This window comes from Carassius gibelio, chromosome B8, assembly GCF_023724105.1.
Source record: "Carassius gibelio isolate Cgi1373 ecotype wild population from Czech Republic chromosome B8, carGib1.2-hapl.c, whole genome shotgun sequence".
In the NCBI taxonomy this organism is placed as follows: Eukaryota; Metazoa; Chordata; class Actinopteri; order Cypriniformes; family Cyprinidae; genus Carassius; species Carassius gibelio.
Window position 1 is genome coordinate 24,946,777 of NC_068403.1, and position 288,358 is coordinate 25,235,134.

The window sequence follows — 288,358 nt, forward strand, 5'->3', positions numbered from 1 at the left end:
GTCTTTGGCGTGTAGTACACTAAGAGCTTCCAGCACACACGCTGCATAGAAGCGAACAGCATCTTCTTCGAGTGACCCCCTGAAACAGCAAACCATATATTAGTGAGCCATTGTCCGTTTAGTTCAATCCATAAGATGATGTGTTCACTGCAGCATTGAGTCTGTAAATGTTTTATTTTTGTACATTTTTTTTGACCAAATATTATCAGGTTCTATTGACTAGGTTATAAAAACTCCTTAAAATGTCAGATTTACTCAGGATGAAAGTCCTTCCTTAGAGTTAAAAAAAGAATCAGTTGAGAATAACTGTGTACATATATCACTGTGTGTACGCTGAGATACTAAAACTGTATGTACCTCTCTTTTAGTAAATTCCACAGATCTCCACCTTCACAAGCCTCCATCAGTATATACAGGCACCGAGCATCTTTATAGGTACAATGCAACCTGACCAAAAATATAAAAACTTAGAATTTTACAGCAAAACACATATTTCTATTGACAAATCAAAAAATTAATTTCAATCATGTCAACTCTCAGAAGATTGTAGCATGGTGATGGATATGACAATGTTAATGTATTTGGTCTCGGTGGTATAGGTCTGCTACGCTGCTGCTGCTGTTGGTTACTGCTTTAGTTGTAGATTGCTGCTGCTGCTGCTGCAAGCAAGGACAGGAACTTGCTACTGCTAATGCATATGGCAATACAGTGCCCTGAGTATTTAAGACATACTGCTGCTGCACTAATAGCATATAAATTAACCCATAACAGATCTATACAGGTGGAGCTGGGGAAGGTAGAGGGTTTCAGAGAAACTCTGAAAGCGTGCTGCAGGAATCTCAAGTAAATGCTAGCCAGCCATATAAATGCAAGGCTGAAGCTCATTGGCTGCATATGCATCATGAACCAGTCAGCTTGTGCCAAGTTTTTTAACTCTGATTATTATACGGCTCTGTGGAATACTGGATTCTGATTGGCCAGTAGTAACAATCCGAGGTATGTTACCCCTCGAGAAAAACTAGTAAAAGCTAATAATAACACATGCTCATCCGGGAAACAGCAGTCGGCGCTGGACTCTTGCCTGAACTAATTTTTCTTGGTGGAAGCTTTGCGGACTCACTGTTGTTTCATACAAACGCAGCTGCTGCCATTTTGCTACAATTGTTTTGTACGCTGTAATGGATTTATAAGAGACCTAACAACCAAAAGTTTTTAAAACAATTACGTCCTAATTATTTTATTGTCTTAATTATTTTTGTGGTGAAACTGCACCGTTTCCCTTAAATGTCCGTTTAGTTTGAACTTGCCGCTTGCTCGCAACTGCTGTCTTCACGGAAGCTTTACGTTTAAATATTCCAACTCAAATCAATATTTTGCGTCTAACTGTTTATTCATTCTAACCAGCTGGATGTAATTATCCCTTACTTAAAGGAGTCTAATGAAAAGGGTTTCAATTAAATGCAATGAATAAATTATTGCATCATTCACACATAATTCCAAAAATAATCTAGTTCTTCATTAATTGTATGTGCTGGCGTTTTAGAACTCAGAAAAAAAAAACTGATAATGTACCTGAAACATTAACAACATCCTGCAGAGCAAACCAGCTCAGGACCAACTAAGGACCAGCTTGAGCCAACTTAAACCAATTGCCATACACATGCTGGTTTTTCAATAGGATAAAAGGTCTTTAGACTTACTAGAAACTTCAGAAGTGAATTGGACACCCCTGCCCTAGTGCATGTTCTGACCTTGTTATAAATGGACTTTGGAGATCCATCAGGATGTGTTTCTCTGCGAGTATCCTCTCTCTTTGGCCTGGGCTCTGTATCGCCTGTTTTCTAATGGTCTTCAGTGCAAACTTACAGTTGGAGTCACTCTTCAGATGGACCTAATGACAAAAACTTTAGCTGAATTATAATTACTACATGGAACATATTTTTTTTTATCAAAAAAGCATAAGCTGGAGGGCTAATAAATAATACACATTGTACAGAACTCACAAGCTGAGTGTGACCGTACTGTCCTTCTCCAAGATTACACAGCACCTGAAAACTGCTTAGAGACGTTTCACCAAGCGCAGACCCATCTTCATCTGCACTGTTTATTACATAGCGATCACAATGACCTTCATTAATATCACACTGGTGATGTTACAGATATTTCAGTGAATAATGAAACATACAGTCTTACTTTGATCTGGCCTCGTTGCTAGGATTTTTTCTGGCATCATCCAAGCCTCCAGTTACTTTTCTGAAAACCCTGGATATAGACGGTGGAACATAGCCAAGGTCAGCTTTACAGCATAAGTTTGAATTAGTAATGTTTTCTCGCCCACTTTGCTGTTCCCACAGCATGAATGTCGGTTTATCCCTCACGGAGAAGACTTACTCTCTGTCTATGACCAAACATGTCACATCGCCTGCGGCAAGAGCGCTCATCGACCTCATGTCGTCTCTGGAGAGCAAAGGAACAGGTCTGAGATGTTAATGTTACATGATACCTTCTGACTTGAATTTCAATGGTCCTCAGTGGATCCACAAAGCATTCAACATGCACATGTTTGCAGTTCTCGTTTCTGGGCAAGTTAAGAAAAATGGTGCATGACCTACAGTACATTACATAAGTGATCTAAAATGATATATGCTCATCTTTTGTTAATATGCATGGTTGTTGTGAGTCTCTCTGGTCCTACATAAATATCACCGGTCGTATTTCTTGTGTTGGATGGGTAATAAGCTGCGAGGTAGACCTCAGAGAGTGGTGCCCTCTGCTGGTGAGGGTTGAATCTTACCCTCTCTCTCCAAAACAATCCCCTCTGGTGAGGACAGACACCATCATACTCTCCTCACAGGCTTCAGAGTGCTTCTCTAAAACTTTCACCTAAGAACGAAAGCATGCATACTGTTATGCTATTGCTGCACTACAATCATCTCTTTATCTATCATACAACAAATAATTACGATGTAAACATTTCTGACAACTATTTTCCATAGATAGATAGATAGATATATGTCTTTCTCACCTGGCCTTGACTCAAAATGTACAGTTTGTTTCCTGGATTTCCATTTTGAATTATATAATCACCATCACTGTAGTGTGACTAAGACGAAGACGTATATGGATGTATAAAGACAGAAAAGGAAAAAAACATTGCATGTACTGAAAATGTACGTTTTTATATCAGTATTTTCTAGAGTTGTGATTAACTGGTGCAAACACCCCTAAAAAATTGATTTGATCAAGCTGTAGGCAGCGCTTTGACCTTCAAGTTAAAGGTTTATTGATCACATGCTGATGTTTGTAATATGATGATGATGTTCAGTCATACGCACCTCCTCCAGGGAATCAGACACTTTCACGAGAACATCTTCTGGAAACACACAGAGCGGTGCCACACTAACAGACACAGACAAACGAGAGTCAGAAAACCAGACAGCTGCATTCACTTTCAGTGTAAATCACATTAGACTCCCTTACAAGAAATGACATCTGAGCTGCAGTGCTAAATTCATGCTTTTCAGTAAACTAACACTTTAGACACATAATTATGAAAAGAAAAAAATGAATACTGCTTATACAAGTAACAGAATACACATTTTTATACATTTAACTCTTAGTTTGTAATGTAAACAAACTTTCGTCAGCATTACATTTTACTGAATACACGAATCACTATGAAACCTATATGCAGTGTATATGCACATATATGCTGCATATATGTACATATGGTAATATATATGCTGCATATATGCGCATATATGCGTATATATGCCAAATTGAGGTGCATATATGTGCATATACAGGAAATATAGGTCTCCTGTATTGCTTCTTCATATCCACATATAAGCCCTATACATACAATATATGTCTTCTATATAGTTAATGGCAGGATCTGGTCATTTTGTAGCTCATATCCCATTTTTTACTGTAATACATGATGCCTAGCTCATATTTTCTATTATCAAGGCAAAAACTAAGAATTAACAAAAAAAAATTATGCAAGAACTTATTATGTATGTGCGAACATATGAAATTGGTATCACATGTAATTGGCATGTTATGGAATTTAACTATGGCAATATATTAACATAATATACAGAGCCGGACAGTAACGGAGTACATTTACTTGAGTACAGTAGGCCTACTTAAGTACAATTTTGAGGGATCTGTACTTTACTCGAGTATCATTTTTGGGGAGTACTCATGACTTTACTCAACTACATTTGAGAGGCAAATATTGTACTCTTTACTCCGCTATATTTCTATCCATAACCGTAAGTACCCGTTACTTCTTCGGCCTTGTCCACACGGAGACAGAACCCCAATCTTTTTTTCCCTCGTCTCAAGAAATATCCGCATCCACACAAAACCGATGTAGCATACATGCCAGACCAGCATGTGGCGCTGTAATTCTGCCATAGAGATACACTTAAAAATTTGCTGCGTGTGGTACACAAACGAACATGGAACAATACATTTATTAATCCGTGTTAATGTTAGCGTTCAGTGTTTGTTCATGTTTTTGTTGCTGTTACGTGATGTAGTGGTGTTTGACTAAGGGCAAGACGTGGGCTGATGATGCCATATTTTCAGAAAATGTAAGGATTCGCCATCGAGAAGAAACGCAAAGGCGGCGTTTTCAAATATATCCACTCTGGAACCCGGTTTCAAAACATCGGTTTCACTCTTACAAAACGCCAGATCCGTGTGGACGAAAACGCCTATCCGCTAAAAAATGTGTGCCTGAAAAAAAGAGGAAAAAATTTAAATCTCGGACACCCTATCAAACGTCATTGGATAGTGCAGGAAGGAAGAGGAAGAGGAGGAGGAGGAGGATGATGAGTCGCGTCATGACAGACCTTCAAAGAATAATAAAGATAATTTTTTTTTTCTGTTCAGTTTTTTGTCTTATTTTTGTTCTTGTAAATAAATAATGTGCATTTCTATATTTTGGACTATTATGTATGTTGCCTAGCAGGTTTTTTGTCTTATTTTTGTTCTTGTACTATATTTTTTGTTTTGTACTATTTGATTGATCTTGAGTAAATAAATCATGTACATTTCTACATTTTGGACTTTTATTTATGTTGCCTAGCAGCTATGGATTTAAGTTTTACTATTATAGGTGAACACATATGTACATATATGTGCATATAATATAGGAAAACGGTCAATTTTATATATGTCACATATATAAAAAACCAATATCGAAACCTATATTGAAACATATATGTTTATATAGGTTTTTTCCATGTGGGATTTCAGGTCATGACATAAAGTGAATAATGTGTTGATTGTTTTAAGCCATTTTTGGCAACCTACTATTATTAAACCACAAAACAGTTCTTCAGGGATCGCAATTATGACAGAAATGGACGACGCTAAGCTCAAGGATCAAGGCCGGTTAGGGTTAGGGTTAGGGACTTTGCTATGACCATCCCCCGGTGGACCTCCCAGACACAACTGGACTGAGCTGGAGGGAAGGTGTCCTCAGGTGTCTGGGCCTGATCCAGAACCAGCCTGCCGGCCGTGGATATTTAGCAGACAAGCCCGCAGGCCAATTCACTCCCAAGCCCTCGGCTGATTTTCCCCAAGGAATTTTTGGGGTCAAATTTGATCAATAGCATTTTATTGTATTTGCATGGGTATAACCGCATATTTAGGATTAAAGGTTTATGAATCAGCCAAAAAAACAAAAAACATTTCTTGATCACTTATCTGAGTTATGGGTATATGTACATATTAATTTTAATTACTAACTCAACTAAAATTAAAAGCACCTAATATAAACATTAACTGAAAAAAAAAAAAAAAAAAAAAAATATATATATATATATATATATATATATATATATATTAGGGGTGTAACGGTTCACAAAATTCACGGTTCGGTTCGATACGATACACTGATGTCACGGTTCGGTTCGGTTCGGTTCGATACGTTTTAGATACAGCAAAATGTAAAAAAATCTCAACTTTTCAGAATGCCGCAAGCGCACCGCGGGTCATGTGACAAGAACTAACCAATCAGCTTCATCCTTTCCCGTAACAACGTTGAGAGCTCAGCCAAGATGAAGGATCAGCTGATCATAGTTGTATATGGATTGCAATTTTGAAATAAATTTAGTAGCAGAGCTACTGCAAGCGATTTTTAGAGCTGCAAATCCATTTATCCTTCGCTGAAATTTCCGCGTCTCATGGAGAGAGCACGTCATTGTTGCTTAGCAAAGACAGACGCCTCATGAGCGCTTCTGCCCAAGCGCTTTGGAAAGGAGGAGAAAGACGCGCTTAGCGTTTTCCATGCGTTTTTAGGCACGATATGTGAACGGCCCCTAAGGCGCTCGCTCACTCAGCACGCGCTGAAGGCTCGTTGCAAAATGTCGAATGCCTTTAACAGACCAGAAATATAAGATCCTAAAATAACCAACAGGTCTGGTGTTTGGGTTGGATTCCCTGTAAGCTATAGTTTCTAAATGCTGCAGGGATAGTTTGCTGCGTGCATGTTTCTCCTTTTTTTCGTCTTTTCCCAGATAGTACTGACGCATATATCCCAGATATTCCCGCTGGTGTTTTTTTTTTTTTTTTTTTATTCCCGCTGGTGTACCCTGTCATGTTGCAGATGCGACATACCGTTGTTTTTTTATCCACCACTCTCTTGCCATCACCATTATAGCTTAAAGGGAATCCAAAGTGCACCCAAACACCAGACCTGTTGGTTATTGGAGGATCTTCTCATTTCTAGTCTGTTAAACGCATTGGCTATTTTGCAACGAGCCTTCAGCGCGTACTGAGTGAGCGGGCGCCTGCTGAGTAGCCTAACATAAACATATAAGATGGTGTTTTTTTCTTCTTCGGGAGTGTCATGGGCGTTGCCTGTTACGTTGTTTGGGTTATTGGGCTACCTTGTTGAACGCATATCATTATATTTCTCTCTTTTTTTTTTTTTTCAAATATAATTAATTACTCCAACGAACCGTTCGGTATACATAATGCGTACCGCGTACCGAACCGAAAGCGTCGTACCGAACGGTTCAATACGAATACGCGTATCGTTACACCCCTAATATATATATATATATATATATATATATATATATATATATATATATATATATATATATATATATACAGTATACACACACATATGCGCGCACACACACACACTAATTTTATCTTTTTATTTTAACTAGGGTAGTTATTTTACATTATATAACTCATTTTCATCAAGATTTACTTGGTGTAAAATCTTGCTTAGTACTACAGCAATTAAAACTAAAATGAAAAAAAAATATACACAATATAGACATATTTTATTAAAACTTTAACTAAATTTAAAATAAACAGAAAATACAAAACTAAAAACTAATTCAAAATATTTTGTAGAAATTTATAATAATTCTAAAATAACAATGTGGTCATTCCCTGAGTATATGGTGGTTCTGGTCCTAACTTTAATTAAAAAAAAAAAAATACAGTGAATACAGTGAATTTTTTCAATCAATCAAATAAATTAATTTTTAAATTAATTCTATTTAAATAATACCTAAGCTGAAGTCAAGAATATGCATAGATAAAAATTTATTTCCTCATTTATTAATCATCTGTGTGGGACAGAAGTGTGTCTTGTAAAGGTCTATGTGAGTATGGTAATGGTGGCATTAACCTGCGCAGGATATGCAGAGACTGTGTGATAGCGGCGAGGCCGTTCCTCTGCATGATCCTCTGAAACACTTGACCCTCCATCACCCACAGCCTGCTGTTCACCAGAGCTGCACACACACACACACACACAGAGAAGAACTGGATTTTCAACCGTCTGTGAACTCATTGCTCTTTGTTTTGGTGAAACACAAATACGTGATTTTTTCCAGCTGTCTGTGAAGAAGAGAGATCAAACGAGAGAGCGAGACAGTTCGGCTTTGGTGGATAGACTTATGAAGACAGACAGAGAAATTGATATGGACGGTGTGAACTGTATAAGACAAACAAGTGTGAGATCTCTGTGGAAAACGGCAGAATGATATGGATCGAGGCTGATCTGTCATTCTGTTTACTAGAAAACATTATCTCTAAACTCTCATAAACATATTTAAGCTAACATGGGATAAATTAAATTTCCAGAGCAGTATATGAGTTGCCAGGCAATGGAAATGATTGTTTGTTTCTTATATCAGGTCCAAAGGCCCCTGTGATGTTTATGTAACAGCTTACATAAACAATGATCTAACCGTATGATTATAATTTTTATAATATATATATACATACATACATACATACATACATACATACACACATACATATATATATATATATATATATATTATAATAAACAGCATTTATTCAAACTATAAATCTTTTGTGACAATAAACAATACTGTTCAGAAGTTTTTTGTATGTTTTTGTTATTGTCAGAAAACATTTCTATTTTAAATAAATGCAGTTCTTTTTAAGTTTTTATCCATCAAAGAACCATGAGGAAAAAGTATCAGGGGTTCCAAAAAATATTAAGCAGCACAACTGTTACCAACATTGATAATAAATCAGCATTTCTGACTTTTTCAGATTTCCAAAGGATCTTGTGACACTAAAGACTGAAGTAATGATGCTGAAAATTCAGCTTTGATCACAGGAATAAATAACATTTTAAAGCGTATTAAAATAGAAAACCATAATTTTATGTATAGTTTAAAAAAAGTTATTTATGTTTCAGGATTTCAGCCTCAAGTGGCTCTAAAACACACTGAAAAATTCTCCTCCTGAATCTGCTTCAACCAAGATACAATTTAAAAAAAAAAATTAGGAAGAGCTGAAAATAGAGTTCCCCCCAAACTCATTCTCTATCACTTCCTGAGACTCTCTTGAATTAGTAATGACACCGATTAATTAAATGTGCTGTCGTTGGGAAGAGAAATACTGCAATCGGTCTCTCCCCTGCTACCTCTGTCTACCTCTCTTTTCTCCCCTGTCCTTTCCTCTGCGGACTAGCCGAGGCTTTGAGATGAATCATTACACAGAAACAAAAAATCCAGAACTGGACTGCAATAAACATCAGGAACACAGATATGACTCAGACACTGAAATACAATTTTTTGGTTAATTAAAAATTTTAAAACAATTGCAGAGCAACACACACAAACACATGGATGGATAAATAATTTATATATATATATATATATATATATATATATATATATGGTAATTTATGGATGTTCTCATCTTTTAGTGAAGGGCATGCCTCGTGTGTTGTAAAACATCTGTCCATTGGGTTTAATTAGAGGAAATCGTTCAGTTTAACAATGTTTAATGGGGAAATGTGTTAAACCCAACCCAGTCTTCTCACGATTTAATCTTGTTGCAATCATTTTTTAATAATAATATGTTATAGTCATAGTTTTGTAATTACATTTTTTTTTCTCTTTTGTTCATTAAAATGAATGCCACTTGATGTAATATGCTTCACAGCTAACAGGGAATATTCTCAAAACAGTGGCAGGTTCTATTAAAGGGGTCATATGATGCGATTTCAACTTTTATTTTCTCTTTGGCCTGTTACAAGCTCTTGGTGCATAAAGAAGATCTGTAAAGTTACAAAGACTAAAGTCTCAAATCCAAAGAGATATTCTTTATCAAAGTTAAGACTCTGCCACACCCCCTTAAATGGCTTATTCTAACACGACCCCACATGTCTATGTCACGATGTGGAAATATTTGCGTAATGCAACCCAAATGTTCACGCAAAGAAAGAAGGTGTGGTTGTAGTGACCAAAGATAGTGTTGAAGGAGTCATGTCAGGGCATGCTGAGTGATTCTAGGCGTGAGCAAAAGCACTTTATTTGGCCTTCTGAAAGTAGATGCATTAAGGAATCTTTAAGATTACTTACAACAGAACATCAACACAATTTATGTACGACTGTTTCGTGAACCTATGAGAGGAGGTCATTCTGACTTAGCTACGACAATCTACCAATTCTGAATCAGCTATTGTAAGTATGTTTTGTGGGGGTCATATAATGCTATGCACTTTTACAAGTTGTTTGGATTGAAATGTGTGTACACAACCACCCTATAATGATAAAAATCCATCAAGTGTTTTTTGTAAATCTTGTAAATGTTTTCCCCTTCTGACCATGTGACGTCACACGGTCGAGGCCCCTCCCACAACGCCCTGAGTGAGCCATCATCAGTCCGAGATGCAGACAAGCATGACTTCTAAAAGTGATTAAGGTGTTTCTTTGTTGGATGTAATAATGAACACAGCAGTAGTCATTTACTCCCGACATCTGAGTGACTGAAATTGCAGAGGATTGACTCTCAGAGAGCAGATGGAAGAGAGGGGCGGAGTCAGCAGAGCTCATTAGCATTAAAGGAGAATTCCACAAACCAGGAATTTTTGTGTTTGTTTACAGGGTAAAAAAAAATGTTTTTTTACACTACCATTGAGAAACTTTAAACAAACTATGTTACAGACTTTTCATTAAGACCCTAAAGAATCATATCAACTTGTGAAAAATGGGCATTATATGACCCCTTTAAGTATTTGCTATTGTGTGTTTAAATGCTGAGTTTTGCGCATTTGAAGCTTGCGATTATGGAAAGGGAAGTTACATTTCCGACGAGTGCTTGCAGTATTCAGCCAATCACAATGCACTGGGTCAGTTGGCCAATCAGAGCAGACTGCGCTTGTCAGAAGGAGGGACTTTGTAAAAAAACGATGCATTTCAAAGAGGCGGGGCATAGAGGACCTACAATAATGTACAGAAAAATAATGTGTTTTTTGTCAACATATTCTGTTACACCAAATACACAAAATAATGGTCTTTAAAAAAGCATAATATGACCCCTTTAAATAAACTAATTCTTTCAGTAAGTTTAATAGAATATTCATTCAAGGTTACTTGGTCTTCAATAACGTTTTAAAAACATTAGCACAGAAACATTTTTTATACATCATGCATGAAATGTTTTTTGAAGCCTTTTTGTTGGACATTCAGCTGACATTTTTCAAATGGTACCACTGGTTCATTAAGAATCAACATTTCCAACATTTTTGCAAAATTATAGAAAATAAAAAAATAAGTAATTAAAAAAATATATATTTTGCACAGTCAGAGAACATTCTGAAATAAAATTATTTTTATTATTATTTCATTGGAACATTAGCAAAATATTTGAACATGTGTGACCTTGTCTGGAAATCCAGGCTAAAGTTTTAAAATCTAATCAGGAGATAACAAGCATCAAATTTTGATTTCAACCCTTAATTTTAATCCATGACAAGGTCTTACTCAGTCAATATTAAAGATATAAATGTTAAAATTTTATGTTAACTGGTTTGATTCTTAGATTTTTTTAGTGCAATGACATGTTTACTTGTTTAAATACGACTTTAATGCCACTGTAATATTGTCTTTCCATGAATTTAATTAAGGTCACAAAGCACAAATTTTAAAATGCAAGTCACAGAATCGTAAAACTACAAGCAATGGAGGAAACTGTGTTTATCTTTTCATTTAGACATATAGAGGTGATCAGGTTAGAGGGTAAGAATCAAGAAAAGAAACAGAGAGATGAAAAAGAGGCGCAGAGTGAAAAAAGAAAGCAATTTCAAGCTGTCACCAAGCACAAGACCTGAACAAAGCTGAAGAAAAGAGTTGGGGAGAGCTTGATCAGAGGCTTGAAATAAAAGGGGTGAAAGGGAAGAAATAGTCTGAAATTTCAGAAAGAGAGGCTGAGAGGGATAAAATAAAACAGAACTGCGAAAGTGGAAAAGGATATCGACTGAAAGATGAAAACAACACACAATCAAGGTAGACATTCCCTGTAGAAGAAAATAAACATCTGGAAATTGATCTAGCTTGATTGGATCCTCCATTCACTTTCAATCCATCTTTTTTAGCCCATTCATGTTCTTTCAGACTTTATTCTTTGCTTTTTTCACTCTGTGTCTTGCTATGACCCTCTATTAAAATTAATAGGTCAAGCTGATCCCCCTGTGGCTCAGGACTCAAGTGAGAATGTGAAATAAGCAAGAGAAGAGGTGTTGAGAGAGTCATAAATCAAAGCATGCTATAGGGGATACACCTCAGATATGAACGTTAATTCATCTGTCTGACACAGACATATTCTTTAGGGTTGGAGGAAGACATACAAACAAGACATTCTTTACAGAAAACATGCGACTAACAAGTTTAGCATGTTCATTTAAAAAACATTAAAATCTCACAATGACAACTACTTCCTTTACTTTACTTTACTTTAAATGTTTCCTAATTGTGACTTATTATTCACAATTGTGACAATATATCTTGCGATATGACATATCTTACTATGTGATTCCCACAGCTGTGACTGTGTTTCACAGTGCAACTATATATTTTGCAATTGCAACTTTTCTTCTAGTAATTGTGACTTCTGACAACTGATTTTGTCTCGCAATGACATTATTTGTAGTGATTGTGGCTGAAACTAAAAATAAAATTTTTAAAAAAACTTTATATCTCACAATTACAACTTTGTGTTTCACACTGTAACTATAACTAACTATAACATTGTAACTACAATTGCAACTTAATCTGTAGCAATAATTTTTCACAATGTCAATTTATATCTTACAATTTCATAAATTTTTCAAATGCACTGGAACTGTATATTTAATATTAGTGACTGGATATTATTTGTATTAATTTTGAATTTGTCTCACAATGTAATTTTATATCTGACATTTGCGATTTTTTGTTTTGTCACTGTAACTGTCAAAATGTCACAATTCTCACTTTATTTGCTCTCTCTCTATTTCTTACTTTTATTTTATTTTACATTTCCAATTTGCAACTATGACGCACAATTACTACTTTTTAAATTGTAAATTCATTTGTACAAATAATTGTGACTTTATATCTCACAATTTCCCTTTACATTTAGTTTTGCAATGCACTCTATTATATTTTCTTTATTTAACCAGGGGAAATCATATTGAGACTATAGTCTCTTTTTCAAATGCTACCTGGTCAAGAATGGCATCTAAAACAAACAATGCATACCAAATTACACAATAACATATCAACACCACATAAACCATACCACAAAACCTAACAAGGCCAAAAGTCAAATACAATAACAAACAAAATATAACACAATAACATAATAACCTACTCTAGGCAGTATGACAGCTACATAAAGCTACATACAGAAATCAAAACAGAACAACAGCCTATATACAATCACACTTACTGTATATATGAAGGTTTCTGTGACATGGAGGCCTAATTTAAAATCATTAAGTGGGATAATAGTGCCCAATCTTACATTTTTTTCTGCAAAGCATTCCAGGTTGAAGGAGCATTGTAACGGAAGGCGATTTTACCAGATTCAGATTTTACAGCAAGTATAGTAAAAAGAATGCGATTTTTTTAGACTGTATCTAAGATTCATCTAAGATTGTATCTATTGTATCCGCATAGAAATGTACAGCTACATCTACATTTGTACAAATATAATTTATGTAGATTGAAAACAACAAAGGCCATAACATGGAACCTTGAGGGACTCTAAATGTATATTTCTCAATTGCGACTTTATTTTAAGTAATTGCAACTTTAAGTCTCACATTGTCATTTTATATCTCACATTTGAAACTTTTGTGTTTTACAATGTAACTGTAAATTTTACAATTGCAACTTAATATCAACAATTAAAATTTTGTGTTTCACAATGTACTGTAACTTTTTTTCTATTAGCAGTATTCAGAGTGCATATGATAAAAAAAAAGACTTTGAATCTTTATTTCACAATTCCAACTTAATTTGTAGTAATAAATGAGACTTTATGTCTCGCAGTGTCCCTTTATATTTTACAATTGTGGTATTGTGTTTTGCAATGTAACTGTATGTTTCACAAAAGCAACTTTATATCTCATAAATTACAACTTTGACATGGTAACTTTATATTTCACAATTGCAACTTTTTTTGTAGTACTTGCGACTTTTTTTTTTGCAATGTAATGTTATTTCTTACAGTTACCCAAGTTTTATTCTGAGGTAGAAACTGTTTTATTTAGGATACAGCTAAATTTTATTTTCATTTAAGAAACTAAAAAAATGTATACATTTTATTGTACAGCATCAGATTGAAACTACAGATGTTTCCAAAAAAGACATCTTTGCTCAGAAGACATCTAGTGTTGTAAGATCAAAAGGACCAACATAAAAGATAAAGATAAAAAACTAACACATAAAGAGATTTAAAAATCACAACCAGATGGGATTTGTAAATCTGTCCATTCAATATGCAGCATGTTTTGTGGACTCTAGTGTGGCGTGCTGTAGGCTGAGAATTATATGTGGATTTTCCTGATTCCTTTGATGTTATATTCCACTGATCTCTCAGAACAGCTTCAGACTGGTGATGGTGGGAATACTCTGATTACCCAGACACGCTCAGCGCATCCCAAGTGGGATAAAACTAGAAAAAAAAATGACATGTAATACTACACTCATTTTGTGGACATCCTAGTAGTGAGTGCGCAAACGAATCATTTTCAAATGAGATTTACTATCTCAGCAACAGGAATACTAACAACAGGAATAAATGCACAGCAAATAGTGAGCTTTTAAGCTCTCGTTCCTCTGAGAAACAGAGCAAGACTTCAATGATCTCACATCTTATTTAGAGTTTTCGCTGTCGGTGTTTCAAACTGTACATTCAAAATACACTTAAGTACAAAGCAAACTAACAAAAATTGTGACTATGTTGGTAGTAATAGCAAGCTTATAACTTATAATGTCATTTTATATCTCACAATTGCAACATAATGTTTTGCAATGGCATTTTGCTATGCATCTATTTTGCTATTTTTTTTATTGAATTTGTTACAATCTGCGCCTCATAACTTAATTTTACATCCCTTAAATACATCTGTTTTGCAGTGTAAATTTACATTTTGCAATTGCAGCTAGTTTATTTCTAATTACAATGTTACTCTATTTCATACTATTATTTAAGTAAAACAAATTAAAAAGTAATTGCGACTCTATATCTCACAATTTGGATTTTTTTCTAACAGTTCTGAGATAAAAAGTCAGAGCTACGCGATATAAACTCAGTATTGTGATAAATTCACAATTCTGACTTTATTGTTCAGTGACCCCTGAGCAATACAGTTATCCTTCTGTGTGTTTCTCTTCAGCTGACATGTGATAGGAGATAAAATGGGGAAGTTTGTGTGTGTGTGTGTGTGTGTGTGTGGATACACACATGTATGTCAATACCTGTGACAGTATTGGAACAGGTGTGGTTATGAATGAGGGCCAGTTCTTCAAACATCATCCCTGGCTCAATGATGTGCAGCCTCTGGCTAGCCCTGGATGCCTCCAGTTTTCCCTCTGTTAACACACACACACACACACACACACACATGTCATCTACAGCTCTCAAGGTTGGCGGGAGTGACAGGTGTTGAGCAGCAGCGTGACTGTCACATAGACTGATGATCTGACCCATCACAGATTAGGCACGGAGATCCTCAGAGCCCAAACAATCCGGCACATCAGGACAAATACTGCCCTCCTTTAACGAATCACGGCTGGAATTATCACAGCTCATGGACAGATATTGATGAACACTTTAATGGATGGTAATAGATCAAACTCCTGCTCTTCTCTATCCTTTTATTTCACTTGCAGCCTGGGTGTTTAGACATACACTGACATTTTAAAACTCATTTGGCCCCACATAACCAGCAGGGATGTTTTCTTTTTCAGCGAAAAAAAAAGAATGTCTATCTTTCCAGAAGCAGGTCTGTCTCACACTTCTCTTGCTTCCTGCCTGGTCTTGCAAACACTATGGGAGGTGCATACTAATTAATGTGCTTCAGTCAGAGACAGGGAACGAGTGTCTAAAGTACACTTGTAAAGTTAGTCAAGGTTTCTGGCACCAATAACCTTTTTATGACTATTTTACAATTACTCTTTAAAGGATTAAGGAGAATGCGTGTGTGTGTGTGTGTGTGTGTATGTTTGTTTGTTTGTTTGTTTTGTTTTTTGGCTACTGTATCTTTATGTTAAGTGGTCTCTTTGCTGCTTGTTCTTGATTTCACATGAACTAAAGCACTTGCACAATTTTTGTAAAGCCAGACTAACATACAAACCCGATTCCAAAAAAGTTGGGACACTGAAAAAATTGTGAGTAAAAAAGAAATGGATTAAGTTACAAATCTCATAAATTTTATTCGCAATAGAATATAGATAACATATAAAATGTTGAAAGTGAGACATTTTGAAATGTCATGCCAAATATTGGGTTACACATTCCAAAATAGTTGGGACAGATAGCAAAAAGAGGTCAGAAAAGTTAAATGTGCATATAAGGAACAGCTGGAGGACCAATTTGCAACTTATTAGGTCAATTGGCAACATGATTGGGTATAAAAAGAGCCTCTCAGATTGGCAGTGTCTCTCAGAAGTCAAGATGGGCAGAGGATCACCAATTCCCCGATGCTGCAGCGAAAAATAGTGGAGCAATATCAGAAAGGAGTTTCTCAGAGAAAAATTATACTACTGTAATGGAAATCACAACATGGCCTCAGGAATACTTCCAGAAAACATTGTCGGTGAACACAATCCACCGTGCCATTCACCGTTGCCGGCTAAAACTCTATAGGTCAAAAAAGAAGCCATATCTAAACATAATCCAGAAGCGCAGGCGTTTTCTCTAGGCCAAGGCTAATTTAAAATGGACTGTTGGCAAAGTGTTAAACTGTTCTGTGGTCAGACGAATCAAAATTTGAAGTTCTTTTTGGAAAAAAATGGGACGCTATGTCATCCGGACTAAAGATGACAAGGACAACCCAAGTTGTTATCAGCACTCAGTTCAGAAGCCTGCATCTCTGGTATGGGGTTGGTATGGTATGGGGTTGCATAAGTGTGTGTGGCATGGGCAGCTTACACATCTGGAAAGGCACCATCAATGCTGAAAGCTGAACTTCAAATTTTGATTCGTCTGACCACAGAAAAGTTTACCACTTTGCCAACAGTCCATTTTAAATATCCAAATTCTAGAACAACATATGCTCTCATCCAGACGTCATCTCTTTCAGGGAAGACTTTGCATTCTCCAACATGACAATACCAGACCACATACTGCATCAATTACAACATCATGGCTGCGTAGAAGAAGGATCTGGGTACTGAAATGGCCAGCTTGCAGTCCAGATCTTTCACCCATAGAAAACATTTGATGCATCATAAGCAAGGAAGATGCGACAAAGAAGACCTCAGACAGTTGAGCAACTAGAAGCCTGTATTAGACAAGAATGGGACAACATTCCTATTCCTAAACTTGAGCAACTTGTCTCCTCAGTCGTTTGTAGACTGTTATAAAAAGGAGAGGGGATGCTACACAGTGGCAAACATGGCCTTCTCCCATCTTTTTTGTCGTCACGAGCCAAAGAGCATAATTTTGTTTTGTGTATGTAGAGTCACCTACATCTTGGTTGTCCTGGGGGTAAGCAGATAAACATAACATTTTGGGGTGAACTTGCCCTTTTTAAAACAATTCTATAATGGATTGGGAATCAATGTAAAGATGATAAAATTGGAGTGATATGGTCCCGTTTCCGAGAACCTATTAACAACCTTGCAGCGGCATTCTAGACAATCTGTAGTCGTGACAGGGTGGATTGACTAATCCTTTCATACAGGGAATAACAGTAGTCCAGATGAGAAGAAGCTAAAGCATGCATCATTTTTCAAAATTAAAAAAAGTATAAAAAACGGCTTAATCTTTGCCACTGTTCTAAGTTTAAAAAAGCCAGATTGAAAAACATCATTGATCTGCTTGTCAAATTTCAAGGCATCATCAAAAGTTACACCTAATTTTTTCCCATGGATTTACCATAGATAGATGGATTGATTTGCTGCTCAAGAAACATTTCTTATTTTTATCGATGTTGAAAATTTGCTCGGTTACTTGTGTAACCTTGCTTCCCTGAGATTCGGGAAAGAGTACAGCATCTTGCTAAAAGACGCTATGGGAAAAAAAAAACTTTTTTCTCCAGAACTGAAACCTTTTGAAGTGTAACTTCTTGGCTATTGATTTGTGCAGTGTATTAAAAACTAACCAAAGGTTTGGCAGCAGAGCCAGCAGGGCGACGAAGTCACCCAGAGCCAGCCAGAATGGGCAGGGCTATCTGGCTATATAAGCAAGCGCTTTGCCACAGTATCCCCAGGTTACTTCGACTGAAGCGACGACTGAGTCGTGCAGCTACATAGCAAGGCTAGCAATGCAGTACTCTTACCCGTATCTCAGGGAACCAAGGTCACCTTAGTAAATGAGTTCATCCACTATCGATACTTCATTATGGGAACCCAGTACAATCACTCAGTGTTATGGTAGAGGAACGACTGCATAATTTAATCTTACGGTCAAGGACTCTCTGTCAGAACTGTTTTGCACAACACAAGTGTGTGTCCACTTGAGTAGAAAGGACACTGGCCTCCAATGCCGGAACGTCCAGGTTATAAAACCTAGAAAATGTGTATGGCGAGGCCCAGCCATCTGCCGCACATATCTCTGTAATGGACACACCACTAGACCATGCCCAAGATGCGGACATGCCACTGGTGGAATGGGCTCATACTCCGATGGGGCATTGCAGGACTGAGGCATAGTCTGCTTACGTAATGGTATCTAGTATCCACCTAGAAAGGCTCTGTTTCATGACCAGTTGCCCTATGGTACGGTTAACGAAGCTAACAAAGTGTTGTTCCAACCACCTAAATGGGCCAGAACGTTCAATGTAAATCCTCAGAGCTCTGACAGGTCAGAGCAAGGATAACTCCCGGTCCTCTTCAGAGGTAAGAAGCACAGAGAGTGTGATGACCTGTGCTCTGAATGGAATGTAGAGCACCTTGGGTGTATAACCATGCCTTGGTTTCAGGATGACCTTGGAGTCGTTGGGCCCCTGAGCTCCTGCAGGTCTCCTGTTCACTTTACCAACGCTAGTGCAATAGGTAGAGCACTCTTTAGTGACAGTGACCAAAGATTAGTAGACTGTAACGCCTCAAAAGGAGGGCCCTTCAGGGCCCTCAGCACAATAGTCAGATCCCATGTAGGGACAGTGAAGGGGTGAGTCGGATTCAGCCTCCTGGCCCCCCTCAAGAAGCTGACAGCCAAGTTGTTCCTGCCCACCGATTGGACCGCTATGGGGCATGGGAATCTGCTATAGCTGCTATGCAAAATCTGAGTGTGGATGGGGAGTGTCCCTTATCCAGCAGCTCTTGCATAAAGGACAAACCACTGATAAGTCAGAGGTAGACGGGTCTTTACAATGGTATAAGCACCAAGCAGAGAAAACAGACCACTTAAGGACGTAGAGACATCTTGTAGATGGAGTTATAGCCACCAAAATAGTGTTTAACATGTGCTTTGGGAGGCTTGTAGGTTCCTGTTGAGTGGCCAAAGGTGCAGAGCCTACAACTCAGGCCAGGGGTGCCATATTGTGCTGTTCACTTAAGAGAGGAGATCTCATCTCTCAGGAATGGGCCAGGGGGCTGCTACAAGTAGCCGAGTTAGCACTGACAACCAAAGTTGGTTCTTCTAGAGGGGGAGCACCAAGATAACCTTGTGCCCCTATTCCCTGATTTGCCTGCGGGATTTGCCTGCACTCCTCGGTTCATTAAGCTTGGTATGTGCTGCCCTCAGTGAGTTGATGTGAAGCTCTTCTTCTGCTTTTGACCAGTGGCCAAAAGTCAATTTGCCCTCGCACAGCGCCCCCAACTTGTGTTGGAGGCATATGTTGTGACAACCTTTCTCTTGCAAACCATTCCCATGGCCATGCCCTGTTCTATCCAGCGAGAGTTCTTTTAAGGTGCCAGGGCTGTGCCTGGTCAATACTGATACATTTGGCGTCCGTGAATGGAACCCATGATTTCACCCAGCGCTGAAGGGGCTGCATACGAAGGCTGCATATGAAGTCCAGCATCCTCTGAAATGTTCTGAGAGGGCAAGTGGCACTGAACTTGAAGGAGGCAGTGAGTTTCTGCATGGCAGAAGCACATTCTGACACAACTACCACTCTCAGCTGAACTGAGTCAAAAACTGTTCTCAAGAATGATATTCGCTGGCTGGGCGACATTGTGTTTTAGGCTAAATTTGGTCCCAGGCACTCTTAAGTGGCTGAGGAGGAGGGTCCTGTGTGATATTAATTATTCCTCTGACTGGGCCAAAATGAGCCAGTAATTAAGATATTTGAGAATGCGGATTCCCATCTGCCTTAGAGGGGAAAGATCCACTTCATAAAAGTGCGAGGAGCCAGAGACAGTCCGCAGAGAAGGAGCGTGTACTGATAAGCCACTCCCTCAAAGATGAATCTCAAAAATCATCTGTGAAGGGGGCTATCTGGATGTGAAAGTTTGCGTCTTTTTCCGGAGAAAAAAAACAGTCCCCTGTGTGAATCTGCAAGAGGATCTGCTTCAGCACAGTCATCCTGAACAAGAGGACGCGATTCAGGTGTCTGAGATCGAGGATGGGCCGGAGTACGCCATCCTTTTTGGGGATGATGAAGAAATAGCTGTAGAAGCCTGACTTGCTCTGAGCTGGAGGAACCATTTCTACAGCTTCCTTTGCCAGCAGGTTCTTCACCTCTGAGCGCAGAACTAGAGCATCCTTGCTTTGCACAGAGGTGGAGACCATGCTGCTGAAGTGCGGGGGTCTTCGAGCAAACTGGAGTGGATAACCTAATTTTATTATTCCCATAACCCATTCTTACTTCTTACAGATGGCCTGCCAGGCCTCGGCCCACGTGGCAAGGGGTTGGATCAGTTTGAGTGACTGGCTGCACGGGGGCAGGGAACTCGTGAGAAACGGAAGAGGAAATTTGCATTTGGAAAATGTTTGTATTTAATTTTTCCCGTTACAACAGCGGGTGGTTGCTTGGGCACTTGAACGAGCACAGAATTTGCAACAGACACATTTCCCTCTGCACCCGGGGTTGAATGGGGTGACAAGCTTAAGAGAGGCTGCTTGGTGATTGGTCCAGCCGTAGCAAGCCTTGGCCCCCTCCTCTTCCTGTCTAGCAGATCAGGAAGATGCCTCAGTGTTTGGCAGGAAGTGTCGCATGGCTTGGGACGACATCTGTGCCTCTGTAAAGTGCTCAATGAACCCTTCAACCACCGGTCCGAAGAGGCTGGTGGGGGAGATCTGTGACTCAAGGAAGGGGACCTTGTACGCATCCTTGATCTCCATCAAAGTAAGCCACAAGAAGCACTTGAGCACAACATGGCTGGCCAATGACCTCACGACTGTTGAAGAAAAGTCTGCAGAGCAGCCGAGCTGAGAGGTCACTGGGTCCTACTGAGAGGCATGTCAATGGCGGCAGGCTTCTGGGACCAGGGGAGAGTGTAGTTGTTGTCCACTCCGCTGAGCCATTGGTTCAATTTTAATACACTGCACAAACCAATGGTCGTGCAGTTACACTGCGTGATTGAAAAAAGGCTTCAGTTCAGGAGAAAATTACTTTTTTCCACAGCATCTTTGTCGTGTTGCTTCATATTTTGTGGAAACCATGAGATACATTTTTTTCAGGATTCTTTGATGAAAGTTCAAAACAACAGCATTTAAAAAAAGAAATGTCAGTTTTGATGATTGCTTGATAAAAGTATTAATTTCTTTCAATAAATAAATAAAAACATAAAAATCTTACTGACCACTAGCTTCTGAAAAAAATTAATAAAATAAGTAAATAAATAAATAAAAAAACTAATAAATAACTAAATATATATGAATGTGTGGATCTGGAGTTTATTTAAAATTCAATTAAAATTGTATTTTATTACATATAACAGCTTTTGCAGAGAAGCTATTAATAATCGACAGGGAAGCACAAAGTAATTTTGAGTCAAAAACAAATCTATAACCTTTAAATGCTGTTATTCGTTTCAAATGCAAAGAGGATGTTTACATAAAAGTCTTAAAAGCACAGTATCAATATTATATTATATTATATTATATTATATTATATTATATTATATTATATTATATTATATTATATTATATTATAGGTTCAAGGGGATATAACTCCACTAATAGTCAAATGCGGCCACGATGAGTGTGATTTATATGTAAACTGAATGTAAAGAGCTGAAGGGTAACTAGAAGCTAAAAGCAAAAGACAAACAGTACCAAAACATAAGCACATAAACCAGAGAGAATATTAAAAAGCCACAGAAATCAATTATTCACAATACGCCTGGAGGCATAACTGGACCTCGGCTAATAATGAGTGACTTTTGAGAACTGGGTTATAAGATACCCATGTAAGCACTGGGATCTGTGAATGTTCAGACATGCTCACAAATCAACATGCAATATGAGAAGTATTATGAGGCGAGAGTATCTCTTTCATTCTCACACTCGTACTCACCTTCAACTATATATGCCTGGGTCCCATTATCCCCTTCCTGGACAACACTCACACCCTGTTTGAGCGTTATGGGGTAGGCAGAATCCACCAAACACCGCATCTGATCCCTGTTTAGATATTTCATACACTCATTTTCTGCCAGAGCCGATTCTATTAGCTGCTGTGACCTTAAAGAAATAAAGACAGATAAAGACTTACACTGGGGAAATGTAGCACTATAGGCAACAAGGGAATGAGTTGAGATGTTAGGCAGGCTCTTACGCTTGACTTTTGCAGTGGCTGATTGGTGGGTTTTGTAAGACTAGTTTCGGCTCCAAGGTAACCGGTTCTGTTAGCAGAGCTTTTCTTCTCACTCTCAGGGAAGAGACACATTGTTGACCTAAATGCAAATGAAATGAGTGTAAAGATGAATAATACAATGTCTTATAAGATTAAAAAAGACTGTGTTTTTACCTCTGAACTCTGTGTGGATTGCTGATGCATGATGCACATAAAAGTAAAGTCAGATTTGCTGTAATAGATTATTGTGATTGCACTAATGTGTTTCTGAAAATTTGGAGTTGTATTTCATTTAAAACTCAATTAACATAAATTTCAAATAAGATTTAAATGTGTGTGCATGTGTGTGGACCCATACAGCTCAGTGTTTTGAACACTCAGAGGACACAGATGGCCACAGTACCAAAGAATAATAACATAATTGTTTCTAGTATTTCTACTGTATCAGCCATAATTTGCATAATTAAAAATGTAACACTAAATGCATGCACGTTTGGGTAGATATTTTTATTGTTTTAGTATCGGACTTTCTTTAAGAATTGGCGTATCTATTAAGAATGTATGAAAGATGAATCAACACAGATTTTGACCGGGGTTTGTTTTGTTCATCTTTATCGTACAAGAATTTTCAGTAAACAGTTGAAACCTGAGTGAAGACTGTTCACTTTTCACTTTTTCAACAATGCATCAGTGACATGTATTGAGAAAATAAATAAGATCAAATTTGATTTTGTGCTGACTCACTTGTGCCCTTTAAGTAGAGTAGGAAATACTGTGATTAGATTACATTTTCTTTTAACTTGTCCTTGTTACAATATGATTATGCAATTAAGCATGTAAATAATATATGTGTTAGTAAATGTAATACTGCATAAAAAAATTATACTACTTTTTTTTAAAGTAAGTGGGTGCAATCAATGTTTTTTGGCTAAATTTAAATAAATGTATTTGAAAGTTAATCATCTAAATTTGTTTATTTAAATGCAGCTACAATAAATTGATTGCAACCACTTAGGCTAAAAAAAAAAGTAAATTCAATGAATCATTTTTTAGAAGCCTACATGTAATCTGTAACAAGAGCACACTCATTTTAGATGACACACAAGTTGATGATTTGCAAAATGGAGGAAATATTAATCTAGGCTAACATAGATAGCCTAATTTAATTAAGGCTTAAATGTAGGCTTATCCTATATCAATGAGTGGAAAGCAAGTCTGTAACAAATGTTGTTAATCACTCAATGGCTACTGTGTATGAATAATAAGTGATAGAAAGGAATTTTCATTTTAATTCAGACGTAGTTATTTTTGTTCACAATATAGCTAATTATTTTGCTTTGTTCATGCTAATTCCATGTTAGCAGTGGAATTTGGCCAGGGGAAAAAGTCAATTGTATGTGATAGAAATGTATGAAGCACAGCTCACACATAAATGACTTTCAAACAGCTTTCTGTTCGGCTTTGCTAAGAATTTACCTGAGCTCGCGATCGAAATGACTGGATTTGAGTAGCGACGCCTACGTGCGCGACCAGTTATTGAATCGCCTTAAGAGTAAATGCACATTTAAAATCATATTTTAAAGGTGAGTGTGTGTGGGGGGGGGGGGGGGGGGGTTATATTTGACTACTCAAAACGTTTTCCTGACAAATAAAATACACCGTACCATCTGCCGAGGCGCCAGGAGCGGAGAGCCGCAGACGGTCGAGCTCCCCCTGCAGGCGGCGGATCAGATCATCTTTAGCGTCCAGCTCCAGCTCCAGCTCGTCGATGAGAGCATCTCTCTGCCGTAACTCCTCTATCTTCAGCTGGAGCGCGAACTGAAGATCTCGGAGAGTCCCCATCAGCCCTGTATAAGGGGACAGGGAGGGACTGATGTGCGCCCACGTTTGAAGAAGTGAAATAACCAAACAAATTCAAACAAAATACATTAACGGCAGACAAAACTGAAGTTGCTCTGCAATTATTTAGAGAGTCTCCCAAGCTCATCGACTGTAGGCTAATATTAACAGTGCAACCAGCTCTGCATTATTATCCAAATAGGCTATAGATCAAGTAACAACAAAACCAATTTCGTTAATTTATTTAAACATTGCATTGCAAATAAGAGACATCTGAGAAGATATTTACCTGAATAATATGGGCAAGGAACTTGGGAAATACAAACAGACCGAAAGCGATTTCACCTCAGGGAACTACAGTGATGGAGCTGGTCCGCTTTAGAAATACTGAGGAAGAGCAGAGTGCGAATGTTTGAATCATGTCTCCACCGCACGCGAGCTGATCCGAGAGAGAGAGAGAGAGAAAGAGAGAGAGAGAGAGGTGGGCAGGGACAGATCACACTCACAGAGAATTCAACACTACTATCACCATATTGTTCTTCGACTTGCAATGCAACAAAATAAACAGTGCACTCAGTATTGCATAAAAGAGCTCGGTTGCAGTAAATAGGATTTATCAATCTCTATGCCGAAGACATGTAACATTATAGCATAATTGATAAAACTAGGACAGTGGTCTGGTTAAATAATAATAATAATAATAATTACAACATTTGCTTTTGGCTCAATTACTTGATCTTACGAAACACAACCTTAAAATAATGACTTAAGTTGTTGGTTTGTGTTTATGTTTTATAGGTAGTCTAATTAGGCATAAGATGATTGATGGATGAATGGATGCATCGATTGAAAGAGGTTGTTTACATATACAGTTGGATAGTTTCAAATAAATATGGAAAACTTCTTTGTGTGTTTTGACTGTTCAGTTTAATGGTATTTGGGGGACTTGAAACACTTTTGAAATGTTTGAAAAGTCTAAGAACAAGTTTTTGAAAACGATACATTATCATCTAAACTACAAAAACCAGAATTTGTGAAAATGCTCTATTCTTTTTCTTTTCTATCTGTTTTCTTTTTATTTATTTTATAATAATAATAATAATAATAACCTTGCTATGTGTACTACATTAAGCTAATTTATTTGTAAGTTGCTTTGGATAAAAGGTTAGGTCTGTTTTGGCCAGAGTGAACATATCAGTGTAACGACAGGTAAAAGAGGAGGAAGCAATTGCAGGCAATAAGATGATGTTTAATAGAAAGAGAGTCCAGAATGTTGGCAATGGCAAGGAAGGTCTACGGTGGCGTGAGAAGAGCTGGATGGTGAAGTCGATGGTGCAGGTGAAGGAGGTCAATGGATGAAACCAGGAACAGACCGGAACACTGACACGAGGACGACAACACGAACCCAATCCAGCACACGAACACGGAAGACGGTAATCCAACTAGGACACGGAGACATGAGAGAGGATCTGACAACAGAGAGAGAGCGAGGTGAGTATAAGTAGCTGAGGTGTGATGAAGATCAGCTGGAGCGAGACAATCAACACCCAGGTGATGACAATCAACTAAACGAGCACATGGAGACAACGTAAGTACAAAAACAACCACAAAACATGACACGGAGGAAACACTGGATTTCCTACCGTGACAGTACCCTCTCCCCTAGGACGTCACCTGACGTTCCCAGCCTGCTTTACCTGTAGATTGTAATCATCTATAAGGTGGTGATCCAATATGTCCCGAGCAGGAACCCAGCTTCTCTCCTCCGGACCGTAACCCTCCCAATCCACCAAGTACTGAAAACCGCGTCCCCTCCGTCTAGAGTCCAGAATACGATTAACCGAATAGGTGGTTTCCCCATTAACGAGACGAGGCGGGGGGGGAACCGGGGCAGGCGGATTAAGACGGGAAGAAATCACCGATTTAATTTTGGACACATGGAACACGGGATGAATCCTCCTGTACGCCGGAGGAAGGCTAAGACGCACGGTTACCGGATTAATAATCTTGGTAATAGAAAACGGGCCAATAAATTTGGGAGCAAGTTTGTTAGAAACGGAACGCATAGGAATATTCTGGGTAGAAAGCCACACTCTTTGACCGACGACGTAACGGGGAGGCTTCGACCGGTGGCGATCGGCCTTAGCCTTGGTGCGCGACCTAGCCTGGAGCAGAGCTCTGCGAGCTCTGGTCCAGGTGCGGTGACACCTCTGGACTAGTGCGTGTGCGGAGGGGACCGAAACCTCGGATTCCGTACTGACAAAATTAGGTGGTTGGTACCCTAAACTACACTTAAATGGAGACATGCCCGTAGATGACACTGGCAAAGAATTGTGTGCGTACTCCACAACTGAGAGTTGCTGACACCAGGACGAAGGATTATTGGAAGCCAAACATCGCAAAACCCTCTCGACATCCTGATTGGCTCGTTCGGTTTGACCATTGCTCTGGGGATGGAACCCGGAAGAAAGACTAACAGTCGCTCCTAACAATTTACAAAATTCTCGCCAAAATTTGGACACAAATTGGGGACCCCTGTCCGAAACCACGTCTGTCGGAAGGCCATGTATGCGGAAGACGTGGTCAATGACAGCTACCGCTGTTTCCTTGGCTGAAGGTAATTTGGGCAAGGGAATAAAATGAGTCGCCTTCGAGAACCGGTCCACTACGGTTAAAATCACCGTATTGCCTTTAGAGGGCGGGAGGGCGGTGATAAAATCTAGCGAAATGTGGGACCAGGGTCTTGAAGGGACAGACAGCGGTAAGAGTAACCCATCTGGAGGTCGATTGGAAGTCTTACCAATAGCGCAAACTGAACAAGCCAAGACGAAATCGTGGACGTCACGAGCCATACCAGGCCACCAAAATCGTTGCTTGACTAGAAATCTAGTTCTACTAACCCCTGGGTGACAAGCAACACTGGAACAATGACCCCACTGGAGAACGTCTGACCGTAACCCCTCCGGCACAAACAATCGGTTCGGTGGGCAACGAGCCGGGGGCAGTCAACACCTTCGATTCGACCTCCCATCTGAGCGCGGAGATAATGATGGTCCCCGGTAAAATGGGCTCGGGAGTAGCAGTACGATCGGAACGCTCAAAAAGACGGGATAAAGCATCGGGTTTGATGTTTTTGGAACCCGGCCGGTAAGAAAGTGTAAAATCGAAACGACCGAAAAACAATGCCCACCGAGCCTGCCTGGAGTTAAGTCTTTTGGCGGTTCTAATGTATTCGAGATTCTTATGGTCCGTCCATACAATGAAAGGTACACCCGACCCCTCAAGCCAGTGACGCCATTCTTCCAGTGCAAGTTTGACTGCCAACAACTCTCGATTGCCAATGTCATAATTAACTTCTGCAGGAGATAAACGGTGAGAATAATACGCGCATGGATGCACCTTTCCGTCTGAGGATGCGCGTTGGGATAACACTGCTCCTACCCCCACCTCTGACGCGTCGACCTCCACTATGAATTGACGTGAGCGATCAGGGGTGACGAGAATGGGAGCTGAAACAAAGCAGCTTTTCAGTTTGGCAAACGCAGCCTCAGCTGCGTTTGACCACCTGAACGTCAAACTAGGGGAGGTCAAGGCGGTCAGAGGAGCGGCTAGTTGGCTGAAATTGCGAATGAAACGCCGGTAAAAATTGGCGAACCCCAGAAATCTCTGCAGGGCCTTGCGAGACTCTGGGGATGGCCAATTTACCACAGCCTTAACCTTCTCAGGATCCATGCGAACACCCTCAGTCGAAATGATGTGTCCTAGAAAAGAAACAGACTGTGCATGAAAAACGCATCTCTCCGCCTTGACAAACAATCCATTCTCTAGCAACGGCAGAAGCACTCGTCGTACGTGTTGCACGTGTTCCTGGAGAGACGAAGAAAAAATCAATATGTCATCCAGGTAAACATATATGAACAGATCGACCATGTCTCGCAACACGTCATTAACGAGTGCTTGAAAGACTGCCGGCGAGTTGGTTAGCCCGAACGGCATCACGCAGTACTCAAAATGGCCTCTAGGGGTGTTAAAGGCAGTCTTCCACTCATCCCCCTCCCTGATGCGGACCAAATGATAAGCATTACGTAAGTCCAATTTAGTGAAAACGGACGCTCCCTGCAACCTCTCAAAAGCTGAAGACATAAGCGGCAAAGGATAGGTATTCTTTACCGTTATGTTGTTCAGCCCTCGGTAGTCAATGCAAGGTCGCAAGGATCCGTCCTTCTTTCCCACAAAAAAGAACCCCGCCCCCGCTGGAGAATAAGAAGGGCGGATAAACCCCGTTGCTAGAGAACTGGATATATATTTCTCCATGGCCGCCGTCTCTGGAATAGACAAAGAATATAACTTGCCCTTAGGCGGAGAAGTACCTGGCAATAACTCTATCGCACAGTCATAGGGACGATGAGGAGGAAGAGAATCAGCACGAGACTTACTGAACACCTCCTTCAGGTCGTGGTACTCCGCGGGCACGCTAGCCAAATCCACTGCTTCCCCCTGAAACACAGACTCAGAAACATTAACACCAGCAGACAAAAGACAAGACAAATGACATTCCTCGCTCCAGCTAACCACGGATCCAAGGCGCCAATTGATCCTGGGGTTGTGTTTCTGAAGCCAGGTGTGACCGAGAACGATGGGGGATTGAGGTGAGTCCGTGATGTAAAATGAGATCTCCTCAGTATGGTTGCCAGATGTGATGAGAGAAACAGGTAAGGTGGTCTGTGTGATGACTGGTAGTCTGTGTCCGTTAAGAGCAAAGGGTGCAATGGAGTGTTTGAGGGAGGTGAGAGGAATGTTAAGCTTACAAGCGAACTTGAAGTCCATGAAACTACCCTCTGCCCCAGAATCCAACAAAGCGTGATGATCGAGTGCGTGGGTGGACCACCGTAGACTCACCGGAAGGAGTGTCGATGTAGATGAGGTCTTCCTGGCAGAGATCCCACCCGATAGTAGCCTCCGTTTTACTATCGGGCTTGGTCTTTTTACCGGACAACGCTGGATGTGATGTTCTTGGCTGCCGCAGTATAAACATAGTCCCAGGGATCTCCGCCTGATCCTCTCCTCCCGGGAGAGCCGAGCTCGCCCCACCTGCATGGGTTCAAGATCTCCCGGTGGGCTGACCGCAACCTCTGAGCGCTGACACTGAGCCTCCGGTCTGTTTGCGAGAACTGCTCTCCCCCTCCGTCTGGCGGCTTGATCGAGTCGGTTGTCAACTCTGATGGTGAGATCAATCAGGCTATTGAGAGAAGTGGGGAGCTCGACGGCGCGGATCTCCTGTTGGATGCGGTCAGCCAACCCATGCAGGAAGTCATCCCACTGCGCCTCTTCGTTCCACTTACACTCCGCCGCCAGGGTGCGGAACTCAATCGAGTAATCGGATACGGACCTGTCCTCTTGACGTAGGTCCGTGAGAAGTCTAGCCGCTTCCCTCCCGGCGACGGAGCGGTCGAAGACCCGTCTCATCTCCTCCGAAAGGGCGTGGAACGAGGCACAGCAGCTGTCTTGATTCTCCCACACCGCCGTCCCCCAGAGGGCAGCCCTTCCCGTCAGTAGTGACAAGACGAATGCCACCTTCATTTCCTCGGTGTAGAACGTGCGGGGCTGCATGGCGAAGTGCAGAGAACAATGAGACAGGAATGATCGACAAAACTCTGGCTCACCCGCATATTTCTCAGGGATGGGGAGGCGTGGTTCGGGCTGGGAAATACCCCCGGAGACGATCGGCGGTGTGGGTGGCGTGGGAGGCGCAGCGGGTGGCTGTTGTTGTTGGTGTTGAGTCTGGAGAGCGAGCTCGGACACCTTCGTCACCATTGCTTGGAAGGCTCGACCCATCTCATCTATCGCCTTGTCTTGGCGATCCATACGACCCACGGCTCTCTGCAGAAATTCCTCCAGATGAGATGGGGAGCGATCGCCTGCTGCTTCCATGATGGTCAGATCCTACTGTAACGACAGGTAAAAGAGGAGGAAGCAATTGCAGGCAATAAGATGATGTTTAATAGAAAGAGAGTCCAGAATGTTGGCAATGGCAAGGAAGGTCTACGGTGGCGTGAGAAGAGCTGGATGGTGAAGTCGATGGTGCAGGTGAAGGAGGTCAATGGATGAAACCAGGAACAGACCGGAACACTGACACGAGGACGACAACACGAACCCAATCCAGCACACGAACACGGAAGACGGTAATCCAACTAGGACACGGAGACATGAGAGAGGATCTGACAACAGAGAGAGAGCGAGGTGAGTATAAGTAGCTGAGGTGTGATGAAGATCAGCTGGAGCGAGACAATCAACACCCAGGTGATGACAATCAACTAAACGAGCACATGGAGACAACGTAAGTACAAAAACAACCACAAAACATGACACGGAGGAAACACTGGATTTCCTACCGTGACAATCAGCTACTGTAAAAAAGAAAAGAAAAGGCATATTTAACACAGCTTTTATTACGACCTGTCATTTAACTATTAAAAGTCATTTCAAATTTAGATCCAGAGTGTTGATTTGGAGAGTTATGGACAGTGAACGATAATTTAACCTTGGGCCTATACTTGTATGCCATGCCAGTAGTTGGTGATGTCACTTTTTAAAGGACCTCACACATGTCTATTGACTGAACATGCACATGACATCATGATTTTCACAAATTTGCTTGATTGTAAACCGGAATAGTTTTCAAGAACTTATATACTTTGAAAATTTGCGTTTTGAGGCCCCCAAAACGCTGTTGTCACGTAAATGAACGACCAGCTGTGTTGCACAGGTTATGGTTATTTGTTTCAGTTTTATGTAACTAAGGCAGTTAGCATGTAATTGAGATGACTGATGACATCTTGAGAGTCGGCTGCAGGCGTGGTTTGATCTTCAGAAAAAAAAAAAGAAAGTCAGGCATTTTGTTGGGCAGGTTATATCATGAAAGCCGCCATGTAAAGAAATGAAAACCTTTGCATGATTCTTCACCTGATTTGAGTCAGCAATAAAAACAATAAAATCTGCATAAAGTGGAATTATTGCAAGAGCAGTTTACAGCATAAGAGGAAATGTGAAGTGTGATGTTAAAAGTCACTTTTTAATACTACAAATCACCAACAACCATCAGAGCACCATTATCACCCAGCAACAGAAAAAGAAAATGCATGATTGGTTAAAAATATGTTTGAGGGCGGGGTTTGAGCTGCTGTCCCGTATGTTTGTCCTCATCCGTTTTATAGTTTTGTGTTCAGGAGGCCAGACGTGAACTCGACGGACGAACAGAGTAATAGATCAGAGACTTTACGGTGGAAACCATGTTTAAACTTGCTCTAGTCGCTCTTGTGCTTCTCAGCGCCAGCTGTTTGGCCAAACAATGTAAGTATAAAGAACCTGTTTTCTGACGCGCTCTTATCTAGCCCAACGTTACTCTGCTTATTATGTTTATTTGTATTAATATCTTATATTTCCATTCTTTAAACGTAGTCTTTATCCAATATGTTTGAATCCCACAGTAGTTTTTTTATATTATATTTCTCAAGCTGAATTGTATGTGACGTACTTTCATCTGCTATTCAGAATACGAAGGATAAAACCTTTTAAATTGTTAAAAGCATACGCAGTTGCCAAAACCGCTGAAAAACAGAAGAAAGTATTTTAGTAACTTTTAAAAGCTTGTGAAAATCTGCCTAGAGAATTAAAACATATCTAAGACACGTTTGTTTGTCTGAAATCCCCGGAACATTTTACTTTCACTTTCACTTCACTCGTGATAAAAAAAAACTGGCTTTACTGGATTTTAATGTTTGGCGGTTAAAAAGATACATTAATATGACACACATGATATCATGATATTTAATTCGTTTTTTTGTTTCTTTAAGAAATGATTATTCAAATAAACAACTTCTCCTGAATAGATAAACAACACACTGTACATGGGTCAAAGTCGAGAAGTCCTAGTTTACTGCCTTCATTAAAATAAATTGATGAAAGTGATTTAATATACAAGCACATTGAATGCAAAAGTAAAGTGTCTACTTTAATGTTTCTAATAACTTGTGTGAAAAAAAAAGACAAAATGACAATGAATTTTTTTTTTGTGGGTTGCACTGTGATCCTTTAATAGCGTCATCTAAGGATTCTTGTTCTTAATAAGACTGGCAGGATTTTCATTATATGAACTATTGTTATACCGGATGACATTTTAGTGGGTGTTTTCTGTAAATCATGATAAAACTTTATGATAGTCATTTTTTTTGCTCAGAAAAAAAAAGTAAATTAAAATAAACAGGAATCAGTAGATATATCTGAAATCTCTTTATGTCTTTGATCTGCATGTTCGGATGGATGTATGAATAAATAAGATACACAATGCATGCAATACAGTATGTAAGAATGGACTGTATTCAGTGTTTCCTTTTGTATTGTGTCTAGCTGATCCTAAAGTGCAGGTGTACAGCCGTAACCCTGGAGAGTATGGGAAGAAGAACGTGCTGATCTGCTACGTCAGTGGCTTCCACCCCCCTGACATCACCATCAAGCTCATGAAGAACGGGGTGGAGATCCCGGACAGCCACCAGACCGACCTGGCCTTCGAGCAGGGCTGGCAGTTCCACCTGACCAAGTACGTGGACTTCACCCCCCAGGCGGGAGAGCAGTACACCTGTCGCGTCCGTCACATGACCAGCCCAGAGAAATCTTACACATGGGGTGAGAACACATCTGAAGTCTTTATTTTATGAGCCCTGTTGTTGTTGATTTTCATTATCGAATTGAATTTCAGAAAGTGGTTGGTGAGGGTCAGATGTTGGTTCATTTAGGAGCTGTTTGAGTATTTCTCACTTTCATATATCATAGACATCTGAGTTTAATTTCTCTCTTTCATGTTAATTATAGTTTTGGGAGTCTTTAAGTAGTCACATAACACATTTAAGTGTTATAAGTGTTACATTAAGTGAACAAAATGTCTTTAAAACCAAATATTTGAAAGGGATAATATTACCATGAACCACACGGATCTGACAGTATGCAAAATATGATGTCATTATTTGTAAACAACTAATTAATATTAATTTTATGGAAACTTTCTATTTTATATATGTTAATAAGTACAGGTCAGAATAACTACGTTGTTTCATTTTTACATAAATATATCTGTTGGATAGACCAGGATAATTTGGCTTTTTGTTTTCACAAAGGTTATTAGAAACATTAAAGTAGACACTTTGCTTGCATTTAATATGATTTATATGTATGTACAATCATTTTTATCAATTGAGTTTGATGAGAACCCCAAACTGGGACTTATATGATGTTTCAAATTAAATTTGCTCCTTTTTAAGGAAATTAACAGTGATCTATATATTTTACTAATGTTTGTTTTCTCTCTTGTAGAACCTGACATGTGAACGTGCAACAGTAAGTTCTGATAAGATTGTTTTTTAAAGGCTTTAACATGTTTTATTGGTAATTTAAATTGATCAGAGTTCATAATCTAGCATACCTTTCAAATGATGTTGGTTCATGTATTCAGTTATTTTTAGCATAATCTTTCATTAGTCACACTATGTTAAATGTATTTTGTTTTTCACAGATTGCTGGAAATAACAGTTTATTCTCTTCGGCTTCTCTCCATAATGCCAATCCTGCTTTGATTTCGTTTACAATTCAGGAGTGTCCAGCCTTCTCCAGGTTCAGGTGTTTTTTTAATTGGAGCTGAACTCTTACTAGATCCACATCCTGATATCAGATCTCAGCATGTCTGTTTGGGACAGGGGTGTCTGGTCTGATCCTGCTCTAGGAAGGCTGGTGTCCAGCTCTAATCAAACACCCCTGGACCAGGACGGGACACCCCTGCTTTAGGATATGCTTCCTGTGTTGCAGACTGCAATGTGTTTTCTTTTACGCAAAGACAAATGTGTATCTTTATATCTAATTGATTTGTATTTTTATTTTGGTGTGTATCTGGACATAATTAGTAGGGTGCCTGTAGTATATATATATATATATATCAGCAATTATCTAAAGCCTTGGGTGAGGAATTTCTTGCTTTAATTTAGTCTTTATAACATTAGCACTCAATCATCTTAATGCCTTTTGTTCTGAAATGTATTGAAGATTCAGGAAAGGAGTTTTATTTTTTAACACTTTCATTGGTGTAATTCTTGCATACACATGTTTCCAGTGTTAAATAGCCTATAACTTCCAGATTTGGTAAAGATTCATTTTCTCCATAAATAAATCGGAGTTTCATTGTAAAAAAAAATCAGTTACAAAAGATAGAAAAATGTGAAATGTAAGACAAATTCTGTTTATGATGTATGACCATCACTGATTCTAGGAGTCATAATGCCATGTAATTCGGATCAATAAAATATAATTTCTTCTTAATTATGCGTCTTTATTCAACACAACTGTAAAACTTCACTGTGAGCCTCATTTTTGTGTGTCTTGGTCTTGTGGCCTTGATCAGGCTCTAAGATTAAATTCTAAGCCAGAATCTGAGTTTTATGGTCTCAGACAAACTGCTGTCTGTTTCAAGTCTATTTGGTATTGGTTTTGTTTTCATAATCCCATGTTGGCGGTCTCATGTCTGTGTCCTGTCTCAGACATAAACAAGAGTCTTGCTATGTTTTTTTTTTTTTTTTACTTTTATTTTCTGTATTTTGCGAGAGTTTACTTAGGCAGTTATACAAAATGTTAGTATTCTTTATGAAAATATGCATATTGTTTATATAAAATGATGTGATTTGATTTAAGTCATTAAATTGCACACAGTCTGTTCTTTGGTCGGGCAGAGGCGCTGCATTCCCTGCGCATGCGCAGATCCAGTGAGCCGACGTCATGTCCGTGGGAAACGTCGGCTGGTAGTCCACGAGTGGTCAGCGAGATAATTATCTATTCTTTATTTTGTATTTAACTGTATAAATGTGAAGATGATTCTCACAGTAAAGCCGCTTCAAGGGAAAGAGTGTAATGTTCAGGTAAGCGTGAGGGTCGAGAGGTGTTTTAATGCTAATGTTAGCTGCTTTAGCATAGCGGCGTGCTTTCATTACTCTGTTGGATCGGATGTTTATTTTGTCCTGGCCGATTATTTATTAATATTGATACAACCTGCTGTTCCTGCTGTAACTCATTAGAAATGATTTACACTCTCCAGGCAGTTATTTTGTCCACTGTATAATAGCTGTGTCACCAAACCGTTCGAGCTGCTTGAGATCTAGATTACTGGACTAGATTCACTGTGATGTGTGTATATATATATATATATATATATATATATATATTTTTATGTTGTCTATTTTTATTAATTTATATATCTATATACATAACACAAATCTGAAACCATAGAAAAATTAGTAACTGAAATAAAATAAATATTAAAAGCAATAATAACAACAAACTACACTACTGGTCATGTAGTTTTTTTTTTAACCCTTTTTTTTAAAGAATATTTGTACATATTAATGTAATATAATATTAATAGATCTCATAATATTACAGTACATAATTACTATATATATATATATATATATATATATATATATATATATATATATATATCATAATATAGTATTATGATACATTTAAAATGTAAAAAAGTTTGAATTCTGTATTTTCAGCAGCTATTACCAGTCTTCATGTGATCCTTCAATAATTATTGTTTTATTATGTATAGTTAGACTGACAGACATAAAGCAGTGTGTATATCATTTCATTATTTTATCAACATCTATCTATATCTATCTATCTATCTATCTAATCTATCTACACACACAGAATGAACTGTGCTAGTGAATTGAAATGTGCAGCGCTTTTGTCAGCAGTTGTGTTGATTTCATGCACAGGTGACAGAAAATGAGAAGGTATCAAGAGTGAAAGAGCTGGTATCAGAGCGTTTAAACATCCCTCCCAGTCAGCAGAGACTGCTGTATAAAGGAAAAGCACTTGCAGGTATGTATTCGTCATTTAGAAAAGCACTATTTTTATTTCCTCCTGCAGTGGTTTTCTTTGACTGGCTGCATTCCAGTCATTGCACGAGCTGTGTTGTGTACATCATTGTGACGCTTGATTTGTTGTTTTCAGATGAACACCGGTTGAGTGATTACTCCATCGGCCCGGAGGCCAAGCTGAATCTGGTGGTGCGTCCGGTGGACGAGAGGAGCGGCGGCGCGGTGGGGACTAGCAGCAGGAGTCCTGAGAAAACACGCAGTGGTGTGTGGCAGTTACTGTCCACTGTCCTGGCCAAACATTTCAGCCCAGCCGACGCAGCAAAAGTGCAGGAGCAACTTATTAAGGTACGGTCAAGACAAAAATTAGTTCTATTGCAATATCTTTTTTTATTTCCATTTCTTTTTCTTACTTTTTGTTGTAATCTGAATGCGAGTGACTTAAAATAGACATGGCATCCCTAATAGGAAGGCTAGAAGAAGACCCATGTATGCTGTGTGTGGGGAAGAAAAAAAAATCTATGTTAAAAGACAAAGGTTTGCATAAAGAAATGATTGTAATTCCAAAGAAACAGTGAAAGTCTTATCTGGAAAATATTTTCTTCTGTATAAAGTTGACTGCGTGTTTATTAGAGTAATTTTATATATACGGTAGTCATCATTTGTAGTGGATCAAAACCTTTCATCAAAGTTGTCCTAAAACCAAAAATGCATTCTTGACTTAGGACAACTTTAATTACCTTTAACAAAAAACACAAAAACATATATATATATATAAATATATATAGATAGATATAGAAAGTATTGAAGTGTGCATAATTAAAGGTTACAATGGCCACAAGAAACGTTTTGCTTTTATTTCTTAGAATAATTCTGTTTATTTAAATAAAGATAAATTTCTTGATCAGTGTTATTTATCTTTTTATATACTGTTATTGTATTACAAATTTTAAATGATCTTTTTATTTTTAGATTTGTAATTTTTTTTTAAATTCCATTTTGCTTTTTTAATTTTAGTTATAGTTTATACTTCATCTTAAACTTAGTTTCACTTATTTGGCAGAGCAATACAAGTTTCATCAGAATTTTTTTTTTTTTCAGCTTTATTTGATTAAAGTAGAGCTAATTCCTATTTCCGATTGTTTTTCTCGTAGTGACCTGCCGCTCTAAGAAATATAATTGACATTATATACACAGAAAAAATCTGTCTACAGGATAAATATATATATTGCACATTACTAGGGGTTGAATGAATTCAGTTTTTTTAAAGTCGACTTTTATGTGATGAAACTCAAGTTGAAGTCGCTGATGACGTCATTAATTAACAAATAAGTCTGGAGCTGTGACTAACATCTTGTGCACAGCTATGGCATATGACGGTGCTGCCCACATGACTATTACTCCTATAACAGCTCGTTTTTATCATTTCTTTTGCCTTTGGGTCATTAAAGTAGCTCATTAAAGATTAAATTTATATGAATGCATTAGTGAGAGCGATTGTGTGTGTGTGAATTAATTCTACATGGCAGCGTCTCTCTATTAGTAGTGATGCTGTGGGATTCAGTTATTAACAAATATATGCTTGAACTTTTAGTTTTGAAGCTATTTTATTGAGAAATCACAGAATGTTGACAGTACATCTTTGCGGTGAGTGATTCTGTGTGCAACGTACGAGCTGCAGTCTAGTGTATATATGTGTGTGTGTGTGTGTGTTACAGTGCAGCGGCACATAGAACAGTGATTAACTTACCTGTACAATCAGCTGTTTAGAATGTGCGTCCTCCCGTTCAATTTCGAGCATCCAGTAATATAATCACACATGTCTTGTGGACCTTTTGAAGTCTAAATTTATTTGTAATTTTATCTGTTTGGAAATGGTGCGTAACTGTGGAAGTCCTTCAAAGATTTATATACTGTTGCGCCCTCTATAGGACCGGTGTGTAATCGACGTCAAGCTTAAAGCGTCATTTCAGAGCATTGAAGTCGATTAGTCGGTGCAACCCCTACACCAGTGGTTTTCAACCTGTGGTCCGCGGCCCCCTAGTGGGCCGTGGTGGTCGCCAATTATTTTCTGTTCATTTCCAGTCCATTCTAGGGCTGTGCGATTAAAAGAAAACGTCCTAAAATCACGATTTGATCGTGCGCGATTTCTAAATCGCTTTATAACACAATTTTCCGTGGCCCTGACCTCCCGTATCCGATCCCATCAGAATGCATTGCGCCTAGCGCGAGAACAGAGACTGGGCATATGCCTAACTCCAGGTTCACACACTGTCTGTGATGCGCCTTTTTTCTGAGCCAGTGTTGACGGATCGGAGCGTTCTCACTGCGGTAAAAGGCTAGAAATAAAAACGTGCGAAAATAATTCATGTCTAACACATGAGCATAGAGTGAATTTGTTAGTGAACAGGATGCAGTTTAAGTGAGAGGAGACACGTTTTAAGTGTGCACACTCTCTCCTCGCAAAGCAGCGTGTATCTGAGCAAGCACGACTGGTTTTGTGACAGAGCAAAGGAAATCTGCTGCGAACAGAGAGATTCGCACTTGTGCATTATTTTAATGTGCTTTCGCGTTATATTTATGCGCTCTCACTGCTGACCGCATACACATACTGTATACACACTGCAAACACCTGAGGCACCGCTACAATTAATGAGCTCTATGAACAATGCATGGCAAAAAAGAAAAAAAAGTTTTATTTATTTTTTTTGCCACAAGTCTATACATTTTTTTACATCTTCACTATAGTGATAATTTTGACTTATGTCTGTTCTAGAGATGTTACAACTTTTTGATAAAGCTCTGATTGGTTTTCTTTTGGAAATATGTTTCAAATTAATCCTGAATGCATTTATGACTGTAAAAGCATATCGGTGTGTGTCACAATTGCAAAATTGATTAAAAAAAAATTGCGATAGTTTTTTTTTTGTCCATATCGCACAGCCCTAGTTTATTCAATAAATATAGTTTAAAATCTAGCTTCTGAGTACTAAGTTATTAACCCAACAATAGCGGGGTCAGTTAATTTTTTTGAAGTGGGCCGCGTAAACATATGTGTTTGGTTGTGTGGGCCGCGAGTTGAAAAAGGTTGGGAACCACTGCCCTACACATTACAATTCCCCCGATCTGGACTAAGTTACATATGTTCTCTCACTTAAACAAATCTCAAAATAAAGTGCTTCGTGACTGGAAAGAAGTAGAAATAACAATTGAAAATGAGTTGCTGTATATAACAAAACAGATGTTGTTTCCCATTGTGTTTATAAATGGTAAATCATTTCCCCTTATCCTTATTAAATGTATCTTCTTTCACATCAAATTCTTACATTGTTTCAGTTAATTCAGTTAGAATAAGATATACTATATTTATTTGAATACTATTCGGATTAAATCAGTATCAACAAACTCCATCTTTCATGGATCTCCATCTGAAGTGGCATTGGATGTATTTACTGTTCAATAGAGCTGAGGTGCCATAAATGCATTTACACCAACTTCATAAATAATTTTATAGGATTAATGTTTTAAATAAATTGTTGTACATGCTAATAAGAAATGTTGTCAAAAATGCAATGATACTTTTAAATATGAAAAGCGAACCACATGTAGGTGCCAGCAAAATACTTTCAATGAGTGAGTCATTTAGTCATTCATTTAACGGATTTGTTCACACAGCTGATTCACTCAGAAATGAGGCATTTATGGCGCATAGAAAAGGCCAGAAAGGTGGCGCTAGTGAGCACCCTTCTGAAAGCTAAATGACAAATGGGACTCGCTACAGTCACACAGACTAAACGGATTCACACGCTGTCAAAGTCCTCAAGACTGAAAGTGCACATGAAGTGTGCCATTTGGGACAGGGCCTGACTGTATGAAATAGTTACTGAATCATTGCTTACTGGATTCATTCAGAACTGTGGATTCATTCAGTAACGAAACACCACTGTGTTGCTCAGTTACAAAACAGTTCTGCTGTGGCTTTGATTGGAACAATTTTTTCATCAGAGGAATTAATCAAAAACAGTCAATATTGTGTCTAAAATGTAAGTCACTTAAGTTTGACTTCCTGTCATATTGAACTACTATTGCATAAAATTAGTGTCACTTTTGCGTTGATATTCGGGGAAGCATCTTGGTTGTGTAATGTTGCTTACCTATATCATATGTTATCTATCTTTTTCTAGCGTAGTATGCATCTATAACTTTCTTTGATTTACTTTATGTATGCTGTTGTGCTCATATGTTCAGATTTTTGCACAGGTCTCGGTTTCTTACTCTAGGATAGGCTGAGCGAGCCTCATCTGGCACGACAAATACTGTATATCATTAGTCGCCATTTACACTAAATGCAATAAAATAAGAATCATTCTGGTGCAAGATATTGTTGCCCAAGTTTCAGTGCTTGCTTAGTTATATTCTTATATCATATTATACGATATTCTTCATATTCTGTGTGGTGGTCAGTTCTCTACCGTGATGGAATTTCATATTTTCCAATAAGCTTAAATTAATTTATTCCTTTCTCGAGGCGTTTGTACCTTTTTAATACAGCCATTTATTCTAAAAGTTTGCATCATCGTTTGTGAAATTCTTATTTAAACAGTCAATTAGAATAATAAGACATTTGGGCTGTTACCAATCAAATGAAATCAGTTTCAACAAAATTCATTTTGCAGTGCAGAGGAAACACAGAAGCTGCGTCTTAAATGGCATTTAGATGCATTTACACACTGTTTAATACCACTCTGAGGGACATGGAATACATTAACCTGCAGTGACAAATGCATAATGTTTTGATGTTTTTATCATAAAAGTTGAATACTTAAAAGAAATAAAAGGTTACTTTAAATGTGAAATTAAAACCACCAGTTGGTAGCAGCAAGTCACTGTTAATAAGTGAGTCATTGCGATTGTACCGAATCATTCAAACAGGTGATTCATTCAGGAACGAAACACTGTCATGTTGCTCAGAGATGCAAAACAGTGCCGTGGTTGTGTTTGAAATTATTTTTGTTCGCAAAATAGAGCAAAAACAGGTAATGTGGTGTCTAAAACGTAAATCTTAATATTGACATCTCATTTAACTTTTGTATAAAATCTATCTCACATTGAAACGTGTGATCGTGTGATATTAACAATATGAAATTATATAAATACACATTTTTTTTTGCCCCTATATCTTGAATGTGTGATCTTTCTAAATGCATTTTAATAGACTGAATCATGCAGAGAAAGAACGCACTGTAAATGCGCAATCGCACTAATCTAACTTACTTTATCATGTATTCATGCACTTGTGTGTTTTGTTAGGTCTTAGTGATATATATATATATTTGCTATTTTCGCAGATGATTTATATCGCACACCCTTAGTCCTGGACAAGCATTACTCAAGCCCTGTGGTTCCCCCACAGTTTACTTTGGCTCTACACATATTACAGATTGCGAACTTTGTGTCTTCTTCACTCACACTGAAGAACTTCCATGCCGGTGACGTTTACATCCATATGTGAGTGTATCTGAGACATCAAAACAGACCGGCTCGGAATCGGCCGACTGACTGTCCGGTTACTGGAAGATCAGCTGATTCCTGGCCGGTCGATTGGTGCATATCTACATTTAACAAAAAGGCTTTTTTTAATAGTTTTTGTGAACCGTAATCGGAGAAAGCAGAATCGAGTAACGATATTAAATGTGTTAGATGCGTAAGAAATGAAAGTATTATAAAATCATTGGCCATGATTAGAATAGTGGAACGACTTTTGTACAATGTATGTCATAAATAATAGGTGATAGGAACCATGGTTAACCTTGTCTTTTCTTGTTATCAGGATTATGAACGCTCACTCAGACAGCTGAGTCTGGATGATATTGAGCGTCTGGCCAGCCGTCTGCTGCATCCAGAGACAGAAGCCATGGATACCTCATACATGGATTAAAACACACTAGACTGATGGAGTCGGGGAGCGAGATGCTTCATATGGACTTGGAGGGGCTTCTCTGATCTACAAGAGGCCACAATGCTGGCTGTTGCTTTACCATCAGAGGAAACCAGGGGTGCTTTTAGTGCAACTTTGTAAATATTGTGTGCAAGTTATTAAGAGAAAATAAAGTGTTCTTGATCAATTTTATTTTTCTATTTGTATTTTTTAAATGTGGAATTAACAGCCGGGCTTGGTTGTAAATTTATCTTTATTTTGTTGGTTTTGGTGTCATTCTTACATTTGGCCAAAATAAAAATGATGCCTACATTTTATTTCCATTTTGCATTTTGGCATGTAAAATTAAGGAGCTCTTGGGTTGAGTATAGATATATATTAATGAATACAAGCATATTATGTAAATGACCAAAGGCAAATCAAAACACTGAGTTAAGCATGACGTAACACCATTAGTGTGCTTCTAACCTGATTACTTAATACACAACCTCTTCATGAAAAACACACTGACATGCTCAACAACAGCTATGTGTGCAAAAACATACATGTTCTGTAAAACATTATAAATGGTGTGAGTGAAATATGTTACAGAGACAATTAAGGGGCTTAAAAAAGTACCTGTGTGTTCAAGGTAATGCACTGTTACCACATCCATATTCTTTTATTTTTTTTATTATTTTTTTTTTTCATGACATGTTACATAGTAGGGCTGGGAGTCTAGTGAAGAAATCCTATATTATTGTTATTTTCATCTTTTGACATAAGTCATTTGCCCTAATGTATTTAGTTAGAGGACTCATTTCAAACAAACAGCAATTTTGTGAAGTGGATTTTAAATGTCTGAAGTAAAAAATACAGTAAAATCTAGTTTAAAAAAAATTCAAGGCATATTTTCCACACCTTTTTCCTACATAGACACAGGTAAAACCTTTTTAAATGTTAAAACATTTGAAATTATGTGAAACGTGGACTTTCATGAAGAACTCATAACTTATTTAAGCATTTTGTTTTTTTTTTACTGAGAAGCTATGGTGTAAAAAAAAGGTGTAAACAAATGGTTGATTTTAAATGGCAGGTAAAACATTTTATTAATATTATTATATTTTCCCAGCCCTATTACATATGTAATGTCTTTTTTATTTTTTATGAATATTCATTCAGCATAGGAGTGAAACATTGATATCAATAACCAATAGTAAGAATTAAAAAGGCACAACGAACTAGCAGACCAAAGAATCATTTCTGAGAAAAGAAAATCATATTGCTCAGACAGCAGGAGTAGCGACAGCTGTAGTGATAGAAGGACTCATGTCAGAAGATACACGACACACTGGTCTTCCTGTTCCTCCACAGTTTATCATACCACACGCTTACTTGGAGTTCAGTGAGAAAATGGATGTTCAGCTTTCACTTGTGGCAGTTGATACCCTGGAGGTTTCAAAGGAGGAAAAGGGGAGGATGGATGCTAGAATAACAGGCCTGGATCTCTCCCTTTCCCATGCTGGCTCTTTCTCTTCTCTTCCCGTCCCCAGTTTGGTCTTTCCTTCAGCAGCTGCAGCCATCACTGCTAGACACAGGTCTGTCGTCTCTGAGTTTAATCTGGTCAGGGAAGTCATACGTCTCCACCGTCTCCTGAAAGTTCAGTTCATTCAGATTTAGTTTTTATTCAACAACGAAACCCAGCCAGTTAAATACATTCCAAAAAAATGAAGGTTTTTTTTTTGGTATTGATGGTTCCTTCCATGAAGAAACTTTACCATTCATGTGAACTTTCCACTGAACAAAAGGTTTTTATAGTGGAAGAAGGTTTTTTAGATTATTACAATGTTTCAGACGAAGAAAAAAAAAACGTTTTTTTTATTATTTTTTTTTAAGAACTTAAGAGGTTCTAAATTGGCTCTTTTGTGGCATCACTTCAAAAAAAAAAAAAGAAAAACCTTTTTGGAACCTTTCTTTATTTTTAAAAGTTTAGAATGTTTTCATTCCACAAAAGGTTCTTAAGAGTAGACAAGTTTATCTAGATTTCTCATATGATGCAATTTTTAAAGTTTTCCTTCCTCTTTGGAGTGTTACAAGCTGTTTGTGAATAGATAAGATCCCTAAAGCTGCAAAGACTAAAGTCTCAAACCCAAAGAGATATTCTTTATAAAAGTTAAGACTCCTCCACACCCCCCAAAAACGGCTCGTTTAAACACGTCCCCACATGTCTACGTCACTGTGTCGGAAGATTTGCATAACGCCGCCCAAATGTTCACACAAAGAAAGAAGGCGTAACTGTTATTCTCACTGATGCTGCCGGCGCATTGCTGTGGAAACACTGTGTTTCGTTGTGAAAGTGAAGATACTTAGTTTGGTCGATCAAAACTAGAAATCAGTGGTTTTAGTTGTATCTACAACACTGTTCCAGAACAGTTCAACCCTAATATTCAGATATGTGCAGCACATTTTATGGAGAACTGTTTCATGATCTTGTGAGAGTAGTCTATAGTCTGGTGTCTGTTTCTATAAACTGGGGCAATTCCAACTTTGCAAGGACAGTCTGGTGCTTCTGACTCACGGCATGTAAGTACGTTTACATATTTAAAGGATTTACCACTGATGATTCAAACGTGAGTTTTGAGCCGAGTAGAGTAGCTCTTGTTTTTTATGTGTCGTTTCTCTGATCACAAATGCAGACATGGTTTTATGCTTACACAGCACAATACGCAATGTAAAAACATAAAAAGACAGTATAATTCATTATAATCAGTAACGTCACACGCTTGAGGTAAAGAAAGAAAAGAAAGGAGGGCATAGAGGTGAAACGATAATGTACACTATGTGTAAACTGCATAAACACATTTCATTACAACAAATACACATCATAATGTTCTTTTAAGCAACATCATATGACCCCTTTAAAATGTTCTTCAAACTGAGAAATTTTTTTTTAACAAAGGTTCTTTGGGGAAACAACAATTGTTCTTCTATGGCATCGTTTACTCACCCATGCCATTCGAAATCTGTGTGACTTTCTTTTTTACATAAAAAAAAAAAAGACATTTTGCAGAATGTTCATGTGACATTTTTCCATACAAAGAAAGCAATGCGTCCAATGATCCAAGAAAGGACAACTGCCATAAAAATGATTCATAATACTTAATTTCATATTATTAATATTATCATATATTATTAATACTACATTGTTACATTTTTTTGAAGTCAGAAAATGTCTTTGCATGAAAAAATACCAATATCTGAGTCTAATATTCTGAATTTCTAACATCACAGACTTCAAAAACATTTCATACAGCATATCTGAATATTCACAAATAAGATTTTAGTAAAAAACTTCATACCTATCCAACTGATTTTGATGAACTATCTTTTCAACAAAGCAGTGAATGGCAGGTTATTTTTCATCTGATATCAAACAGTATCTAAAGGCCATCGTATTTCTGAAATCGATCTGTATTCACAGCTTCCTGTACCTGTTTGAGAGCATTGCGAGCGATAGTTTGGAAGGCCTGGTCCACGTTAATGGCTTCTTTGGCACTGGTCTCGAAATAAGGGATGTTGTTCTTACTCTGACACCACGCTTGGGCTCGCTTTGTCGTTACCTGCAAACAATAAAGAGGATCCGGGGATGAAACCATGAATTATAACACGGCTCGTATTATTTTATTAAGTCACTTGATGTGCTCTTGACCAACAATGTTCCCAGTTCAAATTCTGGCTTTTTGCCTATTTATGAAATCATTGGCCAATTAGTGTCCTTCACATAAACTACGATTCAAATTTTGGGTGTCACATGATCCTTCAGAAATTATTCTAACATGCTGATTTGCCGCTCAAGAAACATTTATAATGATTATCAATGCTGAAAACAGTTGTGCTGCTGCTGCTTCTTTTTTTCCCTCTTTTTTTTTGGAAACCGTTATGCTTTTTAAAAGTATTCTTTGGTAAAGGCTGGGAATCTTTATGAAAGTTACTGACTCCCAACTTTTGAATGGTAGTGCACATCTCACTATAGTATATCAGCCACTGAAAACACACTCGTTCTGTGAATTTTAACCCTTTAAAACCCTGTCGTTCCAGTCTGCACACCCACCTGCCGGTTCTCCAGGTCGATTTTGTTGCCCAGCACAACAAAGGGGAAGTTCTCCGGGTCACGAGGACTGGCCTGAATGAGAAACTCGTCCCTCCAGCTGTCCATAGTCTTGAATGAAGTTGGCGCTGTGACGTCGTACACCAGCACGCAGCAGTCCGCCCCCCTGTAAAACGCCACACCCAGAGACTGAAAGCGCTCCTGTCCCGCCGTGTCCCAGATCTGAAAGAAGAAAATGCAGTTATTTACTGTAAATGACAAGGCTTTGCTCAAAAATACTTTCATTTTTGCCATTATATTGTTTATTAATTGGATAGACTAACTACAGTTGTTAGAATACAGAAATAATAACTTTTATTTTTCAGGAACAGTTTCCCAAGAACTGCTTGTCTGGGCATGTAGGATCTACACGACATGAATCAAACTAAATGTGACTTATTTATTTCACACGATCAGCAGAAGAACACTCCAGAGGCTTCATATTTGGGAGATGACTGTGTTGCTTATTATGCAGTGTTTCATCGTGTCACATGACCAGAGATGATTACTGCGTGAGGAATTGTTGACAAAATAATGGTTGTTAAGGAAATGACAGCGTCATCTTGACAGCACACTGGCCTCTTATTCAATTCGCAATTCATTTAATTGATAAATCACTGCTTCTATAGGCATATATAAGAGTGAATCTGAAAAATAATTATTAGGCCTATATTAAGGTAATATTAGGCCTTTTAGCTTCAAAATCAAAAGGAATAATCTTTTTTTTCAAAGATTGCAATTGGCATACAAATTTCCATCAATTATTGGCTTGCACATTTTTCATTCTTTTAGTGTTTTTTGTCTCTATTATTTTTCATATTTTCTATAAAGCTGCTTTAAACCATACAAATTAAACTACACAAGTAAAATGAAAAATAATAATAAAAATTATGCAAAACATCAGCATTTTTTATTATTATTGTTTTTTTCATTATATATATATATATATATATATATATATATATATATATATATATATATATATATATATATAATGAATAATGAATAGTGAATAATGAATATAATAAAGAAATTATATATATATATATATATATATATATATATTTTTTTTTTTTTTTTTTATGTCCCAAACATTTCTTTATTATATTAATTATTCACCCACACATGAATAACACTTTCATTTAACATTTTTCATGTTTTTTAAGTCTCTATTGCTCACCGAGGCTGCATTTATTCGATCATGAATATAGTACAAACAGTAATATTGTGAGGTATTATTAAAATTAATAAAAAATAATTTCTACTTTAATACATTTAAAATGCCATTCATTCCTGTGATGTAAAGCTGAATGTTCAGCCTCATTCCTCCAGTCTTCAGTGTCACATTATCCTTCAGAAATCATTCTAATATGCTGATTTGCTGCTTAAGAAATATTTCTGATTGTTATCAATGTTGCTAACAGTTGTGCTGCTTCATATTTCTGTGGAAACTTTGATAAATGTGATTTTTTCAGGATTCTTCGATGAATCGAAAGTTCAAAAGAACAGTGTTTCTTTGAAATGCTATTAAAAAATGCATCTTTGCTGAATAAAAATTTCTTAACCACAAATTCCTTTGACCCCAATCTTTTGAGCGCTAGTATAAGTGAAATGCACTCCAGTTGAATACACATGAATGCAAACCTGCATGGTGACCAGTCTGTCGTCCACCATCACCTCCTTAGTCAGGAAGTCGGCTCCGATTGTGGCCTTGTACTGATTGCTGAACTTATTATTCACATACTGGTTCATCAGAGAGGTCTTCCCAACTCTGTCAAAGACAAACAGGACAAATGCATTCATCAGGCAATGTAGATTCAACTGATAGCATCATCTTTGAGCTTTAAGTCTTGATTACATTCTTCACAGATAGTGTGTGATTGACCATCAGGACCGAGCAAATTCCAACCGCACCTATGCATGACGGGAAGTCAGGGGAATTCCTTGAGTCATGTCAAGCCAGTTATGTTTACATATGTACAGCTGCCTTAAATATGCATGACAGAGGACAATGTGTCGCTGCTTCAATACGATTATACTACAAACACTTACCCAGAATCCCCTAGGATGATCACTTTGAGCAGCACCTTCTTACGAGAGGACATGATGTGGAGAAGAAAGCTGTGAAGCGGAGACGGATATTAGACAGCAGCAGAACAAGCTTTATTAACAGAGACTAATGCTACACAGGTAAACTCAGTGTAAAATCTGAAACTGCACAATTGTTTTCTAATGCACTATTTCAGACATGATATTATTGACTTTAAATGACAGTGAATTTGTATATTTTGCATTTTCATTGTAATTTGATAGCGCGAGAGATACATATATAGATATAGAGAATGAATTAGTGTGAGTCGTGTGACGTCACAGCCGTGGAAACATGCAGTTACATTGTAACAAATGCTTTACTGAAACGAATTTCAGACAGAAGCGAAAGCCACACTGCGTTAGAAAGCCACTAAGTATTTGTTCTGTGTGAGCAAGTACTTTGTCCTGGCAAGGACAGAGCTTTTGTGCCATGGTGATACAGAACGGCACGTATAATCCACATTATGAAACTAATAAGTCCAAAAACATCAAAGAGCAGACGACTCTAAAATACTGTGATATTCTATAACGTTACGCCAAAACAGCTTGACAGATTTTGTGAGAAAAACAAACAATTTACCTTCACCTCTTCGCCCTTACCGTCGCGGCTGTTTAGATATTCGCTTCGCGTCTGAAACTTCCACAAAAATCACCCAGTGTTTGTTATTATCCAGATGCACATCAGATGTTGTGGAGGATTATGTCGTTCTTCCCAGCAGAACAGAACATGACTGTAGAGTCACAAGGGACTGACGCAAAATATCGATGTTCGAATCACGAGCGCATTGTGTTTCAGCCGGTTCTATTGAGTGATTCATTCGAACCGATTCGCAAGGAGATTAAACTCGGTCTACGGTCTAGAGAGACTTTACGAAGAGAGAGAAAAAACAGTTAGGTGGGTGACATGGTAAAGTGTTCACACAACACAACAAGCAATAATATTTGACTGAAATGTACTGTGCTACAAAATTCCACATAAATTCTTAGAACCCCTTTGAGCAATAAATGAATCAGTTATTGAACCGTTTGAATTCAAATGAGCCGATTCACTAAAATGACTCGGACTTACAGCTCAGTCGGAAAAGCCGTCCATCTCCAAGATGGCGAGGAGGAGGAAATGAGTTTATGCGGTATTCTACATTTTATTTCTAATATTGCTTTTGGATAAAACATACCAAACACGCCCACCCCCCTCCCCCCAAATAAAATAAATAAAAATAAATAAATAAAAAGCGATTATATATAAAAACAGCTTTTCCAGCCACATTCATATTCTGCATAGCCAATATGGGTTTGCATGCACGACTTTGAATTAAATAATTAAACGAGTGAACTTAATGTGATTATAAAACTTTTTATACACCTCAAACTTATCTGAAAGCGCTTTTATGACAAGTTTAATAGGGAAAAACAGGACAAGGAGAGGCTCTTCCTGCCTTAGGGTCCTCGTCCCTCCCATGTCATGTGATTTGCACATTTTGATCATTTGTGTCTACATTCTGACTCATTCACACTTCCTCAATACTTCACCAAGCCTACTTCCCTAACTCGTATCTTTTTCATCAACGATATAATTTTACACGGATTCGACGCATTTCGAACCTTTCGTTTTTCATCTTCTCGTAACCCCATAATAATTACTGATATCCTGATGCTACTGTGAAACTGAAGGACACCTGTGAAATATTGTAGGGGTCCTGATGTTGGAAAGGGGCGTGGACAGGAGCCCATGACACGCTATGATTGACATATCTTTAAACCAATGAGCTGAAAATAAACTCTAACGTCATCAATACAATAGCCAATCAAATTATTGTGTAGCCGACTCCGGATCCGTCTTTGACAGCCTACTGTAAGGGCGCAGAAAAGCGAAACCTGAAAACATGTCGGTCTTCTCGTGACTATAGGTTGTATTTTCCGTATTTCCAGCATGACAGTGAGCGTTATAACCCTCTAATTGTGTGATTCTGTAGAAGGCTCCACACATCGCATTACGGTGAGGTATGTAGCCTGTTTTGCTCATGTTTATATCGTTTCTCCTGTAACCTTGTTCTGTTGAGCATCACACCCTGCAGCGCTGATGTCTGTCGCGAAATATTCAATTATAGCTGCAAATCAAATATTATATTAGTCAATTTCTTTTTGCACGAATGGGCAGTTTGTGCAGATTTTTAGTTTTAATGGCTATGCAAATGTATAGTTTATATATATATATATATATATATATATATATATATATATATATATATATATATATATATATATATATATATATGCACATAATAAATATTTACAGAACACACACATATATTATGTAAACAAAAACTGAAAAATTGTGAAATATGTATGTATCTCTATAGATTAATGCTTTACACCCATCTCTTTCCTAGATGGAGACTCTGATACCCATCATTAACAGACTGCAGGAGGTTTTCCTCACAGTCGGAGCAGAGATCATCCAGCTTCCTCAGATCGTAGTCGTGGGCTCACAGGTGAGTCTTGAAAACACAAAGCTGTGGATTTGAGTCTATGTGTTAGAATGGAAACCGTCATTACATCAGGCGTCATCTTTGTTTTGTGATAATAAATCATCAGCGTCATGAAGTAGGCCTACATGTAAACACGGTTCCAGTATCAGAATCAGAATGTGCTTTTATTGTCAAATATTTACACATATGAGGAATTTGTTTTCGTGACAGAAGCTTCACAGTGCAACATAATGACAGTGACTGAACAAAAAACACATAATAAAAGAATTAAAAAATAAAAATAAGTAGGTAAGGAATGGCAATATACAAATTGACAATTGTAGGCAGGTATATTACAATAAGCACTATAGGTATATTATGTGCAAAAATGTAAGTGTACACTAAGTATGTGTGTTAGATAAATAAGTGTATGTGTATATAAATATAAATAGTGTAATAGACCAGTAGAAACTGGTCCTGTGTCTGGTCATTCTGGTGCTCAGTGCTCTGTAGCGTCGACCAGATGGCAACAGTTCAAAGAAGGAGTGTGCTGGATGTGAGGGGTCCAGAGTGATTTTGTCAGCCCTTTTGATCACTCTGGATGAGTACAGTTATTGAATAGACGCGAGGGTTGTTCCGATGATTCTCTCAGCAGTCCGGACTACCCTCTGTAATCTTCTGAGGTCAGATTTAGGAGCAGAGCTGAACCAGACAGTTACTGAAGTGCAGAGGATGGATTCATTGATGGTGGAGTAGAACTGTTTCCCAGTATGTTCCCTTTGAAGTCAAGCATGTGCTCTGTTGGTCTCTTCAAATGAATTCACAGAGCAGTGGAAAGAGTTCAGTGTTGGAGAGTTTGGTTGGACGAGACTTTCTTCCCCGAGGTTCAGGAATAGTGACTCGGCGTCCTCTAGTGCTGCAGCTGGTGAACGTGCCTCCGCTGGAGGAGAGGCGCAGACAACACAGTGGTAACAGCTCGCAAGTGACTCTCTTTGACCCTCTTCTCTCTCTCTTTTCATTTTTCTCACATATATCTTAACTCGTACTGAGCCCCGAATGTTCCTTTTAACATCCGCTCTCTGACAATGTTGACGTGTTCTGATTGATAGCGTTTCTTCTTAACGCTCTCTCTGCTGTCCTCTCTGTGCTTTCTCAGGGAATGGAGATAAACACAACAGCCAGAATATTTATCCAGGTCTCCGTTTTCAACATGAACGTTATCGGTCCATTTCATTCTTCCGGCATGCTCACATCCCACAACTCTTCCTCCGTCTTCTGTTTTGCAAATGCCATCCTTTATGACCGAGATAATTTTTCCATCTGCCATGCTTTCACTTCTGGTGATTTTCCTGAACTTGGAGACTAGAGCAAATGCACGTTTTGGCTTCACTCTCTCAGTTTTGTACTTAATGTATGTGTCCACTGCATTGTTTCTGGTTGAACATTGATTTCACATTTCATTCACGTCACTTCTCTTTGCCTGTAAAAATCTTTTATTTCCGTTGAGGTCTTTTGTGAGAATAGGGTTTCTGCTGAATCTTCTGCTGGGCTGAGTGTCATAAATATTGATTTGTTGTTGTCTTGTGTTCTTCTCTTTTGATCTTCTAAAGGTATCAAAGCAGAAGAATGGGGCACCTTCCTTCACTGCAAAAACCAGGTAATTAAAGGAGTTCTTGTTGAAGAAATAGCACATTCAGAGTACGTCACAGCTGGTTTATGAGCCTCCACTCTATTGAGATGCGCTTTTCTCTTTGCTCAGATTTTCACAGATTTCTGTGAAATCCGAAAAGAGATCGAGGAGGAAACAGATCGAAGTACCAATAATAAGGTGCAGTGGAAGCACTTCATAGTTTGACATCCTCTTGTGGTTGCTGTTTTAATTGATCTGTTTTTCCTCCCCAGGGGATGAGTCCAGAGCCCATTAACCTGAAGATATACTCCCCTAACGTACTCAGTCTGACGTTAGTTGACTTGCCTGGCATCACTAAGGTACCAGCTATGACTGGACATGTTCATTTACCATGTAATGCAAACAAACCCATTTACTTAAGGATAAAAAGCAGAAGTGTTTTATGTTACCTATTGAAATTAAATGCTGTACATTAAACATGTTATTTTAGTTCTATAAAGTCTATAAGTATGCAATTATAGTCTATTAGTCAGATCCAGTTTCTAGTTCTTTCTAAATTCAAATCAGAGCTGAAACACACAGGATCCACTCCTAACTACTGGTCGACCAATGTGTATTTATTGACAGGCAATGCCGATATCTTGGCAAGCAGGGGGGCCGATATGAAGCCGATATAAAACCGATATAATTTTTTAAATAATGAATATTTGAGAAATTTGAATTCATTTCACAATGGATTAAAAAATAAATGTGTAAAAGAAACATACTTATACTTTAGATGACAGTATTTTTTTTTATAAAAATAGAATTAAAGGAAAGTAAATACTGTAACCAACAGGGCACTCAGTATTCTGGGAAGTTTGTGTACATTGGGAATCATAATTTTCAAATAAAGCCAGGATAACCCTCATTTTACTTACAGCACACAGTGAAAATGACATGAATATGATTGTGGGCAAATGCATAAAGTGCAGCATAATTTGAAAACACGAGTTTAAAGTTTAAAGCATTCAATTCACACGGACAGACCGTCACACAAAGAACATGCGATCATGCTGGATACGTATTTGCTTAATGCTGGCGGCAAACAGAAAGTATTACAACGATTGCTTTTCTATTACTAGTAGGCCTAATATAAAAGCAAACGTTGTAATACTTTCTGTATACATTAATTCCTTTGTTTATCCATTCTGTCTGTTTATTATACAGACTTCTATCTGTGTTAGACAGAACTTTTAACGACAACGTCAAACATGAGAGAGAGAGAGTGTGAGCACTGTTGTGTTGTCAAAATAAAAGTCCCGCCTCGAACACATCAGCCAAGCTGAAAAACTTTTCAGCCGATGCTGATATTTGAAAAATGGCAAATATCGCCCGATATATCGGCCATGGTGATATATCGGTTGGCCACTAATCCTAACTCGAAGTGAGTAATGATTTATAATGTGGAGACTGGCCAATTATTTCAAATATATTCTAGCATTCATTGTATTATTAACTTCTGAATTATTTATCACTACTTCCATTATTTATCTCTATAACTAAAAAATAATGTTTTGTTGTCATTTTATTATGAGCTAGTATTACATAATTATCTTTGGGACACAAAAGGAGATATTTGATAGATATCCTGTTGGGTAAGTTTAATACAGTAGCAAAAAAGGTCTGTTGTCTTTTAGCAAAGAGCACACACAGAAGTCACTTTCAAACAAAGCATCTTTCTATTGTTCAACAGTGAATTTGTGTGAGGAACTTAAACCTGTTGTGAAATCTTTTGAGCTCATGCTGAGTTATTAGATTCCTATTGAGATGACAGGATTTTACACACAAAAGACAAACAATGTGTCCGCACTTTGAATATAATTGGAAATCCAATGCTGGCTGCAAGAACAATTTTTAACAGTAAAGAAAACAATTGACAGCAATTTCTTTTCAATTGATTGCATCTGCCCATCTGCTGGTCGTGTCAGTTTAGAGAAGTGAATAACATGTTTCAATGGACATGGACATTGCTGTATGGTTTGTTAGCATCAGAAAATATTTGGACAAGATACAACTATTTGCAAATCTGGAATCTGAGGGTGCAAAAATAATTTAAAAATAATTAAAAAAATTCAATAAATCAAAATATTGAGAAAATGGCCTTTAAAGTGGTCCAAATTAAGTTCAAACAAATTACTTACCAAAAAATTAAATTTTGATATATTTATGATAGGAAATTAACAAAATATCTTCATGGATCATGAACTTTCCTTAATATCCTAATGATTTTTTTGCATTAAAGAAAAATCGATCATTTTGACCCATACAATGTTCTTTTTTTTTTTTGGCTATTGCAAAAAATATACCCCAGCGACCTAAGACTGGTTTTGTGCTCTAGGGTCACATACATGTGTGCTATTTAAAGCATTTGAGATGTGTTTTCATCAGTGCATAACTTACATTTCACAATTGTATCCTTGTCTGTAAATGTTAAAAAGTCATGCTATTATTTCCATTTAGCATAAAGGCTAGTCCTAAAAGCTAGCAAATGTCTGTAAACTTCACTGAATAAACCTCTGTATATGTGTTCAAGCAGACAGAGCACTCAATACAGCCAAGAATATATATATTCCGGGTATTTAAACACACAGGTGATGAGGGAACTGGAGACAGGCGGGGAATAATCAACTAACCAAAACAAGAAAAGGAAGGTGACCAAATAAGGGAACAAAAGTTCATTAACGTAACAATATATATATATTGGTAACATTTTTTTAAAGAAATGGTCCAAAAGCATATATTTATGTAACTATATAACTGTATTTTCACCAATATATATATATATATATATATATATATATATATATATATATTGAGCCATTTATTTTGATAATATAATATAAAAATCTAAATATCTCTATAGATTTCGCCCTTTGTACTGTATTTCAATCCAAAAAAAGAAAAGAAAAGAAAAACTTCATGAACATTTAAGTAAAATCCAGCAAGGAAAATGTTTTACAATTTTTTTAAAAATATAAATATAAAAATGCAATATTAAAATTTGAATATACAAATTAAATGCTATTAACATAACATTATTTTGGGCACAAAGATAAGTAACACTTTATTTTACGGTGTCTTTCTTACACAGGTTACATGTACTTACTATTAAAAAATACAAAAAATACAGGAGCGTAATAATTCTGATTTAATACATTTTGTTAAATACATTAAATATAGGTTTAAAAATGTTATTTGTTTTTCAGGTCTAGCCTTATGAAAACCAGAAATAAAAGTGTAACTTTATTTGCACATAATGTAAAGCACAGCCTACATAGATGCATTTGTTTTCAGAGTCTTCAAGTTGCACATTGTCTGGAAGACAACTGGGCAGGATGTGGAATTGCATTTTTAATAATGGGTTAAAATTATTTTTTATTACATATTAATAATTAGTGATATTATCTGGATATTTTACAACCACTTGCAGCTCTAATTGCTTTGTTCTCCCGCTCATTCTTTGTCACGTGATCTGTTTTGAGTAGGTCCCTGTTGGTGACCAGCCTGAAGATATCGAGACTCAAGTCCAGGAGATGATTCTGTCCTACATCTCCAACCCCAACTCCCTCATCCTGTGCGTCTCGCCTGCGAACTCTGACCTCGCCACATCGGATGCCCTTAAACTGGCACGAGAGGTGGACCCAGATGGTGAGGACATGCAGGGAACATCCAGATGTGGTTATTACACACTGAGCAGCTCGTGGGAAGGGGGTGTATTCACTGTCTGTGTGCGCTCAGGTCGCAGGACGCTGCTGGTGGTGAGTAAGCTGGATCTGATGGATGCGGGGACAGACGCTCTGGAGGTGCTGCTGGGCCGGATCATACCCGTCAGACTGGGCATCATCGGTGTGGTTAACAGGTCAGCCACCATATTACCTCTTAACCATATCTGGACTTTAAATTAGGGCCGGGACTTTAACGCGTTAATTGAGATTAATTAATTACACAAAAAATAACGCGTTAACTAAGATTAATTAATTAAAAAAATTCCCGCATTTTTAATAACTTATTTTTGCACCGCGGAACGTTTCTCACTTTATGAGTTTCGGCGGACCGATTATACTGGAGCACCAACTAGCGTTCGCATATCACCCATAGACAGTAAAAGATATCACCGCAGCACATCGAGCCTCAAGTATCACCTCAACGCAAAACATATAGCAGCTATTTAGCGTGAACTATGTATTATTTTGTTGGTTTATTTTGAACTCTTTATTGTTTTGGCCAAGGTTATTGAGAGTTGGAGTATGTTATGGCCTCTGAAGCAACAGAGAGATGTTTTCTAATAGTCAGTGTTTCCAATGTTCTGAATGTAATTGACAGTATTGTGTTTTACTTAAAAAAAACACTTTACAGAAGGTTCCAGCACCTATAAGCTTCCTGAATTTCTGAAATGTACTATTTCTAAATTGTTTCTAAATATGCTATTGCTACACTTAATGGCAAAAATTGCACTGGTCTGCTAGACTTGGTTGAACAAAAATAAACAATATTTTGTTGCTTAAGCTTATGTATTCAGTCATTATTCAATGGTATACTATAAATCCATGTGAAAAAAAATTATTTCTCACTGTTCTCAGGTCAAATATTTATATGCGATTAAAATGCGATTAATTTCGATTAATTAATTACAAAGCCTCTAATTAATTAGATTTTTTTTTTTAATCGAGTCCCGGCCCTACTTTAAATACAATTCAAGATCCAAAATTCAATCTCTGAAGCAACTGACTGATATCTTAGTTGTTATTCACCGATAATCTTCCCTTGTAGAGGGTCCTATGCTTGAAAACACGGACAGAAATACACTTGGAATCAAGTCATAAAAATTGAATTATCTTTATAATGCGTAATATCACAGAATTAGTGAAAGTTTGGATGAATTAATAAAAAGTAGGTCATTACACTTCAGTCAAATTGCGATATGGGCTAGTAAATGTAAATATTAAGCAGCATTTAAATATGAATCATTCATGTTCTGCATGTCTCTGTGTGTGTGAATGGTGTAATAAAGCATGCGTAATGCTTCTCACTAAATGAGGACATAAATACATGAACAACAGCTCCAGAACTTCTATCATCATATCATATACATGCACAAATATAAAGGTATTCACAGCAACCCGTCAAAATAAAAGTTTGGTTTAACTTGAAGACATTACTGTTGTTTAGTAGAACATAAGTAAAACTATTTTCTACTAAGTAATACTATTGCATCTTTAGTTTATTATGTAATAATTGCACAATTCTTGTACTAGTGCATTTCTTCTACTAACTTTGTTTGCCAAACAAAAATATTTAGTTAAATATTTAGTTTTTTTTTAGCCAGCAATTTTTTTCAGCAAATTTTCATATCAATTATCTTTTGTCTTTAAATTGTAATTTTAATGCTGTGAAAGCGCATATGGAGAACTCCACACATCATAACTGTGAATTAAATATTCTCAAGGAATTCGAGTTGCAGTTTTTTTTAGTCCACTGTATTTAAATTAATTTATGCTGTTTAATATGATTTTAATGTGTAAATAAATTTAATATAATGTGTATAGAAAATTCAGATACAGAAACACTATTGTGCAAAATTATTTGCTGCAATGATATATATATTCATATTTGCTAGTATTTAATATTTATTTAATTAATTTAATAAATAATCTCATTCTTTTATTGGTGAAAATAATTTTAGCCACCACTGTGTAAATATTTACAATTTAAAAGTTGTCTGTTACAAAATTAACTCTTTTTTTTTTCTGTCGCTAAAAATGTACTTTTCTTCCCAAAAAAAAAAAAAAAAATCCCAATTAACTTTGACTGTACTGTGTTTTTGTGGTTTCTGTGCAAAAACCATAGACGCCTCTAGTACTTCTAGCAGCATGGGTGGTCATTTCACCTCAGAAATAAACCAATTTGGACCTGCAGCAACGTATTTCATATTTTGCAAAAGTGCAGTTTGTTTTTTCTCACAAGGCCGAGTAGATCATTAAAGAAACTAATTGCATATGAAGTCCTAGAGACAGAGCAGCAGAAACAGCCTGATAAGCTTAAGGGTCAGCGAGAGGGCGGAAAATGACCATCACAACATGCACATGAAGCCTTGAATAATATTTTAAGTATTATGCACCTAAGGGGAAAAAATAAAGTGCTAGAGAAGTGCAGCACACAGCCCTTTAGACTGCATTAGAAACATAATCAACCATGTGAAAAAGCATTGCAACATTTCAACAGTGTAATTTTCTTGCAATTCGAGTTCCTCTATCACAACCCCAAAGCAGCAGTGACTGTTATCCTCTCCTGCACCGTCTATTCATGCTCCAGCACCCAAGGGTACCATGTCTTCCCGCTATCAGCTACCAGAGAGCCGAGTTTGAGATAAATCATTGGTTTATTCAGCTTTGGCTTTAGCATGTCCTTCAGGGCCTGTACGAATACAGGAGGCAATTTAGTTGTGGAGAAGAACTGCAGTGACACTTTTCATTTCTCGACTCTCGTTAAGTTAATCAGACGTAGCTGCGGGCCGTCGTCTCTTCACTGTTATCCTACGCTGTCTTTGAGGAGTCAAACAGGAAAGCACTTGAAGATTTCCTAAGAGAGTGTTTATGGAAAGCAAGCACTGGCGACAAATAAAAGAAGCGTTCGGTTCAGTATATTGGTCAGTCATTTTAGTTTTATCTGCAGTGTTTGCTAAGGGAAGCATCAGTTGCTCATTCTTGAGGTCAGAGGTTCAAACTAATACCTGATCTTAAATATTAAACTTAAGCATTCATCTAGATCAGCGGCGTTTGTGCATGACTTACTGGTGGATAAAACACGCAGACATTGGTGTAGAAACCCTGCAATAAGCAAATACACCAAACGCGCTGAAACACCGTAGCAAGCACCTAGCAAAGCCCTAGCAACCATTCGCAACATGTTTTCTTTAGAAAATGTTAGAATCTATGTTTTATTTCATATTTAGCATGTGAGGATTTGTTAGCCAAAGCAAAGGTAGAAACTTGTGTTTTCCAGTAGTGGGCAGTATACTAACAAGTTTCAGTTTAGCTCTGTCCTATACGAATGCACTGCAGATTAAATGATAAATTATCTGTGACCATAATGAAAGAGAAGGAGACACTTTTGTCAAAGTCAAGCTCTTTTGTCACGGACCAATGTATGCCTAATGATTTCAGCAATCTCTATATTTAAAGTCAACATGAAATCAATAGCAACTTGATTTTCTGTCTTACTGAGCCTTTCTTGGTCTTATTATGAATCACTTTTCTTTCTTTTTTTTTAAAGGAAAGAAAACTTCTCTAAAATGACCTGTTTTCAATCCCTCCAACTACCTTTCATATAGACAGCCTTTAAAACGCTGTGATCAAGAAGGTTTGTTTTTAAAATGAATTTAATACTTTTATAATAATAATAATAATAATAGTAATAATTAATTACATTTAGATAGCGGTTTTCTGGATGCTCAGAGCACTTTACATGAAAGGGGAGGAATGTCCGCAACCACCACCAGTTATTATTCAGCAAGGATGCTTTCAAATATATATTAAAGATATTGAAAATGGTATAAAATGTCAATTTAAATTTGAAATTTTGCTTTTAACTTTATTCGTCAAAAAAAAAAAAAAACGGCAATCACAGTTTGCATAAAAATATGAAGCAGCACAACTGTTTCCAACATTGATAATAAACAAAAATGTATCTTTAGCAGCATATCAGCGTATCAGAATGATTTCTGAAGCATCATGTGACACTAAAGACTAGAGTAATGATGCTTTACCATCACAGGAATAAAACAGTTCTTTTAAATTATAGTAATTTTTCACAGTGTTACTGTTTTTACTGTAAACTGAATTAAATATTTGCAACCCTGAGACTTTTCAAAAACTACAAACTCAAGCTAGTGTCCTTGCTGCACTGTGAATCCTTTATTAATTAATTTATTATCGTTTCTTGAAATATTCCTTTGAAAGGTTCCTGATTCCTGTAAGGAAGAAACCAAGGCTGCATAACATCATGTTTAACGATCTAGAACAAATTCATATGAGCTTTAGAGATAACATAGTAAATAGAAACAGTTTTATGTTTGTGCCCTACAACCGAATCACACACAGAGGATTACGGGATATTATGAGAAGCAATGGATACTACCTAAAACCTACACTATGAAAGCATCTTATCAGACAAGATGTTGAGCAAACAGTGAATCTGGGATGCACTGTGGTGAATTTTTCAGGCTTCGATCCATTTTTCACTTTCCAGTCCTATAATAATAATTTATTTTTTTACTTCACCAGGAGCCAACATGACTTGAACACCCAAAAGAGTGTCGCAGACTCCTGCAAAGACGAGCAGGTGTTCCTGCAGCGCTATTACCCGTCGTTAGCCTCCCGCTGCGGCTCGCGGTACCTGGCTCGCACCCTGAGCCGACTGCTCATGCATCACATCAGAGACTGTCTCCCAGAGCTCAAGACGCGAGTCACAGTGCTCACGGCGCAGTACCAGTCCCGACTCAACAGCTACGGCCAGCCAGTGGAAGACCAGAGCGCCACCTTGCTGCAGATCGTCACTAAGTTTGCCACCGACTACTGCAACACCATCGAAGGCACTGCCAGACACATCCAGACCTCTGAATTGTGAGTTCCTGCACCACCATGCTTTAGGATGTTTTTTTCTGCAAAACAAGTTGTTTTTCTTATTGCCCCTAAAGGTCTTTCTACATTAAAGCCATCACTCTCCAAAAAAAGAAAATGCTATTATCATTTATTCAGCCTTCACTTCACTATAGTTATATACTATACTATATTCTACGCAAACAGCATCACAAACTCAAATGGTCATAGCTACAGCTCTGAAGCTGACGTAAGAGGGATCATGTGACGAATGAAACATCAAATAAAGCAAAAACTAGTGAAGGAGTCCTCAGATGCCACGTTTGTTGCAGCAGCATCTCGGACATCTGAAAGAACAGCGTTTTCTTTACTCAGGTAACACTAAAACATAAAAGTTTTGAGGAGCAGAGAAGTCAAGCATTTGCTGTCTGATAACCAATATAGCACTTCATTTTTTGTAACATATTTTTAAGCTCCAATTTAGACCTTTTTTAAGACATACGAGGTAGGGCAATGCCTGTAGTACCATATTTAACTGTAAAATTACTGTTAAAAGCACAATTTACAGTTCAGATATGAATTTTCACAAATAAAAAGTTGTAATAAACTTTACATTTCAGCCTTTTAACCATTTAAATTTTTTTTGAGTCAGAAGTATTAATTATTATATTAATAAAAAAATTATTATCAATAAATTATAATACCAATTAAATAACATACATTTAGGAGTGTAAATCGGATGGTTCGCCACGATACGATACGATACAATATCGATTCTCAGCGATACAATATTTGTAGATACCTCCAAAAATTCTACAATACGATTCCGATCCCATTCGATACAGGATTATATCGATTGAAATATCTATATTTTCATATTATATATCTATATTAAACAACCATCTACATTTTTATTAACTCACAAATGGAACCAAAATATATAACACAAACATTTATCTGAATTTTTCACATTGTGTAAATAAACAATTGGGAAAAAAAATCTGGCTGCTGCTATGGGCTCAATGCTCAATTATTTAAATATATATATTTATACAGATAACCAAGTTACAAGCAATAGCAGAAAATAAATACAATACAACTAAGACACAAGTTCATTAAACAGTGCTTTTCAGGTTTTTCAGCTCAGTCTAAATTAAAGTTTAAGGTACGTTACAGAAATGTAACGTAAAATAACTGCACAGTCTTCACTGTTTAAATTAAATATGGATTAATAATTTTTAATGTTACAACGGTTATTCAGTCAGGAGAATTGAGCACTTGTATTTTTCTTTGACAGTATTAGATTTATTATTAGTTTGCTTTCACTTTAAGAACAAAGCACAGATTTAATATACTGATACACCGTGTGACATTGATAAATCGTATCGTCCGACATCGCACCGATGTATCGATCTATATCGATTAATCGTTACACCCGTACATATTAGCGGTGTGCGATATTGACAAAAAATTATATCTCGATAATTTTCTGCATAAATACGTAGAAATAGCGCATCCTTGTGGAGTGGCTGACACAGAAGAGTTTAGGCAGTTTGAGTGATGTGCAGAGACAGGAGACTGTTTCCAAATCAATTGCTGAATAAAGTCATTATTTTTGTTTTATTCGTATACAAAAAAAATATTCTCGTTGCTTCATAACGTCACGGTTGAAACACTGATGGCAGATTCTGACAACGTCTTTCATACTTTTCTGGACCTTGATTGTAATTTACTTGCAGTCAATGGGACAGTCACAAACCTCCCAGTTTTCATCCAAAATATCTAAAATTGTGTTCTGAAGACAAACAAAGCTTTTATCGGTTTGGAACAACATGGGGTAAATGATTAATGACAAAATTTTTATTTTGGGGTGGAGTATCCCTTTAAATTCAGTTTTTATAAAGTTTAAGGGCATAAAAAGTCTTAATAGTAGTTACAAGTCTTTATTACCATTTTATGAGGACTTTCACCTTAAAAATTATATTTTTTACTCACCCTCCACCAAACAGTTGATGGTAGGTAGCTATTGATTTTCAAGGATTTTTTTTTCAATAGAATGGAAATCAATGGCTGCCATCAACTGTTTTTCTTCAAAATATCTTTCTTTTGTGTTCAGCAAAAGAAAAAGTCATACAGGATTGGAACTAGTGGAGGATGGCTGAATTTACATATTTGGGTGAACTGTCCCTTTAAATTTTGGAACTGAAAAACAGGAATCCCATTGAAAAGTTTAGTAAAACCAGTCAATCAGGTTTGAGCTTGTGATCTGAGAAAGCTCTTGCCATTTATGAGCGCAGTGATCATCAGACAGTCAAAGAATGCCTCATAACATTTATTTGTGGAGCCACTCACTAAAGATTGCCTTCTTACACCATACTATTTGAGTTTGACATATTGTCATTACGGAGGCTACATTCCTGCTAAATCTTTTTTTCTGTGACTTCGGCAGCGTCTCAGTCTGTCATTTTCACACCGAAACAGATACCAAGCACACCATGTTTACTCTGTCTGCTTGGCTAAACCTGACAGGCAGATAATCCGGGAGTCTGTCCATCTCCTTATTTACACCCTGTTCACTGTTGGATGAAATGCTGTTCATCTCTCATATCTGGCTCAGTCCACACCAGCTATTGATTAATTAAGTGCCTCGTATTGACGTTTTCTGGGTGGACGGTTGGGTCCGACTCCAGGCCTGTGTGCCAACGTGCCAGTGAATCCCACACGAGTTGCATGATTTTAAATTTTTTATGGATTGTGTGTGAATTTGTTCATTGCAGGTGTGGAGGAGCTCGTATCTGTTATATATTCCACGAGACGTTTGGAAGAACCCTGCAGTCTATTGACCCACTTGGAGGACTCAATGAGCTAGACGTTCTCACAGCTATTCGAAACGCTACGGTAGGATATTTAAATGTTTATGCATGCATATAAATGACTTAATGGTACAGTGCATATTATTCAGGCCCGCATCCTGATGAGTTTTGAAAATAAATAAATAATAATAATTCAAATTCAAATAGATGCTGGATTTAACAAATTTCCAGGACTCCAAAAATGTAACATTTTTTAAATAAATAAAATCTTGTCATTGAAAATGGACGGAAATATCTGAGGTGCATAAATACACTACTGTTCTATATTTGGTTCTATATTTTGGTATATTTAGCATTTCTAATAGATTTTTCTGATCATTATTATTAATGTTGAAAACAGCTTTGCAGCTTAAAGGGATAGTTCACCCAAACAAGAATATTCTGTCATTAATTACTCACCCTCATGTCATTCCAAACCCGTAAGTCCTTCGTTCATCTTCAGAACACAAATTAAGATATTTTTGATGAATACCGAGAGCTTTGTTTTACCAATGTACTTGCTACACTGTGTCTGGGAACATTTCATTTTCATTGCTGTCTATGGAGGATCAGAGAGCTCTCGGATTTCATCAAAAAATATCTTAATTTGTGTTCTGAAGGTAAACAAATCTGTTACTGGTTTGGGACGACATAAGTGTGAGTAATTAATAACAGAATTTTCATTTTTGGGTGAACTATGCCTTTAAGATTTTTTTCATGAAAACTGTTAATACACTACAGATAAAAAAAAAATTCATTAAATTGATCAAAAGTTATAGTAAAGACATTAAAATTGTTACAAAGGATTTAGATTTAAAAATAAACGCTGTTCATTGTGCTTTCAATTTATCAACAAACCCTGCAAAAATGTCAGATTTTTTTTTGTATTTTTTTAACATTGATAACAATAATTGAATACCAATAATAACTGATGATAAGTGAGTAGAAAATCAGCTTATTAGAATGATTTCTTAAGGATCATGTGACACTGAAGATAGAGCAATGAAGCTGAAAACTTTACATCACATAAATAAATTACAGTTTAAATGTATTAAAATCGAAATGTTTTTATCATTGTATTCATAATTTACAATTTTTCAGTTTTTATTGTATTATTTTTATTAAATAAGTGGTTAAAATGACACATACTTAAGTCTTAATAATTAATTATTCCAGACTTTTGACTGGTAGTGTGTATATCTCTTTCTTTCAAGTCCGAAATATTTCTCCTGGTAGAAGTGATTCTCTGTGAGTGCAATCACTATTACATTATGATGATCAGGAATAGCTGTGTGCACACACTCTAACACTTATATAACAGATGCAGACTGGACGTGGGCTGAGTGTATTTGGTTGTTGTGATGGATGTAGGGTCCTCGGCCGGCGCTGTTTGTTCCTGAGGTCAGTTTTGAGCTGCTGGTGAAGAAACAGATCAAGAGACTGGAGGAGCCCAGCCTGCGCTGTGTGGAGCTCGTACACGAGGAACTTCAGAGAATCATCCAGCACTGCTCTGCCTACAGCACACAGGTGCTTCACTGACTATTAATATTTGATGCACAGCATCCACGCTTATATTATAACGTGTAGTTAGATGTTAAAGGAATAGTACACTCAAAAAAAAAAAAAAAAAAAAATCTCAGTCCATCCAAGATGTTGATGATTTGTAGAAATGTAGCATTACATCACGTTCACCGGTGGATGCTCTGCAGTGAATGGGTGCCGTCAGAATGAGAGTCCAAACAGCTGATAAAAACACCACAATAATCCACTCCAGTCCATCAGTAAAGTCTTGTGAAGCCAAACGCCGCGTTTTTAAGAAACAAATCGATCATTAAGGCATTTTAACTTTTAAATCATCGCTTCTGCCCATAATACGAGTCCACAATACATAATAACGCTCCCTTCAGTGAAAAAGTCCTTTGCTTGTGGTCCTCTCACATCGAAATGTTTGTTTAGAACCGTGTTGGACTATTTTGGCTTGTAAACAGTGCTTGTTCTTTGCATATTTCTCACCTGATTCAAATGAAACGAGTTTTTCACGGGAGAAAGCATTATTATGGACAGAGCGAGTTTATGTTATTTGGAAGCAATGGTTTGAAGTAAAAAAAAACTATTTAAAGATATCTGTTATTAAAAATGTTAATATTTTATTTTTATTTTATTTTTTATCATGCATTGTTATTAATATCAATCAAACTGCAATTGGGTTGTTTTGAATAAATAATAACAACAAATAAAAAAGCTAACTAACACAATAAAACACAATAAAAACATGATAACACAATAAAAACATCTGTTTTTGCAAAAATAGAAATAAAAAGTGTTCATTTGTTTCTCACAAACTACACAAGAGAGGAGTGGTGTGGATTACTTGTGGATTATTGTGATGTTTTTATCAGCTGTTTGGACTCTCATTCTGACGGCACCCATTCACTGCAGAGGATCCATTTGTGAGCAAGTGATGCAATGCTACATTACTTCAAATCTATTCTGATGAGGAAAACTCCTCTACATCTTGGATGGTCTGATGATGAGTACATTTCAAGCTAATTTATTTTCTGGGTGAACTATTCCTTTAATGTGGTTGTGCTGACCATTTTTGAGTAGTGCATTTTGTGACTCAGTTCTCTACATAGTCCATCAAACGCCGTTATTACAAACAAGCAAGACAAGTTCTGTTTCCCATTTCTACAAAATGAAATGTGAAGAGGAAGGGGAAAGCTTTTTACAAGCACAACAGATTGACACACACACACACAGACTCAGAACAGCCTACATTAGGATTCTGCTCCTCAATCTGCTCTTATCTTCTCTGTCCTGCTGCCTTCACTCTGTACATTTGTTTTAAATTCAATTTTTTTTTTCAGTTTCCTTTATTATATACATACATTTTATGTAAGAATGTGTGCTGGAGGGAAAGCTAAGAACAGTTTTGATGCAGAAATGTGTTCTGTGGATATTATGCTTGATTTTGTACACAGGAAGTGTAAAAATGTTGTGAATAATCGAAAGCTGACCTATGGTATGCATGTGTTTATGTCCGAAGGAGCTCTTGCGGTTTCCCAAACTGCATGACTCGATTGTGGAGGTGGTTACCAGCTTACTCAGGAAACGCCTGCCCATAACCAATGAGATGGTAGGAGCATTTTGTTGTATTTTAAATTTATTAAGATAAAATAGTGTATAATGTTAATATTGGCCATTTATCAGTTATCAGTGGTAACATTAAAATAATTATTGGCAAATTCTAAAAAGATCCATGAATATTTTAAGGTGCTGCCATTTCTCCAAAATTCCTCAGGCAAAAAGTCCATTGCCTGTGATAAAAAAAAAATATAAAAAAATGTTATTATGCAATATCAGTCATTTATTGCATATTCGTGGTAACATGAAAAAATGATCATCGGGCATACTGATATCAGGCAGAATTTGAATTCTGCAAACACACACACAATATATACAAATCATGAGCGTATGACACCTTCAGAGCACAGTTTTGGCTAATTCTTGGAAAATGTTTCGTCAGGTTAACTCTTCTGTTTGCTTCTTCTCAGGTTCATAATCTAGTTGCAATCGAGTTGGCCTACATAAACACCAAACATCCTGATTTCACAGACGCTGCCCAAGTGTCTGCATCTGTCAACAGCCAGCAGGTACTGAACCTCTCTCTGTCTCTGCGTATCTCTCTCTCTCTCTCTCTCTCCAAATCCAAACAGGATTAGCTTTTGTTTTATCTTCTCTTTCACAGGCGGAGGCTGGGGATGCAGGTAAGCGATGGAAGAATGAGAAGATGCCTTCAGAGGACAAAGGCCCAGTGCCAGGATTTGGGAGTCCCACTAAAGCCATCAACCTGCTGGACACGGTACTATCAGAAGCCAACAATATCTGCACTTTCAGAGAAAAGCATGAAAGACTAACAACTTCTGAAAATGTTTCTGTAGGCCGTGCCAGTATCCCGCAAGCTGAGCACTCGAGAGCAGAGGGACTGTGAGGTCATCCAGCGGCTCATCAAGTGCTACTTCCTGATCGTGCGCAAGAGCATCCAGGACAGGTCAGGTTCAGAGGGCCACATAACTGGATTGAGCAGGAGTCACTTCGCATCTGATGGTCTTTTCTGCTTTCTGTAGTGTGCCAAAGACGGTGATGCACTTCCTGGTGAATTTTGTGAAGGAGCATTTGCAGAGCGAGCTGGTGGGTCAGCTCTACAAACAGCCTCTGCTGCAGGAGCTGCTCATCGAGTCTCAGGAAACTGCTCAGCAGCGCACAGAGGTTGCACAGATGCTCGAGGTACGTCTGTGTGTGTTTTAATGACATTTAAACCTTTGATCTGGAAGAAATTCATACTAAATAAATTATTGGTTTTAGAATAGGAATCAGGCTGTGCAAATAGGCCAAGTCTATCAAAATACACATAATTCATTTATTTCTTTCTATTTGTTTATTTATTTAATTGTTTGTTTTTGTTTTTTAAGAAATATAACCATTTTCAAAAAGTTACTTTTTTTGTGTATGTAGCCATTTTGGCTTGCATATCAGCTAAGGCATAACCTGATAGTATGCATTTTTATTTTTTATGAGTTTCTCTCAAAAATAATGATTTTTTTTTTCCTTTTGGGACAAAATTTTGTTGGTAAACATGAATATGCATGCATATTGAGAAACCACTGCTGCATGAGAAGGAGTAAAAAAAATAAGTAATTAATATGTATACGTCTTTTTTAATACACTCCAGATTAATATTGATGTTGTTTTGGTACACAATTAATATGTAGACTTAAAAACAAATTGATTACTGAATTTGATCAACCATTTCATTTAATATTGGTCATTCTCATGTTTTTATAAATTTCATACAATGATATATTTAAATAAACACACTTTTGCTGTAGTTGATGTATAATTTGTAATTTGAAAGATTTTTCTAAGGTGCCCTTGTTACACGTAACATGTACTTACTATCATAATAACAATAAATTATACATAAATACGTGCAAGTTACCTTAAAACAACCCCTAATCATAACACTTACCATAGAGTAAGTACGTGTAGTTAAACAAGGACACCTTAAAATAAAATCTAACCAAAAATGTCTAAAAGCTTTGTTATTTAGCAATAACATGGTAACATCCAAAACTATGAAATATTTGCACACTCACTTATTAATGAGGTATGAAAATTGTATGACTTTTATAAGTTTAATGGCTTCTGAAATCAAATGCATATTTTGAATGCATTACTACTACAGTACTTGTGGTTTTCTATATTTAGCAGAAGTGTTTCAGTTCACATGCTGAGAGTCTGCTGTGCTGTGTGCATTCTCATAAAAGTTGTCTTTCAGTCCACCTCCACAACAGCCATACTTATCAAGGCGGGCATCTTTGGCAGCTTCAGATGCCACGTTTAGTTAATAGTAGTCCAACTTTTAAAAACGAGACGTCTGTTCCAATCCATTGCACTTGATAGCTGTGTGGTAGGTTTTCTGACTCAATGTAGCAAATTTTGCATGTCAGCTTTGCATTGTGTACTCTTAAAGGTACAGGTTGTAGGACCTGCCACTAGAGGGCACACCATCAAAACAATAACAATCGCGTGGTTTGATTACGCTAAGAAGGAGCGTGGAATGATGGGATTTGTTGTCTTCTACCCAACCGCTAACGGCCTTCTAATCAGATGGAAACATAAATCATGGATTTAACGTGAGTTCAAAGATTTGCGTGAGTAACGTTAGATTACATACAAAGTCAATGCAAAGACGCGATCAGACGATGGATCAGACGCGTCCTCGCGCGGGTCTAGAGACGCATACGTTTTCTGTAAAGATACGAATCAAAACAACTCACCTGTCAAGTACAACACAAGCGAGATCGGCATCTCTTTCTAGTTGAAGTTTGCCACGAAGCTACTTCCGCATTTGTCCACGACACTTTTGTCATGTGGTTTCTACGTCAGTAAAGGCGGTAACAAAGGGTAACTAACGTCATAGACAGGTGACAGCACAACCTCATGTCACTGTTTAGAATGGGAATTTTCTCATGATTTACAAGTAGTTGAAAACATTAGAGATATTGTTAGTAATCAGCTGGACAAAATATATAACACTAGCCTAGTGGTATATTTTACTGCAAATATCTTACAAATTGTTCCTTTAAGCGACGTCTAGCTGTTTTTGAGCTCAATAATGTGTTCTGTGTGCACAGCGTGTTTCTTCAACAGATATTCAACCATATTAACTATCAGTGTTGGGGAGCTACTTCAAAACTGCAAACTGTCAGGCTACAAGCTACTCATGATCCATGGACTGTAGTAGTAATACATAAGGTGTTAGTAAGCCAATAAAAAATATAGTGAAGGTATTTTTATTTTAAGGTTTAATTCTAACTATTAACTAGTTGCTTAATAGCATGCATATTATTAGTATATTGGCTGTTTATTAGTACTAACTATTAATAAGCAGCAAATTAGAAGTTGATTGAGAAAAAAGTCATAGTTAATAGTTAGTTAATAGTAAGAATTAAGGTTTTTGCACACCGAGTTTGAAATTTTCGCATGAGTTTTTCCGTTGTTTCGTATTCACCATCCTTTCCTATCAAAATGCATGTTACAGATGCGAAGAACGCAGAAAATCGAATGAAAGTTTCCGAGGCAGTGTGTAAACATGATTGACACAATGTGTGGTCGTATTTATTTTTCAACGTGCAAAAATTTCTGACTCCACGTGCAAAGCCCTTTAGTCTCTAAAGAGTAACTGATAGTGTTCATAAAGAAATCATGATTCATCAGTAGGCTGCACTAAAAATTATTCTAAACCAACTGAAACTACATCTAAACAAAAATTCATATTTAAACTGGTCTTAGAAATAAGTTAAGCCAGTTATTTTTATTCTTTTTTTAAATGGCGTATACTAGTACTGGTGTGTATTCGTGAATAGTATTAGAGATGTAAACTAAGTTGAGTTAAAAGCAGTGTTTCTCAGCTGATGGTGAGTGAACAGGCAAAAAAAAAAAAACACCTTAATTCTCAAAGTTTTTCTGATGCTAGACTTTTATTTTAAAAGACATTTGCTTTGTGATATTAATGCTGCTCTTTCTGGTTTCTCCTTTAGGCGCTCAAGAAAGCCAGTAACATTATTTCAGAGATACGGGAGACTCAACTTTGGTAGCTCAACGTTCTCATGAACATTCTGTCCAGGAAAGTGTTTACATGTTTGTGCGTGATTGTGTATGTGTGAGTGTATGACATACAGTTCAAATACATCATCTGAAGAAGAAATTCAATGCCTCTGCCAGCATGAACATTCAACAAAACGTGTACAGTTTTCCAAATAGCCCTTATTTCTTCTGTATATGCACTGATTCCATAACTGAGTGTTTGACAGAGGTCAAAAGTGTGAGTGCGTTTGTACTCAGTAGTGAACATATCAAGTCTACGTCGTTATCTTCAATATTATAAATGCTTCGTAATGGTTTTTCGCCATTATGATAAATCCTCTTTGATTTAGTGTTATAAGAATTAAGTAATGTCTCAAATGCTCCTTAAAGCATCCTAAGAACAATTGAGCTCTGATACGCTCACCTGACTGAAAACAGACAATGAACGTGGTAATTTTTTCATCATTTACTCAGCATGTCATTCCAAACTGTGAAAAATAATTGTTTCATTCAGTGAAAACTTTAAGTTTCAAGCTCTGAAATGGACTGAAAGCAACATAAATGTTACATAAATCATCATAAAAGTAGCTAATGTGACTCGTTTAATGTGAGGAACAGACTGAAAATTTGTAATTTACTGAATATAGATGTGGAATGACATGACAATGAGTAATGGACAGATTTAACAGTAAGTATAAAAAACAAACACACAATTAAAATATGCCCCATTTATTAGATTGGGTTGAATTTGTCCATGTTGGCACAGTTATATGTTACATATAAGCTTAGGTTATCACAAAAGCAGTGCTAATATTTGATAATGTGAATGAAACTCAAATATGATGTTACATTTAGAATAAATTATGATTTAACCCGTGACTGGTGTCTAGAAGTGTGGAAATAAATAGTAGTTCAGCGTGAAGAGCCACAGAACAAACACTTCAAACCGTGCTTGACTTGACTGCCATGTAATATTTATGCTTGTATGAATATTTATTGTGAGAGTGAGCACAGCTGTGTCAAAGAAGGTCAAATGAGGAAGAACATACTAAGATATGAAAACACTGGCTGTTTGAAGCATTGAACACCAAGAATGAATAGTGTTCAGTCAGTGTCAAACAAAAACAGTGCAAAATGAATGCCCAGCACAAATGTGGGCTGTGGGGCTTTAGAGGAGTTGGTAGTTATTGTTTTGCCTGCTAAAACCAATATTAATTTGTGTGGGTGTTTATGTTGGGAGCAGTGTTGCATATTTTTTAATTTATTGCTTGTGATGGGGGACACATTATGCTTCAAACATTATAAATCTCTACCAAACAATCAATCATAAATAATAGACATGTCAGGAAGACTGAGAGAGGGGGAAATAAAATCAACTTAAGCATATTTATATACATTGCCAAATAGCTGAAAGTTAATAAGCATGCATTTCTCGTTGACCTCAATCTTTAGACTGTTACATTGAGTCCTGCCTCATATTTTAATTTTTTAGATATATTTCAGTTAAGATGTACTGTAGAGGTGTTGTAAATATCAAGAGGTGTAAGCAGTTTACTCATTATTCTGCTGGACTGAAGTAGGATCTGTAGAAACACTTCAGAGGTTGATGGGTTTTAATGAGCCCCGTTGCCGTCTCGGCACTAACAACATGATGTATGTTTCCTGAAGCTTAAAAAATCTGCACTGCAATCTGATCCTAAAGAGTCTCTAGCATTTTTGTGAATATCATGGAACCTGTCAATAACATGTTTAGGTCATATCCTGCACTAAAATTAAATGAAACTTATGAAAATCTTATTTAGAAACAATTAGATTTAGATTTTGCACTGTAACAATTGTCTTCACAATTGAGTACAGAAATTCCTCAGATTGGCTCTCATTACCACAACACAAACATTCACATTAATGTAAAAACTAATCTTATTCTCATTACCGTAATGCAAGATAAAACCTGTCATTCTCATTACCATAACAAAATGTCTTACTCTCATTAACACAATACTGCAAAATTTTAAATTCTATTTACATTAATATAAGAAAAAGAAATATCTTATTCCCATTACCATAACATAAGAAAAAACAAATTCTCATTACCATACAAACTTTTTTACTCCCATTGCATTCACATTAATGTAAGAAAAAATCTCTTATTGTCAATTTTTTTTTACTTATTACAATTATGTTGATTGTTTTACTCTAAATGTATACTCTATTTTAAAAAATTCTTATTATTACATGATTGATAAATGGGTCAATACGATACATTTTTCTATTTCTGATACAGTACATTTTTGCTACATTAACAAAATGCTGTTTTAATAAAATCACCATACATTTAAACCACCCTACCTTGAACTCATATAAATTTTTTTACAATTAAAATTTCACGTTACAGAAATGCTTTTTGGGGGCAAATGTGCTTAATTGCCATGCTTTAGTCCAAAATAGGCTTAATTTTCTTTAATCAGAATTTTAATTCTAATTTCTTTATGGATTTGGTGGTGAAATATGAGCAGGATAGGTTATAAAACACTGTTAATCGCTGTCCAGTCCAAAGTGACGTCTCCACTACCTGTGTGTTTAGCATTCTTTCATAGTCTATAAGTGTGCTTAAAGAAAAGTGTATTTTAACTGTGTAACTCATTTAGCTTTGCTGTTGAGCATGTGCCTGCATTCATATGTGTGTGTGGAAAAAAGTAATTGTACATGTGGGAGTTCGCTGTGAATCATTTTAAATAACTTGCCATTTCTTGACAGATGCCTGTAAGCGCCTGCCTGCCATTTTATTTTTGTGATACATGTTGATGTGCCGTTCACTCTTCAGAACTTCATTAAAATTAAATGAAAAGCTCTCCTTTGCCCCTTATTGAAAGCTGCAGAACAGATTTTTCAATATTGTGCAGATCTCACATTATTCCTGTTATGGTCACACCGAATAAATGCACTTATCTGTGCTGAAATGAAAAAAACTAATTTCTACAAAGTCACAGATTTTATCAGCTTGCTTTGGATTACAGGCAAAAAAACCAAATGCAGAAATGAAAAAGCATGTTATGTAATAAAAACTAAACATATTCTTTTAGATTAGTGAAGCAGGAAAACGGTTGCATGTATTCCCCCAACCTTCTTATATGTGATCCTGGACCACAAAACCAGTCTTAAGTGTAAATTTTTCAAAATTTAGGTTTATACATCACCTGAATAAATAAGCTTTCCATTGATGTATGGTTTGTTAGGGTCTGACAATATTTGGCCGAGATACAACTATTTGAAAATCTGGAATCTGAAAAAAATCTCCTTTAAAGCTGTCCAAATGAATTTTAAGCAATGCATATTACGAATCAAAAAGTCATGTCAGATTTAGATGTAAATAATTCCATTCCTTTTGTATTCACAATTTGTACAGTGTCCCAACTTTTTGGAATCGGGTTTGTATATATATATTCAAGACATTTGCAAATATGATTAAAAGATGAATATGACACAAAACTACAGAATGTCACGTTTTATTATTGGGTGATTCAACACAAAGATGTTTTACCAGCTAAGAAGATCAGCACTTTTATAGTTTCATCTCCCTATCTGATGTGAGCAGAAGTATTTGAACAGTTGCCTCACAGGTCTTTCTAAGTGTTTCTGTGTCCTGTTGAATACATTTTTCAGATATTAAAAGCAGGGAATGTGTCTTATCAGTTATATCCATTGCTTCTGCATTCTAAGTCTTGCATTCAATGATGAAACACACAAACCAGGATGAAGATGAGGAAGACGACTCTGAAAGAAAAAAAAAGCAATTTGGATGCTAAAAGAAAAGAGGAAGTCAATTAGAACTATAAGGAAAAAAAAGGGCATGGAGAAATCAAGAGTTTGGAAACTACCGGTGACATCAGCAACCAACGATGAGAAAAACAACTGTAGTTGATGACAGACAAATCATAAAAGCTGTGAAATGAACCCTAAAATACATGTCTGTAAAATCTGTAAAATCACCAACAACCTCCAGAAAGCTGGGGTGATGCTCTGTCAATCTACAGTCCGCAAGAGAATTTGACACAGAATTACAGAAGCTACAAAGCAAGATGCAAATTTCTGATCAGCACCAAAAATAGAAAGGCAAGATTCTTCACAAATGTGAGCGAGTAGAGTTTTGGAACTGAGTTGATAGACCGATGAGACAAAGATTAAACTGTATCTAAGTGATTGGAAAGCAAAAATGTGGAGACAAAAGGGAACTGCAAATGATCCTGAGCATACAACCTCATCTGTCAAGCTTGGTGGAGGTGGTGTCATGGCATGGGCATGCATGGCTGTCTCTAGAACAGGACCTCTTCATTTTAATGATTACTTAATGTATGATGGCAGTAGCAGAATGAATGTGGAAGGGTAGAAAAACATCTTGGCTACCAATAGTTGCAGACCCATATCAAATATTTTCTAGAAAACAGACATTTATAGAAGTCTGTTTTTGAGGGGTTTTTTTTATTTTTATTTTTATTTTATTATGAAATATAAACTCACAATTGCGAGTAATAGTCAGTATGCATGATAAAATAATTCCCAATTGTGAGTTATAAAGTCACAATTGTGGGATATAGTCACAATGATGAGTTATAGTCAGAATTAGAGAAAGTTATAGTCAGCGCCATTATAAAACAATTGAAGATCCAAAGATTTCATCAGTTTGATGGTGTTTATTGTATGAAAATTGAAAAACAATGTGCCTAGGGTACTTGTAACACTGATTCCAGGTATTCTGAGAGGTTTGGCAATATCATTTATTTTATTCCATTTCCTAAACCCAAACAAAACAGAGCAAAATGTCCCTAAGCATTCAACCCCAATCCCAATTAAAACAAAAACATTCATTTTCTGGTAGTAATGTTCTCATTAAGTTAACATTTTCATATTGTCATATTGTGTTTCAGCAAGGTATCTTTGGCTAAAACCAGACAACATTAAGGTTAGTGAGTAAATTCGATTACAAACATAAATAGTGAACTGGTCTCACATCATGTACAGTACAATTAAATTTCAGTGCCTCTCCATAACTGCTAAATGTACATTAATTTAATCATACTATGACAGCTGTCACTGTGAGACTGGGAGCAACTCCATTTGTTTTTTTCAGTGAGAGCAACAGTAACTAAGGGGGCGGAGCTTACTGATTCAATTGTGTGATATAAAGTCACAATAAGACAAGAATTGTGTTATATGGTCACAATTGTGAGTTATAAAGTCAGAATTGCATGATATAAAGTTGCAATTACCAGTCATAAAGTCAGAATTGTGTTATTCAATTCAATTCAAGTTTATTTGTATAGTGCTTTTTACAATACAAATCATTACAAAGTAACTTTACAGAAAATTAAGTTTCTACAATATTTAGTATAGCTTAGTCAACCAGACAATGAACATTATTAACAGCAATTATTATATGATGCAATCACAATATTTGTTAGTTCCCTTTCAGTCAGTCACGTTCGACGTTACGAATGGGATCTTGCCCGAGAGCCCAATCACCTTTGAGTGGTACGAAATGAGCCAATGGTACACAAAGTACCTTGGTCTGCGGGATTTGCATTGTGAGCTCCGCCCCGCAGAGCGGGGATAAAAGGTGCCACACAAGCAACTCGCATTCAAGCTTTTGCTTCGGAGCCGAGCACAACGCGTGAAGCTTTCAAGCTTTCCCCTGAGCACTTCAACACCTCTGAAAGAGCAAATTTCTTTCACAAAATATATATGGGCCAATTTGCGTCTTTTTAAAGATGTAATTTCGCCCGTGTGTTTCTGGGTGCGGTTGATACATTGCCCCTCGTGAAGGCCACGATCACTGTGTCACGTGTCTGGACTTCCAGCATGCTGAGAATGTGCTCGTGGATGATTCATGTTCTCATTGCGGGGACATGACCATCTCGGCGTTGAGATCGAGACTTGATTACCTTAAAAGGTATAGAGTCCCCTCTGCCACACCCCGTTGTAGCTCTTCTCGTAAGATGCTACTTCGGCTGGTGCTCAGGGTGATCTGAGGTTTACTGTGTGGGCTTCCCCGATGAGCCAACCTCCTCGAGCCACACCCCACTCACATATGCCGCAGCCGGTTGAGTTTACGGATGAGTTTGCTGGACATCTCATTTGGGGCTAGCGAAGAGGACCGTATGTCGATTGCCGCATTACAAGGCGGGCTTGAGTCCTCGGGAGATAAGGATTCGGCTGCGTTGCCTCCCTCAGAGTGCCAGCGTTGTCCGAGTCCGAGTCCGATCCCGAGGTGACGGCTGTGCTTTCCCGGGCAGCAATCGGGCTTGAGTGGAATCCTCCGCCCTGTCCCGTGCCCTCGAGGCTGGATGATGGTTCCTGGGGGCTGCTCATGCGGATCGCCAGCACCCCCCTCTGGTTCCTTTCTTCCCAGGAAGAAACAGGAAGTAACCAGTTCATGGAAGGCACCTTTAACTGCCCAAAACCGTTGTGGTACTTCCTCCGCCTTCACTGCCATGTATGGCGGGTGGCCAAGGGGTATGCTGGGATTCCTCCGGTGGAGCGTTCTGTTGCGATGCAACTGTGTCCACAGAATGCCTACACTTGCCATGGTGGTCCCAAGCTGCCTTCCAAGACCTGTAAGTTCTCATCCAGGCTTGTGGCCAAGGCTTACAGAGCCGCGGGCCAGGCCGTTTCTGCCCTGTATGCCATGGCCTCACTTCAGGTCTATCAGGCCAAGCTGCTCCGGCAGCTGCACAAGGGCAGTGCTGACCCAGGGGTTTTGCAGGAGGCGCGCACTGCTACCAACCTCGCTCTCTGGTCAACGAAGGTCCGTGCTCCTTGGGTCAGGTGATGTCCACTTTGGTGGTCCAGGAGCACCACCTATGGCTGAACCTGGCAGACATGAGGGATTATGATCAGGCTCAGCTCCTCAACTCCCCGGTCTCTCAGGATGGCCTCTTCGGTGATGCGGTAGAGAGCTTTGCCCAGCAGTTCTCTGCTGCCCAGAAGCCATCAAACACATCCTGCCCCGCCGGCCCACTGCTGCCACCACCCCGCCACCAGTGCAGACGCCTCAGGCTGCTCGTCGCCGAGGGCGCCCCCCTGCGGCCTCCTCCACTCCTCCACCTACGCTCGGCCACAGCACCAGCCTTCACCACGGCGCAGCAAGGAGATGGCCGCAGAAGGGCGGTGCAACCTGACTCTGCCCCTAAGCCTGCCAAACGCCAGGCCAAGCGGCATTCCTGAGGTGGGCGACCTGTAGTTGGAGACGCCAGCTCATCAGGAGATGGTAACAGGAGGAGGACCGGGGGAGAATCCTTTGTTCTCATTTTCTTTTTGTTCCACCACTGGCCCTGCAGCCGGTGGCACCCAAACCTTCACTAAAAGAGCTGTTTACTCTACCTCCAGGTCCCAAGAAGCCACGAACGACAATATGACAATATGACGTGCTTCATCAGCGCTCTCGTTCTCCTCTCCCCTTGCCAGATTCCATGCAAAGCCGGCTCGATGCCCTTCTTGCTACTTGGAACCAGACGAGTGCCCGCACTCTGCCCCCTCTAAGGGACGATATGCCTCCCAGTCTGGCAGTTCCAAGGAAACCGTTCCAAGGGAACGGAGACGGTACGTCCCCTTGCCACATTGCTGTTCTGCTGAATGGCCGGGTCACTGGCTCAGCTCCTCAGCGAAGACTTGAATGTGAGTTGCTCGCGTTGCTCCTTATATACCCGCTCTGCGTCTGCGGGGTGGAGCTCGCGATGCAAATCCCGCAGACCAAGGTACTTTGTGTACCATTGTCTCGTTTTGTACCACTCGAAGGTGATTGGGCTCTCGGGCGAGATCCCATTCGTAACGTCTCCATTCCCTCCTTCAGGGAACGAGGGTTACATTCGTAACCAACACGTTCTGTTTGTTGTGTCAGGGTTAGCATCATCTGGGGTCCTCTGAGGGGTTGGCATCATCTCTTCTCAGGTGTTGTGGATCCAGAGTGGAGCTTGTGTAAATCCTAGTTATGCAAAAAAGAGAAACAAACAGAGACATAATTAGCATAGCTGCTGTTCCAACAAAGTAAAATTAGTTTAAACAAAGATAAAGAGTAAGAATGCGCATTTGATCAGATGCAACTGCAGTCACAATTTATGAGATGCATTATTCGAATGCTTGGCGAAAGAGATGTGTTTTTAATCTAGATTTAAACAGAGAGAGTGTGTCTGAACACCTAGTTACATCTAGTTGCAAACTGTAGTCTACTAGATTCTGTGTACAGTTTTTTGATCCAATAATTAATATCTCTGTCTTATCTGAATTTAATAGGAGAAATTTATTGGTCATCCAATCTTTTACATTTTAACACACTCTGTTAGCTGAGTATCATCAGCATAACAGTGGAAACTAATCCCATATTTTCTAACAATATTATCAAGGGCCAACATGTATATTGAAAATAGAAGGGGACCTAGAACGGATCCTTGTGGCACTCGATATTTTACTGGTGATAAATGAGATGACTCCCCATTTAATTAAACAAAATGGTAGCGATCAGACAGGTAGGATCTAAACCATCTTAGAGCCTGCCCTTGAATATAGTTTTGTAATCGATGATCTATGGTGTCAAACGCAGCACCAAGATCAAGTAACTTGCAATTAGATGCAGCCTTGATCTGACGCAAGAAGCAGGTCATTTGTAATTTTAACAAGTGCAGTTTTTGTGCTATGGTGGGGCCTGAAACCTGACTGAATTTCTTCAAACACATCATTTTTTTTGCAGGAAGGAGAACAAATGAGCAGACACAACTTTTTCTAAAATTTTAGACATAAATGGAAGATTTGAAATGGGTATGTAATTTGCCAGTTCACTAGGATCTAGTTGTGGTTTCTTTATAAGATGCACAATAACTGGCAGCTTAAATGGTTTTGAGGTATGACCTAAAGATAACGATGAGTTAATAATATTGAGAAGCGTTTCTTCGGCTACAGGTAACAACTCTTTCAGTAATTTAGTGGGTACAGGATCTAATAAACATGTTGTTGGTTTAGATGTAGTGATAAGTTTATTTAGCTCTTCCCATCCTATAGTTGAAAATCACTACAGTTTATCTTTGGGTGCGATGGATGGAAATGAAGTATTAGACGCTGTAGAATCTACATTCTCTATTGTATTTCTAATGTTATCTATTTTATCAGTGAAGAAATTCATAAAGTCATTTCTATTAAACGTTGATGGAATATTTGAATCAGGTGGCATCTGGTAATTTGTTAATTTAGCCATTGTGCTTGTTTTGGTTATTTTCAACGAGTTTGTGGATAAGCTCGGCCCCGGCAGTTTTTATAGCCTGTCTATAGCTGGACATACTGTTTTCCCACACAATTCTAAAAACTTCCAAGTTAGTTTTTCTCCATTTGCGTTCAAGACTATGAGTTTCTTTCTTGAGAGAGTGAGTATTACTGTTATACCATGGCACAGTACGTTTTTCTCTAACATTTTTCAATTTGATGGGGGCAACAGCTTCTAATGTATTAGAGAAAATAGTGCCCATGTTGCCCGTCATTTTGTCTAGTTCATGTGTATTTTTGGTACAAATAGCAGTTGAGATAAATCAGGTAGGTTATTTGCAAATCTATCTTTGGTGGTTGAAACAATATTTCTGCCCAGACATTAACGCTGAGCAATATAGTTAATATCAGTGATACGCAGCATGATACAAGGAAATGGTCTGTAACATCATCAAGTTGAGGTACGATATCTATATCAGTAAGATCAAGTCCATGCAATATAATTAAATCTAGTGTATGATTAAGACGATGAGTGGGCCCAGTGCTTTTTGCTTGACTCCAAAAGAGTATTAGGTCATTAAACGCAAGTCCTTTAATCAACTTGAATATTAAAATCTCTAATGATTAGCACTTTATCAACTTTAACTAGAAGGTCTGAGGGGAAGTCTGTAAATTATTTTAGGAATTCTGTATACGGCATTGGTGGTCTATACACAGTAGCCAGAGCAAGAGATACAATAGATTTCTTTTGCATATCTGACAGTGTAACATCCCACATAGCAAATGTCTTCTGGCCCAGATCCGGGCCACACAATGACTTTTCCCTTGGCCCAAGTACCGCAAAAAATTATGGCCCGGAAGTGGCCCAGAACTGGATTAAAGGCTTGGGCTACTCATGGGCCATAACGGGCCCGAATCTCAGCCGGTTAATCAGCCTTAGCTGGCTCTGATATGGGCCAAAAGAGGTTTTATTATTGGTGCCAATTCTCAGTCTTAAGTAAACCAGAATCCCCAAATCTGAGCCACATCTGAGCCTTATATAACCTAGAACAAAGCCAGACAGCTAGCAGTGTCGGTGCATTGCAGTTGCGGTCCTCTCTGTCATAGTTTAATAGTAATGCGAGGAGCGAGGCATAATTTAAGTTGTTAAACACTGAAAATACTATCCCAATCCACTTCCTTTAAGGCGTGCGTTTCTCATTCAAAACATGCATTACCGGAAGGACATCGACATGTCGCAATCTATGACAAAACTGGCGAGAGCCAATGACCATTTGATATCGCTGCTGTAAAACTTCATGTAAAACTTCTTAACGGCACATTTTTAAATAGTTACTATATAGCTACAGAGGAAGGAGATACATGTCGCCAATGAATGCGGTTTGAATTTCAAATGGATACAGTATTTAAATAAAAATAAAATACTTTCATGATAATTGTATTTAATACTTGTGCATGTCAGCATACTAATGAAAAATTATGTGCCCCCACTCTCTATTATAGATCAGTGTGTGTCCCATAGTAAACCAAATAAATATTACATGACAATGGTTAAATACTCTCTCTTTCTCTTTCTTTTCATGTAAGGATTCTACAAAAGTCATCACAATAGTTATTTATTAGTTTACTAATCATAAGTGTCCTGGAGATGTTGTCAGAGAGCAGCTCCGCTCCAACTCCGCTGGGGTGCAGGCCATCAGCTCGAAAAATCCTAGGACACTACCAGAAAAGATTCCAATTATTAACAAATAGCAGTTTCTGTTCTTTACACCATGACAATAACCATTCGTTTAAAGCAACAAGTCTACTGAACCTTTTCGAGTCCTCGTCGATATGTGGGCAGTGGTCCTGACACGATGATCGTCACTGCGGGCATCGTACTGCGAACTGTTTCGATCAGGCTCCTCTAGTCCCTCTTCAGCATCTTCATCTGCTTCAGCATGGTGTTGTTACCGCTCTTGGGCTCACGTCGGCCTTCAGAATTGTGGGTATCTGTGCAGAAACATAGAGAACACGAGCACCATGGAAACAGTAAGTGTGCACTTTACTTTCGGCTAACGTAGCACAGACGTGTCGGACGATGGAGTCTCCGATGATCACAGTGTCCCGTCTTGTGGAGGGGAGTGAAGCGGTTCCGGGTGGAGATCTCGAAGACCGAAGGGGGAGTAGACATCGCCTGGGGCCTGGCTCACGTCCTCCTCTGTGGATGCACCCAGGGTCAGTGGTGTCTCGGCGCCGGAGTGATGGACATCTGGGAGGATCACTTCCTGGGTGCACCGGGCCTGTGCCGAGAAACATACATTGTACAAGTAGTGGGACTGTTAGCAGCGTGCTGTATACTTACCCCAGACTGGTGATCATCAGCCTGGGAGGATTCCAGCGCGACTCTCCGCTCTATCAGCTGGGCCTACCTCACCTCCAGGTTGTGAATCTGCTTCTCCACGGCCTCCAGCTCGAGCTGCATTTGGTGCAACATGTCCTCACCTGCAATCAAAGGTAGACATACATCTGCCATTAAAGCAAGTTACAGTGAGTAAAGCAATGGTGATTTGTGTGAAATAGAGTATTGGCAATGCAAGCGCGGTTAGCAGCAATCACGTTGCCGATGCTAACGGGCTATAAGCTAATATCGGACCGGGAGATCAAAATAAAACTAGTGATAACAAGGCACTCTGATTGTTTTTGTTGTAGAATACGATAGAGGATACATTAAAATGTTATAGAAATGAAAATCATGGTGTATAAAATAGATTTTAAGATAATAAATAGTTGATTAAAAGAATATATTGACAGAGCTCAAATGCAAGTCAAATGGCAACAACAAACAGGAAGTTATATAGTCAATAAAGTCAGAATTGAGTGATATAAAGTTGCAATTATCAGTCATAAAGTCAGAATTGCGTTATATAGTCACAATTGCGAGTTATAAAGTTAGAATTGCATGATATTAAGTAGCAATTACCATTTATAAAGTCAGAATTTCATTATATAAATCACATTTCAAATTTTTCTAATTTTTTTGTTTTCCACGGAATTGTATTTTATAACTCGCAATAGCAAGTTTCTCTCAAAATTCTAAGAAAAAATCTGAATTGTGAGATAAGTCACAATTACCATATTTTTTATTCAGTGACAGAAACTGACTTCCATAGGCATTCTTGTACAATTATTTTCTCCCCTTGTAATATTGTTGATAATGAATAGATTATTGAATATTAAAGCCTTTGTTATACTTTCCGCTTGTGCGAGCTTGCTAGGGTCCACTAGAGTATGCGTGACATAAAAATCATCATCGGAGGGTGTATGCTGAGGCTCTTTGCGGACATCTGCATGCCTTCCATTTTTTGTGACTGTGCAGTCAAGTACGCGCCATCAGTAGGCTACAAAAGCATTAGCTGCACATGTGCAGGCTGTGTGAAGAAGTCCGTCGTTACCCACACTCTTACAATCCTTCAATAAAACAATATAAAGACAGATGTGCAATAACTACGGGCATTTGTTTGTTCACATTTGTTTACAGTTCAAGCCGATCTACTGTACATGTATGGAACACACTTTTGGTAGTATCAATACAAGTAGTCCATGTACACATCCGGATTGCGCACATGGAATGTATAACACAGGCTTAAGAAGGTGGAGGTTTAATAAAAAAAAAAAATTAAAAAAAAAATGAAGGGGAGGGGGGTGGACATCCCGGGTCACTAAAGACCCTATGCAGGCATTCAAGGGTTTACATACCTGGAACTGCTTGCCTTTCAGAGGAAACATCTTATCATCAAACTGAACATGCAAATTGGATTATATTAATTCACCACTTGAGTATCGGTATCAGTTTAATCTGGAGAAGTGTTCTTATAAAACTCATCCTCGAGTGTCAATCCATGTAAATGTAATTGTGCCGCCATGTCTGAAAAGACAGCAGCAATTAATCACATCTGAATTACACATCACTTTCCAGAAGCTCTTACGTAGAAATAATTGTGACAAAGCAAATATGTTGGAAAGCTGTCATTAATTATAATAAGCTGGCTGAGAGAGTGGTGTTTTTCAAAAAACATACATATGTGACTGATCTGGGGCAGCCGCTGATGATTTATCCTGCTAAAACATGGAACAATTCAGGTGCATTTCTTATTTTTACTGTACAAATCCAAAGTGTGATTTATTGTGATGTGGCAAACTTTAGTGACAGAATTTGTGACTAAGTTTCTGCTCCATTAAATGGTACTGTGTCGTTATTTGAAGACTATAATGGATATGAAACTTCACTTTCAAGGTCACTTTTATGGAAACAATATTTTGGCTGATTCAGATTCTCAGATCTTTTTTCCTACTTGTATACTCTTTCAGAATAATACATTCAGTGACAGAACAAGAAACCAGAACGTCTCGGTTACGTATGGTAACCCTCGTTCCCTGAAGTAGGGAACGGAGACGCCACGTCGGTGACCAACGAATATGGGATATCGCTTCGCAATGCATACCAGTTTTTCGCTGAGGAGTCGAGCCGGGAACCCGGCAGCTCAGCAGCGGTACAGCAACCATGGCTACGGAATGTGGCTTCTCCGTTCCCTCCTTCAGGGAATGAGGGTTACCATACGTAACCGAGACGTTCCCTTTCAGTCTGTCACTCTCGACGCCACGTCGGTGACCGACGAATATGGTATCCCTATCAAAGCGCCATGGGTGCTGCCCCTTCCAGTGCCCTGAGCGAGCCGCCTGCGCCCCTATTAGGTGTAGGCCGGGGCTCAGAACAAGTAGCTCCACTCACCATTGTCAAAGCACTACCTCACTGGGTGAGATCGGATAACACTGGAAAAACGTACCCAGTCCGCTTGGAGCCGGGGCGCTGCGGAAGCCCCATCCTTCCCGAAGGAGGTCTCGGAGGCAAATACACAAATAGCATCCGTTTAGGAGTATAAGGAGAAATTTGAGGTGATTAAAACCCTCTTGGGAAGGCAGAAGTCTGCCAGGGAAACACGGGCTCTAAGGCTATACCGTGGACTATACACATGCGAGTACCGCTTAGGTCTCAATATGGAACCCACCCTTCCATGGTTCTCACGGATTCATCATGAAGGTCTGGTGCCGGATGTTCTGCCGCGTCCAGCAGCTTAGGGTGATGGAGGATCTCAACAGGGTCTAGAGTACGGACACTCTGGAGCAGTTTTAGCAAGCCGACCCTAACCGGGGCCTCTCAGTGCCACTACCCGTTTGAGGTGGGAACACAGGAGGATACCGGCTCTACACGAAGGCAATAGAACCTAGCGAACGTGTTAGGGGTCGCCCAGCCCGCAGCTCTACAAATATCTGTCAGCGAGGCGCCACCAACCAGCGCCCAGGAGGATGCAACACTTCTAGTTGAGTGAGCTCGCAACCTGAACGGGCAGGGCACACCCTGAGCCTGATAAGCCAGGGTTATGGCATCTACAATCCAGTGGGCCATCCTCTGCTTAGAGACGGCATTCCTCTTCTGCCGGCCTCCTTAACAGACAAAGAGCTGGTCTGAGGTCCTGAAGCTTTGCGTCCGGTCCACATAGCACCTTAATGCTCGGACGGGACAAAGCAAAGCCAGGGCATGAATCGTCGACCGAAAATGCATGCAGGTCCCCTACCCTCTTGATTGAGGCCGGTGCAAGCAGGAGCAGAGTTTTCAATAAAGAAACTTTAGCTCAACTGAATGCAAAGGCTCGAATGGGCCCTGCTGTAGTGATTTAAGCACTAGAGACAGGTCCCAAGAGGGTATACAGGGGGGCCGGGATGGATTTAACCTCCTGGCCCCTCTAAGGAGCCTGATGATGAGGTCATGCTTACCCAAAGACTTCCCATTCACGGGGTCATGGTATGCAGCAATAGCGGCAACCTTGACTTTGAGGGTGGAGGGAGACAGCCTTCGCTCCAACGCTTGGTGCAGAAAGGATAGCACGACCGCAATCGGGCATCTTCGGGGGTCATCTTCAGCAAACCAATCCATCGGACGAATGCATTCGAAAATGTGCTTGGGCATTAGCATCTTGAACGGGAGTCTGTGCAGAGCTCGGTTCAAGGCACGCAGGTCCAGGATTGGCTGTAACCCACCTGTCTTCTTGGGTACTTGGGTAAGGGCTGTAAAAGCCGGACTTCATGTCGGCTGGAGGGACCGGCTCTATCGCGCCCTTTGCCAGCAGGGTTGCGACCTCCGCGCGCATGACAGGGGCATCTTTGCCCACCATCGTCGCGTGGACACCCCGAAACCTGGGAGGACGCCGGGCGAACTGAATTGTTTAGCCGAGCCTGAGTGTCCGGATGAGCCAGCGGGAAGGCCTGGGGAGATCTAGCCAGGCTCCCAGGAACCAAACCAGCGGGGTCAAGGGGACTACAGGTGTACCCACAGTGGGGCAGCGTGGTGGAGCAGACAGCCCCGGCATGGGAGGCATAGCGTCCCTTAGCGGGGGCGGCGTGCGAGCACTCGTCTGATTTCAAGTGGCATGCGAAGGCGAAGCGTGAGCGGCGAGGAAGCACGTCGCCAGCTGTCGTTCGTGGCCTCTTGGGACGCGGAGGTAGAGGAAACAGCTCTTTTAGTGAAGGTTTGGGTACCACTGGCCGCAGGAAAAAAGAAAACGAGAACAAAGGATTCTCCCCCGGCCCTCCTCCGGGGGAAGGACTGGTCCTGCTACCACCTCCTGATGAGCTGACGTCTCCAACTCCGGGTCGCCCGTCTCAGGAATGCCGCTTGGCCTGGCATTTTGCAGGTTTAGGGGCAGAGACGGGTTGCGCCGCCCTTCTGCAGCCATCTCCTCGCTGCGGCCGGGGTGAAGGCTGTTGCTGTGGCCGAGCGGGAGTGGAGAAGGCTGCAGGGGGGCGCCCTCGGCGACGAACAGGCTGAGGTTGCACCGGCAGCGGGGTGGAAGCAGCAGTGGGCCGCCGGGGCAGGATATGTCTAATGGCCTCAGACTGCTTCTGGGCGGCAGAGAACTGCTGGGCAAAGCTCTCTACTGTGTCGCCGAAGAGGCCATCCTGGGAGACCGGGGAGTTGAGGAGCTGAGCCCGATCAGACTCCCTCATGCCTGCCAGGTTCAGCCATAGGTGGCGCTCCTGGACCACCAAAGTGGACATCACCTGACCCAAGGAGCGCGCAGTGACCTTCGTCGCCCGGAGAGCGAGGTCGGTAGCAGTGTGCGCCTCCTGCAAAACCCCTGGGTCAGCACTGCCATCGTGCAGCTGCCGGAGCAGCTTGGCCTGATAGACCTGAAGTGAGGCCATGCCATACAGGGCAGAAGCGGCCTGGCCCGCAGCTCTGTAAGCCTTGGCCACAAGCGTGGATGAGAACTTACAGGCCTTGGAGGGCAGCTTGGGACCACCACGCCAAGTGGAGGCACTCTGAGGACACAGTTGCATCACAACAGAATGCTCCACCGGGGGAATCCCAGCATACCCCTTGGCCGCCCCGCCATCGAGGGCAGTGAAGGCGGAGGAAGAACCAGAACGGTTTCGGGCAGTTAAAGGTGCCTTCCATGAACTAGTTACTTCCTGGTGCACTTCCGGGAAGAAAGGAACCAGAGGGGGGTGCTGGCGATCCGCATGAGCAGCCCCCAGGAACCAATCATCCAGGCTCGAGCGCTCGGGACAGGGTGGAGGATTCCAGTCAAGCCCGATGCTCTCCGCTGCCCAGGAAAGCACGGCCATCAGCTCGGGATCGGACTCGGTCAACGCTGGCACTCCCGAGGGAGGCAACGCAGCCGAACCCTCATCTCCCGAGGACTCAAGCCCGCCTTGTGATGCGGCGATCCACATACGGTCCTCTTCGCGAGCCCCGAATGAGATGTCAGGAGCCTGAAAGGGTCCAGCGAACTCATTCGGGAACTCAACCAGCTGCGGCGTATGTGAGTGGGGTGTGGCCCGAGGAGGTTCACTCGTCGGGGAAGCCCACACAGTAATCTTCAGATCACCCTGGCCACCAGCCGAAGTAGCCCTCTTACGAGAGGAAAAGCTAGAACGGGGTGTGGCAGAGGGGACTCTATACCTTTTAAGGTAACCGAGTCTCGATCTCAACGCTGAGTTGGTCATGTCCCCGCAATGAGAACATGAGCCATCCACAAACGCAGTCTCAGCGTGCTGGAAGCCCAGACACGTGACACAGTGATCGTGACCGTCACGAGGAGCAATATATCGACCGCACCCAGAAACATACGGGCGAAATGACATCTTTAAAAAGACGCAAATCGTCCTGTATCTCTTTTGTGAGAGAAATTGCTCTTTTAGGGGTGTTGAAGCGCTCTGGGGAACGCGGGAGCTGTCGCAGGAAACCTAGACGAACCGCTGAATCGTGACGTCACACCAACACCAGCTCTTGCTTGTAAACACTCCGGTGATTTCAGCAAGTGATGTGCTCGGCTCCGAAGCGAAAGCTAGAATGCGAGTTGCTTGCGTTGCTCCTTATATACCCGCTCTGCGGGGCGGAGCTCGTGATGCAAATTCCACAGACTACTTTGTGTACAATTGGCCCGTTTTGTACCACTCGAAGGTGATTGGGCTCTCGGGCGAGATCCCATTCGTAATGTCGAACGTGACCGACTGAAAGGGAACTAGTTTTTTTTTTTTTTTTTTTTTTTTTATCATCCATAATTATTAACAAATAAATTAGAAAGTTGAAAAGTTTAGTTGATAGTTTTTCATCAATATGTTCCTTTTCTGTAATAATTATATTAACAATAGTAAATAATTTTATGTACAAGCAAAAGGTTACTCTTTAGGCCCTTTTTATATAAAGTTTAATTATTTTATTACTATTATATGCACAATGTAAATGTTTAGAGAAAATACTTTCTTTTTTTTAATTTCCAAAAAATGTATTGAAATATATTTGAATTCTTCAATGAGCTCTAAAAAGACTTGTCTTACACATATCTAAATTATTAGATACTGTATAAATAAACATATAAGTTAAAACTCAATTCTATTTCTGATTTGTTAATTTATATTAAAGGGGTCATATGATGCGATTTCAATTTTTCCTTTCTCTTTGGAGTGTTACAAGCTCTTGTTGCATGAAGAAGATCTGTAAAGTTGCAAAGATTAAAGTCTCAAATCCAAAGAGATATACTTTATAACAGTTAAGACATGTTCACACCCCACTAAAATGGCTCATTCTAACACACCCCCACATGTCTACGTCACTATGTGGGAAGGTTTGCAAAACGCTGTTCAAATGTTCATGCCAAAAAAGAAAGCATACCTTTTATTCTCACTGTTGCTGCCAGCGCCATTTTGTGGAGAAGCTGTGTGTTTCAGTGTGAAAGTAAACTATTTTGTTTGGCCTTCCATAGAAATAAAAATAAAAATAGACTGTTTAATTCTACAATCCAGAGAGACATGTAAAAATAAATAACAAATTGTTTAGTTTAAGAAACCTTGACTAACATTTATACCTGGACCTATGAGGAAAAAAAAGTGTACAATAGGTCCCTTAAAAACAACCTTAGACCTACATTATCCCTTGGTGAACATAATGTGATATTTATTTATATTGGAGTGCATAGTTTGTTTCTCCCATTTACCTTGCTGTAGTTTAACAGCATAGTCAAGGTCATGAGTTCAATTCCCAGGAAACAAACAGACTCTGTAAATTATTCCTCCATACTAGCGTCTGACAAATTACCCTAATAAATGAGACAATCCTTGTATTGCACTACAGACACGAACAAAAACACTTCACAATACAAATGACTTTGAGAATGAAGGTAGTCCATGAGTCCAGAGCTAATGAATGCAGTATTAGCTCTGTTTGCCTAAGGAAGCTGGAGTTACTTCTCACAAAAGAAAGGCAGAGGCTACAGTCAGATGGACTTCACGCAGAGGCCCATCAACTTCCCGTGAGGCAAAGAAAGGTAAAAGCCCAGCACTGGATATCATACTGAGGAACAGACATTTGATATGCCAGCATAAAAGGTCATCTTCTCCTCGATGTGTGCTGGAGTATTTAGCGGCTAAAATTAGATTAGAAATCAAAGAGAAAGCAGAGCTTGTTCTGTGGCAGTTTTCTTCCTCCGTTCCTCCCTCAGAGGAAGACACGCCTTATCACAGATCTTTCCCTGAGGAATTGTGCAAACATCCAAACGCAACAAAAATCGCTCTGTCAGCACTCATGTCAAGGCCGTGAGCATGTAGGTTATTTTTTGCCCATCATCAGAAAACTGGTAATTTATTGCAGTCTCAACACAAAAACAGGACGGTTTTAAGAAACATAGTGGTGAAAGTGAACTCTTTTTAAGACTCTTTTTTATGATAAAGTGTAAACTTTTATTTCGTTAATCTCATAATTATAATATCTGCAAGTACAGATTTTTTTTATATACTTGTATAAACTTGAAGTACACTGCAAAAGTAGAATTACTAAAGGGTTAGTTCACCCAAAATGCCCATCCATAATAAAAAGTGTCTCACACAGCTCCAGGGGGTGAATAAAGGCCTCCTTGTAGTGAATTGATGCTTTTTTTGTAAGAAAAAATATCAAACCAAATTCAAAATGCAATATTCACTTTAATGTAGCTTGCGCCAACAGTACACAGAAGCAGCTCCAGGCAGATGACGTACAAGGTCAGTGTTGAGCATGCACAGCTCAGAAGTGATGAACTTCAAAGTGCAGGGGAGAGATCAAAATAAAACAACGGTCACTAATTATGGATTATGGATGGGCACTTTTTATTTAACTTCTTTTGGACTGATGCAATGCAACACCCACTGAGTGCCATTAAACAGGTTGAAAGAACAAATACCATTTTTAATATAACTCTGGATACGTCTGAAAGAAGAAAGTCCGTTCACACCTAGGATGCCTTGAGGGTGAGTAATTTATAGGCTAATTTTAATTTTTGGGTGAACTAACCCTTTAAGCACACTATGAAACTCACATCAAACTTAATTCTGTTTCATGCTCATGTAATATTGCTAAATTAAATATTTATTTCGAGTTTTGTTAATTAAATATAGCATTTAAATAACATAAAGAATCAAGAGAGCAGACAGGGCCAGCACAGATATTGATCTAAGAAGATAACAGCTCATTCTAATGCTCATATTCACACCAGAATAACATGTAATTATGGATAATTATTATCTTGGCTGCTTGTCCCTGATATTGTATAAACTGAGAGAAGTTGTTCCACACAAAGCCAATCAGATCTAATAGTGGAGCCAACATGTTCCAGTGAGATCTACACTTAATCAAATCACATTCATAACAGGGCCAAAAACATAGAGTAAAGTCATGATTGCTCTGGCATACTTGGTATGATGGATGGATGGATGGCATATGTATGTACAGTATGTGTGGATGGATGGATGAATATATGAAAGCAAGGACAGATGAATGATGAATGGATAGATGGATGATGGAATGTAGGGGTTACATATGGATGGATGGATGGTATATGGTCAGTTGGATGGATGAATGATGAATGGAGGATGGATGGTATATGGTTGGATGGATGACATGAATGTGTTAATGTATGTATGAATAGATGAGTGGGAGGATGGATGATGGAATGGAGGGTTTATATATGGTTGGGTGATATATGGTTGGATGGATGAATGGAAGGATGGAATGGATGATGGATGGATGCGTATGTATGTGTGGATGGATGTATGGATAGATGAATGGGAGGATGGATAAATGATGAATGGATAGATGGATGGATGGATGATGGAATGGAGGGTTTTATATATAGTTGGTTGGATGGATGGATTATATATGTTTGGTTGGATGGATGGATGAATGATGGAATGGATAAATGGATGGATGGATAATGAATGGATGGATTGATGATATATGATTGGATGGATGATGGATGGATGGATGAATGGATGATGAATGAATGGATGGCATATATATGTATGTGTGGATGGATGGATGAATAGATAAATGGGATGATTGGTGAATGATGGAACTGAGGGATAATATATGGTTCGATGGATGGATGATACTTGTTTGGTTGGATGGATAGGCGGAGGGATGGAGGATGGAAAGGATGATATATGGCTGGATGGATGGATGATGGAATGGATGGATTATATATGGTTGGATGGACGGAGGATGTATTTATGTGTGGATGGATGGATAAATGATAAATTGATAGATGGATGATGAAATTGATGATAGATGGATGGATGGGAGGATGGGTGGGTAATGGAAGATAGATAGATAGATAGATTGTTCTGTAGTGTTCTGTAGAAGTGTATTTGAGCAGGCAGGCGTTTGTTTGGTATTTGTCTCAGTAAATCCTGACAGTTTCTGACCTCATTTCTGATAGAATGGGAATATGAGAGTAGCAGTTATTTCAGCTCTGCAGCCTCTTTTGGGATTTGGGAGGTGCCCATTATGACAACTAACATCAGTAATATGCCAGTAAATGTCAATCTCATATTTGCCTTCCGTTTATTTACTGAAAATGAATGTTTGATGCTGCAGGATGAAACAATGAAGATGTACAGCAATTGGACTGATATAACCTTGCATGACAACAACAAACCTCATTACTTTAAACCTCTCCCTCATGTTCACTAAACACGGCATTAAATACTGATAAGATCAGAAAACAGCTTTTACTACTGTATATTATGGAATGGAGTTAATACCCAATCATCATTGATCATTCATTCCAGTGATTTAACTGATGTAATATTAACCAAACAAGGCATCACAGTAACCAAAGTCAATAGACATCATGAAATAAATGTAAAGTATTCAAGTTAATTGAAGTAGGTCTGAAAAGCTCTCAACTATACAACTAATAAGTTCAAATGCAATTGATATACATTTAGTGTATAAAGCAATTTATTGTATTTATTATTTTAATATATTATATATAATTGCTTTCTTAACATCAATCAGTCTATCAATCAATCAATTTACAGAGCTTAAAGGTATGAACTGAAGGATGAACTGTCCCTTAAATCATATAAATCATCTTGTTAATTAACCAGAAGTTAATATTGAGAAACTTACATTTTAATAATGCTTGTTACCAGTTTTTGGGAAAGTAACTTAAATACAATGTTCACAGAGTGCACACACTACCTCTACACATGATTTCTCTTAGCAAAGGGACAGAAGAGCTGTCAGTCAATAAATGGGATCGCTTATTTGAAAAAGTAACTCTGATATTTTCGTAAATGAAAATGTTATACAATACTTTAAAAAGTCATCTGATTACATAACCCACGTTACTTGTAATGCATTGCCTGTTACATTGTCAGCGCCGTGCATCTCTGAACTAATGCGCAGACTGACTGATGCAGATGCAAATGCTGCAGATCTGATGAACACACTCATGCACCGCTGCTTGTCCAATCATATTAAAGGACCCGAAGTGCTGTATAAAGTAAAATGCATTAGAAGGCTTATTCATAGGCTTTCTGTTTCCACCATTTGTCATATTAGATTGGAATATATACAGTGATTTATTATCCCTTTTGTGATCTTTATATACAAAGTTCTTGTTTTAATTCACAGAAGTAGAATAAGCTTGTACTGTATGCTTCTTGCCTATTGATTTTGTGCCATAAGCTCTGCTGATGCTCTTGTTCTTGTTATTCAGTATGATGTTTACGAGGGCAAGCATCACTATAACTATTGCTCATACTTAAGGTAAGGGATTTGAACAAACCCCTCGATGCATAAATCATCCTGCAATGGATATAAATGATTCCTCAGATTGGTTGTTGAGAAGAGATAGTATTTCCTTTCCAAATGAATTTTGCCTAGTGGACAATAAAACACCACAGAAAAGCGTGGACTAAACTTTTTTTTTTGTTTACACGTTTATATATATTTGCAACTTCAAAACTCTTTTTATGTACATCTTTTGTTGTTCTTTTCATGTCATGCCCATCCTGAGGTTCACTACATATTCTAGTAGAGAATTAGTAGAGAATTCTACTCAAAGAATCTACTAGATTAAGATTCTAAATGAATCATTAGCATAATTATTACTGCGTGATATATTTGTATGCTTCGCATGTGTTTAAATGTGCCATCAAGAAGGGTTTCCCCAGCTGAGTGCTTGTAACTTCCAAGGTTTCCTCCTCATCTATTTCAACATCTTAGTAAGATCTTCACGTTCGCCTTTGGCTTTGCCCACTGGGGGTTTATAAAGTAAAATACTTGTTTTGCCTGAGAAGATCCTGGTGAGGAGCGCTCGAGTGCTTTAACAATGTGTGTCAGTAAGAACACCAGAGCAGGAAATATTGGTATCATCATTATTATTAACTGGAGTCTGTTGTTGGCTGTTCATTTCATTAACTGATCCAATCTGAGGCCACATCCTCTATTACAGGGATTTATTCACACAAAAATGAGAGTCTCTCATCATTTATTCATCCTCAAGTCTTATCTGTATGATTATGTTTTCCTCTGTGGAAGATAAAAGAAGATTTGAAGAATGAATCATTGTTTTGTTTGGCTTTATTTGCCTTTGTTTGTTTTTCTTCTTCTTTGATTTGTCTTGTTTAGTTTCCTGTGTTTTGATGTTTTGTTTTGTTTGTTTTGTTTTGTTGGTGTTTTTTTTTTTTTTTTTTGGTTTGGTTTGGTTTGTCTATAAATTGAGAATCAGTGAGGTCCAGTGCTATGTTGTTTTGGATCCCATTGACTCCCATAGTATGAGCTACATTTTTAGTGAACAATTTGGGGGTAGGCCAGTAAAAAAAAAAAAAAGTATAATAATAATAAAAAAAACATCTACCAGCACCCTGGCAACCATGTCAACAGTATTTGAACAACACTACATAGTAAATGATTTAGAACATTTTAAATATGCACTGTAATGTTAACAAATTAATTTATTAATTTTAAGAATCAAGTTTCTATGAACCACACTTGCGTTTTTTGAACTTGACCACTCGACCACTTGACATATTTCCAGATTTGGCCCAAGTGTTCAAGTGTGTAGAACTTTTCATTACTCGATGGGACACACTTATAGTGTTGTACAAATGCAAGTGTTCACCAGTAAAAATGAAATAAATTTAAATAAATAAATTTATTTCAGTTCAAATCTATAAAAATATGACTTCAATATCAATTGAAACTTCTTTAGTTAGACCTCAGCACTACCTAAACACAATTAAAGTGCATTAAGCATAAAATTAGTTGTTAATTAATTAAAGCAAATCTAAATTTATTTGTACTTAGAATGAAATAAATGCATTTCAAACAGATTTTAGTAAATTCATTTTTCACTAGGTTTTATGATGATTTAATTTTAAAATAAACTTCAGTAGTCTCTATAACAGATGGCACAATTTAATAACAGTTGTGCTTCTCATCATCTAATTATCATCTTTGCACCAAACACGCCACAACACATCCTGTTTTACTTTCAGATTATAGCTAATATCTACGTTATAAATATTTATCTCACAGTGGAAAGGATTCCACAACCTCTTGCAAGATCTTGGCAAAAAGTTTCACAATTTATTTTAAGAACGTGATGCATGATGGGATACACTTATCCTTGAATGCCGCTCCAGAGCTTGATAGTGTGGTTTAGTGTGCATTTAGGGCACTGTGTTTTGGTGTTTTTAAAGCCTGGGACAGTCTTGCAGGCTTACTTCCTGTTACATGCACACATTCTCAAGGGGCTAAGACTGCAAGTTTGGGTATTTAGACAAACCGCCAGTTTTTGCTAGTTTCTTGCATTTCCTTGTCAAGGTTTTGCTCCTCGTTGCTTTTGATTCAGTAGCTTTCAAAGCTATTCTCTTTAGCCTTTTCTCTAACAATTTCTGTAGCCTTGTACTTTTGTCTTTGTATTTTGTTTGCTTTTTTTCAGCATCTTTTTTCATAGTTTGGTACGATATGATGGTGACTAAATGATTCAGTGGACTATCAGTTTAAGGAAGGAAAACCAATTTCAGATTCCCTGCAGTATGGAACTATTCTTTCACAGCTGCTTTGGGACAATGTGTATTTTGAAAAGTACTTTGCAGATAAACTGAAACTGAATTCAAACAAGCGCTGGAGCACAGCCAGCCACGCTCACATTTACTTCAGACAATGCAGAAATCTGAATTGTTTTTGTGATGATCATGCAGAAGGAACAGCTCAGATCTCCTGTGCATCTGACTGAAGAACGTTTGCTGTCACATTTGCCTCCAGAGGCAACGACTGTTGAAATCAATATAGCTGTGCTAATGCATCACAAGAATAACGCAGACTGTACTTATATCTCTCTATGGGAATAATAGAAGCAGTAAGACTTTGTTATAAAAACACAACTCTCTGAAACATGATAAGAGTTTTAAAGTGTAATTAACAGCCTAATTGTCGATGATGAAGCTGAATCATGTGGCAACAAATCGATGGAGCATCAATATATGCTGCTTGATGTGCTTAAATGACTTATTTCTGCCAATAAAAGCCATTTATTTGTGCAGTGCATTGAGTGAGCTAACTTTTTATCCTGACTGGAGGTAATTTTGCTCTTCTGTAAATGCACACACAGCCTTGTGAAGGTGAGGTCACATATGGGTCTGTTTCAAATTACCTCCATCTATCAGCTCCGAGTCGCGCTGGATTCCAGGTATTAGTGATTAGAGCAGATGACAGATTCTGAGAAGAGAGATTTAAAGGCAATCTCAGTAAAAACTGCAGGCTGGAAACTTCAGCATTTTCTTTTCTACAGCATCTAGACTCTTTCATCCACACACTCTCCCGCTCACCTTCAGTCAGTTCACTCTCTGTCATATACAGTACACACTCCTGGGGTGCTGTGCATCTACAGTATCACCCAAATAACGATTGATTGATTGATTTTACTGCTTGTTCAGTTGAATTAATTAAAATAAGCCAAAGCGAAGTTTTTCACAACTTTATTCCATTGCATTCAGTGATTGAAAATAAAACTGCAGTATACTTCATCCATTTATGAAAGGGCTGCATGAATCATTTTTGTTGGATTAAATGAAACTGGGCAGTGGAGTTGTAGTTCCCAGCATGCTTTGCGTAGGACTGAATTGGGAGAGTAAATGTTGAAATTGAAGAGCTTGCTAAATATAGTTGATCTGATATTGGGAAGAGTGGGGGGAAATGCTGTTATTATTTCTTCTTCTGTAAAATAAATGTTAAATGTGTCCAAAATCGTTATCATGGTTTTTGTGACAATGACGTGAATTATAAACCAGGTAAGAAAAATGTCCACAGTCTTTGTGTTATTAGATTTTTAACAAAAATGTTATTTGTATCAACGGGGCATTTTATCCTCCTGGAATATTATGAATAATACTGTTATATATATAAATTATAACAAATATTCTATATTATATATCGTCCCCTTGGAATTATAAGGTTCTATCTGACATTTTTGTCAAAATTGAGTTATTCACATATTCTTATTCTGTGACAATTTATTTACATTATGTGATGTTTGATTTTAAGTTGTGTACGTTTTGGGATTTTTTATTGAAAAAACAAAAAGGTTCTATCTACAGAAGTCTATGGAACACAAAAACTTTAAAGCTCAATATCTCAAAACTACTCAGAATGCAGATAGAACCTTATAATTCCAAGGGGACGATATATATATATATAAAAAAATATATATAAACAACATACAATTACTAACAAATATTAATTAAAAACCTGGCTAATTAAAAAAAGTAACATAATGACATTTACACATTCTATCTAAAGCATTTAAGCAATACAATATTTTTATAATTATGATATGATGTAATTCTATAATTAGCTCTGAATCAGAATATTCTGCTGTTGGTCCCGGTGATCTGGAGGCAGAGCAGCCTAATAAAGGCCGTGTTTATTACAGGAACATTCTGGAGGATGCAGGAATGACACTGAAGCATATTTTTCAAATGAACCGATCTCTGATAAACTGAAATTTCCGGCATATAAAGGTAAGCCAATAAAGTTCTTGTCTAATATGCAAAGATTTGCAGTTTATAAGAGAATCAAAGTCAAAGTGAAGAGTTTTGGAGGTGACACAGCGTCTCTGTAATCACGTATGAGGAGGAGGATGCAGACCCAGTGTGTTTGGCAGATAAAGTAAAAGAAGCTCACCTTCTGCTCGCTAGTAGTTAGATGTTTGAAACTAACATTGGTGAATACATATCAGTCTGTTCTTGCAAAGCTATAGACTTCAAACTTTACAACATTTTTAAATGTGCTTTTTGGAGCTTGACCGCTGTAATCAACATCCTCTCACCCACAATACATCTCCTTTTCTTTTTCACTACTTTTTTTTAACAACATGGGGTGAGCAAATGATTTTGAGTTTTTTTCTACTTTTTATTAGTTTGTTTGTAAAATAAAATAAAATAAAAAGGTAGGTAACAGCATGTAAGAGTACAATTTTAAAGCAGAAAGACTGACATTGCATTTCTTTGTAAATAATCTGTTTTATTTAAAATTTCGATTTAAAACAAAGTTTTGCAACTTTTATAAAAAATTAAATAAAAAAAAAAAGAACAATGAATGAATGAATGAATGGCATAGGCTTCAAACATGATAATTTGGAGGCTGTGGTTTAATTTTGTTATTTAGAATGACATTTGCCTTTTGGAAAAAAGAAGTGCATTTAACTGTATTGAAGAAAATACAGTAGAGTATTGCAAATCCTAAAAGTATATTAATAATAATAATAAAATTTACTTAAAGGATAATATAATGTTAATGAAATATAAGGTCACTTAAATTGCAACTTTATCATTATGAATGTGTAATTACTAAAAGATGTAAGTGCGAGTTTCAATAGAAATGAAATGCATTCAGCAGTGCACAATCACATTTCATATCAAGAGATTTATGACATTACATATGCTTATAAACATCCTATTCAACCTAAACATCCTAAACAACTCTTCATTTGAATAGCTGCATTTAATATAAATATAACCGATAATGCATTAACCCTTAATTGCAATTATCATGAAAAGAAAACATTAGATTCAGTTTGCATATTCTTTTGAATATTGTAAATATATACAGTACAGACCAAAAGTTTGGACACACCTTCTCATTCAAAGAGTTTTCTTTATTTTCATGACTATGAAACACTGTCACACTGAAGGCATCAAGGGCTATTTGACCAAGAAGGAGAGTGATGGGGTGCTGCACCAGATGACCTGGCCTCCACAGTCACCGGACCTGAACCCAATCCAGATGGTTTAGGGGTGAGCTGGACCGCAGACAGAAGGCAAAAGGGCCAACAAGTGCTCAGCATCTCTCGGGGAACTCCTTCAAGACTGTTGGAAGAGCATTTCAGGTGACTACCTCTTGAAGCTCATCAAGAGAAAGCCAAGAGTGAGCAAAGCAGTAATCAAAGCAAAAGGTGGCTACTTTGAAGAACCTACAATATGACATATTTTCAGTTGTTTCACACCTTTTTTTATGTATATAATTCCATATATAATTCCACATGTGTTAATACATAGTTTTGATGCCTTCAGTGTGGATCTACAATTTTCATAGTCATGAAAATAAAGAAAACTCTTTGAATGAGAAGGTGTGTCCAAACTTTTGGTCTGTACTGTATATATTTTACATATTACATAAAATGCACATGAAGGCTGCTGGTAGAAAGCAAAAAGACCATGTTAATTGACAAATGGGTCCAAGTTATCAATTCGTTTAATTCCATAACAGCCAAATATTGGCCAAGAAATCAGCCTGGATGATGTCTAGGTCTATTACTATTCAAACCAATTCTCTTTGTCATCATATCAGCAATGGAAAGATGCAATTATCCTGCAACCCCACAATAGAGTAAGTGTTGGGCTTTTCTCTATTCTAGTTCCTCTCTGGTTTCCACTCTCTATGCAATATCACAGACCTAATAGCAATTCCATCATCATCATCATCATCATCATCCGAGACTCACACACTCCAGTGCTTAAACATGATGAAACCCGGAGAGATGAGACATTTGTGCTCGGTGGAGGCACTGAACAAGCAAAGGAAGTGATTACACATGCAGCTTCTCCAAGATAACATGATGAAGTGTCATAATGGAGCTCATCGCTTTTTATCCTTTTCCTTGAAAGTGTCTCCAAATATTAGATGGAAACATTTCATAATGCGATTTTATGATTAAACATGCATCCATTGGTTTGTTACGCAACAGTCTTTTGCGCTTAAACGATCAAAAGTGTGTATCCCGAAACCTTACAGGCATAATTAAAAATCATTCTTAAAGCTGGTAAATGTGAAGGTTAACTGCGAGATGAAGGGCCAAAATCCTTTCTAAAATAAGAAATGCCTGTGGATCTTTATATCTGCAGCGTTTGCCTTCTTCACAATGGCAGTTTCTTTAATTAAAAAGCCAGCAGGGATCTAAATGTCATCCAAATACTGCTGTTTAGCATCATGATGGATACCGTGTGTCTGCACGTGGGTGTGCTTCTCTGATATACGTGTTTTCTGTTCAAAATAAGCTCTATAAATACAACGATTTGTGTTTATGGTGATGCATTTACAGCTGAAGGGTTCGAGACAGGTTACGGAGCGGGTTTAGAAGCAGTAATATGCAGCTTGTGTTTTTATTAAGTGCTTATATGATGCAATTCTTACCTAAAATGTGCTTTTCATTTAATCGTCCTTTTAGAGATGGGTCGGATGGATGAGCTGCTGGTTATGTGATAGTGATGTAATTCCTGTGGGTGGATTGTCCTCTGAAAACAGTCTCAAAATAAAGTATCAAATGAAACCCAGAAGGTTTATTTGCTTTACACAGTTGTTACATTAGCAATAACTTCACATGGTTAGTAAGTAATACTTGAACATATATAAAGTATGAAAAGTTGAAAATGTTGTCATTGTTTACTCATCCCCAATGACGCTCTTGTGAAAAAGAAGCACATTTTAATTTAAAGAGTACTTTTTATAGAAATAAGGTGCTTTAAAATAATGCACTTAAGTGCAAACTGAAACGAATTATGACAAATCGCTGAAAATGTATTATAGTTGAGTTTTTTATTAAGTGGAATTAGTTTGAGCTCACTTAAGTGAGACTTAAGTCTATCTTTACGTGCAATTACTTATACTGTCTTTGAACTATGTTTATAGAGTGCTGCGAATGCACTGACAAGCATTTATGGTAAACGATTAAATATATTTACATGTCATTTGTATTGAAACATATGTGTCAGCTGGTATTTAAATAGATTTTAATTGCACATTTATAATGATGTAGTTGCAATTGACTACATTCAGTAAATTTGAACTAAGTGTTGTATAATACTGAATGGTTGAAAAAGAAAACGTAATGATTTCAAATGAACTTTCAAGTAAAATGTTTCATTGGATTTTATTACAAAGTCTTAAGTCTGTTTAAGTACACTTAAGTGGATTTTAATTTAAATAATATTATATAAAATTCCAGTAAAAGTATTTTTTGAAGTACAAAGTGCATATTCAGTACATTTACTAACCCTGTGAGGGTTAGGGTTAGGGGTAGGGTTGGTGAAGGGCGATAGAATATACAGTTTCTACATTATAAAAACCATTACACCTATGGGATGTCCCCACTTTTCACAAAAACAAACATGTGTGTGTGTGTGTGTGTGTGTGTGTGTATATATATATATATATATATATATATATATATATATATATATATAGATAGATAGATAGATAGATAGATGGATAGATAGATAATTAGTTAGACATTTGTCTAATATTATTTAAATGTTACTAATGGTTTCAGAATATGATGTTCCTTTTCCGTTTGCAAAATTTCAAAATGACATGTTCCCTTAACCCTACCATAAAACAAACAAACAAAAAAAAAAACTTTTGAGAAGTACGAGACCATCCGGAACAAACTTTTTCATAACCTCATGGGACCGTTAGCATAATGTTCTTAGAGTGTGTTAGCTGGGAAAGTTATTAAATAAATAATAAAAAAAAATCCCAAAATCATTTGACTCTCAATTTGTTCCAAACATCTCTTGCGTTCTTTCTTCTGTGAAACATGAAAGGAGACATTAGAGAAATGTCTCAGTGTATTTTATTTTTCAATAGTCCATAAACCAACATTCTTCACAATAACTTTTCATGTTCCACAGGCATGAGCAACATGAGGGTGAGCAGCCTATAGGATTGCTATTTTTTTAAAATAAATGTCACAATGACTTCCCTTATGGTCCTCCTCATATACTGTAGCTATGATTCATTTTCTTTGGATTTGAGTGCAATATAACTTGTGTGTTCTTGACAGGATTTGTGAGATTCACTCTATTTGTTCACATTGAGTTTTGAAATGTTCTCTGTTGTAGCCAGTCCTATTATTACTTGATAGTGGTTTTTCTTATCTTATATCTCCTCCAGTGTATGCCTCTCTCTCTCTCTCTCTCTCTCTAGGTAAGAATAAACCATCCTTATCTGTACAGGGGTGCACATGTCGTTTTAATAAATCAGCATCATATTGAACGCAGTTTTTTTTCTTCTGAATATTCATTCATGCATCAAAACTCTCCTGTGCATTCAACGAACGTAACACGAACCATAACTGTGTCATTCTGTCTTCCCCCCTTCACACAACCGTCTCTCCTGTCCCCCCTCTCGCTCTCACGCTGATGAATCGTCTCGGATGGAGGAATGAACAAAGCCGAGAGCGAGCGAGAGAGCGAGTGTTGCTGAGGAGAGTGGAAGAGCACGCTCAATTCAGTGATGCTGTCAACATACAGTACAGACACACAAAAGAAGCAGTGCAAACAAACAGCAGCCGGCTGACGCAAAACAAGCCAGAAAAAAATAAATCTCTTAGTGACTGAAATATATACAAGGAGTCTTGTGGTACACCAAGATTTCACGAAGTAGTTTGCGGTGTTTACATTAAGAAACAGAGACAAGTGCTTTGACTGCATCGCTGACTGACTCGCTGGCATACAGAGGAAGTGCAAACCTTCACGTCCTTCCTCGAGTGACTCAGGTAAGACTCTTTATTTCTAATTCACTTCAGCATCATTCAGTCTAAAAGTAAAGGGGCTTTTTGGATGAAATGATTGTTATCAATTAAAACGCAGACATTAGTCAAGATAAAAGAGTGAAGAAAGTATCAGTTGTTCTAAAACTGGGATCAGTAAGGTGTGATCTTTTCATCTCACGCAGCATCTCCAAAGCTGCTTCTAATAAACAAAAACATGCACGTTTATTTTTCTATTACTTTCTATTAACTTCTATTATTTAATCATGAGACAGTGCTGTTTTTATTATCTAAACCTGATCATAACCCTCATAGAAACCCTATCTATATTTTCATAAACAATACCTTTTTGACAAAATGCCCTCATAATGCATGAGCCTTTCAGGTTTTATCTTTGTGTGGATGTCTCAAGTCTTTAAAAACACACGCTTCTCACCTCCAGATGTGCGAACTCTCATGCATCACACTCTAAAAATAAAGGTGCTTCACGATGCCATAGAAGAACCCTTCTGTCCATGGTTCCATTAAGAACCCTTAACATCTGAAGAAGCTTCCTGCTTCACAAAAGGTTCTTTTTACAGCGAAAAGAAGGTTCTTCAGATAACAAAAAGGTAAGAAAGAGGTGGTTCCACAAAGAACCTTTGATTGAATGGTTCTTGTGGAACCAGAAATGGTTATTCTATGGCCTCGCTTGAAGAACCTTTTGAGGCACCTTTATTTTTAAGAGTGCAGAATCATTCATCCCGTGCCAACCAGGAGCGCTGGGACTAATAGACGCGGCTGCTAGTGGACACATCTGTAAGCAAGCGCTGGCACTGCGCTCCAGTCGCTCCGTCTCATGCCACATTCACATGCACACTCTCACACTGCCTTCGATGATATATTTAAGAGACCTATAGAAGAGTGATTTTGCTTTGCTTCCAGTGCATCTCTGCCGTGTCTTGGAAACAGACGGGGGTTATTGATACTTGTGAACTTTGGAGAGTGACTGGTGGAGCGAGTCACCATTGTTCAGTCATAAACGATGCTTACCGTCGAGATCGGTGCTCGTTTAAACTGTGGTGTCGCACACTTCACTCTTCAGTGTGTGTGGAGAAACGGAGGGTGGGATTCACACTACATGAGCTGGTGAATGAGGATGAGGAAAAAGGTGAGCAGAGGCAGGTGAAGAAAGAAAGAAAGAAGGAAGGGGCGGGGGGCTCGACTATTTTTAGCTTCCATCTGATGAGAAGGTTGTATAGTCTGCCACATAAACCTGAGATTGGGTTTATGTGCACATATAAACAATACCATGGAAATGCTTGACAATATAATGAAACATTTGGAATAATTCAAAACAAAGGGGGTTTTGCATGAGTCTTATTATATTGATATTGATCACTGACGCTGCTTTATTGAATTTGCTTTATGAAGGGACTTCACTGGGGAAAAAAAATCAATGTTTAAAACATCAGCATCTATAAACTCCAGTGCCAGTGTGGCGCATGTTAAGGTTGATTCTTTTTACGCTGAACCAGTTCAATATGAATGCCCTGTGAGGTTTATTTCTGATATCTGCATCATGCATGGTCTGATGGATTGATGGGATATTTGAATTTGATCGTGTGCAAATCCACACGTTGAAACTTTGGCTGAAATGTTATTAATGACCATCTACCTAGGGAAGATAAGACTCATGCATTTGCATCCGACTGTACTGGAAGTGTGCCCTTTAGAAAGGATACTTCACCCAGAAGTGACAGTTATCAACAGTGATTTACTGCTCTTTTCTATAGGCCTACATCACAGCATATGACTCTTTTGAAGCCATACAGTGTTTTTTTTTTTGCGAGGATCTAAACATTATGTCAGAATCTCAGCCGTGTTTCTAAGCTTTCCTCAGTACTGCAAAAGTGTGTCCATATTTTGCTACTCTTTTTGGATATAAATGATTTAAATCATGTTTACCTACAGAGTAACTACATACGCAACAAAGAGTTGATTTCATCGTTAACAAACAATATGACATTTGCATGTTTTCTTACAATGGATAAATAGCCACCTCTTTTTTGTGGCCATATATAAACAGGGTTGGGGAGTAACGGAATACATGTAACGGCGTTATGTAATCATGATACAAAAATCCAGTAACTGTAATTCATTACAGTTACGTCAAAAACGTAGTAATCAGATTATAGTTACATTTTGGAAAAAGGGGGAATACTTTCAGGATTACAATGGTTTCATTTAAAACTAAATAAATCAATATTTTAATTTGGCATAATAACCAGGCGGCAAGGAAGTCGACCGGAAGTTGAAGTCGGCTGCGTGCTGCCATCTTGTAGCAGAACTTCACTTGCGTTAGCATTCCCATTGACCTCCCATTCATTTTGGCGTCTCTTTGACAGCGAATAACTTTACATCTGAGGCGTTTAAAGACTCCGTTTGTCCATTATTTATTTCTAAAGATACACGACAATGTATAAAGGGCTCCATTACCTTCTATGTTACATTATGGCCCCGTAGAAACAGTTTTTGTAAAAAATAGGCTAACGATTGCACATAACCACTCGACTCTCTGTCGCATTACCGTACCGACAGGAGGAGAAGCTCGCAGGCAATTAAATTAATATGGCGTACTGGCGTTACATTTTAAAATACTATACAAAATAATGAATCAGAATACTTTCTCCTGCTCACTCACGACAAAGAACTCCCCGCTCAAGCTCGCCGTCTCTGCAAGATTAACGATGGCAGTTTGCACGCACAGCTACTAGAAGATTTACATCTGTCAGACAGGTTGCTGACGTCGTCAAGCTTCGTTTGAGTCTGCGCGTCAGAAACGGAAGTGCTAAAAAACGCTAAAAATGGGCTTCAATTGTCTCAGTTGAGTTCCAATGGGGTCGCTGTGTCCATTTCTTTTACTGTCTATGATAATAACAATATATACAGCGCAGCTTGATTAATGACTCACGCGAGTCACGTGTGCCACCCGCTGGTGCATGCGCAAATAACAGCTGTCTGCAATCTCCTCAGACGCAGATTGAATCACTGCTGCAAAAACGCGTTCATTTCATGGAAATTCCGCTGCTATTTTTTTTAAAAAGAAGAAATTGCAAACAACGTTGAACAGTGCAAACTGTGCCTTCCAGCAAAGAAAACACTTTCTTCATCGAAGGATTCGACATCCAACCTAAAGGAGCATTTGCACTTTTCAAAATTAGTTTTACATTTGCAAAGATTAACAAATATATATTTGTATTCTCTCTTTTGAAGAAACATTTTCCATTGTCTAAAAATTGTTCTTATTATATTTTCATTGAAAAAAATAATAATTTGTATTCTCTATTTTCCTGTTGAAGAAAGATTTTCCATTGTCTAAAAATTTTGTTCTTATTATATTTGTTTGGGAAAAAATTAATTTGTATTCTCTATTTTCCTGTTGAAAAAACATTTCCTTAGAATTATTTCTTATTATATTTTCTTCAAAATAAAACAAAATAATCTGTAATACCAATACCATGCACTAGATGTCTGAATAGTCCTTTACATATATATTAATTAGGTCTGTGAAGTTCTTAATTAATAAATGTTGTTGTTTTTAAAAAATAATATTTGACCTTGAAGTAATCCAGAAGTAATCCAAAAGTAATCAGTTACATTACTTTCTTATTGTGGTACTTGGATTACGTTACTGAATACTTTTTTTTATGAAGTAATTAGTAACTGTAACGGAATACATTTTTAAAGTAACCCTCCCAAGCCTGTATATAAAATATAGAATTGTTTAAGTGTGAGAAACTTCTGGAAAAGATTCAGTGCATGAGTGAACTGTCTGAAAGAATCAAATTGAATCACACACCATTTCAGACCTTTTTGCAAACAGATATTAATTTTTTGATTATTTAGCAAATCTGCCATCACTAGTTTTGCTTCTGAACAACTGAACAACCATGACTTGATCGATGAAATATTTTTTGAGAAAATTATTATTTCATAATATTAAATGATTAAGAATTTAAGAAATTTAATAAACATTCTTTAAAATATGGTATTTATTAATTTATTTATTTTTTGGATGAATATGTCTAATGGCTTTAAAAGACTTTTAATGTTATTATAGTGCTTTACATTTTCGGGAGAGTTCCCATTTCATTACCATTGTCTTTCAACATATGGAAAAGCACAGCTTGTACATTCTAAATAATATCTCCTTCTGGGTTTCCCTGAAAAAGAAAGTCATACAGGATTAGACCAACATGAGGGTGAGTAAACAAATCCCTTTGTATGGCCCTTTGAGAATCCTGTACACATTAATACGTTTCTGCACGAACAGAATAAGAAATGCATTCTCCAATATAAAGAGGTTTAAATAAAATAATTATGCTAATGTGGATAAGCATTATAAATTAAAAGTACACAATAACAGTGTTTCAACACTCTGAGCTAACAGCAATCCCAGGAAGTAATCCCACCTCTGTTTCGAAAATGCCAACGAAATCCCTGGTTAATATTTGTGTGCAGACTATAATAGTTACACCTAATCTAAATATCTGCATGTTTGTTATTTTAATTCCTATGGGTGGTTCAACTGTGTTCTTGGCCTCCAACTGTGATGGCAAATTAAAGTGAAGTGATCCTGTTTAGGTGATTAGTTTAGCTGGTTATTGATAATCATCCTGTGGGACAGAAGAAGAAAGAAATCGGATTCCCTTAGAATGAATACAAATAAAGACAATATGCGATGCTATGGGAGTTATAATAATAATATTTTGTCCAAAAGTAATAAATGACCATGCTTGTGAAGTAAAATGATAAAAATTATAAGAACAATATTAACATTTCACATGCCATTAAAATCCTGGATCTCGCCCATGTTAATTCCTTTATAAAATTCTGTTCAGCTTCAATACTAGGATACTATTAACATACTATTTCTGCAAAATATAATATACAGTGCACACCATGCAAAACAGGCAGTATGCAACAGAGCACATTGCATTGGTTCCTGTATCCCATAATGCTGCTGACATGACCTTGACTGCAATTGTTACTGCTTTCTTGATTCATTATTAAAGATAAGATGTTTTTACACTAAAAATAGATTCAGAATTCAAAATGCCTTTTTATGTCAGAGGCAAGAATTGTATATTGAGTAAAAACAAGCAACATAGTGAATTCATGTGTAGCATACTACTACTTTATAGTACACTACTACTTGCATAATGTATTCTGTTTCACAAACTTAATACATTGCAGAGGGTTTTATCAGACATCGATCATGTTGCCCTCTCATCGCGTTTGATTCAGCAGCTCTGACTGTGTCTCTGTTATGTTTGCTTTGCTTAAATTATTTAAAACACTGCAGTAGTGAACAGTGCATTTCCAGATAACCTTATCACGTGTTAAAAAACAAACTCTTCAAAAGCAGAACTTGTGATATGAAAGAAAAAATATGCTCAGCATGTCAGCGTAAGGGCTCTCGGCGGGGCCGCCAACCTTGACTGAGATTTGATTCGAGAGCATCCATGAGTTGGCTATGGCCTGAGGTTTCTCTCTAATGCTGAAAGTTTCATTTTAACCTTTTGGAGAATCGACTAGAGCTCTCAGATCTGATGCAGTGGGACACTCCAGCAAACTCCTCTGAAAACAGCCTGAGAGTCTCCAGCTGGAACAGAGAGCTGTTACAGCACTGTTAGTCACGGCCTGAGGCAGGACGCCCACGTTATGTCTGATGCATATTCAAAAATCACAGCAGTCGTCTCAAAATGATATGCCCCTATCTGATTGGCTGGCTTCATGCAATTTCTGGGAGTTGATGTTCACAGGTGTTTATCGGTTCATCAAGAAACAAAAGCGCAGAGGCTGCAGCAGTGCTTCCAAAGGGAGAACCATGTTCCAAATGCAAACCTAAATGTTTTTGTTTTTTTCTCACAATTGCAGGTTTACGTCATACAAAATTGCAATTTTGATATTTTTTTGTTATTAATTAAGAAATGTGAGATATACATTTTTTGAGAACATCAGTCTTTTCCTCCTCAGCAGTTTGCAGGTTTATATTTACATTTAGTCATTTAGCAGATGCTTTAATCCAAAGCAACTTACAAATGAGGACAATGGAAGCAATTAAAATCAACAAAAGAGCAATGTTATGCAAGTACAATGGCAATTAATTATAAAATAAAATAAAAAACGAATTGATAGAATATCCCACAATTCCATGAAAAAGTCAGAATCGCAAGTTACAAACTCGCATTTGCAAGAAAAAAAAGTCAGAATTGCAAGTCTTTATATCACAATTCGGACCTTTCATGCAATACTGAAAAATAAATCAGTGTGAGTTTATACCCTGCTATTCTGACTTTATTTCTCAGAATTCTGCAGTCTAAACTCCTAATTATCATTTATGTTATTTTTTTTATCTAGAGACAGAAATTGTCTTGCATACATTCTTCATCTTGGATTCATTGTTGATCAATTAAAAAAACTATGCCTCAACGGGCAATCAGGTGAGACACAGGGCCCACAGTTGATCTAAAGTATCCAGATGCAAAGTGCCCAAGAAACATTGCTCCTCTCCAGTGATTTCCATGCTGCGTTTCATTTTCCTTTGAAGTCAAATGTCGGAGCTGGGATTGACATCACACCCAAGATGACCACATTTCAGTATATGTTGGAAAACCAAGGTGGATGTGTCTATTGTTAGCAGTCTATAAAAATCCATTAAAAACCGTTATGTTAAACACAGTGCTGAAGTATCATGTCCACAGATAGAGGTTTGATTGTACTGTGTTCACTACTGAGTTTACTGAGACAGATCAACAGTGCCAATAAACAATATATCACTACTGTTGATTAGCAGTGACGACGGTTGATCAGTCAGATGAACCCATGGGCTGTCCGTAGCTGGAGCTGTTTGCACTACTTAAGGCAATGTTAAAACCAAAGTATATTTCAGTTTTTACATGCTACACATCTATGTAAAGCTTCTGTTTACTAAGTAGTCTATAACTAATGAAGGCCAGAATCACTGATACCAGTACTGCTAATGATGTCTCTATTCAATACATTTACCTTAACTCTAGCCATTTAACATATATGCAGAAACGATGAATTGAACATAGATTAATCTTTATTCAAGATACAAAAGTTGACAAATCACAGCAGCGCTGTCTTTTTAAAACCTGATATATGCGATGCAGATATGACACATATCTACCCCCCCCCCAAAAAAAAGTATTGCTGTATTAAATACTTTTAATGTGTTAAACAAAATGAATCACACAATTAACATTGACAGCCCTAGTTTGAATGAAACGAGCGAGATTGCGGTGTTGTCACATGAGAGACGTGAAAGTAGTGCCAGCCTTAAATACAAGGTGGTATGTTATTCAGAGCTACTAATGATGTTATCGTTTATTAACACATTTATTCAAGCTACTAAACAATCACGACTGACCAATCAGAATAAAGTATTCAAGAGAGCGATATAATAATGAAAATTATGTCACATGGGCTGTCAGCAAATCAGGTCTGGTCGGGGTGTTTTTCAGTTGAATGTGGACAAGAGAATTATACTTTCAACTTTAGAAGTAAGTATTTAACGCATTATGGATTATGCAGTTTTGATTATTGCCTTTCATGCAGTGTGTAATGTAGCTGTATGCATATGTAAACTGCACTGTAGCTTGTTCATGTGGTAAACATCATGGCGAGAACACATCTTGTCCTACACTGTGAAAGAAAATTTGGTTTATTTTAACTTCCAAAAAAAAAGTGTTTAAAAAAAAAAAATTCCCAAAAAAATTGTTCCAAATGCAAACCTAAATGTTTTTGTTTTTTTCTCGCAATTGCAGGTTTACGTCATACAAAATTGCAATTTTGATATTTTTTTGTTATTAATTAAGAAATGTGAGATATACATTTTTTGAGAACATCAGTCTTTTCCTCCTCAGCAGTTTGCAGGTTTATATTTACATTTAGTCATTTAGCAGATGCTTTAATCCAAAGCGACTTACAAATGAGGACAATGGAAGCAATTAAAATCAACAAAAGAGCAATGTTATGCAAGTACAATGGCAATTAATTATAAAATAAAAAACGAATTGATAGAATATCCCACAATTCCATGAAAAAGTCAGAATATCAAGTTTCAAACTCGCATTTGCAAGAAAAAAAAGTCAGAATTGCAAGTCTTTATATCACAATTCGGACCTTTCATGCAATACTGAAAAATAAATCAGTGTGAGTTTATACCCTGCTATTCTGACTTTATTTCTCAGAATTCTGCAGTCTAAACTCCTAATTATCATTTATGTTATTTTTTTTATCTAGAGACAGAAATTGTCTTGCATACATTCTTCATCTTGGATTCATTGTTGATCAATTAAAAAAACTATGCCTCAACGGGCAATCAGGTGAGACACAGGGCCCACAGTTGATCTAAAGTATCCAGATGCAAAGTGCCCAAGAAACATTGCTCCTCTCCAGTGATTTCCATGCTGCGTTTCATTTTCCTTTGAAGTCAAATGTCGGAGCTGGGATTGACATCACACCCAAGATGACCACATTTCAGTATATGTTGGAAAACCAAGGTGGATGTGTCTATTGTTAGCAGTCTATAAAAATCCATTAAAAAGCGTTATGTTAAACACAGTGCTGAAGTATCATGTCCACAGATAGAGGTTTGATTGTACTGTGTTCACTACTGAGTTTACTGAGACAGATCAACAGTGCCAATAAACAATATATCACTACTGTTGATTAGCAGTGACGACGGTTGATCAGTCAGATGAACCCATGGGCTGTCCGTAGCTGGAGCTGTTTGCACTACTTAAGGCAATGTTAAAACCAAAGTATATTTCAGTTTTTACATGCTACACATCTATGTAAAGCTTCTGTTTACTAAGTAGTCTATAACTAATGAAGGCCAGAATCACTGATACCAGTACTGCTAATGATGTCTCTATTCAATACATTTACCTTAACTCTAGCCATTTAACATATATGCAGAAACGATGAATTGAACATAGATTAATCTTTATTCAAGATACAAAAGTTGACAAATCACAGCAGCGCTGTCTTTTTAAAACCTGATATATGCGATGCAGATATGACACATATCTACCCCCCCCCCCCCCAAAAAAAAGTATTGCTGTATTAAATACTTTTAATGTGTTAAACAAAATGAATCACACAATTAACATTGACAGCCCTAGTTTGAATGAAACGAGCGAGATTGCGGTGTTGTCACATGAGAGACGTGAAAGTAGTGCCAGCCTTAAATACAAGGTGGTATGTTATTCAGAGCTACTAATGATGTTATCGTTTATTAACACATTTATTCAAGCTACTAAACAATCACGACTGACCAATCAGAATAAAGTATTCAAGAGAGCGATATAATAATGAAAATTATGTCACATGGGCTGTCAGCAAATCAGGTCTGGTCGGGGTGTTTTTCAGTTGAATGTGGACAAGAGAATTATACTTTCAACTTTAGAAGTAAGTATTTAACGCATTATGGATTATGCAGTTTTGATTATTGCCTTTCATGCAGTGTGTAATGTAGCTGTATGCATATGTAAACTGCACTGTAGCTTGTTCATGTGGTAAACATCATGGCGAGAACACATCTTGTCCTACACTGTGAAAGAAAATTTGGTTTATTTTAACTTCCAAAAAAAAAGTGTTTAAAAAAAAAAAATTCCCAAAAAAATTGTTCCAAATGCAAACCTAAATGTTTTTGTTTTTTTCTCGCAATTGCAGGTTTACGTCATACAAAATTGCAATTTTGATATTTTTTTGTTATTAATTAAGAAATGTGAGATATACATTTTTTGAGAACATCAGTCTTTTCCTCCTCAGCAGTTTGCAGGTTTATATTTACATTTAGTCATTTAGCAGATGCTTTAATCCAAAGCAACTTACAAATGAGGACAATGGAAGCAATTAAAATCAACAAAAGAGCAATGTTATGCAAGTACAATGGCAATTAATTATAAAATAAAATAAAAAACGAATTGATAGAATATCCCACAATTCCATGAAAAAGTCAGAATCGCAAGTTACAAACTCGCATTTGCAAGAAAAAAAAGTCAGAATTGCAAGTCTTTATATCACAATTCGGACCTTTCATGCAATACTGAAAAATAAATCAGTGTGAGTTTATACCCTGCTATTCTGACTTTATTTCTCAGAATTCTGCAGTCTAAACTCCTAATTATCATTTATGTTATTTTTTTTATCTAGAGACAGAAATTGTCTTGCATACATTCTTCATCTTGGATTCATTGTTGATCAATTAAAAAAACTATGCCTCAACGGGCAATCAGGTGAGACACAGGGCCCACAGTTGATCTAAAGTATCCAGATGCAAAGTGCCCAAGAAACATTGCTCCTCTCCAGTGATTTCCATGCTGCGTTTCATTTTCCTTTGAAGTCAAATGTCGGAGCTGGGATTGACATCACACCCAAGATGACCACATTTCAGTATATGTTGGAAAACCAAGGTGGATGTGTCTATTGTTAGCAGTCTATAAAAATCCATTAAAAACCGTTATGTTAAACACAGTGCTGAAGTATCATGTCCACAGATAGAGGTTTGATTGTACTGTGTTCACTACTGAGTTTACTGAGACAGATCAACAGTGCCAATAAACAATATATCACTACTGTTGATTAGCAGTGACGACGGTTGATCAGTCAGATGAACCCATGGGCTGTCCGTAGCTGGAGCTGTTTGCACTACTTAAGGCAATGTTAAAACCAAAGTATATTTCAGTTTTTACATGCTACACATCTATGTAAAGCTTCTGTTTACTAAGTAGTCTATAACTAATGAAGGCCAGAATCACTGATACCAGTACTGCTAATGATGTCTCTATTCAATACATTTACCTTAACTCTAGCCATTTAACATATATGCAGAAACGATGAATTGAACATAGATTAATCTTTATTCAAGATACAAAAGTTGACAAATCACAGCAGCGCTGTCTTTTTAAAACCTGATATATGCGATGCAGATATGACACATATCTACCCCCCCCCCCAAAAAAAAGTATTGCTGTATTAAATACTTTTAATGTGTTAAACAAAATGAATCACACAATTAACATTGACAGCCCTAGTTTGAATGAAACGAGCGAGATTGCGGTGTTGTCACATGAGAGACGTGAAAGTAGTGCCAGCCTTAAATACAAGGTGGTATGTTATTCAGAGCTACTAATGATGTTATCGTTTATTAACACATTTATTCAAGCTACTAAACAATCACGACTGACCAATCAGAATAAAGTATTCAAGAGAGCGATATAATAATGAAAATTATGTCACATGGGCTGTCAGCAAATCAGGTCTGGTCGGGGTGTTTTTCAGTTGAATGTGGACAAGAGAATTATACTTTCAACTTTAGAAGTAAGTATTTAACGCATTATGGATTATGCAGTTTTGATTATTGCCTTTCATGCAGTGTGTAATGTAGCTGTATGCATATGTAAACTGCACTGTAGCTTGTTCATGTGGTAAACATCATGGCGAGAACACATCTTGTCCTACACTGTGAAAGAAAATTTGGTTTATTTTAACTTCCAAAAAAAAAGTGTTTAAAAAAAAAAAATTCCCAAAAAAATTGTTCCAAATGCAAACCTAAATGTTTTTGTTTTTTTCTCGCAATTGCAGGTTTACGTCATACAAAATTGCAATTTTGATATTTTTTTGTTATTAATTAAGAAATGTGAGATATACATTTTTTGAGAACATCAGTCTTTTCCTCCTCAGCAGTTTGCAGGTTTATATTTACATTTAGTCATTTAGCAGATGCTTTAATCCAAAGCGACTTACAAATGAGGACAATGGAAGCAATTAAAATCAACAAAAGAGCAATGTTATGCAAGTACAATGGCAATTAATTATAAAATAAAAAACGAATTGATAGAATATCCCACAATTCCATGAAAAAGTCAGAATATCAAGTTTCAAACTCGCATTTGCAAGAAAAAAAAGTCAGAATTGCAAGTCTTTATATCACAATTCGGACCTTTCATGCAATACTGAAAAATAAATCAGTGTGAGTTTATACCCTGCTATTCTGACTTTATTTCTCAGAATTCTGCAGTCTAAACTCCTAATTATCATTTATGTTATTTTTTTTATCTAGAGACAGAAATTGTCTTGCATACATTCTTCATCTTGGATTCATTGTTGATCAATTAAAAAAACTATGCCTCAACGGGCAATCAGGTGAGACACAGGGCCCACAGTTGATCTAAAGTATCCAGATGCAAAGTGCCCAAGAAACATTGCTCCTCTCCAGTGATTTCCATGCTGCGTTTCATTTTCCTTTGAAGTCAAATGTCGGAGCTGGGATTGACATCACACCCAAGATGACCACATTTCAGTATATGTTGGAAAACCAAGGTGGATGTGTCTATTGTTAGCAGTCTATAAAAATCCATTAAAAAGCGTTATGTTAAACACAGTGCTGAAGTATCATGTCCACAGATAGAGGTTTGATTGTACTGTGTTCACTACTGAGTTTACTGAGACAGATCAACAGTGCCAATAAACAATATATCACTACTGTTGATTAGCAGTGACGACGGTTGATCAGTCAGATGAACCCATGGGCTGTCCGTAGCTGGAGCTGTTTGCACTACTTAAGGCAATGTTAAAACCAAAGTATATTTCAGTTTTTACATGCTACACATCTATGTAAAGCTTCTGTTTACTAAGTAGTCTATAACTAATGAAGGCCAGAATCACTGATACCAGTACTGCTAATGATGTCTCTATTCAATACATTTACCTTAACTCTAGCCATTTAACATATATGCAGAAACGATGAATTGAACATAGATTAATCTTTATTCAAGATACAAAAGTTGACAAATCACAGCAGCGCTGTCTTTTTAAAACCTGATATATGCGATGCAGATATGACACATATCTACCCCCCCCCCCCCCAAAAAAAAGTATTGCTGTATTAAATACTTTTAATGTGTTAAACAAAATGAATCACACAATTAACATTGACAGCCCTAGTTTGAATGAAACGAGCGAGATTGCGGTGTTGTCACATGAGAGACGTGAAAGTAGTGCCAGCCTTAAATACAAGGTGGTATGTTATTCAGAGCTACTAATGATGTTATCGTTTATTAACACATTTATTCAAGCTACTAAACAATCACGACTGACCAATCAGAATAAAGTATTCAAGAGAGCGATATAATAATGAAAATTATGTCACATGGGCTGTCAGCAAATCAGGTCTGGTCGGGGTGTTTTTCAGTTGAATGTGGACAAGAGAATTATACTTTCAACTTTAGAAGTAAGTATTTAACGCATTATGGATTATGCAGTTTTGATTATTGCCTTTCATGCAGTGTGTAATGTAGCTGTATGCATATGTAAACTGCACTGTAGCTTGTTCATGTGGTAAACATCATGGCGAGAACACATCTTGTCCTACACTGTGAAAGAAAATTTGGTTTATTTTAACTTCCAAAAAAAAAGTGTTTAAAAAAAAAAAATTCCCAAAAAAATTGTTCCAAATGCAAACCTAAATGTTTTTGTTTTTTTCTCGCAATTGCAGGTTTACGTCATACAAAATTGCAATTTTGATATTTTTTTGTTATTAATTAAGAAATGTGAGATATACATTTTTTGAGAACATCAGTCTTTTCCTCCTCAGCAGTTTGCAGGTTTATATTTACATTTAGTCATTTAGCAGATGCTTTAATCCAAAGCGACTTACAAATGAGGACAATGGAAGCAATTAAAATCAACAAAAGAGCAATGTTATGCAAGTACAATGGCAATTAATTATAAAATAAAATAAAAAACGAATTGATAGAATATCCCACAATTCCATGAAAAAGTCAGAATATCAAGTTTCAAACTCGCATTTGCAAGAAAAAAAAGTCAGAATTGCAAGTCTTTATATCACAATTCGGACCTTTCATGCAATACTGAAAAATAAATCAGTGTGAGTTTATACCCTGCTATTCTGACTTTATTTCTCAGAATTCTGCAGTCTAAACTCCTAATTATCATTTATGTTATTTTTTTTTATCTAGAGACAGAAATTGTCTTGCATACATTCTTCATCTTGGATTCATTGTTGATCAATTAAAAAAACTATGCCTCAACGGGCAATCAGGTGAGACACAGGGCCCACAGTTGATCTAAAGTATCCAGATGCAAAGTGCCCAAGAAACATTGCTCCTCTCCAGTGATTTCCATGCTGCGTTTCATTTTCCTTTGAAGTCAAATGTCGGAGCTGGGATTGACATCACACCCAAGATGACCACATTTCAGTATATGTTGGAAAACCAAGGTGGATGTGTCTATTGTTAGCAGTCTATAAAAATCCATTAAAAAGCGTTATGTTAAACACAGTGCTGAAGTATCATGTCCACAGATAGAGGTTTGATTGTACTGTGTTCACTACTGAGTTTACTGAGACAGATCAACAGTGCCAATAAACAATATATCACTACTGTTGATTAGCAGTGACGACGGTTGATCAGTCAGATGAACCCATGGGCTGTCCGTAGCTGGAGCTGTTTGCACTACTTAAGGCAATGTTAAAACCAAAGTATATTTCAGTTTTTACATGCTACACATCTATGTAAAGCTTCTGTTTACTAAGTAGTCTATAACTAATGAAGGCCAGAATCACTGATACCAGTACTGCTAATGATGTCTCTATTCAATACATTTACCTTAACTCTAGCCATTTAACATATATGCAGAAACGATGAATTGAACATAGATTAATCTTTATTCAAGATACCAAAGTTGACAAATCACAGCAGCGCTGTCTTTTTAAAACCTGATATATGCGATGCAGATATGACACATATCTACCCCCCCCCCCCCCCCCAAAAAAAGTATTGCTGTATTAAATACTTTTAATGTGTTAAACAAAATGAATCACACAATTAACATTGACAGCCCTAGTTTGAATGAAACGAGCGAGATTGCGGTGTTGTCACATGAGAGACGTGAAAGTAGTGCCAGCCTTAAATACAAGGTGGTATGTTATTCAGAGCTACTAATGATGTTATCGTTTATTAACACATTTATTCAAGCTACTAAACAATCACGACTGACCAATCAGAATAAAGTATTCAAGAGAGCGATATAATAATGAAAATTATGTCACATGGGCTGTCAGCAAATCAGGTCTGGTCGGGGTGTTTTTCAGTTGAATGTGGACAAGAGAATTATACTTTCAACTTTAGAAGTAAGTATTTAACGCATTATGGATTATGCAGTTTTGAATATTGCCTTTCATGCAGTGTGTAATGTAGCTGTATGCATATGTAAACTGCACTGTAGCTTGTTCATGTGGTAAACATCATGGCGAGAACACATCTTGTCCTACACTGTGAAAGAAAATATGGTTTATTTTAACTTCCAAAGCAGTACAACCCCCATCTTTTTTGTTTTCTAGTAATTTTACTGACAACTGCTTCTCTAATCTTGAAAAGTTCTCAAAAGTGTCTCAGTACCCCCCGTTTTTTGGACCAGCTTGCTTCACTGCATCACAAGATACATGTATTATAAATAATAGATGGTTGTATTTTCCATTGAGCGTTCAAAATAAAGGACTATGGCAATGGGTCTATCGTTTCTGATACATGCTGTATGTAGTAGAGCTATCACAACTGACCTGGCCATCTGACCAATCAGAGCAGAGAACAGGCTCACAGAAAGCAAGGATTCAGAGAGACCAAAACTCGGAAAAGTTTATTGAACAATTAATTGATTGCATTTAGAATTGTTTCTTTTACTATTTGCAGTCAGAACAGACATGTGACCACTTTTGTGACCAGCATACCAGACAGCATACTAAGCATACTGGAAGAAGCAACAAAATATGACAGAAATGTAGGACTGCTTACTTCACACTTTTAGGGAGCGGCTGTTACCTTAAAATATCTAGGTTTATTATGTTTCGAAATCTGCCAAGTCTCTTTCCTTTTCTGTCAATCATGGATGCTAATGTAGTTCTGTGACAGGCGGAGAGCATGCTGGGCTTCCACAGTGTGGCAAAAAACACAATACCACGGGAGATGTAGTTCACAAACACAACACTGTGGTCCAGCCGATAACAGCTCATCCCCGCGCTGTCAATCAACCGCTGAATCTATTTAGATATCGCCACTTGCACGGCTCCCAGGGAGAAAGAAATGACTAGAATCCCACCACGCTTAGTATGAAGGCTTTTTATCAATGTATTGAACTACAGCTGTAAGCTACTGCTCCATAAATATAACATTCCCTTTATTTCTCAGATAGAGAAGGATATTAAAACACACAGTAAAGAGTTCTGGATGAAACCACGGACAGTGCATATAACAGAGTCTGCACATTCTCGTAATAGTTTGGCAACAGCACTTTTGGGTCAATTTAGGTCAGCTGAGTATTTTCATAGCTCCATAAAGTGGATCACGACTGCAGCATCAAGGCAAATAGTGTCAAATTGAACAGTGGCTTTGAATCTTCACTTTGGTTTGCTGTTGAAATCGCAAACCACGGAACTGAAGCAGAAAAGTCAACCGCTTGCGAAGTTTACTTTACACCAGGCCAAGGTTATTATCCCATACAACACCAAATACAAAATCATTCAAAACATTTCAAATCATTCCAAGTTCTAAGAACGTATTTCTGAAGCTCACATTACTACTCTGAATGTTCAAAATGGCCAGTTTTTTAAATGCTTTAGAGATGTTAAAGGGAAAGTTCACCCAAAAATGGTGGATATAGAACATACTGCATGATAGCTTGCTTATTTTCAGTGATCTTAAGTGCATGATCTACGTAAGGCCACACGCCTTACTAACAAGCAGCTTCTACCACAAATCGAGAGCTGTAGTTCCAAACATATAGTTTTGCAAAATGCTGATTGTGAATGTTATGCAGAACTGTGATTTCGGGAAACACTTTATCGTTGAAGGTTCATAATCATGCAACTTTCAGAGTTAGCTAAAGATGCTTTTGGGAAATGAACATCTGACCTAAATTTAATCATTTATCTACATTTTGGTCTGTTAATCACAGAAAACTACATTGTGGCTCGAAAATGTAACAGACATCTTTGTTTGAAATGAAACCTAACATTACTTAAGTAAGTAACTAACTAAACTGACATTTCTTCCCAGTCTTTCATATTCACAAGTCAGGAGGGAGAGAGAAAGAAAAACCCAAGCAGGTAGAAAAGAGCAGGTCTGGCCCATTTCTCAGCTGCGAGTACAGAGTCCCGGTGTCTTTCACGCATGGGGACCAGCAATGACAGCACAGCAACAGCACAAGAGCAGCCATAATTAATGTGCTCATGATATGCTATATCTGCCACTGTTTCAGTTCTGCAAGCATGCATGCTTAAAGTAAATGGATGAAGTCTCAGGCGACGTTCAGCAGGAGTTTACTGGGGACTGTTTTCCACCAGCTATTAACCCTTTTAACCAGCCACACTCACAGCAAGGGAGTTTTAATATCAACATCAAATCCAAATAGACCCTGGTAACTAGCGGCGTGTATCTGTAAAATCTGCAAAATTATTTGTACTTGTATCAGTATTCAGATAAAACTAAATATGGACGTGGCCTAAAGCATATGTTTGTCTAAACTAAAAATGTAATTTTGTTTTTTCCTATGGATTACCCTCTTTAACAATTCGGCTTTAATAAGGAATCACTCCAATTGGACAAAGACCTACAGAAAGCCTTATAATCAGAGAAACTGTCTACAGTTAATGTTGGACGAGTCAGTATAGTGATTTCTCGCTCTATTCCTCAGACGCGTCCAGTACAGACAGCCTCGAGCTGTTGCGACGCACTCGATGTAGACATAGTGTTACATCACACGTCTGCTCACCGGCTCGGGGAGCGAGTAAAACAGAGAAGCACTGCATTGTATTTCTCTCTTGAAGGGTTTTGTATATTTAAATACACATCTTATTTGATGTCACTCCTGCCAAGCTCTGATTTCTGAAAGGTGCACAATATACAGAAACTGCATCCTGCTGTCATTCATACAGCCAATCACTTAACACTCATTATTGCATTGGAATTTTAGAGGTTTATCTACAACAGGTTACATCCTGACTCTGTTATCCAGCAACCACAAGGAGTAACTGATTCTAATGATAAAAAAAAATAAAAAATTATATATATATATATATATATATATATATATATATATATATATATATATATATATATATATATATATATATATATATTGATAAAATTGGTCATTATCTGTGCTATTCTGAATGAAGTAACTGACTTCAGTCACATCCCTGTGATTAATTGTTTTTATACACATTCACGTCAGCTATTTTATGTTCTACACTTCTAAATACAAATGGTTCTTTATTGGCATTAATGGTTCCATGAAGAACCGTTAACATTCATGGAAGCTTTCCATTCCACAAAGGAGATCATTAAAAGATTCTATAAACGAAAAATGGTTCTTTAAAGAAATTCTCACTGAAAGGTTCTTTAGGATCTCAAAACAGATTCTTTGGCATCAGTGGAAAAAGAAAAAGAAAAACCTTTATCTTTAAGAATTCTATATATTGTGCAGTAGTCTGGAAAAGCCTTTCATGCTTACTTTAAAAAACGACTGCAAGAACTGGAAGAATAGTGTAAAGAATATAAAATACAGTAGGTGGGCTAAGAATTTGTTATTGTTTTGCTGGTCAATTCTAGTGCAGTATACTGATATCTAATATTGTGAAAGTAGAAAACAGCTTTTTTATGGCTTTTTTTCATGCCATTATAAAAAAAAAATACTATACTAGTGTGAACTGAGTGTACTGTTTTCAGATGCTTACTTACTTTACTTAAGTTAAATCAAAATAGTTTACATTTATATTAATTGTGATTTGTTGAATTTAATAGTGCTTTTTGAGTTACTTAATTAGTACTTATTGGTATTTTGCAGTTTAATACATTTAAATATTAGCTTTAAATGTAACATTAAATGACACACTACACTTACATTTATATCTATCTATCTATCTATTATCTATCTATCTATATATCTATCTATCTTTCTATATATATATATATACAGTATTGTTCAAAATAATAGCAGTACAATGTGACTAACCAGAATAATCAAGGTTTTTCGTATATTTTTTTATTGCTACGTGGCAAACAAGTTACCAGTAGGTTCAGTAGATTCTCAGAAAACAAATGAGACCCAGCATTCATGATATGCACGCTCTTAAGGCTGTGCAATTGGGCAATTAGTTGAATTAGTTGAAAGGGATGTGTTCAAAAAAATAGCAGTGTGGCATTCAATCACTGAGGTCATCAATTTTGTGAAGAAACAGGTGTGAATCAGGTGGCCCCTATTTAAGGATGAAGCCAACACTTGTTGAACATGCATTTGAAAGCTGAGGAAAATGGGTCGTTCAAGACATTGTTCAGAAGAACAGCGTACTTTGATTAAAAAGTTGATTAGAGAGGGGAAAACCTATAAAGAGGTGCAAAAAATGATAGGCTGTTCAGCTAAAATGATCTCCAATGCCTTAAAATGGAGAGCAAAACCAGAGAGACGTGGAAGAAAACGGAAGACAACCATCAAAATGGATAGAAGAATAACCAGAATGGCAAAGGCTCAGCCAATGATCACCTCCAGGATGATCAAAGACAGTCTGGAGTTACCTGTAAGTACTGTGACAGTTAGAAGACGTCTGTGTGAAGCTAATCTATTTTCAAGAATCCCCCGCAAAGTCCCTCTGTTAAAAAAAAGGCATGTGCAGAAGAGGTTACAATTTGCCAAAGAACACATCAACTGGCCTAAAGAGAAATGGAGGAACATTTTGTGGACTGATGAGAGTAAAATTGTTCTTTTTGGGTCCAAGGGCCACAGGCAGTTTGTGAGACGACCCCCAAACTCTGAATTCAAGCCACAGTACACAGTGAAGACAGTGAAGCATGGAGGTGCAAGCATCATGATATGGGCATGTTTCTCCTACTATGGTGTTGGGCCTATTTATCGCATACCAGGGATCATGGATCAGTTTGCATATGTTAAAATACTTGAAGAGGTCATGTTGCCCTATGCTGAAGAGGACATGCCCTTGAAATGGTTGTTTCAACAAGACAATGACCCAAAACACACTAGTAAATGGGCAAAGTCTTGGTTCCAAACCAACAAAATTAATGTTATGGAGTGGCCAGCCCAATCTCCAGACCTTAATCCAATTGAGAACTTGTGGGGTGATATCAAAAATGCTGTTTCTGAAGCAAAACCAAGAAATGTGAATGAATTGTGGAATGTTGTTAAAGAATCATGGAGTGGAATAACAGCTGAGAGGTGCCACAAGTTGGTTGACTCCATGCCACACAGATGTCAAGCAGTTTTAAAAAACTGTGGTCGTACAACTAAATATTAGTTTAGTGATTCACAGGATTGCTAAATCCCAGAAAAAAAAAATGTTTGTACAAAATAGTTTTGAGTTTGTACAGTCAAAGGTAGACACTGCTATTTTTTTGAACACACCCCTTTCAACTAATTGCCCAATTGCACAGCCTTAAGAGCGTGCATATCATGAATGCTGGGTCTTGTTTGTTTTCTGACAATCTACTGAACCTACTGGTAACTTGTTTGCCACGTAGCAATAAAAAATATACTAAAAACCTTGATTATTCTGGTTAGTCACATTGTACTGCTATTATTTTGAACAAAACTGTATATATATATACAGTACAATTAAGCATGTCTTTTTCACAAGGGTTATGGAGCATAAAACTGATTTTCTAGGCCAATTGTTTGTAATTAAAAAAAAAAAAAAACACTGACAAAAGTACTTTTGATGTACAACATTATTGAAATGGGAAAATACATATTGCATCTGTAAGAGATGGTACAAGAGAATATTTCTGACAGCACCTGCTGTAATTGGTCTTATGAAATCGCACCAGGTTATTTTGAAATATACCGAATAAGCAAATATTAGAACAAATTAGAACTGGCATGTTGACATTTCAGAATATTTTCTGTCTTCTCAGCATCAAAATACAGCCCTAGCAAAGCATCATGACTCTCAGCTGTCAAAACGAACATTAGCCTGATTTGCACAAAGCTGCTGTGGTCAGCACCAGGTATGTGTATTTGGTGTGAATGATAAATTGGTGTATTTGACGCCGTAAGAGGTATTACCCCCCTCTGATCTGGGGACAACTAATGTTTATTTAAGTGATATAGCAAATGTGCAAAACATGCATAATGGTGCTGTGCTGTAAATAATGGGCCTCATTAACTGAGGTGTCAGAATGCAACATCTTACATTGTCTCTTAAGCTGTTTAGTATCACGGCTGATACAACAAATGGATTGCAGGTCATCAGGGAGCACTGAATTAATCATGACTACTCTCAGTCTCTAGGATTTCCACAACAACCTACAGCTATATATCTCAGAAAATGGTGCAACCACATTTTACACTCCAAGAAAGATTCACAAATCATTTTGTGACAGATCTGGAATAGGAAGTGGGATTTTCAAAGCAGGACAGGGTTTGTGGCACTTACATAAAGTACAACGATTTGTAGCTGCTCATTTTTTATTTTTTAATTTTTTTGTGGTGTAGATGGTCATAGTGGTGAGGAGTGAGGAGAACAGCAGTACACGAACAACAATAGTCTATTAATCCAAAATATCCAGGAAGTAACACGTGGCAGACTGGAACACAGGAAAGGACTGAAAGGACTGGGGCTTTTAAACACAGGATAATGGGGAAGAACAAGACACACCTGGGAATCAAACTAACAATCAGGGGAACACAGGTGCATGGAATGACTAGATAACCGGGACACATGGGGAGCAAAACCACAACAAAAACAATCCAGAGGCATGACATTACTCCCCCCTCCTGGAAGGTGTGACCTCGCACTGTAGATAAAACAGAAGGTGGGGGGGATGGGTTGGAAGTAAATAGGAGGTTCCGAAGGAGGACCAGGGAAGAGATGATTGAGCCATGGAGGAGGAATGGCCACCGCACTGGCACTGGCGACTGACATGAAGATGTGTATCTGGGAGGCTGCAGTGGAGCCAGAGCGACAGAGGACTGAGGTGGTACCAAGGAGCCTGACGCAGCCTGACGGAGCCAGAGGGACATGGCGAAGCCAGAGGAGTGGAGTCCCAAGACACAAGATGGTCGACACCAGATCAAGGTGGAGCCGGAGGGACAAGGGAGCCTGGCAGAGTTTGTGGACTACGGGGCCATGATGTAGAGGAGGGAGCTATGACCAATGGTGGAGTCCATGGGTCAACGGGCCGAGGCGGAGTCCAGGCCTCGAAGACTGGAGGTGGAGTCAAGGGAGACCACAGCCACGGCGACGCTGGAGAATGGCAGTCCCGCGGAGCTCGCACCACATAGATGGTGGGCTGAGAGTAAGCAGAAGGGCTGCCAGATGACAGCGGTGGAAAAGGCTGGAGCATGTTGGGGGGCAGGTATTTTCGCGGAGCGGGAATTTAGAGGCACAATCTTGGAGCAGGCACTGGAGGGCACTCTGAACTGGATTCAGGGGCTGGCACCCTCTCCTTGTCCTTTTGGCACTTTCGCCATACTCAGATTAATTGCTTGTGCAGGGGGCAGAGCTCTTCTATGCGCTCACATCATTCTCATCGGGGAGATGGTGTGGGAACTGATGGGGAATGGAGATCATAATGATTAGTTAACAGGGACACGGAACACATGGGGAGAAAAACCATGAAAGAACAAAACTAAACTAAACTAGACAAAACAATAGAAACAGTCATTGAGGAGAAAGCCACTGGAGAGCCTCGTGACTGTTAAACAAGTTAAGATTGTATAAAGTCATGTGGTGCAACATCACAAACGTATTTATATTATATAATTTATATTATAAAATATTTTAAATGATATACTTATTTTATACATTAATAATTATTATTTATATAAAGTGACATAATATGATGTGATGGGACACGAAGGGACATGTGGCAAGAATGTTAACCCATACTCAGAATTTGTCCCCTGCATTTATCCCGTCCAAGTACACACACACAGCAGTGAGTAGTGAACACACACACACACACACACAGAGCATTTATCTTGTAATAAAAAGATATATCTTAACATATATTTTACAACTTCAAGGTTCACTGACTGTGTGAATGTAGCTTTATATTATCTATCTTCCTCTGTCTCTTTCGCTTTTTCCAAAAATGTATTCTCAGCATAATGAATTTGTCCTCTGCTGAGGCAGACGTTGAGCTCTTTACCTACTGTGAAAACAGATGTTGGTCCTCATCCTCTTGAGATGCCACCAACCAAATATCCTGCTCAAAATAACCATCTTCTCCTGTGGAGAAACACAATATGCTGTCATCATGTCTAAATCAAAAGCTTTACTAAGACAAAAAACAATTATAACTTCTTGAATGGTTTTGCTTTGATGAATGCAAAACTAATCCAATGCAATCATATCACTGATGATTATGTTTAATTATATCCTGATCCTGTCATCATAGTTCTTTATTGATTTCATGGTGGAATTTTGATGGTATTGAAGGATTTATTTTCCATACAGAGAAAATTGATCAGCTGAGCATAATCAAATGATAATTGACAGACTTGCAGTCACCAGAAGATTATTACACATTCAGAATGAATCATGGATGAATATTTCCTTTAGATGTTTTAGACATAATAAAGGAAATGAAGGTCTGCTGTCATTTAATCTCTTCACATTACTTCCCATCTTTTTCCAGCACTACCTACCATAAATATCAATAAATCAATCAATCAATCAATCAATCAATCAATCAATCAGTCAATCAAGCAGTCTTGATGGGTGTAATTTTGTTGAACAGCACCGGTGGGAGTGAATGGTGATAGGATTTTATTTTTGGGGTGAATTATGACATTTTGTTGAACATGAGCTGTAAATGTCTTTTAAGACAACAAACAAATACTTCAAACGAAGCATCCATCTCATAAGAGCCCATAGAGAATACTCTAGATGAACACCTGAGCTTAGCCTACGGTGTTTGTGCATTGAAAGGTGACTTTTAAATGGCTCCTATCTCAGAATGCTAATTACTACCTCAACAGCTTATCAGCTTTCCAGGAGGGTTTATTTAATGCCTAAATCAAGCATCGATCCACCATAGACCATCTGATCCCAGCAGGAAAAATCTTCAGAATCTCTGTGGGCCAAAGATACGGGGATGAAGCATCTGTACCTGTCTGTCTTCCTCCTTTCTCTCTCTCTCTTTCGGCCCCTGGGCTCTATACTCTGCTAAAAGTCAATGAGTCCCTGGCCTTGTGCTTGCACACTGGGCTCTGGGGGCAATCTGTGTTGAAAATGAAATGGTACCAGATCAGTTTCACAGTGCCTCGGGCTGTATTGTACATTAGGCAGGTCTTACATTGGACTGCTGTCTCTCTGTCAGCATTTGGGCAGGCTTAGACTAGTTGAATGATTTAATTTTCAGTGTCAGCTGCTGATAGCATGTTATCTCTGGCTCTATGTCCCTGCTCTCTCTCTCACCAGTTCGCTCTCTCTCTTGTGCGTGAAAAAGTTTTTATAAATGCTCCGAGCAAATTCGGGTTTTTGACAATATCAGCATGAATCCATATTGTTTTGTAGTTTAAATAGCTTGCAAATAATATTTTGTCAGAACTTAATAGATTAATTGGCAATTAAGATGTGTAAAACCTTTTATAAATACTTCTGATTTTATGTCTTGTCAGTTGATGTTTTGTTTAAGAAAAATTAGTGGTTTCAACTGGGGGCTAGGGCCCACTACATCCGACGGCCTTAGAAAACATCCAAGTAGTTAATTCTGCTCCATGTGAAAGCAAGCAGTTAATGGAGATGATTAAAGAACCGGCTTAACTGACAAGATGCACATTAAATATCGCATGCAATTTATAGTGCAGCCCTAACCCAAATACTGCTAGATCAAAAAAATGATCTGTACTTTTAAAATAAATATCTTGTTTTAATGTAATTCATATGGGATGGATTTTCTTTTTTTTTTTTGAGGAGTGCAATTTAGTTTTTTTTTCACAGTAGAATACTGGTAATTGTGGAAGGATGGTTTAAATGTGCTAAATTATGATGAAAATAACTTCACAATGCAGAAAACAGTAATGCTCTCAAAATGTTACTGCAGATATGGCTGTATAGTTTCACAACAGTCCACTACCATGAAATCTCTTATCACACACACAGAATATATTATCACACACACACATATACTTCCACATCTCATACCAGAGGCCAAACCATCTGCCAGCCTGATCGCTGGCCTTTGAGACTCGGTTCACTGTTTCCTTCATTTCTTTTCACCACTCACTACCCAGAGGCCAAAAACCTTCCACGATTACATTTACAGAATGACAGCCTTAACGGCCGTGTCCTTGTCTTAACAGCGGCCTGCTGAGAATAACCTGTCACACTCTTAAGGATGCTCCGTAAATCAAAAGCATTTTATCGTTGTATTCACCTGTCCAGATGCAAACGGGAGCACCCAGAATGCCAAAAGGCATTAATGTAGGTGTTTTATGTCTTTGTTGTAGTGACTGCTATGGATTCGGAAGATGAACCCTTGTTGATCCAAGGTACCTGGAACCTAAGTGAGTTTGAAGAGCAAGAAGAGGAGGAAGAGGAAGAGGAGGGAACAGGAGACACAGAACAACCAGCTGGAAATGAGCAGGTCTGTAAAGGATTGTGGTGGGCTTTTGGGAAGGTGTACACGCAACCCTGGGTGAGCGGACTGGTTCTGGCCATGGGATTTCTGGTACCCTTCGCCCTTTCGGCTTATATGTTCCTTCGCTGTGAACCCCTAGACATTGACCTTTCTTACAGTGCATTTGAGGTCAGGAGTCATGCCTCGGCAGAACGTTTTGACGCTCTCACCATTGCCGTGAAAAGTCAGTTGGGGTCTTGGGACAGGCACAGGCGTGACGCAGAGGGATTTGACCTTGAAGCCAATGCTCTGAGGGACCTTTTTTTGCTCATGGTAAACAGAAAAGGGAAGGACGTCTCTACAGTGGTGAATGTCACAGAACCTGCAGGGATCTTGGGACAGACTGAGCCAGGGGCACACAATGACAACAGACAGTTTGGAAATGAGAAAAACAACAAGACTAAAGAGGAAAAGATAGAATCTGTAAAGCCTGACATAGCAGTAAACCTCAATTCGAGTGATGCTGGAGATTGTGGGAAACCAGACTCACCCTTAATAAGGAAGCGAAGATTTGCGGGTTACTCCTACCTCCAGACCCAGGCTCTGTGGAGGATAGAGCTAGTGTTCGTGGCCCAGGGCGACAAGGATAACAACATCTTCACCCCCGAACGCCTTCACACCATTCACCAAATAGAGAGACTTCTAATGCAGCACCCTCAGTTTCAACAGTTCTGCTGGAAGCCACTGGAGATGTTGCGAGACTTGCCTTTGGGACCTTCCTTCTGCTCCCCTCCAAGCTCCCTCCTGTCCTACCTTTTTCCCAGTGAGCGTGGGGGGAAGATCTACTATGATGGAATGGGACCTGATCTAGCCGATATACATGGTAAATCATTGGGGGCCAAACTATCCCACTCTAAATTAACAATTCAGTAATCCTCATTCATTTTTTACTTGAATACTTATGAATGCTGTACAGCATATTGAGTAAAATGCAGCTTAATTACAGCAGATAAGCTGCAGCTGGTTCTTTATGGTTTCTAGCTAGTCCAAGTTGGTTTAATAGTTGGACCAGTTGGACTCCCAGTTGGTGGAGACTTTGCTAATCTAAAAGACATATTGGAGCAGAAACACACCAGCTGGACCATGGCTTTAAACTGGAATGGCCTGGTTTGCAAGTAGGGTTAGTCTTGGTTAACATATAACAGGGGAGTCCAATCTTGCTCCTGGTTGGCCAATATCCTATAGACCTATATCCTATACACACTTACCTGTAAGTTTCCAATGATCCTGAAAACCTTGATTAATTGGTTCAGTGCAAAAAACATTGCAGAGCTGAGAGGACTCTGACAACACGCCGACAGACAAGACAGAGCAGGTTACTTAAGGTATAAAACCAAGTCCCGACTTTCATTTTGTCTTTTTTTTTAACATAAATTAAAACTATAAATATTGATTAATGTGTTATGACAGATCACTGTAATGCCTCAGTTTAAGCGGCATGTGAACCAATCATCTCTTTTTTTTTTTAAATTAGTTATAGCTTGACAAAAACATGAATGAAAATCAGAAGGTATCTTATTTCAACCAAAGAAAAACCTCAATACACACTATTTTTCAAGTTCAAGTCCACCGACCTTGATGTACTCTCCACGCTGGTTTGTTTGTCAGACAAAAATGGCAGATTCGGCATTATAATTGGTCATTGCATGCCAAAAAAAATAATATAATAATTCCTGCGAAGTGTCAAACTCTGCAGGAAAGTGTTGCTTTTATACATATATTGTAAAGAGTAACCACAAATAGTGACTTATTTAATGTTCAATGCCCCCTTCACAATTTTGATCCAATTGAAACTGAAATCTTTTTTGATTGTAATATCCTCTATTCTTAGGTGCCCTGAGCTTGGCCATCACTCATCCGCAATTTTACTGGTACGTTGATGAAACACTCACACCGGACAAGCTTCAGTCCTCTCTTCTTCGCAGTGAGATCCATTTTGGAGCTCCTCTCCCCTCCTTCTTCTCTCTTCAAGACAGACCTCTCGAACAGAGACGTCTCTTCAGAGACTTTGTGGTGCAGTATGCAGACATACTGTCACAACAATCCACCAGGTGGGTGTTCAGATCACAGCTGGTGTTAGGATCACTTAAACAAGAAGGCTTATTGTTTATTTGTCTGGTCTAATACCATGAATGGTCAATTAAAACAGAATCAATTTAACAAACATACAAACCAGGGAATTCAGCATGAGATTCATGTTTGCTTGTGGGGCATTATACATGGTGCTTGGATACTAGAGCTTGTCGTGAAACAGACATTTATCATTGTAATTATTGTGTTCATACTGTATTGCAAAACTTTTTTTCTGCTATTGAGGTGGGATAAGGTTAGGGACAGATTTGGTGGTAGTTTGTAGGTTTAAGGGTGGGTTAAGGTGTAACAGTTTTTGCAGATGTAATTACATTCTGGTATTTTTTAAGTAAATTGTAAAAACATGTAAGTACACAATGTGCATTGTTCCAAATTGTTAGTTTAAATGTAATATACATAGTAGTTAAGGCCGCCTAAAACAAAGTTGGACGATTGCTTTTAATGAATGATGCTATCTTTCGAAATTCACTGAGGATAAGAATGTAGTCCATATTGAATAGAAACGTGTGAAATTGACTTAGATCCCAGTTGTTGGAAGCTTTATCTGCAATGTCCATATGCATATTGCCAAGTTGATAAGTGACATATTACACTGCTAAAAATACTTTTTTTTTGTTTGTTTTTTAAGAAACATAAAAAAATCCCTAAAGATACAATTACAAAACATTAGAAAGTGTTTTCAGACAAAATATTTTGAATATTCATTTTTTCATCCCAATGTGAAATTCCTATTTGTAATTTTTTTTTTTTTTTGGAAACACAATAAATATACTAAATATACTTCACAAAGTGGAGAAGATTAATGTTATTTTGCAGAGAATGGTGTTTTATTTACAATCAGGGCTACGGTTCAGTGTGACAGTCTGTATAATGTTGTTCTTCGTAAAATATATTCATGCAATTCAGATTACACACATAAATTAAAAACATGAAGCTTCCCTGCCATGCAAAATGTCTTCCAAAAGCAATCAGTGTTGTAACACGAATAAACTCCTCAACCCCATTCATGGCATTTTATTCTAAAAGTGATATAATGCATTAAATTAAAATTAAGGTGTGTGTGAAAATTGTCATAAGGCAGAATTTGCTTTCATAAATTTGACATCCATAATGGCTCCATGATTTTACGAGGACCACCTCAATGGCATAATGGTGATGAATCATGGCCCAGTCCTCCTGCTCTTCTCTGAAGCAGCTGAAGATACTGTTCACTTTAATAACACAAATCTAAAGAGTTATAGATAAATGATTAAACACACAATGGGAGACTATTAAGTCAAAAAGTATTCCTTATAGTGTCAGTGACAAAAGTCAGGGGCTTCGATTTTAGCTGGAGTCGTTTATGCAAATGAAACCCCAGAAGGATGATCAGACTTTGAAACGAAATCTGCCATGAATCAGAGACAATGACTCAAAGCTTTATTACATCTGCAAAACACTCCTAATATTCTTACTGCTGTCAGGACAGTGAATGTAAGCAGATGCTATTCAAATGACAGCCATTACCGCAGGATGACAATAATGGTAGTAGGCCTAGAAATAAGCCAGCGGCCAGATGCAGAATATGCATTCATTGAAGCTCTGATACTGTAATAACTCCTTTAAGAGCCCCACGAAGTAATTAAGATGATCTTTTTGCACCTACTAATAAGTACCCATCTCCATTTTGTCTTATCCCACTCAACTAGTCCTTCTATTATAACATATTGTCTGATGTCAGCCATAACCCATCTTGACTATCCTTCTCTCTCATCTCTTTTTTTTTGATTCTCTCTCTCTCAGTAAAGTGAAGGTGTTGTACGGGGGTACGGAGTTATTCGACGATGAAGTGCGGAAGACCTTTCACAGTGATATGTTGCTGGCTTTGTTCAGTGGGGGATGCATTACTGTCCTTGTGTACGTTCTCACCTCATTTTCGGGTAAGACACTGCCCAAGCATTCTAATCAAATAAACCTGCAGACACCACAGTGATTTTAGCGTAGTTAAAGGGATAGTTCACACCAAAAATAAAAAATAAATATGTATATCTGTTTTCCCCCAGGGCAGATGTAGGTGACTTTGTTTCCTCAGTAGAACACAAACTGAGATTTTTAACAAAAGCCGTTGCAGTCTCTCAGTCTTATACTTGATGTGAATGGGATGGGAATCACAAACATAAACAAACAAACATTGATGTGTAAAGACAAAAAACAATCAGTCAGTATTTATATAGTTTTTTTATGTCTGATTCACACAATGTCCAAACTGTTAGAACTCCCCGGAGCACATCTCCTGAGCGCGTTCTCAGCAGCAGGAGTGTGAGGCATCTTCTTCTTCTTCTTGCTTTATGGCAGATCGCAGACTTAAAAGTGCATTACCGGGACCTATTTCTCAAGTGGAATATTGACACTCCTAATTGAGATTGTAGATAGAGTGTAATGCACTTTTAAGTCTGAGTACTTATATTTAATGCATATTTGCTGTCAGTAATTTTCAGCGAGTCTTTTTGCAGGTTACATCTATGAAGCTTATTTTTAATGCAAGAGCTGGTGCAGCCATTTTGAACTTGAATGTGCAGGGCTTTTAAGCTGCTTGCAGTTATTTCAGGAGTACCCTCCATAATACAAGGCTTATGTGCTGTTTTAATACAAATGTATTTTTATATAGATTTTTCACATTTAGCCCATATTTTGAATTACAAATCGCATTGAATTGCATTCTAGGGTTAAAGGAAAAATGTCTCACTTAATGAAAAGATACTGCTAATTTTTGCTGGTTGATGTTGCAGACTGGTATCAAGCTATTTTAAATTATTATTATGATCACTTTTAATTCTTCACTTTTAAATTCTTTATAATTTAATTCAACCAGGAGCAAATGGCACAAATTGTTTTATTGTACTTTGTTATTATGGTAACACATTATAATAAGCTCCCATTAGGTAACATTAGTTAATGTGTTCATTAAAATTAATTAGCAATGAGCTGTTAATTTCTTACAGGATTCATCCATCTTTGTCAACGTTAGTTAAAGTTAAAGTTTTAAAACTTTTCATTGTCAGTTTATGCCAGCTCAGGTCCATTAAATTATATTATTAACTACTTTTAATGAATGTTTGATTTTAATAATATATTAGTTAAAATTAACAAGAACTAAGATTAATAAATGTAAAAATGTAAAAAAGTTGGATGCATCAATTAGTGGTAACAAGTGGCTGACTTCATTTTTATATATACTTTCCCACTATATAGCAGGCAAGGGATGTGAACGACGTTTGTCTGAATTCAAAGTATTCATAAAACAGCAGGCGAAAGTACCTGGATGACCTATTAATTTTGGCAAGATTCTGAAATGTGCATACAATGGACACATTACTATCCCATTTAGCAACGTGAGAGGATTTTTTCTTGACACTGGTAGGTTACAATAAATTGACCACATAGTGAATGGAATGTGTCAAGATTTAATGAATTCACAAATTCAGTCACAAAGTAATTACTTATTCCATAGAAGTACTTAGTCGGAGAATACACAATTTGTGACACTGCCACTGTATGAATGAGTCATTGAATTATTCACTCAACAATTCATATAAATGCACCAATTCATTCAGCAGGTAAGCACCACATCATGCTGCTCTGAAATAAACTGTTGGTTCTGCATTTGATTTCATATTACATATATTTGTTAGATGAGCAAACACATATAACATAATTTTGTGTCTCATTTATATCAAAACGATTTAAAACATTATAAAAGCAGTACATGGTGCCAGTTGTGCTGCTGGTTTGAATATTGAATACTTGAAACGGCTTGTTTGATTGATTTCTTGAATGTAGAATTTAATTGATGAGTGCATACTGTCTATTTTATTTTTTTATTTTAGGAATCACGAACTAGCCTGGTAATTCCAAACACTGCTACTTCGCTTTGCTTCATAGTCAGAGTCTTGTGGGGGCATGCTTGTCTGAAGTTTAAAATCTTTGGTTACCCTTAAGCCAGTCATATAACGTTTGGTTATGACGTGTGTTATTCGCCTGTTCAGCCGCCTCAAACTTCCACTGTGAACACAGGTATGCGGCGGGAAAAAAAAAAGGCAGTTCACAAAAACAATTATCGCCTTGCCGGACTTTGGTTTCCCTAGTTTCTCGCTTATGATTGGTAACAGTTGATAAATGTAATTTTCCCAAAACCTGACGGGACTCGGGAGTAGGGCCACAACCTCACCACCAGTTGGCAAATGTTGGGAATATTCTCCACAACAGAGCGAATACCATCCTATGTATCCGTGTCTGTTTTCGGTTTCCCTAACCTAAACTACAATCCTAAATTCGGCGCTTAGCATCTACGTCACAGCTCTCAGCCCCCCTCTGTTCGTTGATTGGCCGGCTGTTTTAGAGCCGGAGGAAAACTGGGAGATAGTTTGCTATCTCAGACACACAAGCAAACTGAAATTGAGCAGAAGTACGAAGTCTGACGTAGTCAGGCTAATCACAAACTAACAATGCACATAACTACTACATACTACTATTTATTTTTTTTGTTAATTTCAATTCGTCTAAATTAAGAGTGGCTTATGTATTATGAATAAAGGAATTATCAATAAACAATAATACATGCTGTAAAAATGCTTAATATTGTTTAATATATTAATTGCTTAATATATTAATTAATATTGTTAACAATTTGTGGTGTTTTTTATTGTAAAGTGCTGTACAGTTTAAAAATGTATATTTGATGGATACTGATGATCAATACATGGTTTCAGCCTTGCTGAAATATTGTAGCAGATATGATTCAATGTTTTCATGATTTGTTTTTCATTGAAATTGAAACTGGATTTCATTTTCTAGTGTACAGAAAGGCCTCAGTATGCTTTGAGTCAACATATGTGTCAACAGATCTTTCTGAAATGAAATCTGACTGATGTCTTGAACTTGCACAGACAGCCCACACATACAGCAGCAGGAGTTTACAACTTTGTGCCGGATGACTTAATTAGGCACAGCAGTAAGCATGTATTTCAGCTAGGAATCTATTAAAAGCACAAGACGATACAGACTTCAAGGTGTACAGACTGGTTGTTGTGCAAATTCATCAAGTAAATCCTATTGATTTGGCTGTCTCTCAGCTCCACAGCTGCTTTTCTTGGTATATTCAGGTCATTATACTATTTTTGTCAGAACATTGCTAATATGAGGCTTATTTTCTCACAGCTGCTGCATCAACAACCGTCTGGATAATGGAAAATGGAGCTCCTCTTCCATTTGACATTTTTACAGAAAAAACTCAATGACGCTTTTTCACATTATGTAACTTGACCTCTGTGCTTTATCTGCATATCATATAACCTTCCCTGAGCTTTCAAAATTCATTGATGTCAGCTGCATTTACTGTGCTGCCTTGTTAGAGAAACAATAGAGAGCTCTCAAATGCTGTTGGTCCACTCAGCTTGGGAATGTTTGTTACGAAACCTTTAGCACTCTCTGTTCGCAACAGAACAGAGAGTGCTACTTTTTGTTAATTCAGGGATAAAAGTGTGAAAGCACATAAAACATCTTCTTGTGCTGGTGATGTATTTCAAACTTGACAGTAAGGCCTTGGTGAACTCAGTGTTGGAGCAATTAGCTTGATGTACTGATGCAAACTTACATTTTTGAATACTGTAGCATTACTGTAGCTCAGCTATCAAAATAATGTAATTCTCATGGTAAACAGGCTAATGTTTTAGTGGTACTTTTGCTAGCAGTTTATTGTGTGCAGCCATTCATTTTAGTTATTCGCTCAATTTGGATGGTTTATTAAAAGAACTAGTTTGCTGCTTAATTAGAATGCTTTTTTGAAGGATCATGTGACACTGAAGACTGGAGTAATAATGATAAAAATTCAGCATTTCATCACAGGATTAAATGACATTTAGAAATATTCAAATAGAAAAGTGTGATTGTATTAATATTTCACAATTATTGCTGTCTTTACTGTATTTGGATAAAATAAATGCAACCTAGGTGAACATAATACAATCACTAATATTTAAGTGCATATAATATAGATGCTTTCTAGTTATATTAATTATTTTAGTGAAAATTAAAAGACTTTAGAAACTAATAGAAGTAAATTATCCTTATCTATATAAGTTCAGTGCCATGATAATACTGTTCCGATTACATGTGCAATTATCAAATTGCAATGCAAACCTTTTAAATAATCATTAAGATGATTTGTTATATCTTGATGGGAACAGCTAACTAAAGATGACATTTACTGTGGTTGAACTGAGTAGCAAGTTGGCAAGATATACTCCCAAAATAGTTTTTTCCAGCACTGGAAGCACAGTTATTTCTTGATTTGAATTTAAGCTTCACAGTCCATTTAATTTCTCTGCAGTGTTTCTGACGTTCTTTGGATTGGCCAGTATTGGTCTGAGCTGTCTTGTGGCACTCTTCTTGTATCATGTGGTGTTTGGAGTGAAATATCTCGGCATTCTCAATGGAGTGGCAGCTTTCGTCATCATAGGCATTGGTGAGAATACTAAAACATCAACCTATGAGCATTGTAAATGAACATATAGATTGGTCCTACTGTACAATCTTAAATTGAATCTTTATCTTTCTTTCCTTACAGGTGTGGATGATGTGTTTGTGTTCATCAGTACATTCAGACAGTCAGCCCACTTGACTTGCTCACTGCAGCGTATGATTTACACAATAAAGACAGCAGGCCGAGCCACGTTCCTCACGTCCTTCACAACAGCAGCAGCATATGCTGCAAACACCTTCTCACAGGTGCAGTCAGCTGAGCAGAATAAGCATGCTAGTCAAGGTTTCTTGCAGCAAAATCAGTTGTATTTTAGTTTTTTCTGAACTATTTTGCACAGGCTGTTTTTGCTGCTGTACCTTTAAACCTCACATATGATATAATAGCCTTTCTGAAGGGCAGTACTAAATGAAAAGAAATCCTTTCTCCATTCTGTTAAAAAGTTTTAATGCATGGTGTTTCAAAAAAAATACAAAAAAAAAAAACAAATGCTGAAAAACCAAAGAATTTGTGGGACCTAAAGGATTTTTTCTGAAGAACAGTTGGCAGTTTAACTGTTTAGGACAAACAATGGACTCATGAACAACTATCACAAAAAATAAATAAATAAATAAATAAAAAAAATCATTCAGGTCGTTCACATCACAGCTTAAGAATCAAGTGTATTTAAACTTTTGAACGGGGTCATTTTTATAAATTCCAATATTATTTTCTGTTGTGAAATATCAGTACTAGAAATAAACAATAAAATGCAGTTTGTATGATCCCTCTTGTTTTTGTAAAATAATTAACATTTTGTAGACTGGCTTCAACTGTATGTATTAAGTAAACATAAGCTGATTCAGTCCAGTAAGTATTATACACTCACCTAAAGGATTATTAGGGACACCATACTAATACTGTGTTTGTTTGACCCCCTTTCGCCTTCAGAACTGCCTTAATTCTACTTGGCATTGATTCACAAGGTGCTGAAAGCATTCTTTAGAAATGTTGGCCCATATTGATTGGATAGTATCTTGCAGTTGATGGAGATTTGTGGGTTGAACATCCAGGGCACGAAGCTCCCCTTCCACCACATCCCAAAGATGCTCTATTGGGTTGGGATCTGGTGACTGTGGGGGCCATTTTAGTACAGTGAACTCATTGTCATGTTCAAGAAACCAATTTGAAATGATTCAAGCTTTGTGACATGGTGCATTATCCTGCTGGAAGTAGCCATCAGAAGATGGGTACATGGTGGTCATAAAGGGATGGACATGGTCAGAAACAATGCTCAGGTAGGCCGTGGCATTTAAACGATGCCCAATTGGCACTAAGGGGCCTAAAGTGTGCCAAGAAAACATCCCACACACCATTACACCACCACCACCAGCCTGCACAGTGGTAACAAGGCATGATGGATCCATGTTCTCATTCTGTTTACACCAAATTTGGATTCTACCATCTGAATGTCTTAACAGAAATTGAGACTCATCAGACCAGGCAACATTTTTCCAGTCTTCAACTGTCCAATTTTGGTGAGCTTGTGCAAATTGTAGCCTCTTTGTCCTATTTGTAGTGTAGATGAGTGGTACCCGGTGGGGTCTTCTGCTGTTGTAGCCCATCCGCCTCAAGGTTGTGCGTGTTGTGGCTTCACAAATGCTTTGCTGCATACCTCGGTTGTAACAAATGGTTATTTCAGTCAAAGTTGCTCTTCTATCAGCTTGAATCAGTCGGCCCATTCTCCTCTGACCTCTAGCATCAACAAGGCATTTTCTACCACAGGACAGCCGCATACTGGATGTTTTTCCCTTTTCACACCATTCTTTGTAAACCCTAGAAATGGTTGTGCGTGAAAATCCCAGTAACTGAGCAAATTGTGAAATACTCAGACCGGCCCGTCTGGCACAAACAACCATGCCACACTCAAATTGCTTAAATCCCCTTTATTTCCCATTCTGACATTCAGTTTGGAGTTCAGGAGATTGTCTTGACCAGGAACACACCCCAAAATGCATTGAAGCAACTACTATGTAATTGGTTGATTAGATAATTGCATTAATGAGAAATTGAACAGTTGTTCCTAATAATCCTTAAGGTGAGTGTATAAGTGAAATGTTATGATTTGCTAACCTCAACATACTCATGTTATTCACAGTGTTGCTCATCAGGGTTGTTTGCTAAATACTACTCATGCATATGTCAATGTGCTCATGGTCGTGACATCAATTCCCTGACAAATTTTTTCTAGGACTGTCAATTTTACACAATGAAAAAAAAATCTGTTTTCAGTCACGACCTGTGGCTTCTACATTCTATAACTTTCCTGTTATCAAAGCTTTAAGTGGTATGATAAAACGAGCTAAAGTTCTGAGTGAACTTGAGGATTTGTATGTGACCTCCTTCTTTGAAGCTCAGGATCTAACATCAATCAAAAAATAAACACCATGAGCACAAATGATGAAATAAGCCGCAAGAACATGTAGAGTAGACAGTCGAACATTGCTTTATCTTTAAAGAGGGTCTTATTTTATTCACGGTAGCTTTTGTACCAATGTGGCTTTTATGTTTCTGTCACTGACTCATGTTTATTTAGTAGCGTCGTCTGGCATAATGAGAATCCCACGGGTTAATTTATTTTAAAACATGCAATGCAGTGAAAAAATTCTGACAACACCTTGACGCGTGACCTTTATCTGTTTTGCATGCGTCATTAGATCCCAGCGGTTCATGACTTCGGTCTGTTCATGTCTCTCATTGTGAGCTGCTGCTGGCTTTGGGTGTCCATTCTCATGCCTGCTGCCCTTTGCATCTGGAGCCAGTGTGGAGCTGACCGTGCCAACACCTGTCCCAAATGGTAGATTGTGTTACTTCTTCCAAAATGTCTTTTGAGAAATTGAGTGTTTTTGTTTTGTTTGTTCTTTTTTGGGGTGCATACATTGGAAGACAATAGCCACCAAAACTGTTTGGCTACTAAATGTGGTCAAAATATCTCAACCTTTTCTCATGGGAAAACTAAGAGATTTGTCTGTTTCTCAAATAAAGCTATTGCACAAGTCATATGTAATGTTATGCTTATTTTTATTGTTTTTTAAGCTTTATTCCCCATTCATGGTAATTGCATGGAAACGAGTGACAAGCACACTCTTCAAAATATCTTCTTTTGTGTTCAACAGAGGACCCTAACCCTAACCTTAACCCTAACTTGTTTGGAACATGAAAGAGAGTAAATGATGGCAGAATTTTCATTTTTGGGTAAATGATCTGGTTAAAGTTACAGTTCACCCAGAACAACAAATAATGTCGTTATTAACATCATGCCTTTCCAAACCTTTATGGCATTTTTTTTCTTAAATTGTGCTGGTCGCTCTTTTCCTTGCAGTTACATTAATAGGAGAAGAAACCTTTCAAGATTAACAAAGAAAATGCTGCATGAATGAATGAATGAATGGTATTTTATTAAGACTTCAGTAAGTATTTGATTTGTATTTTTAAAGTTAACAGCTCATTGCCGGGGGACAGTTATTAGTGAATAATGTGTACAATTTCTCACTTTAAGCTATTGTAAAAGTCAGATAGATGCCTTTTATGGTTCTTTGGCATTGCTTTTGAAGCCTGAAAGCTACAGTGCCCATTTATCGTAATTGTATAGAAAAGACTGACAAGCACAGCATTTGAAATATCTTCTTTGTGCTCCACAGAAGACATCAAGTCATAAGGTTTGGAATGACATGAAAATAAGTAAATGGCGACAGAACGTTTATTTGAACAAAGACTAATTCTTTTGTCAATAATATCATGTCGTTCTAACCCTGTAAGACTTTATTTTTTTCCCTTTCAGCATGCTGGTCACTCTTTGCAGATTTACTGAATATATATAGAACCTTTCAAGAATCAAAAATGATGCAAAAGGATCATAATGTATCATAAAAGCAGTCCAGATATTAGCCATGAGAGAAATAGTGATGTCTGATTCATGAATCTTTATTTTGAATAGCATCTGTTAAATTAATTGGCTGCTGGTCACTCTTTTCCAAGCAATCAAATTGACATTTACATACAATTACTTGCTTTTTTGTGTGTATTTTGCATTCAACCCTGAGACTGTTAACCCTAACAGGTGGACCACTCTGACTAAACTGTCCACCAGCCCCAGTCCGCTCTCAGATGAAGATGATGTTGCTCTAATAACAGTAGAATTGGAACCAGGTAATGATGATGCCATCACCACATATGCTGTTTTGAATAAACATTAGAGACAGTTTGGAATATTGGAACATTTGGAATACTGTTTACCAATGAATCTTTCATGATAAAACCCATGGTGCGTTATCTCAGATTTTCACATTCAGCTGTCGAGTCACTCCTTGTATTGTTGATTTCTGCGCAGGTGTGTATGAGTCTGAATCCGATGCGGTGCTGCTGTCACTCTCGGCTGAAGCTCCTTTGGCCGTGTCCTCTGAAGACAGTGTAGGGGTGGTCAGCGCTCGCCTTCAGAAGCTTCTGAGACACTGGGTCGCAGAGCCTGTAGTGGAGAAACGGAAAACCATTATAGGTGAGTAAAACTCGTCATGATTAGGAATGTTTAGAGGTTTATCTCAGAAGAGCTCTCAGTCGCAGACAATGCTCTCAAAGGCCGCCCACAGAGCATTGGCTAACTGTCTGATGTAAGTCACGCACAAAACTGAAGAGCTGGCTGAAACCTTTCACTCTGATTCACGGGCTTCTAAGAGTGTATTTACCCCTGTTTTTTTTGGTTTGATTAAATCAGGGGTCTCAAACTCATGGCCACTTGAGGCCCGCGGGATGATATTTGTGGCCCCCCACCCAAGTTTATTGTTAGTGCAGCCCGCAGGTTATTCTGAAACTGACATTTTTGCTGAGTCGTTGCGTATGCCGCGCTCGCCGCACTTTTGTTTTATTTTGTTATCACTTATGGGCTAATATAGATCTCGTGACAGCTTTCGGCGGTGTTTGTTGTCAATGGTTGTCAAGCCAACCGCGAAGTACTTGGACATTCTGGCTCTTTTTCATGAGCCGGCTCATTTGACTCGCTGAAAAGACCCGGCACTTTAAGCTCACAGATGGCTCTTTAAAAAATAAATGTTTTAACTATGACTTTGACTATGACAGGTATGAAAACAATTCTAATTAAATTATTAAATGAACTCATTCTCACGATGCCTCACAATCTTTAAAAATGCATTGATTTGTTATGAAAAAAGAATAATATTAAACATTTGCATTTAAATTACAACTTTTTAATGTATAGAAACAACATTCAAAACAAATACAATCTGAATCTGAACAACATAAAAGAACGCATATTAAAGACAAATAAATTAAACTAATCCCTCTTTTTCTCTCTTCCATGTTTTAACCAGTATGCATGTTATGCATGTCACTAGTTATGTATAATAACTAGCACACACACATGCGGGCATGCATACACACACACACAATTCTGACTTTTGGCTCGCTCATGCAGTATAACTGGTTGATGCCGCGGGATTGACAGGAACAGAATTTGAGGCTGATCAGACAGCTGAAAGAATAAAGTACAATTATTAATTATTTCATTATTACATGATTTTTTTTTTCCAAAGAGTCGACTCTTCAGATATGCGAGCCAGCTCACAACGTTCACCAACCAGCCGGTTTATTCGCGAATGACCTATAACTGGTTGAAACGTGTGTGACACCAAGTGAACGAAAAATATATGCTATCACCCAGTTCCAGTCATGTCGCTCTCAAAACGTGTTGTGAAGAGAAAAGGTTGGTGACGAGCACAGGCAATTTCAGGAAAAAGTGGGAGACCGAATATTTTTTTGTTGAGCACAGGGGCACCCCTACGTGTCGCTTATGTACAGAGAAAGTTGCAGTGTATAAGGAATATAACATCAGACGTCATCAATGACATCAGTGAGCTCATTGACCTACAGTGCAATTCTGAACTCAAAGTCAAATACAAACAAACAGTTTTTGAGAGAATTCCCACCCACTTCCCTGAGCTCTCCAGGATGTTCAAGTGGACCATGTGCCATTTTGGTAGCACCTTTCTATGTGAAAAGCTCTTCACCACCATGAACTTCAATAAGTCAAAGTACAGGTCCAGACTTACTGATAAGCATCTTCAAGCCATACTGAGGGTTTCAACTGCTTCCTCCCTCAAGCCAAATGTGTCTCAGCTGTGTGAGAGGAAGCGCTGCCAGGTCTCTGGCAGCAAGGAGTAGGCAAGAGAAGCCTATGTTCCGAAGAACTGTTCATGTTCATCAAGAAAGCTATAAAACATTTAAGAATATATTTGAGTGTGAACTGAATGTAATTTTTTGGACACTTAACTGTATGTTAATTGCAATTAAATGAAAATGTATTATAGTTTAAATTGATATTAGCTGCAATTAACTGACATTTAGATTGCTTTTTTTATCAACTAAAGTTGGACTTAATTATATCTTTATATGTAATTCTATTACTTCTATTGTTTTTGAAATATGGTTAGTGACATTGCTGAATGTACCTGACAAGCATTTATAACCAACTATAATATACTTATATAAGGCAGCTTCTATCATTTCTACTGAAACTTGTATTTGTAGTTACGCATTTGTAAGGATGAAGTTGCAATTTTATACATTTAAAATATATTAACTGTGTGTAATATTGAATGACTCACTACAGTTAAAATTATAATCAAGTAGTCATACACAAATCATATTAGTGTACCTCTTTAAAGCTAAAGAAAAAAAAATTAATTATAACTCTATATAGTATAGTATATTATAGTATAGTACTATGTACTGTAATGTCTGATAAATTATTATCTGCAAATGAACAAAGAGTACAATAGTTATCTCTTGCTAATCAGATTCAGATTTTTCTGCTAATGTACACACAATTTGTGCATTAGTAAGATGAAAATGTCCTTGCTGTTTTGTTTCAGACTCTCTTTTAATTTGTTCTTAGTATCAAGGTCAGTCTATTCACAGTTAAAACAAAGGAGCTATGAACTGCATCCCTTATGGGTCTGCAACAATGCAATTAAGCTTGTATTAGCATGTTGGAGCATAGCAAGAAATGCCTTTTGTGTAAATGCATATGTAAGCAGCTGCATGCATGTCAATAAGCTAAAGAAGAGCCGGGTTTCTCCCAGGCCACCACTGCTCTTTCCTCTTATTAGGTGAGCAGCCTGAGCATTGTTGATACAATGGTGCTATCATTATAGACTTAGAGACAGTAACAATTACAGTCATGCATAATGTAGCAGGATGCATTAACCCTTGTGCTGTGCAAAAATGGCTGGTCTTTTAAAAATTGCTTGTAAATCTCACAAGATGCTACGTCATCACCATTCCTGGATTCAGCCCTTTTCTAAACTTGATTTCTTTCAGTCAGCAAGGGTTTTGTATTATGTTTTAGAGGTGATCAATCATATGCCTCTCTAATCTGAGCTTACACTATATGGATAAAAGTATTGGGACACCTTACTATTATACCAACGGGGACTTCAATGCCATCGCATTATAAATACATAGACAGTTAGTCCCACCTTTGCAGCTTGCAAGAAAAAAAATGATTTCAGAAGTTATTATATTATAGTCAGTGCTGGGTAGAACTTCCTTGCGTACTACAACCCTGTCTGGTGTTTCAGGTGTGTATGTTCTGGTTCTGCTGGGCTCGGTGTGGTGCTGTTGTCTCCTGCGACCGGCGAGTCACGCGCCTGTGCTCTTCCACAGAGACACCAACCTGCAGAGACTGCTGGACCTGCGCAGCAACCTCAGCGCCCAGGGCATCGCCTGCCATATGTGCTCTGGTGAGTCCTCTAAACATCGCTGCACGAGTGTACACTCTAGTGGCTCATTGAAGACGATTGCTTGACTCATTTGCACTCCCTTATTTAATTAGCTCACAGATTTTCTGCTTAGGGAAAGATACAGTAGATGAAGGCTGCGGGCAATTAGCCGAAGCATTTGCTTTTGAGTAGTGCCAATATTTGGGTGTCAGGCAACTTTCATCAATTAGCCATTACGTAAGGGATAGTGTTTAGTGTCGCCCTGAAGGGATTCATTTATTTTTGATCTGCTACATCGGTACATTATTCATTATCAGTTACATTGTTTTGTTTGACCATGAAATGCCACAACTGAACTTGGAATCAAGTATCCCAGAGAGTGTGCCATAGCAAGCATTATTTAATGCTTAACAGAGCAGTGGTTATATATTTCAAAACATATGAATACATACTGTATTCGAGAACAGATTTAAAATCTGGTATTAAAAATGTGAAAAATAATGAAGCCTATACCTTGAAGATATACCTTGATTTTCTATCACATCTCTCTATATCCTGAAAAATAAACGTCACAAATAAAGTGGCAAAAAGGCCCAAAAAGATATACTATATTATACCTTACTATACTATACTATACTTGACTATACTATATATATATATATATATATATATATATATATATATATATATATATATATATATATATATATATTCATCAAAATGTAACATATTAAAGCTTTCATTGATAATAATATGAAATGTTTCTTGAGTACCACATCAGCATATTGTACTTTCAAAAGGATTATGAGGTAATCTAAAAGTTTATTTACTTTTAGATTACTACAGACTAGAGTAATGATGCTGAAAATTCAGCTTTGATTACAAGAATACATTTAATTTATTAGAAAAATACCATGTTGCCAAATAATTACCATAGTTGTATAGCATGGCATTTACATAGAAAAACACACTCAAATACTTGTGGTAATATAATTAATGCTAATATTAATCTTTATTCTATGTAGTGCATGCCTAAAAAAATAATAATATAAATAAGGATGAAATAAAAAATTGATATGTTTTTTGAAGGCCATCCACTATATAGTGTTTTTAATCGATTCAGAAGCTCTTTCAGCGAGCGTTTAATTATGCCTCAGTGCTCCAGTGAGCGATTAAGAAAGGACTTTTGTTCCTGCAGCGGTCAGATATTTTAATGAGCACTGTTGACTGTCAAACTGTTGAACTGTCTGTTCTTTGCCCAGCATTTCTGAATTGTGCAACTGTATCTTGTTATAATCATGTCTCTTCGGTCTCTTAATCATGTTTTCATAGTTTTTAAATGTTGAATTATTTATTTAAGTGTGTTAGCTGTGTGGTGTGTTTGGGGATAAATTCTAACTGTTAACTATGACTTTTGCATAGTATATACATAGTAACAAACATCCAGAATTCTAATATTATGTCTGTTTCTCACAGGTGTTTTTATGGAGCGACCTCATAATCTGCACAGCTCTGCTGCCTTCACCAGCTCTACCTCAGGAAATCATCCCACAATTCCCTCAAACCAGACCAAACCAGCACCCAACAACAGCACACAGATGCTCACAGGTTTGTTTCTCTGCTCTGCTGGGAAGAAAGGGTGGGAAAACACTGACTTTGATGCAGTCCCTGCTGGAAAAACCAGGTCATAGCAGCAGAAGGTTGTCAAGCTGGTACACTAGTTTAAGAGCACGGTTAATCAGCTCACCCAGGCCTCCACCAGCTAAACTGCTAGCTCTAGTCAAGATGGTCGACCATAAAGGTTCTCTTCTATATATATATATATATATATATATATATATATATATAATATATATATATATATATATATATATATATATATAATATGACAGCTTTTACTGTATTTTTTATCACATAAATGAATAACACTTTAGAATAAGGTATCATTAGTTAATGTTAGTTAACTACTTTAGTTAATATGATCTAAGCAAGAACAATCCTTCTACAGCATTTATTATTCTTAGTTAATGTTCATATCAACATTTATTAATGCATTATTCAAATTTGTGCTTGTTAACATTAGTTAATGGATTGTGAATTAGCATGAGCTAACAATGAATAACTGTTTTGTTCATTAACTAACATTAACAAAGATTAATGAATACAGTAATAAATGTGTTGTTCGTTGTTTGTTCATGTTAATCATAACTATTCTAAACAGTTACCCATAAATGCAATAAATTGAGCATAATAGCATATCAAAACACGAAATAATCTCAATTACTACAAACTTTTGACCAGCAATGTGTATTGTTTCTATATTTATATACAGTGCTGGGTAGATTTCTTTCAAATTTTAGTCCATTACTGATTACAAATTGCATTATACAAGTGATAGTTTGTAATGTAATCTGTTGGATCCAAATTACAGTAGGTGATGCATTCTGACTACCTTCTGATTACTTTTGACTTAAAATGTATTGTATTAGACAATACGTTTTGCAAACAGGAACTACATGGGGTTTGTGAGTTGATGAAAAGCAGAAAGACTTTTTAAATGTAAAAAAAGCAGTAAAAATTTTTGAAAGATTCAGTTTTGAAACCAATTTTGATTCAGAGAGCAGTTCTACAGAAGTTGAAAGTGTCATTCTTTGGCTACTAAACTACAGTAATCGTATAACAGCTAATGTCCTGCTAGAAACAATGAAAATCCATTTTTAATCTAAGTTTAGATTGACTGTGTATTTAAAAACGGTCTGCTTTGGAAAGTAGTTAATATTACTTTAGGCATCTCATATGCTACCTTTAAAAGGTTTAGGTTGGTAATATGTAGACGTTCAAGCGAGCTCAAACCCTATTGTAATAGTTTTTCCAAAGATCAGCATTCAGACCTAAAAGTGATTGGGCAGGCCAGGTCAAGATGAAACAAGATGAAAATAAAACGCAGATGACAGAAATGTGGGATTTTTTTTTTATATCTACTTTTGATAACTAGTCCTAGGGTTTTCGCCCAATCGGAACCAGAACCCCCCCAAAAATACATTTAAATTTACATTATGTAATACATACAATACATAAAGCAATTCTTCTTAAAGAGGCAAACAGACATAGGAAGTGCTTGTAATGCTACGTTTCAGGCATTTGTTCAAATAAGTTCAAGCTACAAAGGGAAGGAATAGATAGAGAAAAAGACAAAGGGGTAATATAGGATGAAGTCAAGCAGTGGGTTTTCAGCTATTCCAGATGGGGTAGGAAGATCATTCCACTACCTAGGAATGATAAAGAGAATGTTCTGGAAAGTGCTCACTTGCAGAACTCAGACTTCTGGAGGAAATGTAGATTCAAAATAGTAAGAGGAAGTAGGCAGTTGCTGATTCTGTGGCTGTTCCAAATGCAAGCATCAATGTCTCCAACTTGAGGCAGTGCAAAGAGATAAAGAGAGGTGTAACATGGGCTTTTTTGGGCTCGTTGAAGATCTTAAAACATAAAAAGATCATTCTGAATCATGTGTAGAGGTATGATTGTGCTTGATGGAAGTGAAGCCAGAAGCCAGAAGAGCATTGCAGTAGTCCAGCCTAGAAATGAAAAGGGCCTGCACCTGCAAATTCACCATTGCAAAAGGATGCCAAAACTTTTGAAAAGATGAGTGGACACTTTCTTAAACAGCTATAATTTTTCATTGGAATGAGATATTTACACCATCTCTATACGCATATTAAGAACTCAGTCTGAAGTCAAATGAGGAACATCTGAGTCTGGCCACTGTGTGGCGCTATAATAGGACAAAACATAATGGCTATAACTCTGTTATGCATCTGTTAGTCTGATTGACTTGAACATTCACATACATTGTCTGTGTTCAAGTCTTTAAACACGTTTATGTATCTCGAAAAACATGGCTGGCGTTGGCCAATGACGTTTGAACACCTATTAAGCGGGGTTAATGGAGACCAGTGGAAATAAAACTCATTGAGCCTGTTTGACTCATGCCCCTAAAGGTCTGTGAGAAATCTGTAAGAAATCATCCACTGGGGGATGATATTGCTATTTATAAGTGCGTGCATGATTATATATAGCGCAACGTTATTCATGTCATATGATAGATTGTTTGTTAAGTATTCAATATTATTAAGATAAATTGAAAAAAAAAAGTGAACTAGTCCTAGGTTTTTTGCTTAACTTCAAGAAAATCACTGCAGTGCAATTCTCTGGACTAAGTCAATAATTATTAAATAAATGCTGAACCTTTGACATTATTTAGCTATAAAAAGTAATTTAAAAAATGAGTGTGGCCTAATAATCCCAAAATTATATATTTATAACAAAATTATAACATATAACGAAAACTCAGAACTTAATGAAAGAAGTTGAGCACATGAAGATTTGACTATATGTGGTACTATAACAGCTATAAATGTTTTAAAACATAATATTTGGTAAAGTAAATTACCTGGAATTGACAAAATGCTTCTTTTAATCATTGATTTATGTGGTTACAGGCTTGCAAAATAATACATCATGTCTTTTTTGCATTAAGGTGCTTGAATATGGAGTTAGAAATGTGTCTTTATTGCATGCGAGAAAATAAAAGATCTGAGAGAAAAAACAAAGTTTGAGAGAAAAAGTTATCACATTGATAGCAAAAAAACATTTCATGAGGGAAAAAAGAATATTTGAGAGAAAAAGTTTTCATGCCAATAGCAAAAAATAATAATATTTGAGACTAAAAAAAGTTTTGAGAGAAAGTATTTTCTCATAGAACATAAAAAAAATATACATTTGAAATTTTTAAAATTATTTATGAGAAAAAAAATCTCTCTCAAAATACTTTGAAAAAAACTCAAATATATATTTTTTGCTATCAGTGTGAAAATATTTTCTCAAAATAAAAAAAGTGTTTTTCTCGAAACGCTTTTCTTTGCTCTTGATGCAATTTCTTGCTCTCGTGTCAGGATTTTGCTTTCACTGTGAGAATTGTGTCATGGGCGGGGCCACGTTCCTATTGGCCAGTCGGGTGAGCATCGTCTTGTCTTGGGAGTCGAACTGAATCATTACACCATTGTTCGGTTCACCTGCATAGAGGCCGCCTCTGCCTTATGGCTAGTTAAGTTGAGCACGGACATATGACACTCCAATGTTTGGGTAAGATGATGACACACAGCTGGCTGAGCAAGTTCAGTATCACTCAAGATTAAACATTAAAAAATAGCACTCATATTCATGAATAAATGTGTATTATATTATTTGCTTGCTAATCGCTAGTAAAGCTAACCAGCCATCATGCTAGGTAAACTTGCAAACTCACCTGGTTTATACTGTTTAAATCAAATGCCAAATTAATGTTTTGATTTAGATAGTTTCACGCCTTATTTAGTGAGTAGTGAGCTAGTTTCTACCTTTGCACTTGCTAGCCTCAAAGCACCTGAAGAGTAACTGCTTGTTCATACAACCTCCCGTACAACTTTCAACTAACGTAAGTATGCATGGAAGGTGGCAACCCTACAACTAGCTAACGTTAGACAGTGATTTATAAACCGTTTGAAAGATTTAAAAGAAAAAATAATTACCATGACAGTACAGGCACAAACATATTTGTGGGTTGCTAATGTAAGAGTTAGTTCTAGACCTGCAATTTACCTTGTCTGCTCTAGACCTCGGCTAGATGGTAAAAAATATTTAGAATAAGCCCTGTGTAGCTGAGTTTGTGAGCTATACATGCAGTGTAGCTAAACATGTAGTGCAACAACCATACAAAGACTATTTTAAACAAAACTAGGTGGGACACTTTCAAACGGTATATCAATCACTGCTCACTACTCACTAAATAAGGCGTGAAACTATCTAAATCAAAACATTAATTTGGCATTTGATTTAAACATAGTATAGACCAGGTGAGTTTGCAAGTTTACCTAGCATGATGGCTGGTTAGCTTTACTAGCGATTAGCAAGCAAATAATATAATACACATTCATTCATGAATATGAGTGCTATTTTTTAATGTTTAATCTTCAGTGATACTGAACTTGCTCAGCCAGCTGTGTGTCATCATCTTACCCAAACATTGGAGTGTCCGTGCTCAACTTAACTATCCATAAGGCAGAGGCGGCCTCTATGCAGGTGAACCGAACAATGGTGTAATGATTCAGTTCGACTCCCAAGACAAGACGATGCTCACCCGACTGGCCAATAGGAACGTGGCCCCGCCCATGACACAATTCTCACAGTGAAAGCAAAATCCTGACACGAGAGCAAGAAATTGCATCAAGAGCAAAGAAAAGCGTTTCGAGAGAAACACTTTTTTTTTTTAGAGAAAATATTTTCACACTGATAGCAAAAAATATATATTTGAGAGTTTTTTTCAAAGTATTTTGAGAGAGATTTTTTTTCTCAGAAATAATGTAAAAAATTTCAAATGTATATTTTTTTAGTTCTATGAGAAAATACTTTCTCTCAAAACTTTTTTTTAGTCTCAAATATTATTATTTTTTGCTATTGGCATGAAAACCTTTTCTCTCGAATATTCTTTTTTCTCTCATGAAATGTTTTTTTGCTATCAGTGTGATAACTTTTTCTCTCAAACTTTTTTTTTTCTCTCAGATCTTTTATTTTCTCGCATGTAATAAAGAACCAAAACTCACTCCATACTTGAACCCTGGTAATCGTTGCTTGCAGCTATATTTATACATGTTTTTGAAAGTAGACTTATGTTCACCAAGGGTACATTTATTTTATTTAAAATAGATAATACAGTTTATATTGTGGAACAGTTTTACAATTTATAATAATATGTAGATATATGTACAGTATGTATATAAGGATTCTTTAGTGAAGAAGAAGTTTGTTTGAAAAAGAAATAATTTGTAATGTTATAAATGTCTGTACTATCACTTTTGATATTATTAATGTGCCCTTGCTGAATAGAAAAGTAGTAATTTATTTCTTTCATGAATAAATAAATGCATACATAAATAATAAACACCCCAATCTTTTGAATCGTATCTGATGGCTGCTGCCTTGATGCAGTAAACCACTGTTTCTATGAATTTCTGCAGGTGGTCTCCTTACTGTCTATGTGTTTAAACTGGAGCTGGGCTCTGCTGTTCCTCTATATCGTTATTCACTAAGTGCCAGCGTACCTGCACCCTGGCAGGCATCATCGTCTACACACGGGGATGTGCCCTTCTTTCAGGTCTGTTTGGCCTCACACAAACACATATAAACACACACATACACACCAAGATTGTGTCTAATAAACTGAAATGAATTTAGAATGCCTTTAAAGTCTAGTTCCCTATCTGTCGGTCATTATGATTTATGTTGTATATCGACATTATGGGGTCTTACTTGGGAGCCCAAATCCTCTCTGATTATATTATATTATATTTATTATAAATATCCAATGTTTTAAGCTAGCCACCTGTTTAAATTAACCTATTTATTTAATATCTTATTTAATTATACCTTTCTTTTTAGTGACCACCCAGGAAATGCAATTAATTTCCCAAAATGCTCTAATTTACATAATATAGGACACAAACACAGATTCAAAATTGTATATTATTATTATTATTATTATTATTATTATTATTATTATTATTATGTTATGTTTACTTTTATATTTATTCAAATTTATGTTTTATGGCGTCATTAAATATTTCGACAGTATTTAAATAGTCCATGTCAATACTAAAATATATTTTACATAGGCAAATATGTGGTGAAACTAATAATAACAGTATTCATATTTTCTCTACTGATGAACTTAACTAATTAAATTCCTCATTTGCTTATCTGAATTGAATATCTTGCTATTCAATTCCTCTTCCTGTCACTCCAGCTCAACATCCTGTGAGCCACGGTCAGTTCAATTCAGATTCACACTCAGTAATTGTTTTTTCCCGACCCTGACAAACACAAAAGCATTCACGGCTGCCAGTTTAATATTCTCCTTTCTGCAAAGAAAAGAAACAATGGCGAGCACAAACAGTCGTGTGGAGAGACAGCTGTGATGAGCCAGTTTCTTGAAAACATAATTATGGCTAGCAAATGTGTTCTTCACATCGCTTAAATACTTTCAGTACACAGACAAAAGCCATTACCGCCCGTCTGCTAAAGCCTTGGTGAAAAAACGAAGCTTTCCATGTACACAGTCTATAGGGATCCCTCAGAATCCCATCACCCTCACAGGAGTTTGCGCAGCGTAATGTCGTATCACCTCAGCGCACTTACAGCCCATTCCATCTGAGCTGACAAACACTAATGGATGTGTTGTCACGGTAACAGGCCTACAGCAGTCCCCATAGCAACTTCAGCATGCGGATGAGCGTGTGCGTGTCTCACGCGTATCACCCGCGGCCGCGCTGGATGCTGACTCTGCGCTCGTGTGATGCCAGCCGGCGCTGGAGATCAGAGTTTGACTTCTACGTGGCGTCGGTCGAGCAGCAGCACAGCAGGCGAGTGTGAAAAAACATGGGATGAAATCATTTTTTTATTGCACCTCCATTGTGCAACATTTAACCTGTGTGACTCAGTGCCCCATTTCAACATAGCATTAGCAACGTGTCTGGAAATGAGCTGGCATGACAGGAATCTGGTCTGTATTTTGGGCAGGAAGCTGTACTTCGCCCAGCACACGATCAGCCCGTACTCCAGTCGTGTGTGTGAGGGGCCGCCGGGGTGTGTGTTCAGCACGGGACCGGATGGACCCACTCAGGGCAGCTTCTACGCACCTCTACCTGCAGGTACAGGGCTGGCTTTTGATGTATCTGAAGTTGTGTGTTTCATTTAAAGGGACAGCTCACCCAAAAATAAAACTAATAAAGTCATTTACTCACTCTAATGTTGTTCTAAACTTTTAGGTATTTCTTGAACAGAACAGAACATACATTTTTAAGAAGGTTGCTTACCAAACATTTGCTGCTAGCCATTAATGTTCAAAGTATGAAAAAAATGAAAGAAACTCACACAGATTTGGAACGACTTGAGGGCAAATGATTCAATTCAATTTCAATTCAAGTTTATTTGTATAGCGCTTTTTACTATACAAATCGTTACAAAGCAACTTTACAGAAAATTACGTTTCTACAATATTTAGTAGTAGCTTATAAGTGGTGACTGTCAGTTTGTGCACGTTTGACAGGATTTATCTGAAAAATTAATACAAGACGTAGTCAGCCAGACGATGAACATTATTAACAGCAATTATTATATGATGCAATCACACTTGTAGCAATAATTGTTAGTTCTGTTTGTTGATTCAGGATTCAGAGGTCCTCTGAGGGTCAGCATCATCTCTTCTCAGGTGTTCTGGATCCAGACTGGAGCTTGTGTAAATCCTAGTTACCACGGGATGTAAATCCGTGGCAAAACATAGAAACAAATAGAGACATCTTTAGCATAGCTGCTGATCCAACAAAGTAAAATTAATGAGTTAAACCCAAGCTAAAGAATAAGAATGCACATTTGATCAGATACAACTACACTCACAATTTAAGACACATTATTCGAATGCTTGGCGAAAGAGATGCTTTTTTAATCTAAATTTAAACAGAGAGAGTGTGTCTGAACCCCGAACATTATCAGGAAGGCTATTCCAGAGTTTGGGAGCCAAATGTGAGAAAGCTCTACCTCCTTTAGTGGACTTTGCTATCCTAGGAACTACCAAAAGTCCAGCGTTTTGTGACCTTAGGGTGCGTGATGGATTGTAGCATGGTAGAGGGCTACTAAGGTACACAAGAGCTAAACCATTTAGGGCCTTATAGGTAAGTAATGATCATTTGATGATCAAATCTATCGGTAAAACTTTAGTATAGGGACCAATTCTCAATATTAACCAGCTCCTTATTAGCATGCCTGTTTTTAACCTATTGGCTGTTTATTAAAGCACATATGCTGCATGACCATGTTCTAAATCCCAAACCCTACCCAATACCTAAACTTAACACCTAGCTTGCTAACTATTAATAAGCAGAAAATTAGGAGTTTGTTGAGGCGAAAGTTGTAGTTAATGTTTTTTTATAGCAAGAATTGGACAAAAACTAAAAATAAAACAAATAAATCATACCTCAAAAGTATACTTTTGAAAACTGTTCTTGCAGATAATATAGTATTAATGAAACAATGAACACTTGTAAGTGTACTTAAAAGACAGTTCACATTCATGATTATGTTACTCACATAATTACACTTTAATAAATTTAATACAGTTTTGGTTTTGCTTTAAAGAATTAATTTATTTTGATGTGTTGACTAACATCATGAAGCACGTGTAAAGTACTTGATTATAACTCTAGTGTGATATTCAGTATTACATTTAATGTTTAGACATTTTAAATCTACTTAATTGCAACTTCATAGTTAAAAATGAGTAATTACAAATACATTAAAAACTGAAAGAAATTACATTAAAAGTATATTTTACATTCAACAGTTACACTTTAGCCATATTTCAAAAACATCAGAAGTACTTATGAAATAATATTTATCTATAAGACATTTTGTTAATTTTAAATATCATGCAGTGTCTAAAATCATTACATTCAGTTCACACTTCAATATATTCTTTTAAAGTACATTATTTCCATAATAAGTATGCTAAAGTGCGCTCATTTTTCACATGGGTCTACACATGGGTGACCTTTTAATTGACCTTAATGTATCTACAGTACGTACAAACTGAATAAACTGAAACTGAAGTTTATCCTTATGAATCTGTTTATGTACTGTGGGCAATGGCTGGCTGACTAACATCAAAATTTTTGACCGAACTGTAAATACATGTAGAATGAAGTAATGAATCTGGTGCAGTAGCTGGCCATTTCTTTTCAGGTTGTCTTTTTTTTTTTTTTTTTTTTTTTTTTTTTTTTTTGCAGTCCTGTGGTGATAACAATTAACTTTAAAAGACCACAATGAAACTAAAATTATAGTTCTGTGGCTTTAGTCCAAGTTTATTAGATTTGAAGCCTGCTGATCTACTTCTAAAAACTGACCAAATTATATTACAATTCATAAGAAGTATGGGGTTAGTCAGATTTGTTCATATTTTTTTTTTTTTATGTGAAGTCTCTGTAACACTTATAGTACAGGGACCAATTCTCAGTATTAGCTAGTTTCTTATGCCTATTATTAACATATTACATATAACATTTTGGGCTGTCCCAAAACAAAAGTGATTGAACAACATGTTACTTCTTAAACATACCCACATGCAATCTTTCTCATGTAAACACTAAATGCTTCCTTTACTGTCAGTTTGTCAGTTGTGGTTTAATTCTTTCATATGTCTACATCTTGCTCAGCTCCTGCCCAGGTTAAGATCTCCAGGACCTCCGGCTTTAACCCCTGCAGCGGAGGTCAGTGTGGGAAACCAGCCGTGCGTCCTCTAGTGGACACCGGAGCCATGGTGTTCGTGGTGTTCGGCATACTGGGCATCAACCGCACTCAGCGCTCAGACAACCATGTTATTGGAGACCTGGTGAGACACAATACAAACTCTTTACACTGAGTGCAGAAGAGAAGTCCCCTCATGAAAATGGATAATGGATTAATCATGGTCAACATCCAAATATATCATACCTCTGTATATCCTCAGAAGGCACAGGTTTTCATTTTGTGTTGCTTTTTGGACTCTCAAAGTCAGAGCATTGACTTGCATTTAAATTAAAAGCACATTTTCTTTTTTTTTTTCTTTCAATTTTTTTTAATTACCCCTTTAGGGGGAGAATCATAGAATCAAATCCCAATTGCTATACTGTGCTTCATAAATAGTTTTCCACAACTCCCACTACAACAAAAAAAAATGCAAGGTGCCAAAACAACAACAAAAAAAACAGCTGCAAGTCATTTTATGATATTTCGATCGACATCCTCATCCAATTCATGATTGAAACCTCAACCCTACTTTTTGGTACCTTTATGATTATACATAGATCTGTGTTAGTCATGAGTGTCAAATATATGATCATCAGGCTTTTGTGGAACGTTTATTTGTTGATCTCTAAATCAACTGATCACTGTAATGGAATGCATGTTTGAGGCTACAGAGCTTTAATCATAGAAATATTTAATAATTTAAATATTATATCAACGTACACATATTATTGTGATATACATAATGATGACTGATCTTTATATGCATTTGATCTAATTAGTCTGTTGAACAGTTATAAAGATCTCACTGATTTACAATACATTTACTTTTTTACAATACATACACCAAACTGCATATTTTATCTAAGTTTGAGACTTAATAAATCTGAGGTGTTTTGTGCTCTTAAGTATGATGTCCATATTCTCTTATATCTTACTATAAGAATATCAAATTTAATGCTCAAGAATCGAATCTTTCATATGTCGGACTTTAAAGGGTAATACTTTTACTTCCATCATCTCAGTTTAAAAAAAAACCTCAGGATTGTTGATGTGGTCTCGGTCTGTTACTCTGTATATTGATTGTTTTCTTTGAAGCTGTTTTATGAATGATTAATTTCATGATTATTGACCTTCCTCTCCCTCAAAGGGGAGTGTGATCTATGATCCAGACTTTGATGTTTTTAATGAGATCGGGAACTTGTGCAAGCTGTGCAAAGCCATCAGCGCCAACACCAAGCTGGTGAAGCCTGGTGGAGCTCAGTGTTTGCCGTCAGGTCAGGAGGAACCCTTTTAAATACAACTGTTATTAGATGATATTATTGATTTAAGTGCATTGACACCATCAGATGAGAAGAAAATATGAACTGAATAGAGCTGGATAGTGACACTAACTTTACAACATTACAACATTAAACACTTTTCTTAATGTGATCTGTCTTGTATAAAGCATTGGCTCTCAGTTGGTCACGTTGTGTTTCTCTTCTGCAGGTAACAGCCTCACATCCATCCTGCCGTTACTCCATCCTGAGTGTCACTCTCTTCCGGAGCCCAATCTCTTGCCTGGCCAGCTATCCCATGGTGCAGTGGGCATGCAGAGCGGTAGAGTGCACTGGATCTCTATGGCTTTTGAATCAGTGAGTTCATTGCTGCATTTCAGTAGTTGGCACAAATGTGTCGTTGTGTCATAGGAAATGCTTTAATGGTGCTGTTTTCACCCTTTGTGTGAGTGTGACAGCACCAAAAATAGCTTCATTACTTAACCTCTTACACAAGGTTGTTATGCATTTTTATTAGGGCTGTCAATTTAATAGATTCATTTGCATGTAAAAAACAAAAACATGTTAAAACGATTATTGCATTTAAAGCACCCGCACCGGCCCAGATCTGTACATTATCTTACATTGCATGCAGTTGATGGTGAACATGATGCAGGACGACTGACTGCATGTACTTGCCGCTAAAATAAAAAATATGATGGCAAAAATTAGTTTTTGACTTTGTGTTTAGTAATATCACACAAGCAAGAGTGCTGTTTTTCTCAGAATATCTGCACGATTTCAAATGTAATATTGATTTTATACAACAGTGCAGTAAACAAGATGTTAATATTGGGTTTTAGACACAAATATAGATTTTTCTCTTTTGCTCAGTAGTTCTTAACAAAACCACGCGAGACTGTTGTGCATCTATGAGCAGCACAAAGTGTAAATTTTGACGTGGAAAAACCAATGGCTTTATTAATTTCTGGCTTAAGAAGAAAAAAAAATGAAAAAAAGAGTTGAAAATATATGGCTATATATGGCTATATTTATATATAGTTAAAAATGTCTCAACTAGCAGAATACAACAATCATATTGTTTCAGGTAGAGACTAAACAATAGTAAATATGTGTAAACAGTATATACACATGCAGATTTAAGGCCATGTTTTGGTTTGTAGCTTTACTAAACAAATATTAAATCATAGATGACATATTTATTTAGAGAAGGTCTTCTTGGTTCAAACACAGATTCAAACTGATTTGTTATGCCCTTATGTAGCATTATAGCCTTAATATGTGTGTACATTGAAAGCATTTTTTTATGTCTATTCAGTATTTAATGCTTTTCTCATCTAAAAGGGAAAATAATTTGAATGTTATTTTTTGGGGGGTGGATTCCTCAGCCAAATTACCTAATCATGCAATGTTTAATGTTTAAATTAATGTTTAATTACTTGACATCCTTATTTTTATATAAGGGTCCTTCACTGTCTCTGTGTTTCAGACCACCTACAAGGGGAAGTCTTCGTTTCAGACTCACTCTGATTTCCTCCAATGGGAGAGTTTCCTGCAGAAGCAGCTCGCATCACTCCCAGCATCCTCGGCTCTGAGACGAGGCTTCCAGACCTGCCAACACTGGAAGCAGATCTTCATGGAAATTATAGGCAAGAGAGCAAAAATAGAACGTGGCAAAGACAGAAAGGAGCTTTGATAAATATGGCCCTGCTTGAATAAATGAGCAATTTAAGAGCGATTAGTCTGAGGCGCAGACGTCATTAACACGAGTGCTCATTAACTTCTCTCTCAACAACTGACAATAATGAATCTGCAGTCAGATTCTCTATTTGTATCGCATTAACCTCTCTGAACTGCTCTTTCTGCGCTGCCCTGTGTCTGCAGGTGTGGAGAGCGCCCTCTACAGTCTGCTGCTGTCACTTGCCATTTGCATCGCATCAGTAGCTGTGTTTACTGCTCATCTGCTGCTGCTGCTGCCAATCCTGATGAGCATTCTGGGTAAGTCATGCCTGAACAAAATATTAACTATATGTGTTACAACTTTTGTTGTTTATTTTTGTCAGTTCTTTTTGAGTGAATCTCCGCTATTATTTCCATCCTAAAAAAATCCTTTTACTATGAACAAATTTAGGCTTATTTTATTTTACAGTCAATTTAATTTTTTTGCATAGTAATATTATTTTAATTTTAAAATAATTGATTTTATCCCAAAATGAACATTATTGTGGTTCCAAAAAAATTATTTTATTTTAAATTTATTATATATATATATATATACTGTTCTATATATATATATATATATATATATATATATATATATATATATTTTTTTTTTTTTTCAGCTTTATTTAAAAAATATATTTTTAATAGTTTTAGTTTGTACTGAAATAAATTATGTTTTAAATATAGTAAAATACTGCCTCTATGTTGGTGTTGTTTATGTTAACTAAAACTATTAAAAACAATTTTTTAAATAAAGCTGAAAAAATAAATTATATATATATATATATATATATATATATATATATATATATATATATATATATATATATATATATATATATATATATATATATATTACAACCTTTCCAAAACAATACAAATCTTAAAAATAAGTACTCAAATTACTAAAAGCAAAACATAAATAAATTAAAGCTAAATAGAAATCTAAAAAATAAAAACGAATAAAATGACAAAAGCATTTAACAAAATGACTTTAATATGAAAACTGAAAATATTAAAACGCACATTCTATATATATATATATATATATATATATATATATATATATATATATAGACACACACACAATGGACAACATTTGGATATATTACAGCAATAAAATCAAAAAGGTCTTTATAATGGGTTTAATATTTCTTTGGGTAATTATGTAATTTTATTTTTGCATGGAATGTGACCTGGACATGCTAATGTGTTATTGACTCTGTAACCCTTGAAATATTTTACCACCATTTATTAAGGCCAACTAATTTTCCTGTAAGATACTTAAATGCAGCGTCTCCGGTAGCATCAAATGCCTGCTTCAGCCTTTCTGTTGAATTTAATTGACTCGTGTAATATGTACTGATGGTAAAAATCATTGTGTTTGAAATGTGCGCCTCTGTTCCCATCTCATTTATATGTTAATACAATATGCCAGACATGAGCGTGATTTAACTCGCTTTCAACCGGGAATATTATCACCACAAGTGATTACTTAGACTGAACGAATACACAAATGATGAGAAATGAGAAGAGACTGTGAACATCATCCCACTCCTACGTGCCCAACTAAAGAAGGAAATAGATTTCAAAAATGTGAAATGATGCTTGAATTCAAGTAGGGTAAGGAATAATAATAATAATGGTAAAAAGCATGACTCTTGGCAGGTATGGTGTGTCTGGTGGTGGCGGTGATGTATTGGCTGGGATGGGAGATGGGTGCAGTCGAAGCCATCTCTCTCTCCATACTGGTGGGCTCTTCGGTGGACTATTGTCTTCATCTAGTGGAAGGATATTTACTGGCTGGGGACGCTGACACCTCAGGACTGGCTAATCAGAGTTCGGTACGATTTACATTTATCCATCTCTCGTAGCGTTGAAATGAAACGATAGTTCCTGACTGTTTTCAGGATGTGTTCACATCCCACTTCATTGGTTGTGTTTTGGGCTTGTGACACCAGAGTTTTGTTGGATCCCAGGTAGGGACATCATTTAATCTGTCGGACGCTGGGGTTTTCTTCCAGCTTTGTGCCCTAGAGCGAGACACTGAGCGCTGGGACGTTACAGGGAACTCATTTAAACCGGCCTGCCCTGGATAAAACAGCATCTCCTAAATAAAATACATGCTCTCACTTGTATGCATCAGGTATCTTTTTTATATGGCAGAGAAGCCCTGTATAAATAATGGATTATAATGGTTGATATATTATAATACATATATAATACAATGCTTTTCATGGCTATAATTAAATTATTTTAATTAAAACTGTTGAAGGACACGTGTAACTTAAAGTGTGTTTAATAATGGATTATAATGGTATTCTTGATGCAGTATATCATAACACATTATTAATTCATAATTTGTAATCATTAGATCTATAGCTCTAAGTGTTGCTCACGTGTGTGTGATGTTAATGAAGGGATTTCATTTGATTATTTTTGTTAATGATAATGAAGACAAGGCAAGAAATGCAACTCGTGCCAGTAATTAAAAGATTTTGATTAAAACTGTTGAAGGAAACATGATGAGGGCGGTAATATCACAGCTAGATACTAACTTAAGGTGTGTTTAACAATGGATTATAATAGTGTTCTTGATGCATTAATGATATTTGTTTTGTTTTTTTATCAAATGTCAATATATTATTTAATACATTATACATTTTTATTAGATTATTCCTGTCAGATATATTATATATTTGATTTTTATATAGTCTTAGTTTAGATGCATCTAAAATAGACCAAATCCAAACTTAAGTTTATTTTTAAATTACGTATTATATATTATGTTTGTTTATTTTTAATCATTATCATCCATAGATTTTCTATTTATTTACGTTTATCTTCTGTAAGTATGAAACTGTGTAAACATGAGCAGCCCACACAGCAAGAAGTTTCGGCCCAGATCCGGCCCACATCTGGCCCACATGATACGGGCCGGATCTGGGCCGAAACTGCTTGCTGTCTGGGAGTAATTCTCTCTGACAGCGTATTGAAGAAAACCTGCTGCTTCTGAGCACAGATCCAGTGAGGAGGAAAAATGTAGGCATACTGATGATTTGCCAAAACTCGCTACAGATGAACTGTAAACATCACGGGCGATTCACACTTCTTCATTTAGTAGATCTACCAGACAAAAAACAAACCCCCGAAGTGAGAGTAGCGGAACAGAAAGTTTCGTTTTTCATGCGAGGTGAATGTTAACATGAGTTTTCACAAGTCATTCCCTCTGCTTCGGCTTGCAGGAGTCCTCCATCAAATGCCAGACACGGACCCTTGAAGCAGCCGATCACGTGGGCGTGGCTATAGTTTCCAGTGCCGTGACGACAGTGATTTCAACCGTTCCACTCTTTTTTTGTGTCATCGTGCCTTTCGCCAAATTCGGTCAGATTGTGGCCATCAACACGGCCATTTCCATCGGCTTCACGCTCACCGTCACGACCGCGCTGCTGGCCACGATGGGACCCGGCGACTTCAGCCGTCCTCCCAGAGCCGTGCTCAAAGCCGCTCTGCTGGTCCTGATCGTGGGGGTCTGTGGAGGCGTGCTGTGGTGGACCGGGTCACAGTTCGCTCCGGACGCACTGATCTGAATCGAAGAACCTGGTGGATTTCAGGAGAGTGACTGTGTGATTATTTTAGACGACATGTGTGAACTCTTTGGCAAGCAAGTTTGGGAAAATGCATTATTTAACATACAGTGGTGGCCCAAAATATTAAAACACTAGTATTTTCACTAGGTTTTAAGTTATTTCTTTCTTTTTCTGTAGTGTGTCAGTAGGAAATATCAGTTTACAGTACATTTCAGACAGAAAATATTTTTTACTGACACACTACAGCAAAAGATAGAAATAACTGATTTAAAGGGTCATATGATGCTTTTTAAGGATCATTATTGTTTGTATTTGGTGTAATAGAATATGTTGACTTGCTTTAATGTTCAAAAACACATTAATTTTCAAATACTGTACATTATTGTAGGTCCTCTTTGCCCCGTCTCTCTCAAACACGTTGTTTTCTACAAAGTCCCTCCTTCTGACAAGTGCAGTCTTGCTCTGATTGGCCAGCTGACCCAGTGCATTGTGATTGGCCGAACACTGCAAGCACTCGTCGGAAATGTAACGCCCCTTTCCATAATCGCAAGCTTCTTCTTTCAAAATAAATGTAAAGACAGTTAATAATATCCTTAGTTTTACAATCACTTCAAGCCCAAAAGGGGATCAGAGTCGTGTGACAGACACAGTGATGAAGCTTGTATGTGTTTGCAGTACACAAGCAACAGACGGTTAAGACAACTGACTCCCCTGTGATGTCTCTCTCTCCTTCTCTCTCTCACACACACACATGCGACACGTAAAAACTCTGCATTTGAACAGTCAATAGCAAATACTTAAACTTATAACAAAACATTCTTACAGCAGCTGATTCAGAAGCAGTAGATTGTCATAGCAAAGTCAGAATGACCTCCTCTCCTACAGTAGGTTCACAAAACCTTTGTCCATAAAATGTTTTGCTGTTCTGTTGTAAGTAATCTTTAAGATTCCTAAATGCATCTACTTTCGTAAGGCCAAATAAAGTGCCTTTGCTTTCTCCTAGAAACATCAGCATCTCCCTGACATGACTGCTTCAACACTAACTGAAACCACTCCTCCTTTCTTTGCATGAACATATTAGGCAAATATTTCCACATAGTGACATAAACATGTGGGGGTGTGTCTGAATGAGGTGTTTTAGGAGGGCATGGCAGAGTCTTAACTTTGATAAAGAATATCTCTTTGGATTTGAGACTTTAGTCTTTGCAACTTTACAGATCTTCTTTAAGCACCAAGAGCTTGTTACATTTCAAAGAGAAAATAACTATTTTAATTGCATCATATGACACCTTTAAAACCATTTTAGTTGCAGAAAATAGTAGTGTTCTAATAATTTTGGCCACCACTGTAAATGGCACACTGTTAGAAAATAAGAAACCCTAAATATATGAATACTTTACAGTCTGCATGAAGGTAGCAGATGTGGGAAATGATGTCGCAAATATTTAGGTAATTAACTATCCAGGATCGCTCTGTCAGGGACTTGTGTTTAATGTTAATGTATGACTAAAAGTGTTGACTATTCCTCAGTGTTTTGTATTTTTTTTCAACACCTGGACTGGAGTGACTCGACGTGTCTACTTTCGATTCAAGCGTGATGAGGCCCTGACGTCTCAGAAGAGGAGGACATGAATTCTGTGAATTCATATCGTTCATGACGGCGGTACAACACTGGAGGAGAACGAACCTGTAAGATGAAGCTACGTTTGAAGGATCGTGTGACAGAGCTGGTTAACTATTAGAATAAAAAAAATAGTTAACTATTTGATTTCTGAATCTAGAAGTCCTACTAAGTCAACATGAAATGGCATTCACAATCTATTTTACTTTTGCAAAGTGACATTTTTGAGTGAAACAGGATGTTTGATGTAAGTAACCCAAAATCCAAAACTTTTTACCATGTGTAAATTGATACATGATTTGTAGAATTTTTTAGAAAAAGTAATGATGGTCTATCCCTAACAAAATCACACAAATTCCCTACAAGACTGTCATTTTTAAATCTGGAATTGATTAGTAAAAAGTCATGTTCACCATCCTCCACCATTCACCATGTCTTCAACGGTTGCTCAATACTTAGCAAACTGGCTATTGTTCAACATTAACCAAAAGTCTGCACAGCCTTGGTTACATCAGATGAAAAGGAAGAGAAAAGAAACAGTAACTATTACACTGTTTCTAAAATAAAACTGAAATAAATATATTATATACTATATATTAAATAACTTTCAGTTACCTTGTCAAGTAACTGAAAACAAGTGGAAGTACTAAAATTACTAGAACAAAAACTGAAATAAATTTAAATTAAAACTACAAAAGAAAAAAAAGACAAACACTTAAAATTAATAAGATATTAAACAAAATATATTAAACGGATTGTTTTAAATTAAAATAAAATTGAATTGAAAATGTTAATAAATAATATAATAGTGTATACATACTATATTATTAATACTAATATATATGTATAATTATTATAATTATTTTATTTTTTTGACGATAGGAAAAAATCTTGGTAGGAAAAAAAAAATGAATAAAATGTTTAAAGTTATGGAAAAAGAATATGAAAGTTAGCCCCAACCTCTTCATCAGAGGGACTTAGCAGATCATATGAAAAAGTATGTTTGAGCAAAAACATACAAAGCTGCTGGAAATTCCCCAAATGTAATGTTCTTTAATGTTTAATGTTCTTTATGAGTATTCTTTGTAATTACATGCTCAATAACAGCACACGCTAGGAAAATAGGAGCTATTTCTGATTTCATGTTGACTTTAAAAAACACAAAAGCCAACATTTCCCTACCTTCATGGAAGAGGCTACTGTAATGTTTGGTTTTGTCCAAAACCACTGAAGAGGTTTAAAGTACAGATCATACTGCTAATGCACTTAGTTGTATATAAAAACATGTGAAAAAGAGTTGTTCTTTGTCTGTGAAATGTTAAGGGTACTGTCTGGATTTTATAAGATAAAAGTGTAAAATCGTGGTGAATTTCATGCTGGCTTTTGTAAGATTCTGGTGAAACAAATATTGAGTTCTACAGAGTGATGTTGTGTTTCTGATGTGGTTTGTTAAATTCCCAGTGAAACCCACTCTTTGTATTTGTTTTCCTGCACACCAAACGGATCCACTTAACTCTGTCTGTCTTCATCTTTTTTGATTGTTGCCATTTATCTCTGTTTCAAAACATATACACACACAAAGTTACAATGATCACAGGCGACCTTCATTTTGACCCTCAACCAGCAGTCTGGAAATAATACAGCACTTCAGCAGCAATCCACAGACTCTCGCTGTCCTCCAAAAAGCTCTCCGCTGCACTCCAGTGCCCTCCGCACGCAGGATTTCAGCTCGCCTTCACAGCTCTAGCTGCTTTCCTTCTTCTGATAAATTCACACATTAACAGGTGCACACAATACATGCTGGCATCAGTGGGTGAAATGTTCACAGAAGAAAAAAAAAATCCAGTTAATTCATTTACATTTCAATTAATTATTAATTTTCATTTTTGCTCCTTAAAGTGAGTGCGTTCTTTTCTTTGATCCACTTTAAATGTTGACTAGTGTATATATATATATATATATATATATATATATATATATATATAGTCATAATCTACTGACAGTGGATATTTTCTTTATGCAAAACATTTTAATTTTTTATTTTAGTTTTGGGGTCAAATATGTCCCTGGCATTTCATGACAGTTAAGGCAAGATTCAACCCAAAATGGCTTATTGACAGAGATTGCATACCTCAGTTATAAAATTTAGTTATAAAATTTAAATATATTTTAACTATACTTAATGTGCACATTTTCATTGGTAAGCGTTTTCTCACCAACATCAAAATTTTCAAAGCACTTGCTTGACTTTATTTAGCTCTTCCCATCAATTCAGCTTAATTTTTAATGTTGGAAATGGTAGAAAGGCATGAATAATGCACTGTGGTGACCATTCATAATTGATGATCTGTTATATACTGTAGCAAATTCAATACTGATATGTGGTTTATTTAGAAATCCACAGTCATCAATACGAGCAGGAGAGCAAAAGTCCATCATCAATGTGAGCTAAAGACCTTGAAACCATCAGCGACTAATGTAACGCCTTTAATACATGTAGGTTATATCAGAAAAAAGAAATCACAGAAAGAATCCAAATTACATGACAGAGCACTTTGCCTTGAATGTGCTCGATCATAGTTTTAACTGCTGTAACTTAATTGGTATATTTGGGCTTTTATTCAATTAATTAAATGGTCAGTCAATAGTTCCTGAGTCTACAAGACAAAATGTGACATGAAGCATTTCAAAATGGAAATTACATTTTATGAAATAGATGCACTTGTTAACACTATGTGCAATACATAGGTGAAAATTAGCTATACAATATAAATAAATTGCATCTTTTGTCTGCAATTATACATAGCCTTAGTTCTCCAAGTTGTCTATGGTTTAGTGTACTTTTGAATACATTAATACATATTTACATACATACATATGATAAAATGCATAAACATGTACCAAGTCTTGTGTGGGAAGGCCAGCCAGGGTGAATAAATGCTGAGGTAACGTGCTAAAACAGATCATTTGAAGCCCGCGTTCACCCACAAAACACTATTTCTAACAAGAAATAACACTGGCATTAAAAACATTAATAATGCTTAGGAGGATGTGCTTCGATTAGCAAAATGTACAAGTGCTCCACTACTCTAAAAAGCTGTGCTAGGAAGCATATTCAAATACAGAGATGCTAAACTCAGTATCTTAAACACAAAAATAAAATCCTTTTTGAAGAACTATAATAGAAGTTAGTCGATCTTGAGCATGAGGGTAATGCTAGCTTGCAAGATCGTATATCGAGCAACTTGTTTGGTCACAGCACTCGTGGCTTGAGGTGAACTCATTCAAGGTTCAGATGGAAGCCATTGTCTAAAACCTTTTAAAACCCCAAAATGTATTCTTTAAATCCCATAATCCTCATCACTTTCCTTCCTGGATCTCACACATCCAAGTCAAACAGTAACCTGCAACGATTAAAATCTAGCGGCTTGGAATGAATCAGTGGGTAACAACAATCAGATATCCTGAACCTGAGATTTAAAAGAGCTTTAGGTAAATCCACAAAGGCAAACAGGTGTGAAATTATATCATATGATGAAAAGAACAGTTGAGACAGAGGAGACCAAGTCAACAGCCTTTGAAGGAGTTCTGCACGAGAGGGAAAGTGAGAGAGGTAGGGAGCAGCACACTTCACAGGGATGATCCTGGAAATGGAGGGCGCTAACACTTCAGATCAAATGATCAACCCCGGAGATCATGCTCCACACAGATTTGACATCAAACACGCTCTTTTCCCAACTGACACTGAAAATCAATGGAGAAAGAGCGACTGAAAGAACTGGGGCGCAGGACTCATTTGATATAGCACCGTCCCACCGCTCTCCCACATGCTGAGGTACATTATTGGTACAAATGAACATTTTACAGTTTTCCCATAGTCAGCGGTGTAAAAGTAACATCTACCCAGCAATAGGACATCTGAGGACTGGTAAAAAGTACAGTCCTTTCAGGTATTAACTCAAAATTGTATTGAAAACGAGACAAGCAAATAATTAACTCAAAAGGTTTTATGTCTTGAAGAGATAATTCACCCAAAACTGAAGATCTGGCCATCATTTACTCAACACCAAATGACATTGTTACGCTCTTTCTTCTGCAGAACACACACAGAACCCTAACCCTAACCCAAACCCTAACCTTCGTCCATATAACAAATTTCAATAGGGTCCATCATATTGATTTGGAGTCACTGTATGGACAAAAACATTCTTGCAAATGGCTTCTTTTGTGTTTCACACAAGAAAGTAAGTCATTTACTCAAATTTGAAGTAAATGATGACAGAATCTTTGGCTGAACTACCCCCTTAAGGTCATGTCTAATAATAAAAAAAAAATTGTAACATTGATTACCCTGACTGAGGTCCTTATGCTAGTGATGTTAGTTTTGCGAACAACTTTCAGTCATGGACTGCAAGGAAAGAGCTTGAAAAAGAAAAAAAAGAATACAGCTGTAGGATGTCAGGACACGAAAGGGCCCACCAATTGTCATGTGATTGTGCCTAATTTGTTCATGATCGGTGAAGCTCAGAGAGAGCAGTACGGGGACCGCACCACATTATCAAGACTTTGAAAAAAGTGTGTGAATAATCTAACAAAAGCTAAGCATTTTCCACCATACCATCCTGTTTTTTTATGCAAAAGCAATTAACAGCCATCAGACATGGGCCACGTGTTGTTTATTAGTCTTTTAATGTGATAACTGATTCTGGAAAACCTCCTGGAGAGTGATAATTTCGGACAGGGTACCTTCTGGACTACTGGCCAGGGAAAAAAAAAACGAGTTATTACAAACGCTGGTGCCATTACATCCACATTTCCTTCTAGCTGTATCACATGCATCTTTTTGACATACATTGTCATTTGCTCAAGTAACGACAAAGAAACAGGCCCACAATGGCCTACGATGCGCTTTATGAACAAGCAATGCCAATAATGTCAAGAAGAGACGGTTGTTTCCCCACAGAGCAGCGGTAAATTTCAAGTTGCAAGGTTGGAAAACATGCGAGGAACACCGTCGTGAATGCCCATGCTGCGCTCATTTCTCACTTCCTCTATCCCACTGTTGCACAGATGACTGGTTTGGTGAGTTTGCTCGGTTCTCCTGCAGGAGTTCCTCAGTGTATGTGTTTTTCAACGCACTCTCGGCTCATGAAAGGTGACAAACGGGGGGATTCCAGTATCCGATCAGCTACGCCCACCCTTCCCACCCTCCCCTTTTTTGATTTTGCCCCTATATTGGTATCCAGCAACTGAATACATTCCCCTATCCACATCTTGCCCCAAATGTAATAATAATAAAAAAAGGTAAAAACAAGGTCTACTGTGGAATGGCTTTACTCCTCACAGTCATTAGGGGATGCCAGAACCCCTGTGAACTACTGAGGTGCGGTTGGCGTTCTTGCGGCTGGTCCGTCGAGTCTGGGTGTTCTTGGCGGCCGGGGGGCTCCGAGCGATGGGCGAGGCCCTCCCCCTGGGGCCCTTTCGCTTCCCCCTAGGCCCTGCACGGCCCCTCCCGGCCACTAAGGGTCACTTCTTACGAGAGTGGAGTGTGTCCTGAAACTTGGTGCTGGTGTAACGCACATGGAAGCCCTTCTTATTGATGGTGTCATCTGAGCGGAATTTGATGACAATGGAGTCACCAGCGGAGTAGATCTCTTCTGGAGGCTGGAAACACAAAGATGGAGGAAGACTTGAGTAGGCTAGATAGAACAAATTCCCTTTCATCACACCAACACAACCTCATCAATCCTACAGATTGACATTTTAGTGCAGTGGTTCCCAATCCTAGTCCTGGAGAACCCCAACGCTGAACATTTTTTATGTATGTCTTATCTGAAAAAAAACATTTGAGGTCCTGGAGTCTTCACAAATGAGCGGATACGTTAAATCAGGTGTGTGTAAAATGTAGGGGTTTTCTGCAAGAAGGATTGGGAACCACTGTTTGGGAACTACTTGGGGAGTCCAAACCTGTTCCTGGAATGCCACTGTCCTGCAAAGTTTAGCTCAAACCCTGATTTAACACACTGGGACCTGATAATCAAGGTCTTCAAACTCACTAGAAAGTTCTAGTCAAGGGTACTGGAATTGGGTGGAACTAACATCTACAGGATGGTGGCCCTTGATGAGTAGGATTGGACACATCAGGTCTAGAGTGAGCCAGTATTGAGTTAAAAGGAGTCAGAAAGACCACGAGTCAGAACTCCCATGATTCTTTACGCAGGTTAATTGTGCAATGATAGCACCTCATTAATGGGCTTGGCAATACGACGCAGAAGTGGGTTCCAAAGAGCAGGTTTTTAGTCCCCTACACCCTTCTTCTCTACAAAGCTCTCACCCTGTAGGGTAAACTTTCTGAAGTGCTACCGTTTTAAAATCTGCTCCGATTTTAAAAGCTGTGTAGTGTATTCAAGACCTAACTATTGTCTTTCACCTAAGTTCTAAAGTGCTACCAAAATCTTCAACACAAGGTGAAAGCTGTTCCAAAGAAAAGGTACAGTGGAACACAGTTATGTACACAATTTGATAGCATGCGCAATAACAGGTGCTTATTCCTCTCCTAAATTTCTGACCAATAAAAGTGTCTTTTTACTCTTCCTCTAAAAGTTTAGTTTTTCTTCTTTGATTTTGAAACAATGGGTTGGTTAAGTGTCACCACCTTTTTGAACAAACTTATTATCACAGAAAAAAAATAAGTGTGTACAGTTGATGATCAAATTTGAATTGTGCACACTGCGTTGAAATTTAGGTATACATTGGCTTTAAAAGGTATCTGCCTATGTAGATAGTGAAAAGTGCTTCACATAAGAACCTAAATCTCAAAGCATTTGATATGGTTTCAGAGTAGTTTCCATTGTGCAGTGGCTCTTTTCTGACCAAGTTTAAATGGGTTATTTTAGGCTGTGAAAGCCTAATGTGGCAGCACACTTAAGCTCATGTTGCTCGAGGGACAGATTCCCTGCTGTTAGTAAATTGTCAGTTGCTTTGGATTAAAAGCATGCTCTAAATGGCAAGCTACCAAAACTCGATTGAGACAAATGCACACTGTCAAACATCCTCTTGGTTCAATCTAAGAAAACCTCTCAGGCGATAAGCAGGTTACACCCTTTTCAGTATCAGAATTTCATGCGATATACCTTGTCTAAACTCAGCCTCAGTCCTTCTCTTTGAACTGAAGTAAATGTTACCTACAGAGCTGATCTCATTCATACACACACACACACTGAGTTCTTATTGTTTCAGAGAATTTTGTATGATTTGTATGTTTCAGAGATTTTGTTTCTCTCCAGAACTAGAAATTAGGAACATCCCTGACAGCCTCTTTCAAAGATCATCATTTATCCTGTAAAGCAGTAGTTCTCAAGAGGTGGATTGTGTCCCAAAAATGGTCCACATGTCTGTTGTAATAGGGTCATGGACAGTTAAACGGGACTGTAAGGGCCAGTGAACACAATTTCTGATGGCTCGTAGAAACCAATCAAGCCTAACAAAGTAATTTGAGTGAGAAAGGGCAAATAAATGTGGTTCTGCATGATTAGCTGCACTAATTCACAAAGAATAGTGCTGGTGCTGAGTGATTGGTTGCTTTGAATTTCTTAGATCAAACTTTTTTGCATTCAAGTTTTGATTTTGTGCGCTTCAACAGCCAGTTAAAGGTATAGTTCATCACCCCCCCCCCACCCCAAATAAAAAAAGCTCTGCATCAATTACTCTTCCTCATGTCATTCTTTCATTCATCTTCAAAACGCCAATGAAGAAATTTTAATAAAACTGTAAAGATTTATGTCTCTCCGTTTGAAGTCCATTCCACAAAAAAACGTCAGTGCTTCAACTAGTTCATAAAGACATTGTACAATAAATCCATATGAATCAAGGAGTTCATATCGTGAGCAGATTTAATCTAAACTTTTATTTATATAAAAAAACTGATCAACAAACACACATAGTGCATTAAATATAAGCTCAAACTTATAAAGCACCAAGGTTGGAGCTTCCCTTTGAGCTTGTTTACCATATTTGCTGTATCTATGAGTGTGATGAAAGTTTATATTTGATAAAAACCTAAATTAAATCTGTTAAATAATAAAGCAATCATGTCTTCAGAGGACTTGTGGAGCGTCAAAATTTAGGAAGAAGTGACTTTCAATGAAGAGGCAGAAATCTCTCACGGTATCATGATCTGAATTTCATAGACTTGCGTTTTATGGGTTTGAACATGACATGAGGGTTCATTTTCGTTGAAATACCCCTTGAAATAAGTTGTTTCTACTGGTTCTGACATGAAACGCCGAAGCATTTTGATGTCTGTGATTTTATGTAGCAAACTAAATCTGTGCTTTACCCCTGATCCACAGTAGCGGCCCAGTCTGGGTGATTTGGTGTCCGCCCCATCAAACAGCTCCATGTAATCATAGCCACAGTCGGCCTCCTCCTCAATCTCGAAGGTCTGGAAGATGAGCTCCACGCCGTAGCCCTTCTCTGCTGTGATCACCCACTGACAGTCGGACGCCCCGGGGTAGTTATTGTCACCAAACTGGGCATGAGAGTAGAGGTCTTTAGTTTTCACCTCGGCTTTCAGACGGCCTCCGCACTCTGGAGAAGAGAAAGAAAACGAACGTGAGAAATAAATTCACCAGTGCATTCAGCATCTCAGAATATCACTGCAAGTCAATAGTCCCTAGTAACCAGAAATGGTTTAATTATACATTTTAGAAAAAGTCTTTATTTATTGAACGTGGGTGTCATTTAAAAAAAAAGCAATAAGCCATTTGAACCATGTGCTTCAGTGATTTTACATTGGCCTGTTGTTGATGACACACAACAGAATGCTGCAAGGTTATTGTTTTATTATAAGAGACTACATGTAATTGCAGTATTTAGTGGTACTTTATTTAACAGATGGATGTGCTCACCTGCAGTATGGGAAGCCTCGAAGCCTTTCTTCTGTACTGAGTTATCAGAGAAGAAGCGGATGAACATCTTGTTGCCGGAGGATATGATCGGTTGAGGCTTCTTTGTGCCACAGTATCGTCCGAGGCTAGAGGCCTTCCCATCCCGACCGTCATAAATCTCAATGTGGTCATAAGCACATTCCAGATGAGGCTCCATGTCGATTTCATTGAAAGCCTGAAAAATACGGCTCATGTCAGCGTTTGAACGGCAGACACTCCGTACACTATTATAGTGAACACGGAAACAAGATTATTTTGAGTTCCATTGTCTATGTAGACAGCTGTGTTCTAAGTGGCCATTCACAAAGAATATTTTTTGGGATTTAAAAACATGAGACCGAGTGCAAGTGGACTTTAAAAAAAGGATGGCCATCACCAATTCACAGACTATTTTTTTCTTAAAATAAATAATTTAAAATGACATAATTTCATTTATTTACAGCCATGTAATTAGTGAATAATGTACAATCAGCTGGTCTTTATAGCAAAATAAACCCTTACAGGGTGATGCAAGGCTTCAAGCAGGGGTCAAGCTCATTCTGCAGGGCTTTGTTTTGAACTAATGACCGTTTGGACGGTACATTACCCAACGATGGTAAATATGGTTGGAGAGGGGATGTACTATTACATACTAGTTTGATCCGATGTCCCTGGGTGGTGGAGAGGGCCCAGGTGCACGTCTTCTTACTGGGGTATTTATCTGGCCAGTTGGGGCTGGTGATAGTCCCGCTCACGCTGTTCACAACGTGATCACAGCCGGCTGAAAGAGACACCAATAACACGTGACGTCCAGCACTCAAAAAGCCTCATGCTCACACTCATCAGATGAGCAACGTTCAAACTCCAGACAACGAGAATCGCTGTCGTTTTTGGCACACAGATCCATGCATTTCCCAACCTCCTCAAACAACTTTTTTTTTCCCGTTTCTCCCAAGCACTGCCACTCTCTTTCTATTTCTGCCAGCAAGAGGAAGGCGTTCTCTAAAAATATCCAGACTCTAGTTAGTGTCAGTGAGCTGAAATCGATGGTGAAGGTTTCTGAGCAGTTGTGCGCTAATAGGGAAAATAAAACAACCAGACTGCTGTTCGTGCCGTGACCTTCCAGGCATACAGCAAGTAATTCTGATATATTTGAGAAAACACTTTCCAAAACCTACCCTAAAGCTATTTACAGGGAATTTCTGCTTACATGGGCTAATTAATCTAGGATTGTGTTTTTTCTTTCTTAATAAAACAGAGTTTCAACTCTGACTCGAAACGTAGTGGATATCTGTCAAGCTATAAAAAGTAAAGAGATTTTTCATGCAAAAATGACAATTCTGTCACTATTCACTCTCCTCATGTTGCTCAAAGTGCTGAACTCTCCAAATTCCACTGGATTTTGTGTGCATCATTATCAAACGTGCTGCGGTTTGAATGTGTGGAATTAAGAACGAGATTTGAGAGCTACATCAAGGAAAGATTTTTAAAGGCATAAACTATTACTTTTCAGTTTGTTCCTCCTATCATATTGCTTTAGAAGAAGCTTATATTGTCATTCCATCATATTTCTGGTACATTTATAATGCTTATATGTCCTTTTTGAATCTTGATAGCTGTGAACGAAATGAAGTATCATTGTATGGAAAAGAGCAGAATGAACATTCTTCATAATCTCTCCTTTTGTGTCTCACACAAGAGAAATGTCACAGGTTTGGAACAATATGAGGGTGAGTAAATGATGACAATTAAAATTTTTGGGATGAGTTATCCAGTTAATAATAACATTTTTCTTCACTTACTGAACACTTGCGTATTTTATCATATTCCTACCATTTTACATAACAATATGGCATGATTTTAAGCAAGTTTACATGTCCTGTTACTTTAAAGGTACACTGTCTATAGTGTGTGTGTTTCTCACCTTCCTTGCAGTCATGTTTGTTTTCGTGCAAGACGAAGCCACTTCTGCACTGACAACTGTAGCTGCCAAAGGTGTTCACACATTCATGCTGACATCCGCCGTTCTCCTTAGAGCACTCGTCTTTATCTGTGAGAACAAAACACCAGATCTCAGTAACACACAGATATTCTTTTCCCCCCATGATGATTTGAAAAAAAGGGAAAAAAAACCCCCCATCATTGTACTTTAATGAGATAAATCCTATAAGCATTACACTTTATATGCATTATAAAACAATGCATTTTCAGTAAAGGCTACGATCAGATATTTTTTCCAGTAATATATTATACATTTAACATTTTTATTTCACAGCATAAACTAACCTGAGAAGAACTGGGCCTTGAAGCCCTTCTTGGAGACAGTGTTGTCAGATTTGAACTCAATGCGCATGTTGTTGTACTGAGAGGTGATGGCCTCCGGTTTCTCAGCTCCGCAGAATTTCCCGTGCAGTCTGGAGTCGGCAGACAGACCACTTCTCACCTCAACAAAGTCATATTTACACACCTGCACAGCAGAGAGCCACACACGGGTCAGACCTTTCCACCACTGCTGGTCAGCAGCATCAAAACACAGCATATGACACAGCTCTTTTAAGAAGGGAAATATAATAGTGGAATACCATGTATTGTTTTCTCTTTCGCATTTATTATTTTGGTTGCACTTTATTTTACAGTACGTGTACTAACATGTACTTATAGTGTACTTTTGATAAAAACATCTAATAAATGTAAATGTTTGAAATAAAAAATAGAGATGGGAAAATAGTGTCACGTTTGTTTTGATGAGAAACTGGATTGGATCCTTCATTTAAGTGGCACAAAATGCTCGAAATAGTCCACTGATTATTTCCACAGCTTTTCATTTTGATTGCAACACATGAGCGCATAGCATTACACTTATCACATTGTTTTTGGCAGTCAACAAAGCTGAAGCCATTCTCACCTCCCTCTATTAAAGCAGAGCCAGGACATTGAAGAAATGTTCTAGGTTCAATAAAAGTTAAGCTCTGCTGACAGCATTAACACAGACAATATCGACAAAACAAACACAAATCATATTCACAGTAATGCACTTGACAATAGAAGTCTATGGGGTGGCTTGTAGTTTCAAAGAAGCACTTGCATGCATTCTTATACCGAAACGTGCTATTTAAGTAAGTAAATCATGCTTTTAATGGTGGGGCAGCTATTGTAAGTGGATGAATGTCTGGGTAAATGATACCAACGCAACTCCTGTGGCTGGAGTTTGCTCTATGTAAACAGAAGTAATCCTTTCACATACTGTGCAAAAGTTATTTTTGTGCAGGTCCGTGCCCTGTAGACTTTCAATATAAATCCATTACTGCAGACAGGTTCGTTTTTGTGGTCATAATTACTTTCTGTGGTAATTGGCAACGTCACCGATGCAGAACCTGTATGAACCCAAATCATTCCTAGCTTTAATTTATACAGCAATTATATAGTACGCCATTAAGGAAAAAAACTATAAAATGCTCAGGAGAGCATACAGCTGCTTTAAACATGTCTTAGTGTGTCGTCTAATTTAGAGGTCTAACAGCTATTTAAAAAACCCAGGCTAAGCCAACAGCCTCATTTTCTTTCTCAAAATCACTTTTCTTGTTTAGCACTGATGTAATGACGTTGCTGTTATTTTAATGCAATACAACCGGCTTCTATTGAAGTTTGTGACATTTAAAATAATGAAGATGGCAACTCTTTAACAGGATAACTCTGTGTTTTTTGTGATAAACATGCACGAAGCCTGAAAACTACCCTTCATCTTAACAAACAGATCATAAGTGCATTAGTCACGTGAGCTGCACCGGGCAAAACTGCCGAAAGCTACAGTATCAACAAAAACAAGTGAGAAACCAAGAAGGCAATTTGGAGAAGTCATTCCCTAAAGCCCTTTGGTGACTCACACAGATCGAGCTGAAATGAACCAGACAAACCCACCCCACGCTGAGGCAAAAACCTAGTGCTCACATCGTTCCCCTCCGTCTCGAAGACGTCGAAGAGCAGCGTGATGCGGTACTGCGTGGGCGCCACCAGCTGCCAGATGCAGTTCTTGTTGGGTGGATACTCTTTGGGCCAGCCTGGACTGGTGATGGACCCATTCAGCTTGGTGATGAAACCACCACAGGCAGCTGGAGAAAAAGACAACATAAAAGAACTGTAAGACAAATGATACTAATGGATTATGAAGAAATACTTCAGCTCCTCAGTCCACACACAACATTTCTTGAAATGATCTGATTCCCAAGCCTTTTCAAGTTAAAGAATAGGAGCTTTAATCTGAAAGAAATAGTATCAACAGATTCTTCTACATTGGGATTGAAGCAGATTATCAGGGGGGGAAAGTGGATACTTGTTTCTATTCATTGATTAGCAGATCTGAATTTTAGCATCAAATGAAGATCAAGTTATGTCATTTTGATCAGTAAAGGTCAAAAAAGGAACATGCATGGATGAATCATTCTTAATAACTTCAAATTACAGATTAAGAAAAGTGATTTTCCATTCTGTGCAGACTTTAAGAAGGCTTTTTTTGAAATTCCCTTCAGGTTCTCTTTATACACAGAGTTCATTATGAAGAACATTAGGTTGTTGTTTTCTTTAAAAAGTCTTTTGTCCTTGTCTTTAAACTTCATTTGAAGGCACCCGTGTGTGTTTATTTTGTTTCTGTGGATCGATCATGAATCGTTTGAGAAGGAATCATGATGCATCAACAAATATACTTTATCCCCTCTGATCACTACCACTGTGCATATAAATTTAATGGGGTAGTTCACCCAAAAATGGAACATTTCTCATCTAAAGTTGATGTTATGAAGGTTGATTGTGTCTAAACAACATCGAACTCCAATGACTTTCATTGTAACGTGCAAAACAACAATAAAACTTTTCAACATTTGTTTCACAGAAGACAGAAAGTCACACGGGTCTGGAACGACTTGAATAAGTAAATGATGACAGAAGTTTCTGTCACTTTTTTTCCCCGCACATACAAAGCAATTATCCAATTATACCAGAGCTCATTTACATACAAAAGTCTTATACAGTAGGTGAATTGACTTTTTTTTTTTTACCTTTGTACCTTTTTTAACCCTTAAAGTGTGCATATTAATAATTCAGAGTAGTAATACATACCCTTAAGGTATTAATATCTACTTTTATTATACAATGTTGCACCCTTTGTTGGTACAAAAGTGTCCTTTTGAGGATACTATCCCAGTGACAAGGTGTTGGCGCTATTTTAAGAGTTTAAAAAAATTTATGTAAAAATGTACAACACAGCTCCTTAAAAAAATAAAATAAAAAATAATTCCCTAAACCTGCTACATATTTGATGCACAATATTCCTGGGTTACAAAGCACTCTTAAACTTTCAATTTATCAAGCTGACATATAAAATAACAAGAACATTTTAATTAAAATAAACAGGGAACAACCCCAGGCTTAATATCTAATCAAACGCGAGCAGAAAGAAAGAGTAGTTTACTTTCATACTTTCTGTACTTTCCAAATTACTCAACAGATTCCCTACAGCGATTTCCACCGAACACATGCGCTTGGGGAGAGATGTTTCCATGGCTACCCACATGAAGCCTTTGGACAGCACTTGCCTTGAAGTTTTAGCTTTATGTACATTTAAGCCCTATCAGTCTCTATTTATTCTGTGAGAACAAGCAGCACAGTCATAATGATAATGTGGGATTTACTGCTGATATGAATATAGCCACCGGGAAGCTTTGCTGGGCCAATCTTTCTTTTATCTAATGGAGAATCATTTTCCGATCGCTCCAGTCTGTCACGATTGAGCTGTTGAGTCATCTCAGTGCATGTCTGAACGAAAAGACTTTTGCTCAATGTAGCAGCCGCAGGGTACGTGCTGTCCTAGCAACTGCCTCACGCAGTTAGCCGACGATACACTGTACCTAAGAATGCTTTGACCCTTAACCCCAACTGTATCGTAGCACTTTGTTTGAGAAAAATATGATATAAACAGATTCAAACTTCAGCAGAATTTCCATCCGCTCAGAAAACAGAGCAGCGTTTTGTAAGTGTCGTGCGGAGGAGGGCAAAGAAAGCCAGGCAAGTCTGCTGTCAATGTGAGGAAGGTGCTCATAACTTGCTGGCAGCCCCGAGCCAATAGCACAAAGCAGATGTCGGCGGTATATCAACAGCGCAAGCAGGGGTAGTAATAAAGAGGATGCAATAGCACAGACTGTCCACTAGAGGCAGAATGAGGCCGCGTAGCTGGCTGCTCAAAACATGCACTCAGTAATTGATGGAAAGTGTGATTATATATATATATATATATATATATATATATATATATATATATATATATATAATTGCTTCTTTTTTTTTTATCTCAGACTAATATGCATAGGTAAGCATTTTGTAGGTTGATTCCCCCCAAAAGGGTAAATATGCTATCAAAACTATCAATGTGATGTTTGTTTGAGAACCCTGGGCTATGAGTTCTGGAAATCTTTTTATTTATTTTTACAATCCCGAGTGATGACATTACAAACAGAATATGATTCACGAAATATTCTTTAAAAAAAACGAAATTCTTCTTAACTGCTAAACTAAAGTAATTAACTAAAATATATACAGAATATTGTATGACGAATTTGAATTCTTGAAAAAAAAATCTTTTTACATAACCTCTTAATGTTAGTATAACATTTAAATTGTCGTAAATTCCTATAGGTAGGATATTAAATTGAATTGATTGATTTATTGAATGTATTTTTTTCAGGCCGTTTCAAATATTAAGCTTTCTAACATAACATTACTTATAGAATACATTATTACTAGGAATCTGCATAAATTTAACAATTTAACAACACTATGAAAACAGACCTTGTGTTTAATTTTATAATTACAAAAATTTTCATCAGGATTTTGATTATTACGGTAATGTGCAAGCAGCGCAGCTTGACCTTTGAGAAGAAGAACCGCTTCTAGAACCGCTGTACAATCAGATAACTCAAAAGCCTGTAATTTGCTCTTCATACTAAAAAAATACTCGTTCTTAAGAAAATATCTGAGAACTTAAGAATTTTTCAGGAATTGAACTTTAGTTTCTTAGAAATTTCTTAACTCCTTTTATGAAGATGCATGTGAAATTGAACTGTAAAAACTTTCTTTGCCCTAAAACTTGCCTTTATTACCAAACACAGAGTTAGCGTTATTTGTTTGTATACTGCAAGACAAATCCATATAAAAATGGAAAATGTACTGGTTATTTTCTGCCTGGATAGTATCCATTAAGTGTAAGAACATTTCCTTTAAGCCTAATATGCAACACAATGCAATTCATAATTTAAAATATGGGTAAAACATGAATGAAAAAAAGAATACGGAAAATTCCTCAACGCTACCATTTATATTACTTTATATTAGAATATTGGGCCCTATTTTGAGACTTTTCTGAGAATGTACAGCTTTCCCGCAATACTGCCAGTTTAAATATGGCACTGGCCTGTATCCAGCACTGTTCACATACTAACCCTCGCAACTCCGTTTGTCTGCCGCCAGTTCGTACCCAGGGTCACAGGCACACTTGTAACTACCAAGCGTGTTGACACAGCGCTGCTCACAGCGACCGTTGTCGGGTCTGGAGCACTCGTCCATTTCTGCAAGAACAAGAACATCAAAACTTGAGTTCTGAGTATCAGGTAGTCTATATTTTTTTCCTTAAATGTTTCATCATGTTGGTTACTGTCCAATATTTTATGTTCATTCCTGAATTTAAAAAATGCTGAGCTATAATGTTACATTTTGAACTATAATGCCAATCATCACTCCAATCAATTTCCATAGATCAAATCCGAGGTAAAACCATGAAGCAAAAAAAGTTCACCTCACCTTTGAAGAAATTAGCAGCAAATCCAGCCTTGTTGACAGAACCGTCAGACACAAATTTCATCCAGAGCTGGTTGGAACTGGATTTAATATCATCGGGTTTGTCATAACCACAGAATCTGCCCAACAGAGGGCTGTTTTCTGAGTTCCCATCTCGAACCTCCAGGTAGTCGTAGGCACAGTTATCATGCCTCTCGATCTTGGATTAAAAAGAGAAAAGATAATGGAGAAAAGGGAAATGGAAAAAGTAAATTTAAACCTGAAAGACCTGAAAAACATTTATTTTCTTTCAATGCAAGATATGCCATTAAAGTTTGATAGTATCCAGCTGTGACCATAACCAACCTTTTCATCAAGGTCTAGAACATCTTAAAAAAATAAAGTGGAAACAAGGCGGAATGTTTTCCCCCTTTTCTTTTAAAGATCTGCAACATCTCTTCTTTCCAAAGACAAAGAACATGGGGAGTTTTGGGTTTATTTACACCAGCTGTTTAGAGACAGTCTAAACCAAACCCAGAGCCAATGCAATGACATGACAAAATCAGAGTCAGCTAGACGAATGACACAAGCACTAAGTTAAAGTTACAATCTATAGTGATTACATAAAAAAAATCCTCAGTATTAAAGGGATAAGTCACCCCAAAAAAAAAATTTGATGTTTATCTGCTTATCCCCAGGACATCCAAGATGTAGGTGACTTTGTTTCTTCACTAGAACACAAACAGAGATTTTTAACTCAAACCGCTGTGGTCTATCAGTCATATAATGGAAGTGAATGGGAATCTCGGGTTTGAAACCCTGTGGCGCATGACAATACACTGATGTGTAAAGACTCGAAAGAATCGGTCCGTGCAAGAAACTGAACAGTATATAGTTCACACAATGTCCAAACTGTCCTGAGCACGTTCTCAACACCCGGCGAATGGCGAGTCTTCTTCTTCTTCTTGCTTTACAGCGGATTGCAGACTTATAACTGCATTACCGCCACCTATCTTTCAAATGGACCACTGACACTCCTAATTGAGACTGTAGATAGAGTGTCAATGGTCCATTTGAAAGATAGGTGGCAGTAAGGCACTTATAAGTCTGCGATCCGCAATAAATAAAAGAAGACGCATCATGTGATGGCTATTGAGAACGTGCTAAAGACAGTGTGACATTGTGGTAAATCAGAGTTTAAAAAAACGATATAAATGCTGTTCAGTTTCTTGCGCAGACAGATAGTTTTTTCTTCACGTGTTTTTTTTTTGTTAGTTTTTTTGACTCTCAAAGCCATGATTCCAGTTCACTTCCATTATATGACTGAAAGACAGCAACGGTTAGAGATAAAAATCTTTGTTTGTGTTCAGCTGAAAAAAAAAAAACAAAGTCATCTTTATCTTGGATACCCTTGGGGTAAGCAGATAAACATAAAATTTTCATTTTTTGGTGAACTATCCCTTTAAGTGTATAATCAAATAATTATATAACGATGTAAGAGTCTTCCTTTTACATTTAAGCAATCCCATTAGAGTTAATGTTCAAAACAAATCTTTACTTAAATGCATGCATGTTCTGAAGTGCAATATAATATAAGAGTATAACATATTCTAACACAAAGTAAACAATTAATAATTTTTATTAATTTGTGTGTCACTGTGCACAGTGCAACTGTATATTGTGCAACTGTATACAACTGTATATACACAGTCTTTTCTTGTTTAGCACACACTTTAGTAATTAATTACATGCTTATAATGCAGTAATAACAATTTAATAATAATTTTTAATCATACCTCAAACGACTGGAAGGTAAGGCCTACATGGTAACCCTGAGCCACAGCTATCTTCCACACACACGCTTTGTTAGGTCTGTAGTCATCTGGATAGTTCGGAGACTGAATTTGACCATTGTCTTTCTTCACCTCCCCACCGCAAATAGCTACAAGATAAAATATTACAGTGAAACATGAGAGTGAAGAGTGAAAATGACTTCTTTCACAATATGAACTACTGGAAATGGATATTGTTACAGTAGGTGTTCACCTAATGGAAACTCAGTAATTCAGTAATTCTGCTATGGTTGGATTTAGTTCTATGGGTCAAAAAACTTATTACAAACAAATTTGACAGTGTTTTCTGTTGACATGCTATTTTGAGCACTCTGGATTATCAGCAAATCCAGCCTTGTTGATAGAACTCCACTGTAGCCATGAAATTGGTACCTTCGTAAACTGCAGAGAAGCCCTTTCCCACCCAGTTGCTGCTGCTGCGAAACTCAATCCAAAGGCGACTGTCTGTAGAGACGATTGGCTCTGGTAATTTATCCCCACAAAATCGACCTGCACAGAGAAGTACAAACAAACAACTCAACATTAATTTAGCTTCACTTCGACTTGTTCATATCGTTCTTTTGAAATGTCAGGTGTTCATCTTAAACCTTTCAGTGGTGCTTTCCTCCAATATCCATCTCTGATCTCCACATGATCATACCAGCACAAATGACTCCGGTATAAATCCATAGATGTAAAGTTCAGAATGATCTTAGGGCGAAAAAAGTAGTAAATTGTTACTGAAGGAAAGTTGAAAATCTGTGAAAGTCTTAATAACTGTTCAAATTCAATGATTCTAACAGGAATTCAATTCAGAAATCTTCATTTTAGACAATCTAATTGTTTGTTTACACTTTACACTTGGTTGTCAGATTCATTAATAAGTCTGTTTTTTTATCTATTCTTTTTTACAATTCAAACCATTTTGCAGAGCATAAATTACTCCATATATATATATATATATATATATATATATATATATATATATATATATATATATATATATATATATATATATATATATATAGTAAAACAGATTATTGGAGAATGTTTTACCAAAAATAAATAAATAAATAAAAATGTTCATGTTTAATTTAACAGGTTTTTGTTTGCAGTGTTGGGGAAAGTTACTTTTAAAAGTATTGCATTGCAATATTGCATTACTCCATAAAAAAAGTTACCAACTAATTAATTACTTAGTTACTCTTTATGGAAACTAATGCATGACAGCATTGTGTTACTCCTTAAAAAAAGTAGCCAAATGCATTACGTTGTTACACTTTATGGAAAGTATTGCATTACATTTTTGAATTATTGCATAAAAGAGTAACCAGTTATGTTACTTAGTTACTCTTTATGAAAAGTAATGCATTGCATTATTGTTTTACGTCATAAAAAAAGGAACCAATTGCATTATTTGCACATCTATGTTAATCAAATTTCTAAACTGATTCATTGAAAACAACTGCAAGTAACCAAAATGAACTGGACTTTCCAACTCTACGTGGGACCAATATCACAATTTACTCAATTCCATAAACTGTCCACAGGCCTAAACGTCTCTTATAGCAGCTAATCAGAGTGATTCAGCAGCGCTTCTTCACCTTTTCTCCCGGTGTGACTGAAATTCTCCATATGCAGTGCATATATGCTGAATAACCATTGGGATAACCAGGTGAAGAGAGGTTTCCACTACTCTCCTGCAAACTGTCTCCACATTCTAAGAGAGACAGACAGAAAGAAAGAAAGAAAGAAAGGTCATAAGCTGTCAGTGTTCAAGAAGAGTTAACGTGGACAGTTCATTACACATATAAACATGATGCGATCAGTTACACAATGGCCCACAGAGACTGCCTTTATATAAAACTTTGTTGTGCGTCACAGAACACAAGAAAGACAAAAGACCACAAAAAAGTCTGGATTGTCTTTCACAGTGTGCGCCTTGAGCACTGTCCTGTTATGAAGCACATCTGCTTCTAATGTTCCACACCTGCCTGATATTCACAGCAAAGAGCAAGAGAAGGAAATAAAAGTGCTGCAAATTTCAAATCAAAAGAGTTCCATTTTATATGGTGCTGCGTGCAATTAAAATGAATCAGTTCACAGGCAGTATACTGTATAAAATGTGCTGGGTAATTAAACGCTCTGGTGGTCACTGTAGAAATACACATGGCAAACCAGCATTGCTTCATTAAATGTCAAAATATCAGCAGTTTCAAAACATATTAAAAAAAACATAACACATGCAATGCACCTGTTTTACACTTGGGTCCTGATTACCCTTTCAGCTCATTATTTTCTGATAATGAACAGATATTTGTACATTATCCTGCTTATCACACAACTACTAATTAACTGACTTAATAAATAGATATTTAACATTAGTTTGATGTAGTATCATTCTATCTAAGAAAAAGACAAAACAACACAAAGCAAATAAAAAAATCATTAAATAATACAAATAATATATAAAATAGCATGATTTGCATAAAATAAAAAATAATACAACAGTAAAATAAAATAAAATAAAATAAATAATAATAATAATACATTTTTTGATTTGACACTTCTTCACAATAACAACACCACACATATTTGATCACAATAATAATAATAATAATAATAATAATAATAATAATAATAATAACATTAAAATGTAAAATTACTAAATTAAATATAGAAAATAATAATGACACTTACAATACTGACAATAAAATAAAACATTAAAAACATATTGGTTACATATGGTAACCCTCATTCCCTGAAAGGAGGGAACGGAGATGTCACGTTGGATGACCAACGAATTGGGATATTGCTGATCACTGTGTGAGATTAAATCAGGCAGCAGGTGCAACGCATATTCAGGTTTTCACTGAGGAGCCGAGCCGGTTACCCAGCCACTCATCGGTGGTGCAGGAGCTATGGGGACGGGTCTCTGTTCCCTCCTTCAGTGAATGAAGGTTATCATATGTAACCGAGACGTTCCCTTTCAGTTGGTCATTTTTGACGTCATGCGGGATGACAGACGAATTGGGATCCCTACCAAAGGGCCACAGTGACTGACCCTACCAGAGTCCTGTGAAAGCCATCTGTTCCCCTATTTTCTGGCTCAGGCCAGGGCTCAGCACAAGAAAACCAGGATATAGGGGCGTTCAAGTCAAGTGTCTTGTCCGTTTCCCACATCGGCCAGACACAGCAATGGCACTCCAGGACCACCATAGTGGACATCACACGACTCAGAGACCACGCCGTAACCTCGTCGCTCGTAGAGGTCCGTAACGGTACAGAGTTCTTTGAGAACTTCTGGGTCATGACCACCCTCGTGCAAGTCCCTCAGTGCCTTTGCCTGGTGCACTTGTACCAACGCTGTAGCGTGTAAAGCGGAGGCAGCTCCACAGGCCGTATAAGCACTGCTGATCAATATATATATATATATATATATATATATATATATATATATATATATATATATATATATATATATATATATATATGTGTGTGTGTCTACTGCTGAGCCAATGAATGCCTACAGGCTGGGAGGGAAGCAACTGTTTCCAAGTGGTCTGGAAAAGCATAGCCATCATTTCCAGATCCGAATCCGGCGCTGTTGGATCTTCCTCCCCGGAGAAGTCTGGCTCACCCTCCGATGCAGCAATCAACATACGAAGATGCAGGTAACTGATTCTACCCCAACATACCAAGTAAAATCTTAAGTATTTATTTTGTTTTCTTACTAAAATACATATAAAGTTGACTAACAACCAGTCATTTTTAAAATCTATTTGGAATGGGTTTAATGGTTGGTCACCTAGCAGCCAAGTTTCTCCCTAACTTTCCCTCCAGAGGGCTTGCCTTGTTGAGCTGACATTCTCCACACGCAGGAGTTTTCAGTCATCTACAGCTAGAGAAGCAGAGATCCCTCAGACCAAGTGTGGAGTGGATTCAGTGTGTAGAACCATTAACACGCAGTCTGGCAAGCCACAGCAAGTGACACACACCACAAGGAATGCTATGCAAAAGATCTGCCACGCTTACACCTTATTTTCCAGGATCCTACCCCACGTACTGCATGAACAAATCATGTGATACACGTTCCTCCAACAGACTTCAGTCAGAACTTCAAAAACAATGTTTGTAAAATGAGAAACAGTCCCTGATGGGGGCCTTTTTTATTTTTATTATACATAACTGAAAAGCCATGTAAAGACAAAGGTCAATATAAAATTGCAAAAAAAAAAAACAAAAAAAAAAAATTCCCATTAGAGACTGTGTGCTTAAGAGGGCATCTGCATAGTTTTAAAATCAAATGTAAGACTTTAAAATATCAGTTTCATTTACTAGATGAAAAATGGGGTTAAAAAAGTTTTATTCAATATATACATTAAAGCTGCGGTAGGGAACTTTTGACGCTCTAGCGGTTAATAAACAGAACTGCTTGCGTCTTGCGGAAGAACATCGTAGCCGGAACTACTTCTCTCTGTTTATGTCTATGAAGAATCACAAAGGTACTGGGTTACTCCGCCGCGGTACCCATGAAGCAATCTAAAATAGTCCGAATATAAACACTTATTATAGGTGCACGGTAGTGATTCAGGACAAGCTAAAAACACGGTTTGGAAAATGGATTCATGGTGTACTCGCTTATTATATACATTTTTCTACATTTTGAACACAAACAAAGTTACAGACCGCAGCTCTGATTGGTTGTTTCTAAACGGGAGCGGATGAATTTCTGCAAATGGCAATAGGAGCACTGGGAGGAGCCAGAGGAGCTTGATTTTTTCACAGATTATCTGTCTCATATTCTACTGTCAGGACATAATGACAGGTTCAACAAATATGTAAAAAATTTATTTTTACAAAAGTTCCCTACAGCACCTTTAACTAAAAATTGTTGCTTTATCAGTATATCAATTCATTTGAAACCGAGATAAATAATGAAAGGTAGAAACAGGTTATTGTGCCTAATACTATAAAAATGTAATGCTCTTACACTTACCTTGCAGACAGTGACAGAGAATCTACAAGGCTTTACGTTGAATTAATTGCAGAAAAAACAATAATATCCATAAAAAGGAATTGATGCTTTTCAGTATGCTATTATTAAATACAATTCAGTATGCTATATACTGTAATTTTACGCTATAATTCAGGCAGAAATACACCTGGACTCTTATTTTGACAAATATCTGGGTTTTACCGTTTACATTTTCTCATTTCAAAAACATGCACCCATGCAACCATCTGCAAAAAAAAAAAAAAAACTAAAAAGAAAATGTGAAGAACATAATGTAAACATTGTCATAATTCATCAGCAGCAATCGTTTGGCGTAAATGTGCGGTATTCACTAATTGCAAATTGAAACCAGAAGCCAGTAAAATAAGGTTTTATTTTTACTTTGAACTTGTTTTAATTACACTTTTTAAATAGTTTTAATTAAATAAATACATATGCAATTAAATTGTAGCTTTTTGATGCTTATTAATCAGATCAGGCTGCATTGCGGTTCCTGTTTTTATTCAGTTATATTCAGTGTGCAATTAAAATGAAACAGTTCATGGGCAGCATACTGTTTTACAAGAGCTGGGTAATTAAACGCTCTGATGGTCATAATGACAAACCAGCATTGCTTTGTAAATGTCAAAATCTCAGCAGTTTCATAATATATTCAGAAAATGTGAGGGATAATGTACAGTCAGCTTTACACTGATTACCTTGTAAAAAAAAACAAAATAAAATTATGTATTATTAATATACATCACGTTGTGGGGTTGTGCTTATTTGTATGTTCTAAAAGTACAAAGTAAAATCTTATTTTTCCAGATTTTTTTACGATCTTAAATTTGACAAAACCAAGCTTTTAAGTGCCACTGGTTCGGATGCATTTGCTTGCCGGTTTGCACTCATTGACTCTCTGGTAGTGTGTGTTTGAACATCTCTGTAAAGTTTCAATGAAAAATGTCTTGACCTCCTTGTACTGCGTTTAGCTGCTGTCTCCTAGAAAGCAAGCACTCTCTCCTCTGTTTTATCAGGGAAAGAAGACAAATTACAAACTTCCTGTGCTTGACCAGTGTTTACCCAAGCCAGGAGTCACAGAGACCGTTGCCAAGATACCGCACCACATTAATTGTGGATACCATGCTATTTCCAAACAACATAATCTCAGCGTGTCCCACCCAAGACAGGAAATGGGGGAGGGGGGGTCTAATATGTATATCCTTTAACAAAATCATTGCTGGACATTCTGATGATTTTGCTTATGTATGTGCTGTGTGCGTGTGTGTGTGTGTGTGTGTGTGTGTGTGTGTGTGTGTATATATATAGTGTTGGATGTAATGGATTACTAAGCAATTGATTACTGTAATTTAATTTATTTTCAAATGTAAGTCTAGAAAAATTCTATACAAAACAATAGTGAATTTCACATAAAAATATGACATCTAATATTAAAATGTATAATTTTAACATAACCTTCTCCCTTTAAATACTTTGATCTGTTCAAGAATAATTCAGGCAATTTTATATGATTTATTTGAAAGAATTATAAGAGCATTTTCATGTCTATCATTGTTCAATTGTTAATTATATATTTTGTTATTTATTTAGGTGTTTTTTTTGTTTGTTTGTTTGTTTACTTGAAAACAAGACAAAACACTGACTGAGATGTTTGTTTTTGCATGATTTTGCTGTCCAGACCTGGATACCTGTGATTTGCGGTCAGACATGTTTTCATGCTTAGGGTTTCCAATGACCCAGTTTTTCTATCTACACCATCTTTTACTCTTGTTGAGTCTGACAGGAGCTTCTCCTTATTTATACAGAAAGATGATGATGTGACACTTCAGCATTCTGTAATTCTGTACAGTTTGTGTGTGTCGTTTTCTTACTTGGACACTTGTAAAGTTTGCGTGCCTGTGCGATGTCTCCTTTGCTCAATCTGGTCCTCTGACCGATGGGCGGCCGAACTCCATTCACATCATACCGCGGCAGAATGGTGTCCAAAAATATCCCTCTGTCAGGAAAAAAGACATGTCTTCAATCAAAGTGAACAGATGCATAAAGACAAACCTGTCGTGTTATTTTAATCCCTATTCACTACCACTTGTTTCCTGGAATGTCTAGCAAAACTCTCCACACCCACAGAAAGAAACATGGGTACTATAAACACAAATGTTATCTCGCGCTTTAAGATACGGCAAGTTTCAGCAGATGTACAGAATGTGGTGGTTAGGACTCGACAGGCTGTAAAGTCATTTGTGGAGCAGACAACAATCTGAAGGGAATTCAAGCCAAGCCGTGTTTTATCCGTGAAAGCAGTCATGTAATCTGCGGCCTGTGACTCGCCTGCTCTTCTGTTTTTGTTTTCTGTGTAACACCATATGTTGAGTATACTTTGTGAGCTTTGCCTTGGTCTGCAAAAATGTCATGACTCAGATTCAGCATTTGCATGTATTATTTTAGTCCAGCCTTACAGGTGCTGTAGTCTGACAGTGTTTTAAAAAGCATGATTATAAAAAGGTTCATACCAAATACTGGTGTTTGTTTTTCTTATGATATCATTTTTTTTTTAAATACCACAACAACGTTTGAAACACAACACCGTTTGAGAGAGGTCTCTTTTCACTGTTGCGATATGAAATCAGTAGAAAATTTGGTCATGCGTGAAATAAATAAATACTGCCATATACCGTATTTTCCGGACTATAGGTCACACTTTTTTCATAGTTTGGCTGGTCCTGCGACTTATAGTCAGGTGCGACTTATTTAACAAAATTAATTTGACATGAATCAAGAGAAATGAACCAAATAGAAAACATTACCGTCTCCAGCCGCGAGAGGGCGCTCTATGCTGCTCAGTGCTCCTGTAGTCTACACTGTAAACATAGAGCGCCCTCTCGCGGCTGGAGACGGTAATGTTTTCTCTTGGTTCCTGGGTCTAAATAAATGCGACTTATAGGCCAGTGAGACTTATATAGGTTTTTTTTCCTCATCATGACATATTTTTGGACTGATGCGACTTATACTCATGTGCGACTTATAGTCCGAAAAATACGGTACTGTGAAACCAGTATAATTTTGAAAAATACCATGATATAACTTTTTTAGTCATACTGCCCAGCACTAAACATGATACATTCAGTAAGATGTTCTGCTTCTTTCAACATTCTTTCTGATGTTTATTCGTTTATTTGGTGCTATAACTAGTAGTCAAGTATAAGAAATGATCGGTTCACATGTTGATTGAACTAAAGGAACACAGCTTATTGTGATTATGGGATGGCAGGTGTGCTGCAAATAATGTTTATTGAAGTTTACACAACAGAAAAGAGCACAGACTAAAAGATCGGTCTTGAGATTTAAGAAGCCAAATCAATATCGATTAAAGGTGCTGTATGTAGGATTGACACCAAGTGGTTGAACTTGGAATTGCAACTCAAATTCAAAATATTGGAGAGTGTTTTTCCACCGGGTTAACTTCGCATGTTTCTTAAATATCTGCAAACAAATTACGAAATTACGAGTCAAAAACTTGATAAACAGATAGTGTTAATCTAGCATTAGCATTCACGCAGCTGACATGTTTATCAGTTGTAGTTTATTCAAGTCGGGTGACAAAATAAATGCTGACAGTGAAAACACGACATCAGAGAAACAAAATATGGTTTCAGCCCTCTAAAACTATTTTGGCCGTTGCCCAAATTTTGGTGCATCACTATACTCTTGCATTATGTTTGGTCATGATGAAGTGCATCCAGACAGCTCACATGCTTACATGTTGTAGCTTATTCAGAATGTGAACACAAAATAGACACGATTAAATGGCACTCTTTCTTGGCAAATACTTTAATTTTTTTGTAATTTTTGTGTAATAAAGTCCCAATTTTCTGAAATATCCACACAGTAACAGATGCATTATGACATTACATGATTATTCTTTAGCTGTTTTAAAGACCAAGAGACACAAATACAGTATTGTGACAATGCTAGGTTACTAACATTTGTCTCAGGTGCTTCAATCAGCTCAGACGGATTGCACTTTACATATGGTTTAATATGTCTCAAACGAGTCTGTGACCACAAACGTTTCAGGTATATTTGTAGCCTCTTCCATGTTCAAAATGACTTAGCTTGCTTTATTTTAGATGATTTGTTTTGCATCAGGACTCTGTCGTGGACCACCTCTGAATGTGGTTTAAGGAAGCAGATCACCAACATTTTCCAACGCTAGAAGAGTACAACTGTGATACATCAAACCAATCAACAGAAGTCTGGATGATGATTACTCAAAGCATAATAAAAACCGCTCAGGTCTGACCACTCCACAGCACCAACAGAAAAACAATGACGCTTCCTGGGACAGTCACTAAATCCGGCAGGCCTGAGACGGGGAGTTACCACTAAACTGGCACACCAAACACGACCTGAATTCATGTTCTACTTGGCAACCTCACACGGCACAATAACCTCCTGCATGACATCACGACACTCCTGATTGGCCGCTCCAGGCCTGATGCTTCCTTAAAAGTCATGACATCATGTGGTTGTACGCACGCTATAAACAAAAGAAATATTGAGTAATATGAAACAGATTTATGCTTTCCAGCACATCCCGTTCTCCAGTCCTACTAGCAGAGGCTGGAAAAATGTTTGCACAGTTCAGCAAAGAGTGATTCAGTATCAAAAACCTGTCTGTTTTCTCGCCCTTCTTTTCATACTTTGACACTCTTTGCTAGTTTATCGTCAAGCTTTTCACTGGACGGTGGCCAGCGAGGGTCTGCTCATTTGTTTGTTCCCATGGGAACCTTCCAGTCAACAGCAGGCATGTTCAAATAAGGCTCAACTACAAGCTTTATATGAGAGAAATGCAAACCACATTGCAAATCAATAAACAGTGCAGTGAATTAAATATGTCCTGTCTTCAGGTTGAAATCAGAAAGATCTGAGACACTTACAGCTACAAAAGACAGCCTAATAATAAAAAAAAACAAACAAAAAAAACACTATATCTGTGAATCTCATGAAAGCTTTTAAAAGGAATTCCAGTTCATACGCAATTATAAAATACCAATTTAATTGTTTAATTGTATTTTTTAATAATTTTTTTTAATTAAAAATATTATTATTATTATTATTAGTAGTAGTAGTAGTATTAATTATTATTATTGTAGTTGTTTTTGTTGTTTATAGCTATTTCTGCAATATATTTTTTAAATATTGGCAAAACTTTGATGTATCACTACTATAAAATGTAAACATAGAGCTTATATTAAAATTTATATTATATAAAAAATAATAATATTCCAATATTCACTTTATTAAAAATTATTGTGTGTAAAATGCAAATAATTAATCCTTCGGCATACACACACACACACACACACACACACAGATAGAAAAACAATATATTTTTCATAATTGTTATAATTAGAAATAGTAATACAATTAATTTATAACAATATAATTTTTTCTTGTTTTTTACAATAACAATATTTTCTTCTACAAATGTGCATATCTGAAAAGCAAATAACAACAACAACAACAAAAATCGAATTTTAATCATTGTAATGCTAAAAACAATAAAGGCAATTAAAAAAAAATATTAAGGCCTATTTAATATTATTTTGCATAATACTTTTAATAAAAAATGTTAATTCTATAATCAAAATAAAATAAAAAATAACTATATTTAGTGTGTATACATATTTTACAGTAATAAGACTGAGATTCACTATAATAAGATTTGTGTAAAAAGCTTAAAAGTATTGCATTACTGTGAAAGTATGAAAATCTGAAAAAAAATGGTTAATTCTCATGAAAATAATGGCACAAACTTGGAAATAATGAAGAAAAAATAAATAAACCTTCACGCTCTTAAAACAATATTTTATTTATGTAAAATATGATTTTATCTTTTGATTTTGTGGTGAAATGTGACCTTATTTTGGGTCTGTGAGTCCAGGGCTGAACAGTAGATGTGTGGGCTGGTGTCATCTCACACTCAAGACATACTGCAAGCTCTTTATTTGCTTTTGGCTCAACTCGCCAGCACCAGTTTGAAGAAGAAAAAGCTCTGTGAGCAGGGTGGGCGGAACGGGGGCCAGGAGACAAAGGAGGAGGTCGGAAAACATGCCCCAGACAAAAAGCTAGGAGGCTCACCCGCTTCTCCGGGAGAAAGGTTTGAGAAAAAAAAAAAAACCTGAGGGAAAGCCATGAAATCCTCCCGATACAAGTGCAATCAAAGAGCCCATCTTCCCACGGAGATTTACAGTATGAGTACTCTTCAAACACAGCAGGAATGATGGGAAAAAAGACAGCAGGACAGTGGACAAACACTGGTAGCTTCTCTCAAGCTCCTGTGAGCTTTCTAATATCCTGCTAACAAAGACAAGAAGCATAAATCCATCTAACTTACCCTTTCATTTCTGGGTAAAAACATCTGAGGGTCAAGAGAGGATGAATATATGATAATCTAGTAATCATTTAATAATCATGGGTGGCTCTGAAATGAGAGGAAGCCCTGGATGAGTTCACCGTGTCTATATCTGTTCTCCTATACTTAACTCTGGGATTGAGTTTTCCAGAACACTCCCAGAAGACGTTTACAGACACAGAAACCAGTCCTTTAGTGTCCTTGCTAACGTATAAATACAACTTCCATCCTCACTTTACCTCCCAAACAAACACCTGGAATACGTACGGCATTACTAAACACTGATCCTCCATATTTCCTCTCTTTACTCTGAAACGGGTTAAACAGGCAGGTTTTTCACTCGAACTGAACCATTTCAACAGTTAAATTCTGGGTAAAAATAATCAGAGAGAGATTTTCACCTCACAACACAGCAACTCAGGTACTGTCAAAATAAAAGCCCTATTCTTCATCGAAGCCTACAGGAATGAAAAAACAGCAATTTGTTCCAAAAAGAAAAAAGCAATATGGATGCCAAAACAAAATAGGAGAGCATGAAAAAAGGAAAAGGAGAACAAAAGGAGAGGAAACAGATGGTTCTTCTCATATAGACGTGTGTTTGCGTGTGCCTCGACTCGTGTTATGCTCGCTCTGGGGGAATTGTTGCCTGTAGGCTGTCAAAACTAGTCAGGAAAAACTTTTGATAAATACATGCAATGAGAATAACATTCTACAATCCCATCAGCAAAGCCTTTTGAGGACGATCCAAAAGTTAACATTTCTTTTCCCCGTATAGCATGCTGTAGAGTTTCTTCAAGATCAAATGAAGGCTGAAACCTACAGTCAAATCTACAGTCTCTCCTGCTCACCAAGGCTGGATTTATTTGACCAAAAATACAGTAATATTGTGTAATAATATTACGACTTAAAATAAAGTTTTTCCATTTGAATATATTTAAAAATGTAATTTATTCCTGTGATCAAACCTGTATTTTCAGCATCATTACCCCAGTGTCACATGATCATCCAGAGATCATTCTAATATGCTGATTTGCTGCTCAGGAAACATTTATTATTATCAATAGTGAAAACAGCTGCGCTGCTTCACATTTACAGTATGTGTAAAATATGTTTTATTTTTTTTATTATGAATATATTCAATGTAAAAAAAAATTACTGTTACTTTTGAAAAATTTAACTCATCCATCCTGAATAAAGTTATTAGTTAAAAAAAGGTTGTAGTCTTAAGTTATACTTATACTATGTATATTATACTGATATATTAAGGATTATATTAAATAATACTTAAATAATCATTAGCAACAGAAAAAAAGTGTGGTAAAATTTTATTCTGGTCCGTTTTCAGTAAGATTTTGCCATAGCTGAGCACTGACGTGCTTGAAACAATTCTGAAAAGGCCAGTTCAAAAAAACAGCAACAGTTTGTTGCAATGAAGACAAAATGAAAGTGTTTCAAACAGTGTTTAGCATAAAGCTAGCCAGTTTTTTCCTGCTCAAATCCAGAACCACGGTGATAACAGAGTACACTTCGCTAAATGACAGGATAACTGTGTGGTTTCACAGACGTCATCAACAGAAATGAATTGTTTTAGTGTGTGTGTGTGTCTGTTCACATGAAAAATAGAGGTCAGTCAGTCCACCGGGGGACAGAGATGAGAAAACCATTCCGTCAGTGTCTTTTAGGCAAATAAATGCCATGTTTTCGCAATAAAAAATAAAAAGTTTCAAATCTGGCCAAACACAAACTTGCATTACACAGTTACTTATGAGGAGAATCAGGAAGTGAATTAAATTGATCTGACACTGAGAGAACGGCTAGATGATATCTGAACCGAGCCGTTCCACACACATGGAAACTGACTGGTTTGCTCTGTGAACACCTGACGGGCACTGAGAAGCACAATAGCGGCGTTGTGAAAGCTCAGCAGAAAGAGTGTAAGAGGAGAGAGATGCTCAGATAGCCTCCCGCCTCAGAACTGCTGATGCCTCGCTCAGAGGTCACCCTGAGAATAATGAGAAGAAGCGCGGAGAGACTGCGCCGAATACAGCATCATTCAGTATTAAAGAACAATTAGATCCAGACCTATAATAGATTTTACCGATACCGATAACTAGGTTGGACCACGTAGACCGATACCGATTAATCAACCGATAGTATTTAATTAATTAAATTATTATTATTATTTTTTAAAACACTACTGAACCATACTTTATTCTAAATGAATAAAATATTCATATTATTTTTTATATTGATCATTAAAGCTAGTTTGTAGTATATTAACTACTGTTAAAACAAGAAACTTTTAATGTTCAACTGAAGGGGCGGTCTAAAACTTCACTTTAAGAATGAACAGAGTGGCATAGATGAGTTTACATGAGCAAACGGAATGAGAAAGTGCAATCTATATTACAGCAAATAGCTAGTCTTTTATTATAGCTCTCTAAATGAGGCATACTTTATTAGATACACAGAAAGACAAGCATTTCGCTGAAAAAAGTAAAAGAGACAAAGGTTTGCAGCCTAGGGTTGTCATTCAATTCATTAACAATGACAGATATAAATAAAGATAGAGATATTACAAGTAAACAACTATCAGTGCTGATACATTCAGCAAAACCGATACATCGGTCGACCTCTAAGAAGAATCCTCATAAAAAACAAGCAAAAATCAAGCAATGTGAATAACTGAGCTGTTCGAATCACGACTATAACAAGAATAAAATAAACAATTTTTGAAATACCGTATTTTCCACACTATGAGGCGCGCCGGATTATAGGGCGCACCTTTAATGAATGGCCTGTTTTAGAACTGTTGTCATATATAGGACACACAGGATTAAAGGTCACATAGAATAGACGATACTGGAGTCAAACATTTGACTGGGTTTGTGTTATGGTGCTGTGCTAAAGGGAATATTGACATTTTGACAGAGCGCCTTGATCCATATATAAGGTGCTCCTGATTATAAGGCGCACTGTGGTTTTTATATAATATTGCTTCCTCCTGAAGCTCATGTCTAGTCCTACTCCAGATACTCTTCTGAACTGTTATATTGTTATATTGTTACTGTTATATCAATACAAGTCAGTGAGATGTAAGTCTGTTTTATTATCTGCCAGAAAAAAAGTTTTATATTTGCTAAGTGTGAGTGATGTTGTTTGCATTTAATTTATATTATATTATATATATATATATATATATATATATATATATATATATATATATATATATATATATATATATATATATATATATATATATAAATTAAATGCAAACAACATCACTCACACTTTGCAAATATTAAACTTTTTTCTATGTTTATATATACATATATTTATTTATATATACATATATATATATATATATATATATATATATATATATATATATATATATATATATATATATATATATATAATTTATTTATTTAAGTTGTGATCATTTACTTAATTATATATTTTTTTAATTAAATACAATGATACAATTATATGTGTGTGTGTGTGTGTGTTCCTGTGGTACCAATGTATAGTAAATGATGTTTATCTGAAAGTGGTACAATGCATACAGGTTTTCTATAAGGAGTAAGTTTAGGGTTACGGTAGGGAAAATACTGTTTGGGCAGTATAAAAGTAATAAAAGTCTATGTCCCCACAGTTCACAGAAACAAACGTGTGTGTGTGTGTTTTATATTAATTATGATTAATTAAGGGGTGGACATTTTGGCATACGGAGGGAAATGATTAAAAATGTGATGATACTTTAGAGGTTCTTACCTGGAGAACGTGTTTCTTGCATAGTGCATGATGCTGTCGAAGTCATAGACCTCTCCGAGTGAGTCCACCTCACCAGGCTCCATCTTCAGGAAGTTGTACTCCTGTCCTATGAGACCAAAGCCAGAATGAGACTTAGACAGGAAGTGATGACAACAGTAAGACCCCATACTGATCATTCAACAAAACAGGTTCACATTTACTAATTAATTACTATCATATTTATTCTGTTCGCTATGATATATTATACTTCAAATGTATTAATATATCAGCGATTATGTTCAAGTAAATCAGAGCAATGTGTGTCCAGCATGAATTGGGAAAATTGTAGCATAGTAACACCACACACGCTTATTTCCTGTTTGCTGCCACTAATTATTATGAAAGACTCTTAAATTTTATGCTTCAAAATATTTAATGTAATGAAAGGGCAAAACACTGTTACAAATAATATTTTTACAGCCTCTATCATCAGTGAATTTTAAAGTCACGGACATTATTTATGAATCTTCCTCTCTGCTGAGAACCATTCTGTGCCATATAATGAGTCTATAATGAGCTCCATTTGCACAGATGTCTAACGACAGCCATTATTTAAGCATATCTTGTTCATTAATGCTGCCTAAAAAGAGTGAAAAACGTCGCGCTCTCGGAGGCACAGCTGGTCGGGAGTCAAAATATGCCATGGCCGAGATATTTCTAGCAGCACATTTTATTGGATATAAAATACCATACAACAAATGCCTTCTGCAATCAAGCGCTAGGGTTTCTCCAGTGTTTTGGCTGGTGTTTGGTGATTTTTAGAGGAGGAATGATGTCAGGTCTGCTTAAGTGCACACAGGTGTTCTTTCAGAGGAAGCACAGGTGAACACAATCATATTAAATACCAACATGATCCACTAATGTTTCATAACATCTCAAATTGTACAAGAAAACCGGTTTGGAACGAGGGTGAGTAAATAATGGATTACATGGTGTGATTTTTTTGCTATTAAAAGCACTTGTCTTCAGTGTGGATATGTTTTAAGCCACTTTACACTAAGTCAGGGGTTATGAGGTCTTAGGTGAAAGTAACACTGTTTTGCCCAGCATTGATCAGAAACGAGTGCAGCGGTGGATTTGTGCTGAGCTCAGCAGTCAAGAGTTTGTTTTAGAAAGTTGGTCGTGTTGTTCCAAGCAAATGCTGTAACAGCTGCTTCTGTGAAAACTGAAATCGTCTTTTATGATTGCTGCCGGATTGTTGACCCTACTTTTCTATGTATCATCATGATAGTTTCCAGTTAGCAATACATGTTATGTAATCTGCACACAGAATCTTCAACACAGTCATTTCACACAAAAATGAGCGATATTCTGCCGCTGTTGTTTTTCCTACCTGGCTGAATGTTGTCCCGTATGATGCTGACATGATCGTCTCTGTCGGGTCGCGTGTGCTCATGCCAGAATCCGATCACGTGACCGAGCTCGTGCACCACAATCCCAAACTTATCACAGTTCTTCCCGATGGATATGGCCTGCGGACCCCCTCCTCTCCGGCCCACATATGAACAGCACCTGTACACCATTATAACATCACAGATCTTTTTAAATATATAATATGATATATAATAATATTTAGTCATTATACATCTCAACATTAAACATTTTTTATCATTATATTAAAGATATATATATATATATAAGGCTATATCATTGTCAATTCAAAGTCAGAGAATATAATATTTATCATAAAGAAAGTGAAATAATTTAGAAAATATACTAAATCTACAATACCACACTAAATATAAACTAAATATCTTTATTTCATATTAATGCATTATTTTCCATGACAATTAAGCACATTTTCCCATTAATAATAACTGTAAAACAACTACAACAACATCTAATTTAATTACACAATGATGTTTTTTATCTTTCAACACACTTTGCATACATAAAATGTTATATAAAAAAGGAATACTACGATGTATAAAAAATACTTTTTCCCATTATACTAATAAAATAAGTCTTAATTTATTTATTTATTTGAAACACCCTTCTTATGTTGCATCATGTAATATGTTTTTGTCAACTCTTAATAGACACAAAAGCAAGCAAAGTCATAAACTGAAACAGAACACAACGGGAACTCGAACAAAATGTCACGCATCGTTTGTTTTGTGCGTTTGCTTAGAGCTACGTGTTGCAAAATCCAGAGAGACACACACCAACACACTAAACACACAATAAAACGATCCCTTTTTCAAAGCGCTAGGATATGCGGGAGAAAATCTGCTGATCTGCACACACACATATAAAGCCACATGTGCAGCCTGTGTGGGTGCAAAAGATCAGTCTTTAATTATGGAGCAGCCAGCGGCTCGCTCCACAAACTCTGCCTTGAACTTTGCACAGAATGACAGGAATCGCCTGAACACACACACACACACACACACTGGGGCTCAATCAAAGCATGGGTTGCCCATTGGCAACTACTGTTGCATAAAAGGGGGAACAAATCTTAATGTTTCATCACCTCCACACACTGTTTGTGTGCCCATCATGGCCTAAAGTCGGACATAAAGGCCGCCTGTACTTCCACAAAGAACCGAAATGCCTGGCAAAGACCTCACAGTGCTATATTTTCTGAAGTTTCCCCTCGCTGCCCAACCGCAACGGCACGTCTGCTTAAACAGTGAGAAAGCAAACAGTCTGTTACATTTGTCTCTGTCAGTATGACTTTCTTTCTTCGTTTGTAAACAAGTTCACTGGAGAAATAGTTGGTTTGGTTTTGTGTTCGTCTCGCTTATAAATTTAGGCAGCATGAGATATTGTATGTTCTGGATAATTTGCCAAAGGAAGCTTTCATCGCTCAGACTGAAAGACAGTATTTATTGCTCTTTAACAGACATTTCACTTCAGGGACCAGCTTTGTTTCTCCTAAAATTCATTTGGAGCGATAAAATGGACACCATTGCGACATTGTAGAGCCAGTAGTGTAATATTATTACATCTCACACTAACAGAATATGAATGGCACAGCTCTGATCATCTGTTTTTGTCATATTACAACCACTGACTTGTATCTATTATCATCTTGTATCTTTTTAAATACATCAGCATTATTTGTACATTATAATAGCATTTCTATAATTATTTAAGTTAATACTTTGTTATTTTAGTACATCAAGATAAACTAAGATAAACTAAATGAGCATGACAATTTGGGTTAGACAACTAGCTACAGTAAAGATTTTATATTTTTTATTGTATTTCAGTTAACAAGTAAGTAATAGAAATATTTATGATTTTAGCTTTAGTGTACAATATTAACCTTACATAGTAGTGATTTGTTTTATGTTTGTTCTGCGAGAAAGCAAAATTGTCAATATAAATGTGGAAGAAGTAAAACCTGATTGCAGAATTTTGTATTTTAGTGAATTTAAAATTTAGAGACACTGTTGATATTTCTTCAAAAACTCTTTAGAAACATGAGCTTACTTATTTAATCCGTCAAAGTTTAGATGTATTTTTTTTTATCTACATTTAATCTACTTTCTGTTTATTTGTATAGCGCTTTTCACAATACATAACGGTGCACAGCAACTTTACAGAAAATGCAAAGTTTTCTACATTATATGTAGGAGTAGGTTATTAGTGGAGACTATGGCAGAAATTTACAGTAAGACTCATGCATTTAGTTACAAATTACATGTAATCAAACAGACGGTGAACAACACTAAATGGAATGATTGTATGTTGGAATTAAACTTTGCAATTGCGATTAAGTTAAATTTGGTAGTTTTATATGTTGTTCCAGGGTTAGCAATCAGTGGATTTTGTTTCTTTCTATTGGGGAAGTATGTTTATTTTTGGAGATTAGGATATTAAATTAGAAGCTATGGTAATCTCAGTCTATATTTTTCATGATAAAAAAAGGAAAACTACACCACTATTTGCAACAAAATCCCACATTGCCACCTCCTAAGTGTCCTTGCCATTAACAATGCTAAATGAAGTACGGAATCTACTTAAGATTGTTTAAATTTACCTTTTAAACAATATTTTACTTCTTCAATGTAGCTTTTTGAACTGTTTGTTAGTATAATTGTGATTCAAGAAGTCATATTCTACACTTCTGTCATTTTCGGCCGATTATACTCAAGTATAGAATCAAAGTTTCCTTCATCAAAAATGTTTTGCTTTTCCACGACCCTCCAGCCTCTCTCTGCACCTCAGAAATTAACTGACTTTTTGATACTAAGATTTTCATGGAAGCATCTTTATAAATGAACAAATAATCATAAATATGTATAAACATATTGTATAATCATTCATCCTAAGAGGCCAAGATGCTGAACACTGAACATGTGTTGATATTCAAATGACACATCTTTGCAGCTTACAGGTCCTTCTAAAAAATTAGCATATTGTGATAAAAGTTCATTATTTTCCATAATGTAATGATAAAAATTAAACTTTCATATATTTTAGATTCATTGCACACCAACTGAAATATTTCAGGTCTTTTATTGTTTTAATACTGATGATTTTGGCATACAGCTCATGAAAACCCAAAATTCCTATCTCAAAAAATTTGCATATTTCATCCGACCAATAAAAGAAAAGTGTTTTTAATACAAAAAAAGTAAACCTTCTAATAATTATGTTCAGTTATGCACTCAATACTTGGTCGGGAATCCTTTTGCAGAACAGACTGCTTCAATGCGGCGTGGCATGGAGTCAATCAGCCTGTGGCATTGCTGAGGTGTTATGGAGGCCCAGGATGCTTCGATAGCGGCCTTAAGCTCATCCAGAGTGTTGGGTCTTGCGTCTCTCAACTTTCTCTTCACAATATCCCACAGATTCTCTATGGGGTTCAGGTCAGGAGAGTTGGCAGGCCAATTGAGCACATTAATACCATGGTCGGTAAACCATTTACCAGTGGTTTTTGCACTGTGAGCAGGTGCCAGGTCATGCTGAAAAACGAAATCTTCCTCTCCATAAAGCTTTTCAGCAGATGGAAGTGCTCCAAAATCTCCTGATAACTAGCTGCATTGACCCTGCCCTTGATAAAACACAGCGGACCAACACCAGCAGCTGACATGGCACCCCAGACCATCACTGACTGTGGGTACTTGACACTGGACTTCAGGCATTTTGTCATTTCCTTCTCCCCAGTCTTCCTCCAGACTCTGGCACCTCGATTTCCAAATGACATGCAGAATTTGCTTTCATCCGAAAAAAGTACTTTGGACCACTGAGCAACAGTCCAGTGCTGCTTCTCTGTAGCCCAGGTCAGGCGCTTCTGCCGCTGTTTCTGGTTCCAAAGTGGCTTGACCTGGGGAATGCGGCACCTTTAGCCCATTTCCTGCACACGCCTGTGAACGGTGGCTCTGGATGTTTCTACTTTAGACTCAGTCCACTGCTTCCGCAGGTCCCCCAAGGTAAGGAATCGGTCCTTCTCCACAATCTTCCTCAGGGTCCGGTCACCTCTTCTCATTGTGCAGCGTTTTTTGCCACACTTTTTCCTTCCCACAGACTTCCCACTGAGGTGCCTTGATACAGCACTCTGGGAACAGCCTATTCGTTCAGAAATTTCTTTCTGTGTCATACCCTCTCGCTTTTGCAGGTGTTTAGAGTTAATTAGTTGATTCAGATGATTAGGTTAATAGCTCGTTTAGAGAACCTTTTCATGATATGCTCATTTTTTGAGATAGGAATTTTGGGTTTTCATGAGCTGTATGTCAAAATCATCAAAATCAAAATATTTCAGTTGGTGTGCAATGAATCTAAAATATATGAAAGTTTAATCATTACATTATGGAAATAATGAACTTTTATCACAATATGCTAATTTTTTAGAAGGACCTGTATTTTCTCTAAAGGTTGCATGTGGTCTGTGGAGGAGCTTTGAGTAGTGAATGTTCATCAAGCGCGCATTTTAAAGAGCAAATTAAATCTTTTTTTCCAGCAGACAAAAGCAGCTTAAGAGCACAACTGATGTGATAACATGGCATCCCGGGGACTGATTTGTCTCCAACGGATGTGACCGTCAAGCTGGGCTCTGAACTTCTGCCAAGCCACTGAAGCATCTACAGGGAGCCATTGTTTATTGCTAAAACACACATGTTCAGGTGACAGTCCCATGGCGAACAGTGTGACACAAACGGCTGGTATTTCCTCAGCGAAGCATATGGAAATTGCAAGGTCAAGGCACGAGAGCCAACACACACATAAACACACAAATCCGTCTGTTGGCACACAAAGCAAATAAGTGGGAACAGAGGAACGGATCAGGTGGAAAACCACTTGAGCAATAAATCAGGAAGAGACTGAAAAGAAAGAGGAGTTAAAGAAGAGAGTGAATAGCACTTGCTCCACATGAGAGAAAAAGGAAACTGGAAGTGTCAAAGGTTTCGTCCTCCTGCTGCAGAAACTCTCTCTCAATTCGACACACAGACACATACACACCCATGTGAAGCATGCACATATCCGCTAACATACACACTTAACAAGTTTTGGAGAGTAATGGCATTTATGTAATTTAATTACAAAATAAATGTAACTAATCCATTACAGTTACTGAGAACAAATGTGTAATTAAATTAGTTACTGTGCACAATGCCTATCCACATTTAGAGACTGCTTAGTTAAAGGGTTAGTTCACCCAAAAATGAAAATTAGCCCATGTTTTACTCACCCTCAAGACATCCTAGGTGTATATGACTTTCTTGTTTCAGATGATTCCAATGGGAGTTACATAAAAAATATCCACACTTTAGAATTGGAGTAGGCAGACGTTTTTTTCAACAGTCCAAAATACGTCAAATAAAGTGTCCACATCCATAATAAAATGTGCCTCACACAGCTCTGGGGCATAGATAAAGGCCTCCTCTAGTGAATCCATGCATTTTTGTAAGAAAAAATATACATATATAAAATTTTATAAAAAGTTTTTCTCACTTCTGCTAACTGTCATACGAGGAAGTTGTTCCCTCGGTTGACGTAGTACGTAGGCGTATCTTAAGCACCGGTGCTTAGTGACAAATGCGGAAGCACAGTGGAGACACAGCAAATTAGAAGAACAAAATTAGGATTTGTAAAGAATAATGTTGGAGGATTCCTATACAATTCAAGAGGAGACTGGTTCCCTATCAATAATTCACTCGTACTGTGACTGCTAAGACGCTTTGGGGAAAAATCTTTTTTCTTCTATGACTGAAGCCTTTTCAAAAACACAGTTTAACTGCACAGCCATTGGTTCCTGCAGTGAATTAAAAACGAAACAATGGCTCGGCAGCAGAGCTCTGGATGGCGATGAAGCCATCTGGCTACATAAGCAGGCATTCCACCATAGGATCCTCAGATTTCTTCTACTTCAGCGACGACGATGATCTTTGCTGATCTATGAGACTCAAAACCTGCTCGCTATAGATATACCTTGCAGTGGGTTAAGCTGAACCAGTGACCTTCTGCATTGCTAATTTCGCTGTTCCTTCCGCCTCCTTCACCGTCGCAGCAGCAACGATCACAGCTGATCCCCTGCCACCATGCGGCAATTCTAAAAGAGCTTATTTCTAAGTAGGTAAGTTCTAAAAGAGCAATTTTCTAGCAATTGTAGCTTGTGCAGGGAACCCTTTATGATGCAGTGGAGTAGTGAGTGTGTCTTGACAGACGGAATGCTCTCACTGAGAGCATGGGTCTCGCTCACGGTCAGCCTTGAATGAAGGCAGCCCCGCTCTCTTGTTTCTCCTTGCTCAGCGAGTCTTGGAGAGAGAAACATCAGAGTTGTGGCCTAATGGTTATAGAGTCGGACTCGCAATCGAAGGGTTGTGTGTTCGAGTCCCAGGCCGACAGGATTTGAAGGTGGGGGGAGTGCATGTGCAGTGCTCTCTCCACCCTCAATATCACGACTGAGGTGCCCTTGAGCAAGGCACCGGACCCCCAACTGCTCCCCGGCCGCAGCAGCATAAATGGCTGCCCACTGCTCCGGGTGTGTGTCCACAGTGTGTGTCCACAGTGTGTGTGTGTGCGCACTTTGGATGGGTTAAAAGCAGAGCACAAATTCTGAGTATGGGTCACAATACTTGTGTATGTGACGTCACTTTCAGAGTCAGGGAGATAAGCAGCAGGGTCTAACATACAGCCCGCATGCTCGCTCTCCCTGCTGCACTTTGATCTGCTGTTGTGTCTTAAATGTGAGGAGCTTAATCCTTCTAAGTGGATCGAAGCATAACGCTGTCACCAATGATTCATATCGGAAATGGTCTCCCCCGCTTGCATGTTTCTCTCCTCCCAGTTACCTCGGAGGAGGAAAAGGCGAACTCACAGGGATGAGAGATCAGGCTTGAGTAATTTTACACCGGCAAAGCCCCCATGTGCATCACTCTCCACGCAGCTCTTTGATCAGCCATTTGTCGAGCATCTTAATCCTTCTGAGTGGATCGGAACAGAACACGGTCACCACTGATTCATATATCTGACAGCTTCGGGTTGAGCATGCCTCTTAGGCCACGACCACTCTGAGGCAGCACTTACTAAAACCGACTGTTCTCTACAAGAGTATATGTCTCGATCTATTTGCTCACGGTTAGCCTTCTTCACTGAAGGCAGCCCCACTCCTCCCCACGTCTGCTACAAGTGGATCTGAGAGAATGCGTGCAGCACTTTTGATCTGCCTGTGTGTTTACACAAAGATCATCAGTACCCCTCTTCTAATGAGTGGTTTGATTTTTTTTTTAGGCGGACTGAAGCAGAATCCTGTTACTAGTGATTATTATCACTAATAACTTCAGATAGATGCGTCTGGGCCATGCCCAAGCTGAGGCAGCATGAACATTAAGTCTAGCAAAGCATTTTTTTGGAAGCACCCCATTCAGTTCTGGGTGCCTAAGGCAATATGTTGTTGTGAATACTGGGGCCATTCATGCACCCACACAACTATCCGCTGTGATAGAGGGTAAATAAAATTCCAAAATTTTCAAAGGAGAGCATATATTTTCTCTTCAATACGACCCCTAGGCGGGGGCCTAGGCCTCGCAGGCCACCCCAGGGTGATAGACTGGGTTTTGGGGATAATAAAACAATGCTATTCACTTCAATTCACTTGAAGACCCCTGAAATTCAGCAGCATGGTTCCCACCTCAGTTAAAGATGCACACGTCCTGCACTCTGAGGTGATGAATTTGCCGGTGAAAAGAGCCATAGAAATGGTTCCTCCAGCTCAGAACAAGTCAGGCTTGTACAGCCACTTAGAATGCCTGGGACTCAGGGTCAATTTTGCCAAGAGCTCACTGTTCCCCAGTCAATGGATATTGTTCCTGTGAACAGTTCTCGACTCAGCACAAATGAGGGTGGTAGTCGCGCCAGAACGTGCACTGGGTATTGGCACTGCTTAACATGCAGCACCTTCAGCACTGGAGTTCGGCCCCATGCTTGGCATCTTGGACGCCTTCATAACTTCTAACGCCTTCTTAGCAGCTCTTGGCACTTTAAAAGACCCTCAGAGGATGGAACGGGGTGTGACACTGGAAATAGTCTGCAGAAGGAAGGTGGTAGTATGTTTTGGCTGTCGCACCTTTCTGCCAGACCTTAGGGCACACTACATTTTAGTCTGCTCGGACAGCATATATAAATTGCTATTCTGGTAGAGCGCCTCTTGGTATGGGCTCAGCTCAACTTGGGTTCACTGAGAGAAACACATGTGCCGAGCAGGTTGAACCAAGGTGCAGACATGCTATCTCGGAGCAATGTCCCCTCAGAAGAGTGGATGCTCCACCCACAAGTGGTTCAAAGAATCTGGGAGGAAGGACAGGGATACGTTGGCCCACAACTGGCCCAACCTCCTCCTTTATGCTTTTCCCCATAGATAATCAGATGATTCAGGGAACAGAAAACCAAAGGTTCTGTTAGTGGCCTCACTCTGGAGGAACCAACACTGGTTCGCAGAGTTGTCCTCGCTGCTCTCAGCAGCCATGTGGCCCATCCTCCTGAGACAGAAAATTATGGCACCCCCAGCCCGAGCTGTGGGCTCTGAACCTTTGACCTCTCGTTGGGAGTCTGTGGACCTGGGATCTGCCCACAGTACTGAGGGCTCTAATGAACCTTTAGACCAATGACCTTCGTTCCCTGATGCTAAAAACTGCTCTGCTACTGGCGTGAGTTTGGCCCTATTAACTCCTGCGGGGGATATTTTACCCAGTGCAAAATACCTGGTCCCTCTGGGCCCCCTTTTGTGCTTAAGGCAAGTTAACCTCTTAGCCAGCACCCCGACGCCCTCATCCTGAACACCCCTCAACTTGCACGTGTCAGTGTTTATGAATAGATTAAATGAAACTATGTATCATTATAAAGATCTAAGCCTCAAGCATCGACGCCAGATTGCTGTTTTTCAATGGAAAGCTTATAAAGACTGTATTTGCTATATTTGTGTAAGCAGTACACATAACAACATGAACATTAGAAACGTTGTACATACCAGATCCATCGTAATAACGAGTCATAAACACATCCACAGCTGTAAATCCCGGTTTAGTTAAAAAGGTAAGGGTCCACTGAACGACATCTAATGGAGCACGTTTGGTCCAAAGAAGCAATAACGTTTGTAATATCGATCATAATTAATTTGTTTACGTTACTGTTCTTCAGTGACAGAACTGTTGGAATCCGTTAATTATAACTCACGGTCGGAAACTGCATCTTGGTAGTAAAAAAAATGGCGTGGTTTTGCAGCGTACAGTGTCACAAACAGAAAGAGACAATCCACCAGAAAAAAGAATGAATGAAAGGAAGGCGAAAGATAGTATATTTGAATTTTGGCGCTCCCTCGTGAAGCGCTCTGACACACCTGTCAGCTGATGGAGGCGGAACTTATAGCGATCGCCTTTTTCTTTGTTTGTTTTATTTTTCAAAAGTTTTTATAAATGTGAGAGTGTGTTTTATGTTGAATGTGAATGTATCTGCATGAATACCATCTGTTGGTGCAAATCAGCCCAAATCAGCTCGCTATTACTGTATGATCACGGCTATCAAAGTGAACGTGTCTATATGAATAGAGAGAGTGGATTATTTACTTTTATGGCACATTTGTGTTATTACCATTTGTATAAGTGGCCATCAGCACATCAACACCTATTTGCATCGTAATTCATTGTAAATGCTGCATTCCAAGCAATCTCAGGATTTTCTGTAATTGGCAAACAAAGTTAAATGTTTTTTTATTTTTCTTATTATTCTTATTTTTCTTACTCAAATTATTCTAATTTAATTTTTTTGTGCTCAAATAAATCACTTATATGATGTCTAAGTTTCTGTCTAGTGTTTTATAATAAAAAAAAAAAAAACTATGCAGTGGTATGTTTACGGACCAAATAGTTTGTAGAAGCCTTCAATACTATTGAGAAATATATTTTCTTATATTTGGAGGGTGGGGGGTGTAGAGTCTAATTTTCTTCAGATTTGAAATAGAAACTCATGAGACATGTGGCTTTCAACCCATTACTTTTTTGTAGATTGCTCCAGGACTCATTTCATGTATTTTTATATAAAAAAAACAAAAAAAAAAAAAAACAAGGCATTTCAGTGTCTTTAACTTTTAATATTTTTGAGCATTATCAAATCTGGTTGATAAAAAGTAAAGCCCAAAGTGTCTTCTTTCCAAAGACACCAAATTATGTTTGTAACACACTGAAGTACGAAACTGTTACGATTATAAGTTAGATTGAGCACTTTCAGCTGTGAGTCCCATAATGGGGGGTGCTGGCTGACAGGTTAAAGTATTAGTCATTCCTCTAGCATAGCATGGCGGGATTGTACTGGTTCCCCATAGTGTCTTAGAAGATTCAGTACTAGTGAAGCATTGATAGGAACATATTCGGTTACCAACATAACCTTGGTTCCCTGAGATATGGAAATGAGTAATGCATTGTTGGCCATGCTATGTAGCTGTATGACTCAGTTGTTGCTTCAGTCGAAGTAACCTGAGGATCCTATGGCGGAAAGCCCACTTATATAGCCAGATGGCCCCTCCCATTCTGGCGGTCTCTGGAGGACTTTGTCGCCATTGGTTTGTTTTTAATTAACTGCAAGAACCAATGGCCAAGCAGTTACACTGCGTTATTGAAAAGGCTTTAGTCATCTGAGAAAAAGCCTGCCCCATAGCATCTTACCAGATGCAGTACTTGTTCCCGTATCTCAGGGAACCCAAGGTTATGTTAGTAAGAGAGTATGTTTTCCTTTAGTAAGGTATAAGGAAACTTTGCTTCCTTTGCTCCTGTAAACAAACTTGAGATACCAGAATATCTTAGAGGCGGGATGCATACATCCTACGTCATCCGCCAGGAACGACTGTTAGGCCGGTGACACACTGGATGCGTGGCGTGAGCGCCGCGTGTCTGAAGCGTCCCAGAAGCGTCCCAGAAGCGTGGCGGATTCTGTGTCTTTACACACCAGAAGCGTGCCTGACGCGGCGCTGGCGCGCTGCTGCTGTAGAGGGAGACCGTTGACAGACCAGTCACCAGGCTCATGTCTTCATTACAACAATATATACTTTTTTTTACACACCTACGCCTACTGATAAAGGACATAATCTATCATAATAGATTATGTTTGACAGGTGCAATATTTGAAAATCGATAATTATTTTTTTATTTTTTTATTACATTTATATCTGAATTTATGTCAACCTATAGACTTTCAAATATCAAAATATCAGGAATTCATATGTATTTGTGTACAAAATGACATTTAAACACATTTTCCTATTATATTTTGCCTGGAAAAGCTTAAAAATAAGCTCGCGGTAAAAATAGGCGTCGGTTCTATTTCTAACAAGCAAGCGTTTGCCGCGCGGCTCGTGCCGCACCTGAGACGCGCGTCTCACGCAGGCGGTCTGTATGCTCTAACCTGTTAACATGGGAGCCGAATTAAAAACCGACATGCCACGCAGCTGAGACGCTTGCGCCACGCATCCAGTATGTCACCGGCCTTAGAGGTATTGAGAGAAAAATGTTTAACACTAGAACTGCCAGAGGTCGCTTTATACCTAAAATCGCCAGCGGGTAAATTTTACCCACATACATTACAACTGTGTTTATATGGCTAAAAAACATTTTATTTCACTGTATTATGCCAAAAAAGACAAAAATTAAATAACTAAACCAAAGTTTTACCAATTAGAGTAATTTTAAGCTAAAACATGTAAATATGATAAGATATCTGGACCACTTTCAGATGAGCCATCAGATGCTGAGCTGAACCAGGATGCAACTTTCCATCAGACAAAAATACGTGCATTCAATAGCGGTTAAAATTGACCCTGTGGCGGTTCTAGTATTAAAACGTAAAAAAAAAAATATATATATATATATATATTTTTTTTTTTTTTTCTTTTACAAAAACACATCAGTATTATACAGGAGGCAGTTATTAACCCTCCAGAGTTGTGTAAGGCACATTTTATTAGGGATGCGTGTGCTTTATTTGATGTCTTTTGGACTGTTGAAAAAAAAAAAAAAACTGCCTACTCCCAATCTAAAGCTTGGAAGAGCAAGGATAATTGTTCAATATAACTCCCATTGGATTCGTCTGAGGAGAATGAAGTCATATATGCGTAAGATGCCTTGAGGGTTAGTAAAACATGGGCAAAATTTCATTTTTGAGTGAACTAACCCTTTAAGTGATGCTATTGTGATGCTTTTGATTTGGTTTTCTTGTTTGAATTTGCAGCGCATGTAATTAGTGTTGAGTACTACTGTAAGGTTAATCCTGGATAGTTTAAATGTTTGAAAATGATTAACATTTGAAAACATTAGAAAAGTGAGAACAAAAACGTTCAAAATTTAGAAAAAAAGTAATCAAAAATTAGCAGATAAAATCTGTTACATTGCTTTAAAAAATTAATTAAAATTTTACGCGACATTACATTTTGAACAGGGTAACTTATAATCTGTAAGCCATTACATTTCCAAAGTAACCTTCCCAACAATGCACTTACCCACACGGCCGGTAGGTGAAGACAATGTAGCTCTCTTCTGTTGTTCTCTCGATGAACGTCACACATGTGTGTTTTTCCCAGTGTCTCATGGCCTGTCTGAATATGGCTCTCTGGCTACCTGTACAACACACACAGGACTAGCAGTGAGCAGGGCGATCAAACTTTAAGGTACTGAGACATTTTTGTGATTTCTTGTGGACAAAAACAACCACTATCTGTTTTCAATAGTGTAGCGATTATATAAATCAGAGCTCCGATAGTTGATAGCAAATTTGCATGACGACTTGAAGCTGTTGCGAAATATAAATACAAATTCATATGGATTCCTATGAAAGTAATGCAATTTTGGCAACAAAAATTGTCAAACAACAATGAATTTGTCCGGACCTCACAGTAGAAGTAATTTTAACTCTTTCCCTGCCATTGATGGAATACTCCAGCTTTCTGTATTTTCACTGATATACACTAGGAGGTGCTATTACGCATCTTCTGAAAAGAACATTGAATCCCTGGATCAAAACATAGCTAAGTACCGTATTTTCCGGACTATAAGCACTTTTTATCGCACTTTTTTACATAGTTTGGCTGGTCCTGTGACTTATAGTCATGTGCGACTTATTTATCAAAATTAATTTGACATGAACCAAGAGAAATGAACCAAGAGAAATGAACCAATAGAAAACATTACTGTCTACAGCCGCCAGAGGGCGCTCTATGCTCCTGTAGTCTACACTGAAGACATAGAAGGCTCTCTCGCGGCTGTAGATGGTAATGTTTTCTCTTGGTTCTAAATAAATGCGACTTATAGTCCAGTGCGACTTATATATATATATATTTTTTTCCTCATCAAGACGTATTTTTGGACTGATGCGACTTATACTCAGGTGTGACTTATAGTCTGAAAAATACGGTAGTAGAAACAAGCAATGACATATGTAAGCAGATGCTTATGTAAAATAACGTGATCAATCAAAAAACATATAAATCAAAATGGCCAAATGTTACCGAATGAAATGTTGATCCAGGAAATGGTATAGGACTGTGAAAGCTTTGAGGTGTTGATGGAATTGATCTACTCCATATATTTTCTGATTATCATTCTGAATCTAATCCAGACATTATCTTTTGACAAAAACGCAATTTTCGCAATTGATTTTTTCAAATGTTGATAGAAGAATGCATGAAGCTTTTTGTTTGTTTTGTTTAAAGCAGAGGCTCAGTTCTTTCTTTTGACATATTGCATCTTCAGATATACAAACAACAAAGTATTCCAGGTGCAATGAAATGTTGTTTTTGTGAAAGTTGTAAAACAAATGCTGCCGGTAACTAGCAACTTTTTTCAAAAGATTCTGGAGGGAAAAGAGTTAAATAACAATATTGTAATAATATATGTCATAATATTGTGGTTTTCTTTGCAAAGTCAAAAAAAAAAAAAAAACATGAAATGTATTTTCTTTTCTTTTTTTGTGATTTTTTTATTTTAATTTTTTTTTATATCAGTATGGTAAGTTCAAAACAAGTTTGATTAAAAAAATAAAATAAAAATAATCTAAAACTTAGTCAGAATACATTACCTAAAATAAGTAAAACAGATTACGTTAAGTAATAAACTACAATTTGTGAGTAATCTATCCAGCTCTCTATAATCATGGAACTTAACAATCAAACAGATGTTATCAATCACATGTTGTTGTTTTCGACTCAATCTTAAGCATGAAAAGCTGTGGATGTGTACATGACTTACCGCTGAAGTTCCCGCTGATGACGTAAGGAATGACGCCTTCGGGCCAAACCCTCTCAGATCTGGACGTCGCTGCCCTCTTCTTGCGATGGGACGCTGTATTGTTTGTATTCGTCTCATTGGAAAGTGAACCTACCATTTCCAACATGAGGGTTTAATTAAGAAACCATCATCTGGAACATCATCATCTCGAGTTTCAGAGAGAGAAAGCTTACATATCACCTTCTAATCTTACATTTACATCTAAATAAATGCAAACCCACTTATGCAAAGTTGCAAAGGGCCTGTTCCACTACATGTTGTTCTGTTTGGGAATGTGGGAACTGTTTCTCAACAGGCTTTTCTCTGTTGGTTCAATAACGTATGGCTTCAAGTTCTCTTCCTGAGTCTTTGATTTAAGCCAATTGAGCCTGACACAAAGTTTATATAAAGCAGACACATGCACTCAAACATGCACACTTACCCGCATCTGTGGGATTCAGAACTGTGACTGTTCTCTCTGCTAAATTCACAATACGGTCCACTTTAAACATGCGCATATCTTCCTCATCCAGCGCAATATCTCCGAGATAAGCAACTGAAACAAACACAGAGAAGACTGCTATCAATTTCTAAAGAATGGTTAAATAGCCATTCATTTTTAAAGTAACGATTATGTTAATTATCATTAACACTCATTTTAAAAAAGGAACAGATTTTGTGGTATCTAGTTAGCCAATACAAAATAAATATATATATTTTTTGAAACCAATAAATAAATAAAAAAATATATGCATTATATATGTATACTTTACTGGTCTAAAGTTTAAGAGGGATACAATTTTATTGATGATCTACACAACAGGATGCTGCTGACCTACATGAGAACGGAGGCATTGGTAGAGTTTAATTAGCTCGTCAGGAGCTAACTGCATCTTTAGAAGCAGTGCCACTTTGATTGGGATTGAGAGAATCAACAGAATCTTCAGATTTAAGGGCAGCTAATTAACATGTGCAACGAAGATTCAATGAATTACAATTAAATGGAAGCATATTCTTTACATTTGTGGCATTCCTTTATGGTTTTTACCTGTTTTGATAATATAATATAATATAATATAATATAATATAATATAATATAATATAAACACATACATACATACATACATATATATATATATATATATATATATATATATATATATATATACATATATATATATATATATATATATATATATATATATATATATATATATATATATATGTGTGTGTGTGTGTGTGTGTGTGTGTGTGTGTGTGTGTGTGTGTGTGTGTGTAATATAAAATAACATAATATAATATATTATTATTATTATTATTATTATTATTATTATATAATATTACATATTAATATGAGATATTATATTACTGTTTTCTGTTACTGTAATCAGCTTAAAGCGGTTTTACAGAGAACATGGCTTTAAAATCCCCAGCCAGCAAGATGACAGTATATCTGCCAGTTAAAAGACACTGAAAAAAAAAACAGACAAAGCCTTTAGAAACACTGAATGCTTTTCCAGAACTGCTCAATGAATGATTACATGAACATACACACGTGCATGCCATCCACATATTTGCCTGCTAAGGTTAACCTTAACCTTAAATGACCACATAACATTTTCTATCCAAAAAATAAGCTAGTTATTGGGACTAATGTAAATTCATAATGAATAATATTCCCATGTCCTCTAATGCCCTATGAGGCTTTCACAGTCTTTCCGTTTTAAAGCATCAACAATGTTGCATATCCAAGGTGCTTCAAAGTTTGTTCCAAAAAAAAACAAGGTATTACAATGATATCATGAAAAAAAAAAAAAAAAAAAAAAAAAAAAAAAAAAACTTTTGTCTTAGTCATAAACGCAGTTATCCAAATACGTCTGTGTACTATATCTTGTTTGGGCAAGAAAACGCTAGACATTGTTTAGCTAGCCTACACCTGGAAAGTAGCACACATTCTTTATCTTAATGAGTTAAAAAATAATAATAAAGACACTTTATAAGACTCGTAACACAGGCTATTTGCTTCTATATGTTCAGTGCAGTGGCAGTGTGTGTTTGTGTGTCTGTGCGTGTGTGTGTGTGTGAGGCCCAAGGCTAGTGTTTTTTAAAAGCCTATGAACGTTAGCATTAGGATTTATGGTGTATTCCAGGAGATGTGTGTGCATGTGAAAGCACCGGATCAAACGGGACGTCCACCCCCTTCTAACCCACCCTGGGGCAGTGGGGCAGAGACCCGCAGCTTCCTGCACTGCACAGTTGAGCCAATTATTCTTTAGAGTAACAGTCTGCTGCCGCAGGGTTGTGTCAGAGTATGCTGATACCTTGTTTATTGGTGTCACACACGTAACAGTATTAAGCAACACTGAAACGGCTGTTTGCCTAGCTATGAGTTACTAACAGCTTGTTCCAACCCAGTTTCCAAAGACTTGGAAATATTTTGTCTGTTCACACTTACATTGAAAATGCTGTGCAATGTGACAAAATAACACTAAAGAGGTACATAACTGGAAAGTTGAAAAGTTTTTTTTTAGGAAATTGATAATTCTATTCAGCAGGGATGCATTCAGTTGATCAAATGTGAGAGTAAAGACTTTGATAATGTTACAAAATATTTATATTTCAGGTAAATGGTGCTCTTTTGAACTTTCCATTGATCAAAGAATCTTGAAAAATAAAACGCATCACACTTTCCACAAAATTATGAACTGTTTTCAACACTGATGAAAGAAATGTTTCTCAAGCAGCAAATCAGCATATTAGAATGATTTCTAATGAAATCTAAATGACTCACTGAATAATTTGTTTAATGAACTTATTGCGAGCAGGTGTTCCTATTCAATCTGAATCAAGCTGAAGCATCCCATGAGCAATGCTGTCTGAACTCATTGGTAGTTGTGCATCACATCACAGAGCTTGTGGGAATAAAAGCTCAACTTTGTTTGATCACCAACAGTCTCTGACAATCAACTCAATTTCCTTATTTCCACAGAAAACTGAAAGACCTGGATTTGTGCTGCCTTCACAAATCACGGTCACTGTAAACCATTAGAACGTTTGAGTGTAAAACAACGCGATACAAACAAGAAAGCAGCTTTTTGCTAATCTATACTGTTACTGGTTAGAATCATTTCTAGTATGAAGATCAGTGCTGAGGATCTGGCCAGCTCCGTAGGTCTGCAGACAAACTTCACTGAACCCCGGTCTAAAAACAGAACTAAAAACAGTCGACAGAGCTGAAATGACAGGGTTTTACTTCTCAAAGCACATCCACAGACAACCACAGGCCATGAGAGGCAATGCTGATGAAGCTCCAAAGAAAACAGCTGCGACAAGAACAGTTTGATGATATTGTAAATCGTCTTGAATTCACTGGACTATTTGGCTTTTGAGATGACACTAGATATTTTTCTGGAATACTAGAAAATGTGATTTTGTTTGCGAACTGCGATCTCTCAGTGTCTCTCGTATGAGAGCAGTTCATATGATTTGTTACTTTATATGAGGCTGCGTTCTAACACTGACCAAAAACAAAGGTGTAAATTATCACTGACAAGACCAGACAAGATCAGAAGATGGTTCTCATGCCAGAACCTAAAAGATCCTCTCACTAACCCTAACATCCCTCACACACACACACACACACACACACACACACACACAGATAAAAGAGAGTGGATGAAAGAGAAGGGGCTGACAGCGACTGATGACGCCATACAGCGTGGCATTAATAAATCAGACCATAAGCGTGTGAGATCTCCAAAGCGTGCTCTCATAAGAGCCAGCTCCCAGATGTCAGGGAGTACACGGAGACCTCTGGAGACTGTGGACGCAGGCAGATGTTTTTCACTCTCTACTGCGTGAAATGATGCATAAATAACTCCTTATCTGGGAATCACAAATGACTGTGATTGGTCCATCCTGACCAGCGCTGAGAAGACTAACATAACTGTCTGTCTGTCTGTCTGTCTGTCTATCTATCTATCTATGATGTTAAAATATTCGGAATCCTGTGGAAGCCCATTTCCGCATTGGAATAAAAAACTAAAACTTTTTTTCCTTTCCACACTTAGGTATATTGGAATTAAACATGTTAAAGTACCTATAGGAGAGGTACTTGTGGGGGAAAACAGTGATATCATTATTATTTGATTGTCTTCTTTTTCACCATTCTGATTTTTTTTTCTCACATTTGTCAGTTTTTATCTTACAATTACAAAACTTTTCTTTTTTTGATTTTTTAATTTGATTTTGATCAGGAATGTGAGATTTAAAGTTGCAATTAACTTTTTATTTTAGTTTTATTTGTCATAACTTTTGATGACTGCAACATAATATTTCTAAAATAAAATTAATATAATTATAGAAAGTCAATACCAATATAAAATATCTGCAAACTTTAATAATACATACACACACACACACACACACACACATATATTCTGTATATAAAATAATATTATTTAAGTGCATAGGGTGCATAAAATAACCCAAAAAAATTGTACATGAAAAAGTCTAAAAACCCAAACAAACAGTTGCTAGGCCACCAGTCTGTGTCTGATCTCACAAACCTGGACTCCAAAGGCACCGACAGCAGCAGCGCCAGAGAGCGCCAGCGACACACAGCCAAACCTGCAAGAGATCCCCATCCCAACCTCCCGAGGGAGGGACGCAATCCCCCATATCTGCACAAGCCCCTTAATCTAGCGTGTAATTGTGCTCCATCAGATGCCAGGACTGGCGAGAACAAGTGCCCAAACAGCAGCCCAGCCACCCTCCTTCCATTTCTCCGTCCAGTTCTTCCGGCGACGCATTTTATCTGCATTTCCTCAAGGGATTCCTGTTTTAATCCCCTCTGTCTTTCCAGCTCAAAATCCTCACCAAAAAAATCCCAATCCTCATGCCTTCTATACACCCAAATGAAAAAGAGCTTATCGGAGCGCAAGCACGAGGCCTAAAAGGATTCACGTTACAAATCTGAAGCACAATGGCTGTGAACTAATGAACTGCAGCGAATGTACCAAAAGAGGATCTATAAATGACACCAGAAAAGATTGGACGTGGAATAAAGGAGTGTGGTGGCAGATTGGGGTTTGCTGCTGGTCTTTATCCAGACACATTTATTACAGAGACACTCAACAGCTGCAGCAGGAGCTCAGAACCCACTGCATGCTTGCCATTTAACCACAATTATTGGGGGATCCAAAGTTTTCATTTTGATTTGCCATTTTAATGTGCACTTGTTTATGTTGCACTAGCTGATATGACAATAATCTTGGACTATACTGACAACCAGTGGCATGGATGGTGCTTAATGCAAAATCAAAAGTATGAAAAAAATCATTTTTACTATTGTTCAAAAGTTAAGGGTCTGTAAGATTTTGTAAGGATTTTAAAAGAAGACTCTTCTGCTCACCAAGGCTGCATGCATTTGATCAAAAAGACAGGAAAAACAGTGATATCATTAAATATTATTCTACTTTCAAAAAGAAACATTTCTTATTATTATCAATGTTGGAAACACTGAAATGCTACTTTGTATTCTTGTGTAAACCGTTTTTTTTTTTTTTTTTTTTTCTATTTTATGAACAGAAAGTTTAAAAGATCATCATTCTTCTGTGTTACTCAGACCAACGCAGTTATGATCTGATGCCACTGAAGTCAAAATAGCAAATATATCAGTCTATCACGAAAACTGACACTCGGGAAGCTCATTTTTCTCATCTAAGCAGACCTCAAAATGTGCGAGGCCTTTTAATCAGGGTCTCCTGCTCACAACTCAGTGTCTGTCTGCAGTAATCTACACAATTATGACTGTCAATCACACCCTCCACCACCCATGAAGAGAGATTTGCTGAGGAGACAGAGAGTAAAAGCCATTAAAAAAGAACAACACAAGCTCTCCCGTAGATTGATTGGGTTTGAACGCCTAGATTTGATGCTTTTAAGAGCATATGTAATTGTGGTCCAGCTGGGCAATGTGTTTTTCTCTCTGGATGATCACGTTGGCTCCAAACACAACAGCGCTTTCATTAACAAAAGCCAGTTTGGCACCAGTTTCACCTAGACTGGTTTCTATTCAGAGCCCGAGGGGATCACATGTGAGGTCTAGACAGGTCTTGAAGTTACCACCCACAATATCAGAGATTTCAGGCCTTCAGCATCTCTGAGGTGAACAGTGGGAGCGTCTGGGCTGGGGGTCGTAAGGCCTGCTGCGCATGAGAATAGCTGTCACCTCCTGAAATGTAAACGCACTATTCACATTCATCAGGACCTCGGCTATTAGCCAGGTCTGGGTTCACTATCCCAGTTTCACTTAACGTCACCGGTAGGTGCAAAATCAAGCAGCCCGGGATTTAGTATATTTATTTATGGTAAATTAAATTGAGCATAAACTGTTAATTACTTCTCTTTTTTTACAGTAAAAATATGTATTACAACACCATTGAACCCCCCCTCCCCACTCCAAAAAAAAAAAAAAGAATACTTAACCTACTTAAAATACTATCATACATACAGTACATATTTTAAGTATTTCAAGTATTCCTTTATGCCAGTTACTCTTCATATCATTTATCTTTCCAAGACATTTACAATTTACATTAAAGGAATACTGCTACATCTTAATGTATAGATATCATTTATATGCAATTAAATTTCAAGTTTTTTTTATAATTTTATTATAATCTCATAAAATAAAAAGCTATATGTTATACACACAGTATATAATTGAGTTATATAATTATTAAAAACCCTACACTGTAAATGTCGTTCATTTATATGAAAATTATATTTTTACAACAAAAATATTTATACTGATCATAAATAAGTGAAATGCAGTAAAAATACTTGATTCTCTATTTAAAATAAATAAATAATAAAACCCAAGTAAAATGTTCAGATGCATTGCAGTAATGAGAATTTGGGGAGGCAAGATGGCATAATGGTGAATGTGTATATTCGTATTCTTTTTTCTTTAAGTAAAGTATTATTTAACTAATTTATTATTATATCATGTTGTAGTGAGCTGTGAAACTGTGACCTGGACATAGACTAGTGAGATTCATCCAGATAATTTCCAGGAAAATGCTGGATTAAGAGTGTCAAGGAAATATTTACAAGTACAAATCCAATAATAAACTGACATTTCCCTGGAGAAAAACGGCATCTCTAAACATATTTCTTCTCTGGACAGACACAGACGGTGCTGAGCGTTCGTGTTAGGACCGCGGGATGAGGGAATCTTGTAAACAGTGCACCCCTTCACTCTTCTCTCCTGTAAAAACACTTCCAGCTGTTCTTCCTTAGCAAATGCTTACCTTGACATTTCCTGACACTGCAATTTGGACATCAGGCAGCAAAGCCCACTCGGCTGCTGCTTTTGAAGGGTCTAATCACAGTCTGTGTCCCAGACTAGACTCCAGCCACGGACTGGGGAATGGGCTTTATGTGTCGCCTTCAGGGATTGTCCGAGGGAGGCCGGGATGAAGAAAGTGCGATAGAAGGGGCGACTGCTTTCAGACGGCTAGACTCTCAGACGGCCCGTGGGATAGTCTTTGACTTCTGAAGGCACACGACCAAAGAGATGCCAGCCGTTTGGAAAACAAACGGGTCGTTCATCGTGCTCCCAGTCGTACTTGATCGTCACATTAGTTTCTGAAGTACAGTCTACCATTCAACAGTTTGGGGTCAGAAAGGTGTTTTAAGTTAACTTTTGATCAATTTAACGCATCCTTGCTGAATAAGAATAACTGACTACATGAACATGGTCTGTAAATAAACATATCACAGTTTTGAAAACATATTTTATATTGATATTTGTACTGTATAATCTTGTTTTAGACTGATAGATAAAAGAGAGTACTATTTCTTGCCAGTTTATATACAATATATTCAATGTGGTAAGAAACGTGCAGTGTTAAAAGTTACAAGTTTATAACAAAAAGTTATTAACTAAATTGAATCTGTTGGGTCAATATATTTTTTAATAAATCATTTAACTATAGAATTTATTTTTAAAACTTGTGTGGTGAGCTACTTTGAAACTGTAGCTAGCCAAGCTGCAGGAAAACAATTACAAAGTTAAATTAGTACTTTACAAAATTATTATTTATAAGTGCCTCAATATCTACCTACACCAATGGGGCAAAAACATATATCATGCAAACTGTATCTAAAATACAGTAAAATAACCAAAAAATGAACTAAAAACATGTTTCTTTTGGTCTTTGAAGGGAGTATTTGTAAAAGGTTTCTGCATTTTCACCAGGTTGGGTCTGTGCGACTGCTCATGTGCAATTAAACACACACTTAAATGTGTGTGTATGTGTGTGTGTGTGTGCATGTTAAATGGAAACAGTTGCTGTAGGGTAGCAGGGGGTCAGAACAGTGGCTGCGGCCCGTCTAACCATAACAAACCATTTACTGCCTACAAAGAGCTATTGATCCAACCATCAGCCAGACTGCCCTCATTTTACACACCAATATTAATGACACCTGATGAGTGGAAAGAGCTATTAATGTCGGGGTGTATGACCAATTTTTGCTCTAATTTTCATTTTCACTGTGTTGAGAGTGAGGAGTTGTCGTCATGGTACAGAGCCCCTCCCCTCGATATCACGGTATCTCCCTCTCTCCGCCATGTTGGACACAGCATCAGGACATTTACATCTTGCAATCACACATTTAACTACCCTAGCCAACCCAGAACTGGTTTGTCCACTTTGAAGCCCCCAACATCCAACACAAAAACCTGGTACAGTATGTGTCATTGGGTTAAAATCAAATTACAACTAAATACCTAAACATACACAGCTTTAGCCAACATTAAAACATGTTGGAAACGTTTGTGTACATTGAACATCTCGTTACAATCTAGTGTTTACGAAACAGTCGCGGTTAATTACTTTGTCATTTTGTTCTGCTAAGAAGTGTCTGCTAAATGCAACGTAATTACAACACACTAAAACGCATGTGAAGAAACTTACCCTGGCCATTAAAATGCTGTTTTCAGCAACTGGAGGCTTGTAGATGGCCAAGTCCTCCACCCAGCCACAACAGAAAACCTCGTAACTTTCCAAAGACTTGTGGCTTTTAAACTCCTGCATTGTGTAGTAACTTACACCAAAAACAAGATAATTCACAACGTCCATATGTGTGCATGGAGGTAAATGGTCCAGGTGCCATGCAGGGAGCTCATATGCGTTGATATTTTGGATGCTTCTCCAAATACCGCTGTTTTGCGCTTGGTGTGAGCTTGTTCCTGTAAGGTCCCTTTTCTTTCGCCTTATCTTTTTGCATTGCTTTACTTTCTTCCTTTTCTTTCTCGTATTCGTTTATGTCCCGCCGAAATAATGAATGCATAAAAATTAAAGAGTTCTGGAATGTTTAGTCGCACCTCTGTGACGTTCTGAAGGCGTTGCCCCTGGTAAACCAATAGCGTCTCCTACCGCCATGGCCGACCGGCTCAGACCCCGCCCAAATCAACCCAAATTGGCACGTGACTCCTAACTCTCAATATGCTAGCTGCATTATTTTGATCCGAGATCTGAATGTGAATAATGGTTCCTCTAACCATCCAACCACTCATTACATTTGGATTTTTAAACCTTAGTAAGCCTTAGTACTCTACAAACATATAAGTGCATGTAAAGAACTAAGAACTAGCATTTACTATACTCTGTAAAGTCTCTGTTAGGACGACAGGATGAATTATTCAGAGAGCAACATAAACCTGGCTGAGGTGTTGCTAATATAGTGAGCGAACCAACACTCGCTTTTCATGGTCAGTTTGCGTTCTCATTATTGTGGCTAATTAGGTGTGAACGAGATGGTTGGACTGGGACCTTCCCAAGGTTTTTGTGATCATTTCACACCAAAAACAAAGCATATTGTTCCCTCTAGTGCATCACGCAGGGCTCATCTTTATTTAGAAGACAATGCACACACTCTTGTGAGGATAATTAGATGAAACCTTCAGAAGCCCTTTCACACTGCACGTTGGTCCCGGAAAATTGTTAGAAAATGTTATGTATGAATGCAAACACGTCCCGGGATCGATTCCAGGATTGATCCCGGGTCTGAGACCTAGTAACATTGCCGGGATCAGTCCCGGAACGAGAGCTGTGTGAACAAAAGCCAAAACTAATGCCGTAGAGGATGTGTCGTAGTGATGAAGCACATTATCGCGCAAATCTTTTAGCGGGTGTTTTGAAGGCAGATCAACGTTTGCGAACTGTAACGAAGCAGAGATCAGTTAGTTGCTCACTTTCCACGCCGAAGCTGAGATCATCGCCAGCTTCAGTGAAAGTTAACGTGCCTAGGGTTTTCGACTCGTGCATTACACGTCACGCGCTGATGTCACGTGTCTTTACGGGACCTTAACGGGTTGTGTGTGAACGCACGCACATATTCCGGGTAATCAGTGTGAAAAGGGCAAAATCTAGCAACACAGGAACAATTGCCGAGGCACATTCCACGTTTATTTTATGGAATCGCAGTGTGAAAGGGGCCTTTATCAGTAAATTTAGTAATTTAGTAATTTTTTTATTACCTGGACTTTTGAGAATTTTTAAAATCATTTTCCTTGTATTATTTCTTTACATATAATATGTATAAGACACATTAGTACAAGATGCAGTTGTAGTTCATGCATCTTTTCTGCAAAGATATTTAACAACTTCATGCGTGAAGCACTTGGAATATATATTTTTTGTAGCTAGAGGGTTAATAAAGAAATAGTTACTTGAATCATCTTGTAGTTACTTTTTCAAGTTGACAAGAAAAAAAAAAAGACAATCGGTGAACTGTTCTGAAATTTTGGCATATCGCCCAGCCCTAAGTGAAAACAGTCCAAAACATTTCTAAAAAAATTTGATTTTAATGTAAAAGGACAACAGTGGATGAACTTTTTAATTGGAAGAAATGTTATAATGGGTTATAAACTTTGGCCAGTAGCAACTGTTTAAATTTAAAATGTCTTGATGGATTTGTTTTTCTACAAAGAGGCAGCTTTTCTCTATACAAGACCTTATTTGATGGACTGGACTGGAGTGGTGTGGATTAGTTGTGGATTATTGTGATGTTTTTTCAGCTGTTTGGACTCTCATTCTGACGGCACCCATTCATTGCATAGGATCCGTTGGTGAGCAAGTGATTCTCCAAATCTGTTATCAAGAAGAAACACTCATTCACCTCTTGGATGGCCTGAGGGTGAGAATATACTCAGCTAATTTTCATTTTTGGTGAACTACTCCTTCAAATGTTACTCTACAACACTGGACAAATCTTAATAGTAGAAATGGTAGAAATGAAGGGCATATTACAACAGACGACAATGGTAGATTACTGTAATGTTTGCATGTAACAGCATAAATTTGTGGGAAGATATCTACTTGACAAGGAAGACATTACTCTAGATTAAATCTCTGGCTGAGAGCTGAAATTTGCCAAAACCAAAATAAAAGTTGACCTGTGACCGAATGTTACAGAATGCCAATGAACACACAATGAAATCCTCTTACCGCACATATAACACCCACATCAGCTCTCAAGCCTGCTTAAACACTTCCCCGAGGAACACATGCCTTACTCTTCAGATCACTTCATTACTCATTGCCTGCTCAGATCAGCTCGGCTCACACATATAAACATCCATACATGCTCGCTCACGCTGTGTACACACATGCTGAAGACATCGACAGGATCCTGCTGTGTCATTACTTGAACAAATGGAGTGCAATGCTGGAGGTGGTGAACAGGCTCATACTAGTGAATTATGTGAAGAGCATCTTCAAAATGAAGTTTCTCTTTCATGTTCTCTGCTCATTTGCTTGGGAAGAAAGTTGGAAGAGTGAGTACTTAATGGGGAATAAATACAAAAATACACTAACAGCCAAACAATTGGACAAAAGGTTCTTTAGAGGTTCCTTGAGGAACATCAATTAAAATTTCCTTTGGACAAAAGGTTCTTTAATAGTGGGAAAGGGTTCTTTAGAATACTAAAATGTCCTACAAACTTCTCACAGAAAGGTTCTTTGGAGAACTCCAAAATGTTCTATTCTGTCATGATCTAAAAGAAAAAGAAGATTATTATTATGCCAAGTCCAAGAAAGCATCAATAATATTTATAACAAAAAATGCAAAGAACTTTTTCAAATAACATTTCAGATGTGCACTATTTCTAGGACACAGGTCACGTGACTTTGTACAGACAGATGTTCTGGATTCCACTGAAGCACAAGATGCTCTTTTTGGACTGCTATTAAATCATACCGGAGAACATGATATTTCGATCAACGTGTGGAGCTCATGCAGCTTTAGTGCTTCTGTTATGAAATAAATATTTCCACTCAAACTGTTATGCTGTTAAGATAATTTAGTATTCTTTCAAAACTTTCAAAAGTGCCAAATAGAAGCATTTAAACCAGAGGACACAGGCTTCTGGACCTCACTGTGCTTGGCAGATGATTTTTTGCTGCCGGGCAATGGATTTCGATTGTTATAACTCATTGAGCAGAAAGCAGCATACTAGGGAGAGGAGAAAAGAAACAGGAAGTTACTTCCTGACTTGAAAACCAGTATCACAACATATAGTTTCTTAGAATGGCAGATGTATGAAAACCAGATGTCCTCCTCCTTCTCCACATGATTCTTCCACGCTCTTTTTACCTCTCTTGACCTTCTCTTATCTGACTCAAATGTACAAACTCAAGCTGTTTGCTAACATTCAGCTGACAGCCTGAGTCCGCTGGGTTAGAAACACCCATGCTAGCATTGCTTAAATGCTGGACGTTTTCCACATAAAAGCAGAGTTTCAACTCATATGTAACACATTTATTATATCTTTATGGGGTTTTTCATCCTTACTGAAGCTTGAAAACATCACTGTAACTGAATGAAAAATTCCTTTAAAAAATGTCCTCTTTGAAAGTGGAAGAGATTCAGAATGACACGAGTATGGGTAAACAAAATAGCTTATATTTTGGTGAACTACCCGATAACGACATTGTTGTTACAGCAGTTCAGCAGTTTTTACAATTGTGCAGCATTTCCAGTAACAAGTAGCAGAGTAGCGTGACAAAGATTATAGCCCGTCACACACTGTTTATTACATTATATTGCAGAGCTTTTCAACCGAGCAACTTGAGGCAATAATCAAACGCCATCTTCTAGAAGATTCCTCTCTGTCTCTTTAGTACAGGGTTGGGAGGTCAGATTCATTTTAGCGAATCGCTTGGTTTGGACAGTTTCTTTTGGCGAACTGTTTTTCAGAACATTTTACAGAACTGCCATTTATCAAGAAGTTTTTGTTCCACGGCAGTTATATTATTATACTCTATGTAAATGTATGTTCGCTAATTGGTGCTGTTATTCTAATTTAGACCAAAAAAAATGTATAACTAAATTTATGTTTTGTGCAAGATAAATATTTTTCTGGTCTTTAACCCTTTAACTTCCCCACCAAGAAAAAAGCATTTGAAAAAATTTTTGTTTGCATTTCTTATCTCCTTATGTCATTAGTTACCACACTCAATGTATTTTTTTTCAACACGTCCCATAATTTTTAAAATATCAGCCTCTACCAAATGGTTGATAAGTCACTTTATGGCAAAAGTACCGGAATTCATTCACATACAATGGAAATCAGAAAATATGAACTATAATGAATGATCAGAAAGTTATATTTCTCAGCAAATAGTACATTCTGACAGCAGAAAGGATTATCTGAAAACATTAGCTTAGCTTTTCTACGTTTACCGTAAAGTGACAAATCAACCATTTGGTTGAGCAGGCAGTTAAAGGGTTAAAATGAAATGATAAAATCTGATCTGTTTCCAAAACATTGCCTTCTTAAAGGAACACAAAATTGGGTGAACTATTTTCAATTAAATAGTTAAATTGTACATTTGCAGAAAATGTACTCACTCTCAGACCGTACAAGATGTAAATGAGTTTGTTTTTTTCATTCACATCACTTGCTCACAAATGCATCCTCTGCAGTGAATGGGTGCCATCAGAATGAGAGTCCACAGTTAATAAAAAAATAAAATAAATTCACAATAATCCACACAACTTCAGTCCATCAAATAATGTTGAGTGACACTAAAAATCCTTCATTAAGGAATTTAATTTCAAACTATTGTTTCAGTCTAATATAAGTCCATTATCCTTAATATTGTTTTCTCCAGTGAAAATGACATCTCATCTGAATCAGGAGAGAAATATACATGGATAAAGCATCTTTTAAACAAAACTATTCCATGAATTTTTATCTAAAGGGTCAACAGAGGATGGACTTTTTCTGGAGGAAGTGTTTTTATGGATAAAAGACTCATATTTTAGATGGAAGCAACTGTTTGAAGTTCAAAACGACTTCATAATGAATTTGTTTCTTACAAAGATGCAGCCTTTTCACTACACAAGATGTGGATTGATGGGCCGTATTGAGTCGTATTGATTACTTGTGGATTATTGTGATGTTTTTGTGAAGTCTCATTCTGACGGCACCCATTCACTGCAGAGGATTCATTGGTGAGCAAGTGATGTAATGCTACATTTCTCCAAATCTGTTTCCATGAACAAACAAACTCATTTAAATCTCTATTAGGTCATGGCCCTGATTCATTTGATAACATTTGTGCCACAGAAACGGACACACTTGACCTTTAAAAGTAGCTTATAGCTTTAACAATGTCAAAGTAGCTTCCCCAACAATGCATATGGCTGGGGGTGACATATAACTAGTGCATGTCTCAGATCAGTTCTACCTTCAATCATTTAAAAAAGCAGCATCTGAAATGGGTTCAGACATGCAGCGGGGTGATGTGTGGTTCACGGTTTAGCTGCCAGAGGGGTCTGAATGCACCGCAGTCACATCAGCTGGCAGACAGATGCAGAAACCCGCAGGACCAGGCCATGCTGGCATGCACTGAATGACCTAGTCTGCAGGCACGCTCACCTCATCTCATCTCACTCTCCTAGATCTAGCCCTCATTTTCTGTGATCCTCACCCAGAGGGCACGAGGTGGAGGAAAGAGAGGATACCTTTGGCTCGGTTACAGTTCTAAACGTCCATTGCACAAGGAGCAGAGACGGGCTCAATGAACCAGCCGGGAAACAACAACAGTTAAGGTGAATCCTGGAGCTCATGGAAATTAAGTCTTACAAATTAAACTTTTTTTCATTTGTTGTCCTGAGGCTGGATTAAGGAAATAATGTTGACAGACAAATGTTAAGCAAATGTAGCTACCCAATTCCTTCAGGAAAAAGACACTGCAGTTGGAAACACATACAGTAATTGTGCGTGACTACATCTCATTCATTTTTCATTCCATAAACGGGAGAATTTATCTAGATGAATGCACCGAAGATCCCGGGAGGGCTTTCAGGGTAGAAATACAGCCTTATATTTTTAAGCAGCCAGATTCAGTATTTAAGTTCCTGAGATTCCTATAACACTGAGAGAGATTTTCCTCACAATCAGGCCAAGTGCATTTGTCATGGTGTCCTGTAAAAGCCATAATTAAGACCAAGTGTTTTAGCTGAGATTAGCGGTTGTTGCAAAGCACTTTAAATATTTTACGAAATGCAAATATAAAAAAAAAAATACTAAGATATGGCATAGGTCAAAAATTATTTTATTTAAGGGAATATTCAAGGTTCAACAAGTTAAACCCAATCAATGGCTCTTCTGGCATAATGTTGATTAAAACAAATGGAGACAATTAATTTCCAATTATCTTCTTAAAATAGAATTGTTTTTATCTAAATCTTGACAAACGTGAAGATTCCAGGAAGTGTATTTCTGTGCCACTAGCATCACCAAACAGAACTGCATAAATAACTGTTTTCAAACAGGTTTCCACAAGCAATCCCCCAAACTCCTATTGGTTTGCCAAATAAAAAGTCCCTCCTCCAATTTCACACCATTGGCTGAGCCAGTGTTGCTATGGTGGGCTGGTCAGGACGCTCAAACAAACAGCACAATGTTTCATAACAACACAAGTATTTAACCTGCAGATTACTTATAGTGGTGAAATATTAAACTATAGGATAGGAACGAGTATTTTGGCAATGAAAAAATATTACAACATCTCTAATGAATGTGATTACAGCTCTCTGAACAGTTATGATGAAATCCAGTGTGCTAGAATCACAAAGCATACTTTGGTGTGAAAGATTATTTTTACTTATAGGTACTATTCCACATATGTACCTAAAACTACTAGATTTCACTCGTTTTTCCAACACATTCCGACAGTGAAATTGTTTGGAATTAGGCAGAATCACTTGAAAAGTCATTAAATAACCACCAATCCTCTCCAAATGAAAAATGAACCATGGGAGTGTATGATGTCACCAGTTGTGCATGTACGACAGGCTCTGCGCTCGGCCAGCAGCTCCAGCTAAACCCTCTTTGCTTGTGGTTTTCCACGCAGAGCCATGAGACAGACTCTGAAGACGCAAAAAGAAGGAATTCAAGCACCACATTTCTTGGTGAGTGGTGCAACAGGGAATCAGGTCAAAGAGTGCTTTATTAAAACCATGCTGGGGAAAGAGACAGGGAACAACATTTGCCACGTGAGAACTACAGCTGAGGGCAAGCCAGCAGTCAGAGCTTTGCAGCCTCTCTGTATATTTGTTGTCTGGTGGATTTCAGTTTATGAATTAACCACTTAAGACGGGAGAGAAACGAGGACAAAGCTACAAAGTCTAAGTTTTTTAACATTTTAAGTCGAGATGAAATCAGAATTCATCCTTTTGTCTTTCATAAAGAAATAGTTCAACCAGAAATGAAAATGCACTCATCATATCCTCCATGATCCAAACCTGTACAACTTCTGTGGACAATGATGTGATATTTGAAAGAATCTACACACAGTGTTGCTTCTTCAAAACAATATTCACCAAAAAAAAAAAAAAAAAAAAAAAAAAAAACTGCAAATAAACCATCACAAAAGAGGTCCAATACAACTCCTACATTATACTCCCAAGTGTTCTTAGAATATATGAAAACAATGCCTAAAATTTTAAGTTATTCATGATTATTTTGCCATGCATTGAGCTGTAAAAAGTCGAAATGGAATGGAATTAGAGTCAGATATTTTCTTCCATACATGTGAGTCAAACAGATTATCGACAAAGAATAAATGTAGGGTGGGACTTATTGGGAATAGGGCGGATTCTATGCACTGATTGTTGGTTGTTGAGATGTGGACGTTGCACTCAAAAGTGGATTCAGATGAAGGAGAGCTTGAAGAGGCAGGATTTAAAGGGATCACTGGATGCCACAAGTTGATATGATTCTTTATTCACTTTAGTGATTTTTTTTCAATGTAAATGTAAAAGAAAACCCTTTTTACCCCGTCAGAAACAGCTCTTTTCAGGGCACGCATTTTTCAGTTTATCATTTAAAATGCAAATGAGCTCTGCTCATACCGCACCTCTCTTCCAAACCACTCTCTGAGAGACGGATAATTGTTGCCGCATCCATTGTTAAACTTGCAAACTGGCACGCTATTAGGAAAGGAAATTTGCAATGATTCATTATTAAAAAAATAAAAAAGTATACTTACTCCTATAGGTGAAGCTGGATCACGCATGATTTGTGCAAACAAACGCATTTAGGTAGATCGGGGGCTTATTCTGGCGGCGAAACAATAGCGGACAGATGACAGCTCACTCAGGGTGGGTCTACAGTAAGACGGCCGTGTCAATCAACTATCGTGGGAGGGCCTGGGTCTCTGTGACATCACACAGACAAGAAACTGAGAACGGCTTGATTTGAGAAAGGGGTAAAGATTTCAGTCGGTTAAAAAAAAAAAATACTGGGTGGATTTTTATCATTATAGGGTGGTTGTGTACACACACTATCATTATAGGGTGGTTGTATACACACAATGCCAACAGATATTTATGTTCAAACAACATGTAAAAGTAAATTTCGCATCCAATGACCCCTTTAAGTGGACTAAATGATTTGAGAAGACTTTAATCAGTGTGGTGTTTTCACTGGAAGGTCCAGTTAGGATATTTTGAATAAACAATATGAGGTCAAAAACGTATTAAAAGAAAAATTACATGAATGAATTGTTCGCAGTAAGACCTATAACATGCATTTTAAAAATAGATTTCCATTTCATGCTGACTTTCAAGCCAAAGATATGCCATTTTTTATTGCACCAGTTAGTGGGTTCACTTGGTGGCAACACACAGTTTCTTGAAATTTTTTAAATTAAAAAAAATAAAAATAAGGAAAAACAGAAGGCAAAAGTGGAAACAAGAATAAATTCTATATAAGGAAGTCAAAAAAGGTTGCCATGATTGTACGACTTTAGTATAAAAACAATACAACTTTGTGTTGACCTCTACAGGCCAGATAAAGTATCAAAAGTTAAACACATGGTCATGGTCAACTGAGGTCATGGTCAATTGAGAATACTTTGAAGAATACAACAATATACTGTACATGACATAGCAGCAAGCGGAAAAACTAAGTACACCCAAGGCTTAATGGCATAGTACACCCAAAAAGGAAAACGCTGGCATTTAGTCAGTTGGGATTTCTTTCTACGGTTAAACACAAGAGAATAATAATTATTTAATTATTTATATTATCAAGTTCAAAATTGCATTGTTTTGGAGTCCACTGACTTTCACTGCATGGAAAAAATGGTTCTTAAAATGTCTTTCTTTTCCTTTGTGTCCCACAAAAGAAATAAGAAAAATGTCATAAAAAGATACAGAATTGCCATTTTCGGGTGAAAATATTTGCAGTAAATTCAGTGCAACATTTTCCTTAAAACAGGATTTATAAACAAGCATTTCATTTTGCTAGTGTGAAGAATGCAATTCAATAAGCAGATCAATATGTAGTGCATTTTAACAGCAACTCATTCTACCACATCTATTTGCATGAAGTGTAAACACGGCACATTACATCTGTGTTCCTACTCCTCTCTTGTACACGCAGACCTCTCGTCTTGCATAACTTGGGCCCCATCCAAAGCCAATCCCAAACCCCGTCCTCTTCTACCACTCAGATCTGAGAGTGCACATGTGTTGTTCTCCAAAGTTATAGATGTGTTTACAACAGTCCAATCAGGTCAGCGAGCCAGGCACTATGGGTATTGACATCACAGTTAAGGTATTAGGGGTAATGAAGGATCGGCCAATACTCTCTCCTGACCAGCACAAACTTTGACACAAAAATTAAGGGCATTACTTCCACAGTGGCGTCAACTCGCTAATTCTGTTTGTTCGAAAACTGTGGTGACGGAGCTATTAAACTGTTTACAAAAGAAGGAGATAAACAGCTGTGAACTAACAGATAATCGGTGTATCGCGTCAAAACGGCGAGTGAACTCTGACTCACAACAACCTGTGTAAATACATCACTTCCTTTTTACAAAAACTTCACGCACTAAATAAAATAATTTTTTTTGAGAAAGAGCAGACAGGGCCACTTCTTTTAGCTAAGCTAACTTGAATGATGCATGAAATGGGATAGCGAGGAGTCACCAACCAAAACAGAATCGCTTTGGCTTAACATCGCTGGAGAGCCTGAATCACAGAGTGACAGAACAATCCGGGAAGTTAATCCTAGTATGAGATCGACGCCCCCTGAGCCTTTGCGGGTCAACCAGCCTAATCTGCCTGGAATACCAATTTCAGCTGGTGGCCTGCGTTATTGTCCTATAGTCGCTTGTTAAGAGGAAAGTCTGTCTCTCAGAAGGGTGAAAATGTAAAAATGAACAGCCAAGGGCCCCATTCAGCTGCAAATGAGGACATAGAAAAAACAGGCCTAAAAGAGTAAAAAAAGAGGAAGATGAAAGAGAGGGAGTTAGGAAGGAGGTGGAGAGGAGTTGCAGACAAGTTAATAGAGACCAAGATCCCTGGGATTTTACACGTCTCCGGAGTGACCCCTGTGTGAGCTTCAAAAAACTTGGATTCATTTCAATCCATCCACTTAACGGTGTAAAAACCAATCAAATGTCAACCTGCAGGTGGCAAAACAAAGGAAATCCGTAACATCCCACCACAAGCTGAAGATTAGGTTTAATGTGCTTTCATCCCTAGAAACTACATTCAAGTTTTAGATCAGTTAATGGTTGATCTCTTCAAGTGATAGTTCATCCTTAAAAATGATGATTCTGTCATTATTTATTCACTCTCAGGTCATTCCAAACCTGTATTAATCATCATTACGGCACCAAGTATAAAGCTCCATTCTAGAATCATATATTGCAAAAAATAAACTGGTTTCCCAAAAACTCCCCTCGTCTGTCATTGGTTGACTAAAAAGGTAATGCCACCCCAATCTCATTGGTTAGGCCAATTTTGCTCTGTTGGGTCAGGATGTTCAAACAAACAGCAATGTTTTGATAGCACCACAAAGTCACAGTGTTACACTCTTTAGGTAAATCAACCTTCCAACGGATTACTTCAACTTGTCTCTGTATATTAACTTGGATTGGAGAAAGTACTTTAACATGATCTCAATATAAAATTTAGACAGGCACCTTTAAGAAATCTCAGGCATTAGTTAGGTCCTCAAAGTTTAGGCATGCCATATTTGGGACCATTCCTTCTTAGTAAACATTTTCAGCTTTGAAACTCTAACCTCTTCTTGGCGAACGACAAAATAAGGGCCCTTGCCCTGACGACACGGAATGTGAAAATAGACAGTGCTTCTCTTGGGACCCAAAGAATTAATTACTTCCCTAGAGCTACTAAACCATAATTATATCAGACATAATTGGTTGAATTCAGGTCGAGATAAAGTTATCCTCTGGAATATGTGGATATGATACAAGTCTGGTCGAGCCATGAAAATGGGGACATCAAGATAAGCGCTTTTTATAACTTTGGTTGTGTGCCAAACAGCATCTCCACATACTACATTTGCAGTGTATAGTATGTATACTGTGTACAGTATGTGACTTTTTTTATTTTGTAACATAAGTAATATAAAACATGATTTTACAATTACGAATTTCATCGGTCTGCCAAGAGTTTTCGTTTATTTTGCATTTACAAATGCAAGATTAACCATGTTTATTTCTGAGATGACAACTTGGCGCTACTTTCTGAATTAAATATGAGGAAGTCAATGCAGCACACTAGTCTTACAGTTTAGGGAGTTAACTAGTTAACTGAGGTTCGGGATCGAGGCCACGCCTCTACCAATCTCCTCACTCCCAGAATCCTTCATATATCAGCCGCCTCACACCGCGCCATTTGTCTCTTTCTCTTGAACCCACCTTTCCCTCCCCTTTAATCAAATCAGTTATCCTTATTCTTTTCAGGTTTCATCGGGGGGGTCTTAATCGTCTGGCCTAAATATACAAATGAGATGATATCCCCATCCTGACCCAGCCAGCAATATAGTGTTGGCCCAGATCCGGCCCACATCTGGCCCGCATGGCACGATTTCATGCGGGCCAGATCTGGGCCGACACTGCTTGCTGTCTGGGGAGTCTCTCCAGGCCATCAATTCCAGACGCCCAGATCAAGCTGACCATCATCCTATCCACTTTATCTTTTCATCCTCTTCAAACTCATCCCTAAAATTCTGAACAATAAACTATTCAATTACATATTTGGTTGTGGTGTGGTACTTGTTCCTGAACACATATTCAAAAATGAAAAAAAAGTATGCATTAAAACTGTCGGTGATAAATTACATCCCCTATGTCAAAGTGCAGTTTCTCTGGTGGATGAGGTAGTGCACCTTTTAAAGGAAAACCAAGCCGGCTGGTTAATACGTCATTCAACAGAGTGACATGGCAAAGGGGGGATAGTCCAACCCCACCAAAAAACTGAGAACACTATCTAAGGAATAAAAATGCATTGCTATAGCAACCCAATCTGCAACTTTGTTGCAATCCATCCCATAATAAAAATTAAAACTTTTCCTCATACTTTTAACTGCAATTTACACTTAAAAATAAACACATGTCAATCGTTGGCGCACCGTTCGCAAATTCAAACTTTCGCGAAACTTATCGTAAACAAAACGAAAACTTTCCGGCTGTGATTTGGAGGAGGAAAGAAGAAGAAGAAGAAAAAAACACCGCCAGGTAAATATTTTCGTGTCTGTTGTCAAAACATCGCGTAATCTTTAAGAAATCGTTGTGTCAACAACACTTTGCGCAAAGTATTTGTGGTGTTTACTGACGCCGCGGATCGCGTGTTTATTCTGCGCTGTCATCCACGGTTTATAGTTCGCACAGTCTCACAGCAGCCTTACGTGGCTTGCGCGAAAGCTTGCATCTTATCAAAGCAGGGGAAATAGAGGTCTCTCGGGCTCACCAGCTTTGCAGGGATCTTTGTAGTCGATCACATCTGACGGGCTGCTGGTCTCCACATAGTAGCCTGGGTCAATCGCGTCCAGATCGAGCGCTGCGAGCACGGCGAAGCTGGAGAGCAGGAACACACACCTCGCTGCGAGCTCCATGATTGGGCTAGTGGAGCAGCGATAGAGAGGTACAGACGGACAGAGATGATCGGCACAGGGAGGGAGGAAAAATGGGAGGTTTTAGGGGAAATGAGATCCCTCTCGAGGGCGGGTTTAAAAACGCAGCTCTGCCTCCACACACACAGGGACACACTCACATTGTGTTCCCATAGCAGTGAAGTGATTTGTGCAACAGGGCTGTGTGCCAGTGCATAGCTTAGAAACTTTGTAGGAGAGAGGTGTTGGTGCTTCTCACACTAGTTTGTGACATGCCTCTGCTCTTATGCAGGGATGTAGGCTACCTATGTTGTGTTTCCAGTGTGGTCTCTGTGTTTCTATTGAGCTACATTCACTGTGTGCTGTTCTCTGTGCATAGTACACTCACAAAACTTCAAAAGGCACTAATATACACACTGTAGGTACATTCTGGTGCTAATAGATATGCTAATGTGTTCATTTTAGGTATTAATATGTACACTTTTGGTATTAATATGTACACTTCAAGTACTAATGTGTAGCATTTAGGTGCTTTTGTGTAGGCTTACACGCCTTCAAGGTACCAGAGTAAGGTAGAAAGGTGTACCTTTAGTGTATCGCCGCAGTGACAGCTTTTGTAACTTTTCTTCTGAAAATGTAAGGTAAGGTATACTTTACTGTTTCAAAAGGACATTTTAGTGTATAAAATTCAGTTAGTAATACTCTCTGTGTGTGTTTTCTGTCTTTACAGAAAAGTGTTCCATGTATGTTCTTTACGTATCCATCTAAGTCAAATGAAATATATCAGTATTATTGTTTATGTTATGATGAAAGCATGTTGAGGTCGAGGAGCCACCTACATAGTGTACACTGTTTGGCTGAAAAGATTATGGAGAATAAATATTTATAGGTGAAAAAAAGCCATATGTCTCTCTGGAATAGCTGTAATTCTGAGTTGTCTGCTGTTGCACTCTGCAATTCAGTATTTTTAGTGTAAATATTTTTTCAAATAAACTGTATACTTGATCTGAACCATCTCCAATACAATTGTAGATTCATTTCAAGTGTATCACTCAGTAATTTAATCTCAGATTGCGTCCTGATAACATTTGCTAGAATTTATTTTGCAATAATGGTGATTTTATTGTTTTTATTTTCATCTCTACATATTTTTAGTCGTCTGATTTATTTGCAGGGTTACTGCAGCTCATAAAAAAGTATTGAGTGTAAAATGAAGTTTTAAAAACGGAACCAAATGAAGTGAGTTTATGCTCCATTGGCTGATGCATGTTCTTCTTTTAATCCCAATCAAACCGGTTTGATCAATTTCTCTTAAATCAAGACTTCATCTTGTGTCATTTTGCTTTTCAAAAGTAAATGCATCTTGATTTATGAATCTTCAGACATTTGCACTGGAAAACAATGACTTTTTTACAGTGTGATCAGAAGGTATGGTAGAAGTTATTTCTGTATTCTACTGTTTGGGAGCAGAGCTATTCAAGATTAATTTACATTAAGGGAAGGATTTGTGTTCCCTTTCAATTATTCCTCACATTTTCTTCATTTGGTCTTATGAGGTCTTTAAAAAGTCATACATTTACCTTCATAGAAGCTGAATAAACCCATAAAGTCTATCACATTGCTAGAGACTGACTATATCACAGTGCAAATCCATCTCAGTAAGTGATGTTATTGGAGGCGTCACATTGCATAAAAGTGTGTCCCAAGTCAACATACAAACTCACAGCACATTTCATTCTGCGAAGGCATGGTTTTCATTGAGTGAGAGCGTCCAAGCATGTAATTTGTAACAGATGCACATTGTTCTGTATTACTTACAATGTCTTCACCATCAATAATTGTGTTGTTCAGATATTACATGATCCATTTGTCTAGTTAAGTATTCCTTCTTTCTCTGGGAATAATATCCTTTCTTCAAAATCCCTTGTGTAATGATTTATGTTGGATGGAAGTTTCTAATCATATACAGAAACCATCATAATCCAGGTATATAACAAAACTCCATTTTGTAGTGAAAAATGGTGTACTCTGTTCGTGCCTGCTTCTTTTCTTTCTATTTAAGGGGAATTCCATATATATTTTTGTATCCTCAGAGCCATTTTTACACTCATCTGTGCAGTGGAATAGTGGAATTCCCCTCTCATGCATCTGTTGGGATTGTGCTGTTTCTTTATTAACTATGTAATGATGCTTAACATCTGACCCACACTGAATCACAGGACTGTTTGTATGGATCTGATACAATAGGAGATCCCAGATGACATTGTGTTCCCATAAAATTGTTGTTAGAGATGCCAAAAAATCAAATAAGTCTTTAGTCACTTCCTTTTTTCACATAAATTCATCATAATGATACTCAAAGGAAAATCCCTCCTGCATTTGAGTCCATGTCAAGAAGTGTGAACTTTACGTTTTCCAAGTAAAGGATGTCTTCCACTCCCCATTTATTGTTCATCTTGTCTAGACTTTATTTTGACATAAATGCTCACAACAGCAAGGTCATGGTTTCAATAACATAATATGTATCTTATACACTGAAAAAAGCATTTTCATAAATGCAAATAAACTCAACTGCATATGTTTAGTGGTCTGTTGTTATATGTTGCCCCTTTGAAACCAATATAAACAAGAAACTGATATTTTATTAAAATATATCAGTGTTTTGTTTTTTTATGTATCAAAAATGTATCCATCTATTAGTTAATGTAGCCAAATGTCTGTTATTTTAATGTAATGTTTTCTTATCTCAATACCCACAATAGCAGATTCGACATCTGTATAGTCAAATCAGTGATTGTGTTCATGAAAGTTTTTAAATGTGAGTTTGATTATCATTTTGCGTGGCATAATGGCTGGCGATTTAGGATAATTTACCTAAAATAAATAAAAATAAAACGAACAAGAATGACTGCAATGAAAATGTTTTATTATTTAGCACAATGCTATTTTTCATCCACCACTATTATAGATCTTTTAATAATAGATAATAGTTCTTAGCACGATAATAACTTCCGAGTAAAGCCAGAATGCGTTCTGAAGCCTTCTCCACATTCAACACGCTGAATGAATCAGTGATTCGAACGAATCGGTTGCAGAACGACGACCACTGTCGCCACCTACTGGTGTAATGATGAAATGAACAGAGAGAGTCATTGCAAATATATATAAATGCTGTAAAACGATTAATCGTGATTAATCGCATCCAAAATAAACCTTTTGTTCATATAATATATGTGTGTATTGTGTATACTTATTTTGTATATTTTAAATACACACATATACAATGTATATTTTGAAAACATATATTTATATATATCCATATATTTAAATTCATATAATTTCTATAGATATATTTAATATATAAACTTAACATTTTTCTTAAATATATACATGCATGTGTTTGTATTTATATATCCATAATGTATATACACAGTACACACACATATATTATATAAACAAAAACTTTAATTTTGGATGTGTTTAATCGCGATTAATCAACATATATTTTATAAAAACATTTCAAAGCCATTAGAGTGGTGAACATTTTCAGTTAGTAGAATAAAGAATAAGGAAACCTGTTAATCGTAACTGTTTGACTGTCTGTCCTGATTGTTGATATTGAAACAACAACGGCTTGAACTCTGGGAAAATATTGGTCATAATGTGAATACGAAGTCTTGAATATATTTCATCACGACTTCAATGCGTCATAGAAGTGTCAGTGACTTTTACGATGTGGAAAGACACACTGATTGTAACATACTTCCTAAACTTCCCCCTTTGAGTCTGTGTTTGGACAATAACCCAATTTGACATGAACAGTTTTTTTTGTGATTGTAGTCAAGTGTGTAAATCCTGATTGACGTGAATCAGAGGTTAAAGCAAGGGAATTATTTGTATTTCTGTTCTGAAAGATTTTTATGTTTCTCATGCAAATCCACTACGGGTCAGGCATTTGCACCTCAAAATTTTATTGACTCAAGTTTCATCTTTATCCTTCAGCTGGAAATCTCACGTCTAGAAAGCCCTGTTAGTCTCCTGCCAACAGATTATACCAGAACTGCAGCGTTTCTGAGATTAAAACCATCTTTGTGTCGCACAAACAAATTTCATTATGCAAATCCTTCACTGGAAACACGCCTGGGAATTCTTTCGAAAGTATCATCAATTCTGATGTACACAACTCTGGAAATAATCCTGGATGTCAACCTGGATTTATTATTCTCAGAAGAGAAACGTTGCATTAGTGTGTCCCGATCATCCAGGAATGCCCTCCAGGCAAGCTGTATTGAGACCGGAAATAAAACAATGGCCCCATTATATCATAACCTTTCAATTTAGTTAAGAGGGACATGATGGAAAACCAGGACAGGTGGTTTTAATAGTAGCATTCCCACAGGAACATGTGGACTGAAGAAACGAGATGAATGCAAGGACGAAAGGCTGAACGATCACCCAGGACATCCCAGTAACACCCAACTGGGCCACAAAGGAGTCCTGTGGTTCACAGACTATAATGATATTTCTGGGTCCATGGCATCAAACAGTTTTGACACCCTCTGCCATCTTGTCAGTCTGAGTGCTTCACAATCATCTCATCTCACATAATGTTTGGAGGACACAAACTGCTGCATTAATCAGTGTCTATCATTCTGTTTCATGCTTGTCAACCTCCACTGGTTTCCTCTCATTAGGGGCAATAAAAACAATCTGCAATCAAAACAATTGTGACTTAATCAGGCAGACGCATCATTATCCCCACTGGCAGAATCATTACGGTTATTTGAAGGACAGCTACATCCTGATGTCGTGAGGAAAGACTGATGTATTGATACATGACATTCAAAATGTAAAAAAAAATAAATAAAAATAAATAATATAATAAATCAATTAAAAAGCTCTCATGTCGTATTTCAAGCGCCTTGAATTTATTATCAGTATTTTGACAGTTTAATTATCCATTTCTCTCAGGCTCTTTATGGCTGTGAGGAAATGAAGCACAGGCTCTGCTGGCAAAAATCAAACAAACCTAAGATTTTATATTGGCAAAACATTTCATGAAATAGAATGGGAATTTGTTTTTTAAAGAATAAATCCAATAAATCAGTTTGTTCACATAAAGAATTGCTGTGAAAATATATAATAAAATGTGGGGAAATATAATAATAATAATAATAATAATAAATACAATAGGAAAATGTCTCATTATGTTGTACAGCCAGAGTGTAACAGAATAAGGGAAATAATAAAAAATGGACAAATGAATGTCACGTTTTCAGTCACATGTGTGCAAGAAGTGTCTATAGATGGCGCTCTTGCGTCTTCTTAGTCTTCAAGCCCGCTTTCTGCTTTTGATTCCTCTTGGTTCTTCTTTTGGATGATCATTGGAAGTGAGAATGATGCCGATTTCAGCTTTATATCGTCCATTTCAGAGTTTCTGGTCACTGCAAGATAAAACATTGATTGATCACATGACCATAACTATATAATACAGTGCTCCTGATGAGTGATGTTCCTAAAGTGATCATATTTCTTATAATGACAACACAATTTTTTTTTAACACAGACCAACTTCCATTTTATTTATTTATTTATTTATTTTGCATTCATTTATTTTAGGATGCCATTTAGCCTAAATGTGTTGAATATAAATGTAAATATATTTATATAAATTAATAAATATCAATTTGTGTATAAATGTGTAATTTTTGATGTGTCAAATTTAAAGTATTGATTTAATTAAAATACATTACTTGAACCAAAAATTCTGAAGCCAGTAATATATATATATATATATTTTAAAATAGATTTTAGATTAATTGTTATAACGTAATTAAAATAACACAATATATTATTTGAATAATAATAATAATAATAATAACAACAACAACATCGGGTGACCCACACAACAATAATTGTGAAATTAAAGATAATTATAAATAAACCCTCAAACGGGGAAATATAGTGATGTGAATTTAATAATAATTTTAGATTTTTGTCTATTATTTTTTATTTTTATCATTAGGGGAAATATGACATTCATTCATTAATTGAATCCATTCAGCAGTGACTCTTGTTCCTGTAAAACCACTAAAATACATCTCTACAAACTTTACTGAACTAAAGTTATACACTGCGGTCAGTCCATTACGAATACCTAAGCTGATCCAAAACAAAAATGACAAGCATATAATTATGCTCTTCTGAGTGATTAAGCAAATAATTACAGCACATCTCTCTGCATGGTCAATGAGACGGTTACTACAGCTTTCGCTCTGAGGACACACTGCAGAGCGAGTAAACAATAACATCATCTGACAGACAGAGAGAGAGAGGAGAAAACTCCACTAAACGGACTAATCGATGTTAATTAAAATCCTAAATGACTTTGATGAGCTCGTCTAATTTGTCAAACGTGAGGCAAAGCAGAGGGAGGCCTAATGCCACCGTGAAGCGACCTGCTATTCTGTTTGGATCTGCAACTCAGACACTCAGTGTGTTTGTGATTGTGTGTGTAGTTGTTTATGATAATGATGTTTATGTTGATGATGTAGCCTAAAAGATGTTTATCTGAAGGTGTAACAATGTAAACAGGTATTCTGTAAGGAGTAGGTTTATGGTTAGAGGATAGAAAACATCGTTTTGCCATTATAAAAGTAATAGAAGAAACGTGTGTGTGTGTGGTTTAGACACGGCGGGTCACACACACCTGGTGCTCTGGTGCGCTGCGAGCGGCGATGGCGCCCCCGTGTGGCTCAGAGCGGGAAATCTGCTGGGCTGCCCGCGCAACGTCACCGTGATAGTGGTGGGAGCTTTCAGTCCTGCACACAGCACACACACATTAACATTACACACACACAGTTCAGTTTCATGGGGACTTTCTATAGACACAATCCCCTGGTTTCACAGACAAGGCTTAAATAGTCCCAGACTAAAAGCTGTTTCAACTGAAAGAAACTGATTTAAACTGATGTTTAAAATATATCAGTGCCTTGGTTTTGTCTCAAGATAGACACCAGTAATGTTTTTTTTTTTTTTTTAATCGACGTTTATAAAAATGACTTCAATATCCTAATTAAACCATGGCCTAATCCTATTTTAGTCTAAACCCTGTCCGTGAAACCCAGTAATGAGTTTTACACTGTACCAACATAAGTTTTGAACTGTTTTAGTATAGGCTAAGTTACCCCTAAACTCAACCACTTCCTGCATTTCGTTACATTTTCCATAAACATCATGGTTTATAAGCAGTTTACACATAAATAAATAAATAAATAAAAATAAGATGTATTATTATACCAGTGGGGGCATAACAAGAACTCACACACATTAGGGATCTCATACTATGAAATATCCTAAAAAAAGAAAGAACACGAAACACGCCAGGGGGTACAACCCATGAAAAAATGGGAGTGTGCTATTAAAAATAAATTAAAGAACAATCTAACAAAAATGAAAAAGGTTTCATTAATTTGTATATTCATTAAATTTCATTAAATAAGTAGCCTAAGCCAACAAATACAAGAAACAACGGTTAAACAAGAGTTAAGTTGAATCAATTTGACTGTGACTTATTAAAATGACTTACATTACTTGTTGCCATGATTTTTTGATTATATTACCCGTAACATGTTCTGTACCCAATTAACAACCATTTTACAGATATAGCAGACAGCAGAGAAAGAGCGAGTGTTTACCTCAGCAGCAGCAACTTGTAATGTGATAATGTAAAGCACATTTACCATGAACAAGTAATTAATAAATTCATGTTTTCATACATGAAGCAGGTGAATGCAACTCATAGGAGCTACAATTTTAATTTTAATACACCGCCTATAAAGAATAGCCACTATAAAAGCAGAAACTAACATTTTTGTTGATCTTCTTTTGGAGGCATTTCATAGTTTATGCGCACGACTTACCACATAAAAATGAATCCTTGCTGATTTAATTATTTTGTAGCGTTTAGTCCAGCACATTCCAGTATTTGATAAAAGGATACCATTCTTTTCATGTTGTGTATAATCCATTTCGTGAACAATGTCTGTATGTTTGTGGGATGTAGCTGAAGGAGCCAGAGATAGAGTTGCATAATGAGCGTATGAACAGTAACACTATACTGCATACTATTACATACTACACACATGATTCAATCAATATTAAACATGCTATATGTTAGAATAATGCTACACATCTAAATACCCTTGCATTGTGAATCAAATTGTCTTAAATCTTGTCAATAAGAGCAATCCTGCATACTGCACAGTATACACCGTCTACATAAAAATACAAAATATTAGCATACCGTACACAGTCCAACACTTTGTATTGCATTCGACCAAACAACTATGTATTAATAATCCATAATTCGTTTTTTTGTTTGTTATTTATTTGGACTGTTTTTACATTGTAAACTGCTGCAAAAAATAGAGAACACTTATGCATGCAGTTGGGAGATGGAAACAGAAAACAGAATAATAATGACACAAAGAAGAGGTTGAAAAAATGGTTTGCTGTTGGGGATTTAATGAATGTCTTTGTGAGTAGAGCAAGCATTATGATTTACATACTCATCAAAAAAACAACAACAACAGGTAAACAAAGAGCAAAACTGAGAACAGAAGCAAACAGAAAAATGGAGCATAAAACAACAGTGAAGTGGTCACATTAAGCACGAACCAAGCCGCTGATGTGGGAATTGATCACGATTCTCATTTTAACAGCACTGCCATATAAATATTCTGGTCCTCTGGACGTTAAAGCCGTTTTGAGTTAAAGGCCGACCCCTAAAATGAACAACTTGCATAAAATGACATTAGTTTGTAAGCTGAAGATCACCCAATAAAGCTCTTTAAATGCTTTAAAATAAAAACAGTACAAATCTACACAAACGTTAATGGTACGTTTACATGCTCCGCTCAGATGCTTCTCATGGACTCGACCTTTGACCTTGCAGCTACTCTGGTGTCTCTACTCATCGCGGACGCCTCTGTTTGGTTCGCTGTGTCATCAGTGGCGACGAGGACGTACCCGTGCTCTGGCTGGAGACGTGGGCCAGTCCTGGCAGGCTGTGGGCTAGCTTGGCCAGGCCGCCGTTGGTGAGGAGCTGGTGGATGGCTGTGGTTTTGGTCATCCCGGATCCTGTGGATACGATGGGCACCGTCCTCACGAGTGTGCCGCTGCCGCCCGAGCTGAGCGAGCTCAACACCTGCCCCTGACTCTGCGGCTTCCCTCCGCAGACCTGAACACCACCACACACAGACACGATCAGGTGTGTTATAAAGAAAGCAATAGAGGTATTAGTCAAGAGATGCGTTTTGAAGCAGTGTTCTTGTGTGACGGCCGGCACCTGTGTGGTGGAGGGGACGCCTGGTGATTTAGTGTTGATCTCCTGCAGACTGAGGCTGAGGCCCTGCAGCAGACTACTGGCAGAGGGAGCTACACACACACACACACACACACACACACACACAAAAAGAGTCAGAGAGGTTGTGTTAATTAAGTATTCCATCATTTGCTCTCCAAGAGATCCTCTGCAGTGAATGGGTGCCGTCAGATTTTAATCGATGGATGGAGTGGTGGGGATTATTGCAGTGTTTTTATCAGCTGTTTGGACTCATTCTGTCGGCACCCATTAACTGCAGAGGATCTATTGGTGAGTAAGTGATGAAAAGCCTAGTTTCTCCAAAGATGTTCTGATGAAGAAACGGCTAATTCTGATTTTTGCATGAGCTATTCCTTTAAGGCGCAGTCACATTTACTTTTAATTTTACTCAATTAAAATTGTATGCAAATTTTGAGGATGTCAACTCGTGGCATATTCGACTTGCTTACTCATTATAGTATTTATTCTATTGATCTATATGATCTTGTTGGCAGAATGTAACGGTGGTGGCACCTTGCGCAGTGGCAGGGGCCTGAGCCTGGACAGGAGAGGAAGACCCGGACATCACGCTCCCCTGCAGGCTGTGAAACGGCCCTTCACTTGAACCCAAAGCTCCAGACACGTCTGCCAAACCTGACCTAAGAACACAAGACAATTGAATGATTTTTTTTCTTTCTAAAAGTTTATACAAGAGTTGTATGTATAAGTGGAAACTTAGAAAATACAGAGCAGATGCAGGGTAATGGAGTTAAGTGCTGGAACATTATCTGACCCTGGACTATAAAACCAGTCATAAAAAAAAAAATAGTAAAAAGAATTTGAAATGTATACGTCATCTTAAAGTTGAATAAATAAGCGTGGTTTGTTAGAATAGGACAATATCTGGCCGAGATAGAACTGTTTGAAAATACAGCATCTGAGGGTAAAAAAAAAAAAGAAAGAAAATATTTGTTAAAGTTGTCCAAATTAAGTTCTCAGCAATGCATATTACTAATCAAAAATTAAGCTGATACATTTACAGTAGGACATATACTAAATATCTTCATGGAACATGATCTGTACTTATTACAACCTAATGATTTTTGACAAAATAAAAATCAATAATTTTGACCCCTATAATGTATTATTAGCTATTGCTACTAATATACCCATGCTACTTATGACTGGTTTTGTGATTCAGGGTCACATATTTCATGCCATCACATAAATCACACAAATTTCACAACAAAAACCGCTATCAAAATATAATACAACAATCAGGTGATGTATCAAGATCTTCATTACACAAGAACACAAACAGCACTGCTCATTTCCTTCAGATCAAAATCCTGTTCACACCATCAGGAATGTTCCGTGGGAAAATTTGGTGTGAACCATTTTAATTTGAGTGAACTGCTGTAAATGCACTGTTCAGACCGACACAAATACAAAAATCTGAACAGCTGTTAAAAGCATGTAAATCCAAAGTAACCTGGGTATTACTGCTTTTCTGTAAGTGCCAATTATTGTCAGAAGGAGTCTGCATTTTCATTCACTTTTGTATGCATTTACTTGAACAGACAAATGGCATATGAATTTCAACTAGATTTTTGTGCATTTGTGTTGGTGTAAAGAGTGCCTTTGTTTCTCTTGTACAGTCTGGTGTGAAGAGATAAATGTACCTTTGTGCACTGAGAAGCTCCGACAGCTCTTTGGCCCCTGATACCGTCTGGCCCACCGTCAGTCCGAGGGGCTTTCCTGACAAACCCACTGCACACAGAACACCAATACGAATGTAAACACCTTAGTTTTATGTTCTCACAAGTTTATCTATTTTATGTACCGTATTTTCCTAACTATAAGTCACACTTTTTTTCATAGTTTGGCTGGTCCTGCGACTTATAGTCAGGTGCGACTTATTTATCAAAATTAATTTGACATGAACCAAGATAAAACATTACCGTCTCCAGCCGCCAGAGGGCGCTCTGTGCTGCTCATTGCTCCTGTAGTCTACACTGAAGACATAGAGCGCCCTCTCGCGGCTGGAGACGGTAATGTTTTCTCTTGGTTCTAAATAAATGTGACTTATAGTCCAGTGCGACTTATAGTCAGAGAAATACGGTAATACTTTTTTCCTTTTATCAAGGATTGGTACCAAAGATAACAGTAAAGGCATTTATAATGTTACAAAAGGATTTCCATTTCAAATAAATGTGGTTCTATTCAAAGAATCCTGAAAAAATCCTCAGGGTTTCAAAAAACAACATGCATGACAAACAAATGCTTTTTGAGAAGGAAATCAACATATTATAATTTCTGAAGGATCATGTGACACTGAAGACGGAAGTAATGATGCTGAAAATTATACATTTCAAAATATATTAAAAAAGAAAACAGGATATTTCAGGGCTCCATACTGTGGCCACTGTGTTTTCTGTTCTATAATTTATTAGTCAGTACATAATACAGCATTTGGATTATGCCATGCCACATCTTATTCTTTTTTTGTTAATAAACATTTTGCAAGCTTGCCATTGTATGTTTGCCATTGTATCCTACTGTTTTGTTGTTTATTTAGAATAACAATGAATCCATATTTTGTTTTGGTCTTAAAAAGTGAAAGGTGTGAAGATGAGAGCATAACAGACATTTATCTTTTTTCGCAACAAGCTAATTCGGAAGTGAAAATGTCCGAAGCCAGTCTTTTAACACAGCTAAAGGGGAACTCCCCTTCACAAAATCAAATCACAAATAATGCTATTGATGAAAATGAATGTGTTGAATGTTAACTATAAACTATGATAAAAGTTCATCAGCATGCATTGATTTATCCCATAGTGGATAACCAGTGCTCTCTTCTTTCAATACCACGACTGAACTGTCCTCTAAAACCATCGGGTATCATGTGAGAACTACAGTAGTAGTACAACTCTCAAAACTCACGTGATGAATTAGTAGATGAATGACTTTATTTATTTATGTACAAACTGATTAGGAAGTCGATTTGGAAGACTGTGAAATGTATTTGTTTTTAGTACACTTGACTTCACCAAAAAGCACAATACAAAATAATCAAAGAATCATATGAGACCCAGTAAACCATGAGAATATTATTTGTGACATTATAGAGTTGTTTTGTCTAGTGTGTAAAATTTCTAAATAAAGTAACTTAATTAAATTGTGAGGTTTGGAAAATAAATGTTTTGTTATTACACAGAGTGTAAAGTACCAAAACAAGGGACCGTTGAGAACCAACACCGAATTTCAGTTAAAATGTGAATGGTCCAAGACCCTATATAGTATATTGTAGTGTTGTCAAAAGACCCGGTACTTCGGTGCCAAGTCGGTACTAAAAAAATGAAAATGTGACGGTACCAGGTTTCTTTAAGTACAGCGATATGATTTCCACGAAGCAGAAAACGTGGACGGAATCTCATGAAAATGAAACTGACATCTTAATATGGACAGTCATGGAATTTGTCAAGGTTAGCATAAATTAAATCAAATCTCTGTATGGACCAGTAGCTGTAAATGTTAAGCCGCAAATGTTGGTTGAAATCTGAATCCTGCATGTTCTGCGCGTCTCTGTGTGAATGAATGAATGGCACTTCACAAGCATTTTACCATTTCATTTGAGTAACACCAGTGTCAAAATAAAAGTAGCCCGTCAAAATAAAAGTTTTACATGAAGGCATTGTGCTAGAAATATTACTACTATTTAGTAGAATGTATGTGAAACTGCTACTACCGTTTTATTTTTTAAACAATATTTCTTCCATGTTTACATTTTAATTAGAGCCCGACCAATATATCGGCCGGCCGATATTATCGGCCGATATGAGCTTATTGCATTTAAATCGGCATCGGCGTTTATAACGGCCGATGAAGCATGAGAAACCGAGTCTCATGCTTCACTCATGTTATGAGTGTTGCATAGTTTGGCCACCAGAGGGAGCTCCACAGTTGCAGAGAGTCTGCAACTTACTATAGAAGAAAGCGATCAGCCAAGCCACGGAGATGTACTGTACTGTTTTGACGGTGAGTCTGTCGTTCGTCATGTGAAATGATTTAGTTCATACACTGTATATAAAAATGGTGTGGTAGTTCTAGCTAACGGTCTTATCATTATCACTTTTAAATATTCTGTAACATCACTTACAGCCGCTAATGCATTGCTATATTAGATTAGCCACAAAGCTAATACCATGTTTATCAGTGGAAGAGCGCGAACGTTAATAAGATGTCAAACTATAACGTTAGCATTTATCTTATTTTAAATATATCTGCAGTGTTTCCCACATAATGACCGCGTAAGGGGCCGTTCACATATCGCGCCTAAAAACGCGTGGAAAACACTAGGCGTGCCGCTTTTTCCTTCTTTCTCGGGTAGAAGTGCTCCTGAGGCGCCTGCCTTTGCTAAGCAACCGTGACGTGCTCTCTCCATGAAGACGCGGAAATTTCAGCAAAGGATAAATGGATTTGCAGCACTAAAAATCGCTCGCAGTAGCTCTGCTACTAAATTTATTTCAAAATGGCAATCCATATACAGCTATGAACAGCTGTTCCTTCATCTTGGCTCAGTTTTCAACGTTGTTACGGGAAAGGATGAAGCTGATTGGTTAGTTCTTGTCACATGACCCACGGGGCACTTGCGGCATTCTGAAAAGTTAAGATGTTTTTAACTCGATGCGGTGCGGACGCGCCTGGAAAAAAACGGGCGCGTCGCTTCCCTGCACAAAGAGAAGAGGAGGAGAAATATAGTGTAGTTACAGTAACTACAGTAGGTGCGTCAGAAATGATTAAACCAAAGGGGACATGTAAATAAATGTGAGCTGAACACGATTTTTTTCTTTTTTACAGATTGTTTCAAGGCAGCTTTACAGACATAACAGGAAAATGTTGTAATAATATGGTTAAATATAAGTAGGTAATAGGTCATACCTATTGCTTGACAAATAAAATATATATATATATTTCTCATTTTTGCCTATGTAGGAGATCCCTGTTTATTATTATTATAATTCTATTGATGACATGAGTAATGATACATGGTGATATTATTAATACACATACGCTTATTCTTTCTCTGTCTCTCTTTCTGCCCTACAGATGGCTGAAAAAGGTGAATGCTGTAGCAGCAAAGTGTGGGACTACTTCTGCAAATACTTTAACTTTAGTATTATAATTTATTTACAGTACACACACAGACTGTTAAAACCAGCTTCAACTGGAAGAAAGTAAAAGTGTTAAATGTTTAAAATCAGACTGTTTTTTGATCATTAAAAAATATATACTTTTGATGTGCAATTGTTTAGTCATTGAGACCGTAATCTAAGGCTTTAAAAAAAAAAAAAAAAAAATCCTTTCTGGAAAATGGTTTATACAGCCCACATACATAGAACAGGCAGATATTTTGCTATTGAATGTTGTGTAAGCGCAGTCTATAGGAAATGGGTCTAATATCCAGTTTATTTTCAAAATCGGCTTATAAATCGGCTCTTTTCGAGTTAATATCGGCATCGGCCCCCAAAAATCCATATCGGTCGGGCTCTAATTTTAATAGAAAATCCCCTTTATTTATCCAAAAAAAAAAGGTTTACATTTCATTAAGACACATTTATCAAAAAAAAAAAAAAAAAAAATTTAAACAATTGTAAATAAGTATAAAGAATAGCATTGGTTTTATTTTTAGTGATGAAGTGTTATTTCTTTTTTTAATTAGAATATTTTTATGTTTTGCTTTGGTACCGAAATTGGTATTGGTTTCGGTACCGAATACTGAAATTTTGGTACCGTGACAAAACTAGTATATTGTAAATAATGTATTAGTACAGGAAACTAGTAGTAGTAAACAGTGGTGAGACATTGTCTCATAAAGGAGATAACGTGTATGTTGTGTGGATCTGATGTCTAAGCCTAGCTTACACAAGCAAAAATTATTAAAACAATGGCTTAACAACAGACCTGAAACCCAAGTTCACCCAAAAACGAAAATCGTCAACGTTGCACCAAACCTGTATGAATTTCTTTCTTCTGTTGAACACAAGATATTTTGAATAAAATAAATGTGGAAAAGTAAATTACTATTTTCATTTTTCTGTGAACTATAAAGTCATCAATCTGACTGAAAACTGCATAAAATGAATATTTTCTGATTCCGCCCAATCAATACACCTCATACAGTGTAACCAGCACTCAGTGGGCTGAACAGTTTCATTACCTTCCTGAGAAGTGGATCCAGCCGTGTTTCCCGCCGCGTCTCCGTGGGAGACGATGGTGACTTTGATCTTGGCTCTTTTGGAGGCTTTAGTGGGAGTGGGACTAGGAGTCTGTCTTCTCTTGAGGTTGAGCCTCAGGTCGTCTCGGTCCAAACCCTCCACCTGCTCACTGGGCACCGGCACTGAAACAAAAAATGATGAAGGGGTAAGCATCAACAGTCTCAAGCTCACTGAGGGTTCAGAAGGTGCCAATACAGGGAATATAAAATACCGCAGTGGTCTGTGGGTACAGATTAAGATGCTTCCGATGCATTCAGACCCAAAGTCATTTCAACATCAGTGTATACTGTACCGTACATATTTTGTAGTTTTGACGAGCATCTTGCAAAGTAGTAAAAACTTCAAATCTGATAAAAGGATTTAGAGAAATGTGTGCACGAAATGATCCATGTTAAATGTCTAGTATCTAACATTTTACATTTTGACCAAGGAATTTCATTTTGGTGCATCATAGTTATTGTACCACTAAATAATAAATAAACAATAGCTGATACATAAGTGTTGAGCCTATATAAACTTTCTGTTGGCTGATGCGGATATCTTAGAGAGCAGGGTGGCCCATGGGCGATATAAAGCCAATATCTCAAGATTTAATTTTAAGATAGTTTAATTATAGCGTGAATAATTAAATATATATATAAAAAAAAAATTTTCAAAAAAAATTACTGATATAGTTACAAATAATGTACAGATTCATCTGAAAAAAACTAACTTTATATAGAATTTTATAAGTATATTTAACAAGTACAGAAGTTATTAAAAACCTGAATAAAAACAAAGTAAGCACTAACCAGTAATGTACTCGGTAATCTGCCTGATCGGTGTGCACTAGCCAGGTGATATTTTACATACAGCACACAGTGAATATGGCAGTGGCAAACTACATGAGCGCAGCATAGATTGAGACCAAGGATTTAATGTTGCTTGCGTGTGCATGTTCAGTGACATTTGAACTCTCCTGTCTGCATCTAATTAACACAGGATCCTTTGCATGGATGAACCATAACACATATTTAATGCAGGTTACAATGCACACTAGAAGATCTAACAGCTGGCTTTGCAGAAGCTTGCTATTGTTTATTAGATATTCAAAAGACTTGAGAATGCCGACAACATATGAAAATATTTTACTATAGGGGATACCTTTCAATTATTAGACATATCTTTAAAACAAAGACATTAATGAAGAGAGAATGAGAGCTGGGTTTTCAACTGTCAAAATAAAAGTCCTGTTTTAGACCCTTATCAGCCAAACAGAGAAACATTTTGGTCAATGGCAATAGTTTAAAAATGCAGTGGCTATTTGCACTAAGTGAGTATAGCATTTTGTGATGTGTTTTTAACTCAAGTGCAAATAGCTATAGATTATATTTACATTATGTTAAAATAACAGGATTTTCTGCTGTTTATACCAATTATTGCAAATAGCGGCAATGATCTGCACCTCAGTTTTGTAGTACATTATAAAACAGTATGCAATAATGTTTTGAGTATAAATTATAATTTTAAATTCAAATTATTAAATGGATGCCACCTTACTGGCCAATAAAGCCCTCCCTACACCTACCCTAACTCGACCCGATACTTTATTCTCAAATTTTCGATAATTTCCGTCATTTTTATTGAACATAAATGCCTTTCCGAAGTAAAACAAGATTTGAAAAGGTCTCGGGAAAAAAGTTTTGCAAAAGTGGATTCGATCTTGTCAAAAAGACTGCGATACGCTTAGCTTCTGCCAACAATGCAGGATATTTGCACTTAGTTTAAATAGACACTGCTTAATCAAATAAATAAACAGGCCTATGTGATTTATCAGTCAAATACTACTTTAAATGTTTTGAAGGGTCAAAAGCCTAACAATGCACACGTTCTGTTAGGAAGAAAAAAAATGACTCGTTTTATTTTTTTCATTGATTTGATTTAAGATGCATTTTGCCAAGAATGTAAGGTTTGCAAGCAGTCATTACTTTAAGCATTCGCTACTGTTAGTGCCTTTAGCAAACACAAGCTGGTGAAACCGTAAAAGTGACGTGACACAGACAAGACAAACTATTTTTAGCAGAGAAGGCAAGATGAAAGGGGCAGACTGATGGACGACAGAAGGAAAAAAAAGAGATTGATAGATACTCACCAAAGAGACATGATGGGCTGCCAGGAGGAATGCTTTTCCTCACCAGCATATTATGTTTCATAAAAGCAGCGAACTGAGCTGTAGCCAACGGAAGACAAAGATGGAGAGAGTGAAGAACGAAAGTAGAGGGGATAGAAAAGACAGGAATCACACACAACATTACAGCTTGATGGGATCTGAGATTCTCCTCAATACAGGGAGGACGTGCCTGTAAATCCCAGAGGGTTAACGTTAGCTCTTCAACTGTAAACGGCGTAGCCCTCATCATTTAACATGCACAGGCATCAGCAGAACAGCTAGGGGTTAAAGAGGCCCATCAGGTGTAACCATGACTCGGTTATGCAGATACACACAGGACAAACTCGCGTTCAAATACAAAAATAGAGTTAAAGGAAGGGGACAAGAGACATTACTACTGGATTTTTTTATGAGTAATGTAAAAAAATGGTTGCCAGTTTTATATTTCATGGATCATTTATCCCACTAGGCAAAAATAACCAAAAATAACAGCACATTCAAAAATGCATCCTGTGTGTGGGGTTCTGGGGCTGAATCTGTGCATTTACACACCTTGTGCTTGCTTGTGTGTGAGCACAGTTCCTGAGCGCTGCATGTGGGTCTTCAGCAGCTGTGTGGCAGTAATGAGACTGGATTTCTGAGCTGGAGAAAGTCCCACCATCTTGGGTTTGGGGCTGGCTGTAGGACTGCTGCAGACACTGGACATATCCTGCAGGGAAAACATGATTGCAGAGGTCTGAATTACTTCACATGATCCACGGCCTCTTTATATGAACTAAAACTAAGTTCTGATTGGTTTTAGGCATGTTCACATGTGGTTACTAGAGTTTTTGTAGGGCCCTATGAATTCGGTGAAGTGGAAAAGGCAGAGAGAAACACTGAATTCTCGCCTTATACCAAAGAGAGCAGAGCTGTACACTTCTTTAAAAAGAATTGTTATCTAATAATAATAATAATTTGTATTATTATTACTTTAAAGAATTTTTTTTTTCAATGTTTTACATTTAAAGTGCAAATCTCTGTTCAGAAACTTTTTGCCAAAAATATGAAATAAAAAACACGTTTATTTAAAATCATAAATTCTAAAAAGCCTTTATAAACTCAATTAAACAATCTTTTAGATTATTACAATTTAATTAAACCATTAAAACAGAATCTAAAAAATAAATGGAAAACATGGAATTAGAAAAAAAAAAACTCCACAAGTGTATTTATTAAACTTGTAATAAATTGTTATTTTATCAATTAATTATTATTATTATTTTTATTATTACTTAATTTTACCATTACAACAGAATCCAGAAAAATTTAATAAAAAATAAAGCCAGGGAAAATAAAGCAAAACATAACAGAATAGATGTTATTTATGAAGTTGAAGATAAAGCTGACAAAGTTTACACATATCTCCTGATGTATCCAACATTCACCTCTGACCCAGATGGAGAGATAGGTACCCTCACAGCAGGTGAAGAAGGTCGTGACCTCTCAAGGTCAAAAGGCAGCTCACGGCGAGGTTTCTTCTTCTTCTCAGCATCCAAATCTCGAGTTTCACCAGAGCCGTGGCCATGGCTCTCAGTACGGGTCAAAACTCCTGTCAGAAAATCAACTATCTCATCCTGAAAACAAAGGAAAAGAAAAAGACTATAGCATTAAGAATATAGAGAACACACATGACAGATCACGTATCAGAGCAAACGTTTCAAATCAGCTTTCCCTAAAATTTGCCTCTGTTTTTCCTCTGGATGACCCGTGAAATCATGCTTAACTGATTTGAATACTAGAAATGTGGCAAAGAGAAGTGAGAAGCACTGACCTGAATGCAGCGATCCACCATGGTCTGTGTCAGGCCTTCGGTCTTCATCTTAGTGGAGTTAATCCTGTAAAGAAAGCAGAATGCTTTCAACCAGGGCTGGGCGATGTGGCCAAAAAAAATATCACTATTTTTTTTTCCATATCAGTCGATATTGATAATCACGATAAATGTCAATCTTTATTTCTTTCAAGTTTAAAGCCAGATTTTTGTGGAAAAGTGCAAGTTGTAGAAAGCAAACCATTGATTTTCCTTAAGGAAATGAATATCTTAATAGAAAAACGTATTTTTTAGTTTGTGTATTTAATATCATTTCAAATCAAGAAACCGGTTTGTGCTGCCTGATAATATTTATAACTAGAAAGTACATTTCCTGAAGAAAATGTGAGTGGTGCTTGCAGTGGCAAAACTCGCCCCTCTGTTGCTAGGGTGTTGCAATGAGGTTGCTAGGGTACATGGGGTGGTTGCTAGGTTAGTTGCTAGGGTCCCCATGATGGTTGCTAGGGCCGTTGCTAAGGTACCCAGGGTGGTTGCTAGGGTAATCGGGGCGGTTGCTAGGGTCCCCGTAATGGTTGCTAGGGCCGTTGCTAAGGTACACAGGGTGGTTGCTAGGGTAATCGGGTAGGTTGCTAGGGTGTTGCTATGTGGTTGCTAGGGTACTCAGGGTGGTTGCTAGGGCGGTTGCTAGGGTCCCCATGATGGTTGCTAGGGCCGTTGCTAGGGTACCCAGGGTGGTTGCTAGGGTAATCGGGGTGGTTGCTAGGGTGTTGCTATGTGGTTGCTAGGGTACCCGGGGTGGTTGCTAGGGCGGTTGCTAGGGTCCCCATGATGGTTGCTAGGGCCGTTGCTAGGGTACTCAGGGTGGTTGCTAGGGTAATCGGGGCGGTTGCTAGGGTGTTGCTATGTGGTTGCTAGGGTACCCGGGGTGGTTGCTAGGGCGGTTGCTAGGGTCCCCATGATGGTTGCTAGGGCCGTTGCTAGGGTACTCAGGGCGGTTGCTAGGGTAATCGGGGTGGTTGCTAGGGTGTTGCAATGTGGTTGCTAGGGTACCCGGGGTGGTTGCTAGGGCGGTTGCTAGGGTCCCCATGATGGTTGCTAGGGCCGTTACTAAGGTACCCAGGGTGGTTGCTAGGGTAATTGGGGCGGTTGCTAGGGTGTTGCTATGTGGTTGCTAGGGTACCCGGGGTGGTTGCTAGGGCGGTTGCTATGGTAACCTGGGTGGTTGCTAGGCAGTTGCTACGGTACTTGGGGTGGTTGCTAAGGTGTTGCTAGGCGGTTGCTAGGGTGTTTTGGCTGGTTGCTAGGCAGTTGCTATGGTCTCCTGGGTGGTTGCTATGATGTTACTAGGTGGTTGGTAGTTGTCACAGATGGTCACTATGTAGTTATTATAGAGTTCTTAGCCCATTTGAGCACTTAGCTAATCACTATTAGCATGTAGCTAATCACTGCTAGCATGACTAGCATGTTGGAAGTCCAGTGTGCTAGCATGAGTCAAAAAATCCAACCGCCATGTCTGTGCGATGTTCTGATGCAGAGATATAGGTCGTGCAAAACAGTTGCTAGGGTACTCCGTTTGGTTGCTATGGAGTGGCTTGGCAGCTGCCAATGGTGATACTCCAAAGGCTGCTCGCCAATATAAACCAACCCCCATGCCTCTACGATGTTCTGATGCGGAGATATAGATCTTGCAAAACGGTTGCTAGGGTACTGTGTTTGGTTGCTAGGGAGTGGCCTGGCAGCTGCCAATGATGATACTCCAATGGTTGCTTGCTAATATAAACCAACCCCCATGCTTCTATGTCTTTCAGATGTTAAGATATCTCTCTATACTTTGGGTTGCTAGGTAGCTCTTAATGGTTGCTAGGGCGTGGCTAGGTTATCTTGAAGGAGATACATGATTGGCCGTTTGCTTCCCGAGTCAAACGAGCCCACCCTCATGTTTCTATGACACTTCTATCCAAAGTTATTCATTTGATCTTTTTCAATGGAAGTCTATGGGGCTTGTTGCTATGGCGCTCTATATGGTTGCTAGGGCGTGGCTTGATAGATTCAAAGTGATCCTGAGAGACTGATTGGTTGCCTGATTCAAATGAGCCCACCCCCTTGTCTCTATGACACTGTCATCCTGAGTTATGTTCAATACAAAATCCCTGTATAACTTCCCATAGTAGGAAAAACACACTGTTTCATGGGCGATCCCTCACCATAGTATGTCTATGGGGAACTTTGGGGGTCTCTAGCGCCCCAGGGGTACAACTTGTACGCCTCTGCGAGGTATCCTCTCGCACAGCTTGATAGCCTCTCCAAATGTGGTGATTCACATGTTTCTGCGAAATTCTCTCTCTGCGCTACGATTCGTCAAAGTTGGCCGTAATGCATTGTCTATGCGATTTTTCGGCCGATATTTCGCCCGGTGTACGAACATCGTACGCCCGATCGCTTATAAAAGTCATAGCACACCATTCCCGAATAGGCCGCACGATTTGACGCCTGTTTCATTGGTCTGTGACGAAAACTGCGGGACTAGTTACGCGCCGAAATTTGTACGGAAGAATAATAATAATAATAATAAGTATGTGAGATAATAGTAGTAGTGCTTTGCCTCCGGCAAGCACCACTAATAATATTACTTTTTTTATCTGTTAGGAATGCACATTTGATAGTAGTAGCAGCTTGAGATAGGATGCTATAGTAGCATCATTTAAAATCATGACAAACAGTTAAAACCACACATACAGCATACCTTAATAACATGGTAAAACTATAACTATGGTTTTTAGGTATTTGTATGAAAAAAAAAACAAGTCTAAACGGCTAAATTCACACATGCTGCAGCTTAATTGCAAAAAAAAATAAAGTAATTATATTCCATTACTATTTAATTGGTGATTTCAAACAATTCATTGTGATTAATCACATCCAAAATAAAAGTTTGTGTTTGCATACAATATGTACAGGTGCATCTCAAATTAGAATGTGGTGGAAAAGTTCATTTTAGTATTTGAAGTAGTTTAAGTCTTTGGTTCTTTTAACTGTGATGATTTTGGCTCACATTTATATTACATACATATATATATTTATATAAATAAATATAATAATAATGTGAGCAAAGAAAGAATCTCATTGTAGTTTAGTACATGACGACAATAAAGTTCTTGGATTATATATAGATATAGTAAGAATCTATAGTCTGCACTGACCCAGATTCCACTCCACAATGTTTGATCATGCTTCTTTGCCAATAATTTGGCTTAATTATTATAGTGAAGAAGAAAGTCAATAGTTATGTTGTTTGTAGACCATTTGGCATGATCACATCCTGAGCAATTGGTGACCAATTGTAGAATGGGAGCAGGTGTGGGACACGGAGAACCACCTCAGACAAAGAGGTGTCAGAACTACATTAACACAGTTACAGCTGTTACAACAAGAGCAACTTCATTTACATGAAGGAAAATGTATAAAAGTTTTCAACTTAGGATGTTCTGGGTTCATTCTGAGTCTGTTGAACCCAAGGTACTACATGTACTTTGTCCCTGCTATGCTGCAATAAACATCTTCATCAAGATCTTCAACGTCCCCATCACTTTTTCTTACATTGGCGAGCCACCCACCGAGGGATTTCCAAAAAGCAGAAAAAGGTATGAAAGCGGTTTCTTTCTTTTTGCTGGTGTTGACAGGGAATTCCCTCGGTTTACAAAATAAAATAAATCTAAAAAAGAAATTGTAAGGATAGAAGAGAATCTAGTTAATTCAGTATTGGCAGGAGGAGTTCTTAAGCCTATTCTGTACAAATTCTGTTTAAGATTCTAATGGAACTGAATCAGCCCGACGCAGTGTGGTAGCAGAGTTGTATTGGGATTGTTGTTTCTAAAGTAACTGAAACGGAGTTGTAAAATTCCAACGCAAATGGAACCGAGTTAGTTGTTTTGCCCAACATACTGTGGCAAAGTTAACGGTTTTAAAAATAAAACATAAAACCCAAAGTACTGTGGTTTTGTCCATGTACTGTGATAGGGTTACATTTTTAACAGTTTAGTGTTGAGAGGTGTAAAGGTCATTGCACACTGACTCTGAAATTTTTGTATGCATTTTTTTCGTATTTGTGATCCAAAAAATGGTCACGCACAGAGACCTTGCACACTGAGTCCGACTCACCATTCACCACCACCAAAATGCGTTTTTTTACATTCTATGGTTTTTACGTATGCGAAAAACGCAGAGAATCGAACCTGTTCTGAATATTTTTTTGATGGACAAAAGTTTCGGAGGCAGTGTGCAAGCATGATAGACATAACATGAGGTTGAATAAATTTTTTGACGTGCAAAAATTTTGCATGCGTATTTCAGATTTAGGCCTTAAGGCTCGAAGGAGCATGGCCGTGTCCGGAGAAGTGAAAATTTTGGTTTAGAAGCCTGATGTAGCATGGCTGTTTTATTAATTTGCGTCCAAAGCACAGGGATTGTGAATAATTAGATTAACAGGTATATATATATTTAAAAAAAAGCAACTAGATAAAGTTCAGTCAGTGTAGGAAAATAAGCCTATTGATTTGCTGAACACAATTAAACAAGATTGTGAAAATGTAAGAGCTGATGGTTAAATACATAGCTAAGCACAGCTCTGTAGGAATGTTTGATGGGATAGAGAAGGCAGATGACCCCTACGAGTGGGCTATATCTCAATTCAAAAATTATCCCAAAATACTGGGTTACTAAGAAAAGATTTGAAAAAATGAAAACCGAAAACAAGTTGCTTAATTCTTAAGTCAGAGGCTATGTCACATCATTGAGAAACTGTGAGGCTGAAGAGATCATTTTGAAGGAACAGACAGTGAAATTGAGAAAAGGAATTTCAAAGTCCAAAACATTTAGATGTTTGCATGAAGGGAATAAATGCAAGGAAGCCTTTAGTCAATGACATCAGTCTTTAGATGATTCTGTGAGGATCCCAATAGCACCAGTGTGAACCAGACAGACTGGAAATGAGAGATTTCTTGATCAAAGAAATGACAATGGCCAAGCTGTTAGACAACGGTCTTTTATGGACTTCAAAAGACTTGTTACAGCAGTGGGTACTTTTCACTCTGATAACATGGATCCTGTAGAGTTTTTGTCAAAACTGGATAAGGTGGTGGATGTATATAGTGTGTCAGATAAAGATGCTTGTAGACTTCTTATGATCTGCATTCCTCGCTCATTAACTAGTGCTCTCTCACCAGAGGTTCGTGACAAAATAGCAGACAAAGGTGCAAGGAGAGATTCTCTACTTAAACTTGCTGGGACTAATTTGGTTAACTTGAAAAAGATAACTGTGGTGACAATGCAAATTGGAGAGCATCCTCTAGCATTTGCATCCAGGTTGTGGGAAATGTTCAACTGTTACAGTGGTTTGCCAAATGCAACTAAACAAAATCTCACATTTAAGTCTGCATTAATTGCACAAGAGTTGTTCACACATGCGAGAATCCATTGTTATGCATGTAGATGTAATTACACAATACGAACAAATCATTTCCAAAACGAGACAGCATTTCAATGAAAGAAGTCAAATGAAAGCTGTATAATCTAGACATCCAGTCGCTGCATTTGGCAGGAGAGAATGTTCTAGATTATCTAATGGTTTGCATCAGAGAACAAAGAGATTAGAAAGATTTAATTCAGAAGGTGTTACTCTCTGTTATACATGTGGAAAAATGGTCACATTGCTAGACTTTGTCAAGACAATGAAATACCTCATTAAATATTCTTGTGGGGGAAGGGGGGCAACATCATCTTTTTGGTCTCATTTCAGGTATAAGCATCAAGATTTAAAATGTGTACCCTCCTGGAGAAAGATGATCTAGTCATCTGAAGAACACGGATAGGAAAACCAGTGGAGCCACGGGACTTACAGAAGAGAAAGGACGTCTTAAAGAACAGAGTGATCATCAGAACTAGAAATCGAGAGATTTCCAGACCTACAAGTTCCAGAACTCCAAGCCTAAATGATCTAGAAACCCTGAGACCCAATGGCATGAACGGACCTGGTGGAACTTCACAAACTGCAACAACAGCTAGAAGGACTTTTCCAAACTGAAGTGAATGGCCAAAGGAAAAGAGAAACAAAGAGATGAAACCATTTTCAGAGACTGTGGAAAGCTGTCTTATCACCAAGATGGAAAACAAGAAATGAGAAAACACAGACTCTCTGCACATGACACCAGAAAGAGACAAAAATATGCGTACTCCAATGCAGAACATTGTCTACTGAATGTACACGTGGAAAAAGGACGACCACACTGAGAAAATAAACACAATGCAAGTGACAAAATGAAAACACAAAAACTCACAGACACAAACACAGACAGACACTAGGCTTGTACTGTCCTCATGTTGAGTACATTTAGAAAATGTTGCTTGTTATGTCTCTAAAAGTGCTCCACTCCTTAACCGCCCAAAAACATGTTTGTATGTCATTTTGCCAAATGTGAGGCAAGTCCCTATGATAACTTTGCCTAACTGGATGGAGCGATAACCAGTGTGCATGAGGTGATTGCCCAATGACGGGTAAGATTCTTCTTTAGCCAGAGGGGGACAACCTAAGGCATGGCTTCACCGCCCATGGGCACCTACCCAGGAAGAGATGTGTAATCTGTGAAACGGGAGTGAGTGTGATGCTTCTTTTGGGCCAAGAGCATCAGAGGGGGGACTGTAAGAATCTGTAGTCTGCCCTGACCCAGTTTCCACTCCACAATATGTTTGATCATGCTCATTTCCCAAAATGGCTTTATTATAGAGAAGAAGAAAGTCAATAGTTATGTTGTTTGTAGACCACATAGACGTGCTGTTTAGTAGCACCTTCGCACAATATATTGAACGTTTATCAAACTCTACATATCGATTTATAGAGGAAAATTATTTCGAGATAATTATCGTTATCGAATTATCGCCCAGCCCTACTTTCAACCAGTCTAAACAGACATGTATAAAAACATGTGTGAATGTCTGAAGACACAAACCTCAAGTTGTCATCTGACCCTCCAACAACTACCATGCTGTTATCAGCCTGAATCTTCTCCCTGAACTCCTCCATGTTCTCAGGACTGCACTGAAGAGCGTTCTGACCGACCACAAACAGCACTGGAGTCTTCATGTCCAACAGAGGATCATCAACATCCTGACAAACACAATACTTTAATTCTATACCTCAGCCAGCAATGTTAAATGTATCTGCTAAATGTTTTCATGCTTCTTATCATGGCAAGAAGCAGTGAGAAACTATGAACCGTTTCCTCTTACCCCTCGGGGCCCACTGACGGTTTGGAGAGGGAAACCCAAACACACAATAGCAGTCACATACTCCATAAGGGACACCTGGATGCAAACACAGACATCTATAAATTTCTCAGTTTACAGCAGAACATAGATGACAAATCAGAAAACTAATGTTAAGAGAGACTTACATGACAAGAGATCAATGAGCCCACATTCCAGCCCACCAAGATAATCGGCTTGTGAGGAAAGTGACTGTGAACCTAGAGCAAAAAGTTAACAAATCTTTAAATACACCACATGATTTGTTTATTATTTGTTATGTCATCACCCAAGATTAATTTTATGGCAAGAATAGAATAATTGAAAACACAATGACAAATAATAAATGTGTGCAGAGTTTTAAGAATATATATAAACTACATAATATATTTTTGGGGAAATTAAATGCAGGACATTTTGATAAAATATACTTAATTAGTTTATAAATGATATACAAGAATTAAAACAACATATATATTAGGGCTGCTACCCAAAAGTCGTCCAGAAAAGGCTCGGTCAACCAAAAATTTGATTAGTCACAGAAAGAAAAAAAAAAAAAAAAAAAAACACTGGCGAAGTCATGCAGTTTGTGACAGACAGATCGTTAAAGGCTGGTCAATGGTAATACAGTACATTGGGCAGGACATCCAAACTCTTGACTATCATTCATCGACTTTAAATATGGCTTATGATCTGAAATATGTAAGTATTAGCAACTTTACATGGTCGCTCAATCTAATGATAACCTAGAGAAATGTGCACTTCAGTGTCTGTGCGGAGAGTGGAAGCTGAATAGTAAGTGCACTCACAATAACAACAAAACATTGTGCTTTTGTGAACTTGAGCACGAATCTCTGAAACTCAGTGTATACTTGCCTTACAGACATGAAAAACATATATAGAGTGTAATGTCTACTTTCAAATGAAAACAAATTCAAATAGAAAACAAATATCCTCAGATTATGTAATCAATATGAAACATGCATATAGATGCATCACTACTGAGGAGATTATATGAGTCTTGTCGCCGACTTCATCTCTTATGCTGAAAACAAAGAAAGTACTTGTTTATCAATAAAATATAAAAATGTTAATGCAGTTTCCTTAATGTTTTTCCTTGAAACATTCATAATCATTACTTCTGCCGCTGTGCTGTGGCAAGCTTTGTGCATGTGCTTGAGAGCTTGTAGGCTGTGTAGGCAATTAGAGGCACATTACCGTATTTTCCAGACTAGAAGTCACACTTTTTTTCATAGTTTGGCTGGTCCTGCGACTTATAGTCAGATGCGACTTATCAAAATTAATTTGACATGAACCAAGAGAAAACATTACTGTTTACAGTCACGAGAGGACGCTCTATGCTGCTCTTTGCTCCTGTAGTCTACACTGAAGACATAGAGCGCCCTCTCACGGCTGGAGACGGTAATGTTTTCTCTTGGTTCTTGGGTCTAAATGAATGCGACTTATAGTACAGTGCGACTTATATATGTTTTTTTCCTCGTCATGATGTATTTTTGGACTGATGCGATTTATACTCTGAAAAATACAGTATAATGATTTAAATGGCTTGTTAATAAACATGCGATTAGTCGACTAAAGGCTTGTGCACACTGGAACGATTATCGCAGATGTTTAACACCTCGTGACTAAACAAAAGGTGCCAATGTGAGTGTTCACACTGACACGCAAGACGGCAGGTGTGAAAGCGTTATTTTTTTTTTTAACGCCTTGGGCTCACTAGATTAAAAACTGGCCGACCAATGAGTTTGGCACTTCAGATCAAATAGGATTCGATGTGTACCGGGGTATTTCTGTTTTTAATTAAGCAGCATCTAATGTCAGGGAGTGAATTTTCATGTTCACTTGGCACATCGCCAGCGAAAATTGTTTGTATATTAGTACAAATACGCATAGAAACATGTCTCGAAAAATGCTCACGATAAGAGTGTGTGATAATTGTTCCAGTGTACATGAGGCTTAATGCTTAAAATAAATGACTTGTGTGTTGTTTTATACCTCAATAACTTTTCCTCTGACTGTGCCAATCATGTGCTCTAAACACTGCGCGATTCCGATGTTGGCTCCACTGCCCACATGAACGTTAATGGGAATGACCTGAATCACCAAAAACAAAACACTGAATCAGTTTTATTTGAATCAGAACCTAAAATGACTATCAATGAGAACATTTATAAAGTATTTTAATTTACAAATTAAGCTAATCTAAACGAAGTCAAGCCTAAATCAGAAATTATGATGTACACAAAATCAAATTGTATGCGACAGCTGTATTTGCCTGTTATTTTGCATACCTTCCCTAGACAGGACAGCTGAGATTGCCAGAATCTCATTCGTCGAGAGGTAGAGAAGGCGGGGTTTGTTGGTCCTGATGGAGCGATCAGGATCAGGGGGGAACCAGGAAGTTTACTCTGAAAAAATAAACATAAATATTCAGAAAACAGACATTTCCAGTTAAAGTCTTTTATATTACAGATATCCTACCACAAATAAACAATTTGGTGCATATTCTGATACAAATTCATATGCAAACAAATAATCCACTGCACTACAACCTGAAAGGGTTGTTTTTGCTTGTTTTTTACAGTTCTACTTAAAGAAACTACACCTCTTACTAGATACCTTTTATTTGCAAAAAAAGTAATACTAATCTGATGACAGAAGGCATATTGTAGATTGCATTCAACAGTTTTATTGGGAAAAATTTGATTGTGTTGATAATTTAGATTCCATAAAAATCAAATATGATACTGTATAGGGATAAGAGGAACTAAAGCAACAAAAAGTGCAGTACATACTGGTTTGTTGTGTGAAAGCACACCCACAGCAGGGTCCCATGGCCGCTTAAGGAGCAGAGAAAGAGCCTCAGCCCCTGCCGCTCCTGTTTTTACAGAGGATGACAGCAACATCCTGTCGATCAAGGAGGGTACCTAAAAGGGTAAATGTGGAGATGTCACAATCTGAATTAAAACCATCTTCTGTAACTATGGAGTCTACACAAACAGTGGTAATATAATAATAATAATAAGGCATCCCACCTTGCTTTTGAGTGTCTGCAGTACATCAAGGTAAGCTGCCAGCATAGCAAGACTCAAAGACTCCACAAGTGTGCTGTGAAGCCAATGTGTCAGCTTTATGTCCCAGTTGATGCTGGCCAGAGCATGGCGGACCTTACGAGCACATTTATCCACCGCTATCCTGCGTAAGACAGGTTCATTACAGGCCTGTGAAGAGCAGAGAGACAGAGAGTGAGTGAGAGAACATTTGCATTAGAACAACCATCTATCCATCATCATGTTTCTCATTTGGTTTTAGGACAGGTCTGCTCTGACAGCAGCTGGTCTTTGTTTTGTATTTTATTTTTCTGGATTCTGTGTTTTCTGATTTATTTCAACTTTGACATGTTGTGATGAAGGTCTTCAGTTCCCAATTTGAGTTGAATTACTGAAATAAATGAACTTTTCCACGACGTTCTAATTTATTGAGATGCACCTGCTCAGTCTAAGACCACCACTATTATAGCAAGTCAAACAGCCTTTGATAAAAAAAAAAACAACAACATTTAACTGAAAGAAAAAAAAAAAAATATATAGCATGCAAGTTAAACCCAGTTTTGAAAACTCACACCCTCATTGGCCAGTCGGCTGAGCCTTTCTGCTTGCAGTGCTTTCAATACTTTATTGAAGAGCTTGTTCTGAGCCAATGACCAGCCAGTCCTAAAACAAATTGAAGAAAATTTGATCACAAACAGACATCTCTGACATAAGAGGAAAACTATACTGTTATATGAACTCCCTCATTCTCGTATATCTTGTCAGCAGCTTTTCTTACTTGTTGATGTGCTCTTCCCAATCATCTGGAGGAGGTGGTCCGTCAGCGATGGTTCGGGCAAACAGAACGTGACGCTCACACTCCTTCATCACACTGCGGGCTTTCTGATTGTCATAGAGAGGCATTGGAGTGGGTGTGACCGTCTCTACGTCGATGGAAATGTCCGAATCACTGTAGCAGATAACATCACAACCCATTATATAATATGATTTTGAAATTATGATGAATTAACTAGCTTTTAAAATGTCTAGGGCCCTAAGCTTTCACCACAACCACTGTTGATCAAAAAATCTTATCAGAATAATTGGTAGTGTTTTTTTTTTTTTTTTACATAAACATTGAATGACCAAAAAAGCACCCCCACCAGTACTAAATTCAGTAAAAACATTTATGCATTCATACATGGTTACCATGTTTTAATTCTAATTATTTAAGTTCTATCATTAAATAATACATGCTTATCCTAATATCATATTATAATGCTTGACTGACTAATGTTAAGAGTGTACTTTCAGATATTTAAAAAGTTATGCCATTTTACAAACATGTACAGTATATCAGTCTGGCAAGTAAACTAAAAATGTACTAGCCAATGGCAATTCAGGTGCCAAAATGTCTGTACACATTTGTGCTCAAGAGTACTTGAGATGCTAAAGATGTTGATACCAGGCGTGGACAGCTTCCTCGTTTGATAACTTGTGATCGCATCATTTAAAACAGATGTCAATTACAAGTGCAAACAAGGTAAAAGATATCCTTCTTCTATTCTTCACTCACACAGAAGGCTCTGGCTGCCTCCGCGGGGTGACGAACAGCATGCGGGTGGGCCGCGCGCTGCTGGCGTCCGGGTGGGCGTTCCAGGGTTTGGCATAGCTGTGGTCAAGAAACACGAGGTCCAACTCTCGCTCATGAACCGACAGCTGGAAGAGCAGGGACGTCCCCATCCTTCGAGCCGAGGTCTGGAAGTCTCGCTCTCCTACAGGACGGAACATGGTCCTCTAGCCCTGCACGGAGGCTCTGCGGTTCCCACAAAAATGGGACGCTTGCACCATAAACATCAACCCTGCAGTGAAACAATATGTCAATATCAAGCATCCTGTTAAACAAAGCATTTGCACTTGTGTGATGTTAGCGTCATCATTATGCACTTTACTGCAATTTTATAAAATGAGACCCTGGACCACAAAACCGGTCATAAATAGCACGGGTATAATTGTAGCAAAAGCCTACAATACATTATATGGGTCAAAATTATCATTTTTTATGTTTTATGCCAAAAATAATTAGGATATTAAATAAAGATCCTTTTCCATGTAGATATTTTGCAATTACTTTTTTTTTTTTTACTGTAAATATATCAAAACTTCATTTTTGAAGAGTAATATGCATTTCTAAGAACTTAATTTGGACAACTTTAAAGGCAATTTTCTCAATAATTAGATTTTTTTGCACTCTCAGTTTCCAGACTTTCAAGTAACTTAGTAGTATCTTGGCCAAATATTGTCCTATTCTAACAAACCATACATCAATGGAAAGCTTATTAATTTATCTTTCATATTAATGTGTATAGCCCTAAATGTTAATTTAAAATAATAATAATAACAACAATAACAATAATAATTTGACCCTAATGACTGGTAATGACCAGGGACACTAATGAGGTATGGAAATAATATACTTGTGGAAATAAAAGAAAACATTTACGTGCAAACTGAATGTAATGATTTCAGACACTTTTTTTTTCTTCTTCTTCTACTTTTACATTTTAAAATAACGTTACACATTCAATACAGTTAAGAGCACGATTTTCACGATAACCGTTTCTGCTAAAATACCACAGGTCCTAATAGTTATTTCTACTTGAGTAAAGTGCTAAATTACTGAGATCTTTGTTAAGATCTTTCTAGCATTTATTTTGTTAATGACAGCGGTGGCTAATGCAAACTTACCACGTTTACTGTAGCAACAAAAGCAGAAACCAATTTACCATGGTAAATGCTTCTTCTTAACAGAAACATACAATACTCAAGTCGTTTCCTAAATCCCAGCATTCGCAGGTGGTTGGTGTTATAGCGCTTTTTTAGTTAAATGACGGTTAATTGTGTTTTAATGTAATATTTTCAGCTGGGGGCCATGAGTGGCGATGTGATCTGGGCGTGTTTAATGGCCCGCGTTACACAGTCCGTCACATCCATGCCAGTTTGCTACACTTGAGCTTTTAAATCACAATAAATTAACTGAAATATCGCCCGTATTGCTCGATTTATAAAGCAATGCGTAGGAAACCGGAAACGTGTACGTGTAGTAGTAACAGCGCTATAATATGTTCTGGCAGGCTATTAGCTCGGAGGCTAACTCTTTTCACAGTACTCACTGCTCAGTATCAGGTTCCTTTCATGTCATCTCGGTCCAAAGAACGGACTTCTGAATAATGCAGACAATACTGAGGAAATCGAGTTTAAGCGATGAGAAAACAAACTCCAACAAAACAATATCCACGGTAATGCAGGTTGAGCTATGGCCGACTGTCTTTTGTTTTCTTACCGCGCCACAGCGGATCGACGGAAACCCCGGGCTGGAGTCCCGCGTCATCGGCGCTGCGAGAAACCCGGACTGGAGTTTACATTCCATGTCAAACCTTTAATTTTCGTTATTATTATTATTGCCATTACGCTAGGCTTATTTTGTATTATATTTGGCATTTGCTATAGTGGTCCAGTATAGGCCTGGATTAGATTAAATGCTGGATGCGCGCATCTTCAAGGATCTGCTGTATTATAAACCAATTAAATTGACTGTTGTGTCGCCCCGCCCACTCCGAGTAATAACCAGCCTTATTATGACGTTGCAGTTCTATTTGGAATTATTGGTTACAGAGATCAGTGAATCACAGCTGCTTCAAAGCTTCCAAAAGATTCCAGTCAAAGTTTTTTACTTTTTATCTTCAATCTGCAAAAAGAACTGCGAAGATGTATTGCTCAAGAATTTCAAATTTGCCATTTTTGTATAAACCAGATGGCATCTGTGAATCCACCACCAAGAGCCACTTTAGACTCATTGACAGAACCTCCATCCCTGTCATTCAACCTAAGATAACCAGCCTAGCAATGCAAAGGACAAACTTTAAAATGACTTCTGTGGACAGGAGTGTTGACTTTGTGACCACTCATTCTGATTTCAAGACCCTGCCAATGTCTAAAACCAAACTTGTTCGACCAGTTACCAAAGTCAGAATAAGTGTCCCGGAAGGAAAATATCCAGAGCCGACATACAGATCCAGTTACACCAAACATGAGGTGTCTCCAATCCTTATCGCAAAGGATTTAGGGAGCGCAGGTCAGTACTGCACACTCACAATTTCCATTGACCTTTCAATTTTTTTGCTATTTTTTGAACAGATGATGCTTTATTTTTTCCATTAATAAGGTGTTGGATCAAGTCTAAGGCAGGAGAAAAAGAACAGATATGACTGTAGCTATCAAGAGCAGTTCCTTTACAGCGGGTGTCCTCCTCTTTCTCCTCTGGAGTCCATAGAGAAGGTAAATACATCATTTGCAATGTTGGGTGTAGTGTATTTGTAAGAAATTCATTACTGTAATTGAATTAATTAATAAGGGATTACTCCTAATTTGTCAGTGACTTAATTAGTTACTTCTCATTTAATTGCAATATATACTGTGCAAAGTATGAAACAATTATGTAACTATTTATAGAAATAATGGATTTAACATAAACATTTAGCATTTAATGTTAAAATGTATGTTTGTAATGCATCCATCTTCCTTTGGTTAATTTATGCATTTTATATTATTTATTGAAAGCGCAGTTTCATATATATCCTTGTATTGTTCAGCAGGTTGAGGCTGATATGAAAGTAATAAGATATCCAATACTTTTAGAGTATTTAGTACACTAATCTTACACGGTTGAAGATGTATTTAGCTAGTAATTAATTTCTTAACAAGATTAATCATATGGTGGTGCCTCAGAGTGCCATTAAAGTTGCAGTTCAATAATTTAATGTATTATTTGTATTTTATTCAGCAACGAGTTCAGTATTCAGCTATAGCAATGGGAGACCGAGATAAAATACAAGACAAGCAAACAACTTATTCCAGCTTTTTCAGACAGTCAGGTGACCACAGGTACAGATGCAGCATCAAGCTCTAGAAATAACGTTTTATCACACCTTGTTCTATTGAGATAAATGTGAAACCATGTAGAGAATCAGTAACTTTTATTTTTTCAACAGCCCTGAAAGTCTGCTTTACAAGAGAAAGGAACCTCAGCCTTTCAAGCTTCGGGAACATCATAATGATGAATGGATTACAATATCATCTGAGGAGTTTCCTTCACACAAATGTAGTATGTAAAATAACTTTTCGTTATGCCGTAGAAAATGTTCTTCAATGCAGAATATCCACAGGACTTAAAGCTTAAAAACTTAAAACTAAATATATTAAATTAAATGTTGGCAATGGAATGCAATATTTGAACATATTTATCAAATGTAATATTTTAACTTCAGAAGTGTTTTAAAATCTGCAGCTAACTTTATATTTTATGAAGGGTGCTCCTCACAAGTTTTCCAGAACGTAAACACATTTGAAATATTCATCAAGCGGTTCAAGCGTGTCACTTTAATAAGTTTTTTTTTTTTTTTTTTTTTTACCAGGCCCTATTCACCTGGAGCGCAGATGCCCGACTCTCAGCTCTGTGTTCAAAGGAGAGAAACTTGCAGAAAACCAGGAGAGACTGTCAACAACGAACCAGTCCTTCCTCTCAGAGGTGTGACCCACTGCAAATTATTCTTGCCTAAAGATCACAATAATACAAAGCTTGCTGTTTCTAACTCAGGGATATTTGTTTTATCAGATAAACCGCTCCGAGTTCCCAGTGCATGTGGATGGACCCAGTATCAGGACTTTGAGCAATGTTACATTCGGGAGGCTTGATCTAGCTGGAAAATACTACAGCACAACATCACAGGAGCAGTTCCCATCAAAAAAAGTGCTCTGTCCCAAGCCATCGGTTTACCCACCTAGCCACGTGCTGCTTGAGCAAGGTACTTTTGGTTTGCTTACCTGCATTTTCACAATAAACACCTAAAATGACCTATGGCCAGGTTGGTTCAGTCATGTTTTTGAGTAGAATAAATCAGATCAGTTAAATGTTACTACATAAAGAAAATGTTCAGGTCACCTGACTTAAAAAAAAAAAGACTAAACAATATACATAACAAATACTCTATATATAGAAAAAACATATATAAAATATAAATGTAAATTAAAATAAATTAAATGTAAATTTTGTTAGTCTCTGTAATATAATATTGATTATCATCTCATTATCTTGTATTTTTAGAGTCGGATCGGATGCTTACAACCATGCAAAACGATTTTGTCCCCATGAACTCCAGAAGACAGGAACTGAGCCCTAGTCAGCTTCAGCAGGTAACATTTTACATTTATTCTCCAGTCCATCAGACTAACCCTGTTCCCACCCAAATTTGATTAAAACTATAGTGGACAAGTAGTTTACTTCAAAGCAGTGCTGTTCAAATGATTAATCTCTATTAATCACATACAAAATAAAAGTTTTTGTTTGCATAGTATGTGTGTGTGTGTATATTTATTATGTAAATATAAATACATACATATACAGTATACATTTAGAAAATATTTACATTCAGATAATTTATATTATAAATAAATATATTTAATATATAAACATAACCTTTTTTTCTGAAATATATACATGCATGTGTGTGTATTTATATAAACATAACACATATACACAGTTCACATACACATGTTATGTAAACAAAAACCTTTATTTTTGATGCGATTTATCACAATTAATCGTTTGTCAGCACTACTTAAGTGTCCATTAAATTGCAATGATTATTTCAACATAAGGCATTTTTGCCTGATGCTAGTAACTATTTCTGAACTATTTTCCCCACTTGAGAGCTGACCTTCAACCTTTAACTAATCTCTTACTAGGTTAAAGACAGCCATATCAAGCCCCGGCACAGCAAACATGACTTCAGGACGACGCACAATGAAACGTATGGGTCCAAACCCTACTGCAAGGCATCCCAGGACAACCCATCCCTAAGAAATATCAGCCATATGCCATTTTAAATGATTATTATAAAAAATAAAAAAAACTTCCAAATCACAGAAAAGCTTTACACTCTAAACAAATGGGGAATTTCTGCTAAAAGCCTGTTCATTTATGAATCTTATTATATGTTAGTCTGTTATGAGGTATCTATCATTAAACATAATTGAACTCAGCACATTACACATGGGAACTGAAACATTCTCATTAATAGTGGCCATCATTTAACATCAAAACATAGTTTTTGTCTGTGTGTGGCTTGTGGGAAGACCAAAATTTGTCTCCTAATGTTATTAACCTCTATAACCACAGTTATGAAAATCTACACTGAAGTTGTGTGTCACAAAGTCAATTTACGATAATGTTTTTTTTTACTGAAACATACAAAAGACAAAAACAGAAGATTTAGGCCGACATCATTCTGTTCATAGCAGTTGTCCTATGGCATGAATAATATACCGCGAATACCGCGAACAGAGAGCCAGAGATTGACTGTGATATGGATGAAGTGGCTATATCCAACTAAGAAGAGATGATGCTAAGGTGCTTGAATTCTGGCTGACATGTTTCCTAATAAAGTGACTATTGGGGTTGGAGTGAATTCAGCACTTCTGTTGTAAAAGTTGTAAAATCTGACCTAATTGACGGTAAATTAATCAGCAATCATGTTTTTCTTGGCTAACGTTTGTTTCATTCGAGTCTTATTTTTTATGCTTTTGCTGCTGGAGCTTTTCCTAGTCCTCCTGCTATATGCCGTTTTGTAGGATTTCTCATTTCCTTAAATCTCTGCCAGAAAGGGTGAAGAGTGTCAATGTGGAAAGTCAGCATGACCACAATAGCCACATGAATGGGAAATACTAGGTTAAAACGAAATACACACAGGTTGCCTTATTGCTTCAAACACAATATCAGTCATTTTGGGATTGAACTCTTTTTACTGTAAGTGGTGTTGTTGGGACTCTTCTAACCTTATGTTCAATGTAACACAGAGTTCTGTATCGTGACGAGACAAAAGAGCATAAAAATAGTCACGCTTGATGAGGACTTAGTCAAAGCTTTGAAAGTAAATATTTGTCAAGTCATCTTTATTTATATAGCGCTTTAAACAAAATGGATTGCATCAAAGCACAACAAAGCACTGAATAACATTCATTAGGAAAACAGTGTGTCAATAATGCAAAATGACTGTTAAAGTCAGTTCATCATTGAATTCAGTTATGTCATCTCTGTTCAGTTTAAATAGTGTCTGTGCATTTATTTGCAATCAAGTCAACGATATCGCTGTAAATGAAGTGACCCCAACTAAGCAAGCCAAAGGCGACAGCGGCAAGGAACCGAAACTCCATCGGTGACAGAATGGAGAAAAAAACCTTGCGAGAAACCAGGCTCAGTTGGGGAGCCAGTTCTCCTCTGACCAGACGAAACCAGTAGTTCAATTCCAGGCTGCAGCAAAGTCAGATTGTGCAGAAGAATCATCTGTTTCCTGTGGTCTTGTCCTGGTGCTCCTCTGAGACAAGGTCTTTACAGGGGATCTGTATCTGGGGCTCTAGTTGTCCTGGTCTCCGCTGTCTTTCAGGGCAGTAGAGGTCCTTTCTAGGTGCTGATCCACCATCTGGTCTGGATACGTACTGGATCCAGACTGCAGTGACCCTCTGATCTGGATACAGCCTGGATCTGGTGGCTACGGTGACCTCGGAACAAGAGAGAAACAGACAAATATTAGCGTAGATGCCATTCTTCTATTGATGTAGCAAGTACATCGGGTGTTATGGGAAGTGTTCCCGGTTCCGGTTTACCTAATTAATGCAGCCTAAAAATCCTTTAACGGATCTGGATATTAAAAGCACATTAGTATGTTATGTGTAAGCCAGGTTAAAGAGATGGGTCTTTAATCTAGATTTAAACTGCAAGAGTGTGTCTGCTTCCCGAACAGTGTTAGGTAGGTTATTCCAGAGTTTAGGCGCCAAATAGGAAAAGAATCTGCCGCCCGCAGTTGATTTTGATATTCTGGTTATTATCAAATTGCCTGAGTTTTGAGAACGCAGCAGATGTGGAGGGTTATAATGTAAAAGGAGCTCATTCAAATACTGAGGTGCTAAACCATTCAGGGCTTTATAAGTAATAAGCAATATTTTTAAATCTATACAATGTTTGATAGGGAGCCAGTGCAGCGATGACTGGGCTAATATGGTCATACTTCCTGGTTCTAGTAAGAACTCTTGCTGCTGCATTTTGGACTAGCTGTAGTTTGTTTACTAACCATGCAGAACAACCACCCAATAAAGCATTACAATAATCTAACCTTGAGGTCATAAATGCATGGACTAACATTTCTGCATTTGAGTTTGAGAGCATAGGCCGTAATTTAGATATATTCTTGAGATGGAAAAATGCAGTTTTACAAATTGTAGAAACGTGGCTTTCTAAGGAAAGATTGCGATCAAATAGCACACCTAGGTTCCTAACTAATGACAAAGAATTGACAATTGAATTGAAGAATTTTTATCACATTGCATCCACCTTTGCCAATATATTGTATTTTGGGATATACACTCTAAAAAACGCTGGGTTGTTTTTTCAACCCAACTGCTGGGTTGAGGCCGTTGGATAGGACTTTGGGATGTTTTAACCCAAGTTTGGGTTGAAAATAACTCTCTCTTTTAACCCAGCGGGGTGGGTTGAGGACGCGGACGTGAAGGAGAGCACGCACGTCACGTCAAGATCGTACGTCTCCAGTGCGAGCAGCCGCCATTTTCTCAGCGTGATAGAAGCGAGAAGCGAGTGAAAGACTATGGTAAGTAACGTTAAATATTCAAAATGTAAAGTTATCTTTTATTGTTTACCCGGTTGTATGAAAGGCGGAAACAAAGGAGCTTAACGTTATATATATATATATATATATATATATATATATATATAAAAAAAGGACGCGGTTTTCGCCTCGGACACGGAGGTCTTAACTGCCTCATGTAACGTCACTGAACGGAGGATGTACTTTTAATATAACGTCTGTGAATGTATTTTGTCATATTTACATAAGATTTTACATTATCTGTTCTCTTTGAGGCGTTAACAGACGGTTATGGTCACGGTTACGCTCATGTGAATTTGTCTTTTTTTTCGCGGTTAAACTGAATGTATGTTTGTCTCCTAAAGGAAACGGCATTGTGTAGTAAAGACTAGCATAATTATTTTGAGGCTGTTGAAGTGGTAACTGTTAAAAGTATGTTTTACATGTAATATTTCAGACTTGTCCAGCTCCTGTCTTCATTGTCCTCGCGCTGAGAGTTAAAGACAGAAGCTGTTTGTGTGAGGAATCACAGACCTGTGTGAGGATGCAGAATGCAGAATGCAGAGGATGCAGAACTCAAACTAACTGGAGTTAAGGACACACAAGTCTGCTTGTGTGAGGAGGTGGTTTTCTCAGCTTCTTCTGAAGAGAGGGAAAGATCGTTTAAGGCAAGTAAACTTCATAATTTCATGTTATCAGTTGTTGTTTTACTAAGAGTAAAATAATGTTTGTTGTTTGTTTTTTGTTTTTGTAGATGTTAAAAGCAAGAGACATGGGAGAGCATCATTCCTTTGAGATTTTATGTAAGTTATTTTTTAGAAAATAAATTTTTCTGTTTTCTCCTGCCAGTTTACTTCACATTTTGATGCAACAACAGTGTGATTACGTGCTCATTTCATTAAGACCATTGATGTCTGTGTTTTTTATTGCAGAAATCAAACCAACTTTGGAGTTGTCTTGTCTGATTTGGAGAGTCATTATTCTTGGTCTTCGCTCTTAGAGGTAAAGTTCACACAAAAAATCATTTACTTGCCCTCAAGTCATTCCAAACCTATAAGACTTTTGTCTGTCTTTACAACATAAATTAATATATTTTTAGTTTTCTCATAATATTTGTTAATCCATTTATAGTTTAGATAATCAGTATTTTCAAGCTTCATAAATATAGAGTTATTGTAGAAGTAAATTCTGATATTTATATATGAATACATCTTAAATTATATGATAGCAAACATGTATGTTCAAAATAAAATACTGGTCTCCCAGACCAGCAATGGAGGACACAAATTAAGAGAATATTAAATATATTCATACGTTTTCCCAAAAATTAGCAGATTTTGTATGAGTCTGGAAAAACATGAGGAGAGTAAATTATAAACATTTTAATTATTTGGTGAACTAACGGTTTGAAGAGCAGCCCTCCATGTACGTGAATATTGTGAGGTATGTGAATGTCATGTCTGTTTTAATGTTTCAGTAAAGAAGCTTTCTGAAAGCAATATTTATTCAAACAATATCGCATGTCCTCACACTAGTGCTGCCATTATAGCATTCTGGAGCGCTGTGGTGGACTGAGACATTAAACAACCGCACAAAGTGTTGAAACTTTAAAACCGATTATTTACCTATCCTTACGGATGTGAATACACCTCTACCTGAAAATGGATAGTTTAATTAAATGTAAAAAATTTTCAAATGTGTTTCTCTTAGGCCACTGATGAAGAACAGGTGGTAACTGGGATGAATGCTGATCAGAGAGGAGAATCTTCTTTCCCCTAAACAGCGGTGGTTTTAAAGGAGGACGCTGCCCTGGATGATGTAGAAGATGTCACATGCTGTGCTGATGGGGTTTCTTCATGATTACATCAGTTATGCTAGAGAGATCATGAACATTGACCGTGATGCATGATCTGTATTCATGGACTATGAAACAAACTGTAAGTGTATAATTTGTTAAAAAAAAAAAAGTTAAATGCTTTTTCTGTGTTGTTTAGTAGAAGAGTTTACACTCTGTCATTCATACACCTGCTCACATTCTTTCTCACACACACACACACACACACACACACACACACACACACACACACACACACACACACACACATGCGTCTGTTAAATGTTATGATATCAAAGTTAATGTTGTGATTTATTTGTGTACTGCCAGAATAGTTGGAAAAAAACCTAACTAATTGTAAATTTATTGTATGTGTTTTCGTATATTTTTATACAATATATACAATTGAACAAAGTCCAATTTGATCTTAAGTTATATTCATCAAATGTTCAATGCTTTGTTTATGAACTCTGTAGCTGTTAATGCCATCCTTTTCTGCATTTCTTCTAACATGTTACTTTTTGACTTTTCTCTTGTTTTTAATAAATATTTTCCTTTTGGTAATTATTATTTGTGTGTAAAAGTGATATTTAAAATGAACAACATTTGTAGGTTTATGCCTAGCCCAATTTGGGTTAATTTTAACGTAGAAATGCATTGTTTCCCCACATGGCTGCACTCTGCGAGTTTATTTTCTGCCAGCAGGAGGCGCTAAGAGCGGGAGAGGTAGGTTTCTCCGGTAACGGCTGCAGAGCGGTGCTGAGCTCACAAACGCTGCCTTATCAAGCACATGCGAAATGATATCGAACATTTTCTAAATACAGTAGTTTTCCTTCTGAAATACAGTGATAAAAAACACCCGCTCTGTTTTTTTAAACCCTGCAATATAGTCATTTTAAACCATAAAAAAGGCAACCCAGCAGGCTGGGTTAAATATGATAACCCAACTGGTTGGGTTAAAACAACCCAGCGCTGGGTTCGTCCCTTTTTGACCCAGCGCTGGGTTGTCAAAATAACCCAAATTGGGTTGTTTTCAACCCAGCAGTTTTTAGAGTGTATCTACACTCTTAAAAATAAAGGTGCTTATGCAATAGAAGAACAATTTTTGGTTCCACAAAGAACCATTCAGTCAAAGGTTCTTCAAAGAACCTTCTCTTTCTTACCACTTTATAATCTGAAGAACCATTTTTTGCCACAAATAACACTCTAAAAACTGCTGGGTTGAAAACAACCCAATTTGGGTTATTTTGACAACCCAGCGCTGGGTCAAAAAGGGACGAACCCAGCGCTGGGTTGTTTTAACCCAACCAGTTGGGTTATCATATTTAACCCAGCCTGCTGGGTTGCCTTTTTTATGGTTTAAAATGACTATATTGCAGGGTTTAAAAAACCAGAGCGGGTGTTTTTTATCACTGTATTTCAGAAGGAAAACTACTGTATTTAGAAAATGTTCGATATCATTTCGCATGTGCTTGATAAGGCAGCGTTTGTGAGCTCAGCACCGCTCTGCAGCCGTTACCGGAGAAACCTACCTCTCCCGCTCTTAGCGCCTCCTGCTGGCAGAAAATAAACTCGCAGAGTGCAGCCATGTGGGGAAACAATGCATTTCTACGTTAAAATTAAACCAAATTGAGCTAGGCATTAAACCTACAAATGTTATTCATTTTAAATATCACTTTTACACACAAATAATAATTACCAAAAGGAAAATATTTATTAAAAACAAGAGAAAAGTCAAAAAGTAACATGTTAGAAGAAATGCAGAAAAGGATGGCATTAACAGCTACAGAGTTCATAAACAAAGCATTGAACATTTGATGAATATAACTTAAGATCAAATTGGACTTTGTTCATTTGTATATATTGTATAAAAATATACGAAAACACATACAATAAATTTACAATTAGTTAGTTTTTTTTCCCAACTATTCTGGCATAACAGTACACAAATAAATCACATTAACTTTGATATTATAACATTTAACAGACGCATGTGTGTGTGTGTGTGTGTGTGTGTGAAAGAATGTGAGCAGGTGTATGAATGACAGAGTGTAAACTCTTCTACTAAACAACACAGAAAAAGCATTTAACTTTTTTTTTTTTTAACAAATTATACACTTACAGTTAGTTTCATAGTCCATGAATACAGATCATGCATCACAGTCAATTTTCATGATCTCTTTAGCAAAACTGATGTAATCATGAAGAAACCCCATCAGCACAGCATGTGACATCTTCTACATCATCCAGGGCAGCGTCCTTCTTTAAACCACCGCTGCATCAGTTTAGGGGAAAGATCCTCCTCTCTGACCAGCATTCATCCCAGTCACCGCCTGTTCTTCATCAGTGGCCTAAGAGAAACACATTTGAAAAAATTAAACATTTAATTAAACTATCCATTTTCAGGTAAAGGTGTATTCACATCCGTAAGGATAGGTAAATAATCGGTTTTAAAGTTTCAACACTTTGTGCGGTTGTTTAATGTCTCAGTCCACCACAGCGCTCCAGAATGCTATAATGGCAGCACTAGTGTGAGGACAGGTGATATTGTTTGAATAAATATTGCTTTCAGAAAGCTTCTTTACTGAAACATTAAAACAGACATGACATTCACATACATCACAATATTCACGTACATGGAGGGCTGCTCTTCAAACCATTAGTTCACCAAATAATTAAAATGTTCATAATTTAATCTCCCCATGTTTTTCCAGACTCATACAAAATCTGCTAATTTTTGGGAAAACGTATGAATATATTTAATATTCTCTTAATTTGTGTCCTCCATTGCTGGTCTGGGAGACCAGTATTTTATTTTGAACATACATGTTTGCTATCATATAATTTAAGATGTATTCATATATAAATATCAGAATTTACTTCTACAATAACTCTATATTTATGAAGCTTGAAAATACTGATTATCTAAACTATAAATGGATTAACAAATATTATGAGAAAACTAAAAATATATTAATTTATGTTGTAAAGACAGACAAAAGTCTTATAGGTTTGGAATGACTTGAGGGCAAGTAAATGATTTTTTGTGTGAACTTTACCTTTAAGAGCGAAGACCAAGAATAATGACTCTCCAAATCAGACAACTCCAAACTTGGTTTGATTTCTGCAATAAAAAACACAGACATCAATGGTCTTAATGAAATGAGCACGTATTCACACTGTTGTTGCATCAAAATGTGAAGTAAACTGGCAGGAGACGACAGAAAATTTTATTTTCTAAAAATAACTTGCATAAAATCTCAAAGGAATGATGCTCTCCCATGTCTCTTGCTTTTAACATCTACAAAAACAAAAAACAAACATTATTTTACTCTTAGTAAAAAAACAACAACTGATAACATGAAATTATGAAGTTTACTTGCCTTAAACGATCTTTCCCTCTCTTCAGAAGAAGCTGAGAAAACCTCCTCCTCACACAAGCAGACTTGTGTGTCCTTAACTCCAGTTAGTTTGAGTTCTGCAAAGAAGGGGCATCAATGGTTTCAATAAAATATTAACATATACATACATACATATATAAAATCCCATTTTTTTTTGCATCAAAATGTGAAGTTAACAGGCAGGACACAACAGAAACATTAATTTTCTAAAAAAAAAAAAAAAGTAATAATAATTTAACTTACATCAGTCTCAAAAGAATGACGTTATCTTGTCTCTGGATTGCAACATCTAAAAAAACAACAACATTATTTTAGTCTTAGTAAAAATAAAGATAACTTGATGTTATTCTGAAGTTTACTCTCCTTAACCCGTCTGTCCCTCTCTTCAGAAGAACACCTCCTCCTCATCCTCACACAGGTCTGTGATTCCTCACACAAACAGCTTCTGTGTCTTTAACTCTCAGCGCGAGGACAATGAAGACAGGAGCTGGACAAGTCTGAAATATTACATGTAAAACATACTTTTAACAGTTACCACTTCAACAGCCTCAAAATAATTATGCTAGTCTTTACTACACAATGCCGTTTCCTTTAGGAGACAAACATACATTCAGTTTAACCGCGAAAAAAAAGACAAATTCACATGAGCGTAACCGTGACCATAACCGTCTGTTAACGCCTCAAAGAGAACAGATAATGTAAAATCTTATGTAAATATGACAAAATACATTCACAGACGTTATATTAAAAGTACATCCTCCGTTCAGTGACGTTACATGAGGCAGTTAAGACCTCCGTGTCCGAGGCGAAAACCGCGTCCTTTTTTTATATATATATATATATATATATATATATATATATATATATAACGTTAAGCTCCTTTGTTTCCGCCTTTCATACAACCGGGTAAACAATAAAAGATAACTTTACATTTTGAATATTTAACGTTACTTACCATAGTCTTTCACTCGCTTCTCGCTTCTATCACGCTGAGAAAATGGCGGCTGCTCGCACTGGAGACGTACGATTTTGACGTGACGTGCGTGCTCTCCTTCACGTCCGCGTCCTCAACCCACCCCGCTGGGTTAAAAAAAAAAGAGTTATTTTCAACCCAAACTTGGGTTAAAACATCCCAAAGTCCTATCCAACGGCCTCAACCCAGCAGTTGGGTTGAAAAAACAACCCAGCGTTTTTTAGAGTGAACCTTTTTTGAAACAGAAAGGTTTTTCAGTTATTAAAGGTTCATAATGGAACCATTTAGACAAAAAAGTTATTCTATGGCATTTTTAAGACTATATATCTCTCATGAGCTCCTATGTGTGTTCTGTTCTGTTTAAAAGTAATTGGGAAAGAGAATTGAAATATTCATGGTAAACCCAAAAGCAAGATTGAAAGAAAACTTTTTTTTTACTGTTAGTATTTGTGGTTGTGAATACAGTATTACACAGTATAAAAGAAACAAAATACATCCAGCATGTGCAGTTCCAGCTGAAGTTTGTTCTCTTGAGCATCTCTCTTCTGTTCAGTGTTAACAGGCTGAGTTAGAACAATGTGATATAATTTCTTCATAATGCTCAGGCTAAAACTTAATTTATTATTATTAGTATAATGTCCAGGGTACAATGGCTAGGTTAAAAAAAGAAATTAAATTATATTAAATATAGTTTGTGATATGAGCTCACTTTGCAGAAAAAGCATTCTCTGTCAGCTTTTATCATTTGAGATGGGTTGCACAAAAGTGTGTAAATAATATAATTGCATTTCAAAATTGCCTTTCTTTAAATGCCAATGTTCTAAAAGTGTTAAATTTGTGTAGGTTAAGCATACTCATTATACTCCAAATTACAAGAAGAAGAAGAAAAAAAACTGCTCTGAAACGAAGTGTGTGGCAGGTATTTGGCCAAGGAAATTTTATTTTTGCTTTAACCATTGGGATTAATATGAGGTATGCAAAACATTTAAATGTGTGCATGAACTGGGTTAAGCAAATTTCAAAATGTAAAGTATATGACAACAGCATGTTTCTGATTTTTCCCTGGTCCATGTGGAATCTATGCATTTTTTATTGACTAGTTTTAAGCTTCCGGGGAGAGCATTTGAATACTCAAAAAATAAAAACATCACAGCGTTCACCTCAGCGTTCATTCAACAGATGCTGCATAAAATCTCTGAACACACACACACACACACACACACACACACACACACACACACACACACACACAGTCATCAGAGTTTATTTGTTTAACCATAACTAAACCTGAAAAATGTTGTGGTTCTAAAGCAACAGTAAAAACCCTGCTGATAGTTCAGAAGGTTAACGTTGGTTTTACAAGAGTTTGATTTATAAATGTAAACATTTGTGACACACACAAACACACATATACAGTATATATGAGGAGACGTGTGGTGTAATGCTCTATTTAAAAAATGATTGACATGCTTTATGAGTTAAATATGGAAATGGTGGTTCAAGCAAATTGAAATGTGGTTTAATAAAATTAAGTCCTGAATATGAGCCTGATATTGATCAGCCATTACACACATAGTCTGTTTCATGATCAGCGGTTTCTATTAAACCATGCTTCTCAGTAGAATTTACATTTTGCTTGTGGGCTTTACTAATTGCTTTTTTTATGTATTGGTCAACATCAGACTTTAGTTTGGAGGGAGATTACTTATTGGGTGGTCTAATGTAATAATACAATGCAAATAAAACAAAAATAATGATTTTGTCACTGTATGCTGTGTATGCTCTTCAGTGTCAGTGGACAGTGGAAACTTAGCCCATATTTTCTAATAATATTACCAAAGGGCAACATGTATATTGAAAATAGCAGAGGACCTAGGAGAGACATTTTACTGGTGATCAGTGTTGGTCATCGTACTTTAAAAAAGTAATTAGTTAAAAGTTACAAATTACTTCTCCTAAAATGTAACTGAGTTAGGTTCTGGCTCGGGAATGGCCCGAACCTAGAGTACACCCCCCCCCCCCCGTATATGTAAAAGTGTAAAATGAACTCTAGTGGAGGAGATGGGGTGGAGGGGGGATGCTGATAAACCGTCAATGGAGACAGGTACGCTAATTCAGCTGTATTTATACCCTAAGGTTGATTATCTTAAGTGGCTCCACCTGTGCTAATTAGGCTAAGTATCTGACTTGCTCCTCCCGAACCACGTTATGAAACTGCATTTCACGAGTTTACACTTACATATAATTAGCTGAAGTATTATAATGCATATTTGGCGTGCTGTCTGGGGAAGGGGCTCTGAGCTCGGGAATGGCCCGAACCTAGAGTACCCCCCAAAAAGCAATAGCGGAAAGGACAGCCGCCAGACTAAGGACCCCCCACAATAGCTTTGACATCTGGCGGGGACTGATATTTAAAAAAGGCAGGTCGGAAGAGCCCATGTACTCCAGTGATTGCAACTTTACCTATTGGAGGAATAGGCACCACCGGCTGATTGTGTCGTACTATGTGATTTAAGGCGCCCGGTCAGGGGGGTTCAAGCCGTTGCACAACCGGAACACCTCACTGCATTGGAACGGGTGAGCCCCACCGGCCGATAGCGGAGGAGTGACGTGATTGGATTGCCCGACCAAGAAGACAAATAAAATGGCCCTTTGTTCCCTTTGCAAAACCGATATGGTGTACCATGGCAGCACAACTGCGATGCACGAGCACCTCAGAGGAAAACATCTTGGCGCTCTCCGGTTACGGTTTAACTGGTTACCGTGTGATCTGGTGACCAACTTCCTGGTTCAGGTCTGATATTCTTGCGCTTGCGGCATTCTGAAAAGTTGAGATGTTTTTAACTCGATGCAGTGCGGACACGCCTGGAAAAAAGAGTGCGTCGCGACGCGCCACGCGGCTTCCATTATGAACATGCTTATCGCGCACCTACGTTGGAAATGACGTGATATGTGAAGGGCCCCTTAAAAGACGGCGCACCGCGAGACAACACTCACGAATCACCGAGCTACCCCGAATCAGCTCCAGATCTCTGGAAACCAAGCTAAACCATAGCAGAACCCTGACTACATTTTATGGTTTGTGATGCTAAAGAACGTTTCATGACGTCTCAGACTACTGTAAATTTATGGCTACTGTGGTTTAATCATAAACTCATTTTTACCATACACTGATTCTTGAGAATTTGGATAAAACAGGATTTAATTTAGAAAATAAAAAGTTAGTTAAATTACAAAATCTGAAGGTTTATTATTATAGAACAAGGTTTTGGCTGTTCAGCAATGTCCTGGTGCAACCTCCCCATTTTGTATTTTTTTCATAAAATAGGCGTTTTTCCAGTTATTACTTTGTTTCTGTTGACACCGTCATACACAATATAAACCTAATATTTTTTTATTTATTTGGTCCAATATGTATTTAGAGTTTTTAAATAAGTATATGGCATTCTTAGTACACATATATGCTGTTAAATGTTGAATATTCACTTTTGTTAATTTTTTATAATGTTTCACGTGCACTCCTTTAAAAGATCTAACATCATATAACGTTTACTTTAAACCTAAATATAAAAATTAATGTTTTTTTATTTAACAAACATATTTTTGTATTAAAATAGATGATTTCTTTAATAACTCAACAGCACTGAAGAAACATATTGTAAGCATATTCATTTAAAACAAAAACAACTCCCTCTGACGGTGGTGACACTATTCTGACGGTGGTGACAGTGGCCTCATTACAACATACAATTCCAAAATGTATACTACTCAAGTCAATGGCTTTCTGCTTCCAACTTTATTTAACTATTTTGTCCAAAAAAAACAACAACAATCCTAAACACTGTGATAAACATGTTTCAAGGAATATATGGTACAATTAAGCAATATCTAAAAGTACCATATCCCCATATCATCAATTATAAGAAAATAAGTAAAAAATAAAAATCATAGTAAAAAATAGTCATTACCAGTAGGAATAATGATGCATTACTGACATCATCTTAAACTTTCATCTATTGCCCCCTACTCATAAAATAATACATTATATTCTTCTGAAAACTGGACTGTAAACTGTATATTGGACATGAAGAACAGATAACAACAATTGTAACAGCACAGTGGCAAACATTCAATAAGAAACATATAGGTTAAATTAACAAAGTTATCATTAATAAAAGTACCCCTTAATATTCATCATAAGTAAAATAAAAGAAAAAATAAATCATTACCAGTAGCAATAAGATAGAATTAATCACTGACCTCAAATTTAACTGTTATGTAGTGCCCAGTCATAAAATAATGTAATCAAATTATTATGTAAACTAGACTATAAACTGAAATAATAGATGAATAACTATGTCTTACCGTCTCTTTTCCATAAACTGAAATGTTGCAAAATACAGAAAGCATTCCATGGAAATAACACAAAACACATCTGGAACAATAATATTAATAATTCAAATGTGAACTCATGTGAGTATTCCCTGACTGATTTACATCACTCCACCAATCATGTAGCTTTATCAGGAAGTATATGGTGTATATGTTTCTCCTCTATGAAGTCCATGACTTCAGCAAACAGGTTGTAAATCTCCCTTGTCCTGCTTGCACGACCTGGTGATGACGGTTCCACAAGTTTGACCAGAATATGGTCAAATGGTATGAAGCACACATCCTTTCCACCTCCTTTTGGATAGAATCGTGTGTTAGGCCCATGAGGGTGGAAAAACTCCACTTCCACATCTTGATGATGAGCATCCACAGTGACAGCTTTTGCTAACCACCAGTTCTGGTCATAAATGACTGCAAGCCAATCTCCGCAATGAACTACATCAGCAGATAGATCTGTCACTGTCCCATCAGGACCACTGTTGGTCAGTGATTCTTGCTCCATTGGCTCTTGCTCACTTTCCTCCTGTTCCATTTCCTCCATCAACATTGCCAAAGGACCTTTCCTCTTTTTCATTGGTATAGGACTGTCATCCTCTACCTGTACCCTGGGTGCATTGGCAGTCAACTGGAATATTGTTGGGCTGAAACACTCGCACATCTTTGGCTCACTACAGAAACAGGACAGTGATCTACAGTGGATCTCAGAGTCGTTTCTGTGTGTCGGTGTGACCTGGTGGAGTTTCCTTGTTGCAGGTACAGGTTTTAGTGGTTGAGAAAGGAGTGAATCATATGGCTGCATGTCAGCTTCAGTAATGATATAGAGCTTAGTGCTGCAGAGGCTTCTGCCAACCATCTCATGGAAGATGTTCCCGTTCACAATGTCATTCCCCCGCAGTATAAGGCTGTCTGCAGTCCTTTTCACAG

General features: G+C 37.4%; 9 protein-coding genes and 1 long non-coding RNA gene across 18 annotated transcripts in view; 5 read left to right on the forward strand and 5 right to left on the reverse strand.

Moving 5' to 3' along the window:
• Window positions 1-24,974, reverse strand: part of prkg1l (protein kinase cGMP-dependent 1, like) — a 30,519-nt gene extending 5,545 nt beyond the window's left edge. The window contains exons 1-15 of one of the 2 annotated variants that reach the window (XM_052562445.1): window positions 24,828-24,974; window positions 24,364-24,546; window positions 22,682-22,799; window positions 22,421-22,587; window positions 15,270-15,383; window positions 7,667-7,772; window positions 3,336-3,399; window positions 3,026-3,103; window positions 2,795-2,883; window positions 2,392-2,457; window positions 2,194-2,262; window positions 2,004-2,100; window positions 1,752-1,891; window positions 358-447; window positions 1-79 (exon numbers count right to left, since the gene is read on the reverse strand). The exon at window positions 1-79 is cut by the window's left edge and continues 63 nt beyond it. In XM_052562445.1, coding sequence (XP_052418405.1) covers window positions 1-79; window positions 358-447; window positions 1,752-1,891; window positions 2,004-2,100; window positions 2,194-2,262; window positions 2,392-2,457; window positions 2,795-2,883; window positions 3,026-3,103; window positions 3,336-3,399; window positions 7,667-7,772; window positions 15,270-15,383; window positions 22,421-22,587; window positions 22,682-22,799; window positions 24,364-24,541 — 1,455 coding nt within the window. In that variant the 5' untranslated portion in view covers window positions 24,542-24,546; window positions 24,828-24,974. Of the gene's footprint in view, window positions 80-357; window positions 448-1,751; window positions 1,892-2,003; window positions 2,101-2,193; window positions 2,263-2,391; window positions 2,458-2,794; window positions 2,884-3,025; window positions 3,104-3,335; window positions 3,400-7,666; window positions 7,773-15,269; window positions 15,384-22,420; window positions 22,588-22,681; window positions 22,800-24,363; window positions 24,570-24,827 lie in introns of both variants that reach the window. The other variant, XM_052562444.1, reaches the window with a different exon arrangement.
• Window positions 24,975-31,711: 6,737 nt separating this feature from the next.
• On the forward strand, window positions 31,712-34,900 carry b2ml (beta-2-microglobulin, like). The gene is made up of 4 exons (XM_052562458.1): window positions 31,712-31,888; window positions 32,945-33,220; window positions 33,905-33,928; window positions 34,104-34,900. The coding sequence occupies exons 1-3, from the start codon at window positions 31,828-31,830 to the stop codon at window positions 33,916-33,918; spliced, it is 351 nt and encodes a 116-aa protein (XP_052418418.1). The 5' UTR covers window positions 31,712-31,827; the 3' UTR covers window positions 33,919-33,928; window positions 34,104-34,900.
• Window positions 34,901-35,292: 392 nt separating this feature from the next.
• Window positions 35,293-42,584, forward strand: ubl4a (ubiquitin like 4A). Its single transcript, XM_052562457.1, has 4 exons — window positions 35,293-35,493; window positions 36,358-36,463; window positions 36,596-36,807; window positions 42,290-42,584. Exons 1-4 carry the CDS (start codon window positions 35,446-35,448, stop codon window positions 42,395-42,397), a joined length of 474 nt encoding a protein of 157 aa, XP_052418417.1. The 5' UTR covers window positions 35,293-35,445; the 3' UTR covers window positions 42,398-42,584.
• A 48-nt stretch (window positions 42,585-42,632) lies between these two features.
• On the reverse strand, window positions 42,633-49,289 carry LOC127962858 (ras-related protein rab7-like). 2 transcript variants are annotated; one of them, XM_052562454.1, is made up of 6 exons: window positions 49,215-49,289; window positions 48,576-48,644; window positions 48,168-48,294; window positions 46,488-46,706; window positions 45,868-45,996; window positions 42,633-44,029 (listed from the first exon to the last, which is right to left on the reverse strand). In XM_052562454.1, exons 2-6 carry the CDS (start codon window positions 48,626-48,628, stop codon window positions 43,943-43,945), a joined length of 615 nt encoding a protein of 204 aa, XP_052418414.1. In that variant the 5' UTR covers window positions 48,629-48,644; window positions 49,215-49,289; the 3' UTR covers window positions 42,633-43,942. The 2 variants fall into 2 exon arrangements, with proteins under 2 accessions (XP_052418414.1, XP_052418415.1); XM_052562455.1 differs by having other exon boundaries at window positions 49,195-49,273.
• LOC127962854 (dynamin-1-like protein) lies at window positions 48,566-74,204 on the forward strand. 4 transcript variants are annotated; one of them, XM_052562448.1, is made up of 18 exons: window positions 48,566-48,713; window positions 51,005-51,106; window positions 51,909-52,050; window positions 52,239-52,277; window positions 52,693-52,739; window positions 52,842-52,910; window positions 52,985-53,071; window positions 56,240-56,402; window positions 56,493-56,613; window positions 61,037-61,375; window positions 64,129-64,249; window positions 65,575-65,730; window positions 67,250-67,339; window positions 67,758-67,856; window positions 67,952-68,065; window positions 68,145-68,254; window positions 68,331-68,490; window positions 71,307-74,204. In XM_052562448.1, exons 2-18 carry the CDS (start codon window positions 51,005-51,007, stop codon window positions 71,361-71,363), a joined length of 2,016 nt encoding a protein of 671 aa, XP_052418408.1. In that variant the 5' UTR covers window positions 48,566-48,713; the 3' UTR covers window positions 71,364-74,204. The 4 variants fall into 4 exon arrangements, with proteins under 4 accessions (XP_052418408.1, XP_052418409.1, XP_052418407.1 ...); XM_052562447.1 differs by lacking the exon at window positions 48,566-48,713 and adding an exon at window positions 50,434-50,610; XM_052562446.1 differs by lacking the exon at window positions 48,566-48,713 and adding an exon at window positions 50,435-50,615.
• A 29,027-nt stretch (window positions 74,205-103,231) lies between these two features.
• Window positions 103,232-164,186, forward strand: LOC127962863 (protein dispatched homolog 3-like). Its single transcript, XM_052562459.1, has 21 exons — window positions 103,232-103,514; window positions 129,069-130,061; window positions 131,070-131,289; window positions 133,112-133,248; window positions 137,697-137,831; window positions 137,934-138,094; window positions 140,543-140,682; window positions 141,946-142,034; window positions 142,216-142,380; window positions 145,478-145,639; window positions 147,095-147,226; window positions 152,671-152,807; window positions 153,902-154,075; window positions 154,233-154,359; window positions 156,916-157,091; window positions 158,136-158,262; window positions 158,477-158,622; window positions 159,755-159,914; window positions 160,150-160,263; window positions 161,656-161,831; window positions 163,233-164,186. The coding sequence occupies exons 2-21, from the start codon at window positions 129,077-129,079 to the stop codon at window positions 163,575-163,577; spliced, it is 4,008 nt and encodes a 1,335-aa protein (XP_052418419.1). The 5' UTR covers window positions 103,232-103,514; window positions 129,069-129,076; the 3' UTR covers window positions 163,578-164,186.
• Window positions 164,187-167,798: 3,612 nt separating this feature from the next.
• On the reverse strand, window positions 167,799-237,222 carry LOC127962864 (bone morphogenetic protein 1). Its single transcript, XM_052562460.1, has 20 exons — window positions 237,030-237,222; window positions 215,161-215,274; window positions 214,701-214,829; window positions 212,957-213,074; window positions 200,357-200,535; window positions 198,985-199,090; window positions 190,667-190,791; window positions 185,383-185,498; window positions 184,387-184,489; window positions 184,172-184,288; window positions 183,743-183,888; window positions 181,971-182,166; window positions 181,613-181,738; window positions 178,074-178,234; window positions 176,412-176,592; window positions 176,050-176,175; window positions 174,779-174,906; window positions 174,108-174,321; window positions 173,537-173,787; window positions 167,799-170,862 (listed from the first exon to the last, which is right to left on the reverse strand). The coding sequence occupies exons 1-20, from the start codon at window positions 237,172-237,174 to the stop codon at window positions 170,725-170,727; spliced, it is 2,919 nt and encodes a 972-aa protein (XP_052418420.1). The 5' UTR covers window positions 237,175-237,222; the 3' UTR covers window positions 167,799-170,724.
• A 4,855-nt stretch (window positions 237,223-242,077) lies between these two features.
• On the reverse strand, window positions 242,078-270,466 carry kansl3 (KAT8 regulatory NSL complex subunit 3). 4 transcript variants are annotated; one of them, XM_052562462.1, is made up of 22 exons: window positions 270,292-270,466; window positions 268,695-268,980; window positions 267,918-268,088; window positions 267,712-267,802; window positions 267,125-267,310; window positions 266,885-267,016; window positions 266,381-266,497; window positions 266,085-266,183; window positions 264,218-264,289; window positions 264,054-264,128; window positions 263,774-263,931; window positions 256,776-256,839; window positions 256,417-256,578; window positions 255,515-255,671; window positions 254,945-255,022; window positions 252,756-252,935; window positions 248,218-248,305; window positions 247,070-247,194; window positions 246,521-246,609; window positions 246,202-246,412; window positions 243,881-243,992; window positions 242,078-242,615 (listed from the first exon to the last, which is right to left on the reverse strand). In XM_052562462.1, the coding sequence occupies exons 2-22, from the start codon at window positions 268,907-268,909 to the stop codon at window positions 242,600-242,602; spliced, it is 2,598 nt and encodes an 865-aa protein (XP_052418422.1). In that variant the 5' UTR covers window positions 268,910-268,980; window positions 270,292-270,466; the 3' UTR covers window positions 242,078-242,599. The 4 variants fall into 4 exon arrangements, with proteins under 4 accessions (XP_052418422.1, XP_052418421.1, XP_052418423.1 ...); XM_052562461.1 differs by having other exon boundaries at window positions 256,390-256,578; window positions 270,292-270,464; XM_052562463.1 differs by lacking the exon at window positions 254,945-255,022 and having other exon boundaries at window positions 256,390-256,578; window positions 270,292-270,462.
• Window positions 270,467-270,580: 114 nt separating this feature from the next.
• Window positions 270,581-274,461, forward strand: si:ch211-198o12.4 (uncharacterized protein LOC555550 homolog). Its single transcript, XM_052562465.1, has 8 exons — window positions 270,581-271,253; window positions 271,344-271,456; window positions 271,962-272,062; window positions 272,170-272,282; window positions 272,593-272,705; window positions 272,793-272,982; window positions 273,282-273,370; window positions 273,923-274,461. The coding sequence occupies exons 1-8, from the start codon at window positions 270,887-270,889 to the stop codon at window positions 274,061-274,063; spliced, it is 1,227 nt and encodes a 408-aa protein (XP_052418425.1). The 5' UTR covers window positions 270,581-270,886; the 3' UTR covers window positions 274,064-274,461.
• Window positions 274,462-282,051: 7,590 nt separating this feature from the next.
• Window positions 282,052-283,267, reverse strand: LOC127962868 (uncharacterized). Its single transcript, XR_008154678.1, has 3 exons — window positions 283,025-283,267; window positions 282,313-282,566; window positions 282,052-282,146 (listed from the first exon to the last, which is right to left on the reverse strand). It is a non-coding gene; the product is annotated as an uncharacterized LOC127962868 (long non-coding RNA).
• Between the last annotated feature and the right edge of the window lie 5,091 nt (window positions 283,268-288,358).

Bases quoted from the DNA above. Each gene is read 5' to 3' on its own strand.
- kansl3 (XM_052562461.1), bottom strand. From the start codon at position 268,909: ATGTTCCGTCCTGTAGGAGAGCGAGACTTCCAGACCTCGGCTCGAAGG. The intron at 263,932-264,053 runs GTAAGAGGAAAC...TGTGTTTGTCAG, and splicing joins CCGTCAGTGGGCCCCGAGGG to GATGTTGATGATCCTCTGTT. The intron at 255,672-256,389 runs GTGAATGTTGGA...TTTTCCCTGCAG, and splicing joins TCTCTCCATCTGGGTCAGAG to GATATGTCCAGTGTCTGCAG.
- b2ml (XM_052562458.1), top strand. From the start codon at position 31,828: ATGTTTAAACTTGCTCTAGTCGCTCTTGTGCTTCTCAGCGCCAGCTGT. The intron at 31,889-32,944 runs GTAAGTATAAAG...TATTGTGTCTAG, and splicing joins CAGCTGTTTGGCCAAACAAT to CTGATCCTAAAGTGCAGGTG.
- LOC127962858 (XM_052562454.1), bottom strand. From the start codon at position 48,628: ATGTCCTCTCGTAAGAAGGTGCTGCTCAAAGTGATCATCCTAGGGGAT. The intron at 46,707-48,167 runs GTTTGCATTCAT...TTCTTCTTTCAG, and splicing joins ACAGACTGGTCACCATGCAG to ATCTGGGACACGGCGGGACA. The intron at 45,997-46,487 runs GTGGGTGTGCAG...TATTGTTTGCAG, and splicing joins TCGACCTGGAGAACCGGCAG to GTAACGACAAAGCGAGCCCA.
- si:ch211-198o12.4 (XM_052562465.1), top strand. From the start codon at position 270,887: ATGTATTGCTCAAGAATTTCAAATTTGCCATTTTTGTATAAACCAGAT. The intron at 271,457-271,961 runs GTAAATACATCA...TATTTTATTCAG, and splicing joins CTCTGGAGTCCATAGAGAAG to CAACGAGTTCAGTATTCAGC. The intron at 273,371-273,922 runs GTAACATTTTAC...ATCTCTTACTAG, and splicing joins GCCCTAGTCAGCTTCAGCAG to GTTAAAGACAGCCATATCAA.
- LOC127962854 (XM_052562448.1), top strand. From the start codon at position 51,005: ATGGAGACTCTGATACCCATCATTAACAGACTGCAGGAGGTTTTCCTC. The intron at 52,278-52,692 runs GTCTCCGTTTTC...GATCTTCTAAAG, and splicing joins CAGCCAGAATATTTATCCAG to GTATCAAAGCAGAAGAATGG. The intron at 64,250-65,574 runs GTAGGATATTTA...TGATGGATGTAG, and splicing joins CAGCTATTCGAAACGCTACG to GGTCCTCGGCCGGCGCTGTT.
- LOC127962863 (XM_052562459.1), top strand. From the start codon at position 129,077: ATGGATTCGGAAGATGAACCCTTGTTGATCCAAGGTACCTGGAACCTA. The intron at 130,062-131,069 runs GTAAATCATTGG...CTCTATTCTTAG, and splicing joins TGATCTAGCCGATATACATG to GTGCCCTGAGCTTGGCCATC. The intron at 152,808-153,901 runs GTCTGTTTGGCC...TCACGGTAACAG, and splicing joins GGGATGTGCCCTTCTTTCAG to GCCTACAGCAGTCCCCATAG.
- ubl4a (XM_052562457.1), top strand. From the start codon at position 35,446: ATGATTCTCACAGTAAAGCCGCTTCAAGGGAAAGAGTGTAATGTTCAG. The intron at 35,494-36,357 runs GTAAGCGTGAGG...TTTCATGCACAG, and splicing joins GGAAAGAGTGTAATGTTCAG to GTGACAGAAAATGAGAAGGT. The intron at 36,808-42,289 runs GTACGGTCAAGA...TCTTGTTATCAG, and splicing joins TGCAGGAGCAACTTATTAAG to GATTATGAACGCTCACTCAG.
- LOC127962864 (XM_052562460.1), bottom strand. From the start codon at position 237,174: ATGGAGCTCGCAGCGAGGTGTGTGTTCCTGCTCTCCAGCTTCGCCGTG. The intron at 215,275-237,029 runs GTGAGCCCGAGA...TGTTTGTTTCAG, and splicing joins CAAAGATCCCTGCAAAGCTG to TTGCTTATCTCGGAGATATT. The intron at 174,322-174,778 runs GTATGTAATAGT...CGTATTTTTCAG, and splicing joins AGGGACATCGGATCAAACTA to GCTTTCAATGAAATCGACAT.